This window comes from Hippocampus guttulatus, chromosome 14 (genome assembly GCF_054856545.1).
Source record: "Hippocampus guttulatus isolate MCC_2025c chromosome 14, RoL_Hgut_1.0, whole genome shotgun sequence".
NCBI classification, from domain to species: Eukaryota; Metazoa; Chordata; class Actinopteri; order Syngnathiformes; family Syngnathidae; genus Hippocampus; species Hippocampus guttulatus.
In genome coordinates this window covers 7,883,013-8,126,049 of record NC_141274.1, presented here as the reverse complement: position 1 = coordinate 8,126,049, position 243,037 = coordinate 7,883,013, and the positions used below count along the sequence as shown (strand labels likewise).

The following is a 243,037-nucleotide window of genomic DNA, read 5'->3' as shown; positions in this document are numbered from 1 at the left end:
GGGAGGGGGGCGGGGGGGTGCCCCCCCCAAAACCCCCCCATAAATATCACAATGCATTCTATTGTTAGCGCAAACAATACCGTATCGATATGCAGGGCCGGACTACGATGACCCTCATGAGGAACAAATGGATGGATGCAGAAGGAAAATGGCCTTTCTTCACCCGCAGCTGCAAATTTTTACAATCATTCAATGAATTCCACAGAGAATAAAGAAATGTAACTGTACAGCAGCGCATAGAAAGGAATTTGGCCCCGAGTCAAATCCCAAATGTTTGACCTGTCGCGGACGGAAGGTTACAGCGCATTGATTTTGTCGCTCGGCTTCTTCTGTCCATGTTCCTGTTGTCGCTCTCGTCATTCTCAAGAGAGCAAAACGCCAGTCGACTTTCCTTCTCGACTGGCCCGATCGCATCGTGTTCAACCGGCTGAGGGAGCGGCGAGCGTGCACGCGGCTCAAGATCGATCGGTATACATAACGCGAAGCGGCATCGCTGCTGTTCAGTCACAATGGCCGAAAGAAAATGACTCTTTGCACAGTAGAGGATCGTTTTTCAAGAGAAACGAAACGACGTGGATGCGGTTTGGAAATTGAAGGTCATTAGATGTAATAAACGAGCTGGGATGAGTGTGATGAGCCACGACATCAAACGCTCTCCGGCTGCGCTGTCGTTTGCAGGAAGTGGAGAAAGTGTCGGCAATTTGGACTCCGCTGCCATTGTTTCAAAAGCTTTCTTTGCCATCCCGTGCCCCGTGGGGCCCCCCACTGGTCATCATCTGATTACTACTGTGCTCACTTGACACGGGTTAAGCAGGGACGTGCGGTCAGGGGAGGCAGGTGAGGCAGAGCCTCACCTCTGAATGCGCATTGCGCAATCATCACAAACTGGGTTGATACATGCCACTGGCTCGTGCTGCTTGCCGTATAACTGCATGTATACTGCAAATATAATGTTTAGCGAATTGAATAAGATACCCTTTTTGCTTTATATATTTGTAAATGTGACACTAAAGGAGTCAGTGCCTCACCAACCATGAACCTCACCGCACGCCACTGGGTTAAGGAGAGCGATGCGACCATTTCCGTCAGTTTCAGAGCGTCGCCATTTTTTCCGGCTCCACCCTGCGGCATCCCGAAGGAACAGCTACGGGCATCGGAGCCGTGCATGTTGGCCACCCTTCATCGATGCAAACGAACAGCCGCACGAAAAGGAGTCCGCCAACGACATTTCAAAGGTTTGCCGGGAGCCATTTTGTCCAAAGCGCGCAACAATGCGGGCACAATGCGGCCGAAAGCTTTTGCGCTCTCAAAGAGCCATTCGTTGTCGGTTGTGTTTTTATGATTGCATCGTTTTGGTTGATGGCCGCAATTGTGAAAAGCCAATTGGGGAACATCCAAGTATTTTTCACTATTTCTTTCTTGACTTGGATTGTTTTGTTTATTTGGCCGGGCGGAATGGAATTGGCCAGGCGAGAGTCGGCATTCAAAAGAATCAACAGAGGAAACGCACTTTGCCATACTCGGCTAAATGCCAATTTCAAAGAGATGACCTGAAAAAAGGGAACACAAAATGGCATCCAACAGATACCCGGAGAAAAATTGACTTGGGGGGCGGGGGGGGGGGGGCGCTTTTTTTTTACACTCTGAACAAAAGTACATTTCACAAGGTGAGTTTAGGAATAGATTTTACTTGCAGAGTCGCTCAAGGATCGAGGGAGGACCTTCAGCTTGGGAAACGGCCACTCGGGCACCCGAGCCAGGCCGATCCAAATGTGTGGCAGAAGAGTCTCCGAAAGCGAACATCAATTAACAGCCAAGGGAGGGTTCGTTGTCCAAGTTTTGATGTCGTCGTTTCTCGGAATATCTGATGACAGGAAGGGAGGAGACTAATTAGCAGAATCGAATCAGAGAAGGGAAAAGTTCGTGTGTGTGTGTGCGGCACACAATGCGTGTCAGAAAAGTTGCATGACTGGAGTCTCAAAAGATGGACTGTATCATCAAATCTGAGGGTTTTTTTCCCTTTTTTCTGGACCCTTACTGCGCTCCAGATGAGCAAGCAGCACATCTGCAATGGCGACAGTTGTGGCAGGACAACTTTGGCCAGCCGACGAGTTCCTGCACGAGAAGAGACCAACATCACAATGCTGGAGAACTCTCCCTTCTCAGTTGGCCTGGCTGCCCCCCCCCCACACCCCGCCCAAAGTCGAAAGATGCTAACAACATACATATATATATATATATACCTGTATATATATATATATATATATATATATATGTATGTGTGTGTGTGTGTGTGTGTGTGTGTAAGCGGGGGGCCACCTGGAAGTTCAGTCGGTGCATTTCCGGGCAGGTCCTGGCCGTCGCATGACAGCTGTACCTCGTCGCCGAGGATTGTGGGTAGAAAGAAGAAATAAGAAAAACAAAGTGTTTGCATTCACAAAATAAATGTTACCGTTTCAATGTACACCGTTCAATTAAGTGCAATATAAATATAGATATAGATAACACATTTTTTAATGATTATTATTATTGCTATTATTCGGTGCGTGACGGCCACCATGGGTGAATATTCCCAGGCCGAATTTTGGCCCTAGTGCACTCCCGTTATGTAAGTCCTACTTATGATGTTGATGGTTTGTCGCCCGCTCCTTGTCGAGTGTCAAACCTAAATGCGTGTCCTTAAGAACTGGCCTGACTGTTCCACTAGTTTTCGAGGGGAGTGTCTGTCATCCTTTGAAAAGCTAAATGTTTCGGCATTTTTTCATATACGGTATGTGTATGTATGTATGTGATTATGATCGCCGGAGGGGAACAAGGTGCGCGTGGTTATCGGGAATGTTTTGTGATGTCTTTGTTATGAAAAGCAGGATGAGTGGAAGCAGGTTGTTTGAGCTCAGTGGGAGGTATGAAAATAGCAAGCTCTCCCGCACTTGACCCGAGGACAAGCAGCTCCCACCATTCGGCATTTGAGTGCTGTTGTTGAGCTCTAACAAACATGGCGGAACTGCAGCGGTTGCCACACAGCCCAGCCGGGATCAACGGGGCGCGTCCGCCACACTGCTCAACAAAGCGCTTCCGTTTCGGACGGTTCCGATTCGAGCTGCGCTTTGGTCTTCGCTGAATTTGGGAAAAGCTGCCCCAAGCGCATTTACTGTGTTTCAATGTGATTTTAACCGTTTTATTTCTGATGTTGTGTGCCTGGAGACAAGTCTTTTTTTTTTTTAAGAGTTACAGAAGCAAATGGTATTGCATAGTACATGATGCGTATATATGGTTTTTCCAAAAACCAAATAAATATACCGGTATATATACATCCATATATACACACACACACATATATATATATATATATATATATACGTATATCCATCCATCCATTTTCCGAACCGCTTGATCCTCACTAGGGTCGCGGGGGGTGCTGGAGCCTATCCCAGCCGTCTTCGGGCAGTAGGCGGGGGACACCCTGAATCAGTTGCCAGCCAGTCGCAGGGCTATATACGTATATATAATTTTTAAGATGAAGCAAAATAAAGACAACATTCAGATCAAAACATTTTTTGCCCCACGGACCAGTTTAATGTCAGACAATATTTTCAGGGACCGGCCTTTAAATACAACAAAATTATATGAGATGAACTGCATGAAAATTTCTAAACATAATAATAAACACTAATCATGACACGAGGAATGTCCTATGTGACCGCAACACTCAGGTCACTGAGGTAACGTTTAAACGCGCCTTCAAAATGAGATGCAGGGCAAATACAAAGTGCATGAAATCTTCCACTCGCCATCGCCGCATATTACGCAGAGTGGGCTCGCCGCGTGGGAATCTCCCGTTGACATCAATCCGTATTTGAAGTAGGACTCCCGATACTGTCTATTCAATGTAGCCTGCTTATTCTTGATCGTCGTATGGTCCTCTTCTGACTCCTGGCAGGGCCTTTTCCCCATCCCAAAGAACCTTTCCAAAGCATCTTTCAGATTCCGAAATTAATAAAACAAAATTCATGTCAGTTATTTATTCTTTCTATGCGGCCCGGTACCAAATGATCCTTTTGTTGTTGTTGTCGTGGAGTTCCTCCGAGCTACAATATGTCAGGCCATTATACCGCATTCTCGAAACATGTTTCTGGGGCACGTTTCCTCGTCACTTCATTTTCTTTCACTACTCCCCACGAAAGAAATACAATTTCTGGAGCGGATACGTTCTCCTGAACGGGTTTTGTCAAAAAGCATCTTTGGTCTTTCTTGATGGAGCTCGGCCACGGCATTCAAAATGTCTTGACAGTAATGCACAACCCTGAGTTTGAGAAAATGAAAAAGCTACTTTCATTGCTGAAGGCAGGGACAAGACATGGGGCTGTGCGTGCGCCACCCTCTGACTCACAGATGGCCGTGCTAATTGTCAGCGCAGCCCTGAAGCACTAGCACAGAACTTCCCTTGTTTATTCTATTCACCAATCAAATGCATGTCGACTACGTGCCTTCAAAATTTTTCCTTGAGTTCAAAATTACTGTCAAGAGATTCAGGAATGGGACCAAAACACACCTTGCCTCCTTGCTGTGGTTAGCTCAGTGACACGTACATTTCTGACGCGAGATAAGCTAATTCTGTATATCTATTCAGGACATTGACCGAGCAAACATGTTATCTGCATGATGGTAATTACTCGTTGCTGTCACGGTTTAATAAAAAACATTGTTGACTTATTATGCTGTGACACCAGAAGCCGTTATCGCACGCATGCACGCAAACACACCTACAGGCACTCGCACACACTAAATAAATAAATAAATACTATATATTGTGTACTATCAAATGGTGCTGGTGATTAATCGGGACGGCAGTCAAAGTGAAGTGAAGGTGCCGAGTTTAAAAATCGATTGTTTTTGGGATCCCGTGGGAGCAAAGTTGTCTTCTTGTCACAAGAAGAAAAGACTCCAAAAAGTAGAGCGAGCGAGCGGTGGGTCGAGCTTTGTTTTGCCGTAGCACCTCCAGTATCTGCAAATCTAATCCCGTCTCACTAATCTTTTTATTCTACTTCATCTGCCGGCGATGCTTGGCTGGAAGACAATGAAAAGTCATTTGAGAGAACGTCTCTTCCCTCGCCGCTGGGCTGTAATCGGACACTCCAGGATGAATCGCACAAAAATGAGTCTTGGTGTGCGCCTCTTGAATTTCTCCGTTCTCTTTAATCAAGTCGTTTCAAATCCAATGCTCCGTCTCGTGTTTCAGTTCCAATTTGTCTTGACGGGAATATCATCATCAAGGCAAATCCAACTTCCCACCGGCCCAGTCAATCTTTTGGATAAAAATGTGCTAACGCGTTGTTATTAGCGTGACTCCTTCTCTTCTACAGTGCACAAACCGTAATTTGTTGTAGAAAAAGCCTGCGGGAAATGGGTTCTCACAGTGCCATGATTGGCAATCTTTTTTTTTTTTTTATCGTTTTGCACCCATCCATCTGTTTTGCAGACAACGTCCTGTTTCAGGTGACTGGTCGCATCCCGGTTGAAAGGTCGCCACGCGATCACGGAACCCCTGCTGCGTTTGGTTTTGGATTGCAAGATGAAAGCAGACTGGCCAAACGTGCCAATTCTTCAAAGAAGAGACAAAAGCAAGATTTGAAACCAGATCTCTCTTTTGTTTGGCATTCTTTTTTTTGGGGGGGGGTCTCACTTGGGTTCACGACCTGTTGAGAAATTTGAAATGATCCCTCTGATTTTTTTCTTCCGCTTGTCTGGCTTTGGGTCAGGTCGTGGGGGCGGGGCGGCGGGCTTGAGCAGAAACGTACCCGTCCACGGCCTCTTCTTTCACTCATCCGCATGGGAGGCATTGGACCGTCAGCTCGGAGGCCCGTGCGGTCGTGCGTGCGTGCACGCGTGTGTGCACGCGTGTGTGCAGCATGGGCTGTGTCTTCCCTGGGCCTGTTGATGCGGAGACCGTCGGGTCGCTGCAGATTATCATTTATTTTGTAAGCGTCCATGTTTTTGAATATTTGATGTTGTTTTGTCTCATGAGAAATACATTTTGCTTGTGTACCAGCCGTTTGCTCATTTGGGCCCTTTGTGCTTTCATATTTGATGACATCTCTGATTGGCCCTTCCAAGTAGAGCGGTTCAAAACGTCGACACGCTTTGAGCGCATTTGGAAGCACGCGACAGCTTTTAAAAGGGTGCCGGTTGTACACGTGAGTCGTCTGCTGACTTCGCTGACCCCCCTCCCTCCATTTTCCACATGCCGCCTTTGCGTTTGAGCGCCAGCTAGCTAATCAGCGCCATCTTGTGTTTCAGATGCGCGAGCACAACTCGAAGGCTGGGCAGATTTCAAGGGTGGTGAGCGAAGCCCGCAGCCCCGCAGAGGCGGACACGCGACACTTCACTTTCGATTAAATTGGACCAAGCCGGGAGCACATAACTTCAAATTATTCTTTTTTTAAAATAATCTCTCAATATGTTATCCGTTCCCCCGAAATATAGACACCTAAGTCTTCCGTTTGTGCGTGTTGAATCTGCTTTTCAAAAAGGGTCTGCGCTCGTGAGTGTTTGTTTGTTTGCACTCACACGATGGCTTGAAGGGTCACACACGTGTAAGTTGAGGGCTTCGTTGTTTTTCAGTGGATGGCTCTTCTTTGCGAATGAGAGATGGAGAGATGGAATCCTTCAATGCAGTTTAATAAAAGGAGAAAAAAAATAAACGTCGGCACCGCAGCACGTCCGAGAACACAACCCCCGTAACTAAAATCACTTCCTGCTTCTCTTACTTTAACAGCCAATCAGAACCTATCAACATTAAAAAAATGTAAGCAATTATTAAACAACAGAATATAATTTAGGTGTGCTTAACATGAAATAATATGATGCTCAAACATATAATGATAATTAATAATATAACTTACACACGTGTCCAATCTGGATGAGTTCGGTCAATCTTCCATCTCTTTCCCCAAGTAAGCAGCGCGACCAAGTTCAGCCCAGGAGCCAAGGTGTGTGGAAGGATGGAAAGAAACATCTCAATGATGCGGGATAGCGGCCCTCCGATTTGGACACCAATGGGCTAAATGCTGTCATTTGACTGCCCACTTGTTTGCTAGACTTTAGCGACCTTTATCCCCCTTCTTATCCAAAAAGTGCACAATTTCTCCTTTTTTCTTTTCAAGCTGGTGAGTTCGAATCACTTGCTCAAATATCTTGTCCTTGCCATTCGGAGACGTTGACTGAAACGTTTGCACCTTAAAAGAAACGACGATTCACTGGCGGCTGGCTATACATGTGGCGTTTCAACAGCAACAACAGGTGCGGCTGTCTCTAAATTTAGAAAAAAAAATCCCGCAAAGTTAACGACCCTCGAGTAGATCAGGACGAGTCTGAGCAAGTTCAACATGAAAATCCCCCGTCCACACATTTGCAATAGAAACTCTGGGGGCTTGAGTGACAAAATCTCTTTGGGCCGAAAGCAACAAAGCGTGGAAAGCTTCTGTTTTATTGCGCCCCCCGGATTCCAACCCTTTCTGGAAAACGCCTCGGTATCGATAGAATTTGGTGAAACCTTCAGTCAGCGGTCGGCGGCCGTTTTATTTTGAAAAGCCGCAAAGGAAGCGGATGCTGTCACCCTTCGGAGAGCGTCGCGCTTACGGTGGTCGCCTCCCAATAGTGATGGGAATTCCGGCTCTTTTTAGAGAGCCGGTTCTTTTGGCTCAGCTCACTAAAGAGAGCCGGCTCTTTTGGCTCCAAAACGGCTCCTCAGTTTTTTTGTTGCTTAAATTAATTTACTACCAAAAATAGTGTAAAATTATGTGTAAAATGAATTACTAATGTAAAGAATATACAGTATATCAACTATCTATTATTTATATGGCTTTATTTCCAATCTCTGATTGTCTATATTATAAGCTTTTAACTATTTACAGTAAAACAACATAAGTAAGCTTTGATTACCACACAACAATTTATAAATTAGAACTTGATATTGGATATTTTAACCTTGCACAGTGTTCACGCTGCCTTTGAACTATCAATTAAGTTGAAATGAGCCAAATTTCACTGCGTTTCCGATCCATTTTCTCACCTTTCCACTGTGTTGTTTTTTTTCTCTGTGGCGGTATCGAGCTCTCTCTGTCTCCCTGTCTCTCCTGTTCGTGTGCTGCTCTCAGTGTGCCGCTGTGTGTCTCTTACTCCTCCCCATTCTCTTCGCTGCAGTGTGTGTGTGCGTGTATATGTGTGTATGTGTGTGTGTGTGTGTAAGCCTCCCCTCCCTCTTCTACCACGGATCTTGACCAATCACGTACGGCTTTAACCGAAGGGGGGGAAAAACTGGAGAAAAAAAAAGTCGGCTCCTATTGGGAGCCGGCTCCCGTCGTTCACTTCTAAGAGCCGGTTCGTTCGCGAACGACCCATCACTACCTCCCAAGCGGCGGGACCATCCGGTCCCGTCTCTCAACTGTGGAGTGACGCTCGCCGTCGCGGCGCCGCCCGTCACAGTGCACCGTCCCGTTGCCGCCGATGACCCCGGCCGCCCCGCGTCGGCGTTTCCCCCCCTCCCCCGCCGCCCCCACTGAGAGTTCGAGCGCCGAAGTAAGTAGCGGGAGCACGCGCTCCACTTGGGACTCAGTTTCCGAATGACCGGCGGCCGCTTCGACTTTGATGATGGAGGCACCTACTGCGGAGGCTGGGAGGACGGGAAAGCTCACGGCCAGGGCGTGTGCACCGGACCCGAGGGCCGGGGCGAATATTCGGGCTCGTGGTCCGGCGGCTTCGAGGCGGTCGGAGTGTACACCTGGCCCAGCGGCAACGTGTACCGAGGCGACTGGGCGCAGGGGAAACGCCACGGACTCGGCGCGGAGACCAAGGGCAAGTGGCTGTACCGGGGGGAGTGGACGCGCGGCCTCAAGGGGCGTTACGGCGTCCGCCAGAGCCTGAGCACGCCGGCCAGGTACGAGGGCACCTGGAGCAACGGGCTGCAGGACGGCTACGGCGTCGAGACCTACTCTGACGGAGGTAACTCTGCGTGCGATCCTGGGCCGAGGCGGACGGCTCGCATACGATCGGGATAAAGCGTTCCCGAGGGTGTGCGGGGAAATTCACTGAGCGGAAAAATGATTCGTGCCATTTCCCTAAAGGGGACACTCGGGAAGACTTGCGGGATAACTTGGGGTGTTCAAACGTGTCCGAAAAACCCGGAAAAGGAGTCCAAGGCCTTTTACTTAACCCGACAGCTCGAGTATTTCTTGCTCATGTACACGTTTGACGTTACCCGATGGCGAATCGTTCGAGCTCCGCCAGTCAGTCGCCGGGTCGGGCGGACCACTTCCCTTGAACAAGATTGCTGCGCCGAGATATCTTTGGCCAGCCCAAAGACTTGCGAGTGACTCGAGTTACTTTCCGTCTTTTAAAATAGCACCTTTTCACATTCTCCAGCTCACGCCTACGGGGCAGAGGCCCGAGGCCAAAGCTCTCGTAGGCGGACCCCCCGAGCGAACCGTCCAGCGACATTTGTTCCGCGGGGGCTTCGAATCTTGTCTGCATGTCAGGCTCCCAAAAGGTCCTTCTGCAGGAAATGTTATTACTCGATTCTCGTCAAGTTTGACTGACGTCTCAGGAAAACGCACTGTGAGACCGGACAAGTGCAACGTGCAGTGAATCGAACTTTTGAGGAGAAATGGCCAGAGCTCGCGCCGCTTAGCCGAGGGCTATCAAACATACGGCCCGCGGGATCATTTAAAAGTGAAAAAAAAATGCATTAAAGACGCAGAATGTATATTTTAAATAAAATGCAATTCGTGGATTATCCACTAGGGGCAGACTGTTTTGATCACAGTAGAAGACAACATTGTTTTGATCAGGGGAAGAAAACAGCAGTCTCAGTCTGTCACCGAGATAGACCCAACGCAGCAAATGATATGAAGGCGCCAATCAATGCTTCTTGAGACCAAAAGAAAGGAAAGAGATGATATTTTGGTGATTCATAGCACAGTATGGTACAATGTTAATGGTTCGGCCCACTTGACATCTACCGAGTCCGGATGTGGCCCACAATGTGAAATGAGTTTGACACCCCTGGCTTAGCCGCAAATCGACGGGCAGACAATTTCACCGTTTCTCTCGGGACCACATCAGAAGACGAGAATTCTGCACCTAGCCGCTGCGTCTGGGTCGTCTACATGGTCCCGCTCTACGAAATGAGGCCCGTTTGAGCTTTTGGGGACTTTATTTCTCGTGACTGTCTTCGAGGCCGCACGCTTCCTGCAAATTCCGCCCAATTTGCCACGCTGCCGGCGTTTCTCCGTGACATGTTTTGTTTCTTCTCCTTGTGCTTTCGTGTCTCTGTCGTCGCCGCAGGCACATATCAAGGTCAGTGGAGCGGCGGGATGCGCCACGGCTACGGCGTGCGTCAGAGCGTCCCGTACGGCGTGGCTTCGCTCATCCGCTCCCCGCTTCGAACCTCGCTGGGCTCCCTGCGTAGCGAGGGGAGCGACGGCGCGCTTTTAGCGGGCGCCGCGTCCGACGGCCCCGCCGGCACGCGCGGCGGCTTTGTGCTCAACTTCCCTTTGGACGGAGAAGCCGGCGAGAAAAAGCGAGGTCTCTTCCGCCGCGGCTCTCTTTTTGGCAGCCTGAAGCGATTGCGCAAATCGGAGTCCCGTTCCTCCGTCTCCAGCAAACGCAGCTCGGCGCCGAGCGAAACCGCCCTGAGCGGGATCAGCTCGAGCGACGGCAATTCCACCGGCAGTTTTGGAGACGGCGACCCGGCCGAGGACGACTGGACCCCAGAGGACGACGTGGACGCCGCCGTCACCGAGTCGTACGCGGGCGAGTGGAAGAACGACAAGCGCAACGGCTTGGGCGTCTCCGAGCGCTCCGATGGCCTGAAGTACCGAGGCGAATGGTTGAACAACAAGCGCCACGGCTACGGCGCCACCGTCTTTCCCGGCGGCGCCAGAGAAGAAGGCAAGTACAAAAACAACGTCCTGGCCCGAGGGATCCGGAAACACTTCATCCCACTGAAGGACGCCAAGACCAAACGGAAGGTGGATCGCGCCGTCGAACGAGCGGCCACAGCCGCTGGCGTCGCCCGAACCAAAGTGGAGATCGCCATCTCCAGGTATGCTCGAGTCCCCGCCGATATCCAGCGAGACCTTTGCGCCTTCTCGCCAACGACTTGGGTGCCCCGGGCTCACGTGTTTTACCCCCTCCAAAAGTCCAATCTCGAGGGACCGCGGCGATCACATTAAGGGCCGCCCAACTGGAAACGGTCCCGTCTCTTCTCGGGTTCTTCTCATCCCTCGACATAATTTCCTGCCTTTTTGGGCTTGTTGTTTTTCTTTGCCGGGGCCTTTTCTTCCCAAAATGATTTGGACTCGCGATCACAATTTGTTGCGCGAGGTTGACCGCGGAGGGAGTCGGCGGCGGCCCTCGCCCTGTTTTGCGAAGGGATGTTTTGGGGCGCGCAATTTGCAAAAGATGTCTGGCGGAATGGCCTCACCATCTGTCCTTTTGGATTTTTGCAGGACGTCTCACACTCGGGACAAAGCGGAGGCGGCGGATCGGGTCGCGCAGTCGGCGAGCCGAGACTCGGATATCGCCAGAGCCCTGGCCAGAGATCTCTCGCCTAGTTTCCATCAGCCAGGTAGCGACGGCGTCGGCGCCGGAGTTGCATGACTTTTCCCCCCTGCGCACCGCCACCGCAGTCGCTGGCTTTTCTTGATCACGCTCGATGTGTTTACATTCCCTCAGCACGTACTGTATTTGTCCAAATTTGCACAGCATAAAACCTAAAACGGGCTTCTACCGTATTGGCCCAACTATGAGACGGCCCTGATTATAAGACGACGCCCTCTTTTTCAAGACGGGTTCACTTTGGCCTGGGGAGTCTAGTTCAGCATTCGCTTCAACGATATCTGGCGCCATCTAGTGTCGTGAATGGGTATAATGTCTTGACCCCGAATATAAGACGACCCCCACTTTTTCAGTCTTATTACAATGCAAAAACCACCGTCTTATATTCGGGCCAATACGGTATTTGGGATAGCTTGTCCTGGGTCCCGTTTTCCAGGCCCGGACTACATCCGGCAGAAATCCATCGGGGCGGCGGAGGACGTCCCCGAGGAGTGTCAGCTGCAAAAAACGCCACCGAGTAGCCCTCATTTCTATCGCAAAGGCACGACCCCAACGCATTCTCCTCGCCAGAGCCCGGCCCCCAGCCCCACCGCCTCACCAACCGGCATGAGGACGGGCTTCGGCGCTGGGGGGCTGTCAAAGCCTCCCGGGACAGGCGGCAAAACCTCAACGGCGGAACCCCTCAATCAAGGTGGCAGTTTTGGCTTATTTTTTTTTTCACCCAACAGGCTGGGATTTGCCGTCTTTCGCAACTCAACATAAAAATACGCGTGCTTGGCGTGACTCTTTTGAAAGTGTTTTTTGGTTTGTGATTTTCTTTTTTTTTTTAACGTGCCCGACTATAAGACGGCCCTGATTATAAGACGACGCCCCCTTTTTCAAGACTCAAGTTTGAAAACAGACTTTTTGAACACCAAATAATCATGGTACATCTGAAACAAATGATTATAACAATAGATTTGATGAGAAAAAGCATGTTATTTTGCCTCATTCAAATCTTAATATCTGAAGATTTAAATATGTAAACTAAAGTGCAATCACATTCGTAACTGAATGGCTTCTGGTTTTTGAAATGTAAACTACATCATAACTTCTCCTCAGCCGCCGGTTAACCTGGCCGATCTTCGACCCACTTTTCTCCAGATTGTCGCTACGTTTCTCCATTTTCTGTTATCTCTTCTATTATTTTCTTCTCTTTTCTTTCTTACCGCTATTTTTTATTTTTCTTCTTCGTGCTACTACTATTTTTATTCTTCGTGGCAGGGGTTCACTTTGGCCTGGGGAGTCAAGTTCAACATTCACTTCAATGATATCTGGCGCCATCTAGCGTCGTGAATGGGTATAATGTCTTGACCCCGAATATAAGACGACCCCCACTTTTTCAGTCTTATGTCAATGCAAAAAAACACCGTCTTATATTCGGGCCAATACAGTAAATAAATAGCTCGCTGACTTGGTTTGTCGGCGTCCTGCCATTTGTTTCTGGTTCGGCCCATCCAGGACACATGTGACTTTCCTCTTCTTTTTTTTTTTTTTGTGAACCAGGCATTGCAAAGGCAGCATGGAATCACTCTCTCGGGCAGGAAGCGAGGCAACGTACGGAATCTTGCTCTGTTCAGGCCCCCGTGCCAAATAGCCGTTCCGCTCCCAACGGACAAATCCACTGCCAATACCACAGTTACTACGTCAAGGATGTCAAGACCCTGCCGCCCGAAGAACCGCTTGACGCAGTTGATGATTTTCACCCGTCGTGCCTCGCGCGCTTGCCGCCCCCCGCCAAGCCGGCGTGGGCGCCGGCTCCAAAAGTCTCGGCCGTCGCCGGCCCTTCGCCGTTCCCGCCGAAAGAGAACGCCAAAGCTCCGGCGGAGTCCTCCGGGCCAAAAGCGGCGGACTCCAACAAGCCAAAGAGTTTTGCGGAAACCAAGAAAGCGAGTGTGGAAATCGGTGCCGAAATGGTCCGGGCGGAGTCGGTAAGTGTTTAGCGTGACGCGAGCGATGGAAAACCTCAACCGGTGCCCACCAAACGCTTGCCCCGAAGGGATTTGCTCCGGACAAATCTGTCTTGAAATTGCATGCCCCCTCTCACCGTTGAGCGCGCGGAGGCCAAGGAGACTTTGGACGTCTTAGCTGGCTTCTATGGTTTCAACCTTTGAGAATTTGGATTTTGGAAGAGAGAAACCAGGATTTGCCCCAAATGAAATCCATTGCTCCAAGAATTTGGGGGAAATGCCGGCAACGGCATCGCGACCGTGTTTTGTTGGCACCAACGCTCGCCGAGTGCATGGGAAGGCAACGCGCGAGATGTTAAACATCCAACCGTATGAAGAGCGCAGCCCGATGTCATTGTGAACAATGAAGGCGGACGTTGCATTCCGTTGTCATCAAGTCAAATTTCTCTCCAGGGTCCCGACTCGATCTTGGTTGCTCTGGTGATGCTATTAAATGTCAGTCTGGCCATTCTTTTTGTCCATTTCCTGACCTGACCAAATCTGAACCAAGGTAAGTAATGAGTGTGTACTGTATTTTAGATGTCTTTTAAGTTTTTTTTCTTTTTTTTTTCTGCTGCAATATCTAAAACTGGATAGGTGACCTCGATTTGAGACCTGCCATGACATCAGCTGCAGCTGTTGTGAAAGCGCGACAGAAATAAGTCCATTGCCTTGCATTATTTCAAGGTGCCGGATACTCGGGGAGGCTGCCGATACCGGCCAGTGATACTTAAAGGCAAAATAAATGACTAGGAAGTCCTCCACGCCGGTAGTTGGCGCTATACTGCGACTGTTTGACCCACAGACGAATTATCGTCTGTGCTCTTTGTTCGGTTTTTTTTTGTCCTCGTGTTGAATGAAATATTGCTACTCGCTAGCAGTGTGCGCTCAAAGGGTCAGCGCACATCCTAGTATTGCTCTGGTAAAAATGTCTCTAGTTTTGCCCCCTCTCTAAACAATTTTTTTTTCGTCAGTTAAGTTCTGCGGGTTGTTGGTCAAATTAATAAGGGGGAAGGAAGAGTTTTGCAATGCTTTTTGGTTTTACAAACCCGGAATTCATTTCGCATCGGCTTTATTTTTCAGGTTTAACATGAATGACATTTTGTTTCTCGCGTTTGACGTTTAGTCCGAAGCAAATCGAAACCCGAATAATTGAATCCAAAGGTGTGAATGGGTGACGCATTGATGCGCAGCTTTTCCCATCTTTCAGATTTCTCCAAATTCGTCGAACGAGCCGCGACCTCTCCGTGGTCCGGGGGCCCTTGTCAAAGGGGTTCCAATCAGATCGGCAGACAGAGTGAGGACGAAAGCGAGAGAGAGAGAGGGAGAGAGAAAAAGACGGTGGAGAAATGATGATGATGAAGAGAAAGATGAAACCGGCGCCACAACACAGTGTCTCCGCAGGGACTGAAGTGCCGCCGTGGGCGCTCGGCGCGACCCGATTGGACTGGGGACGATCGGCCATTCCACTCGGAGCGCAGTGAAAGCCGAAGGAAGTCGAAGCGCCGGTTGCAAAAAGGGCAAGGGAGGAAAAGGACACCTGAGACGCCACGGGAGATTCTCAGTCGGCTTTCAAAAGGACGGCGCGCAAGGAGACTTGCTCATGAGTGTGCAGACTTTTGAAAAGGCCTTTGTGTTTTCTTTCTGTTTTCGCCAGGCAACTCTTGAAATTCGAAAGCGCTGCAATAAAGTTTGCGCCTCTTTGCAGAACGTCTTTGTTTTGGAGTCCCGCTGTGTCATCGGAATTGGCGCCTTTTTAGTTTTGGCTAATACTTCAACGTAAATGTATCGACTCGTTCAATTCCAATGATGTTCTTCGCGCGATGACAAGTCATCCAGTGCACTTCACAATCACTTCAAACCTTTTGATGAAGCCACTCTGCACGTTTCAACTCGGTCAAAGCAAGTTTTGTCGCCGTGGAAATGACACACTCTGCATTTGTGTGTAAAAGTAGGAAATAAGAAGGAATTTGGATTGTATTTGACCCCAAAAATATCCACGCAAGTGGACTTTGGAAAGCAAGTTTGAGAGTCGGCTCCGTCAGGTTTGCGTCTGACTGCGCTGGCCCATATGTTCAGCGACGCACTTTTTAATCTGACGGCCGTGGACAGCTGCCATACCGTTTTACAGAGTGACGTGTTGATGGGTGAAAAGGGCCCCCGGGCAGGAATGTGAAGCCCGTCCTCAGAGAGTGGCTCTATTTCGAGCCGCCTCGCTATTGATCTGCTTTATCTGGCTTTGGCCAGGCCTGCCACAAAAACACTCAAATGAATCGCGATAGGCGCCGACATTGAGCACATCTTGGGACACGTTTATCAATTGGTCATTTTATTGTCGATAATACTTTTCACATTTTTCACGCAGTTAACTACCACGTTGTACCATACAGTCACCATCTGAACCATTTTGAATAGTACTGTAAAAAAAAAAAACAAAAAAAAAGAAAACGTCTCCCGCAGACATTTGCTTAACCTAATTTGGAATTTTCGTTCAAATTTGCGGCCCCGTTTTTGGCTTTTACAGGGCTCACCTTCTTAATAACCCCTCCAAGAGATTTGTAACTGTTGAAACTTAAGGTCCGTCATCTAAAACTGGTCACAAATTTAAGTGAAAGCAAAGCTTTTGGTTTCGTCCAACACTGTTGCCATGGCAACGCAGCGTTTGCTCAGAAAAATGACGCTAATTTCGATGGTCTCCTTAAGGTTTGTGATGACATATGGAACTTGGTAGGCACGTCATGCTTGGCAAAGCACAATTTTATTGACTGATTGTGATTTTTTTTACCCCAGGATTTGCGCACTCTAACAATTTTTTTCAACAACACAGCCCCAGTTGAACATTTCACCAAGATGGACCAAAGGTTGGAGGCACAGGTAAAAAGCGGAGACCTTTGGGGAAGTCTCTGGAGCCCTACTCTCCATACCAAGGTGGCCATTTTGAATTTCTTTTCAAATGTTGCCTCACTTTTGGCCTTTTTACCGAGGTCATATTTGATCATACTAGTTTGAAACCCGATGTACTTTGTTTTCCATCAATTCCAATCCCAACGTGGCAGTACTTCAATGTTGCCCGGTCAGGCAGCGAGGGGCCCTTTCAAGATGCTCTCGGCTCGACTGGATTTAGCCACACTCATTTTTTGATGAGTCTGGGGGGCTAAATACGGTCTTGACCTCATCAAATAGTTCCGAACAAAATAAAGCGGTTTTGTAGAAGGACTTGATATTTTCCCGCGTGAGAGTTGTTGGGCCTCAACTTGAAAACGCAGCCCCTTAATTCAGGGTTGCATGTACAGCAAATCCGACAAAGCTCCAAATAGTGACTTTTTGGCGCCATCTCGTATAGCCACAAGCAGAAACTCGAGCTGTCAAATCGATGGAGGAGTTCTGCAGGTCGCAGTGAAGACGACGTTTGTTTTTGCTTATATATTCGCTGTAACAAAAAGAGCTGCTGCGTAAAAATTTGGGAAGCGCGTACAAGTGATAGAAGCGATTGAGCTGAAACAACAACAGTCGCGGAGATCACGGCCTGTCCGGATGAGATGTCGGGAAGGTGAAGGGCTTGTCGTAGCCCATAAGGTGGTTATAATCCTGAGGGAGGCGGAACATGTCCGGGTTCACCAGCAGCCCCGTGTCGTTGGCGTAGAAGGTGGTGAACATCTTGCTCACCGCCGGTATTCTTACCTGCTTCTGATGAAAAAGCGTCCTTCGCTCAGTTAGGAGGAGGCTGTAGGTCACGGCGGCGTAGGTGTCCCGCTCGGGGTTGTGGTACAGGCGGATGACGTAACCCTTGGTGAACAGGTGCAGGAGCGTGGGGGTAAGGAAGGTGAAGAAGCCAACGATGCCGCAGAAGGCCACTTGCAGGGCCGGACTCTGCACTCCGAGGCCGCTTTTCAGGAGGATCTGCGGCATGAGACAGAGACTGGCTCCACTGGTGCTATAAGAGAAGAATTTCACCCCTGCGAGCAGACAAACGTCAACAAATCAGTAAGTCGAAAGGGGTGCAGATGAACACCGAAAACTAGTTTTTCAACTGGTTGACCTGTCACATATTTCACTGATGTCTTCACTTTTTGCCAGGGTGTCGTCACCCCCCCACCCTCTTTTTTTGGTCTTCTTTAAAAGTTTGGACAAATAACGGACCAGTTTTGTCAGCCGCTGCTTGTCGCAAAGTTGTGCTAGTGCAACTATATCTTCAGCCACAATCTTGACATCATACGCAACTACAGTTATGTCAACCACTAGATGAGCAAATATGGTCACCCTGTCATCACGTAATCAAGCAACTCACCGCGAACTGCAGTTGCCAAACTGCCCGTGTAAATAAGGTTGCCATCTTCAGATTGGGCCCCGGTAGAGAGAAAAGACGATGGAATGTGAGACCGCGCCTGCAAAAAAAAAAAAAAAAAATCACTACTCCTATTTATCAACCATCATCCATCCGTTTTTTTAAAAACGGCGCGTGTCCTGCTGAGGGCTGGCCGGCTTTTGACATTGACAAAACTGTTGACACTGCTCTGTCAATCAAAGAAAACCTCACAATGGCCACTGACAAAAGTAATAAACAAAAGTGTGCTGAAAATGTCTTTGATGTGCCAGCGCCAGAATGAGCCACGTCCGACCCTGAGCAGAGCACTCAAGTCAATACCAGGCAAGTCAAATAAATGTGGCGAGAATGAGCCCAGCTGGTGATGCGTGCGATGCTCTTCGGAAAGTATGACTCGACTACACTCGCGTTGGAAGAACATTGGCTGAAGGTCAACGTCACTCGCAACGATCCTGCTTTGGGGTGGCGTCGAACACAAAGAAGCCTTGCCTTTCCAATGCACTGGTGGAGGAGCAACTTTACACATGACGCTGCATTGCAATGTACACAAGAACAGTTCATGCTTTTAAAAAACAATTAAATGGGTTAAGAATGTTTTTATTAATATTGACCAATGTGAAATACTTTAATTGTGATACACGTTTCAGTCTTTTCACCCAGCCTTATATGTATGTATATAGGGGGGGCAATTTGGAGTGCCCAATCAATCGACATGCTTATGGAATGTGGGAGGACACTGGAGTACCCAGAGAAAAGCAACGCTGGCACGGGGAGAACAAGCAAACACCACACGGGAAGGCCGAGGTCTGGAATCGAACCCATTACCTCTGCACTGTGAGACAGATGTGCTAACCAGTCTCCACTGTGATGCCCAATTCAACAGCAATTGATCAATATATTGGTTGGTATCATCGAAGAAGTCCATGTGATGCTGGCCTCCCACTCCACACAAAATTCTGTGTCAATAGTCTGGTGCGTTTGTGCTACCTGTTAACTCATAAAAGTTTACAAATTTCTGACTAATCATCAAATCATCTATGGTTGTCGGACAAAACAACCCCTTGTTGCCGGCGGGTGTCGGCGCATCCTACATCTTAAGTGTTAAGATGGAGCTATGGAGATGGAGCTAAACTGAAAAGTTATTTCTGAAGCAAACGGTTTTTGTGTGTGGTTTTTTTTTTTTTTGCCATGCGCGACGGCATGAAAGCGAGACGTGATAACGCGGCGTCGGTTGGGCTTCGTTGATTTCAAACGCGTTTATAGACGGCTAACATTCAGCGATGCTATTGGCACGCGCTTCCTTTTAATTTCTTGATATTGTTCGGTGTCCAAGTGAGTGAACCAAGCCCCGGTCTAGCGGCGAGTCCATTAGCTATTGCTATTGAGTCCTTGATGTGTGCCTGTCGGTACCTTCAGTTTCAGGCAAAGAGGTGAGCTTTTGACAGCATGGAGATGATTTCCCCTCGGACAGCCAAAACCGGACGCTCCCCAAAGGGCACCCCGTCGCGCCCTGAAGATGCTAAAAAGAGAGAGCATTTTTGCTTGGCCGAAATGTGACTTCAGAAGCTCCGAATGCTAATAACTTCCGCCCACCGTCTTCTTCTACGCCAATTTTCTTCTCGTTTGCGACATCGACGCTGACGTCCTATTTGGGCGTCCGCAGCATAGATGTAGAGCGACTAGAGAAAGCCTCTGCTGGTTGACGACGTGCACGTCGGGTCGCTTTCTTGAACCGGGAGTCCCCGGCCACCTCTTCCAATCGCTTGTCAACTATTGTTGCACTCGGGCAAATTAATCAGAACGCGTCGAATTGTGCCTCGAGTTGGTTTGTTACAAACACCAAACGCGTGGCTAATTTTAGAATCCAAGCGTTTGTAATTGCCCGTTGAAGCCACGAGAGGGTGGCATAGCGCTACCTTTGTCCAAATTGAAGCTGCATTTGAACCAATTAGGACAGTTTGCCTTTGGGGCGTCGGGACTCTGGTTGCCAGCGAGAGCGCCAGGTGGGGTTATCATGTCCACGCCAAGCTGTGCCCGTTGAGCAGATTTGCATCAGGCAGAGTGCAAAGCAAACTCCCGAAAGTAGCTTTGCCTCACAGCAGCATCACTTCTGTCAAAATGACACTTGATGGATCCTTAGACCTTTGTGTGCCCGGTTATTTCCGCCCCACGTGCAGTCACGGCAGCAAGCTACATGTCGGCGCAAGGAAACGCCGCACACTCGACTTGATGGCTTTGGTTTCCGGGCATGATCTGACTCTTAATGTGGGCGGCAGGTTTCAAGTCGTTATTCAAGACCAAACATGGTAGCCGATTATCTTTTTTTCTCTGCGCTATGAAATCACCCAAAGTGGAAATCACAATTGAGGCAAGATGCGAAATGAAATGACTTCCTCCTCACGCCTTGAGCCCGCTTACCGCTCGAAGGGACCGATCTCTCACGACAAGTGAGCCGGAGGAGTTCTCCACACGTCTTCTTTCCGACAGCCGCACTTACGTTTTCTCAGCTTGTGTCCCTGAACTTGTCTCCTTGGGAAATGATCGGTAGATCATCCGAAGCGGAAGCTATTGGGGCCGTTCAGAATAACCCCCCCGCCCCCCCGATTCTGACCTGTGACCGGACTGGTCAGTCATTCAGAAGGAGAATCACACTGCTTCTACAGGCAATTGGGTGATGATCAACCCGACGAAAACAAACTCCATCCCATGTTGTGGTCGTTGGAAACCGTTGTGAGATTTATGATTAAACACGTTTTGCTCGTAATGGCCGAGAACGTGTAAAAACGCAGAACTGTGTCGAAGTGGTGTGGAACCGATTTTGGAGCGTTGACAAGTTGACAAGACCTTTTGAGGAGAATTTTGTCGGTCTCATCTGAAAAGACACCCATGCCGTGGAGGTGAGCGATATTTGTCCATCTGTGATCATGATGTAGCCGAGTTCTCATTTTTTGATGCGTCTGTAAACAATGTTGGCAAAGCTATGGGAACGCATTGTTTGACAGTATTTGGGGGGGGGGGTGTTTCTTCTTCTTCTTCTCTTTGCAAGTTACGAAAAGAGGTAAAATAGCAAAGGTTTCTTCATCGTCGTGGCCAGTTCTCAAAATGGGCACGGTCTGACTTTTGTAAGTGGTCCAAAGCGGGTTCCAGACGATTCGCAACACGTTTGTTTTTGAAGTCGGCAGGGGTGTGGGGTGGGAGGGTCACTCCACACCCCGCCGCTGCCGGAGAGCACCACGGAACGCTGACGAAGCCCGTCGAGAGCTCACCTGAGCGAGCGAGAGGCGCGGCGACGCACGAGCCGTCCGAGCGGAACTCGGTGAAGGACGCGGACGGAGCTCTCCCATCCAGGCCGGGGCGGCGCTCCCAACTCCCGGACCGATCCCGCCATGCTCGGGTCGGGCGCGCGCCTCTCCTTCTTGCTGCTCCTACTTTGTGTTTCCGGTTCGGGGGCGTGCGGGCCTCAACGGGCCCCGCCGCCGACGCTTGGCGTGGACAGTCTGAGGCTCCAGCTGGTGGAGGCGCTCAAGACGGGAATCCTCAGCGCGCTGGGCATGGCCAAGGAACCCGAGCTCACCCAAAAGGCATCCCGGCGAGAGTTGAGGAGGACGTATCGGCTGTACCGGGAGTTGAGAAGAAACGTCAGCCGGCCGGCGGGAATCGCCGCGTCGACGCTGCTCTTTCCGGCTGCGGGTACGCCGGCTTGCCTTTGTGACTCACGCTCGTGAGTCACGAAGGAATGCGCGAGTGGGAGTAGAAAGGGAAACTTGGACGCACGCGTCATTCATGAAATCTTCTCTCATGGGAGTTTACCCGTAAAAAAGCTGAACAACGAAAGCTCCAATGTTCTACTTTGCCTGTTGTTATTTATGACATATCAACTTTTTTTTTGGGGGGGGGGGTGACTTGTAACCCCATTCCATGGTATCTCACTGTTATTTAGTCACCATTGTTGTACAGTATTATTAGTGTAACGTGCGATGTAGAATGTGATCGTGCGAGTTTCATTTTGCTTTCAGGGAGGGTATTTTATTCTGATGCGTTGTTTTGAACACCGGTGTTCAAATCCACAGTGGGCATCTGTCCACTTCGTAATGCCCCCCCCCCCCCCTGCACATAGGTTCTTTTACGTGTCAAAATTATGGCAACCGGTCGGGCGACCGCCCCCGAGCCCGCTGGGAAAGGCTCCGGCACGCCCGCGGCCCTCCTGAGGAGAAGCCGGTTCGAAAACGGAGGCTCTGTATTCAAGTACACGTGGCGAATTTCAAGTGTTGGCACAAAAACCTTCAACTAGAAAGCAAAATCTGTCAGGAAAAGCAGACTAGAACATCCAAGGTGGATTTGGGCTATTTCTGTCGATCATGTTCCTTTGAGGGGAAAAAATGAAGTCACATGATGGCCGTATGTTGATGGAGTCGTTTTTCGTACTTCGACTCACACTTTGCTCTTTCCTTCTCTTGTGGGCCCAGTCAGAGCATCTCAGGGGAAAGATGGCTTGCCACCCGGCCAACACACGCGGCGGTTCCGAGCTGCTTTCCAGAAGGACCCAAACGTCCCGTGCGAGGCCGTTCCTTCCCCAGCTGCGCTTCGGCTCCCCATCCAAGCGACGCGAGTCCAGTCCCACATAAGGCGGCGGATCCAAATCAAGCGCGCCGAGGCGCTCAACTCCAGCGGACGGACACGCGCGGCCCCTCGTGCCGATGCGTCAAACGTGCGAAACGTGACGACGGACGTGGGCGCGCGGTGGACGAGAAGGGATGCCGCCGACACGTCATCGCACGTAAGGACGGCAATGGCCGACGGCGGCCCACGCGTCTCCCGGCGATTGGACTTCAGCGCCCCGGTAGCGAATCCTCGGCCCCGGCGCTCCGACGGGGACGAGGAGTGCAACCGACAAGGATGGTGCTGCCGTAAGTCGGTCAAGGTGTCGTTCGGAGACCTGGGCTGGACCGATTGGATCGTGGCCCCGACCGAGTACACCATGCACCTGTGCGACGGCGCTTGCCCGCACAACTACAAGCCGGCCAGCATGCACACCCAGCTCAAGTCTCGCCTGCACCAGATCACAAAGGGCGGCTCGCCTCGGCCGTGCTGCGTGCCGGCCTCCTACGAGCCCCTGGTCCTCATGTACTATGACGCCGGGGGCCAGTTGAAAGTGGCGCCTTTTAGTGACCTCATAGTCACCAAGTGTCACTGCGCCTAAGGCCGCCACCCAAACCACGCTGTATTTATTCCAACTTGTATTTATTGTCCCACTCCGAAACTAAAGCAATGTCTCAAGTGGGCTGTTCTCACAGCATCTTTTTTAAACATATGACACTCTGAAAACTACTGGGTCAAAAACAACCCGGGTCGGGTTGAAACGGCGACGCCGGCGCCAGGTCCAGAAGGGAGCGGGCCAACGTCGGGTTACTCATACTCAGCTCATCGGGTTGAGGACTTGACCCTGCGTGTTAGGTCAAGATTTTGATTCGTCCGGGGGTAAAAACTGCCCACGCTGTTTAGCGCCCAGGACGTTGATTACCCGGCCATCAGTAAAGCTGCGCTCCAAAAAAACGGGACTGATTTTTATGAGCAACATTTTCCACGTCGGGCAGTGACTTTGTGACAGCTTGAGATGAAGCCATTATGGTCGATTGTGCACTCTGGACTGTAGACAAAGTGTTATCTAGCTTCGTAACTTTTGAAGAAAACCTTGTTGGAGTCGCAGCGACAGGTTGCGTGAAGCATATTGGTCATATTTATAAAAGATGTTTGATGTTTTACCACTGCAGTAAGAACAGTTCATTATGTCCGGTCAAAAAAAACGGTCTTTATTTTACATTAAATAGAGAAAAAAATGTATTACTGTATTGAGAAGTGAAGTCTAGGCAGACGCTGTATAAAAAAACAAAAACAAGTAGACCATTGATGCGCTATGAAATGCAGAAATTATTTTTCAGTCCAAAAGGCTGTCTTTATTCCATTTGGTTCAAACCCTAATCTTAAACATCACCGTTAAAAAGGCATTGCCAAAAATTGTCAAAACCAGATGTCATTTTTATGTCAAGCAGAGCTGTCGGCATCTGCTGAAAGTAACTCATAAAGCAGTTTGGAATCCAACAACGTTCCGTAGGACGGCGCCCATCGGCGGCATTGAGAGCGCCAGACTAGCGTTCGCGGCGGCGCGAGCTCTCGATGCTTTTCCGAGCAAGGTCGACGTAACGCGGAGAGAGAAAGTTCGTGCTCGGGACGTCTGGTCCTACGACTCCGGGACAATATAAATGTCGTCGTCTGGGGATCGCGGGAGAATGGTCAGGTGACACGCCGGATCGTTGCTGTAGATCGCGTCGTCGGCTGAATCGCAACGTAAGTACAAATCCTCGGCGGGGATGCGAGGCGGCCTGTGGAGAAACGGTCGGCGGTCAAAATGCGCCACCGAACTCACCCCGTGCAAATAGGAGGTGGCGGGGCGTGCCGGGACCCCCACGTTCGCTTGCTATACTACTTGAGGAGATTTAACGGGGATCAGCGCTTGACTTGGAATTTCCAAACTATTTTTCACTTTTGCGCCCGCCAAATGACCAAATTGAGAGCTGTACTTTCGACTCCTTTTTTGCCAAAAATAAGCATTATACAGTCATTCCTCGGTTTTCGGCTATCATCCGTTCCAGAAGGTTGTTCGAAAACCGAAACCATGCTCTTTTTAAAAAAAAAAAAAATCTTGATTGAACACGTCTGCTCACAATGGAATGCTACGCGAAGCTTCCTCGTGTAAGGAAAGCGAGAGGAGTCAAGTGGCGCATTCAAGTGCGCTCAGTTTGGTCGAGAACTGAAATTCAGTCGTCATCCGAGGCATAAAAAATTTTTGGTCGAAAACCGATTTGGTCGAGAACAGAGACGTTCGAAAACCGAGGTTTGACTATAAATTATTTTTTTTGGGGGGGGGTATTTTTTTTTTTTACTTCTGCAGATGACAACATGATGAACACAGACAAGTAAAGTGACCCGTGCTCGAGATTTTGATCGATGAAGCTCTTGGTTGAGCTCTAGGGGAGAGTTTATCAGTGGAAGGGGGGGGGGGGGGGTGGGGATTGCCTTCTTATGAACTAACTTAATGACGGTAACGCAACAAATTCCCATTAGCAAGATGTTCTTCCCTCCCTCCTTCTTTCTTTCCCTTTCAACTAGGAAGAGTCCCACTGGGAAACAGAATCTCTTTTCATGACAGCAAAACAATAGTTCCGGCTTCAAGTGTAATTTGTGGCGGATATGTTGTCTTGCGCTAGCCTCAAATCACCGAAATCTACGCGCACAAGTAGTAGTGTGTATTATTTTCTCTGTTGCCATTATTAGCCAATCTCGTGAGCTCGCTGGTGGCTAACGCCTCTCGTCACGCGCAGCTAACCTGGCGGGAGATATCGCACGGCGGAGATATCTTGACGACTCCGTGTCGGGATGTGAACCAATATAAATGGTACATCGAGTAGCATCCATTTTACAGCATGGCGCGGTTTCACACGCTCAGCCGAAACGCCCGCGGCGTTTGTATTCTTTTCAGAACTTTGAGGCCTGACTTTGTATACTTTTAACCATTCTAATTTGCCTTTTTTTTCTCCACTTACTGACTTTAAGTACAGAAGTGTGAGTACTTGGATGGATTTTCTTTCCCTAGTTGCATTCTTAAAGCTCCAGCGGTGAATCGACGGCAAGAAGATCGGAAGATCACGTGCAGTCTAAATGGAGGTTTTTCTCTCGAACAGAAGGAAGTCAGATGGGGGAATCACATCACATGCAATGTTTCTTCATCTGTTTCCGTTCCGCTTTGGGGACAGGGCTTCACTTTCATATGTCACACTTTCTGAATCGACACGATTGCGTAAGAAGAGAACGACGCACCTGCTCTGCGGCCTGTCGCCACTCCGCTGCCCCGCCAAGTTTTCATAGATGGGGTTGTTCTCAGCCGGCTGCGTTCTGGACAGGCCGGCATACGGATGCTCCCACCGCGGCGTCCCCGTTTGCTCCTTCTTCTGGCTTTTCTTGTGATCGGATGGAGGCGGATTCCATTTGTGCTTGCAGAATTTGCCAACGGTCGCAACGGCGATGGCAACCAGCAGCAGAAAGAAGAGGGTCAGGCCCACGGCCAGACCTACGGGAGAGTTGGGGGCTGCACATGCGCTGCCATTTACAGGAACGCAAGTGGCATTCAGCTGCATGACCTGCAAATAAAGGTTTTGTTATGTTTTTTTTAAATGAACACCGGATCAGACACTCCACAAGCTGCTGGACAATCACAAATAATTGAACCTAACCTAATGCACCTTTCATCTTAGGCTGCTGGATAAAGTCAAGCCTCTCCTTTCTCTGGCGAGCACTTTGAAGCAGTCATTCATGCCTGTGTCAAATCTCGGCAGGATTACTGTCATGCGCTTGTCAGACAATTCTCCATGAAACGTCTCCAGTTGGTCCACAAGGTCGCGGCTCGCCTCTTGGCTGGCACGCGTAGGAGGGAGCACATCGCTCCTACTCCGCCATCCCTTCACTGGCTCATTTTTGAATTCTTCTGAAGATCCTATTAGATTTGTTTTCTTACCTTTCTGAGCTCCTCTCTACCTGCCCGCTCCCTCGGGTCTGCGGACCAGACACTACAGGGGTGTCAAACTCGATTCACATTGTGGGCCACATACGGCCTCAGTAGATGTCAAGTGGGCCGGACCATTAAAATTATACCATACTCTGCTATAAATAACCGAAATATCATGTCTTTCCTTTGTTCTGATCAAAACAGTGTGTTCCCTTGTGGGTACTCCATGAATTTCACCTTATTAAAAATATTCATTCCGTGTCTTTTATGCATTTTTTTCACTTTTAAATGATCCTGCGGGCCTGATCGAACCTCCTTGTGGCCGGGGCCGGCCCGCGGGCCGTATGTTGGACACCAGAGATGGACTGTCCCAAATGTGAACAGAACCCTCACCTAAAAACCAACTTAAGAGCTGAAACGTGATTTTGATCTTACTCTGCCTTCATTAGCAAACCGACATGAATGGTGTCGCCCATCGATAACATTGAGTACACGATCGAAAAGAACATCAAGACAAGATCTGTATTTTCCAAAATCTTTTTTCATTCTAAATTGTCTTGTTCCATGCTTACAACCTTTTTCTTTTCCGGTCCTAGTGCTGGCATACCAAACATCAAGTAGAGAGCAACAGACTTTTTGTTTTCTTAGCCTAGCAATAGAAAATAATCAGCCACCTTACCGCTCAGGGCACCAAAGTCGAGAGTTGTCTGAAAAGTCAAGCAGCTTGTGCTTGTGCGTCAACCCTTGACACTTGCAACACAATAGTTCCTCTTTTCTTATGTCATGAAGAAGAAGCTCGAATTAGACTTCCTGTAAGAGCTCTTGATGAAAATACCATGATCGTTCCATATCATGCAATATGCTTGCACTTAGGCCCTTTTGGTGCCTGTCTCGTCGGGTTTGTTGCATTTTTCACGAGTCGCGTGTATGATGCTACTCATTAGAATGCCTCAAGGGGAAATGTTTGAAGGAATCGGATAAGGAGTGTTTTCGCCCCCCAAAAAATTGAGTTTTTGAATGGGACGATTGATGGCTCGAGTCGGAGAATGTGCAACCCCGGCTTGGCTTCGCGACTCCACAACGGGCTCTCAGTTAGACATGAGCAGGACCTTTACTTGTCCCTGCTGCCACCTCCCCCCATAAAAAAAATAGTCGATATTTTATTGCAACGTCATGTTCCATATCTGGCAACACAGCTCATCATCACAGGATGAAAAAGGACAAAATTGTGAAGCTGGATGGGGAAATTCTCGTTCTCTCCACGAGGTGGCACTGCCACTGCAATGAAACATCAGTTGGGTTCGTTCTTGCCTGACTATCCTGAAATCTGATCAATTTTGAGGAGATTGGATCGTCTGAGTCAAGTTGCAGCTCTTTGCCAGTCCAAGTGCTATAGAGCATCGACTGGTTGGGCACTCCTGCCCTACACACAGTGGCGGTTCTGGGGGGGGGGGGGGGGGCAACGGGGGCCAGTGCCCCTGTAGCACCGATTCTGGCCCCCCCTGCGGCCCCCCCTCCGAGCGTAGATTACGCAGTCGCGCCGAGTCGCCGACGCGAAAGGTGGAACCAAAGTGCGTGATTTAACATTCTAGTCGGACCCTTTAGTGCGCTGCGCCACTTAAAAATGAGCGGAAAAATGAGAAGCAGTCCGCAGAGAAGGAAATTACCACGACACGAGTGCTATTTGCGTGTGTGTGTGTGTGTGCGTGTAGGTGCGTGCGTGTGTGTGTGTAACTTTTTTAGTCTCCGTTTTTATTTTAATTTTTATTTAACAGGATCAATATATAAGACATTGCCTTTTAAAATTTGGATAATTATATGCACATAAAACATCGAGCTTCAGTGTATTTGCAATTTTTGTCCCCGGCAGGCTGGTACCATATCATCCCCTGGCTTGAATATTCTCAACAGATGGACATGGCGTATTGTTACGCTTGCAGACATTTTAGCCCTCCTAATACTGTTTTTTTCTCATCACTGTAATGTTATGACTACAATTTCAAAGTCTGAAGAAATAAAAAGTCAAATAAGATTTCGAATCTGTCTTTTTAGCCCTGGGTTGAATGTGCCCCCCCCCCATCAAAACCCCTGGCCCCAGCCCGGCCCCCTCAGTGAAATTGATCCAGAACCGCCACTGCCTACACACTAAAAATTATTTATTTTGGGACTGTACTGTGTAGTAGTACCATTTCTCTCCACTAGATGGTAGTCATGCACAACAAAACATTTACTTTATGATTTGACCTTTATGGCATCTGTACCTTAAACGGGAAATAAAATTTGTCGATATGTTCTTTGTAGCCCCACTAGTATAAACACGGCATTTTGATTAATATTGTGAATTTGGAATAGGTAACAACCACTCGTAGCGCAGCTTCAGAAAACAGGTATGTCGTGGCAAACTGTGAGGTCATCTTTACCTGACAGAAAGTGGCAAAATGGCCGCAACCTAAGTTGGCTAAAAACGAGTGTATTTTTACATTATTGGAAGGATTTTTTTTAGGGTTGACTTCCCCGATAAATAATAGTACAATGTGTTATTAATAACAATACCTGTTGCGAGTTTAGGACAATTTAGAGTATTCAATTGACTGCTTTTTTTTTTTTTTTTTTTTTACAGTATGAAGCATTTGACACAGAACTAGTCTTGCATATATTCCTTTATTGCATTTCAAACAATAAAATCTAATCGTACGAAAAATCTTTGCCTGCTGAAATATTTTGACTACCATCAGGTAATTTTCAGGTGTAAAAGCATTTCATTTACTTCAAGCCTTTTTTTTCCAAAAAAAAAAAAGAAAGTATAACTTCTTATTTATCTTGTAGTAATGGTTATGAGTAAGTTTATCTTAAAATAAATAATTCTGTCTAAGTTGTATGTAGTGGTCTACTATGAGTAATATCGTCTACGTTTGATTTTTTATAGGGGGCGCAGTGCTATGTTAACTTTCCATTTACTTGCAAAGTAGCCTGCAATTGTCGTCTTCTATCAGGAAATTATTTTTCTTAAATTAAGTAATATACTCCTCATTCTGTTACTTTTTCAGTTTTTTTTCCCTTTGGTAGGGGTTGCTGTATGTTTTCTGCTCTTCATGCTCGATCGACGCTGCATCACAATTATGTAACGTGAGGAGATGCAGAAGACAATTTCAGGTGCAAGACTGATTTATCACCGAGTGGACTCCAAGGCTGGAATGGGGCATGTGACCAAAAGTGGGGAGAAAATCCTTTAATTTGAATGTCGGAGATGGAATGAGGAGCATATTTTTGCAACGATCCATCGCCAGAGTGGAGGCATTATATGAGAGCACGTCAGAGGAGCACTTGATCCCTGCCGTCACATGGACCCTCTCAGAATCCCACAAGCGCACCGAGAAGGAGCAACACTCTCATTTTGAATGCTTCGTCTTTATCCGTTCTTTGTTATTTTTGTTTTATCCCTGCTCAAGTGAAAAATATTTGGGGAAGGGCGGCTATGGCTTGGCCGTGCATCAGCAGAGTGTGTTGCTTGGCTCGGTTCTGGAACCAATTCGACAAATCCGACCTTTCCGTGCCGCTCACCATCCAGAACTACTCGGACATATCCGAGCAAGAGGTGCGATCCGTCACCAAGCAGGTATCGTGCCCCACCTCTGTCCCCGTACCGCGAATTGCCGGCGACTCCCCAACCCGAGGCTCATTTAGGGCACGCAGGGAGCCCAGCTACAAGCCCCGGGAGGACTACCAACCTCCGGGGGTGCCTTTCCCCAGTGTCACGCAGTACAAGCAGGACTTTAAAGCCTGGCCCATTCCCAAGAAGGACAACTACCCTTGGATCAGTAATGGGAGCAGCCCAGGGGGAAGGTTGGAGGTGAAAGAGGAGGACAGGGGCAGCGTCTGCAGGTAACTCTCAGTCAAAGCGCTTTCCATGCATTGTCACGTAATATTTTACGTTGGGTCCATTACTTTTTGTAGAGAATTGGAGGAGATTGTATTCTCTTCCCCTGCCCCCCCCCCCCCAATGAAATGTGAAATAACTGTCAGTGTAGTACTGTAAACGTGATTTTGATATATTAGTTTCCCCTGAAGTTGACTTTCATGATTTGACATCTTACATCGACATCTTAAACAATTTTATATTTCCAACGTTGCGAAACTGGTTCGGGGAAGGCCCTTTTTCGTTCCACAGTGACTGTGACACAGTACACAAAGCAACAAATAGATGAAAATCTGCACCGTAATGACCGCTATACTTTTATTATTTATCTATATGTTAAAGCTTTATACATTGCATCACAAAAAATATATAGATGTGAGGTGAGGTGCAAATATTACCTTCATCCACTTGGGGTCACCATCCTCACATTCTACACTGTAGTATCTGTGACTTTGAATGTATGCGGCCTTCAAAGGCTGAGGCTGTCCTGTTGAATGACGTGGAGGTCAGCGAATGAAAGTGTAAGTCTTAGGCTTCCTGTTGTTCCTGGAAGGGTTACATTTCATCTCAATTAGCGGTTATCAATTGTTCCAAATAGTGTTAGCTGAAAAACGTAAAACTTTCGATAAAAAGCAACAAAACAAAACAGACAGGAAAAGCCGACTAGAACAGATGAACGTTATTGGGGGTTAATCACCTTTTGATGTATTGCTCTTCCCTCAGACAAGAGTGCAGGCCATGGGTGAAAAGTGGGAGGAAACAACCTGTGGCATCCCAAAACATCCCACCTGAGACCAGCTATCAGGCTGCCTACAGCGGTGAAGCCCACCGGTCTATAGGGCCGCACCAGGGGAGCATCGCTTCTGCTAGCACCAACATACAGCCCGCCTCGGTACCGCGCCCCGTCGTCAGCACGGTGCAAGCCGGCCCCTCTTACAACCCTCTTGTCCTGCGCGACATCCAGCATGACAAGACAGAGCTGAGCACATCAACAAAGGGTCAGGTGAGCATACTCGGGTACCTTAAAACAACAAAAAAAAGTATATGTACAGTCAGTGGGAGGTTCTCTTTGGGGTTTTTTTTTTTTTCAAATTAGAGATTTTTTTTTGCCATTATATTGAGTATAGTTTCTTGGGTATTTTGATAAAAGCATACAGTATCACTGACCTGTTATTAAGACACCTGGTAAATGTATAAAACTGTGGGAAACTTTGCAACATGTCTCCTTTAAGTCAGAGGTTTATTTTATTTTATTTATTTTTTATACGGCATGCTCATCCTGCCAAAAGTCATCTTGACTTGTCTCCCAAGCGGCACCCCGCTGTTGGGGCACCCCAGGGTAGTGATGCGGCAGGATGTGTCTCAAAGTGACCCAGCTCTTCAAAACAGGCCACATTAGGTAACACATTTGGTTGACCTCAATTGCGCACGCTTTGAGACAAGATTCACTAACATTTAAGAGAAGTAAATGTTCAACATAGCACTGTAGTAATTGTGGATGAAGCCCTAAAGAGAAAAAAAAACCTTAAGGAGCAGATGTGTGTGCTCCAATTGAAATTTGAACACTAGACAAAGCTGAAATAATGGATAAGAGGGTGACAGGATTTGTGCGCCAAGCTGGCGACTCATTAGAGCATGGACATTGTTCCAGATTAGATTGGGATAAAACTCCCACCCTCCCCGACAGGCTGGCTGCCGTCACATTGTCCCACTGTTTGTGGCAACACAAAACTGTGAAGAATCTTTTTACATGGCATTTGGCTAACAGCATAATTACCCAAGTCGTACAAGTAACACTGCTTACGTCGATGCCGACTCCCTTTAGTGGTAAGAATAGTCTACCACCGTTACGATTGTAGTACTCGGAGAGTTAAGTATTTTTTTTCTAGGTGGTACTCAGGGTGGTATTCGGTGTAAAAAGTTTTGAGAACCTACTTGGGGAATCATGCTATTATGCTAACGATCTACAGAAAATTTGGCAACTCACACCAGAGTACAAGATTGAAAAGTTTGACCATTTGGTGGTCTGCATAATTCTCTCTGTGATGTTCAATCAAATGTTAGTGCTGTGGGGGACGGAATGGAAGTGAGGGGAGTTCAACGGCGGGGCACGCATTCTATTAATCGGAGCGGCCCGGTTAGCGAGGGTAAGCGGCGCAGAGAAGGCCGCATCTATCACGACTTCATCATCGGCAGAACGCTTGCGAGGTCAGCTCTCACTGGCTCACAATCTATGTCGGGAGTTCATCTCCAAAGTGTTTTGATGGGGTTGTTACGCACCTACTGGGGCACGGTCAGGACTCACGCTGAACAGAAAAGCGCCTCCCCCAAACTGCGTTACGACCAGTAGATGAAGCATAAATTTAAATGATGTCCCAAATGAGTGGCTGCAATTAAATCTGACCTTGTATGACAAAGACATTAGGCGGCCGTGAATCATCAAAACAAATTTTCAAAGCGTGTACCCATCCCATAGCCCTACTTTCAGGATGTCAAATCCACTTCTATGACTTTCTGTGACTCTCCCAGTCTCTCTGTTGTAACCTGCTGATTACACCATAAACTCTTGTCAATCAGAAGCCTGAAGAAAGTCATTTTCTGGAAAAGAGAATTGAACTAGAAAAGGGAATTGAGGAAAATGAATCGCGGGAGTCTTGAAAATCTAAACTATTGAAGTAAAATAACATCAAATACAAGGTGTGATTAGATTCGTACATCTGCTTCACTGTTAGGAGGTTCCGGGTTTGAATCTCTGGTGCAACATGTTCACCACGTGCTTGCGTGAGGTTTCCTTCCACATTCCAAAAACATGTTCGGTTCATTGAAGACTCTAAATGATCTTTCAGTGTGAATGTGAGCGTAAATGCTTGTTTGTCCATATGTGCCCTGCGATTGACTGGCGACCAATCCAGGATGCACAACCCCTCTTGACCTTAGTCAGCTAGGATAGGCTCCACCTACAACACTAATGAGGATAAGCAGGATAGAAAATGAATGGATGCATTCAATTCAATCAAACATCAGAACACACTCTGGCACAACTGACACAAGACTAAAAAAAAAAAAAAAAAATCACACTGATGTCTTCATAAGGCTGTCCAAAAGTCAGTTTTCAGTCACTGAAAATTGACCATAACACGGAAAAACATAATTCTTCAACCCTTTCAGGGACAGCTTATCATGTTATCAGGTTAGGTTACAGGGTGCATGAAAGGGTTAAAAAAAAAAACATCACTGTGTGGTCATCGCCTTCCACTTTTCGTAGGCAAAGAGATTTGTGAATGCTCAGGCCGTGTCAGAAATGAGCGAGACAAAACCAAATTACAAATGAACTCAATTTTGGATGCAGAGTGACAAACAACTCTGCTTCCCTTGCAAACATGGTGGCTCCGTTTCCAAGCAGAACTCGTTTCCGTATGCCCTGTGAATCATTCTGGGGGGAAGAAAAAAAAATCGGAACGCTTGTGGGACTATGCAGCATTCCTTTTATATTTTTATCCATCGTCCCGCTTTTTTTTCCGTCTATCTGCAGTCCTCATTGTTCCTCTGGCTTGGACTTCTTTCCCTTTCCCACGCTGCCCGCGATCGCACAAAAGCTTCCCATGCCAATTTGGCAAAGGGGAAAGGCAAAACAAGGATTTGGGTTTGTGCTCATTGAATGGACAAAAACCTTTTCATCAAAATTCATCATCCAAAGCTGGGTGTATTTTCTTATTTTAACTAAGTCATTAATGCGACTATTTTGGTGGAAACTGTTTTGGAGAAAATGAGTAAGATTACCGAGTCACATCATAGTCGTAGAAGTGCTGTTCTTCTTGTTTTGTGTCTGAATGACTATTACACTGCCTCCCAGTGGCCAAAGTGAGCACATCAGAAGGAGTTGCACAGCGAATAGGATTGCAGCAAAAAATCGGGATGCACAAAGTGCTCAATTATTATTATTATTTTTTAGATTATTAATCTGTTGTCATGAAGTACAAAATAATTGACTGTTAGTTTTCCTTGTTAAAAGCAAGAGGCTGGAACAAGAGCATTTCTACAATTTCAAAGGGGAAAGATAATTTGAGATACAAATGCATGGAATGAAATAAACTAGTATCTCAAAGCACCACTGTAATAGCACTAGTACAATAGCGGTACGCAGGCATCATCTAGCAGTAAATAAAAGAATCACTGAATTAAATGTTCAATGGCCTGCAGTTGTTTTTTTAAAATGCAGTACTGTACAGTACAGTTCCGTACTTTATACTTAAAAATTTTGTAAATGGTTTGAGAACCGATACGATAGATGAGGAACGTGACTGTATGAAGAGAGACAAAACAGGCTGCTGCATTCAAAGCACAAATAATGGCAGGATATGTGTGGGAGGGGGTGACTACACACACGCACACATACACTTTTGCTTTTTATCATGCCTTCCCTCAACCACCCACCCAAGGGCTTCCGGGACAGCAAGCCCACCATGCCGCCCAAAGACTTGCTCTCTGATGCTCACATAAAAAAATTGTAGCAATGAAGTTTAAAATAACACTGACCCAATTTGACTACGACGGATTTGATAATTACTAGAAGAAAAAAAAGAATCTGGCCGACTTGTCAGCGGTGGCAGCAAAACAGTCTCATTTTATGTCTCTGTGTTCTCCAGCAGGAACATCTGGTTCGGACCAAGTTGCCGCCAAACCCTTCTGCCGTTTTTCAAAGCGGATCACGAGCCTTTTAACATTGGACAGAAGAATATCTTTGGAAATCTATGCAAGGGAATGTGTCAGGAGTGACCCCTGCAGAGTAAAGATGATGACATCACATGGCGACCCCTCCCCCTTTAGAATCTGCTCCGGTTGCTACGCAAGTGAATATGCATGTGAGTGACTAGCTTTTGTTTTGTTTTTACAGCCCAAGAAACTGAAACTGCGTGTGTTTCCTGTATAAAAAGTGTGTATGCACTTAATGTTGCTTGGGTTTTAGCCGTTGAAAATTAGTTATTTATTTCCCTTGTTTGGAAACTAATTTCAAACGTATGATTTTGTAAATCTATTGTAAGAATCTAAGTACGACGTGAATAAAATAAAAAGGATTACCTTTTTCCGAACGCTTTTCCTCTGATGCATTTTTTTCTCAGTATTTCTCAGTAACCTGAAATGAAGTGTGTGTGTGTGTGTTAGTAGGAAAAAGATGTGCAGTGTGGGCAATTTTTTTGGTGTGTCCGAATTTGACGAGACTTGCTTGGGCTTTGTTGTTTTTTATTACAAGAATATTGAAAATATTTTTGGTTTTCACTGAAACACGAAAAAAACAACATTGGGGGATATTGTCTACTCTCGTTTGGTTCAATAGCCTCAACATCCACTCAGACTTGTTCAGTAAGACACTCACACAAAATGCAAAGTCGTAGACTAAACGTCATTACTAACACAGTATTTGTCAATGACACGTTCACGGACATCACACACGCACCCACTCACACACACCGTTGTCAGCGTATGATCCTGGATAAAAATATAAAACAGACTTGCAAACCGCATCTATTTCACATTGATCACGAAGAGCGCACAACATGAGTTGACTGATATAAATACTGAGATTGGTGATTACAACACACACCGTCGTAAAAATAATTAGGTCAACAGATTAGGAACTTTAGCAATTTATGCGCTCATGTTGGGAATTAAAAGGTTTGGAACGCGGCACGTGAATAAAACCCGCACAATCGCGTGAGCATAATTACCACCGCAGGGTAACACGGCATACAGTACTACATGAAAGGATACTCCTCTTAGCGGATCCTTGGTTACCACGGCAACAGCAGATTTGCTTTTCCATCCGTGTTTAAGGGAGGGCACGGACTAGGAAGGTGAATAATCAGAATTGGAATCCAGAAAGTAGTGTCAGTCGATGGTTGCGTTGGCCCGGGCTTCGTTTTCGTGAGCAGGCTTTGTGACAGGAAATGTTTTCATTCTACAAAAATAATCTGGTGATGAGGTAAGTGAGAGTGCATCTATCCGTGGAAAACAAAAAGAGCCACTTGACTCCACCGGGAGCACTGCTGTGGCGTCGAGGAGCAGCGAGGTGGTAAGCCCTTCAGTGATCAAGTCAATGAGATCATTAAGGGAGAGGACCTTTGTGGCGGGAATGTAGGATTCGGCAGACTACGTCTTCGTTGTTAGTGTTCAGTACATGTCACCTTGGCGAGGTCCCGGTTTGTGTCCGGCCTCAGTTGTCCTTGGCCAGGTAGCCCATGTGCGCATTGGTGAGGAAGTCACAGGTTGGGATGCTACAGATGGCTTGGTGGATGTTCATGGCTGTGATTTCTCTTGGAGCCCTGGAAAATAAGCGGTTTTGCATTGCAGTTTAAGAGTCAAAATTGCCATTTTGCACCTCAGTTAAACATATCGGAATGCAAAGCTGCAAAAGGGCGTTTATGCAGGAACACGCTGAGCCGTCAAATCGCCGAATGTTCGCTCGTTACACCCATAACGCGACATTATTGCTCAAAATATTTGAAAAAGAAATCATCATAATGGCCACCGTTACCATGGGTTAGATTTCATTCCGCTCCCTTCGTGCAGGACCCTGGAAGCCAGGAGCGCAGCAACCCCGCTGGCTCTCTTATAACCGGTTGGGCAAAAGTGTCCCGCTTGTGTGTGAGCTTGTCTTTGTCCCGAACTGAAGCATGAATTACCACAACATATGTGTCTGAAGTGTTGATGGCCGAAGTGTGGTGCAATTCACTTGAGTCAGCGCGGCTACTAGCTGCCTTCTGCATCAATGTACAATCCGCTAATCTCACTTTGGGGATGTCAGCCGGTTTGCGTCGTTGCGCTGGGCCGTAATGAAAGTCGTTGAGAAGCAAAATTGCTCCACGAAAGAAGAAAAAGTTATTTTAAGCTTTGTTCATGTAATAGTGTGTGTGTGTATTTAAATTTTTTTTTTTAACGTTTCAACCTCAATATTCATGATTAAAATTATATTAAAATTTATTGCAAGATCCCCAAGCTATGGCTCATGTAAATCTGATTATTTCTTGTTTCTTGGGACATTTTGATGAAAGTGTCACAGCAATACTGTTTCATGAAGACAGCTGAGAGCTCTTTTAAAATATAAAAAATACTAATAATTTTTTTTTTTTAAATCGTAAACACAACGCATTCAGAATAGTACACGTCCTGCGCATGAAGGATGGAGCAGGTTGCGTGTTATACTTGAACTGACCTGTTGTGAGGGGATTTGGCAAAGGCATCAGCCAGAGCTTCTCTCAGGATGTCACTGGCCAACTGCTGTGTTGCCTGCAGTGTACAAACACATCCACGCGCTTTAAGTCATGAGAAGAAAGAACACACGGCTCTGCAAAGCACAAGGTGAAGCGTGCAGCACTGTGGGGGGAGAGTGGGGTGTGGCACACTGTATAATTCATCTCTCAATCCGAGTCAAGTGCAGGAAAATGGAGGCTCTGCAGTCACATGTGACTGACCTTCACAATCATGTCTTCGATCACTGGAGCAAAGAGGTTCTTCTCCACCTCCACTGGCTGGAAAGTGATCCCAATCTGAGAGAGACAAATTCAAGTCTGTCGGTTATATTCTCCCGTCTACGTTAAGTCGGAAAAGATTCACGGCATTGTCGATTTAGCTCGATGTTTCACGCTGAGAGAAACAGTTTTCAGTTCAAGATGTTCTGAACCTGCTGAGCTGCTTCTTCGACAAACTGGGCCGCCATGCAAGGCCCCAAGAAGAACTTGGGCTCCGTGTCGGCCTCCGGTTCCTCCTCCTTGACCTTGAGTTTTGGCGGCGGTGTCACAGTGTCGATGTCTATGATCTCGTCGTCGGCCTCCTCCGGTTCGGTCTTCAGGAGGGCTTGCATCTGCTCCAACCGCAGCACCAGTTCGTCACTGCTGCTCAGCGTGGTGGGACACTCTGCGGATAGATTCCCTCGTATAAATGCTCTAACCCAGTTGTTTTAAACGTAAAAAGGTTTCCCAGTTCATGGTATGCCCTGTTGAAATCATAAAGAAAAAAAAAAAAGACAGAGAAGCAACAAATACATTCCAGGCACACATACCTGGCTCGCTGTCAATCTGCGTGAGGATGTCCTCTATGGACTCGTCGTCATTCTTGTGCTGGGGTTCAGGGTCGGGCGGGGTATAGCCCCTTTGCCGACACCACTGAACTACCTCTCTGGTCTTTGGGGGCGTCAGAGCCTGGAGGCGAGGTGCGTGATCCAACACATTCTGGATGATTCGCTTGACGGCCACCGCTCGCTGAAGCTACAAACAGACATACGTGCAGTGTACATCTTATTTATTTTAAATTGCAATTCAGAGCTTTGACTGACAATTAACTAGAGCGTCCATCATGGGTTCATTCAAACAAATAATTCAAATTTAAAGCTTTTCTAGTACTTTCTAGCTGTTTCCAAGCATGTCAAAGAATTTGTATTCTGTGTAAAATTTACTTTATTGCCATAAACACATTAAATTAAATAGAATATGACATCACGCCCCCAATTTTTTTTCTTTTGTATTATTTGGAGAATGAAATTCAAATATTTTATTTGCATTTTTTTTGTACTAACAAGCAAAGTGTTTGATTTAAAAAAAAAAATCGACATTTATTAATCAACATTTATGAACGACGACTTTAATCTATTCCGTGAACTTCGCCTTGACCTGCTGAGGATGCGCTCTGAGTACATTTTAAGTAAATTTGTCAATTAAATATTCCCTTCTGGGCTCGTGTGAAAGGCATTTTCGGAGGCAGAGAGTGCTACAGCATGGGGTCGATGAAACAATTAAGAGGCAAGGCAGATACACACATCTGAGTAGATGTGAAGACATGACGCAAGCAGAAAGCTAGCTGACTCAGGGTGTGCGGAGTGGCAAATGGTGGGATGACCCTAAAATATGACATGGTTCAATTCCTGCTTTATTAGAAACTGCTGTTTATTAAGCTGTAGGTGCTGCAGGGTTTAAGTAAGGGATTGCAAAATAATTGGAAAATGACCAAGCTGGAAAATAGCGATTTACCTCTGATGCCCTCCGTTTTCCAATATTCCAAGAATAATACTGTTCTGTTGAAGAGGCACAGAATGGATGCGAGTCTTCAGCTAAATGGGAAGAAACGTAGACTCAAATGTCAACTCGAATGACTGCCCTTGCCGTTTGCATATTTCGTGTGCAGCGTCTAATTCAGCCAAATGTAACGCTCACTTACACTTATCTGGCACAATGAGCGGGAACTTCTTCACCACAGCTGTCAGTAGCTGCATCATGGTCTCTATGTGCTCCGTGCTGAGGAAAGAGCAATTCATTATCGACTCATTCGTAGAGATCATCTTTTCCATTCTGATGCATGCATGTACACATACATATTTATTTTATATATGATTTTTTAAAAATCACTGTGAGTGTAACAGAAGCAGCAGCCGTCCATACTTGATGAGGTCATGCGTAGAATGATCTGCGCCTTGCTCCTGCTTGACCGTGGTAGCTGCAGACAGAACGTGGACAGATGTGGGGATGGGGCCCGGGGGTGACGGACCGGCTGTAACAGCTGTGCCAGCACACGGCTCCGTCTTCACTGTGGCAATGGAAAAGCAAGTGTCATTCATCTAACACACCTTCTCTGGAGTACAGGATGTAGATGGATATTTACAGAAATATTCAGCCATATAATTTCAGCGTATATTTACTGTTGTGGTTGACATTTGTTATGATGTAGAATTTTACTGCATCCCATTTAACTTAATGTTGTGATAGTACAACACGCACATGACCGGGCACTATTCTTTTGTATCAGATGACAGGGACATTTGCTGTTGGCAACCGGTGTGGAGGAGGTAATAACGGCTGTCATTGAAAGAGTGTTTTGTGCTTTGGGAAGCTCTGACATGTTTTGACAATGTAACACATCGCCAAATGCAAAATGAAGTATCAATGGAATTGGAAGTGTTAGTGGAAGACAAAAACACTTCCAGAAGAAGCCTTTGAGGAAGCGTGTACGTAAAACTCACTTTCAGAAGGCATCTTACCTTTGCCAAGAGGCATGAGTATGGTCTGCATTGGTCCCGACCCACTGGCCACCCCAAGCTGCTTGAACTGGTTAGCAGGGATTGTCAAGACGGTCTGCTGTGAGTTGGAACCTCCAGAGTGGATTTTCAGCATGCCTGTTTTCATATGAAAAGCACTTTAGTGATACCATCATGATCATATTTAGGGAGCTAATTTCAGCCTACCTGATATGGTTGAAGTCGTCTTTCCTCCTCCCGTCGCCATTCCACTGACCAGTGATGCGGCGGTGACCAGTGACGTGCTACCGCTTTTAGGCACCACAGCACCCGCGCCCTTTGCCATGCTGACAACAGGCATGCTGGCAACGCCTTTGGTGACGTTTACAGTCGCACCAGCTGAACCAGGAGCACTTTTGGCCAGTGCGGCAGAGTTTGCGGCACCTTTGACCAAGGTGGCCATGGCGGTCTTGGACAAACCGCCGCCTGCTGCAGCACTGGCGCTCTTAGCCGCATTGATCACCGCTGCTTGATTGGCTGCCATTAGGAGAGAGTGGTACTGCGAGGCAGACTTCGGACCATCAGAAGCCTGTATCAAACACAGAAAGCATTTGTTCATTCGTCTCACAGAGAGTTTACACAATTTCATTAACTATGCCAAAAGGAAAGAGCTGCTGAGTGATCCTTTGGTTTATCAGAAAGTGTTTCTTTTATGCCGAAGCCACTGGGACTTGGTGCTGGCTTTAGATTTTAGGTTAATGAAGTCTTTCCATTTGCTCATGTTGAATCACCACAACTCGGCTTTTCACACATGAACAATTTCTGTTTCTTTCTTTTTGTTTTTTCAAATTCAAGCATGCCACTCTATATGTCTGCACTTTGACCGTGCCTGTTATTTGCTGATGCAAGTGGAAGAAAGGAAACGACTCAAGAAACTAACCTGCTGCTGGTTGCCAGCTGCCACAGTGCTGACTGAGCTGGGAGTGGAGCTAGCGGCAGTGATGACGCCGCCGGTCATTCTCAGTGTAGTCATCCCCGGTTTGGACAAGTGGCCTGCTGTGGTCACCGTCTTCACAGAGCCGTCCGATAACTTCACTTGAGCGCTCTGGGAACCGCCAGCCATCTGATGTTTGTTGTAACACAAATATTACGTTTTCCTACCGCCAAGGGCTCTCCTGCTACCTCACAGATTTTCTTTTTAATTTGTTTTTGCGATTATTCTTATTGGGGTTTTTAAGAGTAGAAACAATTCAGAATGGTGTTACCTTCTATGTCGCATTGTTGTATGCTGTGTTTATGTGTGTTGCTACCCGGTGTGTGTTAATATCTCTTTCTTCTCTCTCATTTCTTTTTGTTTTATGTGTCACTTTGTGTGTGGGTCAGAAAATATCCTCTGTGATAAATGGGGGTTCATTATATCCTGTACTTTACACATTCAGTTTAATAAGGAGGGAAGGTAGATGCAACAAAAGTTCTGACCACGATCAAGAAGGTAGAGAGGAGTTTCCTACCTGAGCCAGAATGGCAGCCTTCTGTCCAGCTGTGACTCTGATGGCCTGCTGAGGAGCGGTCGATGGAGATGACGTGGCATGTGCCGCCGCACCAGAACTGCCCTGCTTCCCTGACCCGTGCGATGACTGGCCCACCAGAAATGTGCCCTAAAAATAGATATGGGATGCGAAGGCACCAAAACATTGAATCGTTTCGTTATCAATAAGTGATACGTTTCCTAAGCCCACAGACTGAGCCGATAGCAGTTCTGAGATTTGTGAACTGTGGATTTGATGGCTCAATGCAAAGGTGGCACTGTTCTAAAACAGTTCTAAAAGTGGCTACTGGATAAGTGCTGCTTCAAGCATTTGGAAAGTCTCCATCCATGGACTAGAATAAAATATCAGAGAGGATGGAAATGAATGTTGCATGTCCTGCCACTGTATAAAAAGCACATCCCTACCTGCAGTATCGAAAAGATGTCAGACATTCATAGAATGAGTCTCCCAACACGTTTGATTCAAATATAAAATGGAATAGTACCGTTGAGCATAGTATGTAACATGTCTAAAATTTGCATAATAATTGTACCCACCTGAGGGGTCTGTTTCAGGATGTATGATGTGTATGACAGGTTGGAAGGCAAACTGCTGGATGAAGAAGTTGAAGAAGTCTGCGTGCCCCCTGCGCCCGCTGACGAGCTGCTCTGAGACTGCTGACCTTAATTAGACAGGGGCACACCAGGCACAAATCTCATTGAGAATTGTCCCAATACTTTTCATCAAAAACTTTTTTCTTTCTTTCTTGTCTAGTGTGAAGCCTCTAGTTTGCAATGGGGTGGGGGGGGGGGGGGTTTAACAGATCACGGATGACTCAAAGTCCAGGGGAAATGAAAAGCTATCTGAATCTGGAGCTGCCACCAAAATACCCTGGAAAAGCGGTCGGGAAGTTGTTTCCTCAAGGATAACTGGTCTAACCTTGACTAACAGTGACTGATTTAATACAGGGGCGGAGGGCATGTAGGAAATGTCAGGGTAAAACGCTTTTGGCCAGGATGCTAACCCTGACTCAGCAATTTTAGATTGCCCTAGTTGATGTCATCATGAGAGCATTACTGTTGTTGATATGTCTGTTGCTGTGCCCATTGTTCTCTCGTCCTTTTCATGAACTTGCACTTTGTAGTCGACCTGGCATTGCTTTTAAAACATTCCTTAAAAAAAAAAAACGTACAGAACTTACTTTGTACATGATAAAGCCATAAAGAAAGAATCAGCTTTATCTGCCATATTTAGAAAGACGGCGTAAGTCATGATTTAGCTATTATGATCCAATCAAAAAATATAAATCGTCAGAACGATAATGTTACCTGAGATATTGTAAAAGTAGAATCTGAAAAAGTTCTTGTATTGAATCCTAACAGCGGGGCTTGCCTAATCAGTAGTCCGGTTGAATAAAAGTGAAGAATTGCACAAGATTTCAGGAACAAACTCTGAGTTTCATCAGCTGTGAAAATTAATTCTCAATGAGAGAGAAGTGTCTCACATCTGCAATGGGAAACGAACACCATAGTGTGTCGCTTCAAAACACGACTTATCACAAACTTGTAGGAGAACGTGAGTAACAAAACTAAGGCGATGTTGTAAATTTCTGCATTGCACAGCAGTAAAAATAGGACAAAAAGTGTCTAACCTGCATTGGAGGCTCGGAGGATGGCTCCCTGTGGGATGAGAAGCAGCTTGCCCTTCCCTGAGGGGTTCTTGCTGTTGGTGGTCAGGTAGAGCTTCGTGCCCGGAGGCAAATTGGCAAGATTAGCCAGGTTGTTAGCAGGCAGTTGAAGAGTAGCCATCACTACATGCAAAATACGCAGAAGACGATTCACACACACACACACACACACAGACACACGGTGATAAACCGAAGAGGGAATTTGTGCACCAGAGTGAACTCTGACCTCCAGTCTTGCCGCCTGAACCCCCGCCTGCCTTGGCGGTAACCTGTTGACCGGAGATGCCACTCGTTCCGCTGACTATGGCTTTTGCTACCCCCTGCGCCAACACCTGCTTTCCACCCACCACCTTAGAGACAGAGGGGTTCCCCTTGGCAACCAGAATCTGCCCACTGCTGATGGCCACCTGCTTCACTGCAGATTGCAGCGTTGAACTCACTGGAATACCTAACATCTAGTAACAGGAAGAGTTCCACATGAGCGTCCAACAACATAATGTATACCGTATACTGTGTATACAGGGATATTCAGCTTTTGGGTAAAATTCCAGGATAAACCCGAAATGTGCTCTCACCATTACAGATTAATTTGACCGTTAAACTTTTGAATGTCCAAATGTTCAATGTTTCAGTATTTTTTGGATGAACGGTGTTCACTAACCATGTATTGACACAATACATTTCCAAGGAAGTCCACTTGGATACCTTTCTGTGGCCCTTCCAGTCTCTGCGTTACAACCTGCTGATTACACTGTGTGACACTAAGCTCAGTGACCACTTGCTGCTGAAAAGGGTTGGAGCAAAGTATTGTTGATACTTAGTTCGGCCTCATCTTGGTGTTTGATTTCAAAATGTGTACACCATTATAAAAAAAAAAAAGATTGTTTCAATATCAATTTGAATTAAACCGACACATTAATTGGTTGATTCATGCATGAAACACTGGGTGTAAATGTTACCATTCAGGTGCTTGCCCTCCTTCTCCTCAGAGGGTGAAAATTGTAAAAGTTGACCTGCATAGGCTATAGCAGATTTTTGGTTCATCCTGATATTTGACCCAAATGCCCAATATCCCCAACTTTTTAGGTGAGTGATGAGCGATTGACACTAAAATGACCTTGTAAGACAGACCGACCTTGTTTGTTGCAGCCCCTGAACCTCCTCCCGTCTGTTTCTGAGCTGACATGGAGATCATGTGTCCTCCTTTGACTGAAACAAATTGATGTGACGCTGTGGCAGCTGGTTGCTGTTGGGTAGTTACTGTCGAAGCCATCTGCTGTTGCTGCTGCTGCTGTGTTGGTACTTCCCCTGGCTCTTGCTTAATGATAACCTGTAAGGAAACACATGCAGGAAGCACTTAGGTGTACCCATTCTACGGGTTGCAATTTTTAGACCTCTTGTAGGATATCACAAATATATAAAAATCAAGTCTAGCATTTGACTTGATCTGAGTTTCATGTTGCTAGGGTAAAACCTGAATTTTAAAAGTGTTGTTTTTCTCAGATTTTTGTAAATAAGTCTATCTATACGATGTTTCATTTGCTTTCATATGAGATGAATGAACATAGAGAAAAAAAACATGTGCATAATAATTTGGAACACGGTGATTGGGCCTTGGCTCAATTATGGTTAAGAAATATTGACGTAGCCTGCTTGAATTAAAAATAAATAAATAAAGAAGAAGGATCGAAAGAAAAGACAACAAAATAAAGCTATGGTAAGACAAATGAATTTATGGGGTGAAATTAAGGTCAATCAAAACAATCAATAATCAACTCACTTTCATTCCAGATGAGAGGAACGTGCCTGTGTGAACTTTGGGAGCTGGAGAGCGGGTTCCCTGAGCAGCAGATTGTTTGGCCGAGGGACTTCCTGCGGAGTAATGTCCACATAAACGGAGGAAGTCATGAGAGCCATGACAGAGGATGCAGTTCCTGACATCTGCTTCAAAGACTTTTAGCCAACTATGTTGTCAAGAGTGTATTTTCCTGGTAGAGCATCTTTGAGCTGGTGTTGTTATATCTTCACCTACGGCATTAAGTTTCGCAACACTCACATCTTTGATCCTCTCCTCTTTCATCTAGAACTGCTTCAGACAACAAAATGTATGCAGAAAAGTGGTGAAGATTGCACGACTGTCTGTGTCCTATGTGTTGTGTTGTGTTATTTTTGTTATTTTGACTTCAAAATGGCGCCGCGAGAGTGGCTGCCTTTCCAGCAGCTCCTATATTTTGTTGTTCTACTTCTTCCTTTCATAACTTTGCTGCTGTGAATCGGGAATTTCTCCATTGTGAGACTAATAAAGGTTTTCTTATCTTATCTTATCAGCCACACAAGCTTTAGGGGAAAAAAACAAAAATCAAAGCTATCTTGGTGAAAGGATTTTCAAGTTCGTTGCGAGGCGGACGTGTTGGTGAGAATATAGAGTATCGGCTAAAAACTACACATCTTGTCAGCAGACGACGAATACTGAGTATGTTTCCAATTTTCACCATTTTCCTCATATGAAACACAATCCGGTCACCATGGCAACCTCTCATCCCGCATCCGTCCTACTGCCTCATCACACATTTCGAATGGCAACGGTTGCAACGAGGCATGAAAAAAAAATAAAGAGTGGGAGTGCTTGCAGTCTAAATTTGTGATGGTGAAAGAGGACAGAGGATGTACAGAGATAAAAAGGGGAAAGAAAAAGGGACACTGGAGGGTCATAGTTACCAAATCTTCTGCCTTAGATCACAGTAATACACGGCCATTTTTAACTTGGGTGTGTGGGCGGCCAGACACCGTTTCTGCGGGTTTACTTCACAGCAAGTAGGAAGTGACGCGCTTACCTGCGGAGGCGGCCGACGAGGACGCCACACCGGTCACTTGGCCCGGCTTGTCCACGATAACGTAAGGGTTATTGAGCACCGAGGACGAACTCTGTTTGCTGTGGACAGGAGTGGAGGAGGTGGGTGTGCGAGGCAGCGGCGAATGGCTTGGCGTGGAGATTGGAGAACCTGTGCGACAGAGAGAGCGCAAGGGACCAGCTCTTTGGATATACCAATTTTTGATCGTGTGTAATTAATTGCAAAGCCCCAGATATGACATGTGGTTGATTTAATTGCAGCTACAATATACAGGAGAGATAACATGTACACAAAATTAGGGCCTGACCTTTGGCACAATAAAATCCTGACAACCGATTAATCGACTGATTAATTTTTAAAATTACATATATTTTTTTGGTCCATTTATACTTACAACAACAGGAAAGATGTGTTACATGTCGAACATTTGACTGTTTTACATCACTTTGTCCTTCAGTATTTGTTCAACTTTACAAAAGAGAAAAATCATCGTGTTAAATCAGCAGACCAATTAATCTCTGGGTTAGGCAAGTAAATGCATGGCAGCCATCTACTGGAGGTTGTGCATCAGTAAAGTTGTTTCCAAGCTTGAGATTTAAAGTGGAGCAGAACCAGAAACCATCCCCACCCATTCCCCTTGTCGGTGAAGGAAATGACCACCAGGTGACGGCAGGTACCTGAAACTATTTTGCAGCTCATGGTTATCGGTTGGAACGTCTTCCCAGGTGACTCAGCGGGGCTCGGCGGTTGTCCTTGGGGAACAATCTTGCAGCTTGCCGTAATGGGCTGGAAGGCCGAGTTGCCGTGGCAACCCAGAGTGATCCTGTCACTGGCTTTAGGTCGTGTCGGTGTGCGTTCCCCCGCTGTGAGACTTGAGCGGTGAGTCCCCGCTGACCTGCCCGTCTCTGCTTTGACTGAAGCTGGGACAAAGTTCAAAGAAAGAATATCATGTTTGTATTTTTATACGCTTTGGAAGATGTGACATTATTACTTATTATATTGAATCAATGTTCATTTAGGTTTACCTTTGTCGAAACTGGAATCATACGAGATGGGCGGACTGGAATGTCCGCAAGGCTGAGAGGAGACCGTCATTGGGCTGTTCGCTCTGTGGGTCACCTTGGAGGAAGATGGCTGCAATGGAAATTCTTCACCAAGAGAATTCTTTTGGAGCTCCACATCCACCACCTGGAACAAAAATAGCCGGTAAATAGTTTCTGAATCAAATAAACATTACGAAAAAAAAAAATTAAAAAAACGATCTTACCGTCTCTGCCCCCAGTGTTTGCAGGCCAGTGTAAGTTCGGTCAAGCTGCAAGAAAATAAAACACAAAGGCAATCAGCCCACTTAAAACTCATTCACTCCCAAAGACATTTTTAAACGTCTTTTCAGACTTGGTCTAGAATTGACTGGTACTGAATGAGTTAAAAAGGTCAAATCTCATTTATGAATTTAAGGATGACATGGTCTTACTTTCAATTGATGGATGATGTCGATACGTTTGTTGCGATGGTCTTTGAAGTGGATCTGGATCCTGACAGGAAACTCACCCCACCCACGACGGGTTAAATGAAATGGAGGCTCACTGAGAATAGAAGCAAGGTTCCCACGTCATTCAAATGCACAACTTGTAAAAACATGCTTCATTCATTTTTTTTTGTTATTAAATACTACATCATATACTATTTCCTGCAATGATGCCAAGAGGGAGCATTGCATGTGTAAGAAAACTTGAATCAGACAGTAGAGCTTATGCTCTACAGTCCCATGGCAAAGCCAAAAACCTGATCATCTGAACAATCATGGCGGATTTAAATTGCTGGCATAGAAAATAGATTGTTTATTAAAAAGCCACGTGGACAATAAAATCCTCAACCTAGACCAGGTGCGCCATCGTGTGTAACTATGCTACGTCTCTTGGATGAGGCACAGTAGAACAAATGACAATGTCAGAGTATTCTTGGGTGAACGGATTGTGACTCTGCAAGTCATCCCAAAATTCCCAAATTGATTTTGTCTGCCCAAGATCAATCACCACAACAAAACCATGTGATAAAGACACAAGACAAACAAACGGCAAGTATTCATTCCAAAGTTCGGTTGAGTTGATCTGAAACACATGACAAGGACACAGAGAAAAGCCTGCGGTGTGCTTTTCATGCAAAAAGCATCTCGCGTCGAATATGACAAAGCTATCATGTAATCCTTTGTCTTCAAAAATAATTCCTGCTTTTTTTTTTGCGTGACTCACTGCTCTCTATTTGGAACTTTTAGCCATCATTACCAAGAGACCGAACCTCCGGGAACACACAGAACACGTGAATGGGAGTGGTTATTTTACATGTTTGTCGACTGGTGACTCATAGCAGCTCCGTAGGTCTCATCGAGGGAGTGCTTCAAAACAAAGTAAAACGTTTTCATCATGTGAACGAGCTTCCATCTAAGTCAACGCAGCCTGTTCCACAACACTGGATGACTTCTGAATCATTCTCATATTTGAAAGTGCATGGAGTTCAGCGTGGCAGACAAATCGCATTGCTGACCTCGCTGCCATGGTAAATTCAAGTTTTGACTTGGCACCTCACATCGCTTCACACACGATGGCTGCCGTTTGAACTTCATCATTAACTTCACAAACAGAGCTTTCCAGGAAGCCCAGGTTGAATTCTCATTCGGACAACTCTGACGGCGTTTAACAATCGAGGCTTCACTGAATGTTTGTGTGCAACACAGATCTCCTGTTACAAAGCTCTGTCATTTGAGTTTAGACATGCCCTAAATTTGCATGTTATTCTTCGGTGACTGCAAAACAAGTACATGAGAAGGTGTGCCCACTTTGAGTCATACTGAGCGGCGTGACAACACTCGCCCACGCAGCCCGTGTGTACTTTTTTTGTTTGTGGTGTCAAATGGGAAAAGGCTGGTGGTGGAACAGCACTGAGCTGGAATTGAACTTGTGAGTTCAATCGAGTACCAAATAACTATCGAACGTCATGATTCCGCTGATATGTTAATTTTTTTTCATTGCAGGGCATCCTCCAACCAATACCTGACTGTCGCAGAGGCTATTTCTTAGTAAGCATCTCGTTTTCCTAGTTCCTTCAGGTTAGCTGGGGAGATTAGGAAAATTGAGGGGGTGGGGGGAAGACAAACTAATGACCCAGAATAATGATTTCGGGTTGGAACGAAATACAGTATTCCCTGTAGACACATAAGAGCGTGACGCGGCAGCAAACCTTAATTGGAACAAGTTTGTTTTGTCCTGAGCTGCCTGAGGCCTGAAGAAAAAAAAAAAAATCAAACGAGCGCTGATCGGCACTAACCTGACTTCCACCAGGTCATTGGGTTTATAGCTGGGGTGCAAGAAGAACCAGACTTTCTTGACAAAGTGGTCGATGCTGGGCTCCTTCCTGGAGCCCCTGACGTACACCATCCACTTATGAGTCGACTGGTCGTTCTCCTCCCGCTTATCGGGAGGAATGTATCTAAGAGGGAGTGGGGGCGGGGGGGCACAAGGGGTGGGGGTCAAAGTTCCAGTAAAAATAGGTTTTAGGCAACAGGGTTTCTATATAGAAACTTCAAGCGTTTATAAACGTATTTCTGCCTGTACTTTGCAGCGGATATACAAAGTCTAAACACCCATGCACAAAAGCCAGGTTTTTGTGATGTAAAAACAAAAATGAGACCAAGATAGATCATTAATTAAAAATAATTCCATGTCCTTGTCCTTTTTTGGGTGTAAAAAGAGTGAGTTACTGAGTGAAGAAAAACAGTTTTGGGTGAGCAAGTGCATTGGTGACGTTTCAACCATGTAACTGGCATGTGAGGGCCAGTGTGAGGAGCCTTTGAAATAAAAGGTGATATCGTAGGTGATGTGGGCAGAAACTTTCCATTGTGAGCACATGCACTTACTGAGGAACTTAAGGACTGTGTAGTTCACCAAATCACATACTTGGAAACATTTCCCACGACGATTGTCTTCTTTGCGTAGAGTCTGGAAGCCTCATCGCTTAGGGTGTGGCACGTCATCCTCTGCTCATTTCCCAACTTTGTCGGCACACCAAAAGTGTCCTCCAACAAATAATAGGAATATATTCTAACTTTCTAAGGTACTTATGCTATTCAGCTAACAATAGGTTACATAGGCAAATAGCTCCAAATAATAATGGCACATTCCCGTTTCCTATGGCTTAGCGGTTGATGTAACACAATTGAACCTCCCAAAAAACCTTCGCCCTTAACCATCACATAACAATAAAAATACATCAAAGACATGTGTCAACCTTTCCAGTGTTGCGACCCGGTCTCCGTTCATGCTTGCCGCTGTCCTCTCTCCATGCTCCCTCAGCATCCTTTTCAGTACTGTCTCCGTGCTGCGAGAGAGATTCGGACTCAGACTGGACCAGAGAAGGCGTCTCGGAACCCTGGTTGAGAGGCGAAGAGGAACGAGAGGGAAACTCCAGGAATCGGCGGATGGCTGGATGGTTGAGCGCTCCGGAGTCACTCTTTGAGCTCTGTAAACATACAAAGAACCATTGTGGTGTGGAAAAAAAAGTTGACTGCAGACTGGATATTAAAAATTGAGGAAATTACCTCCTGGAGTTTTGTCATCCCAGCATTGGCATAGAAATTGGCCACTATGCACGCTCTCAATTTGTCCATCATCCTTCGGGCTTCATTGAGTCGCTAAAAAACAAAAAGATGATCTCTCTATATTTTATTTTTTTCAGTGAAAATTAGAGACAATTGGACAATCTAGACTGTAGAGAATACAGGAAGAATAAAGAAGGTAAAAGACAGACAGGGTGACAGAAAAGAACCACTTGAAGCGAAAGGAAAAGCTTTATAGGGCGGTAGTGACACCTGCCATGTTGTATGGTTTGGAGATTGTGGCAATGACCAGAAGACAGAAGATTTGGATTTTGGTGACATCATCTATACCATTTGATTGGCAGATATTAGCTTTTTTTTAATCATAAATCTAGAGATGCACCTATAAAGGTTTATAATGAAATTAAACGATGCATGGTTAAAAGGATGCTGGAACTCGAGCTGACAGGTAGGTGGCAAAGATGAAGACCAAAAGGGAGATTCATGATGTGGTGAAGAAAAGAGTTCAAGCAGAAGATGCAGAGGGTGAGGAGAAATGGGGAGGTGACCCCGGAACAAAGTTAGGCAGAAAGGGGAAAGAACATAAAATATACAAGGAGCATTTACCTGACTAATAATATCTATTTCATGCTCTTTGTTCTTCATCTCCAAGGAGAACTGCTCAGTGATTATGGCTTCTATCTTCTGGACTGTAGCATCTCGAGCTAATAAAGAGAGAGAGGCGACATTTTTTTCAAACGCAACGAGAGCGAATTACTCAAGACATGCATGACAAAAATCAGGTGTACAGTGTAGGTATGGCTTTAAAGAACTTACCACTTAACTCCGCAGCTTTGTTTCGCTTGCTATTTTGGACTAGTGCAACGTCCTCGTAGTCGGGATCACCACCTTCTATTTTCCTTTTAATTCCCGACATGATTTTCTTTTATATCACCTGAGGAAGCACCAAAAAAAAGGTGTCCAATTAAAACAAATCATACCGGTGCTCCAATGTCACATACGTTTAGTCCCGATTTGACTGAAATCCCACAATGAAGTGTACACAGGGGCACATTATAAACGTGATCGTAAAGCACGCTTTTCATGTCTCGTCAGCTCAAAGTTGGGCAAATTGATTGTAGTTGCTCTTACAGGTAGCACCGCCGTGCTAGTATGCTAGCAAAACCTAGCACAGCGTTTTACGACACAAACGCGTTGGAGGCTACGATATAAACTTACTATAAAGCCTTGGAGTGTGGAGGAAGGTTCCTTTGCGGCGCCTTCCTTCTTATTTAATCGCTGCTGGCCGTTTAACTGTTACACTTTGCATCTTTCACACTCGTGTTTGGGGGGTGGGGGGGGAATTGCTAAATCTCGATGTGGGCAAGAAAGCTAAATTGCGGATAGCTAGTCTTGGAAGTTCTTCAGAAATTCCACTAGGAGTCGCTATTGTACTAATTCGGGTGTTTGTAATAAATAATGTACACTGTGTACTCGTGTAATTTTTTATTGATTATACTTATTTAACAGGGAATATAGTTGTTGAATTTATTTTGTATTTGTTTTGATTTTATATACACGCTTTATATAGACATATTTTTTATGTATTTTTATGATTGTGATGTAATAAATAATGGGTATGGTGCCTTTTTTGTGCTTCTTATTCTAATTTTAATAGGTGAATGTATGTATGTTTTTTTCATTCGACATACTATTTTTAAAAAAGAAAATTTATTTTTATTATATTTCAAGTAATGAATGTGTATTGTGGTTTTCCACACACACTATTTTAATAAAGGTAATTTATTAGATGTTTTCATAATTTTTTTTCACGATGTAATGAATAAATGTATTTTTACTTACTGTACTACCTGCGGCTTCACCCTTAGTCTCTTTGGCTCGCTTTGATTTATTGTAAAATTTTATATTGACTGTTTTTCTTTGACTGAAAATTGCTGTTCAAATAAATCAATTAATCAACGAGAGGTTGAACACTCATCTATTTCTGAATGTCTGGCAACCAGCCCAGGATATACCCTAACTCTAGGCTATTGCCCAAAGTCAGCTGGCTCCAGCTCACCTGCTACCGTAATGTGATTAAGCGCAATGGAAAATGAATGAATGGGGCTCAATGTCTTCAAGATCCAAATGTATTTTTTAAAGATAAAGAGCAACAAGAAAGTAGACTGTATTTTGTACAGAAAGAAAAAAACTTTATTGATATTGTAAACAAGTCAACTATTGCAAAAACAACTTCTTGAATCTTTACAAACAACATTTTAAAATATAGCATCACACATACATTTGTGATGGTTCATATAAAAAAGAAAATCAATATTCCCTTGCTGGTTTATTCTTTAAAGGCACATTATTTTACACAGGGTGACATCAGAATCAAATCCAATTTACCCAAGTTGGTTTCTACTTAAGTACATATCAAATAAATTTTTTAAAAAATAGCTCAAATCATGATACGTTTTGCACATGAGGTCAAAAACACACAATTCCACAACAAAATACAAACATAAAATGAGTATAAATCTTATTAAAGCAAACATGTATGAAAGTAATCAACACTGGAGGAAGTGCTGTATCGCATTTGAGTAAATACTCAGCGAAATCCCAGACACACACATACACACACTTCTTCTCAAACAGCTTCTGCTACCGATCTCCTCCCGGCTGGTTGGCCTCCTGTGATGCTTTTCCTCCTTTTATGGCCCTTTGATAAAAACTGATTGCTGGATTGATTATGCTTTGTCCATGTCCTCTTAATTAAAAATGTTGAACAAAAGCAAAGCTCTCACATCTTTATAATCTTTCTAAAGTCCTTTCACTGAACTTTGCCCTCTCGTGTCTTTGTTGTCATATCTGAACCGTGGCATGATATGGCCAAACAGAGGCACCCTACACAATCCCCTCCATGTTTCACGTGAAAGCAAATAATATTTACTGATACAGTAAAAAAAAAAAAAAAAAATTATGTTTTTCTTTTTTTTTGTCAACTTATCTTTTTAACATGATTCTATCAAAGTGCACAATTGGGGCTTTCAGTTATAGGAAGAAAGATCCATTTCAATACAAGAAAAAAAAAGTTCACAGCAACATCTTGTCTATCAACACCTCTCGTAAAAAAAGGAAACAAATTTTTTTTACTGACCTCAAGTCAGGGGTAGTGCTTCAAACATGTCTTCCCACTTGCAAACCCACAAACACACACGGAGGTATCTAGGGTTAACCCGAGTTACATCTTGTGTCGTTTAATGCAAAGGTGTAAGCAGCATTTGTTAACATGGAGCGGCCATGCATCGCTAACACCATCCAAACTGTGTTGTAAAAGTCACGCAGGCATCAACCGTGTCTGTACAGGCACATCCCATATTCAGAGCACAATCAAGATGAGAGTTTGATCTACAAAAAGGCCTCTCTTTATATCTACAACACCACCCACATGCCCACCACACTATTAAACAATCAAAACACACTTGGTTAAACATATACACAAGAATTAAAAAAGGAAAAAAAACACGACACGCACACACAGAACTTCTAGTTCGTACAATTACAATTACCAGTAATAAGATGAATATGAATGACAACATTGTAAAATAAAGCTTAGATGGAAATATGGATGTGAATCAAAGTGGCAAAGGTAAATGTACATGGAAGAAATGGAAGGAGCTCAATTTAATTATCTAAAAAGGGAAGTTAATAGTATTGCCATAACTTGATACTGTCTTTTTGTTTTCTATCATTCCTGCAGGTGAAGGGAAATATATTTCTGATTCGAAGCACATTCGTGCAGGCTGTCAAAAAATACTACACATAGTCATTTTCATTCTTATTCAATTTTTTACCAAACTGTTTTTAATGTTTTTTTGTTTGTTTTTGTTTTTTAACTTGGCAGCACTTTGAGAAAAAAGTGCATTGGAAACAAAATTAGCATTGCTGTTTTTGTCTGACCTAGCTTCAAAAATAAATAAAACGTTTTTTTTTTCCACATTACATGATTTATTTATAGGGTGTTCCACAAGTCACAATACACTTTCCTTTTACAATTCGATTTCCCCTATCATTCAGCATGAGATGAGGCCATCAGAATTTGACAGCTTACGCATTGAACTCCTTTTTTTAGCAGATCCTTGGCAGGGGGCTCATCAATTGACAAAGGAGACGGGTTTCAAAATTGCCACCTGGCAACAAGTAATTTTGTCCCCCACGGCAGTGTAGAGCCTGTTTGAGAAGCTTTAGCCATCACAATGTTCCTATGCATCGTACAATTTACGCTATCCATGCTAACTTTCCTTGGCCCCTTCATTGGCGGGCAAAAGAGCAGATCACCCGCTGCATGGTTAATCAAAAAAACAGATCCTGTTTCGGGAAACTTGCAAAGCAGAGCACAAAGTGCACGACGCATTGGAGCAGTGTCGTCACCATACAGCTTCTGAAATTAGCGCTAAACTGCAGGAAGCAACAGAAAAACCGTTTGCTAGGCGGCAATTTTGCAATGCTGTTCCAATGTCAATTGATCATCCATGGGCAAGGAAATGATGTGCTTCCAAAAACTAACAAAGCCTTAGTTGTACGAATGATACCTGAAACAAAATGGAGAAAACAGGAAATCGGAAGTGTATAATAACTTTTTAGGGATGCTGCATCCAAAAAAAAAAAACTGATGCGGCATTATTTGATGATCTTTGGACACTTTCTAGGAAACCTGCTGTTAATAACAACAAAATGTTGCATGTTGGCCATGTTTGACTGTTGATGTTCATTTTGTTTTGTTTGTTTGCCCAGAGCAATTCCGTGTTGCTACATGATACTGTGAGAAAATAAATTAACTGACTGATGCTCGTGATGCAATGAATTGTGTGTTTATGTGTGCGTGTGCGCACTCGGACACTCGAAGTACATGCTCGTGTCTGATCATGGCCTATGGTACTTGTCATTGAAGCGATGAATGGTTACGCAGCCGTGGTAAGAGATGCAACGGGGCATCGCAGCCACCCCTGTGATGATGCCTGTCGCTGGGTCATAACACATGATGGTGTCCGTTGCTTCGCCATTTTCGCCCCGGCCACCCAGGATGAAGATCTTACCGTTACACACCGACATGCCGCAGCTCTCCTACACACAGGAGCAAAGCAATGACCTTCAGCCAGGAAAGCCTTATCTATTCATATTTTTGCCATCATGTTATTACATAAAAAAAAGAAAGATTCTGAACTGCTGCAGGTACTAAATGCATCCACGACGTTCAGGTTAAACTAGCTTTCGGCAATAGTAATTAAAGTGGCCACAAATATGTCCTACCTGTTTTGCAAATGTATGTACCACATGCATCCAGTAGTCCTCTGCAGGGTCGTAGCAGAATACGGACCGGGTGAGACCGCCGCACACGTACACGAGGTTGTTGAGCGACACGGCGGTGATGCAGCGCTTGGCGATGGGGATGTTTGCTCGGAGGAGCCAAGTGTCTGTCTCTGGATCATAACACTGGACCTGGGACAAACAGTCAAGAGATGCAAATATGAATATGAAACATACCATGGGCAGCTTGTTAGGTGTATACTGACAATCTATAAAGCAGGGATGTCCAAAGTACAGCCGGAGCAGCATGTTTTTTGTTTTGTTTTATTTTGTTTTACACTAAGAAGAAATTTCATCTGTGCTGTATGTTACACATACAGTACATTTGACAATAAAGTTTATCCAATCCAATCCAATAAATTTCCTTTCATTCTCTAACTAAACCCAGATTGCATAAAAAAGTGACAAGAAAAAATCAGAATGGAATCACACAGACTTTTATAGAGTTTGTGACCCGATAGGTATACTCCTGACAATATACGATGGACGTGATAAAAAGGCACCGCGGCTGTCATCACGATTTGTCCGAGAGTGTGTGTTTGAAGCAGGAAGACATCTGTTTCCCACCTTGTCTGAACAGGTATTGTCGTCGGGCCCTCCTCCTATGACAAAGAGCTTGCTGGCACAACTGGCCACAGCCGGCGAGCTGACCGCCTCCTTCAAGGGCGCCACCTCTGTCCAGCGGTTTGAGAAGGAGTCATAACACTCCACACTGCTCAGGCGGCTTTGGCCATCGTAACCGCCCACAGCGTAGACCTGGAATATACACGCCCACACGGATATATTAGTTGTGTACCACAAGCTTTCGCGTCAGAACATACGTGCTGTTTTACAATGGTAAACGGTAAACAGCTCATTTAATTACAAAGGTGAACATGATTGTACATCAGCACAAAGAGAACCAGTCTATCTAGTGCGGAGAGGAAAAAAAATGACGCACTGCTTTCAATATTTCGCCTCTGACTGACGTCTGTAAACTCCAACCCACAGGCTATTGTTATTGACTAACCCTTGTAATTCACGTCTTTTGACGACCACAGACAGTATCTATCTTGAGCCATTGTTTCGCATCGACACACTTCTTTGGGTATCAATAAGACTATTCAACACTCAGGTGAGGCTCGAAAGCTAGATTTGAGGCATTACACTTGCCAGTCATAATATTAGGTACACCAGCACAATCTAATGAGATCCAGTTAAAATATTGTCTTTTTACAAAAAAAACCCTCTCTCTCTCTCTCTCTCTCTAATATATATATATATATATATATATATATATATATATATATATATATGTATATATAGTTTACAGAAAAGTAAATCATGTTTGGTTGTGGTTTTAAGTGCAAAAATTGCACTCCATCAAACAGAGATGAACTCCTTCACTGCTGGTCATTTTCAAAGCCGAGCATGATCATCTAACTCTAATTAGAAGTATTACCTAACGAGAACTCAAGCATGATCACAAACAAAAATCATCATAGAATCCGTTGTGCGCATTACTGCATTATTTCGATGGCAATCCTGTTATATTAGGTTCTGTACTGTCAATGACAAATAATGCAACGTGGTCTCATGCAACTGAACCCCTTCCTCCCCCATGCTCTTCCTATCCTTCTACGTTACTGTGAAAATAAATACTGTACAGTGAAGAGGCAAAGAGAGAGCAGGGGCCAAAGACAGTGAGAAATACCAAGAAAGAGGCAATAGGGAGCCAACACACGTTGAACATAAATATTTGCATTTCCAACCTGACGGAACAACTGCCTGGCCTAGCAGTTAATGATGTTGTTTTGCATGTGGCTACAAAACAATCCATCCCACATTCAATAATAAGTAGTTGCCACGGTACCAATGAAGTAATACATTTCATCAAGCCAGGTAGGTATTCTGCTTCAAGCATACACGCGGCACTAACTCACACACGCCATTGCGTCAAAAGTGATGAATGATGTGATTGATGATCTTTATCTTGATTTTGTGATTTATCGTTAAATATGCATAAGAGTTGAATAATGTCAAGTCAAAGAGCAATTGATACAAACAAATGCCTGTACATTAGTGCAAAGAATAGACACTGATGGAATAGAACAGCTGTCAGTGGGATAAGACCTATTTTCTCGATTGCGCTGAAAAGCAAAAAGAGCTAGCAGGGCAGGCAGCTTGAGCAGCTTGTTTACAACACACAAATTATGCGAGCAACTGTGCTGCAGCTCAAAATGGGAAATTACATGAGGAAATTGAAAATAGAATGAGGAAATGACAGACGAGGAACTGAATCTCTCTATGTGGGAACCATCAACCGCAAACATTTACTGAACAAAACACAAGAAAGGGAGGAACGTGGGTAAAACACAGAATCATAAACAGCAATTGGTTCAAACGGTTCGGAAAATGAACTGACGTGGAAATAATAAAACGGCATCGCGAATAGAGTACATTTCAAACAGAAACAATACAAGATGTAAATGTGCACTGTAGAAATGTAAAGAAACAAATTCGCTCCTAAAAAGAGGAGGGGGGGGGATGAAGACAAAAATGCACACGTGTGCATCCGACACAGGAAGAAGCCATCGATCTCAACCCCCACTGGGAGTAAATGGAATTTGTCTCCAGGGGAAATATTTATCTGTGTGTAAGTATGTGTGAGTACTATAACTGTGTCACCGTATCGTGTTTGGCTCTTCTAAATCAGGCAAGCTGAGCTCGTAACGCTTTTAGCACACAATGATGTTTAGAACTCACATTAGTAAACACGGCTGGTTGGTGGTCGAATGTTCTGTAAATGAGCGCAACTGTCTTTGGAGTGAATGACTGTTCACACAGCACAAGGCAGCCCCAAAAATATTAATGAACAATGGCTACTAATGAAAACCAACCCACAACCACAACAACAACAACAAAAATACAGAACAAAGGCCTTAAAATGGTACCTTACTCCATGCAGTAAACAAGCGTGTCAACAGGTACGGAAAAAAGGAGACGAACACAAAACATGTGCAAGCCCAAATCCACGCCCCTATTTAGTTCACTGCTTTAACCAAGATGATCAATTGCTGTTCTCTTTGTCAGATCATCAGAACCAGAATATTTAGAACAGAAGACATATCTAACTAGTAATCGTAATCTGATTTCCCTTGATTAGGTTCAAGTACTACGTTCCCAAGCATAGGTATCAAACCTAAAAGAGCAGACACGTGAGCGGTGGTAGACCACATGCAGATATGAGCAATGGACAAGATCCAAGAAACTTGGATTGCCCTTAAACAGGAATGCGCACCTGGCCGTGCATTAGACTGTAAATAGCACAGAGAGAAGTGCCAAAGCAGAGATGGCGGATCAAGGCATCAAGTCACGTGTACAAATGCTTTCTTTAGTCAAAACTGTACTGCACTTACTGTATTCGTCAAAGTAAGAAATTGCAACTGTGAGGTCAAGTATTGCAGTCACCGCGAGGACAGAATTCCATTCAATGTAGAGGAATGTTTCCCAACTTTCTTTGAGCCAAGGCACAAAATCTCGTGGTACACCACCAAACAAAAACACTACCATAAGTGTGTGTGTGTGTGTGTATTTTTTTTCACACTAGGGGGTATTTTCGCCCATGTAGGTTTCGTTGTAGAGGAGTTTCACTGTACATCATACCAATCAAAACAACAATGGTTTCAACTGTCTCACTAATCTACTAACTTCCTGTGAAATATTTCTGTCGTAATATATGACAATCGTTGGATACACAATCGAAATTACCTTCTGCCATCAAGAAGAACATTTAATTGTCCTGCCTGTCACGATAAGCAACTGGAATAGATAGATGAATAAAGCTACATTATGAATAAAGCTACATTATATCATTCCCCAGCTCATTAGTTGGGAATGATTAAAAACTAGAGGACATCAAAATGGATTTGTGTGTGCTATGGGTTGAGCGGAGCTCTCTTTCGCACCTGGTAGCTTTATGGGCTTAATGAGTGAACCTGGTTTTTTCGTAGCACAGATTAAAATGAACGTTTGTGAGGAATAGCAAGTTAAATTTACTTTACTCGTGCTGAGTGGTATACACACTATTATGACTCTGGGTTTAACAGCGGCACCGGCACCATGTGGCAGTTGTATGACTCAAGGTATTTTTTTTATAAGGCAAGTGGAGCTGGACATTGATGGTGAACACAAACACAATTGAGAGATAACATAGTGTTGTTACTTGTAACAATTCACCCTCATTGCCCAGCACGACTGATAAGTAAAATTCAGGCTATTGACACGAGTGACCGCAATTTAGAGTACAGTAACTTCCTTTTTGCCACTTCAGTAACTTCCTTTGATCTCGTCACACATTACTGTCATGAACAAAGCAAGCCAGTGGTATGTGGAACACTTAGGTTTGTGTGTCACCTGTAGTACAGACCAGATATTATATACAGTTCAAACCTTAAAAAAAAAAACCTTCAAACAGAAATAAATTCATGGCAAGCAGCACAGAGAATATGCGTCATTAACACGGGTGCATGATCCAAATTTGTCATCACAGCACAAGTGTGTTAAAAAAAGACCACGCTCACCTTGCCCAGCAGGACACCCATCTTGTGCCTCCATCGGCCTTTATTTAATGAAGCCACTCTGATCCACAGGTTGAGTTGCGAGTTGTACATCCACACGTCCCTGCTGTTGATGCGTCCACCTGTATGTAGCAGGGACAGTGGCCCGGACAATATTAAATGGACCATTTTATCTGACTTTCTGTTAACTTTTGAAACTGTTCAAGGTTTCAGTAGTTGCTGTTCTGCACATCCAGACAACCATTTCGTTGTACACTCACACCTATTGACATGAGTCTTCAGTTGACCAAACAAGTTTTTGGTGACACTACGGATTGTAAAGGAAGTGAGTCAGACGCGTCCATGATCAATTATGTGCTGTGTACAAAGTCAAAGAACCAGACAGCCTGCTGCCCTGAAGGTTTATGGGTTTCAACTATTTAGATAAGTCATAAGGCCATTGGAGGAAGTACCACTACAAAGGCTGCCTTGTCATCTTGGAAAAAGCTTTTGGAAACATCATCAGCAAGCACGATATGGTGCTTTTTTTTGATATGGAAAACTCAAATTTAGATTCAGATTAGCTGCTAATCACTGCTTTTGTGTTGTGTAGGAACATGCAGGTGGGTTCCTTCACCCAAAAGTGGATGCGCATGCATTGGAGTAGTTAGTTAGCCAGCAAATGAGCTTTGAATCAACTATTCAGCTGTTCAGTCAATGAAGCTAATCTCGGCGGTGGATCAACAACCCTGTCGCTAGCCTCTCTCATGTCATCACGCATGGCAAAAAATGAAGGCCGTTACACCCAGAGAGAACACCCCCCCCCCATTCCCCCCAGCTAGTTAGATTAGCTAGATTAGTTTGATGCTGCTGATCCCCGCCAGCAACGACGAGTATTTTTTTTGTATGACACCAATAGGGTCAATAACCAGCATGGATTCTACCTTTGGCCACAATGCAGAGCGGGATGTTGTTTAAAGCAAGCCATTTTCAACTAAAAAGTAAAATACAATACGGCTGACGACCGTTACCGGATGTTCTATTTTCAAATTAAAAGTTCTGCCAATGATTCCTGTCGCCTGTGGAGGTAACTGTAAAACAACATATGAGCTACGCAAGGGTGGTAGGCAAAAGTACATGACAAGAGACAAATGTTCCAGTCTATCCACACTTGATTAAGCCTAGTGGTGGGTTTGAAACGATACAGTTGGTGTCAAGAGTTTTTGTCCTGGAACAGAAAGCATGACTGGTTCTGTGTAAACATTTGGGCCGCAGGCTATTTAAGACCACAGCTTACTACAGCTGTGCAGGATGAACTGAAGCCCCCAACCCGCAAGGGGGGATACAGGCAGAGTGGAGGAGGGTAAGAACTTGAGGAAAGTTGGAAATACAATAACAAAACAGACACAAAAAAAAAGATAGAAATGGGTCAACGAAAATGTGTTTGCATATGTGTGTGCCTTTGAGGGGGGAAGGGAAGTGTTGACTTTTCCAGGCGGGTTCTTGAGCGTAGAAAGATCGCACACGTGAGGACTTGGCACAGTCAGCTCATTTTAAAAAAAAGAAAAAAAAGACACACACTCAACTGAAGGAAAGACCACGTTTTCCCCCCGCACTCTTTTTTTCCCCCTCTTTCTCAACTGCTGCTTCTGCTGTTATTTGTCCAGTGTGTTTCCATCTTATGCTGGGCATGTTTGAGCACGACCTATGCTTGGAGAGACATTTAAAACGGCTTATTCTTGGAAGGAAAAAAAACTTCCACATCTCCAATCTGAAAACAAGAAAAATATTGAACTTTAGACAGTGAAAGTTTGGCTCTAAAGTAAAACTAAATAATATAATGTGCTTATCTGGGCGTTACCAAAGAAGGCTTACGGCATTCTTAACACAGGCTTGGATCCAAAAGTGCAACTTTCAATAATAATGAGGCCCAATCATTAAGTGATATCAAATATATATTATATATTATGTTATTATGTTATATCTTATATTAAACAGAAGGCATCCTATATAAAAACTGATGAGGAAAAAATGGTGGCCTTAAGAACTGGCTCAGAGAGAAGGGAGCAGGCCAGCAACAGAAGTGCGCCCAAATGTTGCTCTTATTTTCCTTCGATTCAAGTGGGATGCAATGGTAAAACTATGATTGGATAGGAAGCAGTCATGGTCACTTAGCTGGCAGAATTTTCTGGCCTATACCTTAATACCATAAATTAAGCAAGATAAAATATTATGGGGGAGGAAGGGTCGAGGGAGCAAGAAACAGGATGTCCTGTTTGAGATTGGTAACAAGTCTGTATGGAATATGAGCCCGTGAGGATTCTGGTCACATTTTCGATTGTCCAATGACCCATCATTATCTTTAAAACAATAAAATCATATTATTTTTACATTTAGAATCTTTTTCTTTGGGCTCCAGTACTCTGGAATGCCGCACGTGGAGAAATTAGAGGAACTACCTTTAATCTTGATTTATTTCTACACTCTTGTATTTGCGTAAACACATTGAGTATCCAACTGTTTCTTGCCCTGGATTTTGGCCTGTGTTCCAGCTGTTTCTCCTCTCTCTCTGTTTGTCTTTTAAGTCCCCCTGTGATTGGCTGTCAACCAGCCAAAGTCAGCTGAGATCGACCCCAGCTTACTCACGACCCCAATGAAGATTCCTGGTATGGAAAGTTGATAGTTCAGCCGCACCAGGCTCTTACCTGACACCAGAATGTCATTGCGGAGAGCACACACGGCGTACTCCGACTTGGTGAACTCGGGCAGTTTGGCCAGCGACTTCCACTCTCCTGTCACTGGATCGTAGCACTCGGTGTAGGGCAGGTTGAAGCCGCCTACTCTCTCACAACCGCCCACCACCACAATCACCTCAGAGTAGCCAGTCGACCTAGAAACAGGAAAACATTCGAGGTTGAGGAACACAGGATGGTAAACATGTTTGAATAATAGAACAACTTAATAGGACCCAGAAGAGCTGAATCAATAATCCTGCCCTTACAATAACTAACCTAACAATATCTAGAATAGCACTCAGCAGAGCATTGAGCTTTGCCAAGATGGAAAGACTTTGGTTTTTATCAACACAAAGGATTCTTGGCGGAGAACATTTTAAAACAAATATTATACTCACTGTTCAATGAATAAAGATGAATTATACAAAGGCTTCCTGACAAGTGTCCTGAGGTTGTAACAAAGCGAAGACGTGGTTGATATTGTGTGTCAAATAGTGTCAAAGACTGAATTTGTCAACAGTATTACATCTTAAAGATCTCTTCGGCACTATGACGTTGACGGCAAGTGGCAAAATGGACGCCTCCCTGATATGGATAAAAATGAGTGGACTTTGCTCCATAATTCATATTCCACAAACATTATTAATCTGAATACCATGTTTAGACATAGAACATATTATTTTTGGGGGGAGTGCACTTCCCCTTTAAAGATTCTGTAGTTGTACTTAATGTAATATGGCCGATGAAAGAAGAAATGTCTCATGTTAAAAATGTATGGAATTGAAGTCATTGCTTTTAATTCCGTTGACTGCTGACTGAGCCAAAGACAATAAATAACATGTAAACACACGTGCACACGTACACACACGCGCACGCCAACATTTTGAGGGATTTATTATGACAGGGAAGACAGAGGTGACGTTCCTATATGAGTAGCTTCACTTATCTCCAAGGCAAAGTTCATTTCCAAGCACTTCTATCAATCCCAGCCGCAACAAAAACAAAACTTGGCCTAAGACACGGAGCTCCATTTCCATGATCACATGCTCCAAACTGCTGGGTGGAAAAAAATCCAGCTTCCCTTTGTTGTCGATGAGAAAATTGGTGTGATGAGAAAGAATGCAGGTCAGGCTGATTACAGTGGATTCCCCATGCGTGTATAATGTACATGTGTGAGACAGTCTATACCAGGCGGGGCTCGTGTTATTACCGGTAATAATAATTTGTTCACGTGATGTTGTCTGCAAGTTCTGGAAGCTTCCCAAAAGCACAGCCGCAGAGGGAGAAAATCAATCCACTATTTTGAGCGGAGGAGAATTGATGCCCCCCCCCCCCCCCCAGGGCAAACTGCAAAAAAAGGACAACCAAGTGTCTGCTTTGCTTCTCGCTCAAAACAAACCTGCCTGGATACTGACACAATACAGCCAAATTACACACCAGGCAGCCTCCACGACTTCAAAACACAAGGCTCTACAGCAGGTCACCTCGCTCAATGGAGCAGCTGCTGTGTGCTGTACAGCTGCCCAACATGTGCTCCGTTTTAAGTTTCATTAATGAAGCCTCAATCAGCACTGGGCTTTGTGCTATCGGAAAAACTTAAATGACAACCAAATATGGTGGAATGAAGTGAACTGAATCGTGCTGCGGGTATGACAGACAAGACCGACATTTCTTTGTGGTCATTTGTTGCATCATGTTATTAGTCTTTTTTACACTCCACCAGCCACTGAGTCCTGTGTACCAACATGCCCTACTTCTTCCTTTATCACTTCTACTTGAAAAGGAGCTACAAAACACACGCATGCTTTACTTAGCGCAAAAAAAAAATAAATAAAATAAATCAACCAAAAAATAAATAGCTCGGGCATCCAAAATTCAAGGTCCCACTACCAACCGACTAGAATATTTTTTTGCTGGCGTTGTGATTTGAAAACTGCATGACTAACTGCAGAAAACTGCAGATTTGAATTTGATCAATTTGTCAGCCCTAGCTTTTGGAATGTAGGAGAAGAACATGCATATGCCATATGGGAAGGAAAGAGCCAAAAGTCAAGGTATCATTGAATCAACAAAAAAATACATTAATTCATTGGTTCGTTTATTTTCCCTTGAGTTGATGAAGGCCACTTAGTCAATCCCTTTTTCTGATCTAGAGTGTGGAGAGCGGTTTTCCCTCACATCACCAATAACCAGAAGGCACACAGTACCTGCGCGGCCGGGTCCTGGGTGACATCATCTCATTTCCAAGTACGTGGTATCGCCTGGCTTCGTGGAGCAGATGGTAGCACTCCGGAGCGTTCTGGATGATCTGGTCTCCCTCCACGGTCTGGACAAAGTAGTTGGGGTGCAGGAGAGGCAAGCGCACATGGTGCAGCAAGGCCTTCAGCATGGGTTTACGGTGCTCCACACTGTGGTAAACCCAGCGCATCACGGCTTCAAACACAACCTCCTCCTTCCCGATGGACAGCTCGTCACTGTCGATGTACTCTTCCAGCTCTTCCCTGCGGAGGTCAAGGAACTCTTCGTGCTGAGCCACCTCTGAGAAATTGGCCAAAGCGTAACTGCGGCAGCGGCTGGCCAGCTGCTTGAGGGAGTGCGCATCCGCAAAGCACTGGATGCCCAAGCAGTTGCACGGGTCCAGCTGGTCCTCCAGGAACTTTGCGCAGGCGTCACGTAACGTGGCGATCTGGAAGAGACTGGAGGTCTCGAAGAGGAACTGGACATTCTCTGTGGTGATCTTGGCACGGCCAGTGTAAACATAAGCCAGGAAGGATTCCATGGCTTCGGCCAGAATGCCGTTGATCTCCACCAGCATCTCGCGGCTCTCGCGGTGATCGTTGCAGAACATGGCTCTGAAGTAGGAGGAGCACGCTGAGAGCACGGCCCGGTGGCAGGGGAACTCGCGGCCCTGCACGCTGATGACCACGTCCGTGAACAGGCGGCAGTCGCGGAACTCGTTGAACACCTGCAGGATGCCCTCGGAGTGGGAGGAGCCGGAGCAGAAGTCCAACACCTCCTGGCTGGCTAAGGTCTTGGAGTCCACCTCAAACACCTGAGGGGAAAAAAAGTTTTAGTTGCAGAATTCGAAAACAGTGGTGCTCAAATTGTAGTCCAGGAGCCATAACTTGGGGATCACAAAAAAAAAAAATTGGCAATAAATAATTGGTCATTTCATTTTTTAGAAGTCCAAAGCGACATATGCGGACCAGTGAGCGTGTAGACATACAAAACAAATTCCTCCTCCCTACTACGATTGATTGCAGCCCATCTATCAAGATATGTATCAAATTGACTTTTCTCTGAGAGATACATAGCCCTAGCGGTTAGCCTCGCTAGTTTTGGCTAGAACTTGCCTTGCTACAACGCGCTTGTGTCACTTTACGACACTGAAAGAGAAACGTCTGTCGCTTTATGACACTGATGTCAGTGTATATGATCTGTACGGTTGGAACAAACAAATCATCACATAAGGGCACTTTTTTCTAATACCTACAGTCAAGTTTCCAGAATAAAAGGCGTAATATCACGAGAAAGTAGTTGTAGTATTGGAATTCTTGTCAAATGAAAATAGAGCTTTGTTCCTTCAATGAACTCTGACTTTGATACACTATTACAACTTCATCTTGGAAATATACATTTTGGTTCTTCTAAGGTTATCCTTTTAAAATGACTACTTTTATATTTAATAAATGTAAATATTATTGTAACTTGGCTACTTTCCACTCTAGAAAATTAAGGTCTGCCTGCACACACTTTAATCGCGTTAAGATTATGAGAAGGTCCTTGCACAGGGGAAAAAAGAAAAAAGAAAATCAAAGAACCAGGACTGTGATTGTTACAGGCGATACCTTTTCTCAGTTACCACAAATGGTAAGAGAGAATAAAGAGAGACGCTTTGCAACACACCTTGCGTTTTACAGCCGGTGAGTCTCTGATGCCGGTGTCCTCCCTGTTCATCCGTCTGCCAAGAATCAACACCATGGCTGCAGCCTTAAAAGCCTCAAGATGACCTATAGAAAAGCACCTGTCATTACAGCGCGCAGTTTCATATCTTGAATTAGCTCCTGTTTTTTTTTTGTTATTTGTACTATTCATAGTGTACTTGTGAATTACACAGTACATAGCAACCACTTCGAATGACTGGGGTTAAACAAACAAAATGAAAACCATTACCGAAGGCAAAACAAGCACACAAAAGGCAAAAAAAAAAAAGCAATGAGAACACATGTAAGAGGTGTGAGACAATATTCAAAATGTGTTACATGACTTACATCACAGAAAGGCTGTTGAAAATGTATGAAAATGTATGTTGACACTTCCACTAGCTCATCACTGACATTAAAAAAGTTGTGCCCCAGAGCACAACGAGGCGGAAGAGCGACAGAAGCGGGAAACAGGTTGTGCAACCGTTGGAAGGACCAACCTACATGTCAGTCAGGTTTGTTTTGAAACGGTAGGGGCGGGTTCTCAACAGGGACGGTACATCATTAACGCTGAAACAACACAGGTTCGTAACTTGGATTGAGACTTGAAAAGATGTGACGAGTGTTTCTCAAATTACTTTGTCCTTGGACCAGAAACTTAACTGTCAAAAGTAGGGGTCCATTTTGATCCTTGAGAATTCCATCTATACTGTATTGCCGTGACTCTCCAACTTTTTACACCAAATAATACAGTACCACCAAAGAAAATAATAATAATAATACTTGAGTCACTTATTTAAGCACCACCATCATGACCAACATTAAAATGCAGTACCAGAGTAGGTCCAACGAACTGGCCTAAAATTTAAAATATAATTTAAAAAAAAATTTTAAACGTCATTTCATAATAATTTCAATAATAAGGCTAAGTGGAGGATGGATGGATGGATGGCACATAAATTAAAATTTAAAAAATGCAGCATAATCAATATTCGAAAATTGTTTGTAAAGATTGAAATTAAATTAATGTAAAAATAAACTTATTAACTAATGGATTATCGTATTAAATGATAATTATTTTTGATACCCGATTAATCATTTGGAGACCAAAACCTTTGTAATTTCAGCCTCTGGACAGTAAATATTCCCAGATTGTTTTTGCATTCTTTGCATTGAATCAAAATAAAACAATTGCAAACATTATTTTTACTTTGGAAAACAACGATCGACATGTTTGCCTATTTTCTGACATGTTACAGACCAAACCACAACAAAATCTTAATTAATTTATGATTAATGTTTTGATTTCTCATTTTTCAAATGAGGTTGTTTTTGAATATAGGGGTGGAAATTAAAACTTGTTTTTTAATGGGCCTCACCAATTAATCAACGAAATTCATGATTAATCAACAATCCCTTCCGCCCAACCATCAGAACTGTATTTGACCTGAATATAACTTCCTGCAGTGACATGTCCTGTTAAAAAAATAGAAGCAGCTGACTGACAGCTGCAGGAGTGAGGTCATTTATTTCAGGTTATTATTAGACTTTGGCTCACATTCAACACTCTCAATCTCTTCTCACGTGTGCGAGGTAAATAAGTAAACCTGCTAACATCATGCGAACTAGCACCTCATCGAGACAAGAGAACTGGTTGGGCCACAATGCTCCCGGCTGAATTCAGGTGACACATGACACCTGAATTAAGTGGAATATTACTTCCATCACTCAATAGAAATAGAATTCCTTTTGGTCATCTTAAAGTTACGAATAATATGGACGATGGATAGTGACACTGGTAATGGTGTGAAATAACAAAGAACAAATATGGTATTAGCAGCCTCCTTGGGTACCTGATACCTTAAAAGAAGGCCTGCACCACCCCAATACTGATCGGTACAACTACCGAAGACAGTTGGGAGAGACTCCAGAACGCCCGCGACCCTTGTGAGGATACGCCATAATGGATGGATGGCTATTACACTGTACTTCAATAGGACTGAGGACTGATGTCATTTATTGAATTAAATACAGCATGAATCATAAATAACACAAATAAAGACGTATTTTATGTCAATTAACGTTGCAAATAATAGTAATGCAGTAATAGTGACACTTATGAGTTTGAAACAAAATATTGAAATAAAATACTTCCAGGATTTTGAAAAATGTCCAGTAACGGTTCTAATACGAAAGCATTTCAATGAATAACTAGAAGCGTTAAATGCATCATGAAGTAGATATGCTGGTCAACGTGCGATACAGGAATACTGTACAGGAAAACGTGCGCATGTCGTAAACAAAGGGGACATGTCTCGTGCCGACCGTCAAGAAAATAAGCAAATTAACGGTCATTTGCTTTCACTCTCTGTAGTTAAAATATAGCCTAGACAAAACACAGACCGTTATTATTTGAAATTATCTTTCCATCAGTTTTAGAAAACAGGTGTTACCTTAAAGAATGTTTCCACTTGAATTAACGCTTCCTTTTCGGTTCCAAGTATACACTAAAGGGCTAAGGAAGGAAAAAAAACTACACTCAAGAGAAAAAAAACGTTTGTGAAAATATTTTTAATAACTCCCCACGAGGAATTACGGAACAATAAGTAGGTTGTTATACGGCCCGCACATTTTTGATAGCAAAACGATGCGACTAACAAAGGACTCTATCTAGCTAACTGTAAACACACAAGCTATTTATACTTGACACGAGAAAAAAAAATCTTCCCCAGGGCGCCCACTCAGCTGGTGTCACTGGTGGATTATGGGTAATGTATTTTATATAATCTTTACTGCTGACTCTTTGCCTTGATTAGAAACTACACTTCCCAGGTCAGCAGGGTTCTCCACGTGGCTCGCTTTTGTTTGCAAACAAACTTGAGTTTCGAAGAAAGAACACAGCAAACCAAAGCACGAAGCTACAACAAATGGGCACGATATAAGAAGTTCAACCTTTTCAATGTCGCTGTTTGGATGACCGTGCGACAAAACAATTCGCAAATAATCAAAATCTGATTAAAACACATATAGATAGACACGCGCACAAACTTAGCAGTCGTTATTTAGCTTATTTTGAAACAGAACCTAAAAATGTGACGAATAATGTGCTTTAAGTGGTACGAAACTGGTCGTAACTTATACAAACAATTGTCACCTTTTTCATGGGGTGGGTAGGAGGAGCCCAGCTTGGCAAAAATAAAAGACGTCATAACTTCCTCGGGTCGTTGCAACATATTTCTGAGAGTTCCCCTCTGATTTTCACGAATTAGTCTCAGCTCTTGTTTTTAGGGCCCCCGCTTAACATTGTTTTCATTCAAAACCACATGTGACAAGAACTGCTTTTGTACAACAATGGGAAATTACTGTGGTGGTTGAATAAGTATGCAAATGATCCAAAAAATGTGTGGAGGCCTTCAAATCAATTCAACAGAGTTGATTTTGAAAACAGAAAATACATATTAAAAAAAATAGGGAACGGGGTGTCATTAAATTATTTTCTCATTTCACAACACAATTATCCATGCTCTCAATCACAAAGGTTTATACAGAGAGTATGCTAATTGCATCTAACTCTTGTTGCTGTACATTCACATCAGGATATGGTATTTAGCTGTTCATCTGCAGCTGGCTGTGTTTACCAACATTCAGAAAAATCCACCCATTTTAATCCATTTTAGGGGGTGTCCATTTGGCCACTTGCTGTCATTTTAAAATGTGGCCAGCTGCGGAGGCCCCGGGGGCTCTTTAAATGCATTGAGCAGTGCCTATTTGCTCTATGTGACAGAAGACTGTGTCCCTCTGCTGTTCAATTGATGCACTGTCTCTCCACACATGGCAACCGCAGAATCACTTTCAAACCTTCAATCCATTTTTTTATCACTTATCCTGCTCATGGTCACAGGTAAACTGGAACTGAAATCCGTCCCATCTGATTTTGGACGAAGGGCATATTACGATGCCCCTCGGACTGCTTGTCAGCCAATCACTGGGCACATACAGTTATTCACGCTCGTATTCTCACTGTCATTGAGTAGGAATAGAACGAACGCTGCCTTCGTGGAAGTCAAACGAGTGAACCGCTACACCAAAATACATGAAACACGGCGTCTAAACCTATTACAATCACCTGCAAAATAAAATACGATAAAGTATCACCAATGTCTGAGTTAGTAGATATATATTTCATTGTAGGTTTCAGAAAAATAAAGTTACTTAAAATGAACGCCTCGTGGGTGTTTCGTCATAAAATTAAATGTTTCCCGTTTTAACGGCACACGTCACGTGACGCAGAGTGAACCATGATGTCACACATTAAACTAGATCGCGCACGCGCATGAGCGGCTCGTGTCAACTCCGCAGCTAGCTGAGCAATGGCTGGTGGAGTTGTGAGAAAAAAGCCTCCCGGCTCCGCGTTTCCTCTACGAACGACGCTTCAAGCCCTTTGGCAGGAAAAACATTTAGTTCTCTTCAAGACCGAATACACTTTCCTAGTGGTGTCCGTCTTGTGGCTCTTAGAAATCGGGATCAATGTGTGGGTCATTCAAAAAGTGGCATGTAAGTAGCTCTGGGCTAGTTAGCATGCTATGGCACTGTGTCCTCTGAACGAACGTATCTGAATGCTACAAGGCTAGCCTTAGCATGAACACGTAGGCAACCACCTGTCAAATGGAATTTACAGCCGACGCATGGCATAGTAATCCTAGCTTGTCGAGTTAAAATATGTACATACTTTTTTTAACTACCTCAAATGATTTTCACAGTCCAATACTGCGTCCCAACTTTTATCTACCCTTAGGTACATAAAACATTTTTTTTTTTAAAAGGTGCACCACTAAAAATGTCCCCAAAGTGTCTATAGACTGAAAAAAATATGATTGTGCCTTAATTTACTGAATATTTTACTCGGTGTAAAATATCGGCCCAATAACTAAATTTATTTGAACCCGAATTAAATATTTCGTTGTGTGAATGGGAACAGGTGAATATACTGTAAATTCATTGTACCTTCTGCCATCTAGTGGAACAGCATTTAATTGATCTGCCTGTCACTATACATCGCTGGCTGAGATAGACTTGACAAGTGATCTGTACTAGGTTTAAAAAAAGTTTAAGGCACTGTAATACTGTACATACATTAAACATATTCCATAAGTCATTATAATTACCCCACTAGTGTGTGCAGAAAATTGGTGAAGATTGCACGACTGTCTGTGTCCTATGTGTTGTGTTGTATTGTATTATTTTTGTTATTTTGACTTCAAAATGGCGCCGCGAGAGTGGCTGCCTTTCCAGCAGCTCCTATATTTTGTTGTTCTACTTCTTCCTTTCATAACTTTGCTGCTGTGAATTGGGAATTTCTCCATTGCGAGACTAATAAAGGTTTTCTTATCTAAGTAGATTTTACTTATTCATCAACAGCACCGTTTTCCTAGGCGCATGTTTTACATTAGAAAAAACTCCTGGGACACCACCAAACAAAATTGTCACAAGTATACACACTGTACTTAAAAGATGGTGGATACAAGGGTTAATTGTACCTTCTGCCATCTAGTGAAAGAGCATTTAAATTGTTTTACCAGTTAGTATATGTCGCTTGGATAGATAGATAGATGAACAAAGTCGCAATATTGGTGGAAATAATCTGCTATTTTTGGAAGCGGGGGGCTGGGGGGGACAATATTTTGCTTAAAACAATGAACCTGTTATCCTCCAGACACTGAAATCGACTGGAAGGCTTATATGGACGAAGTGGAGGGAGTCATCAATGGCACCTATGACTACACCCAGCTTGAAGGCGACACTGGCCCCTTAGTGTAAGTCCTAATAGGCTGTTGTGAGTGATCCATGTGTAAAACAATGCAGAATTGAGAATGTACTTCCTTGTTGTTGCAGGTACCCGGCTGGTTTTGTGTACATCTTCACAGCTCTTTACTACATAACCAGCTCCGGGGTGAACATCCGCCTTGGCCAATACATTTTTGCTGTGTTCTACCTCATCACACTGCTTCTGGTCTTCAGAATATACTGCCGTACCAAGAAAGTAAGTTTGGGTTTGTAGAGTTAGAGTAATCCAGCCTAGTGGTCACACTAAGAATTCTAAAAAGAACATTACATTGCGTATTTTTTATTTTTATTTTTTGTGTGTGTGCTTGTCGAGATAGATACCAAACAACACCAAGCCATTTAGAGAGGCCATATCATGACAGGAATTTATTTAAATATTCCCCCAAATGTCCTCATGTTTTTTTCTAGGTTCCTCCCTATGTGTTCTTCTTCATGTGTTGTGCCTCCTATCGGATCCACTCCATCTTCGTCCTGCGTTTGTTCAATGATCCAGTGGCCATGATGCTGCTATTTGCAGCTGTGAACCTTTTCATCGATGGACATTGGTCTCTAGGCTGTTGCATTTACAGGCAAGTGAGGGATGCTTAAATGCATTTCCTTGTGTAATGCCTACCTTTGATCCTAGGGATATTTTCAATTTACAGGCCAGTCTTCCTCTCTTTCTGACAGTTTAGCAGTGTCTGTGAAAATGAACGTGCTCCTGTTTGCCCCGGGACTACTTTTCCTCCTGCTGTCTGAGTTTGGTTTAATCAGGACAATCCCAAAGCTTGGTCTATGTGCGGCCATACAGGTAAATAATGTACACTGCCTTACAACCTCTTATTGCCGAGTGTGTTTTCTAACCGATGCCGATTGCAGCTCTTGTTGGGTCTGCCTTTCCTCTTGGAGAATCCCGTCGGCTATGTGAGTCGGGCTTTTGACCTGGGGCGTCAGTTTATGTTCAAGTGGACCGTCAACTGGCGCTTCCTGCCCGAGTGGCTCTTTTTAAACCGCTACTTCCACTTCCTTCTCCTGGCAGCTCACCTGCTGGGCCTGCTGCTCTTTGCCCTCCGCCGCTGGAAGAGGTGAGACATACTAAGTGGCAAAGTAGACAAAAGATATTCTTATGATGACTCTTACTGCGCTAGCATAGTTTAGTGATGGACAATGGCACGTTTCGACTTGCGTTCAAATTCAGATTTCAAATTCAGATGTCACATGGTTATCACGTGTTGAGAAAATAATCGGGGTTTCTTTTTCTGAAGATCTGGAGAAAGCCCACTGGAACTTTTAAAGGAGCCTGGCAAGAGGAAAGTCCCAGCTCAGAAGAACATCATCAACCATATCCTTCATGTGCAGGAGTTTGAGCAGTTTGCAACTAATCGGCTTTTCTCCACATTCTGGGCCTTTTTCCAAAGTCATATCTCCGAACATTTACACCACCTTCCCTAAAACTTTGCGGAAAACATCAGGTCAGGATGAGATGAAAAGTGCTTCGTTCCCAACATAGGAAAAGACTGCAGTTTCAAATTGACTTCGTCTCCTTTTCTTAATTGACTGCTTTTACTTTTTACTTTACTTTTTACTTTTCTCAATGTGGACCCGAGCGGAATATGTTTGGACATTCCCAAGTGTTCGGTCAGACCTTAACAGCCAATCACAAATCGTGCTCATCCTGTTTACTTCCAACTTCATAGGCATGTGCTTCAGTCGCTCATTGCATTACCAGTTTTACGTGTGGTACTTCCACACGCTGCCCTACCTGCTGTGGAGTGGAGGAGTTAAAAAGATGGCTCATCTCCTCAGGTAAGATGCACTACAAATAAGTCAACATCACAGACACATTCAGTGGTCTAGGAGAGTGTTGCTCTGCTTTTAGGGTCCTCATCCTGGGTCTTGTTGAGCTTTCGTGGAACACCTACCCCTCAACTTGCAGCAGCTCCATAGCCCTTCACGTGTGTCACCTCATCATTCTCTTTTGGCTATGGCTGGCTCCACCCCTTGCATCAGCTGGAACGCAGGCAAAAGGACCCATCAAGGACAAATGCCAATGAGGAAAAGTAGAAGTGGGAGGTGTGTGTGTCATTGCATCCTCTCTCTGAGCCTCGTGACTGCTGCGCAGAGAATTGTGCTGGGGCAGACTCTTTTAGCCTTTTTTTTTTTAAGGAGCCATTGTTTACCTCTTAGCTTTGTGCTAAAAGTGACAAAAGGTAGGGGGTTGAATTTTTGGACAAATGCCCACATCATGTATTTGTTTGCAGGTATGAAGAGGGGAAAATATGGATTCTCAGGTTTCAATTTTCAATTTATCATGGAGAGGAGGTGTCTTGTTTTGCAACAATTTGTCACATTAACTTTTAGTGCCATTAGTATACTACGTTATGATGAAAAATGTAGGGAGAATACATCACGTGTAATATTAAGAAAACACATTGCAGTGACCTGATTCAGCAAACGTTGCAGTAATATCTCAATGGTGCAATCAGAATGATACTATGAACCTAAACTACAGTACTTACAAAGCATTGTGGGTCACAAATGTATCCGATACAGTGTTTCACTCTCATGTTAAAATTGTAACATGCTTCTTATGCTGATATCTAAATGTGTGTATTTTTATTTCCTGTACACATGACGTTACATTTGCAATAGATCAGCCCAGAGACAATCATAGCTGGTTGTGATCTGGTGATGTAATGAATCGCAACACTCGTCCGGACACAAGAAGCTTTGACTGAAAATAATTCTTTTTTTAAATAAATATTAAGAATCCGGACTCCGGCCGTACTGTGTGGAGTTTGCATGCTCTCCGTGCTTGTGTGGGTTTTCTCTACGGGTACTGCGGTTTCCTCTCACATTCCAAAAACATGCATGGTAGGTTAATTGAATATATAGATAGAGAGAGAGCACCTTGACCATTTTTCCTGATCCCGATGAGTACAGCACCTTTTGTTCCTCTTATTTTCTTTTCTTTTCCACACACGCACACACACATGCACGTTACCTCTAAGCTGCTGAGAGATATTAAAGACGTTTTAGATCTATCTGTAGTTGAGTTGAGTAGATTCCATAATCCCATCTGCGCCCCCTACCGACATGAAGTGAGTTAATTGTGCAATAAGGGTTATGAACACATGGGGGCAGCAGTGCGCCATAAAGGTGCCTAGGTTATTACACTCGAGACGACGACGAAGAACAAGTTCTATGAAGAAGAAAGTACAGTTGCCGATAAAATGCTGGACAACCGGGTAAAGCGCATAATACGACAGTCATAAAAGTGTTGGTTATTCTTGCTAAACCGCTGCGCTCTTTGGTCTGTTCACGAATGCGTTTATCCCGGCGGAGCCTCGTAAATAAGCTAACTGCTAAGTCAACGGGCTAACGTCACCACTCAGTATGTGTGTGTAAGCGTTCGGGGTCAGGCACCTGACAGCCGCTCACATGATTTTAATTGAGAAACGGCGCGGCTGGTTGAAGGAAGACTCGTTTACTCAAACGATCACTCGTTGTGTCTTTTAGTTTGTTTTAGCGGTATATCGTTGACGAGCAACTTTCAATCAACAAACAACATGTTCGGCAAGAAGAGGAGTGAGCCCCTCCCAAGAGGAAAGGGCGCCGCCGCTGCCAAGCAGGTAACAACAAGAGTGAAACGGAGACCCTGTTAGAAAAGTCTTTCAAGCCCATCTCTGTCTTTGCTGCTTAGATGGGCCTCTTCTTAGGCATGGACCCCGAGGACATGATGACGATGGCTGCCGAAGAGGGTTTGGACGACCCGGACTTAGAGGCTGAGCTAGCAGCCATCACTGGGGGCAAAGCGGCTACTGTTGCCGGGGGAAAAGCCAAGCACAAGGGAAGAAGTGAGTTGTAACAACAAAGCCCCCTCCCCACTAAACCTGCATTGTGTTTTATATATGTGTGTACACATTATTTATACACGTGTTTATATCTGCATCAGTGGTGGGTGATGAGTTTCTGACCTGGGCTTTCAGTGTGCACTTAAGTAACCTTATCCACCTCTCATAAATCATGTCCAAAATGTCTATTTAACTATGCGAGGCATTGAAGAGACAATGGCATTTTGTGTATTTAAGAATGAATACCATTATTACTAGGCAAGAAACACAATCACCATTACCTTCCATTGCATTCATTACCTTTAAACACTTCCAAACATCTACACGCCAATCCATCAGTTTACAATCAATATTTATCTACCTTTTAACTTCCAGTACATCACTCCCAAATAATTCCAAACGTCTACACTAAAATGTAGCAGTTCACAAGCAGTATTCAATGTAAACTCTTGAAATAAAGTGCATCGTATTCATCAGCAATGCTGATACGGATACAGCAGACCTAATTTCTTCGCCCCTGCCAGTCTGTATAAATTAGCTGTAGCACTCATGCGTACTGCTTTGAAAGTGCCCAAAAATCCATTTTGAGGTTGACACAAGCCAGCCGACAACTGTGTAGGCTGACCTAGCGTCATCGATTCCAGTTTTTCTTGAAAAGTGTGCCTTGAAAATGAATGATACAAGTTCATGGAGATGGAGAATAAAATCTCTCCTGGTACAGAGTACATAATACCACTATAAGATTTGTATTGATTGTTAGTGTTTACCCTTCTTTCTTTGTGGAGGCTCTACTCGATCATGCATGATTTATTTCTTCAAACATATGAATTAAAGCAGTGTCTCAATATTACTGTTACTGTTGTGCAATTTGGACTCCGAATAAATCTTGTAATTTCACATGATTTGGGTTACAGGCCCACTGCCGATGGAGGACATCGCCAAAATGGCTGATGAATGCATGCGAGACGTGGATGAGGATGAAGATGACGACAATGTAGAGGATGACGAAGACCTCCTGGTTGGCCCTTTTCTCTCTGATGTTTCCTTGGTCATTGTGCTTTGTTCTCATTGGCTGCTTTGTCTGCTTTTTTTCCTGCCAGGCTGAGCTAGAGGAAGTGGTGGGCGAGGATGGCGGGGAGCCTGAGGTTGTTTCTTCTTCATCTGCGGTGGCCGCTGTTGAATCTTCAGTGCAGGTACACACCGTATGCTTGACTTTGAAAAGCTTTAATTCAACTCTTTGTCTATTTTACTGTAGGTATAGAGGTCCTCCTTGAAAAATAGTTTTTATGAGATGCGTACCATTCACAGTCTTCAGTGAACTGAACGTATGTTTTTGGAACGTGGGAAAGGGTTTCTGGGGAAACGGGGAGAACATGTGAAGCAGGCTTGAAACCATAATTCCACTGTGCTGCCACACTTCCTTTTAACGCAAAAATCACCATTAGGACTGATTAATGGCTTTTAAATTGTTTTTTTTTTTAAGAAGAACTGACTTTCGTCTGCCTATGTTCACAGGAAATGAGCGTGCCTCCAGTGGCAGCTGTGCCTGGCAGCGTGCAGCACACATTGGAGGAGAGGCTCACCATGTACATGACGGCGCTGCACACTGCCAAGACAGCAGGCGAGGGCGCCAAAGCCCGGCGGCTCCAACGCGGATTAAAGGTCTGACTACCAATCAGTCTTTTTACAGCATTCATTCCCATTCGTAGGTTATGACTGTAATGTCTCCCTTTTACTGCCCTTACAGACGCTGGAGTCCATGCTGGCTGCAGTAAAGAAAGGTCGCCAGGTGAGCGAGGCGGAGATTCCTCCGCCGGTCGCCACGGGAAGCAAGAGTGCCACGACGCGTGCCGCCCCGGCCCTCGTCACACCTCCTGAGATCATCACGCCTGATGGCGAAGAGGAGGAACAGCACTCATCCACCTCCCCGCCAACACTCGCTGTTGAGCCATCACAGGAGCAGGCGGATCCTTCACAGGAGCAGGCGGATCCTTCACAGGAGCAGGCGGATCCTTCACAGGAGCCGGCGAATCCTTCACAGGAGCCGGCGAATCCTTCACAGGAGCAGGCGGTTCCTTCAACTGAGCAAGCAGACACCTCGCCAACTCCTAATACTGACAGTCAGTGTCATTTTAATTCAAGTAAACCAAGCAACAAACCTTTGAGCTAGAGCCTCATTTCTACGTCAAGTCCTAGGAACTAAAAATGTGGCTAACTGAACTCTAGTTCTGACTAGCATCAAAATGACCACACAAAAAGTGAAACCCGCTTTTCATTCCTGTCGCAGCGAGCGAGCGAGTGGCGACACTTTTGCGGCAAAGGCAGCAAGAGTACAAAATGGCTGCCCTGGCAGCCAAGAAGGCAGGAGAGGTGCAGCAAGCCATGGTCTACTTCAGGACTAGCAAGGTGCGTACGAATAGGACACATGTTCAGTTGAATGAATCCAGTGAGCTTGCTGAACATTGTTGTTGATGTTCTTACCTCTATCGAGGCAAGAGGTTCTGAAAAATGTCAAGGTAAAAAAAAAATGCATTTGCGATAAACCACATCCAGTAACATCTCAGTTAAAACATTTTGGTGAGGCAATTTCACAATTTTTTTTGTCCATACGACCTCATTTGGTGACACAATAAAATGTGCTTTTCAATGAAACTCAAAGGCTTTCAAAATAAGTAATTACTTTGTTGGTATGATCACATAATAGCCGAAACAAACTTCCTCTTTGCCGTTTTGAGGCAGAAGTTTAATTCCGTGATCGAGGCCTTGAAACAAGGACAAGCTGTTGACCTGAGCGGCCTGCCACCACCTCCAGGTTGGTTTACGCATCATTATTATCTTAAAAACTATTACATTTAAGAAGCTTCAGTTATTTTCCTGCCCCCTTTTGTCACAAGGTACAGGTGGAAGTGCAGCATCAGTCAAGCAAGACGCCCAAGTCCCCCAGCCGGCCGCAGCAGCTCCAGGTGCCTTGATAACTCATTATTGAATACAACTATATGAATCCCAAAGGTCCGAACTGACAGTTGTCGTCCTGCCCGTTAGCCCCGCCGGCTCCCAGGGATGCACTGGAGGCCCTGGAGCAGAGACGAGCCAAGTACGCCGAGGCGTCGGCTCAGGCCAAAGTGGGTGGGGACGAGCGGAAGGCTCGCATGCACGACCGCATTGCTAAGGTGCAAATGACAAACGTGTGCTTCCGTGCTTGTTAACATCCATTTACATACACCGTCTGTAACCTTACTCCTCCGCCAGCAATACCAGAGTGCCATCCGAGCTCACAAAGCGGGAAAAACAGTCAACTTTGATGAGCTCCCTGTTCCACCAGGTGACATTTTTGAGTGGTGTGTCGGAAATGTCGTTTGGCAACATTTTAGAAATTAATAATGGATTTTTGTTTTGTTTTGTTTTGTTTTTGAACAGGCTTTCCTCCCATCCCGGGCCAGAAGGCCACGACGGCCGAGCAAGGGTTGTTTGCTGCGCTGGAGGCCGCCTCCAAGATCTCCACTACTGATGATGACGCTGTGAGTGCAGATGAGGAAGAAGAGAAGGAAGTGGAGGTGGGCTGCTGTTCTTATTTTTACTGTTTTTATTTTTCCACACAGCAATCCTGCAAAATTGATTTCGTACACTTGTCAGTTCTATTAGAGCTCTCACGCTGGATTGTGTGAAAGAGGCTAAAGTTGAAAGTATCTTTTGTAGCCAAAGAAGAGCACACTAAGCGTCCCCGCTGCATCAAGAGGTCAGAGAAGTTCTCCGTCTGCATCGAGAGGTCAAAGAAGATCTCCGTCTGCCTCGCCCGAGAGAACATCCGCCAGAGATCTCTCACCTGCAGGTCAGTCCTGCCACATGTCATCACAGCGTCCTTTTCTGCTGGTTAAGCTGCTGTCTGTTTCTTCTCCTTCACTCCCTATTATTCTTTTTGTAGTTTTACTTATTCTACCGGTACCACTTCTTATTCTACCTCTACTGTTGCTACCTCTACTACTTTTGTTTGCTTTTGCTTCTGCTGTCTACTTTTACTTTTTTTACCCACGCTTCTTCCGTTTGCACCTGTTCAATTGCTTCTTGGAGTGCTACTTTTACTTCTTCTTCTACCTGTACCTCTACTGCTGCTACTTCTACTTGTACTACATTTTTTGTGGCCTAAGTATCGACTTCAGGTTTCTTGCTAAAATACAAAGATTACAAATTGTCTTCACTTTTCAAAATGTTGAGGGATTGCAAGCATTTGTTCTTGCCATTTAAAAATAAATGTAATAATACAAACACAATACCAATGAAATTAGGACAACAAAGCACTTCTTCTTGGTCCTCCAGCAGCGCAGCAGTTGGAGTTCCTTGAGGGCCGCCGCAAACAGTACATGAAGGCCGCGCTGCACGCCAAGCAGAAGAACGATATGGAGCAGGCCAAGAGCTTCCTGCGCACCGCCAAGGGTCTCGAGGCCATGGTGGAGGCGGCACGCAGCGGAAAAGCGGTGGACGTCAGTTCGGTGAGAAAGCGCCGATTATAAACGACCATATGGACTTGTGATATAAACGTCGAAACGGGAATGATGGCTGACAGGTGCCGTCGCCCCCGGGTGATGAGGAGGAGGACTTTGTCCTGGTGCACCACAGCGATGTGGGGCTTTCGGAGAAGGCAGAGCAACTCTACTCACAGTTGATCAAGATCCTCAAAGAGCAGCATGAGGTAGCTATGACCGACCCTTCCTTTGCTCTTTTTGGCATCACTCTGTATCACCCTTATGTCTCCTGTTAGAAATGTTTGACTTACTCCAAGCAATTCACCCACCTGGGAAACATTACAGAGACCACCAAGTAAGGAATGACGATGATGACACTTGTGGTGCATCCATTGGGTAAACTTATCTTTTTTTGGCGGGGGGGTGGTCTGTGTCAGGTTCGAGAAGATGGCCGAGTCATGTAAAAAGAGTATGGAGGTCCTGAAGATATCTCAAACTAAGGGTCTGCCTCCCCCCAAACATCACTTTGAAGACAGAACCTTCCACACGGTCAGGTGAGCAAACATTCACAAGAGCCACAGCTGTAACAAAACGCTTTCCAGAAGATTGAACATAAAATAACAATAATACACCAGAACACATTAAACATTGGCAATACTTGTTTTTCACCAGTGGTTCACAGACATCATGACGACAGCATGCATAACGCTTGAAAGTACACTTGTACACATGCGGCGTCCACTGGCAAATAGAGTGATCACTGCACATTTTGACAGCCACTACATTTGCTGTTTCATTTCTTACAGGATGTTCCCGGATCTCAGCAGCACAGAGATGGTGGTGGTTATTGTGAAAGGCATGAATCTTCCTGCTCCTAGTGGTATGCGCACACACACATACACACACACACACACACTCTTAAGATATCGACTATTGATGAAAGTGTCTGACACTTTATTGTGCAGGCATCCAAACGAATGACCTTGATGCTTATGTCAAGTTTGACTTCCCCTACCCCAGCACGGTGAGCCATCTAAGATTTTCATTCGCTCCTCCTCGTGTTGTTGGGGTTTTTTTTTTTTTTTTTTAATACTTGTTTGACATTTGTTCCTAATTTGTGCCTCCAGGAGCAACCGCAGCGACACAAAACGAACGTCATAAAGAACACCAACTGTCCAGGTGAGACTCCTTGCATGTGATTTCTCCCTGCATTACTCACACACGCAACCTCATTGTCTTGCACCAGAGTACAACCAGAGCTTCAGCCTGTCAATCAACCGTAATCACCGCGGCTTTAGGAGAGTGGTAACTTCCAAAGGTCTCAAGCTGGAGCTGCTGCACAAAGGGTGAGTCTTGTGCCGCAGCGAGCAAGTTTGCTCGGGACGCTAACGCAGCAGTCTACATATCTGGTGTAAATTGGTTAACATAGTCTACAAATTACAGAATAAATCGGGAGGGGCCATCAGTTTCAATTTGTAAAAAAAATATGAATTGGACATCTGGCGTTTTTGCTGGACAGTACTACTATTCATTCAAACAGAGAACAGGAAGTAGAAACCTACCAAAATAAAAACAGTAAGCACCCAAACTAATGGGGCCAAATGCACACACTTGTCATGCAGATTAAAATCAAAGCCCCTTGGTCCATAAAAGTTGCACAATACCATCTCCAGAAGGTTCCTGTCACAGGGGCTGGCAGAAAAACTGGTACACTAGTTGAAACCTATCGAAATAAAATGAGCACCAGCAGGTGTGACAGTGACTTTGTTTTGACACAGCACTCGTTCCACTAACATTTCCTGTGTGTGTGATGCAAAGCGGCTTCCTGCGGAGCGACAAGCCCATCGGGACGGCGCACGTAAAGCTGGAGCAGCTGGAGTCCCACAGTGAAATCAGGGAGATCGTCGAGGTAAAGCACCCACGTAATGTTCATAACAGGCTGAGAGTTACAACACCCCACTTGATTGCACAATAAACTTTTTAGAATACATGGAAATTATTTGTCATTGTAGAAAAAAAATGCACTTTAATGTAAATGGCCTTTAATGTCAATGGCCTCTTTCCTATCAGGTGATGGATGGCCGCAAGCCTACCGGCGGTCGCGTGGAAGTCCGTGTCCGCCTCCGGGAGCCCCTAAACGGGCAGGACACGCAGGCAAGCACCGAGCGCTGGCTGGTGGTGGAGCGGTCTCAGGTACGCACTCACCACACTGCCACGCGTTTCCATCTCCACCGCTTCTCATCTTTCTGCCACCCCCCCCCCCCTCCCCCGTGTCCCCCAAAGCTTCTCGTCTAGACCTTCAAGATGTAAGTACACCATGTCTGCCATGATGCTACGCCAATGAGCTTGACCATGCTTCATGCTTGTGCAGGTGGAAGGCAACCGATCTTACTCAGGAGGTGACCCAACCCCCGCCCCTTCTCCTCGGACCACTTTTAAACTATTTGCACACTGGCAAGACACCCAGCTGCTTGGTCAAGTCACTCATAAGGCATTTAGCAACATCTGCTGGCCAAGTGTAAGACTTCATCTTAAAGACTACGTGCAAGCTCAAGTGGTGTCTATGCACTAATATACCAAAGTAATCCATGTTGCTGTAAAAGAAATCCGAAGCTATTTGTAGCCAAGGCTCAGCGTAATATATTAGCACACAGAATTCGTTCATATACAAACAATAAGTAAGCAAACCATGCACAAATCTGACAGTGTAATCTCCTTTGTATGTTAAAAACGGATTTAGTGGAAAGAAATGCTTGTCATATTTCTTAAAAGTGAGTAAAAATTTCAATTCGGTATGGATATGCCTTAATGAAAAGAGGAAAGCATTTGCTGTTGTGGGCCACAAAAAATATGACAGGGCTGAAGAATTACCCAAGTGTGTGTGGGGTTTTTTTTCTTTCTTTTTTTGTTTCCCTTTTGTTTTTGTTCATATCACCAGATTAGGGGACCAGCAACAAATGTCGAATTGAAAAACAGAGGACAGGAAATAGAACTGTTTCTTTGTTCATATTTGAAAAACAAAAACGGTGTTGTAATCCCTTCAAAAATAAAATTAAATGACTTACAGAGGAACGCCCCAATGTGGTCAAATTTAAAACAATAAAAATGGGCATAATTACCATGTGGTTGAGTGTACTGACAGGTAAGCTGTTGTCAAAAAATTTTTTTTATCTTTGACCTGAGGCTGTATTTTGCGTGGATTTTTTTTCTATGGGAGAGCAAGTAAAATGTGTTTTGGAATATCCTTAGCCTAATATGGAGCAAAGATGCCTCCGTTGTTCTTGACCGTTTTTGGAAAATGAGAAAATATCCCAACAAACTACCCGAACGAGTCCAGTGGCAAAGAGTTTTTAGTCAGCATGTTGATATATTTTATTGATACTGTGACAGTAAATGACTTTATGCGATTAAGCTAACAATATGGCTGTAAATTCTATTACACAATTTCAGGAATACAATAATGACATGCATGCAATTTCAAATAATTTTCCCAAGCAAATATCATGTGGCTATTTACTTTTACTGTTACATATCAGTCTGTCCCGGCATCATCAAGGTTTTACGTTGAACTTCTTTTCACACTTGCGTGACAGTTAAGCCTGAAATGATTGCCTTGCAGGAGGTCCCACTGTAGGAGATGTATCCATGTCGTTCACACCTCAAAGCACACAAGAGAATCGGAACGCTAACACTCGTTATAACCATGATGGAGAACAATTTAAAAAAGAGGTGGTGTGAAAGGGGCTTTGCTGCTGTGAGGCGCTAACCAAATGCGCCATTAACCTTAGTAGACAATGCAAGAAGAAGCCATATTGACAAATTAAGCCTGTCAAGTGTCTGCTGCAACCATCAAAACCATGCATGAACATTGCTACGCTCTTAGCATTGTATTGAGCAAATTAAAAGAAAAGCATGCTCATGTTTGTTTACAAGGATTATGGATGTCAGTTTATTTTAATATTGGACCCTCTTGAAAACCGAAATAAAATTTGGATGTACTCTGCTCTCTGTCTGTCCCTTTTATCATGTTAATCTGTACCTTTTTTTAACTTGATGGGTGGAGGGAGGTGTAACAACTAGAGAACCAGTAAGTCATTTTAGTTATATTAGTGTTTGTTTTATCATGTTACAATTCTTAAAATTCTTCTTGTGTGATTCTACTTCCTGTTTTTTTTTTGGGTGGGGTCGCATTCCCTTGAGTGTCACTAAAATTGTGACGACTAGAACAAGTGGAATCTCATGTAACATGATGAATTACATACACAAATTATGATTACCTAGGTGATGTTGATGTAATGTAAAAAATCAGGAATAGAATGTACAATAGCTCCATTTTCAACATGACTGCAAAAATGGTCTTTTATTTTGAATAGATGTATAGGAATGTTCAAAAATATATTGTTCTCTTGAAACCTGTTTGTGTATAGAATTTCGATAAATTTTAATACCAAAAGCAAGCTACAAGTCCCGGTGGTTGCTGCTGAGGAGTTTTGGATAAGATGACCCGATGGAGCGGCCGTGCCTGTGGACCACCAGCTCCAAAACGTATTCATCCACCTTCAACTCCAGCGTGCTGGTCTTGTCTCCAGACTCTAGGAAGACGATGGTGAACATTGCCACCTCCAATTCGGGACTGACCCCAATGAAGGAGCCGCCCACTGGCTTGACCAGGCCCTTCCAGCTAAACTGCAGGTTGAGCACGTGGTCGTCCTCATCGGGCTGTGGATAAATGGACTTCCTGTTAGTGGACGGTAGCGCCCGGTTGCTACGATGAATGTGTGGATTTGTCTTACGGTGTCTTTTTTGTCCCGTGCTTTGTAACCTTTGTAGTCAATGTGGCCGTGCTTCTCCTGTAGGTAGAACTGTACCCAGTTGTGGAGGCCTGTAATCTCCTGCCCCTGCTTGGTCTCGCCCACGAACACATGCTCGAAGCCGCATGAGTCCGCCCTGGACACAACCAGCAGAAAATGTTGACAAGATAACAGATGAGGGGGTTTCATTGGAAGTTACTTTTGGTTCCCTTAATTGAACTTCATCTGACCAAGATCTTGTGAACAAAGGAGTGTCAATTTGCATCACTTGGGAATGGCGTCGTGCACTCGAGTTTTTTTGTTTTTAAGTTTTAATTTGGTAGGTTTCTATTTCCTGTCACTAAGGCTTTCAATTGGACCCATGATTCATTCATTCATTCATTCATCTTCCGAACCGCTTCATCCTCACAAGGGTCGCGGGGGGTGCTGGAGCCTATCCCAGCAGTCTTCGGGCAGTAGGGGGGGGACACCCTGAATCGGTTGCCAGCCAATCGCAGGGCACACAGACACGAACAACCATCCACGCCCACACGCACACCTAGGGACAATTTAGAGTGTTCAATCAGTCTGCCATGTATGTTTTTGGAATGTGGGAGGAAACCGGAGTACCCGGAGAAAACCCACGCAGGCCTGGGGAGAACATGCAAACTCCACACAGGGGGGCCGGAGCTGCAATTGAACCCTGTGCACTGTGAAGTCGACGTGCTAACCACTGGACTACCGGGCCGCCCTGGACCCATGATTGTCTGGCTAATTTATTGTAAACAAAGGACTTCTGTTTCTACTTCCTGTGGGACTCATATGGAGATGAATCTGTTTGTGGTGCTTGACAGAGTGATTTAGACAGCCACATCTGTCTAACCGCTGAATGCTTATTACTTACACGCAAATTTTTCTCATTATGCTTGCAGGACGGTTAAGAATATTAAAATGTGAGTTAAAAAAACATTGCAGTCTCACCCTCCACTCCTGTCACGGTGGTACAGGCGGAACCAGATGTTGTAGAGTTGCTTCTTGAAACTCATCACATCCGGCGGAGACTGTCTCTTCTTGACCAGGTACTGGTGAGCGCACTGTGAGTGCGAAACAACAACACATGTTAACATCTTTCTCAGCATGCTTGTTGTCACCCTCAACAGTCCAATTTTGCACCTTCATGACGTCTGTGTCCAGGATGGCGTCCAGGAACTTGCGGTTCTCCTGAAGCTCCTCATGGGTCACAGACTCTGACACGCCTGTCGACATCTCGTAGTTGTCCAGCAAGTTGATGAAGTCTGAAGAAGAGGAAAATCGATGCTAACATATGCTATGCTAGCCAAAAGAATTGTTAACACTTCCTGTTCACTTATTTACTTTATTTTGAGTTCCTACTTAATGTTTTGGTACCCTTGATAGGGTTCTCATTCACAGCTGGTATTGACCTTTTTTTTTTTGGCAACAAAAGACTTTGATTTGGATCTATTGTGATGTGGTTTCTGTATTTGAGTCTGTCTGTGCCGTTGCTGGTTTTATTTTGGTAGGGTTGGACTTCCTGTTGATAGGACTGTCTTTTGAAATCAGCATTGACCATCTTTTTTTTTGTTTGACCATCTGCAACTGATGTGATTTGTTTATATAGTGCGCATTAGTCAAAAGATTCAAGTACAGTTTTCGATCTGCTGGTGCAAAACAAAATGATTTAAGGACGGTTCGATTTGAAAGTGGAACCATTCGATTCGGTTCAGTTCAGTGGCATTATGATTCAATTCAAAATGGGTCAGCTCAGTTTGAAAGGGTATGATGCAAAAACTTGTTTATGGTCATTTTATATACCTTTTAATGAACTTGTCATTTGTGTAAAATGCGTCATTCCTTTGTAAGTTATAACTCTCCAATAAGAGGCTTAATAGACAAATAAAAGATTTGATATGTATCTCGATATATTTCAAAGTGGAACGATTCAGAGTCGATGCACTCACATCTTGTCAATCAAATAATGGTTTTCCGATTCAAATTGGGCTTTTTTTTGTTACACCCCAAATATATATTTCTATATAAAATTTATTTTCGCCATACGTGCATATGTCTCGATTCTCCTCAGTTTGTCCTCATCGACGTATATGAAGAGTGGCGCATGGGCACGATCCCTGGCATAGTTGCTGCCCTGAGCCACGTAGCCGGCTCGTCCCTGCGAAGTGCGATGATAACCAGAGTATAACATATGGAACTTACTGCCACATGTAAGAAAAGGGCCATAGCTGCAATTAGAAAGATTTATTCATGTCTTGAGAGTGCAGTGTGCACTCACCTGAGGGGCAATGATGTAATCAGTCCCCGGCTTGAGGCGGTTGACGTCCAGACGCCACAGTTCATTTAACACCTCAGACAACTCCTGATTGGCCACTTGGCTGAAAAATTACAAAAAGTCAAAGTGATATGAAAAATTGCCAGACAGTGAAAATGCTGACAATTAACGTTTTGTAGTACTTTATGCACTCTATTCACGTGAAATGACAAGTTTCCCTGCAAACAATATTTGTAAAAAACTTTATTCACGTTAATGTATTATTTTCCATGAAAATATATTACTTTCCTTGTAATATAAGGATTTTACTCCAGTGAAATAATTTTTCATGGAATGTAAGACTTTATTTTAAGTGGTATTAATTTTGTTTTTTCAAAAAAAAAATCTTTTTTTCAGGAGCATTACTTCTTTTTCATAATGTAAAACTTTATTCACAAGAAAAGTCTTATCTGGAGAAAAATACTTTTATTAACAGTATAACAACTTTTAATCACATGAAATGACAAGTTACAATCTAAATTACATGTGGTTTAAAAAACAAAACAAAACAATACATTCACCTTTTTATGTATGTACTTTTGAAATACAGTTTTCCCCGAGGCTGAATGCAAAGTGTTCATTTTCTGGTTCCTAGTTGAAGGATTACTCAACCGTTTTTACATAACCGCCCACTTCATCATTTTGAGCGGATGGGTTGTGTGACTGTCTTTTGTTTTTGTTTTTTTGTGTGTGTGTGTAACTAATAATCATCAGCAGACCTTCACACAAACACACTAACTAACACTACGCGCATCGTACAAAACAGCTGTGTTTTTTTTCTCAAGCGGAACTGTAAAAAACATCAAAACGAAACTTTTTTTTGTCCACTGCAAGAAGCACACCAGTGAGAGTGCATCTCTTTACAGCCCACAGGCTTGTTTACATTAAATACCTGCTATTTGGAGTGTCAATAACGTTCCCACGTCTTGACGTACAACTCACAATTACAACATAAATGACAGAAATAGACTTTAAAAAATGGATTGGGCAAATTTTACTTACCGTCTTGCCATTGTTGCGTTCAGACTGGGCAGAATTTACTCAAATCGTTGCTCTGGAGCAGAAAAAAAGCACCGTTTTTTTTTTGCGCAGTTAGTTATACTGTCAATCATTACGTTTTGAAAGCCAGCCAATGAGGAAATGGACAAATTCAGCGATTACCGCCCACCGCGACACGGGCGGATCCCGACCTCGTGATATCCTTATTTATGCGATAAAGACAATGACAAACATAAAGGTTTATTGTTTTAATATATATATATGTATATTTTTTTGTTTATCTGTCATTTTGTAACCACGCATATTTTGTTCACTTTCGTCAATTTCAATTGTCGCGCGGGAGCCATCCTTTCCTCTGGGTGGCGCCAGTGCGACATTAGGCAGACAACGACGAAGAGGAACGCAACCGCGCATGTGCAGTACACGGTCTTTGCGTTGTTTTGGTTCCTCACGTGTGTGAACGTGCAAGCGGCAATAATGTGTTTTAAGTCCGTCACCAAATTGCTCTACTGCGCTAATTTTGCCCGCGTCTTGTGTTTTTACTAGTCGTGATACATTTACCGTTGGTCTGACAAGGTGGCAGAGCTTGAGACGAAGACAAAAACGCAGGAAGATCCGAGCTAGTTTGCCGTCATGGCCGCCTTCGTGGAGCTAGTCGCTGGCTGCTACGAGCAAATTGTGTTTGGTTACCGTGTTCGAACTGACCAGACCGTGAGTGGATTTTCACATTACCTGTATATCTCTACGAAACAATTTCAGCTTGGCCGTGGGCATCATTAGTGACTCTAATTAAAGCTACTTGAAACCTCAAAGTTATATTTTACAGTATGGGGTTGGTCAAAATTAGCTATACCCGTTAAATGCGGTTTCAAGGCCAGCGTTAGGGTTTCCTGCAAGGTTTAGAGTTTCAAGATAGATTAAATGAAAAGGATAGTGGGTGACCTTTTTCACCTGTAGGGAGGGAAATTAGATCGGTTTTATTTTAAGGGATTGGTTACCGTGTGTGTGTGTTTAAGAGGTGACTAATGGGTAATACTGCATTACAAAAAAAGAACAAGACTAATTTCACATAAACTTTGCAGTGTTACAAAAAAGTAAAAACAACCATGCTGTTAAAAGTGCAGCATCCCCTCAATTTGTAGACATCACGTTTTGTACATTTTTTGGCTGTGGTGCTTTAGGAGTGGACAGCCAAGGCGGACTTCACGCATCATGCACACACAGCATCAGTGTCGGCGGTGGCGGCCAGCAACAGGTTTGTGGTGACGGGCAGTAGAGACGAAACCATGCTCCTGTATGACATGAACAAGAAGGTGGAACACGGCGCTCTGCTACATCACGACGGTGAGTGGCGCTTTTGGGGTCTGCAGTTGCCGTGACGATGCTTCCTCCTGACAACCAATACTCCTCAGGCACCATCACCTGCCTGGAGTTTTACGGTGGGACGCATCTGCTGAGCGGAGGAGAAGATGGACTCTTGTGTGTGTGGAGCACCAAGAAGTGGGAGTGTCTCAAGTCCATCAAAGCGCACAGGTACGCCCTGGGTCATACTATGAGGAGGAGAGGGCAAATACACGCTGAGAAAAACAAAAATGCAATGAAGCACTTAATGTGAACAAAAACAATGTATCCCTCGTAACTTGAGATTTTATTTCTAATCATATTCTTTCTTCAGGGGTCATGTGACATCGCTGTCTGTGCATCCGTCTGGTAAACTTGCACTGACGGTGGGCACCGATAAAACACTGCGGTGAGACACACACACACATACAGTATATACGCGCACGCAATAAATGTCAGCGCAATAAATGCCGCACAATAAATGCCACAGCCGCTGATGTAATGTTTGATTTTGTCTCTCAGTACATGGAATCTAATTAATGGAAGATCAGCCTTCATCAAAAACATCAAACAAAGTCAGTTTTTTACCATAAAATGTGACGCTGGTTTTCCTGAGGCACATTTGAGGTCAAAGTGTGTGTGTCTGCGTGCACGCGTGTGTGTTTTTCCTTGTGTATAGATGCCCACATTGTGCGGTGGTCTCCGGACGGCGATAAATATGCGGTAGTCATCCATGACCAGCTAGACCTGTACGATCTGCAAACAGCCTCGCTGACCAGCACGCTCAAGAACCTCAAAAGGATCTCTGCCATCAACTTCTTAAACGTCCGTGTTTTTTTTTTCTCCCCATGGATGCCTCACGACACTTGTTTTTCTTTATTTTTTTAATCTTATTTGCTTGTTTTGTTCCAGAACTCCATCCTGGCTGTTGTAGGTGATGATGAAATAGTCCGATTGTGTGATGTTGCCAAAGAGAAATGGGTGTGCGAGTTCAAGGCCCATGAAACCAGGTACACAAGTAAACAGTTATTTAAAAGGAGACGTGATGCATCTTTCATTCATTCATTCATCTTCCGAACTGCTTCATCCTCATTAGGGTCGCGGGGGTGCTGGAGACTATCTATCCCAGCTGTCTTCGGGCAGTAGGCGGGGGGCGTCTTTCACGATTTTGAAAAAAACTATTTAAAACTTATCTGTGCACTTTTGTCAAAAATAACCCCAAGGGTAAAAAAATAAATAAAACAAAGCCAGTCGCAAGTTAGATAAAGTAATGACCAGGGCGAGGAATGTTGGCATTGAAACTATGCAAGCAGCATCTTCTTGCGGAAATAGAGCCTAGACCTTGGTTGGGCAACTCTTGTCCTCGAGGGCCACTATCATGCATGTTTTAGATGTTTCACTTCTGCAACACAGAATACTAATAGTGATTGGATTGAATCGTTTTAGCCCGAAACAACAGCGTAAGTGCTGAGGTGTGTCGCTCTCCTTTCGCAGGGTGAAAGCAGTTGAGAGTTTCATGATGACCGACCACTGCGTGTTGGTCACGGCCTCCAACGACGGCTTCATCAAAATGTGGAAGCTCCGTCTGAATGAAGTCGGTCGGCCTCCAAACTGCATTGTCAAAACGCACTCTTGTTTGTTAACCAAAGGTGTGTGTAACCCGACAGGAGCTGGAATGTCCCACCCTCCTGGGGGAGGTCAACACCACGGCCAGGCTGACCTGTCTTGCTGTGTGGAAACCATCCGCACCACAGCACACCACAGAAAAAGACGCCAAAGGAGCCAAGGCCACAACGTCACAAGATGGAGCCGGTAAAATATGTATACTTACTTGATTCAATTGTGGTTTTAAATACCCTCAAACTAAACTTTTTTTGTGAGACGTGGATATATTTAATTCTTGTTAAATTTGGACTTTTTGAGAAATTACTTTTCAGTCAAATTGAAACTTTAACTAGTATTGTAAAAAAAAAAAATAATTGAAAATTTTACTATTTTTTTCCTCAACACTGTAATTATCACAATATTAGAACTTTATTGTTGTAAAATTAAAATTTTCTGAAAAAGTCTCTTCTCTTCATATGACTATTGTAAAAAAAAACAAAAAAACAACTACATTAATGTAAATGTTTTGTTTTTTCTTTACATGTCCGTATGCCCGCAGAGGAGGCCGGGGCACTTTTGAAGACAAAGCGAGTGCGAATCTTCACACATGAAGAAGTCATCCTGGAAGATGAGAGCAAGCCGAAGAAAAAGAGGAGGGCGAAGAGAAAGGTCGGTGGGCAACAGGAGGAAGCCAAATAAATATATTTTTAAAAAAGATCCACCCGTGTGTGACTCCTTTGGATGTACACACACTCCACAAACACCTATTTAACAAAAAAAAAATAGAATAGACACATTACACTTGTAACAGCAGCTGTTTGAAATTATTTTTTTCTTAATTTTAGACTTAATCCAAAAATGGTTTGAGAAAATTGCCCTGTTCAGTTATTTCATGTTTTACGGTGCTGAATGTTGGACCACTTTATTGTTGGAATATTTCACGTGTGAGTGTGTAATTCTGTCATTGCTACTGTTTAGTATGACCATACATCCATTTTCTGAACCGCTTTATCCTCACAAGGGTTACGAGGCGTGCTGGAGCCTATCCCAGCTCTCTTCGGGCAGTAGGCAAGGGACACCCTGAACTGGTTGCCAGCCAATCGCAGGCCACACGAAGACAAATAATCGTTCACACACGATGACATCTACGGACAATTTGGAGTCATACCTAGTACGTGAAGAAAACCCACGTTGACATGGGGAGATCATGCAAACTCCACACTGAAAGGCAGAAGCCCAGATTCGAACCACTGTTCAAACCAGTCACCCACCGCATCGCCCCAATCGTAGGACTTTATTCTTTTTCTTTCATATTTATTCGTGACTATATTTACTAAAGCTTTAATGATCGCCATATTACATCATAGAACAAGTGCTATCTAGTGTGCTAAAAAATAGTGGCTAATGGGGGATACGATTTTAACAGTCAAAGAACTTTAAGAAAGTTGTAATTTTGCAACATTTTATTGGAGTAAACCTGTAATATAATGACAAGGCATACTTTCGAGAAAAAGCTGTGATTTTACTAAAATAAGTCAAAAGAATACAACAACAGTAGTACAATGTCAGGAGAAAGCCACACTTGGGAGGGAAATAAAATTAAGCACTGAAAAGATGTAACTTATGGGAATAAAGAGGAAACATTTTGTGAATGGAACGTGTAAAAAAATCTATTTTATGTGGGAAGAAAATCACAATATGGAGGATAAAATCGTCTCTTGTCAATGTATGAACATTTAAAAACTGTTTTTTGTGTCATAGTTTTGGCAACACCAATTGCAATACCGTAATGCCACCCACAAACGCGCACTGCAAAATATATTTTGCGTCCTTGACGTCCACTTTACGGTAAACGCTGGTTTGGCCCCGCAGTGTGCGAGTCCACTGACAAGATCAGGTGATCCAAGACGGAGCTACGAGCGAGCCCACCAGAGAAGGGGACACGCACACACATTAACCAGGGGGGCCTCGAAGGCACAATGTCATGTAGCGAATGTCGGCGCCCACCCGGTGCTCCTCATTTCCGCCTCGACTCTGGAGCGACAGCTTAACGACGGACGGACGTACCGACGGATTTAACGGCCGTGTGTGCGCGCGCGTGTCTGTGCGTGTGTGTGACGATGGCTCGCTAGGGCCGCTGGCGCAGATTCTTCCTTTATGAGCGATCCCCTTCGCACATAGCTCGTTCAGCATGGGGCTGTGCTACAGTTTGCGGCCGCGGCTCTTCGGCGACCTGAGCGGCTCCATCTCCAACGCCGCCTCGGACTCGGAGCCGCATCCTGACGCGGCGGCCACCTCCTCCGCCGCCGCCGTTTCCGCGCCGACCCGCGCCCAGGGTGCTCGCCCCTCGGAGGACGGTGGTGGATGCGAACCCGGCCGTGTTCACGGCTCGGCTGGGGACGGCGTGCTCATTCAAAACGGCGGAGGTGGCGGCAAAGGGACGTCGTCGTCCGCGACGGCGGCGGCCAAGGAACGGGGAGGACGTCGCCTGCAGCTGCCGCTCAAAAGCAACAATAGCGGCAACAAGCAGAAAAACTGGGACAAGCTCCTCATGGAGGAGAAGGAGGCCGAGAAGGAGGCGAGGAAAGTCAGTAAGAGCATCGACCGGGCCCTCAAGGAGCTCAAGCGGGAATACAAGCAGACGCACCGGCTACTGCTTCTCGGTAAGACCCCCGGCCCTCCTCCTCCTCATCCTTCCACCTCCACCTTCTGCTTCTTTTGGTTTTGTGACAGCGGGCAGGCAACGTGGCCTCCATGGCACTGCTTCGCCGGGGAGGCATTGTGCCAACCGCGGGCTGTCATCGTTGACGCTGGGCCTCGCACTTACAATAATAATAATAACACACTGGAATATAGTCTTGTCCTGCACTCGCCGTACAAGTAGACTGACACACACTGTAGTCAAACTAAGTGTGTAGTCTAACATTTAGACTATCAGCAGTATTGTGTTGACGACACTGTATAGTATAAATCAAGCAAAATGGTGTTATTGTCCTCAAAACTAATTGCCTACGTCGTGTTTTCGGAAAACAAGGGGGAATGCCATTTTTAGCAAGCTCATGGCTGTATTTTGATTGGGTTTGCATGTAACAGTGAATTAAAAAATGGCATCGGCAGTTATGCTTTGAGGCTCGAGATAGGACAACTTAATGCTCGTAAATGGTATAATTATCTCAAAACTCGACAACTTGTCATATCAATTAGCCTAATACAGTGTTTCTCCATGTTCTTGTTAAGCCCCCCCCCAACTCTCCGCCATGACTATAAATCGTATCATTTAACTATAACTGGGTTATTAGTACACCTCTGCATAACAGACTGTCCTTATTAACTTGAAAGAAAACAAAAAGGAAACGTATAGATCAACTTACAACAACAAAAATCAACTTTATTAATCATGTTTTTTCTAATCAGAAAAATTTAGAACAGTATCAAAATAAAACAAAAAGAAATGTGAGCGCCACTGCCACCCACTGTAGTGCATGTGCAATTACACATTATTCCAGTACAGTACAGAAAAGAAAAGCCTTTTCCCAGGGACACGTGACCACGCCCCCAACCTAGGTGTGCCTCAATAGCATAATTGCCTGTCGTATTTAAGATAAGATAAGATAAGAAAACATTTATTAGTCTCGCAATGGAGAAATTCCCAATTCACAGCAGCAAAGTTATGAAAGGAAGAAGTAGAACAACAAAATATAGGAGCTGCTGGAAAGGCAGCCACTCTCGCGGCGCCATTTTGAAGTCAAAATAACATTTGGATGATTTCGTTAAACAAGGCAAAAAAACAAACATTTTCTGAGCGACTTTGGCAATAATGCTACAAGGCTAACAATATTACAATTTCATTCTTTTTTTCCCCGCAAAACTCTACAACTTTGTCATATAATTACCATAATAGTATAGTTGCCTATATCGTTTTTGAATAATTTTGGAACGCAAAAAAACACACTTTTTTTAGCAAGGACATTGCTATTTTCTATTTATATTGTAACAGTAATTACCTTGGCGATTGTGCTGTGAGGTTGACGATATTACAATGTTATCCTCATACCTGTTACCGCAATTTCTCCAAACATTTTAACTTTGTTCTCATGAAATAATTTTTTTCCCTCATATAACAGCAAATGTCACCCTAAATTATTCATGGGGACGTTGCAGGGTACCATGTCTTTATTGACGTAGAATTGTCTCACACCCCACTATTTGTCATTCATACCATCAGCCTAATGTCATCATTGTTATTGGAGCGTTTTGGGAAAAAAAGAGAAAAACAACTTTTAGCCAGCACATTGGTACTTTTTTTATTGATATAAAAGTCTGTTTAAAATACCACTTTTATTCTTATAAAAGTATGACTTTATTCCTGAAATATATGTTATTCTAATAAAATACAGATTTTATTCCTCATGAAACTTACGGCGATGACCTAATTTCTTTGGGTGACTTTTTTATGTTACACTGTGAGGACTTTTTTTTTTCTTGTCCGATTATGACGTTTTTCAAAATGTTCTTGACTCTCTCAAGTATTCCAACTGACTATGAATACATAGTCATGTTATCTACTGTTGTAATTACTCCTGTCCTATGAGTGGGCCACTGAGTTAGGAAGTGGAGCTCATTACCTAGATTGGTCCAAAAATATTTCCCAATTTGTTTTAATCAGAGATGTAAGTATACTTATCTCTGGCACATCTGGTTTTCATAATAATAATCTTAATAAAAATATATTAATATACTGTATGTCATAATATTTATGATTTAAGTGTAAGGGTTGGCAACAGGTGTCAGCTATAAATATATCTTGATTTATAAAAATATATCATTATAGTATTGCGCGATCTATTATAGGTCAAACTGGAAAAAACATAAAATGAAAGCGCCTCAAAAAACTATTATGACGGAAAAAAAAACAAAATTCAGCGAAATCAGCATCAAAAACACACAAAAACATTTCTAATTATAATTTGCTACAAACCATTAATAGTCGCGCTCACACTCGCTTTTCATCTCCGCATACATGAGCATCTCTTATGTATTACATCAATTTCACATCTCACATTTTAACTCAATTTACATTGTTTGTTTGGAAAAAGGAATTGTATTGTTTTGATGGCTGTAAATGTGTTGCAGCGCGCCCGCCCTCGCCCAATACAAAACAATCATGTGGTCCCAACTAAATGCCACAGGAATTAGTGGAAGAAAATGAAAATCAGGAGAACAAAGTCATATTTCACGCTGGTCTGTGAAATTGCTGAATTTTTTTTTCCGGTGGTTGCGTTCTTTTGTGGGTGAACTGACGATGGGAACAGGAAGTGGCTTTTACGTCTCGGACAGGAAGCCACTTTATTGTTGCTCCCGTGGGCTGGGCCTGTGCGGGGGCTGTGATAATGAATCGTCTTCTCGCTCTTAACACTTAGCATCACCGTTGTTGATATGAATGGAGTTGTGGTGCACGAAGGATGGAGCAAAAAAAAAAAAAGCTAAATAGATATCTAGCTAGCTAGCTAATGGCATCATACTCTCTCAAACTGAGCCGTACCACAACGAATCATAATCCCACTGAATCAAACCAAATCAAATCGTTCGACTTAAACATCTAACCGTTGTCGGATCTTATCGCATCCCATGTATCAAAATACATATTTTATTGGAGAGAGACACAGCCCTATCGTAAGCCCTTCTGTTACTTTGCTTTCTTCGAAGCAGCAGCAATTATGTTGACGGGTCAACTCGACCTGAGGCTGTTTAATGATTCAGTCACAGTCCATGTTTAAATGATTTGAACGTTGTTTGGAGAGACAAGACATTGATTTTAATTAATTTAATAAAAATAATTTCTTTGTGTTGATGTTGACAAATGGATGCTAGAACTATTCAAGATCAAATTGACCCACCGTCTTTCTTCATCACATGAACCCTTCATCTTTTTTGTGTGTGTGTGAGAAACATTTGAATTTTTTTCCACAAAAATTATGTGAAAACCTTTAAGTATTACGTAGATAAATCGGAAACTTTAGAAGCAAATACTAAAATATGAGATGAAAAGCAGAAATATCGAAAATAATTGAAAGATTTGAGGGGAAACAAAAACAGATGGAAAACACACTAAAATATAACACAAAATAGCAAAAAAGATATTAGAAAAAAATAGTTAAATGTTTCATCAACAACTATCAGAAAATAAATATTTTTTTGCACCGAGGCCACGATAAACGAACCGCGAAATAGGAGGGATCACTGTACTGAGCTCGAGGACCGAGGGGCGGGCCTTGATCCTCGGCCTTGGCCTCGGGAGTCAAGTCCTTGGCCTTGGCCTTGGATTGCCGGTCCTCGGACACAATGAGGGATTAGAGCCTCGAATCCCTTGTCCAAGGACCGCAAAAATCACCAAGGAATCTAATAAATTCCATCCAAGGAAACCCATATTGATGGATTCACTCTGGCGCTTTAAGAGAGGCGGGTCTGCCACTGACAGGTGACAGTCAGCGCAAGGTGTAAAGAGCGGCATCACAGTTAGTTTCAATCACGGTTTGTTGCGTTTGCGATCGGCAGTTTAAATAGCGTGTAAAGCCTTTCTGTAACAGTGGTGTCTTTTATTGAGTTATTTTTGCACAGTCGTCACGTTTGTGCGGTCGCACTAGAATGTTTGTTTGAACCAAGTAGTAGAGATGAGAGTCCAAGATGGCGCCCGAATAGGCAGCCTTCGGCAAGTGCTCTTCAAGAGCCTTGCTTTTTTGTTCTTTTTTGGTGTTTTTGTCTTTTGTTGTTTCATCGTGTGGACCTGATATGGACTGTTTTCAGCGCTTTTTGGCCACGACATTCGTCAAAGGAGAAGTATCTGTGCTTGGTGGTTGCGCCTTCTCGGCAGCACGCCTGTACCAGCACAGATTTTGATTGGGAGGAATGTCGGCGCCATTGACTGTCGGTGCTGCACAGACCTGGGGCGCTTGTGTTTTTTGCGCCTGTAATGGGCAGCATTTTTCACAGCCCCGCTTTGTTCAGCGGAGAGATCGGTGCTGTTGAACGGTCTGCGGCTGGATGGATGTAAGGCTTGAGGAGCCGACGATGAGAAGAAAGGAGCGTTAGCGCGTAGCGCCGATGCGGGAGTCGCGGCTTGGAGTTTGAAGCGGATTACGTGGGACAGGAGAAGTGAACGAATCTCTTTTTTCGTCAATGGATGCTACAGCTTCTTGTTGACTTTGAAACTTAGCTTGTAGCCGACGTGTGCACATTTTGAGCATGACGTCTGATCCACTGGTTAAAGGACACTTTGATTCTCTCCTCTTTCATCTCAAACTGCTTCAAACAACAAAGCGTGTGACGGAAAAGTGGTTAGGACTGCGCGACTGTCCGTGTTTTATGTTATGTGTTGTGTTTATTATTTTACTTTATGTTAACTGTTTTGTTAAGCGCTTTGTTACAGCTGCCGCTGTTGTGAAAGCGCTATATAAATCAGCATGTATTGTATTGTATTGTATTGAGTTTGATGTGGCCATTCCATAGTGGCCATTTTACATACATCAACTTTACCCTTCACAAAACATGAGTGTTAAAGCGAACAATCCCGAAAAGACACTGGACTTTATCTTTATCGCTTTATTGTGTATTTGCACTGCGCGAATAATCAGCCTAGCTTTTCTTTTTTTTTACTTTTACAATCTAAACTATCAAATGACCGGGCAGTAGTTGTAGACAAGAAGCAGCGCTCTCACCGTGCAATATTGTATGATTACATAACTTCACATGACATCATCGACAAGACGCTCTCATCTTATAGGTCACGCCAAATGAAACAGGCGGCCAAATTAAAAAGGAACTTCCACTGTTTGCAGTCGTTTTATATAGTTCAATAACCCTCCTGTTATGTTTGCAGGACAAAATGAGATGTATTAAAGCGGAAGTCAAGTCCAAAATTTTCTTTGCAATAAGTTCTGTGCCCCCCACCTGTCTAAACATAGTAGTCTGATGAATATTGCGTTTGTGGATACAGTATAAAAATTAAACAGAATAATTGACCAGTTTTTAGTCATCTTGCAAGGCTGCCATTTTGCCGCCTGCGTCACCTGAAAATGACATCACAGTTGCTCAGGGCTCGGGTAACAAGCAATCACGGCTCAGCTTGTGAACGTCACATGACCGAGAGCTCAGAAAACATATATATTTTATAGATGCATGCCTCAAGTGGTGTGGGTGGCGCGGGGGGCACCAGCATCTTTGTGGGTGGGCCTGGTCACAGCTCATCTGTTTTGTGGGTTTGGTCATGTGACACTCCCGATGCAAGCCCTCGGGCACGTTGACGTCAATTTCAGATGACAGCAGCGGGTGGTGCCGCATAGATTTTTAGCTTCCTTGGATGACTGAAAATTGGTGGATTATTGTGCTTAATTCTGCTTAACATGTAACATATTATCTGAAAAATAGGAAATATTAGCATTAAATGGCAAAAAAAGTATTGGAAGAACAACACAGAAATATTTTTAAATTACACAAGTGTTGATTGAAAAATACCAAAAATAGATTAGCCAAAAATAAAACAAAAATATACCCATAAATATACACATGCAAAAAAAATTGATACAAAAGTATATTTTTTAAAAATATTAAATGAAAATACAATAAAATTGCCGGGAAATGAACTTTTAATTTGATGAAGGATATAAAAAAAGAGAAACAAATAAGAAATAAATGAAAAACAGAAACTAAAGGCATGTGTCTGGTCTGTGTGTAGTGTGGTATACACTACGTGACAAAACAGCACAGTGATCACTTGTCACTCTTAAAATAGGCTGACTGACCGATTACAGTTTTGAAGACACATGTGATGCTAATTAGAGGACACAAATTGGTCGAACATGTCCATGTGGTCAAATTATTTTCAGTCTTTTTTAGGGTTAGCATTTTTGTCCAGGCCTAATTCATGAGTTTTTTTAAAAATAATTCAGTTGAATCACAATTTGATTGTCATCAGTTAGTTTTCATGAACTTTGTATTGATTTTTACCCTTGTCAGATTTCAATTGTTTTTGTGACGACTGGGGGGGGGGGGGGGGGTTCTTTCATTAATAGAGGGGTACCAACAATTTTGTTGACATGTGTTTAAGAAAAATCCTTAGTTATGACTCACAAACACAAGTACTACAAAATAACACAAGCTATGAAACAAAAATACTTACTAAATATTAGATGAAAAGCCCCAAATAGAAAAAACAAAATGTTTCACATAAATAGACTGACCTACTGACTGAAAAGTGTGACTTACTGTCTAACTAGATGCCTAATTTATACATTTCTCTCAATCCAGCTACGATACTCATGGTTTCATCTATGGTATGTTGCATAACACAAGGCATCTATCTTATTTTCCCGTCACGCACAATGACACATGCAGCTTTGTTGTTGTTGTTGTTTCCAACAGTTTGTTCTGGGACAATTTGGCTTGTTCAGGTTTATTGTCCAGCCATCCATTTTTAGTACCACTTAACCTGTTTGAGGAAATAAATAAAGTTTGGGAACCGTTGTTCATGCTTTATACAGAACTGACAGACTTTTCCCATGTCTTCCATTTTCTCTTCTATTGTTATTAAAAGCCAAAGATCTAGCCCAACACACTTTAAGGCTCTGGATGCCCCGCGAAGCTGTAGTGCCGTGTGAATGTAGAAGTGTAGTTAAGTACCTTGTGATGATGGTTGCAACGCTGAACTGTGTGCACTACCACATCTTACCACTCGAGGGAAGTGTGGGACAGCTTCGTCTAGTCAATGCTGAACGCGTGTTCGTGCGTGCGCATGAATGGTGTGTGTGTGTGTGTGCGTGTGTGTGTGTGTGTGCGCGCGAGCGCGCGTCTGTGATGTTTTTGCACAGTTAACTTTTTTCTACTTTAACTTTTAGTGTATTAGCATTGTGACCGCACTGCCTGCATCATTCCTAATATCTAAAATTAATTAATTTATTAGTTGATATACATGGTGATTAATAATAGTTTGAGTTACACAAGGAAAGCAATTGTGTAGGAGAGAAAAAAAAGTCCAATGGCTTATATAAAATCCTCCGCTTGAAAACAAAATCACTCACAGCCCACCCAATAGAAAAGAAAAAAGCAAAGGAAGCTGATAAAAACAAGGAAATAGTAACACAACCTAAAATCGACAATGATTGATCAAATTACGATTTCATTCCAACAGACATGATTATTTTTTATTGCATGGACAAAAGATCAAACTAGGCATAAACCTTTTCTTAAAAGCTGAAGAGACATAACATTTAGGTATATGCAAGAAATCTATCTATCTATATAATGTGTGTGTGTGTGTGTGTGTGTGTATATATATATATATACATATATGTGTGTGTGTATATACTGTATATATATTTATATATATATATATATATATATATATACACACACACACACATGTGCCCTTGAGCATCATTTACAGCTCGACAACAACGTCTCATGCTGTTCACAAGTCCACTTATTGTCTGTTGAGGCACGGCATCCCACTCTTCTTGAAGGGCAGCCCACAGGTCATTGAGGAACCCAGAAGGTTTGCAGAGTCTCGAACCTCTACACGGCGACTCAGCTATACGTTTTCAATAGGATTCAGGTCTGGAGAAGCTGCAGGGCATTCCATTTGAGGTACACCAGTCTTCAACAACCATTCCCTGATGATGCGACCTCGATGAGCTGGAGCATCGTCGTCCATGAAGATGAAATTAGGCCTGTGTTGTTCATGTAGAACACAATCACTGGATTGGATTGTTTGGCTAGTATGGGGTTGTCACTGTACCATTAACAAAGTGTTGGGCAGTTCTGTACCGACTGGACATACCTGCCCACACTGTAACACAGCCACCACCAAAAGCTCGTCTGATGACCACAATGGCTGATGCGCAGCGCTCTCCTTGACATCCCAAACATCGTTGGCGGTCATAATTTCTGCTCAACGTGATTTGAATTTGATCAGAGAACAGCACTAAAGCTCATTCGTGCCTCGTCCAGCGTAAATGCTCCCTGGCCCATGCGAGACGATGACGCCTGTGCCTGGTGGAGTGGTCAGGTACCCTTGCATGTCGTCTCACACGCAGACCCCACTGGTGTAAACAGTTTTGAATGGTGTGACGTGACACTTGGGTGCCTCTCACCTTCCTTAAACATGCCTGGAGTTGAGTGGCATTCATCATCCGGTTTCTCAGGGCATTGTTCACAATGTAGCGGTTATCAGCATGGGATGTGAGCAAAGAACGTTCACTTCTACAACTTTCTGTGACTCTTCCAGTCTCTCGGTATCTGTTGCAACCTACTGATGACACTCTGTGACACAATAAGCTCAGTAGTAAGGTACTGTTGATCCAATTTTGGGTGTTGTCTTGGTCTCATGATGTCACAATGTGAACAGCACAATGAGCATGACTGTTTAAACATCAGCTCTAATTGAACCAGGATATTAGTCCATTCAAGGATCAAACGCCTGTTGTGAATTTTGCCGTTAAGCTCCTCGCTAGAGAACACCTTGTGCAAAAAGTACTGAAACAGTTTTACATGTGCATTCAAAAGCTTAGAGGTCACATTAAGTTCACCTGTAAAGGTTGGAATCAGTTTTAGGCCCACCATGAAATTTCACCTTGAATCCAAATATCCCTAACTTTGTGTGTGTGTGTGTGTGTGTGTATACATACATATATATATATATATATATATATATATAGAGAGAGAGAGAGAGAGAGAGAGAGAGAGAGAGAGAGAGAGAGAATTCAGTCGTACTTATTTTAATAAAAACTTCAGATCACAACAACAATTCCCAAGGATTTTTTAAATTAAAATGTTTTTTGATTTGTATTCATCGTTATGTACAAAATTTGTTCCGTTGAATTAGGTAGGCGCTTACGGACCGCCATATTTGTAGTTTTTAATCACAGTCGTAGAGGGCGGGTGTAACGTTCCGATAAAAAGCCAGAGGCGTTCATGAATTACCACGACTGTCGTTTTTTTAAACGTACCTCATTGTGTGTCGTTGGTTTTACTGGGAGCCGGGGTGCGTTCATGTACCACCGCGATTGTACTTTTTGAAGGCAGCGGAGGATGGTAAATCCCGGTACTAAAGCTCGTTGCTAGTTCAGGTCAAGGCCGCCGTGCTGTAGACCCATCCCCTCTTGTCAGGCAGCGGATAGAGGCGTCCAGGGTCCCACCCCTCCGCCGAATGGTTTGACAGAAAATACAGCGAGGGACTAAATCAGGGAATGGGTCCTGTCGATTCGGACACGCAGGTTTCGGAAGCGCTGCGTCGCTACGTGCTGGTTAATGTACCACTTTAGCGTGCGCGTTCGTTTTCCACCTCCACGGGCCACGGCTACTTCCTGGTTCCACAGCGAGAGGCAGTGCTGAGTTGAGGAGACACAAATCTTGATAGATAGAGGAGGGAGAGAGAGGGAGCGAAAAGAGAGAGGGGCCAGAGATAGCAACGTTTAGCTACATTCACGGACATTACAAAGGCCTCCCCTCTCTCTGTTATTTATTTTAGTTTTTTTTTTCAACCACATTTCGGTCTTTCCCTTGGTTTCTCGGCTGCTCAGTCAACTACCAGGCGGATTGGATGACGCTCGGCTGCGGCTAATAGCGGAATCATAACGGGGGACGGATTCCTCCCTTCCCGAGAAGCCTCTCGAGAGATTGGTTTCTTTTTTTTCTTTTTTGATGTATTATTATCAAGAAAAACAATCGACCATTCCGTCACCATTTTGAAAGAACACCCCGGGCGTTGCATTTTCTTTTTGTCGGCGAAGGAAGGGCTTTTTTTTCGGGGGCGACGGAAGATGGGTTGTTTGGGCAACAGCAAGACTGAAGACCAACGCATCGACGAGAAGGCTCAACGAGAGGCGAATAAAAAGATCGAGAAACAGTTGCAGAAGGAGCGACAAGCGTACAAAGCAACGCACAGGCTTTTATTACTCGGTAAGACTCGTCTGGGATGATGAAATGTGAGCTAGTAAACCCCCGCTACCCCCATTTTGCTCCTCGTTTATTAGCCAACATGTCTATGACAGCAGCGCCTTGCTAACATGTCATCGGAGGGAAAAAGGGGTGGGGGGGCATTGATGCAAGGCTACCTCCCAAAATGCCTACACCCCCCCCCCCCACACACACACACGCGCGCGCGCGCACACGCACACCATCATCACCACCTTTTATATGTATTTTCGTTTATCTTTAAAGGTGCTGGGGAGTCTGGAAAGAGCACCATAGTGAAGCAGATGAAGATTCTCCACGTGAATGGTTTCAATGCTGAGTAAGTATACAATAGCCTTATATGTATATGGACCGATGAGGCTCATTTTCATGACCCATCATCATCCCCTAGCCTGAGGACGCGACACCATGCAAAGCGCCTGCCCAATGGTTCTTCCTTCCCCAGGCACTGCAGCGCCTGTTGGGCAGTTACATCCCATCTATCCCCTGCTCTCTCTCTCTCTCTCTCTCTCTCTCTTACCCCTTCCCCCTTCTCTCCCCCCCTCCCCGCATTTCTCGCACCATGCGTGGGGCCATGCATATGCGAGGATTGGCATGACCATGTCACGCACATGTCAGATTCACTGCTTCCTATTCCACGGGCAGGGAGGGCGGGTGAATGGTTCCCATCGACGAGGGGGACGAGGGGTTGCCTATCGATAATTTGTTTTTGCTGCGAGGGCCTGGCGCGCGCCATTGATCGGTCCAGCAGTCGGTTTGCAATCACAAAACAGCAATCGCACAATTGCGTACAGCCGGAAGTCGGATGTGTTTGTTCTGATTTTGAGTTCATTTGCCCTGGGAAATTGGAACGATTGCCTTCTCAGGCACGTTTGGTGTCATAAACAACCATGTTAAATACAGTACAGGTCATACGAAATTTATATGGTATTTTTTTTCATGATAAGATACTTTTGTCTATATCTGCTTTTGTTGTCATCATTTGTCTTGTATGGATAACCTGAAATCATGCAGAAAGGAGAAGCGCCCCAAGCACTCCTGTCATCATAAAAAATATTTTAAGTCCAATAAAAGATCTGCTTTAAGTTATCTTGCCGAGGCATGTGTTTGCTTGTACTGATAAAAAAAAACACATGCAAAGGAGGTCACTTGATGCCTTCACATGGACTTTCTCATCAGAAACGATAATTTCAAATACCGTAATGGTCACATTTTAACTCATATTTCAACAATATTTTATTCAATATGCTGATAAAAGCATGCGTTATGGCAGGGGTGTCCAAACTTGGTCCGAAAGGGCCGATGTCCTGCCTGTTTCCCATCCCTCCTGCTGCAACACTACTGATTCATCATCAGGATCGTTATTTTGCTTTTTGAGGGCTTGCTGATCCTTTGAATCAGGAGAGTTTCAGCAGGGAGAGGTGAAAAACAGGCAAGGCATCCGCCCTTGAGGACCGAGTTTGGACACCCCTGCGTTAAACAGATCAGCCGTGTCTTTTGCGACTTTTAAGTTTGAGATTGTGGTTTCCTAAAAAGTTCAAGGTCCGATTCACTCTCGAGAGCATTATTATAATACTATGTTGTGCGATCCATTTTTTTTTTTAACTCGGCTTTGTACAACTAAACAGTGAGGTTTAGTCTTGGTTTGTAAGTTGAGCAAAAACTACGTTACTGACTCACTGATGGTTTTTGTACAGCTGTAGGTTTTAACGAAGCCACATTTGATTAGACCACCTCAATGCTATGTAGCTTCTGGGATTTTTTAAATTCCAGATTTAATGTGGTCATTTTAAAGGATAATTCAATTTGTTTTCAAGGGGGTAGATAACTGAGTGCACGATTCATTTTTCACTGTGAGAGGAGCTGCTGAGCTCCCCTTGAATCCAAACTGGTTCTGTCCTGGCGTCTTGAGGTGGCCTCCAGGAACCAGGAAGTAGCCTTCTAGCTCACAAACAGATGTCTGCAGAGTTTTGGCGCTTTACTGAGCGATCTTCCATCACATCCGTCACAGGACGGATGACAGGCATCAACAAAGACACATGCAAATTGAAATGGAAGTACCTCCAGAAATCGTTCCCTCCAATTCCCATCTTTTGTCCACCCTGACAAGCCATCTGCCTCGTCTGGCTCCCTAACCCGCTCACTCTCCTTGTCTTCCCATGCAGGGAAAAGAAACAGAAAATCCAGGACATCCGGAAAAACGTCAAGGATGCCATAGTGGTGAGTTGGCTCGCAGTCACATTTCACCCCATTTATTACAGTTGGTCCTCGGTTTCCAAAGGTGCCAACATTCAACATCTTCAGGCTTTTAGAGACATGCAATGAACTAGTTTATGCATTGGCGTAAGAATACGTGGTCGTGGTTCAAGATGGCATACTCAGTTACTGCTGTGCTTCCTGTTTTTTTATTATATTGTTTTATATTCGTGGCCTAGAAGAGTTTGTATTTTTAACGTGAATATTTACTGCAATTATTTAAGACTGTCCCACTGATGCAGTGCATATTCCGACATCGTACGAATTTGGGTTAGGTCACTTCATAACCCAACGTTCCACTGTATACCATTTGATACTTGTGAAGAGAAACATCTGTCGCATTATATGTGTCATGAAAGAAGAGAAGGATTTCAGAAAAATAATGTCGTAAGTCAAGCGACTTATGACTAACTTGATTTTTTGGGGAGGTAGCGAGTAATCACACAGACAACTTTTTTTGTGTTACATTTCAGTTCACTTTGGCATATAGTGAACTCTTTCTTTTTATTGTAAATGCAAAACAGAGAATTACACATTGCGTCTTTAAAACAACCACATAACTTTGACATGTAGCATTGTCCGCGAGCTTAATGCTATAACACACAGTGTAAAACTATAGACCGGCTAACAAAACCAGCATTGCTGTCACAGTCCAATGGATATATCAACACAGACGGTGCGGCAACATGTTTACAGCCGTTGTCACACTCACAGCTATATATTCTTTGTCGTCTGTAAATAATGACCACTATTATTGCATTTTTGTGAGCAGTTGTGTCTGTCGGGGTTTTCTTTTTTTTTTGTTCGGTTTTTATTTTTGTGTACGTGAATGTCTGCTTTGCTTACACTGCCCCCCGGTGGCCTATGAGCACATGCCAATAGAAGCTGGACAGTGTATTTATTGAACATTTAATTCGGTGATTCTCTCACGTACCACCAGTGGCACTGAGAATTGCTATCTGAGCTAGTCCATCATTTTCCGAACTTTTCCAACACTTTAGAAAAAACAATGCAAACAACAGTCGCTCGAAAAATTTAGTACTAGAAAGACGTAGGTTTAATGTTTAAGCTACTTTGCGATTTATATATTAGGTACGTAATAGAACATGTTCACAAGGTAAGGTATGTCGGACAGCTATAATAGCTATGACGACAATGGCTTTCTCGTGCCACATGAAACAATGTTCTAGCACAATAACTTAATTCCTCTTTTTATGCAGATTTTTTTCCCCCCTCTCTCTCTCCCAATCTCTGTACAGACGATAGTGTCGGCGATGAGCACTTTAATACCCCCTGTCCCGCTAGCCAACCCAGAGGACCAATTCAGGATCGAATACATCAAGAGCATAGCACCACTCTCTGACTTTGACTACTCACAGGTACGATGCTTCTCGTTTTCCCCCCGCATGTAGGTTGAAGTTTCAGTTTTACCCGTGTGTACACAAGGTCAAAGACCCCTGCACCCCTCTTTTTGATGCCGGATGTGCAGTGTGGCAAAGCAGGGCTGCAGATGAGCACTGAGCTTGAGAAAGACGACTGGGGGTTCGAATGTTTCTCTCTTGTTGTTGTTGTCAGCGGCAGAATTGTGGGCGAAAGAAACTATTATCTGCTTGCTATATTTTGATTCTTGATTCTCCACACTTGGTCAGCTTGCCGCTCTCTGTAAATAGCATTCCCTCTTAGTTTTTATTACCCAAATTTTGCATAATGGATTGCGTAGTTCTACCTCAACGCATGTTGCTACAGTATGAATCCTTGAAACTAGGCAGCACAGGCCTGTATTCATTTTATAGAATGAGTAGGCCTCACACAATAATACATTTCTTTTGTGGAACTATCAGGATGTACATCCAATGTTTTTTTTTTTTTTTTTTTTTTTTTTTTTTAAATATAATGGTAGTCGAGTGTAATAATTCAAGAACATCCATTGTAGCCAGCAAGTAACTTCATTCTCAAGAATATGGAGCACTGGCATTGAAATTTAAGACAATAAAGAAAATATATCTCAGATGAAATAGAATAAAATGGACTCACAAAGATTGGTAGACATTGCGGGGGAATGTATTTTTGTTGATTGAGTCCCCGCAGCGTCCTTGGTACAGTCCACCCACCCTCCAGAATAAAGAAAGATCCGTTTATAGCATCGACCTCCATGAACCAGGAAGTAGCCCGTTAGCCAATAAACAGGTGGATCTTACTGTTGCAATACAGTAATTGGATAATAGTTTCCTTTCATGGTCTCCCACTTTCAAATGATTATAAACCATTGTGTTGTATGTTTCTCCCTCACGCCCGCATTTGCGACAGTTCGAAAGCCAAACACCAGCAGCAAAATGCTATGGCGGCCACCAACATGTTGCTGTTGGCCACACTCTCAACCTTTGCCTCCTCCGACCATAAAACTTGCCCCCGCGAGCAATTTCCTTTGTTTCACGAGGTCGGCTGCACACTTGAGCCTTCTTCCTTTGGCTGCTTGTGCGCAATACTGAATATGTTTTTCTTTTCCCTCTCTAGACGAGGAATACGTCTTAATTACTCAAAGTCCACCTGAAAACAAAAAGTGAATTACAGTGTGTACAACTAGGTAATATGAAGCCTTACAATGCTATCGGAAAACCAAAAAATACGATGAAGTACAAATGTAGAATTTCCACAGCCATTTGGATCCTTGTTTTCCTCTCCTGTAGATTGGGGGAGGCGCCTGTTTGTTCATTTGTTTGCATTTTATGATGAATGATAAACAATATTGTCAATATATTACAATTTATATCAAATACGAAAGAGGAATGATCATTCACAATTTTATGTATCTGACCAAAGCTGCACCTCACATGCAGCTGTACCTACTGTATAGCCAGCTGCATGTGAGCCAAGGCTGCTTTGTTGGTAGCACGGCATATTTATGATGGGAAGTGTTTTTTTCGGAATGTATGTACAATCAATCAAAAATACACGAGTGATGATCACCTTACCTGACGATCCAATGAGAATGATGACTTAACCCTTTCATGCACCAATAATGATAACCTGTAACCTGATATAACATGATAAGATGTCCACTGTCGTAACCGCTGTCCCTGAAAGGGTTAATCATCATGACATACTGTATATTTATCCTTTGTCTTTTAAGGGCTGTCTAATTCCATGTTATCAACTTTTGTTGCTAAACGGAGTTGAACAAAAATCATCATAGCGACGGGTCTGTGTTCGTCAGCCGGGGCCGGCAAACTCAGTGCAGGTCAGGTTACATATGCGTGGGATGCATGAAAAAAATGATTGCCGCATTAATGGGTCACACGTTCCATCCGTCCATTTCGTTGCGCCGTAACCAGTTTAGGAATAATAATCAAACATTTTATTAGAGCCATAGTATGTGGCCAGAGAGTCAGTCGGGTCAGTTTGTTTTCTGGTTGGTCAGTTAATCACTCCGGTTGTTCACATAATGTATTTTTCTTTTTTTTGGGGGGGGTCCAATATTTGTTAGTTATTAATTCATCTGAGAGATTATATTACATGCTTTAGTGCTGCTGTTTTGTTTAGCGACAGAGTTGAAATGGGCTCACCTCTTGGATGTCCGTGTGTGAACATCAGTTGACAAAATTGTGGTGTTGTTTGTTCAAGTTTATATGACTCATGGATGAAATGAAATATGGTACAGTTTTTTGAATGTTTTTAATACATGTCATTTAGCAAATAATGGATAAGTCTTTTTATGGATTGATTTTTATTTTTAGGTATATGGGCTCGCCTATGCATATGGAAACAATTGCCAGCGCCACTTCTACGCTAGGCTTGCTACATCCTCGACGCATTTCCGTATACTCAAAGTGTAGTGTGTTAGGCTTTGGGAAAGCCAGCGTCGAAACCTTTTGGTTGTTAAACTTGTCGTCAATATTGAGCGAATGCCTGCAAGGGCCTGCGCAGCGAGTCCAAAAAAAAGGGGGGGGGGGGTTAGGGTTTGTCTTGTGTTTGTTTGCCCCACAGGTAGAGTTACAGTGTTGTGTGGCAGGTGAGCTTCAACTTCACACTAGCCACGCCCACTGCTCTACTTTGTGAGCGGGTGCAGTCACTCATAGCGCTAGTTGTGCTAATTTTTTTTCAACCGCACGTCTCAAGTGACACAATTACAACATGGTTAATTTTGATACACATTATGGCAATTTAAACAAAAAATTATCAGACATCCTCGCATCCAGTTTTGATGGAGACATACTCATAACTTCTGCGCGATGGTGTCTCTCAATGACAAACCCATATTTATGAGTTGTTCTTGTTCATTCTTTATGTAGCGACGTGCCTTCTCAACAAAGATCACAGTGCCAGCAAAGTGAAGAAACCATAAACGGGCTTAAAGCGGACTCGATTCAGATGATGGTTGGATGGATGAATTCAGTTTGTTTTAGTGCGCTTGCACAGTTTTGCCCTTTTGAACAGCGAAGCATAAACTGGGCCTTTCTGAGAATAATAATTAATCAAGCGCCACATTCCACCACCAAATTTATATTTCTCTTCAGGAATGTAAGCATGTAACTCCCAATTTCACAAACAAATTAAAAACAACGAATCTACTCCCCTAGTTTTTTTTTTTTGTTTGAAAATTCATGGATAAGGCTGCAAGTAGCGATGAAGCTGGCCATTTTTAGAAACGTTTATTTGAATAAACCAAATGGCAGCAACTTTTGAAAAGGAGCGTTACGTATTAAGCAGATGATTGACAAAGCTCAATCTTTTTTTTGCTCCAAACATCACAGTTTCAACTGGTGTAATTTTGGATTCAATCATGGCGATAATATTTTCCCACAACAAACTTTTACTTTATTGGTCAGCTTTAGATGGACGAATTTGTTGGTATCGTCTTTTGTCTTTTAATAACTTGACCCAATAGAATTGCTAAGACGGAAAGGCTGCCCGTTTGTTTACGGCATTTTTTTTCCATCATTCAATCGACTTTCCAGGGGTCTTAATAAGGGGTCTCTGAGATTCTTCCTTCAAAATACACAAAGAATTACAGCACGCCTACGATTTTCTTGTCACTGATTGGACTCAACCTTCGGGGTTCTGTTTCATGCAAATGCAGAGTACGGCTCCTATTGTCGGAGCTTGAACATTGTGACAAAGCGAGGGCTACTCCATGTTGCCAACCTATACAATCCAGTACATTTTTATTGACACAGCACTTTCACAATTAGCCACTTTGTTGCTATATTTAGCAACTTCTCTGACCCCCGCTAGCAACTCCTTTTCACAAAAGTGACTAGCAGCCATCTAGTGACTTTTTGTGGTGTCTTTTGTGACTACTGGAGACTTTGAGACTCTCTCCAGGGCAGATGTTCATCCCTTCTCTTCCAGACTGCAAACGAAATGGCACTTTGTAATTAGCTGTCGCCGGCTAATTTAACCATAGATTTCGGCCTTCTTTTGCTAAGCCTGCCTGACATGCAGTGTTTGATTGAAGTGAACGGTTTCCCACGGTCAGTCGCCAAGACCAGATGCTGAATGATCATCACTGGAAAGGGTTAAAAAAAAAAAGTGTTTAAGCAAATTTCCTCCTGTTCTCTAAGTTGTTATCAGTTGCTCTGTAGGGCACCTCAGCACACACTGCATTTATTCAAAGGCCCAGTGTCACACGCCTCTATGGAAAAGAGCCCAAGGAGCCTCCAACTGCCAGCAAAAAAAATCCACCTTCTACCGTCAGCGCCCTTATTCTTGTACCTTGTACCCGGCGTCCGTGCTCCATATAGGGCCGCCCGTCCTTGGACTTTGAGCCCCTCCTTCGTTGGGAGATTTGGCAAGAAGCGGTACATGTAGAATGTTATCAGTAAATCTTATTCAGAACAGCTGAAAAGAAAGTAAACATGGCGCTGTTGCCTTTGTGCGGTTGAACGCAGTGACCGTGCTGGTTAAAAAAAAAAAAAAAAAAAGTATAATCGCAAAAAAGCCTAGCGAGTTCATCCTGTTCATGAGTAGGTGCCCCCACCAAGCAAAGGTAATGCACTAGTGATAACGTTTTCTTATTTATTTCCTGAAATGATGCCTGTGTGTTCACATAGCTGCTGCAAATTCCCGCAGTAAGATAATTAGCTGATTAGTTCACTTTCAAGTTTCACACTGAATCTATCCATTTTCATTATACCGCTTATCTTCATTGGGGTCACGGTTGAGCTGGTGACTTTGGGCAGCAGGCCTTGTACACCCTGGAGAGGTTGCTGGCATATCGAACGACACAGAGACAAACAACCACGACTTGCATTCACACCCAAGGACAAGTTGAGTCTTTAATTAACCCTTCATACGTGTTTTTAAAAATGTGGGAGAAGCAAAGGAAACCCAAGAAGGAATTGGGGCGGGGGGAGTGCAATGCCCACACAAGAAGGCCGCAGCCCTCGATTTGATCCCAAACTTCTCGAACGTGAGAACCACTAGTACAGCGTGCTGACCCTTTCACCATTGCATTTCTGATAATTTGATGCATCGGAGGTGGAATGGTAGACTGGTATTTATTTGCCTCTCTCTTTCAGACAGAACTCACCAAGCAGGACATTGTGCGCTCACACAGCCAGTGCGGATTGCTGTAATAAGATAAACAGATTCTTTTAGCACAAAGGCGTGTGGGCAGCAAGTCTGGATGAGCCAACCTCACTAGTGGTTCGCACCCAAGTAGGAAGTGTCTGATCAACTAAAACCAAATAGATCGCAACAAGTAATTATCCATCCATCCATTTTCTTATCCGCTCATCCTTATGAGGGTCGCGGGTGAGCTGGAGCCTATCCCAGCTCTCTTCGGACAGTCGGTGTGGTTCACCCTGAACTGGGTACAACTCAGGAATATTGTTCCAAAAATCTAGCATGTATCCCTCATCTGCATGCGAGTAAAATATACGACCTCCCTCCCTCATTCAGTCTGATGGTAACTGAAAACAATTTACAACTGACCTGTCAATATTTTCTGGGCACATTTGAAGAAGATGGTGCCTGAGATTTCTTTTTTTTAAGATGGCCCACCACTTTGCGAAAATGCACATTACCTCCACCTACAGGACTGGAGTTAAACAGTAGCCACCTCTGATGACATTTTAGAACCAGGCTTTTCACACTTTATGTTCAGTGCCTTGGCAGAGGGCTTCTCTCTGATATGTGTGTTGTGAACAGTTATTGGTTGTCTTCCTCGCTGAACTCAATCACCGGATCTGCCGAGAGGATGTCTCCCAGAGCATGTGATCATTTATCAGCCTCCGGTCAGGAGCTACTTTGAGCCTCTTTGCACAGTGCGAGCGCAGAGCCAGCGAGAAAGCGCACACGGTCATGTGGTGGTTCTGGGCGATGGGGAGGAGCACAGAGCCGTACGCAAGAGGACGAGGAGAGATGCACTCGCCCAATCGTCTTGTGCAAAGGCACATATACAGCAGAGAGTCCTGGGAAATGTCTCAAAGCCATTGATAAGCGGGAGCGCCTCTCATAATGCTCCCTGTTGTTGGATGCTGACTGAAAGACGACGTTATTTACCGCATCGTCGCTACAACAAGAAGGCTCTCTCTATGTTTGAGGCCATTTTTACTTTTAAGCACGGGGACGCTTTTTACACTGTATTCCCGATAAAATGACATATCGCGTAGGGTCGGTGATTCAGACACTGGGTATACCACACTGAAAGAAAAAGTACTTTCAGTTGCACATGATTAAAATGTGTTAAACTAATACATGAAATCACATTGCAAACTTTTTTTTTTGTTCCATTGGCTGGAACAGATTAATGGCATTTCCATTCATTTCAGTGGGGAAAGATAACTTGGAACCAATTCAAACTTGTTTCTCAAAGAACAACTCGTTTCACAGTGTATGTTCCCTGGCGACTTATTTATTCCAATGAGTCTGCCTCCGTCAAAGTAGATGTTCTTTTATTATCTAGCAATGGCGTCGTCGCTGTGATCTGGGCTCACGTACACGCTGACGTGTGGCCACTCCACAATGTTGTGTGCATCCGTGTCTATGTGGCAAGGTTTTCGCTGCTACTTATTAGCTGTACCAAATCTTTCTCCTCTGTAATCTGGGTCTTGTGGTTCCATTTGTGGAAAAGGCGATTCTTATGTGTTGGTTCCACAGAGTTGTCTGTGTCCATGTTTATGTTTCGGCAGATTTTTCCACAATTGTCCTTTTAATTTTGCTTTCAACCCTCCTTTCACTTGACATTGTAATATACCACAAACAATGTTATTCCAAAAACGCGCCTTCCGCCATTTGTTGTTGACTCAATAAACACCCAGTGTACACTGTTTGGGAACTACACTATGTAGCTATGTCAGTATGGAGCTGATACCTAATTAATGCAGTCTCTCTAAACCCCTCTGTAATGATGTTGTCACAGAAGACACCGTCTATTTCCCCATCATGCCTCACTCACGGCGTTTCCCCCCCCATCTTCAGGAGTTCTTTGACCACGCAAAGAAGCTGTGGGACGACGAAGGGGTAAAGGCGTGCTTCGAGAGGTCCAACGAGTACCAACTGATCGACTGCGCACAATAGTGAGTTTGATACTTCTTTCTAGGTTCCACAGTTTGCAATATCTATTTTTTGAAAGCCCTGTGAACATCATCTGTTGTCTTATGTGTGGCGAAAAAGCCCCGCGTTATGCGCCGTTGCCGCGTCACATATGAATATGACAAGACTCGTGTTTGTTCTTGGTGGGGCAAGCAAGACAAGCGGCGGTCGAGCGTTTGTCCTCTGGAAAATTAGGTGTTAGTGTGTGTTTGTGTGCATGCATCTGTGTGTGATATTTGCAAAGTCTGAACTGGCCTACATAATATAAAAGACACCCATCCCCCATTTACTGTAAATACCCCTCATCAGATACCTCATAAGATACACCGGCAAAATCTAATACATTGCAATGTCGTATGCCTTACAATATCAAGACTGTGAAATAATTTGGTCATGGGCGGTTCTTGCCGTTCAGTGTCTGTGTCGTTCCAGGAAGCAATTTTCATATGTAGTAATGACAGTCCACTTGCATTGGGGGCCAAGTGGGCAGTGACCCACATGTTTCAGCAGGTGAGGAAAAGTCTTGCTGTGTATGGCAGTAGGCACTCTGTAAATGGGCTGGAGTGGAACAGTGTTAGTTCGTAAGTTAGTTCTCGAGTTAGTTCGAAGTGTTGTGAAGCTTGCTTGCAAAATGTAATTGTATTTTTGACAGTTGTTTTTAAATGCACACTAGCGGTACCTTAATTGGAACAGGAGGCCGGACGTGCAATGCGAGCAGTCAAAGTATCTTTGACTTTGTCGCGGGCAATGACTTTTACAGTGTGTAATAAAATCCATTGAACAATTATCTACTATGAATTGCTCAATCCCAGTGGGACAAAAGCATATCGTATGTGGGTCACAATGTTTTTTTTTTTTCTTAATTTTTTTGAAGGGCCCAGCACCTGCACAGACTGTTTTTTTCCCCCTTCAAACAGTTGTACAATCCCTGACGCTGTTTGGAAATGCTGATAATAAGTGAGGTGTGTGGCAAGGCCGCTGCTGATGTTTGGGTGGTTGTTGTAGTGCCCTCGCGTGACTGTCAAAAGAAGCCTTCTACTTGTCGTCTGGATTGACTTGTCGGTGAGCATGAGGACATGCGCACGCCAATTGTGTCCCCTCCCTATCCCAAAGGTTGGCTGCTTTTATCTGGTAGGGTTTGGTCAAAGGCACACTTAATCAGTGACTTACTTTTAGTGGATTTATGATGCAGGTCTTAGTGTCCAATTTGGATTTAATGCCTGTTTTTCAACATGTGTTTTCCAGTCTCATCGTGTTGGCATTTAAAGTGCATGCTCCCATGTCACAAATGAATGTGAGCAACTACACCAGTGTCACCATCAAGTGTACAATAACAATGTTAAACATTTCATCACGTTAGTGGTCCTGGACTAGTTCTTCACCCGTCATTGATTTGAATGAAGGTTGATGTCCGCTGATCAATTTAAGGGTTCCTGTGATTTAAATTGTATATTCTAGCATTTTTTTTCTCTTGACGCTGCTGCGACCCACATTCAAATTGTGCAGAAACTCTGAATTGTGTCACTTAAAGCATGTCATGTAAATCCAGCCTAGGTCTCAGGAGGCTTTTGTTCTTTTTCTTTATCTTTTTCTTCTTCTCCTTATTCTTATTATTGTGATCATCCTTCTTCTCAAACACACCGGATTCTTTGAATATAAATTTGACTGTTGGTCAAGTCCTGGCCTGAGAGCAGGAATGAGAGGAGGGGTCGGTCAGGTGGCGTTCACATGGCCTCACCAAGCTCCGCCATTAAAGCACATGGTTCCTCTTTCTGTGCTTTCAGGCATTCTATGTGCTCACAGGCCTCAACCAACGTAATCTTCCTCGAAAAAAAAACTTATAAGCTCCCTATTCCAAAAGAAATGACAAAACCGCATTTCCCTTGGAATTTAAAAGGAGATGGAATGTTCTTTCTTTTTACGATAATCGGCATTTTCAAGGGGAGATATGTGACTGCCATCGTTAAATGAATTCGAACTCACTTGGGTAAATTCTGAGTTACGAGGTAGTAATGGTTCAGTCGGTCAAAATTCTTCCCCAAAAATCATTTTCATGGAATAAACATTAGGAAGTGTTCAAAAATCACGTTATGTATACAATCGCTCATCAATCACCGTCATGCGGGTATTAATATCGGGCTGACTCCGTTTTGCCTGTTGCCTACACATTTTACGAATTCTACATCCGGACGAGCTAAAATTCGGTCAGAAATCCGCAGGATTTTCCATAAGCAATCGCTATTAAGAGAGAGGATAATCAATGAATAACACAAAAATATCATACAATGTAAAAAATAAAAATAAAAACGTTCTCACACAAGGAGAGACGATGATTTAAGGTGCCGTAATTCCGTATTTTCTGTTACAACGCTGAAAAAAGGTGTCTCCTTTGCAAAATGGCGGGGTGAGCAGCAGCTCATTTGCATGAGTCAAGATCCCGAAAAAAGGAGTGTCGAAAGTATGCTTTAGTCAAATTCCAATGATGTGGTAATGCAGAGGAAAGAGTTAGTTGCATCCATCGGAAAACATGGCATGTTAAATTGAGTCTATTGGTTTATATGTAGCAGAATAGCATCTCTATTGAGTCAGTGCATGTGTGTATAAATAGGAAAGCTTGAATATTAATCTTAGAAGGTAGCTGGATTAAGTTTCTGTTTCATTGCACCCCCCCCCCCCCCCCCCCCACACACACACACACACACAAACAAAATCTTAAAACCTCCGCATGCACATTTTTTCCAGAAGGCTTCAAGCTGGAACCAGAACCAGGACTCTGGACAGGAAATAAGCCCGAGCCAAAGAGGCGGTTCCTATTGACGCTTTTGGAATCAATCGATGGGCCCTGTGCGTTGCACATTTATATGTTTTAACAGCACAGATATGTGTCTGCCAGTTAATTGATCGCCAGTTATTTTCGGATGCTGCCGAACTGGTTCCATTGCAGGGAGCTTTGGATGAGTCAAAGGCACAGAAAGTGATCACAAGAAATATTAACAATGAAATAATACCAACAGTGTCGTGCCAGACTGCTTTGATGCAGTCATACTTTTTTATTTGTTTAGTTTCTTGGTTTATTTGCCGAGGACCATGTACAGAACAGATGAAATTTGACAATAGGATAAGATATCCTTTAGAGAGAGATGCTCTGTATCAGATTATAGCTTGATAGCTAACTTCCCCATCTCTCTCTGTGGCGGGTAAAAAAAGAAAATCAAGAATAGAAAAGTTAAGAGAGATTCGCAGCGGGGAAACTATCTGCTGGTGTCAGGCCGAAACCTTCGCTGTCACAATTTTCTAAATTTCATGGATGCTGGTTGGTTGAGAATCAGGAAATGGGAGGAGAGCGCGTGAGCGCGGATATCAATTAGTTGTTCGTTGTATAAATGCTGTTTCTGACAAGTGCTTGACATGTGTGAAAAACGTCTGGCACCTGTCAACTACTTTTCAGGTCCAGGACCATCGGACTCTATTATTGATATGATAGCTTTGAAATTCACGGCGCACATTCAATGGTGCCTTGAGATAAGAGTTTAAGTCGTTCCAGGAAGGGATCGCGTATATGCTCCGCTTCAGAAAAAACAAAGAAAAACTAATTGTGTGGCTTAGTACCAAATCCGCAGATCGGTGTTTGGAAGTTATCATTCTGAAACATGCTTTTAAAGTTTGGTTTTTTATAATGGTTCAGTGTGGAGAGTCCAGGACAGACAAACGCATCTGCGGCAGCGTCACAGGAAGTCAGGCCGTGTGACTGCCATCGTTAAATGGAAGTCAGCCTTGGACCAGGCTGCGGCTGGTTCTCTTCGTGCCGGTCACGGGACCCCGCCACCAGCCCCCGGGTGTGTAGAAGGGGGCGGGGGCACTGACACAGTCATCTGGGGCAGTAAAATGCTAAGAATGGCCGCCATTGTCAGCCAGGCCCCGGCCCCTGGAGGGTCCAGCGAAACAGAGCTTTGCAAACAGTCTCAATAAGGAGCCTCTTCTCTTCACAGAAGAGCCCGAGAGAGCGATGTATTTATATATGCTGCCCCCCCCCCACCGACAGCTTAAGTTGCTTTAGTTTAATGCTTTTTACAACATATACAGTATGTTTTAGCAAAGGTTGAGATTTTAGAGGCCGTTTGTGAATGTCAAAATTGATGATTTCAAGGAAATTCCTGCAAAATAATGTGATCATTCAGTTCATTTTCAGAAAAGTGCAAAAAAAATATTCAACTATTAGAAAAAACAAATATTAAATGAAAAATAGTAACATTTTTAATGCAAATATATTGTTTAAAATTTTTTATTTGTTTCAACTAGTCAATGATCGGGTCGATAAATATTTTCCATCCCGTTCTTGAAAAATAGGACATTATTTCAAATTGGAAGTTCAGAAAATGCACAAACGTGATTTGATTATGATTCAGTTACTGGTTTGGTCTATAACATGAAACAAATGCAGATGTTTGCAAATGTCTTATTTTGATTCAACACAAAGATAATCAATCTTCCTTCATGGAATACATGAGTAGGAAGGGTGTTGTCCCCCTGCCCCCACCCCTTCACCCCCTTTTTTGGTGGAAAACGCATGTGGCATGTCTTTCAACATTTTTAGAAGAAATGTTTTTTGTTGTTTGTTGTAGACTTTTTTTTTCTCCTCTTCAATGTTTTTCAGTGGGCGGCAATTAAACGCAGATTTTTGCTATTAGCGGGCTGGCCCCCCTGTCTTCCGCAAGTATTCAGGGTCCACTGCGGATTGGAAAGTAATATAAATTAGATGAAAAATAACTAGTACTAGAAACTATGAACAAAGATGAATACACAACTATTAGGGGAGTAAAAACAAACGGTGCAAAAAAGTAAATACAATTCTATTGGGTGGGGGGGAATACAAAAATGTTGACTCATTTTGACTGTTGAGTATCACAAACTGCATGGTCACGGCTCCTTCTCTTAAACTCTCGATACAAATAAATAAATAAACATTAAAAATAAAGTATCCCTCGAGGCAAACATGCTCATCTATTTCTGTCTCATCCGCAACTAGAAACTGTCAATTGCGGCAAAATCTTTTGATTAGTTACACTTTAGCGCCTGCTCTGGACATGTGTTGCTTTGAGTCACATTCTGCAAAAGGCCCCGCCTTTTCTTTGCTGCCTTTGGCTCACACCCTCCTCACTCAGATAGTAGATTGAAAGATCTTAAGTCGTAAATGTGTCGACACACATCCTAAAATTTGAACAGTTTTTCAAAGATCTCTAATAATCAAGATGATTTCCAGATGTCCTTAGCCGGAATCAGATGACACTGTTGTCAGCTGACTGATGCTGTATCAAAGGCGCATTATTTGTGTGCGTGCGTGTGTGCGTGTACGTGTGTTAATACCAACTCCACAACGTGATCTGCTGGAAGCTCAGTGATACTCCCATCGTCACAAACCACTGTCCTTAAGGTTGTTGCATCTCCCTGCGGGACTCCCACTCCCCTCCGCTCATTTGCGCTCTCTGGCTGACTCGTCTCTCCCATCGTGTTTGCAGGACATTGCATAATGCCGCTTGGTGGAATCTCTTCAGAATATTCTAGCCTGATTTGAAAGGAAACCCTGTGAACATTTCCCATCAAGATTATAGGGAGCTAAATGACTGCTATTTTAGAGGGAATGGCTAATGGGATTGTTTAGGGTTAGTCAAATCGCAAGGGTTAGAGCAGTGGTTCTTAACCTGGGTTGGATCGAACCCGTCTCAGGGGTTCGACGGAGCCTCTGCCGTGGAGGTTAAGACATACCCTACTCAACATGTCAATTAGTTTTGACACGCCTGCTTGGCCATCGCTGGCTGCAGATGATCACATTACATTGCTTGTCCAATCAGTGCTACAGGAAATTTAGTTCGCTCAGTCGTCAACGTGTGACTGTCGTGATAGTACGTCGTACAAAAAAAAAAAAACTTCTTGAAATTTTATTTACTTTTTTCTGTTTTTAATAAATGCTTTTTATGTATTGAATTTGTAAAAAGTCATATTTTTGTTTTTCACTAATAAAGGGTTCGGTGAACGTGCATATGAACTGGTTGGGTTCGGTACCTCTAACAAGGTTAAGAACCACTGGGTTAGAGGGTTAAAAACTATTTGGAAAAAATACTACTAGTATGTTACAAAATATTCAACAAAAATACATGCATATTCAATGAAAAGTACACAAATATTAGCGAGGTTTACACAAATGTTATTGTCGGAATATTAAAATATTAGGGAAAAAATCAAAAATATGAAAATTAGTTGAGAAACTACAAAAGCATTGGGAAATAATTCGTATTTTGCAAACAATGAAAAATGTAAATAAAATAATCCACAATTACTATGTGGGAATATATTAGACGAAACACACAAATACTTGACAAAATGCACACCAAAAAACTGGGAAGTTATTCAACATGTTGAATGAAAAGAACAAAAATGATCGCAGGATCAAAGGTAAAGTTGACTCCCATCCCGTGGAAATCCCGCTGGATTTCCCAAGAAATGTCAGTTTCTATTGCACATCCGTATTAGATACTTTATTCATCCTACAAAGAATCTCATAATATACTGTAAGTTTCTGTTTTTAAAAAAACTTTTATTTTTGCATAAACAATTTCCCTTTTAATGTAGTTTTAATGTTGTCATTTTCATTATTGTAATCACATTACGCCTGTGAAAGACCACGCACAGAAAGTCTAAGAAAATGCAAACCAAAAAAAAAAAAGAATAAGTTCAAATTCCAACTTGTGCAAACACTGAAACAGTTGACGTGTATCATGTCTCTCGCCGTACTTTATGGGTGTGTCTTGCTTTGAAGCATCGAAAGCCTCGGGCCACGCAACATGTCACAAGATTAGCCGCTGTGTGTAGCTCACGGGTCGTCATGGCAACGTGTCCATCTCGATTTGCTTGGTCACGTTTACATGACTTGTTCGTCATCCCATGCTAGTTTTAATTATGTGACTTGGCATTCATTCCATTGTTTTAGTCGTCATCTAGTTGTAGTCCTTATCTTTGTGCACAAGCTGTTAAGAAAAAAAACTTCAGAGAAAAAAACCCCTCAAATATTGGACAAGCCTCCCCTCCAAAATGACAATAGAAATTTGAAAATATTTGAAGAAACATACGATATTAGACAACGGTCGTACACATAATAGATATTGGAAAAGTAATACAAAACCATCGGAAGAAAATTGTTAGCCCAATATCATAAATGCTAAAGTCATATTTTAAATTACTGTCATAGTATCAATAAAAATAACCACTGCTAAAAAATTTGGGTATGGTCATCCGCAAAGACTGAATCGAGGATTTGTTGTATTTAAACTAAACTAATTGAACAAAAATATTGGGATTTTTTTGGGGGGGTTGCATAAAAATACACAAATATTACAAAAGAAATGCAAAACTGAAATACACCAAGAATGCGAACAATATCATGACAAAAAAAAAGATACTGCAATGGTACAATACAAAAATATTACAAAATTGTAATGCAAAGTACTTAAAAAATGCAAAACTCCAAAAAATTACATTTACAAAAAATATGGAATTTCTACAAAAGATATAGATAAGTATTAAAAACATACTAAAATGTGCACACACAGATATTAGAAAAGAAATACTTCAACCTTAGAAAGAAAATGCAAACACATAAGACAGAAGCTCCTCATTTGAAAATAAAATTTGAAAAATGTTAGGAAAAAAACAAAACAATGCTATTAAAAATACATAGATACTAGAAAAATATGAAAATAATACATAACTCATATGGATAATATATTAAAATATTCGACCAAACTACTAGCCTGTAAAAGGAAAAATCCCACGTAAAAATATGAAAATAATAGAAACGCAACCTTCGTGAGCATAAGCGGTGCGGATAATGGATGAATGCATGGACAGATAAAAACATACGCAAAGGATATTGACTTTGCCACTTTTCCTGTGACATCGACGTGACCTTTTTTCCATCCCTTGCTGGTTTCCTCCACCTCATCGTGAACACGAGCTGTCGTGGGGTTGAAAAACATTTATGTTAAAGCCAAAGGGAGCCAAGCTATAAATAGAACTTTATTTTGGGGTTAAATGTGCTTCCATTTTAAAGGACAGAGAGGAGGGAGTGAGGCATGTGGTGAATGGCGCGTTTTGGCGGTGTGTGTGCCAACGACACGCACACACACAATCACACACACTCACACACACAAACACACACGGTGCTTTTGACCGGGAGTTACAGCACAGACCGCTGGAGGACAGCAGCAGTGGCGCTGCTCGGAGAGATTGTGGAATGGTAGTCCATACCCCACCCCACCCCCGCACAGGCCCCCCGATCCACCCCCCACCTCTGCCACCCCCCTTCACCACTCCCCCCCCACCTCCTTCCCTCCTCCCCTTTAGAGCTTATGTAAACTAGCAGTGGAGCCAGGGCAAGCGGAGGCTATTTTTAGCAGCAGCAGCAGTACTGCAGAGCAGAAACTGGCAGCGGGTCACGTGTGCGCAGCCGAATCAAAGGGAGTATCCCGGCAATGCGCTGTAAACAAAGGGAAGGTCAGTAGCAGAAGGTGAGACACAAAACGCTTCTGTGTGAGTTTGATGTTTGATGGTGTGCGTATGCCCTCAACCATACCTGCTCAACTCCTCATTTTATGATGGTAAACACGTCGCAAGTGTAGGAATATCCTGTTGGAACATACTCTCAGTTGCAAATCCCTGCCCTCCCCATTTTGAGATGATCATCAAAGAATGGCTAGAAAATGCCAGAACAGGGGTCACCAATGTAGCCCCCAAGGATCACATGAGTGGCCCACAGGCCTATTAAATATTGCTCACCCATGATGGGGCATGATGCTTTTCTAAAAATGTTGTATTATTGATTCTTTTAAAATACAAACAATGGGATCAATTTATAGAAATAGTGTTGCATATAGTATTGGAATTTACAGTTTTCCTAATTTTTGTGAGAAATCATGAATGTGTCTTCACATAAATGATTGTCCTTCATTATTAATTAATAACTGCCATGAAAATATATTTTTAGAATTGATTATCCTTTCGATTATTCTGTTTTAATCGCAGTGCCCTCGGTTATGAGGCAGGTACTATTGTCGGCCAATTTTTGTGGTCGACTTAGCCTAGTTAGACAAATCTTTTTTTCCCAGCCCAAATAATAATATACAATAAAAATAATGATCCCATTTTTTATAAACGTAATTTAAAACTCGTTTGGATGGCACGTTATTTTTCTAACTTTCTAGGTTACATCATATGGGAGTTTTCGGGATAGGGATCAGGACTATGTGTTGAAACGATAGCATTTCCAGGCTTTAAATGGTGTGGATTAGATATCATCCAAAATTTGAATTTGGCACTTGCTTGGAGTTGAATCATGAAAAAGAAAAACCCAAAATGTGAATGAAATTTATTATAAAAGAAAGGAAGAAAAATAACCATGAATATGTGGATCCGCGGGTGGCGAACTGCAAATATACAGGGGTTATTGTAGTTTTAAGTTTGCCCAGCACACATGTGTCTTCACTGCGCAAACTGCATTGACTATATATGGAAACGCGCTGCCAGAAACACTCGGCTCACATTCAGTCTGACCGCAGCATACGAAAGCTTCTTCCGACTTGAATGGGAATCATTTGGACAAATTCCCTTGTCGGAGTTTGAATTCATCCAGTATGGGCTGCTTCAAGCCGAACGTTGGGTTTTTGACACTTCTTTTGAGCGTCGTGTTATGGTAGACCACCCAAGTGTTTGTCATGATAGACATGCCCTTTGACACTGGTGTCCGGGGCAGATATTATTTATTTATTTAAATTGAGGCGGGGGTAGACATGACTTTTGATGGGTCATGGTTAGACCTATAAAACACATTTTCACCAGGAGACTTAATTAAGTGTTGCCCATCTGTCTGGTAGAGGTCGTGCACACACTCCCGTGCCACGAGTGATTATGAGCGGTGGCGCGAGAAATATCCAATTTGAAATAAAATCTTGTTTTTCAGTAAATGGGGTGGTTGTTGGGTGGGAGTTGATTCATCGATTAAAAAATAAAAATCACCAGATGATTCAATTATTAAAATAATCACTAGTTGCAGCCCTACTAACAAATATATCTTTTTTCATCTATCTATTCCATTGACATAGGGTGACAGGTTGAACAATTGAATTTGCTTAAATTCCGAGGGGGTTTTCAACGCCACACAAATCACAATTTACTGTTTTTAAAAGATGTCATTTGCTCTAAAACTTATAACCTAGCGCAAATGGAACATTACAGCGTGTTCCAAATTGTGCAAATTGTGTTTTCCTCTGATATTAACCACACCAATAAATAGATTTTCACGCGGGTGTACACACTTGCCAAATAGTCTACTTTGGTCATGTTTATAGCGATTTATTTGTCGAAAGAAGAATGATAAACACTGATTCCGAGAAATTAAGCATATCACCATAGTGCCTACCACCCATTGAGATGTTATTGTGCTTGCTGTTAGCATCGTCCAGCCGGCCACACCCGGCCGAGTGCAAAAACAAACAAATAAATAAATAAAAGAGTAAAAAGGTCGTACTTTCCGTTCAGACTTCTTGAGTCAACTCAACTTTAACCTCGTGCAGAATGTGGTCCGAGCAGGTCACAACGGGCTATTTATGGAAAGCTTTTATATCTTCTCAGTCTCTGGGGTTGTTTGCATAGACGGCTTGAGCCGAGTGCGCGGGAGGGTGGGGGCTACTAACCAATGTGAACACTTAAGTTTCAGTTATGTATTAACGCTCGTCAAGTTGGATTTCGGAGAAGTCTCCCGGTTGGTCACATGGTGATTGTACAAGTTCCAAGACGCTCGGGTGAATTTCTGGTGCATTGGAAATTCAGCCATCTAAACTCATAACCCAAAGGGCTAGCTTTGTTGTTAGCATTAGCGATCCGAGTGCACAGGCAGCTGAAATGTGATCTTCTAGTTGAGTTCTGACAGTCGGCCGTTGGAAACGCACACTCGTGACACCTACACGGCTTGAGTGGAACGACATTAACAAAGTGTGGGCAGTCGAGTCAACCAACCGTGCAGTGTGCACGTTAATTGTTGGATTCCACATTCAGTTAAGCTGCGCTCCATCCAGTTAAATTGTTGCGGTGTCACTTCATTATTCCACCGCCGTTATCCCGTTAATCACTCGCACATCAAATCACCTCTTTGCCTTGTCCACATGATCAGCTGGGATTAACCGGAAGCTACTTTTAATCATTTGTATCATCATTCTAATGAAATGAAATATTTTGTAAGCATTTATGAGCTAATCCTCTATTTGTATGATGTATATTTTCATCAACACAGCTACTTGTAACAGCGGGTGTTACCGTGGGCCGGGCCTGTCTCACGGGACCCTTGTTAACTGCTCCATGACAGGCAACATCCTTATCAATTATCCCCCTCGCTTCAGCTCTCAACTTGCATAACCCCTCGCGTGTTGGATTTATCGCGAGTGACACGTCGGCTGTCCCAGTCTGTCGGCATGGGGCCGCTGCATCGTACGCGCCCACCTGCGTCCCTCTTCCACGCGGCAAAAGACAACACTAGTTAAACAAATATTCTATTAGAGTTATTTTTGTAGTTTTAAACTTTAAAATGGGTCAAAAATAGACCTTAATTGTGGAAAATATATTGTGCCTTCATGATACACGAAAATAAATCAAACATAAATGAACACAATAGATTTGCTTCAAAAATAAATATTTATCATCAGTTGTTAAACTGTTTGGGGAAACCCTGTCATAAAATGGTTAGATGCGTCCCGGCCATAGTTTAATATGGTTGGTAAAAATTCTTCAGACACATTGCAAAACGTCGCAGTGCCGCCGCTGAGCCTCTGAACACTTTTGCTAACCAAAACACATGCCTGTGCTTTTAACAGTCTCACATGTGGAGGATTACCACATCTTCCTTATATTCAGTTTCGCTTGACATGCATTGTTCTATACCATTCATATTGCTTGAAATTGTTCTCAAAATTTTTTGACGACTTTATGAAGATATTACCCATTATACAGTATGCTCTTAACATGACATTCAATTACCCTCTCCTTGAATATTGTGGGTCAATTTGACCCGTTTTTAAGTGTCATTTTGCACCCAAAAAGAATGCTACCAATTGCTGACGTGCCTCCACCATAAATCAGCATAAGTCACATTGACCCTTGAACATTTTTCCTGGACCAAAGAACCAAGCATAGCGGTTGATTTGCACCGTATAGTTCATATCTGACTTAGTTGCTGATTTAAAATGATCGGTCCTGCTTAGTTCCCGCCTGCGAACGGCAGGATGCAATCGAAGTGGTCCGGCGAGAAGATAGAGAAAGGTGAGTGGTATGGACCGACTGGGGTTGCCATGGGAACCCAGCTGCTGAAAGCAGGCAGCCTCAGTGTGTTGGTGCTGCTTTGGCGGCGTGACAGTAACTATGCCTCCCGCAGGCCATCGGGCGCAATAGCACCCACTCCTGAGAATCCTCACTCTTAGACAGAACCAAAACAAGAGATGTACTGCATGTATTTTGGACATTGGTCGTGTCTCTGTCTTATTCAACAACTGGACACTCACCAATCAGATTATATTCTGGCATGCCAAAAATTGAACTGCCTGATTGCATGAAAATCTGAATTTCTCGCATCTTCAGTTTCAACAAGAGATTGTGGACAATGATCCAATTCACTTCTGATGTGCCGGAAATTCAACCAATGGGTCACGTTGCAAATGGCTACATTTTTGGCATGATTTCCGCATGTTTTTCCTTCAGTGTGCAAACTGGGCGATCAGCCGTCGAAACTCGTGTTAGTTCCAGAGAGTGTTGTTAGGGTTGGTTTTAGCATAAGCCTTACAAGTCCATTAGCGGCTATACCAGCTAAAGTGTTAGTCACTGCTTGTTCCTGACTTTCGATTTCTGGCAGAGAGAGAAAAACCTCAGTGTCGACAGGTCGCCACTCAACATCCAAACAAAACGGACTATCGAAGCCGCCGTATCAAAACCCTCACCCGATGGTTTTGGCGGTGCTAATTTTACATACAGCGATGGTTGAAAGGGGGTACTTGATTTTATTTTAGTTACAATATTTATATGTTTATGTTTTGTTTTGTTCTACACAATTCTGTTTGCCTCCATTTTAAGAGGGACATTGAGCAGCGACATGCTACTAGCATGTACTACCTCTCAGCATGGCCACAAGAAAGGCCGAAACACGGCCGCCTTGACATAGAACAGCCACTTTTTGTTTACACCAGATTTGGTTTGACTTTCAGGAGTGTCTCCGTTCTGCTGTTCCTATATTTAGGACGGGTCCACAGAGCCGCTGATTGATTGGTCTCATTCGGCGATCCATCTTGTCCGTACGGCGTTCTTGTTCCTGTTTGGATGGATAGCCTGAGATCTTTCTGCTGGCTGACCGACAAGACACTGGGATGACTGTAGATTACTTTCCCATAGTTGACATTATCTTATCTCTAATCTAGCATATTGACGTAATATTTTAGGCTCGATATATCTTTTATATAGTTACTTCACATTTCATCGTCTATGCTTTTGCTCTAGTTATGGATTCACCACCGATGTTTTATTTTTTCGTTAACTGTGAATTGCCTTTTGGTGCGTGGGAGGGCACAGAGGTGTACGTCGTCATATATATTGCACATGCGGTGGTGTATTTCAATTTGCGATAGACAGATATGTATTTTTCACGGCCGATACCGAGCCAACCATCAACTTCTTTCCGCTTCTATGGATAAACTTACAGATAGATACATCAACACTGCAGTAGGTGCAAAAAAAAAAAAAAAAAAATCTGACTTGTCACTTAACTCATTCACTCCCAAAGACGTCTTTAAACGTCTTTTGAGGTTTGGTCCAGAATTGGCTGGTACTGAATGAGTTAATTTAGTAAACAGCATACTTCCTGGTTTGTGAACTTAAATGGTACATCAACACTATGAGGGCCTAAATGGTGCAGCGAAATCAACAGTAGAAAAAAGTCTGAATGATGTCGCCTGAAGCAGCTAGCCTTAGTTGAGTCGGCTACTTCTTGGTTCATGAAAGATAATGTGAACGTACAAGTTCCATAAGCGCCACAGTAGGATCACAGTCACCCGGATTAATTTCTGCTCTGCCAAAAAGTCAACTGACATGTTGTGCGATAATCATTTAAATTTGGAGCATTTCGCTCATTTCAAATGAATCAAAGCTAGAAGGTTTGGTGACTTTTTCTGGCACCGGGCAAAATAGACGATCAGCTTTTTAATCTGGTGTTGCAAAGGGCATTGTTGGCTTTGTTTTTAGTTTTAGCAGTCCAAAAATGCAAGGGAAGTTCCTAAACCAAAAAACTGAATCCAAAGATGCCCAAAGCCTTCTGCCTTGCGCCGCAAATGATTGGTGGAACGGACAACTACCTTTTGGGGGGGGGGGGGGGGGGGGAGACATGTTTACAGCCGACAGTAATGTTTGTTGTCTCAATACAATCAATGCTTACAATGAAAGTCATTGTGAAAATATGGTTATCAGTACTTTTTTTCCCCCTCGAATTAAACCTTTTTTTTAGAACGCTTGAATGGGTACATTTGCGAATACTGTATTTTGATACAGATGTTTTAATATATTTTTTTTTAAGGGTTTAAGCATTGGTTCCTGTTATAATAGATATACACAACAAGAAGGAAGCGCTCTTCCTGTCCGTGTGATGATGCTGCTGGCGCGTGCGGCCCTCACCAGCGGGTCGCACACAGGCTGGAGTTAAAAAGTACATAATGCTGCCAGCCCGGGCAGTTCAAAATATGGAAACTATTGATCGGGCCTGCGGACCGCGCTGCTAATTAAAGATGTCGTACTATTTGTAAAAAGTCAAGCCAATTATCAAATGAACACATGAGTGTTACAGTGGTTGGATTTGTTTCTAGTGGCGATCACTGTATTTGTTGAGTACAAGTGCCTTGTTTTACCGTGATCCAAGACGCAAGACCCTGAGGCATCCCCCTCCCCCCTCCCTTTTTGGGGGGTGGGGGGGACTCGATGGGTGGCAACATGTGACCTGGACCGCATGGGGCCCCGAGGCGGCCACCGCATCAAACGTCCCTGTCTGTATTTTGCCATCTCTCATACTCTGTACTCTGTAGAGAAAAACACAGCGAGGGATTCAATTGTCTCATTTATAAACACCGACAAGCAAATATGATCCTGTACAGTATATAATTGGAAAGTCAATGATTAATTCTACAGAGGAAACCTTTTACGACACACATAACAGCACTTGCTGGCGTTCAACTTGTTATTCCACACCCAAAGTTAATTCATATATTGCAAACCACCAAGGTGTTTAATGTAATGTTTTGACTGGATCTGAATCCTTGACCTGCATTGCCTTTTTCTGGTTGCTGTACGTCTCCGCCATACTAACTACACCGGTGGTGTCACATGACAGTCACAAAGCACTCTGTAATTATACCATTGTTCAACCGTGCAGGGAAAAGGCAGACTAAAATACTCTCATGCTGATGCCTCAGTGCGCCAACCACAATAATACAGGAACATACTACGGGGAAACGGTCCCGAGCGGATCGACTCGATCAAAGACTTCCATCCATGATTATGCATGGCGTTTATAAATCTCGCAAGACTCCAGCTCAGCCACGATGAACTCAATAAGTGTTTTTTTAAAGAGAAAAAAATTTAAGTGCCGAGCACACTACAACAACACTATATAAATGATAAAATATGACATGCGCTATTTCATAGATTATGTCGACGCGCGAAAAGTGCTCCTACCACAGCTTGAGACAGACTTGTGATCAATATTGGATAAAAATAGACCTTTTGTTTACACTGGAAAAGTCTGGAGTTCAGCTCATGGAAATTGGTAGCCAAAACGAAAATGTTACATCTATAGTTTTGTTCAGTGTACATTTAATTGAAGAAAAACTGATTTATAAATTGGATGTATTCTTAAAAAAAAAAAAAACCTAAACTAAAACGACAGCACATTTGTGTACACATATGTTAACATATATTTAATGGATTTTTTTTAAATCATAATTTGGAGGTTTCTGTAGGATGATGAAGTGAGCAAGTACAAACATTTAAAAAGTCATATATATATGTAAAGATGCAATAAGTACTGTAACGCTCAATGATGTAGCTCTTGTGCTGGCGAATTAAGTGTCCACTGATATCGCTGCTTTGGGTTGCTGCTCTGTTTATAATTGTTCTAATATTATAATGAGAGTTGAATGTTCCGAACTGTAATTGTATTGTCTGAGTCTTGCCTTATGGTCACCAAACCGGGTTGGGTCCTGCCTTGTGTCCTGAGCTAGGATGTTGATGCTACATCCGATGCTATCTCTCTCTCTCTCTCTCTCTCTCTCTCTCACTCTCACACACACACACACACACACACTCTGTCTGCCTTATGTAATCTTTCCAGCTAGGGGGAAGTTGAGACCAAAAATAGCTCCGGCTGAGCAGACCTGCCCCCTTGTGGACACAACCCACCTCTGCACCCCCTCCCCTCTGTCAGCTATCGCGGCTTGGAGCCCAAATGCATGACTGTAAAAAAAAACAGGACCGAGAGGACTTGGTCGTTTTTTTTTAACAATAAGTGGATGGTATTGACTGCAAAGATGCCATAAATGCTGCCATGAAAGACTTTTCGGTGTGCCACATTGTCTTTGAGGTTTCCAAAACTTTCATTGAGAGGAAAATTGTTTTTAAGCTTTCTTCATGTTTCCGACAACTCGTACGGCAGGCTCATGGACAATGTTCAATTGTTTTAAAAGCTTACGCAAATGTGGACCTTAGGCACAAGCCTATTTTGTTTCTGATGATATATATATTTTTTTCAGGTCTATATTATCCTCGGAGGTAACAAAAAGCGGTCATGTTGGACTCATTGAAGACATAATTTTGTCTTTAATGTTTATAAAGACATAAACGCTAAGCGCTTTGTTGCAGGTGCAGCTGTTGTGAAAGCACTCAATCAATAAAGGGTCGTTTTAAGTTAAATTACTTTGATATTTACGTAAACCTGTATGGTATGCTTGTTGAATACATTTGCAATGGATGTGTACAAAAACAGGTCAGTTTGATAAAAGCCCACGTTGTGTTCGATGCAGAAGACGGTTAACTGTTAAAAAAAAAAAGATATATGGATAGATGGGGGCGGCCCGGTAGTCCAGTGGTTAGCACGTCGGCTTCACAGTGCAGAGGTACCGGGTTCGATTCCAGCTCCGGCCTCCCTGTGTGGAGTTTGCATGTTCTCCCCGGGCCTGCGTGGGTTTTCTCCGGGGGCTCCGGTTTCCTCCCACATTCCAAAAACATGCATGTCAGGCTGATTGGACGCTCTAAATTGTCCCTAGGTGTGAGTGTGGGCGTGGATGGTTGTTCGTCTCTGTGTGCCCTGCGATTGGCTGGCAACTGATTCAGGGTGTCCCCCGCCTACTGCCCGGAGATGGCTGGGATAGGCTCCAGCACCCCCGCGACCCTAGTGAGGATCGAGCGGTTCGGAAAATGGATGGATGGATGGATGGATAGATGGGCTGGGGTTGTGTCACATTATTTTAAGGTCATGCTTATAGAAGACGATAAATTGTCTTTGATTGCCTGTAACTTTTCTTTGATGTTGAACCAAACACCTTCACTTCAGATCATTAATATTTGCAAAACGTGTGTTATTTGCTTTGATAACTGTGTGTGTTCTTTGTGCAGTTTCCTCGACAGAATCGACTCTGTAAGACAGAGCGACTACACACCAACAGACCAGGTAAGTCCTCCCCCCTGTCTCAAATTTGTTCTTGAACTTGCCTATTTTCTCGCCGTCGAGGCATCTTTATTCATCGTGTGTTTTTCAGGACCTGCTGCGATGCCGAGTGTTAACTTCAGGGATTTTTGAGACGAGGTTCCAAGTAGACAAAGTCAACTTTCAGTAAGTCCGGGGAATTAAGAAAAATAGATTGTCATTCCTCTTTAGATTTTTAAATAATACGTAATTATTTAACCTCACAAATAAATAAAATGTCACATGCCAAAATGAGTCTGAAATTACAAGTAAAGAAATAACAAATTAACATAATCCTAACTATTTACATAATGAGAGTGGGAGAAAATAGTTATTTTGGATTTTACTAAATGTAATAAATAAGCATACAGTGAATGCGCATTTTGCTGCATGTGTGTTGTGACGTGTGCGAGCACAAGATGGGGGCAGTGAGTTCCTCACGGTGTTTTGTGTCCCGTGCTCACAGCATGTTCGATGTTGGCGGCCAGCGGGACGAAAGGAGAAAATGGATCCAGTGCTTTAACGGTCAGATGCAACGATTGTTACTTCTGGGTTCTTTTGTGTTCGCCCCCACCCCTTTGTACCGGCTCACGCTGTTGCCTCGTGCACTCGCTTTCTTCCCGTCCGTCTCAGACGTCACGGCCATCATCTTCGTCGTGGCGAGCAGCAGCTACAACATGGTAATAAGGGAAGACAACAACACCAACCGGCTACGGGAAGCCCTGGATCTCTTCCGCAGTATTTGGAACAATAGGCGAGTCCCGTTTTGATCCCGTTTCCCCGAATCAACTTGATCTCAAAGCAAACAAATCACACGAGGCGTTGGCTCGCTTTTGCAGGTGGTTACGCACCATCTCGGTCATCTTGTTTCTAAACAAGCAGGACATGCTTGCCGAGAAGGTATTAGCTGGAAAATCGAAAATTGAAGACTACTTCCCCGAATACGCTCGCTACACCATACCAAATGAAGGTGGGGTTTCTCTCACACACGCACAAAACATTCTGGCGATCATTTTACATGTTTTGTTAACAGTCCATCTGCCCTTGTTCCAGCAACTCCTGAGCCCGGCGAGGACCCAAGAGTGACAAGAGCGAAGTTCTTCATCCGAGACGAGTTTCTTGTAAGTAGCAAAAGACCACGTGAATACAGTTATAGTAATTGAGACCAAATAGCAAAAACCCACCAATAATTGACATCCGTAAAAGAGAGGTCTAATGGTGTATAGATGCCACAAGATGGTGGCAAAGCGCTTAAAACTAAGAGAATCATAAAGCATCAACACCATGCTTCTAGAATGTACACAATCATGACCACACATTACATCAATGGCTCTTCTATGTAGTAGGTTAAACACAATTTAATTGTGAGCAAAATATATACCGAAAATCCATGTCTGATCGATGTCACCACCACGTAATAAAGTGTAGACTTCTCAACTTTTTTCTGATATGTCTCTTTTGATCTGAAACCCAAAGGAATTGACCTTTCAATTACTTTTATTGGAGGTGCCTGTATGTTCTTATTCTGCCCCCTGGTGGCCAGATATTGTGTGTGTTAAGTGTCAAGAAGTGACGCGTGTCTCTGTTGATTCTCTGCGGCCCCGTAGCGGATCAGCACGGCGAGCGGCGATGGTCGCCACTACTGCTACCCGCACTTCACCTGCGCTGTGGACACGGAGAACATCCGGCGGGTGTTCAACGACTGCCGGGACATCATCCAGAGAATGCACCTGCGGCAGTACGAACTCTTGTGATGAGACCTGACGCCTTGTCCCGAGGGCCATCAAGTACTACTGAAGTGTGTCAAATCCTCCTCTTATTCTTTCACGTTTTGGATTCCTCCACGAGGAGAATATTAGATTGATTCCTTTGATGATTTTTTTCAAGTTTTTTTTTTTTCTCCTCATTCCACTAAGCTTCGGGCTACCTCCTTTTCTTTGCCCTTCTCTCTTTCGGATACATGAAGACACCTACAGGACCTCAGTGTAGTGTGTGTGTGTGTGTGTGTGTGTGTGTGTGTGTGTGTGTGTGTGTGTGTGTGTGTGTGTGTGTGTGTGTGTGTGTGTGTGTGTGAACGTGTGTGTGCTTGTTGGCCCCCTCCTCCATGCGAATGAAGAGATAAATGCACTTTGCATTAGGTTCCCCCAGCCCCTCCCCATCTTTTTATTTATTTTTTTGTTTCTCGATGATGATTTGGATTACTCTCCCCCAGGAGGAACACACAATGTAGCATCAATGCGATATTTATTAACCCCCGTCACCACTTTTTTTTGGGGGGGGGGTGATTAAAACAAAACAAAAAACACTTTGCGGACCGAGAGAAAAGCTGAGACTGGGGTGCACGATGACAAAAAAGTACAGCAAGCCGGAAGGATCTCCCCCCCCAACCCTAAAGGAGCTGCTGCTGCTGCGTGCACTTTAGCCCCGCCGCCGCCACCACAGACTCGGACCCTCATAACACCAGACACACATGCACACACACACACGCACACACAACACATTCTCCTACCTGCAGGAAGGGGAGATAAAAATGTATTCTTTTTTTTCTTTTTTTTTCTTGTACACTGTGCAAGGTGGAATTCTCCTGTACAGACTGTAAAGTGTAATATTATTTTGTACAAGTTCAATTGAAAAGAGAAGCAAATCTACTTGTAGATCTTTGTGCCTTGATTATGGCTGTACCTGTAAAAAAAAAAAAAAAAAGAAAGAAAAAAATGACAAAAAAAACCTAAACCGAGCTCAGATGTAAGTAATGTTTTTTTTTCGACCGCGCTGTACAGCTTGATGTCAACAACACTTTTTTTGTTTGTTTGTTTGTTTGTTTTGTCAGCAGCAAAACAAGGAGACTACGTGAAAGAGGGGTGGTTGGGGGGGGGACATTCTCTGTAGAGTTTAGTTTTTTTCTGGTTTATAGAAAATATAAATAAACGGCTGTTTATTGAAAAATAACAAAAATAAACATTCTAGGGAAAGAATCCTAAAAATATACATTATGCAAATTAACCACTTACCTGCAGTGAGGACCACATGTTGCAGCACCATTGCCTTTTTTTTTCCTTTTTTTGGGGGGGGAGATTTTTATTCTGCCCTCCTGTTTAATTGTATTATTATTGTTACTGAGAATTTCACAGCTTTAAAACACACATTGGAAATCCATTGAAAGTGTCCAAATTGCAACCTGGTGTTGTTTTCATAGGAACCAACATCATTTTAGTTTATTTTCTTAGTTTTTTTTTGTTTTTGTTTTTGTTTTTTCTTCCCAAGTGTGTGCGAGATCTTGTGTATATAGACTCACACATGCATTGTGTGTGCGCGCGCGTGTATGAATGTGCGGGCAAAGAATTTTATAATTGTATGTACATGTAAATTTATAGGTCTATATAAATATATATGTACACTTATACATGTTTAATTATGTGTGTGCCTAGGTGTACATACCTATGTATGTATACGCTAAATATGTATACATACACACATAGGAAAGCATGTCTAGAATGGAGACGAACAAATGAGCGTGTGCAATATTGGTCATGTTTGGGGGGCCGGCATGGGGGGGGGGTAGTCCTATGGGAGCCATATGCGATATAGACACAGGCACGATGAATGTGAGCAACACCCAACAAGATGAGCTCTTCTCCTTGTACAAAAAAAAAAGTCAGCATCAGCCTTTTCTTCTGCGACACTACAAACACACACACACACACACACACACACAGTCGACTTGGACTGCAGGGGCCGAAACCGCGCTCGAGCCTGGGAGGATGTTGAAATGACATTTTTATTTTTCTTTAAATAAAGAGGCACATTAGAGGAGTTCTCTTTTTTGGGGGGGTGGGGCTTTCTTGACAACACGTGACCTGAATCCATACTTGGTTGTTTTTCAACATTTGTCCACTGCACATGCAAGAGGCTACATTGTTTTGGGGGGAACACGAGGACACAAAATTGTCTATGATGTACACAAAAACACATTAGGTTCCGAGAAAATTGAGACAGCACTTGATTATGTTCCTAGACACTCAATTCTCTCTGGTGTTTATAAAACCTGTTATGCTTTGATAATTAGAAGATCTTTGTTCCTTGAAGATACAAAATTGTCCTAACCTTGAAAACAGTAAATTTTCCTTTGAAGTACAGAAATACATTATGTTCCGTGAAGCCACGTGAGGTTCACAAATTTTTGATTTGATCCCTGAAGACAAAAAAGTTTACTTTGAAGAAACTAAGATGTCTTTTGATTAGATTAATTCGCGATCCTAAATTGTCATGGATCTATACAAAAACAAAAGGTTCCTTAATTGGGAGAGTTTGTTGAGGTTTATAAATGTGCATCGATTGGTTCCTTGAAGACTGACTCGCCCTTGTGTTTTTAAAAACACTGGTTTGGGTCATTGAAAACCAATGAAAAAAGATATCTTGGATGTTTGAGTATGTTTATGCAATAAAACTCCACGGGGGTATTAAAGATGTTTTTTTATTAATGCACAATCGATTGGACATGTCAATAACTTGGCAAAAACCCTCACAAATATTTGTCCAAGACGATAATGACAATAAACCCCTTCAACAAATTAACAATGTGAGATGAGGGGTGAGTTTTCAGTTCACGGTGAATTACATGGACCATCAACGCGCATTTGACACTAAAATTGGCATTAATAATCATAAGAATACACTTGTGTTTCTGGATGAAAAAAATACAAGGCAAAGTGCTGAAAAGTCAGTGGTGGGGCGTTTTGTCGACTTGGTTACTCCCGATCGACACGACCTGCCAACGATAAAGTGCCACCTTTTGGCAAGCTCGCGGAATGTAAAACAACCCCCCCCCCCCCCCCCCCCCACGCAGGCCACAACCATCACGTCATTATTAAAGTTAAAAGTCATTAAAATGATTTAAACATTTAAATGAACAATTGACGTCCTTCCCGGTGTCGCAAAAGAGAATAAGCAAAGACAGTTGGGGGGTTTTTCTCGAACTGAGGCGCGTCGGTACTTCCGGATTCTGTCCGTGGGAGACACTGGGTAATGTAGTTTTCACAGAGACTTGTGCTTCCCCAGCAGGCAAAGGCTGAGGCACTGGAACAGGCCCTTCACCCACAAGCAATGCGCCAAGACGAGCAGCAACAGACAGGCGCCGGTTGAGGTGTACACACCGATGACGGTGCTCTCCTCTGGTAAGAAACACTTGGACAGCGCGTAACTGCCCGGTGACACGGATGCCTGTTTGGGAGGGAGAGGAGGCGGGGGAAAATGGATGATTTAAAGGACTATTTGACAGACGGACCACATACTAATGAGTTAACCATGTGAAACCAATCACGAAAAAGAAAATTGTCAAATTGTGTGATAAAATGTATTATTCAAATGTAATTATATTTTATTTATCAAAAAATGATGTATATCATCACTTTACTTTTACATATAATAATAATAATAATAATACATTTTATTTATAAGCGCCTTTCAAGACACCCAAGGACACTTTACAATCAGGAACAAAAACAATAAAACACAGAACGGGTTGAGCAGCGGCAGCCAGACGCGCCAGCGTTCACTCAACCCCGAAAGTCGGAAGAAACAACAGGGGAGGGAGAGGGGGGGAAAAAACATGCTCGAACTATCCTCATTTTGAGGATAGTTTGAGTTAGGCAAAAAAAAAAAAACTCCTGCACAAGCAAATGACAATTACAACAGGTCACAACACATGAACAATGAAGGCGGTGATACAAGGGAGTGTATGCGCGTGTGTAATCATTTCTATGAAATTAACATGCGGGATTCTGAATTTTAACATTTGCAAAATCGAAATTAATGGAATGTTATTTTTTTAATGATTAAATGTTTTTCAAATGTGTTTTGTTTGAATAGAAACATAAAGGAAAATAACATTTTAGGGGGGAAATTTAGATATAGTCGGGCTTGCCTCCACAAACAGCTTGGGCTCTGGTACTAGTCTGCTTGAGAGCCCTCTGGGGATTTCATCGTTCTACTGAAGAACTTCAATGCTCACATGGGCGATGACAGTGAGACCCGGAATGGCGTGATTGGGAGGAATGTCCCTCCAATCTGAACCAGAGTGGTGTTCTGTTACTGGACTTCTGTGTTCATCACAGATTGTCCATAATGAGCACAATGTTCAAACATAAAAGGTGTCTATATGTACAATTGGCACCAAGACACCCAAGGTCGCAGTTCGACAATCAACTTTGTAGACGTGTCATCGGATTTGCGGCTGCATGTTTTGGACATTCGCGTGAAAAGAGGGGTGCAGTTGTCAACTCATCCCCAGAGAAAAGTCTTTCATTCTATGTGTTATGTTGTAATTATTTCTATCCAGTATCTGTTAGAAAAATATTTATATTCTGTTGAATGTTATTTTTTTAAAGTACACTGTATTCTAAATAAAGACCTGCCACTGTGTAGAGTAAATAATAGTCTGTGTAAAGTTGTATGATTTATCGTGAGAAGAAAGCCAAAATCAAAATAAATACGATGCGGCGCACATCTACATGATGCTCAAAGTCGTGGGAGTCGGTATGCCGACAGGCCAGTCGGCTACCCACCAAGATGAAACTGGGATTGTTGCGGTTCCTCCAGCTGAAGGACGGCACGCTGACTTCTGGGTACTTGTTGTCGTGGAGGACCTCACAGCCGCTGTGGGTGTGGCCGCTCAGGATGAGGCGGGGCTTGAACCAATTCAGCAACTGAGGCCAATGAGACAATTTTTTTTTTTTTTTTTATAATCCTAATCATCATCATTTTGGAGAAGACGTGAGAGGAATCCTCACCCTCTGGGACGCCTCCTTGGACAGTACGTCGTACTTCTCCCTGAACAGAAGGTGGCGCTCACCGGGCGGCGCTGCGTCAGAGCCAGTGCAGCCTGCATCGCTCACTCTGTACAGCGGGTAGTGCTAGAGAGCGCCATCATCCACATCATCATCCAATTATCATCATCGCTCCAACACTTGTGAATGTGACCAACTTTTTCAGGGGAAAAGGTTTGTTTGGCTTTGTGTGAATGTTTGATCGTATCAGGACAAAATATAACCGGTCTATGAAAGTTGCCAACGTGTTTGTATCTTTTTAAAACGCAGAGGTTAGGTTCCGTGAAGATATTTTGAAATTCCTCCCTAGTCCAACACACCTGATTCAAATGATAAGCCCTATCAGATCATGAATTGAATCAGGTGTGTTGGGAGTAGGGAGAAATCTAAAACAGGCAGAATGGCTCTAGAAGAACCGGAGTTTCCTACCCTTATTGTAAATTGTGTTTGCTGCGTTGTTAAAAGGTAAATGTCAAGTTTCTTGAAAATGCTCATTTTGTTTTTTACATTAAGTTTCTTGATGCTTCATTGTTTTGGGCGATCTTCAAATTGCATAGGTCAGGTTCCTTGAAAATGTTAACTTGTCTATAATACTTTTTTTAAAAGCGCTTACATTAGGTTTCTTGAGCATGCTCACTGTTTGTTTTTATTTATTTTAATATCTTTGCAGCAGGTTCGATGAAAAAATAGATGACAGCTTTTTTTTTTAATGCATATGTTAGTTTACAACAGATGATTTTGCATCATAACTGATCTACAATGAGTTGGGCTCAAAGATGTTTACCAAATCCCATATGTTTTGGAATACATCAATGAGACTTTAGTTACGTTAACTTGTCTTTATTAAAATAAATATATATTGGGTTCCTGAAAGACACTTAACTCGTTTTTAAAATGCAGTAGCTACCTTGAAGAGGCTAATGTGCCTAAGCTTTTTTTCAAAAATGCAGGTCATGTTCCTTGAGGAGCCTCAGTATGCTAAATGTCCTTTTTTTGGGGGGGGGGGGGGGGAGATGTGCTTGTCTTTGATACTTACAACGCGGGTAAGTAAGGTTTATTGAAAACCTTTATATGTCTGATGTTTTAAAGCTACGTAAGTTCATTTCAAGACACTTAACTGATTACAAGAACGTGTACATGAGATTCTTTGATGATGCAAAATTCTTCATTTAAATTTTTTTACTCTGACTTTGTTTGTTCATAGAAAGCATGAAGCGAGGAGTTTTGCTTAATTCTCTTATGGTTGGGTGGTTTAATGAGCTCACCTGTAACATAATGGGGGCTGTGGGAGGATACACCTGCGTGCCCTTGCAGCCCTCCTCCGAGCTCTGTGGAATGACAGGACTTCATTAGTTTGTTTTTAATGTTTATTTTGTTTGGATGTGCCGCCGACTCGCCTGCAGAGAACAGTTAAGGTCCTTGGAGAGTCTGATGAGCTCCTTCTCCACCGACTGGCAGATGGGGCAGCCGTCACCGTGCAGCGCCACGCTGTTTACCAACAAGAAGCTAAGTGTGCACACAAACGGACACATAAAATCGCATTCCGACAGCACTTGTTCCATATTTTTGCTCGGGCTAAACATGAGAAACGGCTCACTTGACTCCGTTTTTGGTGACCATCCTGGTGGAGGAGGCGTTGAAAACCTTCTCGAAGCGCTGCAGCTTGAACCAGTCCATCCTGCAGGGGACGATAAAAGACTATTTTTAGTGCCCCCTTCGATCCCAAAATAAAAATGTTGGATTTATTAGATCTTTGTTTTAAAACAGCCCCTTGCACAATTTTGCTATGTTAAATTTGGTGGCAAATGGCAGAAGAACTCTACTCTCTGAAGTACCAATTACATTGCGGTACTTAAACAAAGGTAGTCTCAGAAATTCATTTAAGAATAAATGTCAAAATCATATTACATATTTGATGTGGATATAAAAAGTCTGCACCCCCCTTATTTTTTAAATTGTAGGATTTTGTGTTGTATCCTCACAAGGGTTGTGGAGGCGTGCTTGAACCTATCCCGGCTGTCTTCGGGAAGTGGACGTGGTACACCCTGAACTGGTTGGCGGCCAATTGCAGCCCATTTACCATGACTTGGAAAATGAATGGCCAATTCTGAAAACGGCTTGATTCCACTCATGAGGGTGTGCACACTTGTGCAACCACATTATCTTGTTATTTCTACTAAAAATATATTTTGAATGGAGTTGTACATTTTATGGAAAAAGTTTAGAAAAGATTTATCTTGGTCTCAATTTTCACATCCCAAAATCCTGACCTACCACAAACAAACTTTAAACATGAGCAGTTTCATTTATCTGACGTTTGCGTGTACTTCCCCTTTCTTACGTGGCTCCTTGTGTCTGACTTGCTCGACCTTTTTACAAGCGCATTTCGCTTCATGTTTGACATCTTGTGTGAGGCCACCTCAGGAGGTGAAATGTGACGATTACAAAAACACAGCAGGAAATGACATTTGTATGCATACAATAACATATAAAGGCAAGTTACAGCTCAGTTACACACGCATCTTTGTTAACTTATGCTGAAGACACGACTTTATTAAAACGCCACTCGGTGATAGTATCACTCAGCCAACACCCGATGGGTTTCTCCAAAAGGGCAAATAGTAATCTGTTGTATAACTATAGCAAAACTAATACTTTCTGATCGTGCTTGGGTATAATTTTCACATATCTGTATTTTATATTTCTGGCATATCTCACTTTTACCCCACTGCACTTCCGAAATGAAAGCTACATTCACTCGGGTGCAAGTTCCCCAAACCACCTTTGTTACTTTGTGCTATAGATACCGGCAGGCGAAGGAAGAAAATGGTGTCATCAGGAAATTTTGATTTTAGCGCGTAGGTAGTTTGCTATTCGTCAACATGCATATTAGTAACTACAACACTGAAGTAAACTAAACCAAAATGTAATTAAAAAAAATCAAAACAAACATAGCTATGTACTTTTGCTTCATTAAATGCATTTAATATCAGAAATTACTTTCGATACTTGCATACTCAAATATCGCTTTCAGGTACTTTATACAAAACTGAGTTTTATTGTCTTGGACTTGAATGCCAACTTGTAGTGATAAGCACCCCGTGGAAGTCCAATACGGAAAACTTCCAATCAAAGTCCAACGTTTATCAATTGCTGACTCGCATGTGTGACGTTAGACGCAACAAAAAAAAAAACATCGAAATGTCCTTACTCATAATGGAAGCCGATGTCGTGATTCCCGACCAAGACCACCAGCTCGGTGTCCTCGGAGTGCCGGAACATCCTGTGGAAGCGCCGCACGTCGTCATCCCAATGCTGCAGAGACGACAACACGATGTCACACGCTTGCCAAGTGACATCGCGACAATTGCAACCAAGATGTATTTTTTTTCTTAAATAGATGCCATACCTCCAATTAATAGCCACGTGTCATCCACTTGAAGAAGCGCCATATCTCAAATAGACTCCTCATTCTTTCCCTTACCAATGATGTGGTTAGAGTAGGGATCACGAATGTCCCATATTTCCTCAAATAGATGCCTTACTCCAAATGAGTCAGCAGTAGTTTTGTCCAGTTAAATTAACCTTTTTTTTTTCCATCCCCTTCAGTGATCTGACGTAAAAGCGTCAATACACGTGTTATTTCCAAATGGAAAAGGGAGGCCACTCTTTTAACTCCAGACCCGAATAAATCATTGGTGGCGTTGTCTGTTTGCAAAAATATGAGTCATACTTCATATAAAAGCCCCCCGCCCCAACTCAGTTAACTTATATAATTACAGCCACTGCATTATTTTTTTCCTAATGGTAAAAAAAGAAAAGAGGCATTTATTTGTCCAAAGTAGGTGTTTCACCCGAGGAGCGTCTGTTAAACCTGGGGCAACAAACCTATTTCATTTCTATTGAAGTCTTTATGTTCAAATTTGTGTTTTTGCAATGTGGGAGGAAGCCAGCGTACCTAGAGAAAACCCAGGCAAGCACGGGTCGATCAGGATTCAATAAAATGTCCACTTTGAATGACGAGGGAGTTCGAAATGTTCTGAACTCCCTTTCTCAAGCCAGTGGGTGTTGTATTGAAACCATCGCTCCCTATAGTGGCTGATACCCTCTGCAGTTGAGTAAACGGCGCCCAAAGCGACCACTACCCCACTCCTTGCCCGACTTACATTCTTTGAGCTCCACTTGCCTTCGTCGAAAATGTCCCCCAGGATGAAGACCACCTCGGGCCTGAGAAGCCACAGGGCGGTCTGGAACGCGCGCTCCATCTGCCATTCCCTGCGCATGCGCAAACGAACGAGCACTCGCTTGTTATGGATTTAATCAATCACAGAAGGACACAAGGTTGCTGTCGTCGTCGTTGTTAGGGGTTTTGTTGTTGTTGTTTTTTTTTGGGGGGGGGGGTTTGCGTACCTCCTAAGCTTGTCGAACCAGTGGCCGCCGACGGCCCCCAGGAGGTGCGTGTCTGACAACACCATGGCGCGGACCGGCGGCGAGTCCGCCGGCCGGCCGTCGATGCCTCCGCCCCCGCGCGCATGCTCCACGCGGGGCCAGGCGCACTTGAGGATGGCGGGGTAGTAGATGAGATACTCGCAGAAGAAGAAGGCCCCGCCGAGCAGCAGCATCAGCGCGGCGGCGAGCAGCCACCTGACGCCGAACCTGGGCATGGCTCTCCTCTTACGACGTGATGGAATGACCCATGAGGCATCTTCTCCTCCTCCTCCTCCTCTTCCCTCTCCTTCTCTTCTTCACGACCCAGGCCCGATGCGGTCCGTGATGGCGGATGAAGATGTCGGGTGTAAAATTGAGGGAAAAACAATAACTGAGCGCGAGGAGAAACGCAATCCGTCGAGCCCCACTCCGACCGTCAAGCGACACTTATGGCTCACTTCCGCTTGTCTTATAAAATAAGACTCTAAAAAAGGGAAGTGATCTTTTCATTATACAGTACTGATAACAGCATCTAAAGTAACCCAAAAAAAACATGATTAATTGTTACCAAATTCATATGCACATCTCTACCCATGTCCAATTCAAACTCTGAAAATATCAGAATGGTCGCCCCAATATTTTGGATTACTGTATATGGATGTGAGGCCATTTCCTCGTCATGGGCGCTCATTTATGTTAAAAAAAAACTGATTAATCAACAGTATTTATGTGCATATCTCTACTCGTGCCTAATTCAACATGCCAATATTTTGTATTTTAAGGATTAAATGTTGCTTGATAAATCTTCACTATTTATGCAGGCATACATTTAAGCATTTCCTCTCCATAGACGTCCAAAACTAAACTTCGTGTTGTTTAATGAGGATTTCGCATCTATAAAAACCAACATTTGAGGGCAATCCCTCTAATATTTTCCTAGGTTGAAATGGGCATAAATACAGATTTCGGTTTTCAGATGTTAAGTGTTATGCAAGGTAAAAAAAAATAAAAATCACGGTTGCGTCTTGGTTTAATGTCCTTTGCGGCGGTCGTTTTCATCCTTTCATAGGTTAAAGTGGGCACAAATAGAGATGATGTCCACATCCATTTTGTGTGTTTGTGTGTGTGTACACACTACAGCAAAAACCTGATAAAATCAAAGTAGCCTCCGTACTTTTTGCAAATCGACGTTCGTGATCACATGCACACTCGTAGCAGATGGGACAGATGGGATTAATGGAATTAAGATTGCATCTAAATGGGTTGTGCTTGTTGTGCACTTCTCACTAAACTGGTTCCATGAGCGCTTTTGCCCGTACCAGCTCGACCAGTTACTGCCGTGGTTTGTTCAGCAACTTGTCAAATATTTATTGACCTGACTGTAGATGCTAATTTGGCATATCGGCATTAGCTTTGAACTAGCAAACTAAAGGCTCAGCTCGGCGGTGGTTTTAAATACACAAAATGTTAAGTCTCTTTCTTTTATGTTTAGTTTGATAGTAAATAAAGGTGGAGTGGCAATAGGGGTGAATGCTTGTTGTCCATATGTATCTTATTCTCATATACCATATGATATTTGTGATTAATCGGGTTGATGTTGTATTCGTTCTTAGCATGGCTCAGATGATGTTGTACATAAAACAGTTGAAAAATGTGCGACTTGTGTGTGTGGCCTCGAAAAAGCAAAAATGTGGGCGTAGGCCATGCTCCTCTCCAGATGTTTGGTCTCATTGTGCTCTACTTGCAACGCAACATTGCTGTCTGTGTGTGTGCGTGTGGGTCGGGTGAAACCAGCTTTTCAAGTGGCTCACTGCAGCGCACAAAACATCACGATGATTATCGGGCCCTTTTATAAGAACCACGTCTCAGTCGACAACTTCAACTAAAGCTGTTCAGGTCACACCGATTCAGAATTCACTAGTTTTTTTCACATCTAGCAGGAAATAAAAGGAATAGTGTAGCCACTGAGAACTAGCGTGCGGGAACTCCATTTTGGTCGTTTGGGAGGAGAGTGATTTCATGTTTTGCGGCTGCAATAAAAAGTGTTGAATGCAAAAGGGGCTACCCGCCAAATGGCAAAGTTGGAACGAAACCTTGATTGATTTGGATCGGTAATCATCCGAAAGATTCTGTACGTCACTTATAGCAAAAATGAAGTTCACGTTCAACCTTTATGAACTGTACAGGCCAGATTTTCTATCGTCAAAAAGAAAACTCCCACAAAGCTAAAACAAAGTCAAAAACCTTGAGTCACTTTACAGGAGAAGTCACATATTATCAAGTCGAAATTCTTTGGTGTGCCAAATGTGATGATCAAGGTTCCACAAGATGTAGTTTTGTTTTAGATTTCTGCGCAGCAACAAGTGACCATCTCTGTTGCCGCCTTCCTTGGGTCCCTTGAAAGGCACGAAATAAATCTTAAATTATCATTATAAAAACTTGTGTATGCCACAACTTGGCCCCTGTTTCCTGTAAAATGTTTAACTGGACATGAACAAACAGCTTGGAGCCTCTTGTTTTGGGGGGCGGGGGGAGAATTTATTAATTCTATCTCGCATTGCTACCGGACAAGTTTGTGTTCCCAAGTCAAAGCAAAAAACAATAATCCGCATTGGCCCTCCCATATCGCAAGTCACCGCTGTATCATCAGCACTTTTGGGGCGGGGGCGTGTTCTGACAAACGTGGACGCACATCACATTGTGGAGAAACCACCTTTTATTGTATATCATGATCACACAGCCACAGCAAAAGTTGTCATGATAAATTTGATAATTTCCTCAACAACATAGAAATGTATCCATGACGACTGTACATTAATACAAATAATAATAATCTATGACTTTACAATAGGATCTCCATATGCACAGCGTTTCTCGATCCCCAAGTTGAACCAGTTGCCTTTGCCACCTTTAAAGGCACTGGTGACTATTCGGGCCCAGCCGTGTTCTCCCTGGAAAAAAAAAAAAACATAGGCAGGAATTTATTCTGGGTGGACTTGGAAGTTGGAATTCCGCATAAAAACAAGGAAAGTCCGGTCCAAACATTGAAAATTCAGCCCCCCAAACCAGTTTTCCACTGCAATGGGAATTGTCAATCAAAGTGTCTGACTGCATTGTGCGTGTGTGACACCAACCCAAAACTCTCCCCAGGAGTTCCTGACGATCCAAAACTCTGTGCTGTCATCCGCGATACCCCAGCCAGCTACAGATACGATGTGATTGGGCAGCGAAAGGGGGTGAAACTCTGAAAAGATGCCCCCCATGTAGCCATCAAGGCCCTTGGTGGCCATCAGAGAACAACTAAATAAAAAATAAAAAAAATTAAAAGCATCTTCATCTCTGTCTCCCCCATGTGGCAGGCACAGGTAAATCATCATTCCTGTTTACCTGATGGGCCCGTTGGTGTAAATCTCCGCTTTCATATGGTCTCTACCTGAGACTCTCCCGTAATCTTCCACTTTCCACGTGGTGTAGTTCCTGACCACATCGCATGACGCCATGGAGGCGCACGAGCCGCACTGGTTGAAAAGCTCACACTCTGCGGAGGGGTCAGAGGGATGACAAAACAACCGTGAGAAAAGAGCAAAGATGTAAAATAAGGTCTTGGGCAAATGTATGCGCACCATGCCCCCTAATGGCCAGAAAAGGTGTGACATGCTGTTAAAAGTAAGTAAATAGCTTTGTTTTTCTCTTCTTGAGTGGTACCAAAAAGCCACCCAAAACTCACTGAACCGACGTTTTAAAAATGTGAACATTTTCACCTGCTGGTCTTTTGGTCAAATTCCATCTTGCCCAAACTCAGAAGCGCTCCATTTTAGAAGTACAGTATTTTTATTATTTAAATTCAGAATTCTGCCCAGCAACACCCCAAAAATGTTTGTTGACAATAATTCAACTTTCTGTTCTGCTATGCATTGTATTTAAAACATAGATGAGTAATTCTGCCTAGCAACAAGTGAAAGGGCAATATAATGGGCTAATAACGGTGAGCATAGCTTACTTTGGTTTTTGGCTTGGTAGTTGTTGCAGGTCTCATCCGGGATGCCACTCTCATGAGCGTAGGCGTACACACTCAGGTCATCGCCACCGTAACACGATCCCGCTCGCCCACAGTTGATGACGTTCTGGACCGACAGATACGCCAACGGCCACGCGCCCCCACGCTTAATGTTGATGCGGTCTAGGCCGAGAGCAAGAGAAAAGTTTAATGCGTAGGTCTCCAGGCATGCCCAGCGCCGCCGTCACGGTTACCAGCGAGTGCGCTGGTGGCTCCCATGGCCCAACAGGAGCCGCAGTACTGCGGGATGTGCTGGTTCCTGGTGACGCTCACGTAATTCTGCCCGTCCACGTTCCTCCAGTCCCACGAGCGGGGAAGGTCTGATGCCTTCGTGTACTCGTGGGGTCGAGGGCGTGTTCTAAAGAAAAATACATTGAATTCCTCATTTAATTTTTTCTTGCATTTTATTTGACTATATTTTTAATTAAATTACTCAGATTTATTTTTTCATACATTTGACGTTTTACTAAACTTTGATCATTTTGTTAGTCCTTAATTTTCAAAGTGTCTCGTTAACATATGAAACCACATTTATTTTAATTACGATGCAAAAGTCATCACGACTCGCACCTTTGCTTCTATATGCATCAATGGGTAGTTTCTTAAGAGCAGCAAATGGTCACGTCTACGAACTCACCGGACAAAGTCTGGCCTGCTGTCATTGATGGGCTTGTAACATGGTTCATTGAGAAGTTGAGTAGCGCTTTTAAACGGTAAAAACAACCAAAAACAATAACAACAACGTAACAGCTTAAGTCCAGCCATGTAAGGCGCCATCTTGAAGTCCGTCTGTCAGGCACTCTGGCGCGCCCTTGCGGTCAAGAGGGATATGACATCAACAAAGTATGACGTAAGACCATCGCCACAAGGCAAAACGTCTGTGCGTGTCTGCACGGGCGTGCTTGTTTGCGCGTGTTTGCGCGTGTTTGCGCGTGTGTGTGCGTGTGTGTGTGTGAGACCTGTCAACTTCAGGTGACGTTTTAGAAGCTACCGTAGCGGCCATTATTGGAATGAACCATCTCCGTCCATTAGTGAATTTGCTGCCTCAGCGAGAAAACTTTAGTTTGACTGTTTAAACTTGGTTGCTTGCTCAAATTGCATTACACCTAATGCACCGCTGCAACGTGTGCATGTATGTATGCATGTATGCGAGTGTGTAAATGTGTGTGTGCTTGTAGGGGGGAAGGTGGGCGTGTCTGCATTGGTAATGATTGAAGGTGCAATCAAATTAAATGTGCATTTTAAACCCACCACTCATCAGCCGGAGTGATTCACCTCCACTTTGCTGTATTATTGACCTCACCCCGGTGGTGGTAGTGGTGATGAAGATGAGCAATGTAAAGCCTTGAGTTTTCTACGCAAGAAACCATTTATTCATATTATATTTTATGTGGATATTTTAAATTTTATTTTATTACTTTCTATTGGTCATTTGTAAATATTTTTTTCAGATTTTTTTTTGTTCCAGAAAAACAACAACAAATTAGTTTATTTGATGTTTTTAATGGTTTTAGTTTTTTAAAATAATTTTGGAAATGTTTTGATTAATTACATTTGTAAATGTATTTATTTTGCTCCTGAAGCTTGCAAAAAAAGTTACTTCTTTCATGTTTATTTAATTGTTAGTATTTTCAAATTTTGTTTTACTCCATTTTTTTATTGTTTAATTAATATATTAAAAATGAGGATGGGGTTGTTCTTGAAACTTGCGACAAAGGTTGTTAATTTTTATTTCATTTAGAATTTTTAAAATTCTTAGATTATTAAAACACTTGAAGTGATTTTATCTCATTGTTTCATTGAATTGTAATATCTTATAATTTAGTTTTGCTACTTTTTTCCTCAATTTTTTTTCCTGAAACCTGCAAATAAAAACACACAAAATAATCATAAGAAGTAAGATTAAAAAAGAAAAAAAAACCTCGACTGTTGTTGTGTGTGCCGCCGGCCAGTGCAGTGGGTGCATTAGGTATCTCGGCTCCTTCCTCCTGCTCAATGACAACAATAAACAAGTGATTGAAAGCCATTATCCCGATCGACATCATCAACTAACTGCTAACGTTCGCTCCATTTGTCCTGCCCTGTTCCGGCGTTAAGTGAAAAGAAAACATCATTACCTAGGAAGAGCGCCCAGCTCCGTACCCCGGCTCGTAGACGACCGCAACGCGTCTTGACAGACGTCCTATCACGTGAGATACAGCCCTTTCACACAGACACCCTGAAAAACGGTTGCATTGGCAGAAAACCATGGCATTAAGCCGATGCGCTTGTCACGCCTTTGCTGGTTTCTGTGTAAGATAGGACAGGTGGTTTTTTTTGCAGTATCTCTGAGTGAAAAACGTATTAGTTTGGTTCTCAATTACAATTTTTAAAAAATGATTCCTGTGTGAAATTGGCTGTAGTTTGCTTCTCATTTCCAGGCTACTGTGGGTTTTTGCAGGATCTCTGCATAAAAGAGTCGACTGCCAATGATTTTAGGCCAGGATGCAAAGCCAGATTTAGTACTGAATCATCATCAATGTTTTAACCAGTCGGTCCATTTGGGAAGAGGTCAATAAGTCCCTCTTAAGCGTGGAATTAATAATGGATCAAAGAGAAACGTTGCCCTCAACACAGGCATCTATCGGAGAGGGATCGGACAATTGGCATAAATCACGGCCTGATGCTATTGACTGCTGCGATGGTGACGGCAGCATCCGGCCCTTTTGAGTCAAAGCTCAAGCTGATGTTGTGGCGCGGCTCAGCTTGTCTCAAATCAACCACTCCAGCCATTCACTCCCATCATGCTTTGCAGAAACTAATAAATAATGTCATTTCAAAAGATCAAGGCACTAGAGCAGTGCGGCTTTTACCCGTGCATTTGATCTACTGGGAATATAGATTCCTGTCATCATGATGCTTTTGTGAAATATTAGAAAATACATCCAATTATCCCAGACCCACTAATCTCTTGAAATAATGGGCATTCATTTGTACTTCTTGTCATCATAAATGTGGTCCCCACATACTACTTACTGTACACAGTAAACTTATTTGTACATATTTTTTAGATAGCTACAAGACAATAATAACATCATGTCTGTATACTGTTATCATTATGTTATTATTATATCCATTATCCGAGCCGCTTATCCTCACGGGGGTCATGGGAATGCTGGGCTGTAGGCGGGGTACACCCTGAACTGGATGTCAGCCGAAAACTGGACATATTAGTTAATCTTTTGAATTGTAACTCCATGTGCAGCCTCGTTTTGTACCGATAGAAGGTGCTGTTTCTCCTTGTTCAAGAGTAGGTACTGCTGCCACTTTTTAACGTGTGTGTGCGTGCGTGCGTGTGTGTGTGCGCGCGCGTGTGTGGAGGGGGTAGTTCATTAAATTATCAACTCAACTCAATTGTTTTTATAGAGCACTTTAATTAAAACAATCACCGCTGTATACAAAGTGCTATACATGGAGCAAAAATAATTCCTACAACAAATGAGCAGAGGCACGCCGTAAAATCATTAAACATTCTTACTCAAGAATTAAAGTGTAAATGCTAAAAGATAATTACTGGAAAGTACAAAACAAGCAACGTTTTGAGTAAGGTTGTTGCTAATATTTGTGCCACAAGTGTTCCGTCTTGGTCCCTACTTACTCTATTGCCCATCATCGTTTTAGGGTGGAGTCTCAAACGAGAAAAAGCATTTTGATTGGCAGATGTTTATGCCAATCACAAATTGCCGTCGTGATAAGACTACCCAAGCGCGCCCAGTCCCACTCAAAAGTGTGAAATCCACGCGAGAACAGCGAAGAGAAGTTCGTCTCCGTTAAGTGTGTCAAAGTGTAACGATTACACTCGGACTCCTCTACGAACAAGCTTTTTTTGCTTCAACTTGACAACCTGTTGCTTCGTTTCGGCAACATTTTGTCACGGGACCGTTTGCCCACCTGAATGGCGAACATGACTTGAACGCAACGCCCGGAAACAAAAGTGTCTTTTCGGCTATGAGCTGCCGGGTGTGGATGGTGATAATGAAGCGTGGAAGTGGCGTCCTCTTGACGCCTTGGACAAGCCGCCGCTCGGGTGTCTCGTTCGGCTGCAGTCGACTGATGGGGAGGCGCGCACACCCGTGACGGCCGGGATTTGAGACACTTTTTTGGGGAGGGGATGAGTGGGAGACTCTAACGACCGAGAAAGAGTGAGCGAGAGTTTCTTGTCGCTGCCCAGAGGCGCCATGGCCTCGGAGGTGGTGTGCGGGCTGGTCTTCAGGCTCCTGTTGCCCGCCTGCCTCGCCGCCGGTGAGTTTTTAATTCGAATACGTTGCGTTTCCACTTCGTACTGCAGATGGGTGACGGTTTACGTCACCATTTGTTTACCCCCTCCCCTTACCCCGTTTCGACTAAACGCGCTGATAAGATGTTTACACAACAGCCACTTGAACGTCATTTACAGTTATATCAATGAAAACAAATACATTTGCTTAGATTCGATGAAGGCAGCATTTAAACTGCAATCAAAATGTCTTACTCCAATTCATATCAGTGGAAAAGAAAAGTGGAATTTCCCCCAGGTTCCTGAAAGGCAACGTTAAAATTACCTGCAAATGTGGCTTTCTGGCTGCCGAAAATTACTTAACCATGCCTGTATAAACTTTTAATCAAGTTATATCAGTGTAAAGTTAGTGCCTAATCCCTTGAAGGCACCATTTAAACCAAGGCACAACCTTCCTCTAAAGTTTGAAAGATACATTTGGATTCGGTTTCATTCCGTTTCAGAAAACGTCCAATTCAAGAAGCAAATTGACACAAATTTATGGGCTTTAAAATGTTGTTTACACAGCTCCTCTGAGAAAATGACTTTTCATCACTTCTTTCTTAAAGTAAAAAAGAATTTCCATTTTTTAAAAAATCTCCCAAACATGATATCTTAAATTTCTACTTTTTGGTGATGGATTTCATCCGAGGCCAACATAAGAGCAACAATCAAACACGCCAACATGCATTTGTTCATGTGTTTCGCCTGTGTGAAAGCATCAGGTCCAGTTGGCTCATCAATAAATCCCTAGTACAAACAAAATGTCTTATTATACACATAAATGTCATTATTATTATTATTTTTAGAATAAGCTCTAATACAAGAATACATAATAACATTAATTATTGTTTTATCTTCTACCATCTATCTTAAAGGGCGTGCGTGCTGATGCCTTCAAGACAGATGGTGAAAATAGTCTTTTACGCTCTATTTACGTCACTAAGAGTGAATTAAAGATGACAGTTGCCGAGAAGCTTATTGGTTTTAAACACTATCCATCCCAAATATTTGTTCTACCTTCAACCCAGTTTCAGAATATTTATCATAAGTTAAATTAGCCACTTGAAGGAGTAATGTCACCTTCGGGCTGTTTAGGGAAAAGGACCTTTGCTACTTTTTTTACATGGATGTGACAGCCATTAAAAATAAAGCGCATAAGGTCAGGCCTTAAATCCGTCAGGGGGGTTAAAGCTTATTGAAAGTTCCATTAAGTTGGACGTGGATTGATGCGTGTTTATTTACGTCAGCGTTCACCGAGGCCTCACGTGACTGTGAATGTAAAGTCCCTCACAATCTGAATTATTCAGCCATAAACAAGCTGTTATTGCACTTGTATTTAGTATGTAGTACATAATCTACGGAATGTAAGTTAATTACTTTAGAATGCAGGCACGGGTAGAACATGCAAACTCTATACAGGAAGGCTGGAGCCAGAATTGAACTCTCCACTTCTGCACTGTGAGGTGGACGTGGTAACCAGTTGACCACCGTGCCACAGTAGTTTTCATTTTTTGATGTATTTAGATTCATTTTTTAAGATTTGAAAACCGGAGTACCTGGAGAAAAAGAGTTAATTCTTGATATGCTCACTGAGCTGAATTCCCGTGTTTTGACATTTGTGGCACGTTGTCCCATTTGTAGGTGTGAGTTTTTCAAGGTCAATTTGGCGTTTTGTCATTAAGTGGTTCATTTGAGGTATGGTCATGTGGTAATCCCGGCCTCAATGAAGTGGTGTTTAGTTTGGGATATTTAAGCAGCCATTTTGTGGTCAGGCCACAGATGGGTAAGGAAGTCACAGAGGTCCTAGCCTGTGTTTTTTTTTTTTTTTCTCAGAGCATAATCCCTGCTGTAATGCACAAGCACATCACTACCGCATCGTTATTTCCAGAAGCCATTGCGAGGTCATTCATGGACTCCATTAATTGGTGGAAAGCCGTTTTAACAGCATGAATTAATAATGCGGTTTGCCTTGTGAGAGAATTGACTTGCCTTTTATCGTAAGCGTACCTTTTTAATAATTTATGGCTTTTCGGGAGTGCAAAACGAGCACTCCTGTCCGTCGCCGCTGACAGGAAGCGGGAGGAAATCTAAAGTGGAACGTACAGTGGCGGCAGACGGTGTTGATGGCGATGATGTCGTCGGACAAGGTTCTTGTTTCATCTGCCGTGCGCCTCAACTTGATGAAAATGCCTGTCCGTCAACAAGCAAAGTAGTCGTAGTTGTCCTAACTATGAAATGGATGGATTAGAAGATGGATGGATGGACTGGATATTATTAATAATTTATTCTATATTAATATATTTTTAACCTTACAGGTCACTCCTCCTGGCTGACATATTGCACAGCGTACTGTAATTAATTTCCGGTTCCGTTTAGTGGGTTGATTTTTTTTATATTTTTTTTTGTCAAGAGTCCAGACACATTTTAATTTGCCTGCCATTTTGTTGTTCAAAGTTGGATGTTCTCCGCTTTAACGCAGTTCCATCCAGACGTCTCTGAAAAGTAGTCTCAATCACCTTAAGCACATAATTGTGGTGCTAAACGCGCCAGCCGTGCGAGTCTTAGGTTAACTTGGCAATCGACATGACTCCTGCGTCTTTCTTTGTCATCCCTTCTTGAGAATGATCATGTCAGATCGCAAGTGTAGCTTCTTCGCCGCCATTCAGGTGACGATTACTGACTTAGGAGAGACTCCACAACGTGTTTTGACACACCAGTTGACAGTCGAAGCTGGCTGCTACTTGTAGCTGAGTTGTATTAAGTAGCCTCAATTAAACATGTGCTTTTTGGGACCGTCGAGGTGGTTGATTTTCAGTTTTGCAATTCAATGTGTTTTGATGAGGCACAATATGCTTATTTTGCCGCGCAAACTGTGATGCAAAACGGCTCATTTTGAGCCTTGAGGGTGTATCAAAACATGGAGGCGGTCCATGGTGGAACAGAAAGTGGAAAGTAGATTCCCTGGAATCTTGCGGCTAAAAGTATTATAAAGCTAATCAATGCGTTTCATGTTTAATTTACCTACAGTGGCGACATACCTGTTTATAGCACTTAATGTTGAATGTGTGTGCGTATACGTGTGTATGGGCGGGGGGAGGATGTCCATTTTGAGTACAGGTACTCCACAATTAAAGACGATGGTCTACTCTTAAGTCACATCATGATTGTTTTATCTCAATTCCATAGTGATGAACCTCTGCCACAGTCCAAATATTTTTGTTTGAAAAAGAATAAAATAAAAATTGAAAAAAAAACAAAGAAGTAAATGGAATGGCCTTTCAGTACTTGGCAAGTGTGCAGCTAAGTGATAAAAGCGACCAAAGTCGCGGCCCCTCGGAGTGACGACGGACTGCACCAGATGTTATTGTTTTTGGGACTCAAACACCTGCCACTTCCTTCCCATCCGCCACCACGCACCGCACAAGCTCGACACCACCCCTCGATGTTGCGTAGTTGCTTTTTTTTTTTAACCCCCCCCCCCCCCCCGCCTCCGCGACGGCCATCTAACATCACCTCTTTTGAAATCCTGCAGCGACAGAGCCCTTGTGTACACAGCATGTAAAACACCCAAACACTCGCCACAGCTGTTTCTCACCAGTGTACCGTTACACACGTAGATGGTCGCTAAAATGCACATAATGATGCCAATGTGTCACTTTATTTGTTTATTTTTTGACTGGAGTCGTGGAGTTGCGTGGCTAAGCCAAGATCTTCACCGCTGCTGATGTGCACCTCAAAAGTCAATAAATAACAAAGCATCATGGCCGAGACATACTGTATTTTTATTGCAAGGTTGTGTTTGTACTACTGATTAGTGACTTGTTAGCATTGGCCACATTTTATGTGGTTTATTTGCATTTGTAAATCAATGTCGTGATGCACTTGCATTTGTCATTCTGATTATTGCAATACCCACAATCGTTAGCAAAGTAAAAGCAGTGATGTTATCTTGATTTAGCTCGCCACTGCTCAGCATTCTATCTTTGAAGAGTTAGTTAGCTTTAGATACATTAGCATGAATCACAAAAATAATGGTTTAAGCGGGACAAACTACACAAGCTGACTTGCTTTTGGTGTTAGTCTATTTAATTAAAGGAAAACTAGCTCTCTAAGATTCACCAACTGATCTTTTAGTAACAAGTTTTCATTAGCCACATTAGCCTGACTTGCAAACTTAATTATTTAAGCAGAACAAACAACCAAAAGCATGACTTTGTTGTTAAAGTTTACTAAAGGCACACTAGCTCGCTTAGTACTCTCTGCTCGACCTTAGTGGCTTGTTAGCATTATCCACATTAGCCTGACTTGCAAACTTGTTTTTACTTTGTTTTTGTTTTTCATCAAATAAAAAGAAACAACAAAAGCATGACTCAGGTTTACTTGAAGGAGTCATTGTGTTGTTTAAGTCTAACACAGGCAAATTCGAAGTTAAACTACGCAGGTGTGACTTGATATGCTTCGGTTAAAGAAAAAAAATAACACCTAAAAAAACAAGAAAAGGTCTTTAGGTGGTTTAGAATTCCTCACTTATCGCCCGCGGGGCTGAGCTGCGCCTCCTTAACATCCGTTTATATTTCTGGGCCCAAACTCTGCCTTTGTGGTTTTGTGGCAGCTTTTATGGCTTTTGAAAAGACGAGATGAGACAAAAGCCTGATTCAACTTTTTTGCTTCATGTGATATGTGAAAACAAAAGACGCTTATTTTTTATATTTTTTTATGGACCCTCGGTCAGTGAGTCACCAAAAGCAGACGGGAAGCATGCGGTCAAGCGTCTGCAGATAAATACTTCAAACTGCTTGGCTCCCGATACATTCTATTTTATTTTTTTAAGCAGTCAGTCAGTATCCCTAATAATTAGATTAGGCTTTCAGTGTGAGAGCACTTATGTGGAGCAGTAAGGGGAGCCAAGGCAAATGTTGTTGAATGGGACCTTTGAGTGCGCAAAGATAAATAAAAGCAGCATTTTTATTTATTTTTTGAGCGGTCCAGTTGAATTTTTTTCATTTTGTTAATGACGTGGTTGTTGATTTTAGAGCACAAAGAGAGAACCTGAGAGCACTTGGCACATACCTCCAGAAAAATGGCATTTGTGTCAAGAGGAAGGTAGGCTTGGTACAGTAAATTCCAGCAAGTATATGCAGATTTTGAAGTAGACATTTTATGGATTTTTTTTCGCTGTTTAAAACAGTTACCGATTGTTTTACTCTCCTTATGTTGCTGTGAAGTGCAGATCCGTGCATGAGGCTCATGCAGCTTCCCCCAACCCCGCCGCATTGACACATTTGTAGAGCAATCAAGTTTGTACTAAAGCTGTTAGACAATACTAAACTGTACTGAGCAAAGCTTAGCGCAGCTCTGCTTACCTTTTGGCTTTGACAGTAAGCGTCTCATACAACGTTAGTCCTATTGTGTGTTGAAAATGGCGATGCTTCATCCAGCCAACTTTTCAAGTCTTGGGTGGCGACATTGTGCGTGTGTGGCCGGTTATTATGTTAGTTAGTTAGTTAGTTAGTTCCGCCCGCTCCTATTTGGAACATTGGGCGACGAGCCTCCTCCATTTGTTCCGGTCACTGGCGACCTTTCTTGCTCCATGCCAGCTGACACCCATCTCACTGAGGTCTTCTTTGGCAGTCTGTCTCCACGTCTTCTTTGGCCTACCTCTCTTCCTCTTTCCACCCTCTGGCATCCAGTCCATGGCCACACTTGCCGGTCTCTCTCTTGGCAGCCGGAGTACGTGGCCGATCATTTTCCTTCTCCTTTCAGAGACAATGTCTGACAGTTCAGCCACTCCTGCCCTCTTCATCACCTCCTCGTTGGTGATGTGGTCTCTCCATGAGATCCTCAGGATGGATCTCAGGCAACGCCGATGAAAGACATCTAACTTGTTGGTAATGTTGGCTGTCTTCATCCATGTCTCACAGGCGTAAATCGCTGTTGGGATAACCACTGACATATAGAGGCGTAGCTTGGTGGTCGTAGTGATGGCTTTCGATGACCAGATGTTGCGGAGGCGTTGGAACACTCCCGCAGCTTTACCAAGTCTACTGTTGACGTCTTTCTCCACACCACCTGTATTTGAGATGTTACTCCCAAGATATGTGAAGCTGTCAATGTACTCTATGTCATGTTGGTGTAGAGTGAGTGGTTGAAGGTGTTGGTGCTGTCCGACGGCCATGGCCTTGGTCTTTTCCTGGCTAATTCGTAAACCGACCTTAACTCCGTGCTCATGCAGATTGTTGGTCAACTCCTGGAGTGCGGGCTGGGTGTGACTTAACAGAGCCAAATCATCTGCAAATTCCAGGTCAGCTAGTCTGCTCCCTCCCCACTTGATACCAACTTCCTCCCCTGTGATGGACTTCCTCATCACAAAGTCAATTATGATGATGAAGAGTAGGGGTGACAGAATGCAACCCTGTCTTACACCAGTGACAATGTCAAAATCATCAGTTGTGCCACTGTTGGTTTTGACACAACAGGTTGAGTTGTGGTACAATGACCTGAAGATGTTGATGTACTTGAGGGGTACACCATACAGCTGGACGATCTGCCACAGTGACTCCCGGTGGATGCTGTCGAAGGCTTTCTTGAAATCGATATAGTTGATCATGAGTGGTGTCTGAAGTTCTTGGCACTGCTCTATGATGTTTCGAAGGGTAAAGATCTGTTCGGCCTAAGACCTTCCCTTCCTGAAACCGGCTTGCTCTTCCCTCAAGATGTTATCCACTTCATCTTTAAGGCGATGTAGCAGGACACTGCAGAATACCTTGCTGGGGATTGACAGCAGTGTAATGCCCCGCCAGTTATTGCAGTCTGCAAGGTTTCCCTTCTTAGGAAGCGTGACAATGACCCCACGTCTCCAGTCGGCAGGAACCTCTTCAGTATGCCAAATCAGGTTGAACAGGTGGGTAAGGCTCTCCACAACAGCGTCTTGGCCGTGTTTCAACATCTCGGCAGCTACCTCATCGAGTCCCGGTGCCTTGTTGTTCTTAAGGCCCTTGATTGCTCTGGCAACCTCAGTCTCGGATATCTCTTTCGATGTAATATTTAGAGCTGGAGCTGGTGTCTCTTGATCGAAATTGAAGAGCACGGGAGGCATTGGTTGGTTGAGAACCTCCCTGAAGTGTTCCAGCCATCTTGCTTCTTGCTCCTCGTCGCTTAGAAGTGTCCTGCCATCCTTGCTCCTGATTGGCACGCTAGAGCTGCTCCTGGAGTTGGTTAGCTCCCGCACGATCTTGTATAGGGTCGTCGTGTTGTTGTTCTCGGCTGCTTCCTGTGCCTCTCTTGCTTTCTCTTCTAGCCACTGTCTTTTATCCTTCCTGCAACTCTTCTTCACTGCCCTGTCCAAGCGCCTGTACTCCTCGTCTTCCATCCTCCAGCTCCGGAGCCTCCTCTTTTGTTCTCTTTTTATCTTGGCCACTTTCCTTTCATCAATCAACTTCCAGGTGTTGTCTGTTATCCATCTCTCTTTGTTGGTACCCCTCTTTCTGCCGATAACTGCTTCTGCAGTTTCAGCAATGGCACAAGAGAACATACTCCACTGCTCCTCAATGTTTGCAAGGTGTTGTGATACCTTGAGCTTCCGACTCAACTCCTCACAGAAGCTTTCTGAGATGTTGTTATCCTTTAGCTTGTCCACTGCGTAAGGTCTCTTGGGCTGCACCTTTTTCACCTTCTTCAGCTTGATTTTACTCACCACAAGGAAGTGGTCTGAACCCACATCTGCACCTCTGTGGGAGCGAACGTCGAGCAATGACGAGCGCCACCTTGTGTTGATGCAGATGTAGTCCAGTTCGTTCTGGGTCCCGCCACCAGGTGAAACCCAGGTTACTTTGTGGATCCGCTTGTGCTCAAAAAAGGTGTTGCCAATGCTCAGGCCGTTGGTACTGGTTAGCATCAACAGTCTCTCCCCGTTGTCGTTCGTGGAGCCTGCAGACCCATGTGGTCCAACTGTGGCATTCAGGCCCCTTCTGTCATCATCCAGTTTTGCGTTGAAGTCTCCAATCAGCATTTTGATGTCATGTCTGGGGATCTCCTCAAGCACGGTCTGGAGCTGGTTGTAGAAGGTGTCTTTATCGTCCGCTGAGGCAGCTTCGGCAGCTTCGGTTGGGGCATAGACTTGTACGATGGTTACTTTGGCATATCTGGTGTAAAGCCTTGCTGTAATAATCCGTTCATTCACCGGCTTCCATCCAATCAATGCTTTTGCTGCACTATTGGAGAGGATGATGCCGACTCCATGAGAATGGTGGTCTTGCTTCCCAGAGTACAGAAAAGTTGCTCCATCAACCACGAGACGCCCTTGCCCCGTCCACCTCATTTCACTAACGCCTAAGATGTCCAGGCGATAGTCCCTCATATTCTTCAGCACCTGGTCCATGCGACCAGACTGGAACATTGTGCGCACATTCCAGGTGCCTACTCTGGTGTTGGTTTTGGTTCCAAAGATCGGGGTCATCAGGGGTCGGGCTTCCTGCTGGATTTCACCCGGCCCCGTCATAGATACATCCAAGGATGTGCCGTCTCTTCTTCGCCGTGGTTTACCGGAATGGCTTCCTCTCGTCGTTTCTGTAACAGGTTTTGTTTTACAGGGTGAGGTTGTTAACCTCACGCCCAACCCCCAACCTGGAGGACCAGTTGGATGCAGTTTAACGTCGTACCCAGGACAAGGTTATTATGTAAAGTAGAAGAATTGGGACAGCACATTTATGAGCATTCATAACTGCTCGCTAACAGAAACATTTTCAACAATAGGCAGCTATTAAAATACACTTGAGGTCCAAATGGGAAAAAATGTTGAGGGAAATAAACCGACAAAGGAAATGGTCAACTTTTTCAAATCTGCTGTAAAATATTAGGTGAAAATGTTTACATTTATATTGAAAAAGATGAGCCAAATATTTTGTTTTCCACATAAATGAAAAAAAAATCGAATTCAAAACTTTTGGAAAGATCATTTTAACCTTTTCAAGACCCAATGTGTACGCATGACTTCACAATTTTTAAGCTCCCCGGCGATGGTTTAAAAAAAAAGTGTCGGATTAAAATAAACAAATAGAAAATATATCCGTAGTGAGGTCCACAGTCTCCACTTTGCTGAAGCACCATCTCGGAATGCATGGTTTGAAATGATTGTGCGTGTTAACATTAGCTTCTCATCATATGACAACGGCACTAACGGCATTTTATTCTGTCTCCTTAGCTTGTCTCTTCAGGTACAACGTGCTGTCCTTCATCTACCTCATTTTCCTCCTGCTTATTCCTCTTTTCCCTGAGCCCACATGCACCACCATGCAGGGTAAGTCCATACCAACCACCTCACCAGCTCAGAAACATATTTAACTCCAGCAAGAAAGAATATGAAAACATCTTAACACATTTCCATTACACATTGATGCATCCAAACAGACATACGTATACATAAAATATCAGACCACTGAGCTTATTTGAACTCCGTGGCGAACCAAAACAACAAAATGTATGATGACGTACCGTATGTTGGACTCGTATGCCATGAAAAAAAAAAAGGATTATGTTTTTTGAAGTTTAATAGTGTCCAGTGGTTAGCGGGTCGACTTCACAGTGCAGTACCGGGTTCGATTCCAGCTCCGGCCTCCCTATGTGGAGTTTGGATGTTCTGCGTGGGTTTTCTCCGGGTACTCCAGTTTCATCCCACATTCCAAAAACATGCATGGCAGGCTGATTGAACACTCTAAATTGTCCCTCGGTATGAGTGTGAGTGTGGATGATAGTTTGTCTTTGTGTGCTCTGCGATTGGCCGGGACCTGGTTCAGGGTGTCCCCCGGCTGCTGCCCGAAGACGGCTGGGATAGGCTTCAGCACCCCCCCCCCCCCCCCGTGACCCTTGTGAGGATAAGTGGATCAGAAAATGGATGGATGGATGGAAGTTTAATGGCAAAAATCAAAATGTAACATTCTTTCTTCAGTGGGTAATTTTTGCTTTCATCCAATGCGAAGACCTGTAACTCGTGTTTTCACTCCATTCTAACAGCAAACCTTTCCTCAGGCGATGAATTAGGTCCATATTTCAGTTGCGGAAGGTTAACATTGCTTAGTGCTGTCGCTGTAAGCATAAAAATGATCCACCATCGATCCTGCAGTAATCCAATTTGCTTGAGGAAAAGAAGAAACATTTGAGACTACAAAGAAAAAAAATCCACCCCTGAGTGACTTGATTTGGATTGTCCTTGGTTGGGGGGGGGGGCGTAAAAGCTTCGTTGGGTTTAATTGCTGAGATTGCATTTCGCCTTTATTGAATGTGTGTGGAAGATGATTAATCGTAATGGCCGCCATTCCTGATGCCATTTAACTCAAACGTTCCTTAAAATGTAACTCCTTTGAATTTAAAAGGACCACTGAGGCTTATTTGGCGCGGCGGTTTGGACTGCGGTCGCCAAGCAGAACACCTCTTCCCGCCGAAGAAAGCACCCGCAGCTCTCAATAATATATAAAAGCATATTGGGGCAGTGTCCAGAGCGTCTCCAGCTGAAATAACAATCAGGAAGTCGAGCAGCACTCCCAGAGTGGACCACTTGCATGCTCATCAATAGTTAAAGACACGGGGAAGAGGAATATTCACCGATCCCATTCCCAAGTTAGAAACACATGTTATGTCAGGACAACGGTATTAGATACAACTGCATATTTGAAGAACGTCCAATATGAGAGCTGGATCAGATTTGGTTTGATTAGCGAGTCACAGCTTTTCTAAAAAATATTCAGCCCCTCAATCATAACTCGTAGTACACCCACATGGATGTATACAAACCAAGCAGCCATTTTAGTGACATTTGGGCTATTTACACTGGTTGTCCAAAGATGGACCTGCCCAAGTATTTTTCCCATTTTGTTACCAAATTGGAACAACACACACTAGACCAGAGCTCAGCAACCTTTTTACACTCAAAGAGCCATTTCGACCCGCTTTCCACCGAAAAGACAACACTGGGAGCCGCAAACACTTTTCGATATCTGAATCGATGAAGAAATTAGAATTCTGGTCATTGATGTGTCGGCAAGGTTAGTGCATGGCCAAAATATCTTGCATGCCGGTACGCCATAAATGCCTGACAGTATCATGCATGGAATGGTCAAATGATGCTCAAAAGTTGTTAAATTCTCGGGAGCAAGCAGTAATTTTTAAGCCGGACAACGCCTTCTGTTTGGGAAACCACTCAAAGATTCTCTTGAGATGATGTCTCAACCAGTTCTAAAAATATAAATGAAATCAAGATGAGTGTGTTGCAACCAAAGCCTCTGTCCAAAATGGAGAAAAATGATCCGCATTCAAAGCAAAGTTGTTCCCTTGCAACATTTTGTTTTCAGAAAGCGCCGGAAACACTCCCCATGGTTCCCCCGTTTACAAGCATTTTTTTCCCGGCCTTGGCGGCTGGCTAGGGAATCGCGTCGGGAAATGAGCACAGATTGCTCAAAGTTTTAATGCGCTTGCTCTGGTCTGTTGAGCGGATTTGATAAAGTTGGGCCAGAAGCGCTTCACCTGAGCCAGGGTACTGTAAAACTGAATGTTGCTCCCCGTGGGGAGGAGAGGGAGGGACTACTAATTGTCATAAAGTTAAGCAGAAACAACCAATGGAGCTTTGTTTCCACACAGAAGCACACTAAGTAGTACTTTGAACCCGCTCACACCGAAAACAAGCCCCAGGATCTTCCTCAAATACTTTGACTGTAGCGCGCAGTCTCACAGCAACGTCCCCCCCCCCCCCCCCCCAAGTACCTGTCGGTGCGCTATAAAAACGGCTTGCATGTGCACAGCAGCTGTGGCAGCTTTCGGGCATTTGAAAGCAGCTTTAGGAAGATGATGTGGCTTGAGGGGAAGGTCATTAGGTGTGACCACGAACCACTACATATTCCATATCTTCAGCGGAGGGGGTCGACTGACTAGCACGACGTGCAACACTTGATTTTTAGCCACAGTATGAGGTGTCGGATAGGGCGAAACCAGTCCTTGAGTAATTTGAGTACCGGGTACCTTGATTTTAAAAAAGTAAAATGAAATAAAAGAAAATGCTTGAGGATCGTTTTTTTTTTTTTTACTGCCTCGATACCCAATCTTCCCAATTACAATAATACACGGACATCAGTGCCATGGCAAGCTTTTATTTTGAAGTCGTTCATTGTGGCCTGGTGGCGGACTTAACTCGGCGTGTGAGTGTGTTTACACACAAATCTTTTACTCCCGCTCATTTCCCTCTACCCCCCTCACAAATGAACTTGAAACCAGTCCGAGGCACCCCCTGACTTAGTGCATGAGCAGAAGGGATAATTCTGGCAGATCTCCTCGTGGCTGCTCACAATGCCCTGAGCATCTGACAGTTCCTGGCCATGCTCGAGCAATACCCTTCCTCATCCAACCTGCCTCTAGGGGATATTTTCCTCATCGAGTGGACCTTCTTTTGATGACGTGGATAATATCAAGATGGCCGTGACAACGGAATGCTTCCAGGAGAGCGTGAAGGTGTGGCAAAGAAGCCTGGGAAAGCGAGTGCCACTGCTTTGAAGGGCAAATTTGTAGTTAGGATTGGAGACGTCTCATTTGTGACAGGATTCTTGGAAATGATCTGACACATATCCTGTGTGCTCCTGTCCCCCCCCCCCCCCAAAAAAAGTTTTCAAGACTAATTAGGGTGGTTTTGATGGTGATCAAGGTTTTTTGTCATCCGTCCAGGCTACACAGGGCGTCTGCTGCAGTCACTGTGCTTCACCAGTGTGTCCTTCCTGCTGCTGCACATCATTTATCAGATTACGGTCAACAGCCTCCTGGCCGGCAACTCCATCAACCCCGACTTCAACTGTAAGTAGCACGCAGAAGGCCACCACGGCCATCAGCTTTGCTGTCTAAATAGAAGGCAAAGTGACTCACAAGGCTATAAATTGCGTCGTCTTCTCCGCTGTCAGACTTGAGTTTTCTTCACTGCTGTCTCAGTCGCACCCTCTTCACGTTGGTGTTGGGGTTTTTTCTTCTTTGGTTGGCTTCGCTTTGTGTCATCTTTGTGGTTCGTTTCTTTTTCAGGTCACATCTTCTACTTTGGTTCATACAGTATCGTTGTCAGTTTTCATCGTCTTTGGTTCAAGTTGTTTTATGTTTTTTTTTTGGGGGGGGGCTGGGGGGGGGTTGCATTTTAATTTATTACATTGCACTTAATTATATCATATTATGTGTTGTTTTGTGGCCTCAGCCACTTACACTTACTCATCTCTGTTGCTCGGATCATTTTTCTGAACCCTTCTTGGTAGTGCAGCATTTCTTTCCTCGAGCCCAATCCAACACGTTTTACGTACTGTATGTGGCACATACTCGAGTAGTGACGAAGTGAGGGTCTTGAATCAACAGGCGGGTGTGGTGTGTGTGTGTGTGGCAGGAAAATGCTGCGAAAATGTGACGGTTTGGACATGATAAGAAGCCGCCTCCTTCGTTTAGTCAGCTCCACCCATGTCTTTGACGGTTTACACCCCCCCATCCCCCAAACTATTTGTAAATGCACTCACATACACACTCATTCACTATGTTGAGTCAGCACAGAGGAATGACTGATGACTATTAGGGAAAAGGCAGTGACCAGCGGACGACCTATCGGGGCAGCTGGAGCTTGTCAGGGTATCTATCCCCTGTCCTACTCCCCTTCACAGTGGCCGACGTGTTTAAGAGGAAATATAATTTTTGTAATTATTATTTTTTTTTAGGAAAGGGAGAGCGAGAGAGAGGCGGGGAGGTGGTATGAGTAACCGCGTCAGAATGAAGGAAGACTCCTTGTTTACGGCGGCACCAGAAGGAAAAGGGTGTCAAGGGGTTGAATACCAGATTTAGAAAGTTCAGATAAGGGAGGCATTGACTGGAAATGCAGGAAATGACCCCGAAGGCAGAAAAATGCACCTAAACACGACACTTTCATTTCCCCCTCATGTTTAATGGTCTTTACAACCGTAATGTACTATACTCTCATCATATTTAATGTCTTTAGGCCTCCGATATATCATATTTACATTAGATTTCATGGTCTATACAACCCTTTTGCTCTCTACTTACATTTGTTCTATACATCTGTAGTATGACATGTTTGCCGTTCTATACATCGAATGTAACATAATTACTGTTCTATACAACTCTAACGTACCATACTTAATGCTCTCCAAGTCCCTAATTTACCATATTTTAACACTGATTGTATTTTACACCAGTAATATTCCACATTTACACCCTATGTAATGTATGCCCCCGTTAATATTCCACATTTACACCATATTTTCATCCAAACGAGGGAGGTGGGCTTTCATTCTCTGCAAGCCCCCCCGCTTCCGATGGGTACAAGCCCGTCTGCAACAGCATGTTCGCATTGGGCGTCAACGCACCTCCGCATGCCACTGAGAGAACGTGATGAAATGATGACGGACCACAGCTGCAGATAGCATTTTATGGTGAACTGCAGCTGGATCATTTCATCAATACGAGAATGACTCAGACATTAATTTGAACGTACCAAGCGTCTCTTTTTCAGGGTTCAAAATGTTTTTATTTCCGAGGCTTTTTTGTAACCCCCGCATGTGTGACATGGTCCAAATTGCTTTTTAACCATTTAATTTGTATCCAACTCTAATGTACCACATTGCATACAATACACCGTATCAACATCATATTTAATGTTCTTTACAACTAATGTAGCACATTTATGTATTTGATGTTCTATAAACATGCAGTATACTGTTCGATGCAACACTAATGTGCTTTAAGATAATGTGCTGAAAAAATCTCAAGACAAGGAAATGGCATTTTTATTTGGCCGAACTGTCCGCGACCCACCCAAAATCAGACCCTCTTTTGTGCCCCTACTCACTGGTTGAGAACCACTGTTGTACACATTTAGGGTTTATCATATTTACATTTATTTCACTGATAATAATTCCTCGAGGTGGAATATATCTCACAGCCTTCTGTGTAACTGTATTTTTGTGTTTAATGTTGTTTCCACGATTACTTTGTGGTGTTGAATTATGTATCGTCTCCCCAAACGTGTGGTCCTCTCAGTTAGTGGTTGAATAAACCGCCCCCGAAGGGGTAAATATGTCACAGAGTCCCAGTTAACTCTGCACCGTTTGTGTCGGCACAACAAAGGCAGCAAAGTTGCTCCTGTTTGTCTGAGCAGTCTCAATAGGTGGAAACGGACCCCCACTGCTGCGCAGTGACGTTCAGGAACACTTAAAGTACTCGGAAGGAAAGATGACATTCTTCATCCCCTGAAAGTCAGTCAGCACAGGAGCAATTTTCATTCAGTTCTACAAGTAAAGGATTGTAATATATCTGTATGTGTATACAGTATAGGTATATAATGTGTGTATAAATATATGACAGTAACTTATTTTTTGCATATACATTTTAGTCAAAATAATGCTCACTCAACATTTTCTTGACATGCAGGTTCTGCGTGGGAAAAATCCATCCGGCAAATTGGATTTGAGAGGTAAAGATTGTAAGCACAAGTCCAATCACAAATGTGCGTCCAATAACATAACTGACCATGTGGTTGATTGTATTTTGCTGAGGACTCTCAAGGTTGGCGCGTGGAGGCTGCGCTCGCTTTATCTCGCAGTTGAGCAATCAGGTTGTCAGGAACCGCGAGACTGACGAATGCTTTGGCGAAGGGCCGTGTCAGTGAGAAGAGAATTCCTCTTGCGCAATCCTGACATGTGACAGCATTTCTTGTACATTGGGGGGGGGGTCCTCAAAATTGATGCATCAGAGATGAACACTTTCCGTGCGGTTTCCATAGAATCCAGCATAAATTGGGAATTATCATCTGCTTTCATACAGCGAAACAGTAGCCTACAAACGAATACTAATGATGAAATGGTGAAACTTGTAAATAGTCGGGCAGTGACAACTGCTTTCGACACAATCGGGTGGGAGAAGTGAGTTTGCGAAACGTCGCATTTCTCTTCTGACAGTGAGAAACACCCGAAAAAATCCTGACTTTGACTAACACCCGCGGTGAAAAATTGGCCCGTTCCGTGTTGTTTATAGTGAACGACAGCACAGGGAAAACGAACGGCAGAAAAACGGCATCTTTTCCGGGCAGTGTAACAACCTGACAATGACGGTAAAGAGCACTTTGGTGTCCCTCTGTGGCCTCCTGATGAAAACTAAACCCAGTTAGGCTGCCGCCACGTCTGCTTGCTTGTGCGCACTGATCCCGTTAGTTGCGGCTTTCCAAGTACGGGAATGTCCAGACGCGCCAGTGTCTCCCCCCCACCCCAACTACTAGCTGCAGAAATTTGTACCTGGGTTCACGATGAACTTATGTGCACCGAGGCAAGCTCCTTTTACTTTGACTAGTGAGCCCAAACTTGACACACAAATATCATATGGTGGAAGCTGACTCAACTCTACATCCAGCGTCAGTTTGACAGATATAATTCCCAAATTAAATAATTGACAATTTTTTTTTCACCTCAAGTATTTATCCATCGCTACTTCAAGTGTCTGTCAGAAACGTTTTAGCCCTGGTGTCACAAAAGATATATTTTAAATCCAAACTATAAACTTCAAGTATCTCCCCCGTAAATGTATTTTTGGACAAACCACATCGAGTCCGACATCCAGTGAAGGGGTCTTGATGTGGACTTTCTCGATTACGTATGTGGGTAATATAACCTCATCCTCGATGATCAAAAAAAAAAGTCCAAAATTTGTGTGATGGATGGGACCTTCGGGTTTATTGTCAACAGTTTAATTAGGCTGCGTTTGTCAAAAAACAGAAGTAGGAACAATCGTTTGGATGATTAAAAAGCCGCCAATAAAAGTTTTTGGAAAGCCGGTCGTCATTTTGGAACAATCATGACGCCTCGTAAACATTCTCCTTAAGTGGCACCCCTAAATCCCAGCAAGTCACGCCAAGTTCACGACTATTGTAGCTGACGCATGAACTTCTTGTTTTGGTCGTTACCCTCCCAACACACACACACACACACACATCTTGATTTAATTTATAATGATTAAAAAAAAGTCTTTATGATTATATATGGCGCAGGATTTGCCCCGAGCATGTCCCCCCCCCCCCCCCCCCACAGTCTCTCGTGATTAGTCACTTGTTTACGGCAATGCATTTAAAGCAGTTGGTGTTGTTTCAGTGCATATAAAACCAAAGAATTCAGCGCACATTTAAAAAAGCGCTTGAATAAATGGAAACAATCCACATGTGAAGAGCTATTGTTTTCCTCACTGATGTGTTCCAGTCTAGCATGATTGTCAATTTTTTTTTTTTTTTTACATTTCGTCTTCTCAAGCGTGATTGGTGCCGACGCGGGAAACGGCATCAGAGTCTTCGTACCGGATATTGGCATGTGCATGGTGGGCGGGGCCATCTGGTTTCTGTGTCGCAAGCTGGTCCAGAAGAGGCCACCCGAGGACATGGCTCAGGACAACGCCCACTTCCAAGCGGAGGAACAAGTGCGAATTTGACTTTTGCCCCCTCGCTCACCTCTGTGTAAACGGCCTATTTTATGGCGGAAAAGTATACTTTGGAAGTCGCGGAAAATGGCGGAATTCCGACCAGGGTCGTGTGTGGCGTTGTGTATCAGGCCACGGTTCAGCGAGCATCAAAGGTTGATTAACTTGTGACTCTCGTTTGGATTTTCTTGACTTTTTGCTGTCCAAAAATTATTCCAAGACGACGGATATCAATTTAAATGTAATTTTCTGAAGTTACATAGTTAATCATTTAAAATAAAAGGTAAATAAAATGAAAACTATATAATCTTACAATATACAGTAGATAAAGACTTTGTGACATCATTTACCAAATAATTAAATAATCATGATTTTTATTGTTATGATCGTCATTTTCATGATACAGTTTGTATAAATATAACAAAATATTTTTCCATGGTTGAAAGTACTGTAAATAAAATATTACAAATAATATATCAGTATTATATTATGACGAAATAAGACGGCAAGGTAATTATTTCCCAATTAAGTCTTTAAAACTGCGGTGTCACCATCTGCGTCGTCACTTTTTATCCAAGTTCAGCCATTTATCTTTTTTTTTTTTTTTTTTTTTACATGAACACTGTTTAACTTCTTTTGCCACTTGTATGATGAGCTCAAGTTCTTCATTGTCACTCAAAGGAAGAAGATGAGAAACTGAGCCTGGAAGACCACATCTTGCTGGAGGGGGACTCGGACGGAGGCTACGAGGCAGAGGAAGACGAAGAGGTGGATGCGTGCGAGGCGGAGGAAGAGGAAGAAGCCAAGGAGAGCGCCAAGATGAAGGTCCTACGGCTGGTGGCGCAGGTGGCGTCCAAAGTGAAGGAGATTATCGGAAACCTGATCACCACGGCGGGGAAGGTGGTGGTGACCATCTTGTTAGGGACGACAGGTGAGGCCACATTTTCCCGCCAAAGCTGCTCAGCGCAATCCATCATCTTGTGTGCGTTTTTTTTTCCTTTCTAGGGATGATGCTTCCTTCCCTCACCTCGGCCGTCTACTTCTTCATCTTCCTATTCCTGTGCACCTGGTGGTCCCTGCGCCGCACCTTCAACACGTTGCTGTTCAGCTGCATGTGTGTGCTGATGGCCATCTTCAGTGCCGGCCACCTGGTGGTCCTCTACCTCTACCAGTTCCAGTTTTTTCAGGAGTCGGTCACGCCGGAAGACGGGTACATCAGGTCAGGTCCACAGTAGTGCCCTCCATTAACTCCACAAATGTATCATGAAAAGTACTGAATAACATAAGATCACTGGACAAACAATAGATCCCATTTTACATTGCGGAATTAAACAATTTTCCTGTTTTCGGGATATTGTTTGATTTTTACAATGAGATAAATTTAGGAGTTGTGGCTCAAAGATTTATTTTTGAGTCAAAAAACATGGATGGACACACTTTTGTTTGTTTGTATTGTTTTTGTAAATAAATACACTCAGCCTAAAGCAGTATAGGGGCAATGTTTGCTGATTAGCCATAAAACACCCGGAAGTGGCGAACGCCTTAATGCATGAGTGCCTTTTAAGCCAATTACAACTCATAACATTTGGGGAGCCCGCAGGAGCTTGTTTAAAGCACAGCAAATATTTACTTGTTGTTGGAGACAGGAAGAAGGCAACAAAACATCAACAAAAGCAGCTGCAGGGTGGAGGTATCGGACTCACCCACTCGGTTCGCGCACACGGAGAGCAGAGCTTTTAAGAGCGCTACTACAAGCACCCTTCTTGTTGTATTATGCATGAGGCAGGAGGCAATCTGTTGCGCTGTGGTTTGTGTCATAACAACCACATTGTTTCACATCTGGACCACACATTTACACGCATACAGCACACACACACACACACATACACAATGTTTTGAAAAGAATTCTTGAACATCCTAACATACAGATGTCAAGTTTAAAGTATAGCCTAGGTCATGATCACATAAAAGTGTGGAGGAAAATTGACTTACATACTCTACATTGTGGCGGCCCGGTAGTCCAGTGGTTAGCGCGTCGGCTTCACAGTGCAGAGGTACCGGGTTCGATTCCAGCTCCGGCCTCCCTGTGTGGAGTTTGCATGTTCTCCCCGGGCTTGCGTGGGTTTTCTCCGGGTGCTCCGGTTTCCTCCCACATTCCAAAAAAACATGCATGGCAGGCTGATTGGACGCTCTAAATTGTCCCTAGGTGTGAGTGTGGGCGTGGATGGTTGTTCGTCTCTGTGTGCCCTGCGATTGGCTGGCAACTGATTCAGGGTGTCCCCCGCCTACTGCCCGAAGACGGCTGGGATAGGCTCCAGCACCCCCCGCGACCCTAGTGAGGATCAAGCGGTTCGGAAAATGGATGGATGGATACTCTACATTGTATGCGGAATCTGAAACATCTCCTGGTGGCTTCCAATTCACACACCCAAAAGGTTGTTAATGTGAGTGTGCCTCTCCTGCAGGTACTTTGGCATGTCACCCATCATTCAGAGCGACTGCGGCCGCACGTGGAAGCTGATGGTGCACCCCAAGCGCAGGTGGCACCATTTTGTCAACCCTGTCATGCTGCTGCTTCTCTACTACACACTAGCCACGCTCATACGCCTCTGGCTGCAGGAGCCTGTCGACCAGCTGACCGTAAGCCCCCCCCATGCAAACATGATTAATAATAAATGTATTGTGTATTTCCATAACAGTGACACAGAAATATGAATGACAAAAAAAAAAATAATAATTGAAGGCAATTAATTTTTTTTAAAATTATTTGCCTGTTACGCAATAAAAACTGACCCGGTAGCTATTATGGAAAGTTTTGGGGAAAGATTTCATTCTATGGACTAAAGTATTGGGACATGTAAAACTGATTCAGAAGCCATTTTGAGAAGTTTTGGAGAAAGGCTTCACTTTAGGGTGAAAGGTAATGGGACACATTGCATCAACAAGACGTGCAAGGTGAAACGAACACAGGAGCCATTTTGAGAAGTTTTGTGGAATGGACTCGAGGGTGGACACGTGAAACTTACAGAGAAGCCATTTAGGAAAGGGCTTTACCATAGGTACACAAGAATTGGGACGCATGCCATTTCCAAGAAGTGAAAAGTGATGCTGACACAGGAGCCATTTTGGAAAGTTTAAGGGAAAGGCTTCACTACATGGGCAAATGTATTGGGACACATCACATTTACAGGAAGTGAAGAGTGCAGCTAACCTGGAGCCATTTTACGGCTGAACAAAATTATGTGCAGGAAGTGTAAGTGACCCCCGAACCTACAGTATTTTGTTAGCACAAGTCTGCACCGGGTCTCAACACAATCTATTGTCTGGAGGACGTTCCACTGTGGACATTAAAATTTCTTCTTTTAAAATGACTCCATAGCTTGAAGCGTTGCCCCTCTGATCTGTAATGGTGCTCGTTTGTAAGCCTTCCAGGGCTGTATCTATGTATTGATCCCTTTAGTGTGTCTGTGTCCACTTTAGAAGATTCTGATGATAAAAACGTGGTGCGCACATAAATCCACAGTTGGCGCGTGTGTTCAATAATCAGATTATAATGGACCTTGTGTTCTTTTATGGCCGATTCTTTTTACAATTTCTCAGATAGTTTTTTTTTTAATTATGTCATAAAACATTTGTGCCTCTGTCTAGGCTAATCGAGTAAAGCCCCTTTCACACAAGATTGGTGTAACAGTAATGTTAGCACTCAATCAGCATTTCTTAGTGTTCAGTGCACGGAACCTAGGTTTTGTGTTACTGATTCGTTGTGGCAATTTCGCAATACTTTTAGGATTTGACAGTTGTAACATCACCTTTAGAGTAGGGGTCATCAACATGGTTCCCGTAGGCTGTGTTGAAAGCAATCATCTGCGATAGACAGATGATTTTCAGGTCGCGTTTTTTTTTCTTTCTTTTTTTTTTTTCCAGCCGTACTGCTGCAGTTTTGAGGGACTTTTGTGTGAAAAAGACTCTTATTATTCCTAAACTCGACTAAACTAAACTCTGCAGAAAATAAACCCTTGCAGAGATTCATGTTTTCCGATGCACATCCGATCCAAAGATGAAAGACGCCCAGCCTCTATCTGTGTTGTTTCAGGAGGACGAGGAGGAAGACGCGTGCGAGGAAGATGAGCTGGTCGGAAACCGGACAAATAACTCCGCCAACAGGAAGAGGCAGATGTGGTGGGAATCCAGGCAAGGCACAGATGAGAAAAACGTGCGTTGATTTCGTAAACGGTTTCTCCAAAGGTATCAGAATAATTTAACTCACTTTTTGGCAAGTTCAAGCTGCACTTCATCATCTCTTTGTTTGTTCCTGCGCTCAGCATACCATTCATAAGATGGTTGTCAAGTATAAAACAGATCATAATATTATCATAAGGTGCAAAGGAGTCATAACCGACCATGTCTCATTTGCTCCTTTTCCCTCTCACCGTAGTTGCTCTGCACTCAGGATGCCATCAGTACAACCGAGGTAATATTTACAAATGGATTTGCAGTACTTTCTTATTTGAGTTGTTTTCTTTACTTGCTTGCTTGACTTGCTTTGATTATTTACTTGGATTACGTAATTTACTTCTTTGGATACTATCTTCACTTTGTTTACTTTTTTGGATTTTATTTTACTCACTTTTCTTGCTTTACTTGCCGTATTTACTTTTTCACTTGCTTTACGTCTTTCACTTCAATTACTTTACCCGCTTTATGTGCTCTCCTTTACTTGCTTTGCTTACTTTTTCTTATCTTTCCCTTGTTATATTACTGAACAAATTGAATGTCGATTTGCTCGACGACTTTGTTTTTTACCAATTTTCCACGCTTTGCTGACTTGTTTAGATTGATATATTTAAATTATATTGATTGTATTTTTAAAATTTTCAATTTAGTGAGATTCTGTGGTGACATCTTACTTATCCTTCATGCTTTACTCATTGCGTCTTTTCCCCCCGCCTAAAACCAGGTTGTGCTAGCGTCCAACGGAACATCCTTTGACTTCACGTTGAGTGACAACGGTCCACGCTATCTGGACCTGTACTCCACCCCTCAGTACAAAGGAGAGCGGTCCATCGGTCATTGTACAGGTCAGTCTACGGGTAAATGACCAAGTTTTCTCACCGGACGTTTTCAAGGATAATTTGCGTCTGGGTCTGTTGCGTGTCGGTGCAGAGAAGGAAGACATGTGCGCGTACGAGGTGAATCTTCCTCCCGAGGACGGGGAACCGCCGTCAGGAGAGGACAAGTCCGAGGACGCCCTGAGGAAGCGAGGTGTGGGCGCCGTGGTCAAAGTCTTCCACTTCATCATGAAACAGAGCTACATCTGCGCACTTATCGCCATGATGGTGAGCTTGTTAGTTGTAAACGTAATGAGTTCATGGATGTTCAAAGCGTGTGGGAGGTTTAAAATCATACGAAAAAAAACAATTCCATGCGTTCTCTAGGCGTGGAGCATCACATACATCTCGTGGCTCACCTTCGTCTTCCTCATCTGGTCGTGCATGCTGTGGATGGTCCGAGACCGTCGGCGCTACGCCATGTTGTCGTCGCCCTTCATGGTGGCCTACGGCAACCTCTTGATTGTCCTGCAGTACTTCTTCAGCTTTGAGGGCATCACGCACGTGCCGGGACTCTCCGTGCCCAAGAATAACCACTTTCACTCCATTTCCTCCAAGGTTTACAGCTTTTTCTATTTGCAAGTGCTATCATGTGAGATAGATGTCTGAGAAAGATGCTTGTTCCTTGTTGGTTATGGGGTGGTGGGGATCTTGATTATTCAACATTTTTTCCCTCCATCTGGTGGCTCACTGCGTTACTTGGCCGCAGTGCAAGCAGATTGTAACCTGACTAACCTATTTGCTGACTGCTGCTACGTTCAGACCGAACAATGATGAGGGGCAAGATGAGGGGCACTTCCAAACTTGGGTTGTTTTCTTACGAAGTAGTTGCTTGTTTTACTTGTGCAACTTATTTAGTTACTTTAAGTGGTTGTCTGGTGCATGCATACGGTAGCTAATGATTTTTTTTATTGTGTCTTGCAGGTGTTATGTCTGCTGAGCTTCTGGCTGCTGCTAAGACAGACGCTCACTGAGAGGGCAGAGAAGCAAAAGGAGGATGAGGCGGGTCTCTTGGGCGTACAGGTGGAGGACCAAAAGATGAAAGGTGCTTCGAAAGGTGCTGACATTGCGGAAGAATGAATGAATGAGTGAATGACCCTCTGTGTTTTCTATAGAGGAAGAGGAGCGTGAGGACGAGAAGGACGTCATGAACGTGCTGGGCAACATGGTGATGGCCCTGCTGGTCAAGTACTGGATTTATATCTGCGGCGGCATGTTCTTCTTTGTCAGCTTCGAGGGCACCATCGTCATGTACAAGATCATCTACATGATGATGTTCCTCTCCTGCATGGTGCTCTATCAGGTATGCCCACTTCCACCCAGTTCCGACCAGAGCAAACTGAAAAGACAAAAAGAAATAGTCATGTGACACAAAGTAAGTCGTAATGTGATGAGAATTAAGTCAGTAAGTTTAAAGACAACATACCAAATTTTACAAGAGTAAAGTTGCAATTTGGGGAGTAAAGTTGCAATACAAAAAAAAAGAAGTTATCTCATTTGGAACAGAAAGGTGTAATTTTTTAGTGACAAATTAACCTACCATGCATGTTTTTTGGAATGTTGGAGGAAACCGGGGTACCCAGAGAAAACCCACACAGGCACGGGGTGAACATGCAAACTCCACACAGGAAGGCCGGAGCCGGGGTCCAACCATTGACCTCGGTACTGTGAGGCAGACATGCTAACCAGTTGTGCCATCTAAATATGTACCAAAAATCTGAAACTCTGCTAGGTTAGTTGTTTTTTCGAAAATGTGTAGTTTTTATCACAAACTTGTTTGCGCTCGGTTCCCTTGAGCGTGTCGTGTCACTGAACACATTGCCACTTTTTATGTCTTCCCATTAAGTAGCACCACCCCTTAAACGGACCATTTTCCCCTTTTCCAGGTGCACTATGAGTGGTGGCGAAGAATCCTTAAATACTTCTGGATGTCTGTGGTGATGTACACCATGCTGGTCCTCATCGCTGTTTACACCTTCCAGTTCAGATCCGACTCGGCGGAGAACACAGACAGGTGAGGTTAACGTTGCCTCCACTGTGACGCCTCATCGGCACTTGGAATTAAACTCCTGTAGACTATTTATTCCTTCCATGCAGTTTCAAGGACCTGGGCCTGGAGAAATTTTCTGTGGCCGAGCTATTCACCAGGATCTTCATCCCCACCTCCTTCCTGCTGGTGTGCATCCTGCACTTGCACTACTTTCACGAACGCTTCCTGCAGCTCACAGACCTCCAGGCGGTGGTGGCCAAAGAGGAGAGCACCATCTACAGGTGAGATGAGTGTCCTCACTTTTTGGGTTATTCCAAGTTGTTCTGCCTGTTATGCAGGCGATTAAAAAAAATGAATTTTTTTTTTTGCTTTGACTCGTGAGCGCAAACTTGATATGAGCCCTATACGGTGGTAATAAGCAGCAGTTTGGTAAATAGTCAACAATTTATCAAAAAAGAACACTCAAGCTGTTTTATGGAACTTACTGTTAAAATTTACTGTCAAACTAGACATAAAACAAGATAAATACCACATGTTTATTTAAAACAACCAAATAATATTGCCTTAAGAACAGCCACTGCAAGCTTGATGCTTGTGCATTGGGGTGGTTTATTTCAATCATTGAACAGTAGCATTATGCTGAAAAATGGCCCAAAAGAGCTATGATGTCAACATATTTTACGTGTGTGTGGTTGCTATTGTGAAGAACTGGTTCAAGCACGGTTCTAGTAGCCTTGAACAGCCCTAATTTCAAGTCACATTTATAATGTGTGCTTTGTTGTAATACGTGTCAGTCAGTGGTGTGGTATTTGTTGTCTTTTTTGTCTATTTGGTTTTTTTTTTGCATCTCTTTGTGTGCCTTGCTATAATCTCTTTCTGCGCCGCCACTCTTCCTCCTGTCGCAGCCACGCTAAAGTCAGCGGGCGTGTGTATCTGATCATGAATAGGTGGGTAAGAGGCTCGCTTCCTCTGGCATCCATCAGCATCCTCCCAGTTCACCTGTAAAGTCCTCTAATCTCTCCTTGTCCGTCTGCCCTGGGTCCTCCCACACTCGCGCATCTCACCTGTTCACAAAGTTCACCATCTGACCTGTCCTTTCCCTACTTATTACTTAACTTGATGCTATACTCAAGTCAAGTGGGAAGTAGGAAATGCCCCCACATGGTGTTTATGAGGTCGGACCTCTTAGTAAATAAACTGATGACCACAACAGAATATTTACAGATGTGAGGGGCAAATTGTGCATGGATACTAATTACTGATGATGCCAAAAAAAAACTACTCGAATTGGAAAATCATTTTTTATTCGACAAACCAAATTGAATCATTACATGTTAAAATCGTATTGGAAGTTGGAAATATCCGTTTTCGCAGTTATAGTACCTGATCTGTTCCTACTTAGCATTTTAGACCATGTCACTGCTTTCTGTCTGTTCTTTCCCTTCTGATGACCTGACCTTTTTTTTTTTTAACCATTGACCACCTTACCTTTCACCCCATTCTGAACAAGTACTGTTCTTTTCTTCCAACCTGTCCTTCCCTGAATTACGCCTGTCTCGTCGTCCTTGTTACCACCTGCCCTGCAATAACACAACTCTCCTGTGATTTGGACAGACACAAATGTTTTTCCTGTTCCAGTTTGGTAGCTTCCATTGTGCCTGTAGCCCAGATTGTTGAAAAACCCATTTATCCTCTCGAAAAAGCCCCACTTTTTTTTTTTTTTTTTAAAGCTATATCTGGATGAACAAACCTGTCAAGCATGCTCGGACCCTAAAATGACTTGAACAAAAAGCCTGAAGCCTCCGCACAACTGAACCACCTAAACACAACATGATTCTGTGCCTACATTCAGCCTGTTGTCATTGTCAATTTCTCTTCTCACTCTGTGCGACTTTATTGTCCCGAGCAGCATCAAGCAAAAAATAAGTCAACACAAGTAAGTGTGAGCATCCTCATAATAATAAATAGCGCAGTTGCGTGTGATTGACATGCAGCCAACACCCCTCTGATCAAGTGTAAACCCAAAAATCAAGTCGGATTTTTGTATAGAATGCATAGAGAATGTTGCACCGCTTTGCCTGTTGCAATGTCGCGTCACTTTCCATCAATAAAGAGCGAACGACTGCAATAGAGGCCTTGGAGGATCGGTTCGAGTGCGTGTGTGTGCCGTCTTGTTTATGGGCTCATGAGGACGAAAATGGCAGTTTGATGAGAGCAGTAAATCACAATTCGTAGCATGTCTGCAGATACTTCAGCTGCTGAAATTGTAATCGTGCTCGATAAAGGTGCTGATGAATGCACATCAGTTCGGTGTAAATATTTATTCACTGACCAAGGGCAAGAGTAAATGATCCGGGATCTTCATAAACCTAAACAAAAAAAAAAAAAGATGTGAGAATCTTTTGTTTCTGAAACATCTTGACAACTAGTCGTGGTTCTTGATTCGAAAAATTGTGCTGTTAATTATTGGCTTTTACTTATAAATAAAAGTGCGCTCATTTTGTCGAACCAATTAAAAATGTTTATTATTAATTAGTTTGTTTCGCTACAGACAACGAAAATAACGACACGTAAAAGTGTGATCCTTAAAAAAAACAAAAAAAAAAACAATGATGCAGAATAAATGCGTTTAACAGCCCCTTGTGTTAAGTGATAACTTTGTCTGTGTGCAATTCATTGGAAAGGATAAGTTGAAGTTTCGTTATTATTATTATAAAAGCATCAGTCTCTTGTGTTCGCATTATTATGGTCCGCTGATGGGTGGGGGTGGGGGGGAGGGAAAGAGAGAGAGAGAGGCATTAAGGAAACTCTACTTAGAGTTATAATTTAATGCAATTTTTTAACATGCATGTTTTACTTTAAATTATTAATCAAAATGACTAGGCCAAAGAAACAGTTACTTAATTGTGTGTACTTGGCCCCCTTAATGAAGTGAGCGAGAGAGACAAAGTTGCAGCACTAGTTATTCAGGAAATAGTAAAGCGTGAAAAAGTGTTTTCAAATGGGTCTTTTCACCCATAATTAATTAACCAAAATGAATGTGAAGTTGTGAACACACGCAGCCAGAGAACGTCCTCATAAGTGCATCACGTAGCGGCATAACGTATCGTGTATTGCTCCTCGTATGTTGATAATCATCAATGTGCCCACCAGACTGGTTCACCCAGAAGGCAGCCTGGCTGACCTCACCATGCTCAGTGCCAGCTCCGCAGACGCCTCGCTGTCCCGGGGCAAGGAGGAAGAGCAGGATATGCAGGGCGAGCAGACACTGGTGACGGTGACGGACGATTCGGCCTCTTCGGCTGGCGAGACCAAGCCCGGCAGCCACTCAGACGCCAGGCAGTCCAGCACGGACGACAGCCAGCGCTTCAGCATGGGCACCGACCCGGAACCCAGCACCGAGCAGAGCTCCGGTATGACTGCCGCGTAATGCCATCATTTATGCCTGCCTCAAATGGAAAGAAAAATAAACTATGGTGAAGTGAATTGAGGCGCATCATTTTGATAAAAAGTAGTGCCTCGCTGCTATCTTGTGGTATTTTGGTTCAGAGGACCTACTATGTTAACACCATCCAGATCCAAGTTGCTCTAAACACAACAGAGGAGCGGTGAGTCCCGCCAGGCATCGTTCTAGCCCCGTTACGTTTCTGGAAGGGTGACATCTGTAGGGCAACAACTGCGAAATGTTTTATTCGTTTGAAATCCACGATGATGCAGTTTCGACCAAGGTTGTGAGGTATTTCCCGCCTGGACCATTTACAAGACTCCCGCAGACCAAAGTGCACCCGTTAATCACCGCCACCAAAACGGCGGCGGTGCATCCACCGTGCATTTTTTCTTTTCTTTTTTCTTTTTTTTTCTTCTTCCTGTGGGCCAGATTTATGTGGCGTTTAAAGTTCTGCCACTGTGCATAGCTCAACACTCACTTCAGTCTATTACTTTTTTTTTTTTCCTGCAAGCAAAGTTGCTGAATAGATTTGAAAGAGCTTCATGTTTGTTGTTAAAAAAAATCAATTTTGATGCACTTTGATTTTTACTATTCACAACACAGTTAACATTTTCGTTTAAAGGAAGGTTATTCTTGGAACCTGATCGTTTTGTTGAAGCAGTGATTTCTCGGCCCTTTTTATTTTAGCTCCTTGGCCTCTACAGGAGGTACAAACACACAATGGGGGTGACCAACCTCTGCCGGTTTTTCACTTTTGGATGTCGTAAAAGGACCAGGACTATGCTCGTATGTATGATGAATGCCTCAATGGTGGGACATGGCTGTGAAGTTTAACACCCGATGCACATTTCTACCACCCTGTTGTGTTGAAAGCAATTATCATTGACGGGCAAGTATTTTATACGTCACACTCGACAGTCATCACACGGGTGATTGTCATTGTAGTGTCGCTGTGTGAGAAAGTCCACGATCCTGTTTCACTGAGTTCTCTTTGAAAGGAAAGGGCGGATAAATATGTCTTCTGGGATTTTTCTACTTTTTTTTTATAGCTTGTGGGTACACAGTGACGCAGAAGGGAAGGAAAAACCAAGTTGCACACTTATTTTCACTCTCAAGGGTATTAAAAAAGCCAAGATGACGCCTGTGCACATAGGGCATGCGCTTACATCAAAAAAGCCACGCAGCTATGTGCTTTTTTGGCAAATTTACATTTAAATCTGTCATTTACGGACCCTCTTGCCAGATAGGCACTCTTGGTGGAGAAACCCTCAAATATGGGCGTTCCCTGTCAAATCGGTTCAGCTGCGCATTCCCATGTTGACTTTAGCAGATTTTTTCTGAATGTGCTCCAGAGGCTGTCGTTAAGTCTGGTGCTCCGTGAACGTGAAACTGTGAAACATTATATTGCATTTGAAGTTTGGATTCAGTTCAACATACATCGCCTCACTTTGTCAGAGACTTAAAGAAAGCTCCCAAATGTTTGTGGTTAGGCGTGAGGTGATTCTGCTTCAAAGATTCCTCCATTTTATAAAACAGTCGCTATTGTTTCCAGACCTGAAGAGCAAATGGCACCTAGTGGTGGACCGGCTCAGCGTGCTCTTCCTCAAGTTCCTCGAGTACTTCCATAAATTGCAGCTCTTCATCTGGTGGCTGCTGGAGATCCACATCATCAAGATTGTCTCCTGCTACATCGTACTGGTTTCCATCCGAGAGGTAACGCTAAAGAAAAACAACCTGTTTGGATCCATAATGTTGATTTGGGAATATTTTGTGTCTCAGTGGTGCTTGTATTGCTAAACCTTCCTGGAATAGGTATAAAGTAAGGCTACAACTATTTAAATTACTGATTCATCTGTCCATTATTTTGTCAATAAATTGAATGCAAAAAAAATAAATAAAAATAATTAGACTTGCCAACATGCTCACAGTTGCCACACGAACATTGTGCTCGCCATGCAGGTGTCGTTGCTCAACTACGTGTTCCTATCGTCTTGGGCCTTTGCGCTGCCCTACAGCCAATATCGTCCCCTGGCATCCAAGGTCTGCAGTGTCTGGACATGCGTAATCATCGTGTGCAAAATGTTGTACCAGCTCACGTCCATCAAGCCGCTCACCTACTCTAAAAACTGCACTATGGTGAGAAATTCTTGTCGTTTTGATAATCAAGGCCGCCTGCAGCATTGAATGAGCCTGCGTGTGTGTGTGTTGCCCGTGATAGCCGGCAGCTTACACCACCGAGCAGGTGGCGGAGATGCGAGGCTCTCTGCTCTACAGTGGTCTGGTGGATCCTGCCAAGTGGGTGGGCCTGCAAAAGACTGATGACTTGCTGGGTTACATCAGGGTGAGTGGAAGACCACAATCAGTCCAAGCAGATGCCCCGCAGTTTGTTCATTTGAGGGTCTGTGGGGACAACTGGACATTAAAATTGAAGGAGGCAGACTTCTAACAAAAATTTTAAAAATGTTTCAATAAAATCCTCCCAAAATACAATGATAAATAAATGCGTGCATAAATATAAGGTGAAAAAAATTCAATTGTGTGTGTGCACATGTACAGCACAACCTCCTGATCCTGGCTCTGCTGGCGTTCGAGGTGACCATCTACCGCCACCAGCTCTATTTCCGTCTGAGGAACAAGCTGTCGCCTCCCGCCCCCCGCATCATCTTTCACGACGTGACACGCCAACACCTGGACGTTGGCATTATCTGCTTCATCAAATACTTCATCAACTACTTCTTCTACAAATTCGGACTCGAGGTGAATTTGCTTTTCTGATTCGCGTCCCGCTAAAGCCCCGATCCCACTGAGCTGCGAACAATTCTGAGTGTTTTTGCAGGTAGAGAATGTTGCGTTCACGTCAGGATTCATTCACGTACGCAAATCTTCACCAAACCTTGAACGAACATCCGTTACTTTTGAAAACACTCACAATTGTTCTCAATGCAGTGGAATAGTTGCTGCGTGTATAAATGAAGACCTTCCTCTTTCCATCCATCCGCAGACTTGCCTGCTGCTGGGCGTGAATGTGATCGGCCAGCGTATGGACTTCTACGCCATGCTGCATGCCTTCGCCCTCATCACCGTCATGTACCGGCGCCGCAGGAAGGCCGTTGCAGAGATCTGGCCCAAGTACTGCTGCTTCCTGGCCTGCATGCTCACCTTCCAGTACTTTGTCTGCATCGGGATCCCACCTGCGGCCTGTAAAGGTCTGCAAACGCCGTCGCCGCCATTTATTTACTTCCGCCAAGGAGCTTTTCTTTTCAATTTTGGCTTTCATGATGTCATTTTAGGAATATATCAATTAAATTCGAAACACCAATTCTAAACAATAGTTTGTTGAAAATGGAATGATATTATTCAAATAAAGTGTTTTATAATACAAATATAAATTCTAGCAAAACTAATGTTCAATATTGTTGTTTATAATTATAAGTTGTTTAGAACTAATATGATATATACAATAATAAAGTGGCATTGAAATGTTTACTGTAAAAGTGTCAATTCATGATATAGAAATGTTTTTAAAATCCAAAACAAATACCAGCAGTAATATAATTAGCAAAAACTGAAACCCATTGTGCAAGTTGCAGTAATGTGTTTGCATGTTTCCAATTTGCAGACTATCCCTGGAGATTCCCAAGCTCCACGACCGACTCCAACGTGGTCAAGTGGCTCTACGTTCCTGATTTTCTCTCCAGGCCTAACCCGTCCTTCCTCATCTGTATGTCGCGGCATTTTTTCTCCACCCCCAACACCCTCATTCTCCCCAAAGCCACATTTATAGGCCGGTTAAGGTGAGCGTGGGCCTCTTTTCTCCAGACGACTTCATGTTGCTGCTGTGCGCCTCCATGCAGAGGCAAGTGTTTGACGACGAGAACAAGGCGGCCGTGCGCATCATGGCCGGAGACAACGTGGAGATCTGCAGGGACCTGGATGCGTCCTCCTTCAGCGTACACAACCCCGTCCCTGACTTCATCCACTGCAGGTACGCCGTTTGTTGACCGTTGAGGGCGAGTATTCTTCTGAGGCGTGTCATGACACCACTGCAGCCATTTGTCATGATGGCTTAGAATTCTAATGTTTAGGGTCAAATGTATATGGATTGTTGAGGTCACACGAAGCAGCGCAGGCCGAGGCAAGTTACGCATCCTTAGTCGTCCGCAGGCATTGATCGCATATGTTTCATATTGCAGTGTTTTGCTGCACAAAGTGGACATGTCTTTTATTAACGCACTCTACGTCCATCAACAAGACCTCGCCGCGAGGTCGAGAGCATGCCACGGCCACTCTGCACTTATTCCATCGCCGTTTCCCCCCCTTCAGGATCAAATTACGGAGCCCGAGTGGGGGTGGCGGTAGAAATCCATAATCTGCAAAAACACTCTCTTGGTCACTGCACTACTTAGGCACTTTTCCCCTTTGTGCTCTAACTCAATAAATAGCTTTCAAGTATGGAAAAGGTATTTTCACCCATCAAGGCGGCAATTGATCATCCCAAACTGGCTGTCAAATGAACGCTGCTTCCTATGTTTTCACCGCATCCATCACGTGAAATGGAGGCTGCCACGCACGCGGTTGCGTTTTGCTGATATGTCGACATGCCCTGCGTCATACGACAGAAATGTGTGTGCCCTTTGACTGTCAAGTTTATGTCCAGAATATCAGAGGGACACAAGGAAATGATGCGCAACAATTCAAAACATGAACAATGTTTAATTTATTGACTTGCATTTGTATATACCGGTATATTTTTTATTTTATTTAATATTTTATTGACATGAAAATTGAAGGTATGATTTTTGGTCCCACTTGCCTCTGTTGACTTGAGCTCTTCAGGACACTTTGGTAACCCAACACCCTCAAACTTGGGTTTTAAGTTGGATATCGATTGTAAATTGGATGGGCAAATCAATGCGGTCACCTGAGGCAGCTGACAAACGTTTTCTTTCCTTACACAGCACTACAGTAATTTCTGCCTTCATCACATCACACTTGGATTGCTGTAATGCACTTTAATTTGGAGTCAAGCAGCACTCCCTCAAATTTCTTTAATTGGTCCAAAATGCTGCAGCTTGCCTCTCAAACCCCTCCCGCCCACCTTCCTATACAAAAGCCGGAATCCTATTCATTCTGCATGGTGTGTTATCCAAGTTGTGTTTCGAGTTGACACTCAACTGTTCCCTGTAGGTCGTACTTGGACATGCTGAAGGTGATCATGTTCAGCTATCTGTTCTGGTTCGTGCTGACAATCATCTTCATCACGGGAACCACACGCATCAGCGTGTTCTGCATGGGCTACCTGGTGGCGTGTTTCTACTTCCTGCTCTTCGGCGGCGAGCTCCTGCTCAAGCCCATTAAAAAAATTCTCCACTACTGGGACTTCCTCATTGCCTACAATATCTTTGTCATCACCATGAAGAACATTTTGTCTGTGAGTGGATGCAACATTTTAGATTTAAAAAAGATATAATTGTAAAATATTTCCTCTTGAATCTCATCAGAATTAATTGTCATTTAGTAGAACCCAAATATATACCAAAATTCTTAAATGAAATGAATTATAACGATTATAATAAATAACAATAAAATAAAATATAATATAATAAAAAAAATAAAAAAATACACAATTAAAATAATGTTAATTCTAACAAAATTAATTGCATTTCTATTTTATTAATATGGAATTTTAAAAAATGAAGTATGTACATTATTTTCTCTTACATAGTCTGTGTCTTATTTATTTTTGAATCTAATCAACACTCTTCCAATGTCATTCGCTGCACATGCCATCAGATCAGTTTGGAATGTGTTTTACTTTTATGGAGTGTTACTTTGTTTAGAAGAATTGCTATTGTCGCATGCATTGATCCACTTATACATTCCCGTTGTTTCCAGATTCTGGCTTGTGGCTACATCAACTCTCTGATCCCCAACAAGTGCTGGCTCATCCAGCTCTTCAGCCTGGCGTGCACCATCAAGGATTACAATATCAACACAAACCAGGAGCATCTCAGTAAGACACCCACACACACTCACACCTGAATGTACACCGAAATGCACACACATTGTCCCATTGAAGCGTTTGGTCCGAGCAGAGGTGGATCAGCGGTGCGAGCTGCCCAACGACGAGGCGGGCATCATCTGGGACAGCATCTGCTTTGCCTTCCTGCTGCTGCAGCGACGTGTCTTCATGAGCTACTACTTCCTGCACGTGGTGGCCGACATCAGGGCCTCACAGATTCTCGCCTCCAGGTAGGCGTGGCTCCACCTCGTAGGGGTCACAGAGCCGGGTGGCGTACTCACTTCTCTTGCATGTGCTGCGTTCCAGGGGGGCGGAGCTTTTCCAGGCCACCATCGTGAAGGCGGTGCGGGCACGTTTGGAGGACGAGCGTAAATCTGTGGAGCAGCTGAAACGACAGTGAGATATTCTTATTTCATTTATTAGTCTCATTTTTATATTATTTTACTTAATTTAGTTTTTGTTTTATTTCATGTGTTTGGTTTTATTCCTTTTTTTGTATTTTCTTTTGTTTGTGGTTTCTTTTAATTTATTATAATTAGATTTTATCTTTTTTTTTCCTTTCAATTGTTGTTCTGTTGAATTACTGTTTTGTTTGACAGTATTGTTTGTTTTATCTATTTGTTTTTAATTTTAGTTTTTCTTTTTATGCAATTTGAGTTTGTTTCATTTCACGTTGTTTTGTTTTATATATATTTTTTTATTTTATTGTAATTTTCATTCTTGTAATAATGATACATCTATTTATATTAGTCCATATATGTCATATGTTTTATGACATTTTTATTCATTTTGTTTTATTTTAGTTTACTATTTTTGTTTTTCACATTTAAAAGTTTTATTTCTGTTTTATTCAGTTTTGCTTATTTCTATTTATTTTTGGCTCCTTTTTGACATCAACTTTTATTTTGATTGTTAAGTATTATATTTGCATTTGTTGAGGCTCCCAAAATACAAAGCTCATAAAATTGTTGAATTGTTTTCTTAGACGCTGAATATTCCTGCACTCTAAGTGACATTCAAACATCACGCAGCACTAACCCAATTCTAATATCCTGTTTGGGCCCTCATTGAAAATAATGACGTATAAGGAGTGTATCCCGCCACATTTAAGTCCATATATGAGCGGCGCTCACCGTGTGTCCGTCTGCACAGGATGGAGCGCATTAAGGTGCGGCAGCAGAAGTTCAAGCGTGGCAAGGAGAGGATGCTGAGCATGGTGCAGGAATCTGTGGACGGACGGATGCTTGCCCCGCCCCCTCCCGTTGAGGAGGACGAGGGTATGGCGAAGGCCCACCCCTATGCCCGTGTTGATGATGCGAAGCTAACGTAGCCACTCTTCCTTTGATCTTTTACTTTGTGTCGTGTTGCACTGATGTCATTTGTTAAATTTTAGGAGCGCAGCGAACCAAAGCCAAGACCAAAAAAAAGCACTGGTGGAGGCCGTGGGTTGACCATGCTTCCAGTAGGTTGACCCCTCCCCCTCTTATGCTCATTCCTTCGCTCCCATTGGCCCTTGTGTCCTCGACCAGAACGCCGCTGAGAATTCCCACTCCGTCCGAGGGCGCCAAAGGCAACGGCCGCTGTCCTCTGGTCTTTTTTTTTGTCCTTTTCTGTCTCTATTTAAGGACGGTGCTTGACTGTCGCTGAAGTGGCACTTTATATGATCTACTACGTGTGTTCATAGTGCGGCAACATCGCCTTAAATAGACACGAGAACGAGAAAAGGACTAACGGCTGGAGGTTGTGCTTGAAGTGCCCGCGGTGGGGAATTGCTCACCTGTTAAAATCTTTCCACGCAAAGATATGAAGTCCTGTCCACCTCAAAAGGTTTCATTCTTTGCCCGCAGACATGATGAAATCCATCAGGTGTAACCAGCTATTAAATTGTTACTTTTTCAAATTCATGTTTGCTAAGTTAAATTGTTCTAATGACCGTTTGCTTGAAAAACTGGTTGGAAAAAAAAAAAAACTACAAGGGCCAAATGAGAAACCATCAAATTCTGGTGCTGGTCTGGCTTTAACAGTCAGCTTAAATTGCTGCGGTACATAGTTTTTTTAGTACATACTTCTACTTTTTGTTTCTTTTCGGCAGTAGACAAAACAACTTTTGATGCCTTACCGGCCCTTTGATTTATTAGTTCACATGCTGAACGCTAAACATCATAAGTGATTCCTGCGCCACTTAATGGTGATGTGGCGTGTGGGCAAAACAAGAAACTAACAAATTGTGTGACGGGACTGGTACCAAGGTGCAGATGGAATCATTTCTTTTCAGTTTTTTTGTTCTTCAAAGGCTGGTTGGTTACCTGTTTGGCCATGAATCATGTCAGCTTTTGCAGCCTGACCCACCGCTCCCAATTTTGCCACCCCTGTACCCAGCATCTCCCCGCCCCCTTTCACACCTCCCGCTCAGTCAGTCAATTGCACTTCTGTTCAAGGACACAAGTCAGCCTTGTCGCTTTAAACTCTGCTGCCGACTCAAACACATATCACATCAGCGCTTTGTATTTGTCCTGTTAGATTCAGGGTCTTTTCCTTCCTTTCGGATGTTAGTGTTTTGTGCATCTCCAAAGTAAACCTTGTGCTGTCCCCGTCAGTGGTTAGAAGCGGCGAGTATTACCTGTTTGAAACCGACAGCGAGGAAGAAGAGGAGGACGACGATTTGAAAGATGAGGAGCTACCGAGGAGGTCCCCCTTCCAGGTACTTTCTGCATAGATTTAATTTAATTTGTTTGCATTTTTTCAGCCCACATATTAATCACATTTACAGCATAACCCAACACGTCTGCTTTAATAAAACCCTGTGACATGATGCTCTACTAACCCTCACCACCTGTGTCTTCCCTCCACCTTTTGTCATCTCTGTCCATCTATGTGCTCTCCGCTGGTGTTTTCCCTCCCGATTCCTCCTCACCCATTGTTTTCTCTTCCACGTATGCTTGCTCTCTCTGCCTTTGACCTCCATCCGTGTCCTGACCTGTCCTCCCTCAACCTGCGTCCTTTGACCGCCTTTATCCCTATCCCAATTTCTTGTTTCCCCATCTTTCTCTCTCCCTCCACCCGTGTCTTCCCCCACCTGTAGCGAGCTATCGGGAAGTTTCTGTCAGCCGTTCTGGCGTTGCCCAAGTCAGTCATAAAACTTCCTAAAACTGTGCTTCAGTATGTTGTGAAGGCTGGAAAGGTAAACCACAACCGGCTGTTGGCTTTCTTTCCATTTGTGCATGACCACAAAGGACCTCAGGCGTCCATCTTGAGTGTTTTGATGCGACGCCAATTAAGTGGATATGAAATCTTGGTTGTGACATTTTGCTTGTCTTGATTGTTGTTTTGTGACTTAATGGGTAAGTTGCACGGATTGGTTGTAAAATGTAACCTTTTGAATGCACGTCGCCTGTTTACTCTCTTTACCAATCGCTTGTGGCTTTATCCATGCAAGCACATTCTTTGTTTTTATCATCTTGTGTCTTACATTAAACTGCAGTTCCTCTACCACACGTGGATCAAAGATCCCAAAGCAGCCCTGAAGGCAAGAGCCAAGGAGAAACGCAAGTTCTGGAAGAAATACACTAAGGGAGGCAGACGCAAGAAGAACAAAAAGCAGGGTAAGTTGGGGTTGGCGGGGGGAACGGAACTGGAGACGCTGTAAAATATTTTGAAAAGTGAACCAAGTGAGATTAAAAATGAAAACCTGTTTTAGTGTGAACCTTATGAACTCTGAAATCAAAGATTGAAATACCTTTAAAAATGAATGGGACAAATTTAATACGGGTTTCTGCAGTACGTGGACTGGGCTTGCTTTATACTCCTGGTACGCCTGAAACTGTTTTTAAAATTAACTGCACAAGCTTTAGACTAGTTTCAAAATAAACTGGACTAGCTTTGACCTGGGATTCAAATTAACCTAATGAACTTTGAACTGAGTTTAAAATGTTCAGGTTGGACTTTGGAATTAAAATGATCTTGGTGAGTATTAAAATGAACTGGATGAGCTCTGAACTGATTTGAAAGTGAACACCTTAAAACTTCCATTTGATTTTAAATGAACCGGACAGGCCTTGAAATTCCTTAATGAGTTCCTGTATGTGCTGCAGATGCTCACGTTGGCATCGAGATGGATGATCTGTCCGACAGCCAAGAACAAGACGATAACTCTGGTCCAGGTTGGTTTCTTCTCTTTTTTTCCCCTCTTCCTCTTGCTCCTCCTCTCATCTTCTCCCAACTATTTGAACTTTGTGCAGACAACATCTTCAAGCGTGTGTTCAACCTCATCAAGTTCACCTGGGTGCTCCTGCAGACCACCATAGACAGCTTCACCCGCTGGATGAACGAAGTGTGCCGAGAGTACATCGACATCTCCACCGTGCTGCGCATCGAGCGCTGCATGCTTACCAGGGAGGTCAAGAAGGTAAAATACCGTGTTCGCCAGCACCCTGTCCTGTGCTCAAGCATCCTGTCCTGTACTCTAGCCCGCTGTACTGACATCCTGTACTGCAGCGCCGCATCCTGTATTGTAGTCTAGACTCCTGCACTGTGCTGGAGCAACCCATACTGAGCTTGAGATCTCGTCCTGTGCTTGAGCATTCTGTCCCCGCAATCTGTACGCGGCTTGAATGTCTTGTACTTTGCTCTGTCATTTTGTACTGCTACTCGTTTGAGCAACATATCGCGCACTCGGCACTTTCCCACACTGTGCTCTGGTATCCTGTGCCAGCATTGCAGCAAATTTCAGATTGCTTGAGAGCAGTACATCTCAAGCAATCTGAGATTTGCTCGAGCATCATGTACTATGCTAGGACATCCTGTACTCTACTCAGAGTCCTGTCCTGTGCAAAAGCATCATGTGTTGCTCTCGAGCATCATTTGCACTCACCCTGAGCTGCACTCGACTTAGTTGAGCAAATCAAGTCTGTTGATTATCCCACTACTCCTATGCCACTGTCAACTTTAACCAGGGCAACGTGCCATCCAGGGAGAGCATTCACGTATACTACCAGAAGGCCATGCGGCTCAACATGTCGCGGCAAGCCAGCATGGACCTGCTCATTGATGATGATTCGGCGGGGTGCTCGAAGAAGGCGCGGCGTCGGCAGAGAGGTTCCCAAATGGAGAGCCAGACCTCCACGGCCTCCAGGGACAGCATATCAAGGTACATGAAAATTTAGATAAGAAGATAGTTTCATCAGACACTTCATTTGGTTCACGCGCACTCATCTCATTACTTTTCTTTTTGGCCCAAGCACCAGATGAAATACAACTAAGAAAAAGTTACCCCAGTTGACTTAAAATTGTGTGGACAGGTCTTTCCAAACAATGCGCACGAAAAAATCTCAAGGTCTCTTGCCCAGAAGTTGGTCATTTTGTTTAGAACTAGACACCATGGGCAATTTCCAGGTCTCACCAGCCCCAATTAGAAGCAGTTATCCTAAATAGATGACCAACACCCATTTTTAAAATGTACAGTATATGTATTAATTTATTCATTTTTTTGCCGAAGGAATTTAATATAACACAAGCACCAGACAAAAAATTGCCTGGATCCACAATGAATTGGGAGGACATGTTTATCATAGAAGTATCAAGCAAAACGTCTAAAGAACCATGGCCAAAATTAAACAGGAATTCGGCCATTTTAATTTATAGACCACATCACTAAGTGCTAACACTCCATCTCATTTTGCTTCTTCCACCCACCACCTCCATTGCTGCATCTCAGCGCCTACACCGAGGCCACAACGCTATTTTCCCGTCAGTCCACGCTGGAGGACCTGGATGGGATGCCCGAGTGCATCCCCAAAACCAGCGAGCGGGCGCGGCCCAAACTGCGCAAGATGTACGGCCTGGATGTGTCCACCTCGTCCATGGACAGCGGTAGCAGCTTCGTGTCCAGGTGCAACCAGCCTCGGACCCAACGCACACACACAAGCGCACACACATATACTTCAGTATCCATCCATCCATCCATCTTGTCATGTGCATGCGTTTCATTTCCTTAGATATTATTTACTTGGGCCAAGAACTTATGATTTGAACTGGCCAAACTTTAAACTGGTTTTAGAAATACACTTTGCAAATGTTTAATTATTAAAAAGCTTTAAATCTTACAAATTAACTTCAGAAACTGGTTTTAAATGAACAGGACGAAAAAGTTTTAAACTGGTTTTGACACTATTGCAAGAAGCTTTAAATGTTTTAAAAACTGATTTGATGGATTTTAAACTGTTTTAAACGTTGTCTTCTTGAGCACCTCATTCAAGTATTGCCGGCCTATCAAATCTTATGAGATTTCATGACAGACAGGGCACCACGGAAGCCATAGAAGAAGAAGTGGAGGATGAGAGGGATCACCGGCAGGAAGGGCGACGTCTTCCTCAAAAGTCCCAGGATCTGGAGGGGCCTGAGGCAGAGGCCGGAGCCTGCGGCGGATCAGAGGCAGATCCTCTGGAAGCAGCGGAAAACGAGGAGGAAGATCAAGAGGGACAGGAAGGACACCGTGTGGAAGGGAGTGTGCTCTGCGATGACAGACAGGAAGTAGAACCTGAGGAAAGGAGTGTCATCTGGGATTCTTTAATCCAAGATGAAGAGCCCTCTAACCAGCTTCAGGATGACACCATCAGTGAGAGCGAGGATGGCGGAGGAGGATGTCAGCAGGACTCTCCGCATGCCGGGGATCTCTTGTACACCAACGACACAGACGCCTCAAAGACGTCGGACGCCGAAGTGCCGCCCAGCTACAGCAAAGCGGTCAGCTTTGACCGGCTAGAAATGAGTGACGACGACAGCGACGTGGACAGGAGACGTCGGCGCAATTTCACGACTTCAGATAGCCGCTCGGATAGCAGGTCCGACATCATGCTGCCTTCCATGACCACGGAGCTGACCGCCAGCGAGCTGCTGCTCAACAAGTAAGATACAAAACCTAGACTGGTTTTAAAATGATCTTGACAAGATTTAAACTGAATTTAATGTCACCTGGACAAGATTTGAATTTGCTTTAAAATTACCTGGATGAGTAAAGTTTTTCTTTTTTAGTTTATTTATTTATTTATTTATTAAATAACTGAAAGAGCTGTGAACTGTTTCTAACATGACATAGACACACTTTAAACTGGTCTTGAGATTGATTAGATAAACTCTCATTTATCCTTTGGACAAGCTTTAAATTGGTTTTCGACTGAAATGGTCAAGCTTTATACTAGTTTTAAATTTTAAATGTTTTTAATTAGTGGGTGAGCTTAAATTTGGCTTTTTAATTAGCTGTGCAAACCTTAAACATTTTTAAGTAATCTGGACCAATTCTTAAGTGATTTTAAAATGAGCCGGACGAGCTTGAACCTATTTTTAAACGTGACTCGAACAGAATGTGCTCATGCACACAATTGTAGCAATAGCAATGTACCTAGCACAGTACCCAGAGGAACCCACCTTTGCTCCATCTATCACCAGGATGTTCTATGACGAGGAGCTGGACCAGTCAGAGAAGTTCTACCAGAGCCAGCCACTGATTCTGCAGCTGTGCTATGCCTTGTACAACATGTTAGTGGCGTACTCTGAGATGGTTTGCTTCCTAGTCATAATCATCAACCACATGGTGTCGGCCAATTTTGCCACGCTGGTGCTGCCCGTCACCATCTTCTTGTGGGCCATGCTGTCCGTACCGCGGCCCAGCAAGCGCTACTGGATGACCGCCATCGTCTACACCGAGGTACCAAATAAAACAAAAGTGCTTGCGATTTCAACAATCGTCCAATTTTTATACAGTTTGTGATTGGGACTACGCGAATCAGATCAGGACAAACTTGACTAGACAAACTTTTAACTGGATTTAAGAGACTCAGTCGTCGTGTCTTGGTGTGTTTTTAAATATTTGTTTGAAGTACTTTTTTAACTATTAGAATTATTTTTCAAATCCATATTTTATTAAGAATTGAGCGTTTAGCGACGGTGTAAACTTTTACCAGCTAACCATTGACTGTTAAACAGATTGAATGAACATGGTCTTACGTAAGTGTGTGTCTCTCTGCTTGTCAGGTCACCATCGTCATCAAATACTTCTTCCAGTTCGGCTTCTTTCCCTTCAACCAGAACAAGTTACTGAAGGACAACCCGTACCACCCACCCAATATCATTGGTGTGGAAAAAAAGGATGGCTACGTCCACTACGACCTGGTCCAACTCCTGGCGCTCTTCTTCCACAGGTCCATCCTCAAGGTAAAAGACAGTTTGCATAATCACAGCTCACCTCAATTTTACAACTAGTTAACCTGACTGACAGTGGTGCCTTGATTTACGAGTGACCCGACATATGCATTCATTTAGGTGGGGAAAGATAATTTGAGATACTAGTGTTTTGAGTTGTGAGTTTGGTCACAGAACGACATCAACTCATATTGCAAGGCACCACTATAGCCTCATCATACACACCTCTACTTTACATATACAGTTAGCATTAGCCAGCGAGCATAATTACAGCGCACTTCAAATGTATACTTGTGCAGCGCAACTTAACATCCATTACATGTTGTTTACCATTCAACATTTGCGTTAGCTTTAACCAGCTAACACACCACAGCTGACTTCTATTTTACTACACAGTTAGCATTAACAAGCTAACTGCACTCCAGCCCATATCTAGTTTGTAGTTGGTGTTGGCTTTAGCCAGCTAATATGATCACAGCTCATCTCTATTTTACATACACGGCTAGCTTGAGCCAGCCAACGTGAACATTTACAATGGATTTCTACTTCGGCAGTTAGCTTTAGCCACAATCACAGCTATTTTCTTTCATACTGTTAATGCAGTGAACTGTTACATATCACTTTTGTTAGTTTAAGCCCCCCTAACATAACACTTGCATTTTATACACGTTTAGCTTTATCGAGCTAACATGACTACAGTACACCTCTGTTTTACAGTTAGCAAGATAGGCTAACACAAATGCTATTATTTTTCATATTGATTGTGGTATTGAATGGGGCCACGTGCAAATCATAGTGCCACGGCCTGTGGGACGAGGACAACCCAAAGGAGAACAGAGAGGCATCCCGTCAGAGCGAGTCGGAGGATGAGGGGAGCCGTAGGGACGAAAGCGAGAGGGAATCGGAACCCACCTCCGTCGCCACCACCAATGTGTCCTCGGCGGCACGGCGGCGGGACTCCACGAACACCTTACGCTCCATCAACTTTGGGACCTCGATCGACTCAGGCCACGTGCAGCTGCACCACCCACAGGAGCCCACCTACCAGCGGCGCACTAGCTCGAGTGGGGGTTCACACATCTCACACAGATCTGTGCACTCATCTGCCCGAGCCAAGCGGGGTGAGATCATCTTTTTGTGATTCATTGGATTCCGCCCACCACCACCACTACCACACTCGAGCCCAAAATCTGGCTTTGCATTTGAATTCTTGTTCCTGACTCACTCCGCAGGAAGTGTCACCTCCCACAGCAGCAGCCACAAGGATGGCAGCGAAGCCAGCGTGCATCAGAAGAGCAGGATGCAGATGATCCTGGAGAAGTTGAAGGAGCAGCTCTTCAAGGCCAGAGCCTACACCGTCAAGAAGTACAACGCGTTGTCATTTTAAACCAGTCTTGAAAAATTTCAGGCATTCTCTTCGACTCCTCTTGATTTTGTATGTAATGCATTTAATATAGCTCTATGGGTGCTTTTCAGAATCATGGAGATCTACGTGCCCATGCGTCAGTTCTTCTATGACCTCATCCATCCCGAGTACAGCGCCGTGACTGACGTCTACGTGCTCATGTTCCTCGCCGATACCGTTGACTTTATCATCATAGTCTTTGGCTTCTGGGCTTTTGGCGTAGGTGTCACCTTTACACTGAGGTCTTCATAGGGTCGCGTAAAGCGCACCCCGAACATTTTCATAGAATGGCGCTGTTGGTATCATTGGAAATCGTAACTTTCCATCCCAAATTCCCATCCTACAATATGTTTGTTTCTTGTAGAAACATTCGGCGGCAGACATTACTTCGTCACTGTCAGAGGATCAAGTCCCCGGACCTTTCTTGGTGATGGTCCTCATTCAGTTTGGGACCATGGTGGTGGACCGGGCCCTCTACCTACGCAAGTCTGTCATGGGCAAGGTCATCTTTCAGGTCTTCCTGGTCTTCGGCATCCACTTCTGGATGTTCTTCATCCTGCCGGGAGTCACCGAGAAGTAAGAATATACCCACTTACCGTCTCGCTGTCAAATGTCATTTGACATTTGTCGTGTGTTTATTTTTTTAAGGCGTTTCAACAAGAACAACGTGGCTCAGATGTGGTATTTTGTGAAGTGCATCTACTTTGGGTTGTCAGCCTATCAGATCCGGTGCGGTTATCCCACCCGCGTGTTAGGGAACTTCCTCACCAAGAGCTACAATTACGTCAACCTCTTCCTCTTTCAAGGGTAAGGAAGTCACTTTGCACAAAGAAAATCATTCCCCAAAAATGAAAATAAACAAACCATTGTTTGCAGGTTCCGTATGGTTCCATTCCTGACAGAGCTGCGTGCCGTGATGGACTGGGTGTGGACTGACACATCGCTCTCTCTATCCAGCTGGATTTGTGTGGAGGACATCTACGCTCACATCTTCATCCTCAAATGCTGGCGAGAGTCGGAAAAGGTGCCGGAATAAAATGCATTTCCGACGTTTTAGAAGTGTAGCCGAGCGAGAAATGCGATTGCCGAGTGTTGCTTGAAATTATTTCCTGGTTGAACTTTTTTTTTTTCTTGTCCCCCCAGCCCCTCAACATGTCTTATAAGATAATAGCATTAACACCCTTTGGTTTTAACCAAGTCGTTTGAAAGAGGTAAAGAGACAGAAGAGAGAGAACAAACGGCAAAAGAAAACAATCTTTCCACCCATACAGAGGTACCCTCAGCCACGAGGCCAGAAGAAGAAGAAGGTGGTGAAGTACGGCATGGGCGGGATGATCGTGATGCTGCTCATCTGCATCGTGTGGTTCCCGCTGCTCTTTATGTCACTCGTCAAGTCCGTGGCCGGCGTGGTCAACCCGCCACTGGACGTTTCCTTTGAGATCACGCTGGCCGGCTTCCAGGTGAGATGAGCAGGAAAAACTTCCCAAAAAGAAGTGTCAAGTCAGTCCTGATGTTTGCCTTTTGGTCCATGGCAGCCCATCTTCACCATGAGTGCTCAGCAGAAACAACTGCAGGAAGTCTCAGAAAAAGACTTTACCAATTTCGTCAAACTGTACAATGATGACGAGGTAAGTATAGTGCCAAGAACTAAATTCTTCCATGAGTATAAAGCTGTCAAATTCACTATCGATGCACACTAAATACAACAGAGATTGGCACTTAGTGGTCTGGACCTAATCTGGGCACGCAGACCAATTCTGAATTAAATAAGGGGAGAAGAAAGTAATCAAGAACTGAAATGGAGAGAAAGACCACCAAAATAATGTGTTCTTTGTCTTTTGGGGTAAAAACATTATCCCCGCACTGGCACAAATGTACAGTAAACTTGAAATGAGATTTGTAAATAACCCCCACCCACCCATTTTTTTTAAACTTGGAAATTAAAAAAAAAAGTAAAAGGCCCCCCCATTTTTGAAAAAATAATCTATATAATTATTTTTAATATACTGTAGAAACGTTCTCTATTTCACATAAAGGCATTGACAAACTGGCATAATGACAAATAAAAAAGTGATTCAATAGTCAACTCAATATTGCATTGAATGAATTATTTTTGTGAGACCTGTGCATGTTTGTCAAAAGAAGTCGCAAGATGTGTCCTTTTAATTCTGCAGTGGGCTTCCTAAGCAATTTTGATGGTCACATATTAGGCAGAGCGAGTTTGGTGCGTTCGAATTAATTAGCAATAAACTTGAACATGATTTAGTCTTGAGGATGTGTGGGAACCTCTGCTTTAATAAACAGAGGTCTAAATGCGAGTATGCAAGAAAACTGACGTTGCATCTGTGTGACTCTTGCCACCAGAAGGCGCTGGAGTGGCTGGGGGGCTACATGCCAGGCGACCTGGTGATCGCGGAGCTGAAGGGCAGTTCCAACTCTCTGTGGACCATCAGCCCCCCGAGTAGGGATACCCTCATCGGCATGTTGGCCCTGGACGAAGACTTTCCCATCACTGTGTCCTGGTCGGTGCAGCGCAACTTGAGCTTGGGCGCCAAGGCCGAGACGGCGTCCGGCAAACGGGTCACCAATCTGCACAACGACACCAAGAAGGCGCTCGTGCTGCTGCTCAACGGAAACAGCAGCCAATCGCATGTGTAAGTGGACCGATCACCGAGCTTGAGCGCAAGTCGATCCCGTTCACGTTCTCTTTTGTACACGCAGGACGCTGAAGAACATCTTCCCACGCTACATCAGAGCACCCAGCGACTCGGATGCCAAACCTGTCGAGCAGCTTTATAAAGGTAGCGTGCTTTATTTTGGCAATTATACCTCCACTTCCTGTCTGAACCATCTCATGTTTTCTGTGTTCTGATTCAATACTAGACGAGAAGATGTTGAACATCAGTGTGAGCCTGCGGCAAGTGGGGACAAACAAAAGTCAGGTTAAGGAGTGGTGGATCGTCAACCAGACGGAGCGCGGCCCCATCGAAAAGAGTCAGAACCATGATGACTGTCTGGAGCTTTACGTCTTCAGTGACCAAGTCAGCCCACCCAGCCTGGGCTTCCTGGCCGGTTACGGGTATGACCTCTGACCTACATTCAGAGCAACAGCTCTCCACCTTTATTTTTATCTTCCAAACCCAACAACATGCAATTTTGTTGTTTCTCTCCAAAATGTAAAGATTATTTTAAAATCAAAACTGAAGCTGTCTCCAATTTATTTATTTTTTTAAATCACAAAAATGCAAAATAAATGATACATTTTCGGGCTTAGGGGTTGTATTCAAGAGAAATAACAGCATGTTTCAAGTACAAATGCCTGTCAACATTTTGAGAGAAACAATGGAAATAAATGGAATTGAAATAAAACTCAAATCTTTGTTTTGGATTTTAAAAAACCAAACAAAAACACTGTTTTTTAATTTTTGATTTAAAATTGGATGCAAATGTAGACCAATAAATACACTATTGCTATTTCAGTTTCAGACAAATATAAAAACAAACAAAACTTGGAAACAAACACAACAAATATTTTATCTATTCAATGTGAGCGTGGTGCTAATGGTATCGTTTCCCGCCTTTTGTGCGTGCGCATCTCAGGATCATGGGCCTGTACGCGTCGGTGGTGCTGGTGATCGGCAAGTTTGTACGCGAGTTCTTCAGCGGCATCTCCCACACCATCATGTTCGAGGAGCTGCCCAACGTGGACCGCATCCTTAAGCTGTGCACCGACATTTTCCTGGTGCGGGAGACGGGCGAGCTGGACCTGGAGGAGGACATGTACGCCAAACTCATCTTCCTTTACCGCTCCCCCGAGACAATGATCAAGTGGACCCGGGAAAAGACGCAGTGAGCGTATCTTTTTTCTTTTTCTACCTGCCTGCCTTTTCCTGACTTTTTAAGCACAAATTTTGCTGGTGCTGCTGTTGGCAGACGAGATGACTACTTTTTGTGACATTGTACCCTGTTAAAAAAAATAATAATCCTGCCCCAAAAGATTTTTTTTTTTAAATGCTCACGCAAGGACCTCTGACAAGGGCTTCCCACAACTAATGAGCACAATTCTTCTTCTCTGATTGGAAATCTTGGAACAGGGGACCGTGCAATAGTTTTTCATGACTGATGTGGATGGGTGCAACAAAAGAACAGACACAAAAAATGAATTTCTTTTTTGATGTTTTGTTCTTTGGAAGAACCACTTCATGTGTTTTATTTGAAGTCTTAATACACACACACACTCATCTTTCATGTATTCAGGCTGTGTGATCACAAGAGGGATCCAGAGTTCCATATAAAAAGAAAAGAAAGTCTTGTAAAATTTCAGAGAAACAACCGAAAGACAAACAATTTGGATGTGTGTTTTGCATGACCATTTTTTAACAACTAACAATGGTTGGAGAGACGCAAGAAAAAAAACCCTCAAGGAATTTGGTTCGAGTTTTTAAATAAATTGATTGTTTTATTATGTAAGATCTCAAGTCATCTGTGAATGTTCTTGGGAAAATCAAAAACACATTCACCAAAGAGTCCAGTTGACTTGATTCAACCTTTGTATTTTTTATTAATGTTATCGTGGAAACACATAACAAAGCTCTTTTTTGTTCTTGTTTTTTTTCTCGTTTCTCTCCAAACTTTGTGATAATTTTAATATTGTAATAACCCACCAAAAAACTTTGTGTTTGGGATAATAATTTTATTTTATGTACAACATTCGAAGACAAACACATTACATTTTTAAGTCACAAAATGAGAGATTTTTATATATATATATATATATATATATATATATATATATAGAATCTCTATATCAAAACAAATTTTAAAAAATATCTTGGCTGGTATTTATTTATTTTTCTCCTCAAATTCTTTAAAAAAGGCACATTGCCTTTTTTTTGAAAGAGAAACAAAGACAACAGCAGTGAAACAAGACTGAAAAATAATTCGTGTTTTGGATGACAATCAGGTGGATGGAACGCACAGGAAAGAACATTTATTTGGGAGAGACACTTCTTGTCCTTCGTTTCGTTAGCCTAATCGCACAATTGCCGCAGTCAATTTTAACTTACTGTTACCAAGAAAACAAAATACTAACATGCTCTCTAAAAATATTTGTATATTTCTCGTGTTCTGAAAACATTAAATAAGACATTGGCAACTCTGCTAGTAGGCTAACGATGTGCCTATTTTTTTTTCTTTTCCACATAACACACACGTTCTCAGGAAGCGCTCTTCACACACGTATTAATTGTATGTGTTCGGACACATTGGCTCTGTTTAGACGAGCATCATTTCATAGAACGGCATGACGCGTAAGTAATGTTTACTGCACAAGGGATGGCAAGTCGGCCCACCATTGTGATGGCAAAAAAAAAATTAAATGGCAAAATGAGCAGGAAGTTCCACGGCGCTCAATTATTGGGGATGAAAAGTTTAAGACATAAAAAGCAAAGACAAACTATGCATTAGTAGGGCATTGTAGCATGAGAGAAGCACTTCATTATTGTTCATTTCATTACATAAGAGGTGGTGAAGAGGAAGTGAAATGTGAACGTGTATCATAATAAAGGCTGTGATGGAAGTGATGAATAAAATCAAAATGGTGCCTCACTTCGCTTGTTTGCAGGGATTCGTAGCATTCATCAACGAAAGAGGTGAGCCCATCCAACAATCATCCAAACCACTTCCTTAAAAAACAAAAAAGCTTCCCGTTTTTTCATCACATAACTTCACGAGGATAGAACCAAATTTACTTGGCAGAGAAAAAAATGTATGATGGATACAATTAGAAAAGACAGTAGCGATTAAATCCCACAGAATGGATTGTTTATTTGTCTATGTGCATGTCATATAATACATCAGATACAATAGCAGCTTCTTCAGGAATGTACACAGGGGCATGAGCACAAAAAAAAACATCCCTCTATTGTGATTTCCTTTAAAAACAGTAAGATGACGCAACATTTTCGGATAAAATGCTTTAAAATTGGTAGCCCGCACACAGTTGGGAGGTAGACAAAGGAAATAACTGTCTATAATCTGACCTTTGACCTGTTTATATTCATTGGCATTGCGTTGAGCTTGTATAGTCATGCATTCGGGCATTATTGGGATTCTGAATTAATTCAAGAGCTACTGCACACACACATTTTACAATTTTATTTTCTCAAGACGCACAACAAATGGACACATGCACGTGACAATGATCGGAAATGACACAATTTACATAATTCCACTTTAAATTAAAATTCATCTGCGACACCTATTGAAGTATTTGTAGTATAACTTTGTATTTTATTTCCTCACAACATGGGCTCATTGCGGCCATGACAGCAGAGAGTTGGTGAAGCTCTTAGACGGAAGGTGGGATAAGGTTAGCAAAGCCCCCCCTCGTACTCATCCTCATCCTCAGCTGCAGCGGCCGTGTCTCCGCTGGCGCCCCCTGGTGCAGCGGCCTTCTTCTTCTTTCCTCCTCCGCCTGGCACCCGCAGCGAGATGGCCAGCTTGGCGTACTGCACATCGCAAACCCAATGTAATATAAAAACAACAATTACTACGGTGCCATCTAAAGATTGTCGGCTTTTGTTGAAATGCCCTACTTGGCTGGCAACCAGTTCAGGAGGCTGGGTTAGGCTCCAACACACCCGCGATCCTCGTCCGGATAAACGGATTAGAAAGTGGATGGATGGATATATTTTATATATCTAGTTTATTTTGCTGAGGATGAAGAATACACCTGTATTATTTTGTCTGTCCGCATGCGTTACTGCATAGTTTGTGTTCAAATGTTAACCAATGCTACTCGATAGCCTGTCTCATTTACATTGTGTCTTTGCTTTTTACCGGCTTGGTTATTAATTTATTGTTTTATATTCAGATTAATTATCTTTGCTCCGTGCGCAACACTTTGTATAAGAGCGTTGGTTGTTTTAAAGTATGCTACAAATAGAACTGAGTTGAGTTGACCATGAAGCTAGCAGACTTCGGTTGTTTTGAATCAACAACTTGGAATCGTGCTTATTTTGTCAGTAAGCTTCAGCCAAAAGTGGCATTAACCAGTCGGTACGCATATCGGAAATCTTTTGCCATTATAGCTGCATTTCATGTTCTTACTTTTTGACACAACTGATACAAAGCTACCCACTGGAACCGCTGTTGCGTTGTTGAACGTCGGTGAACTGATGCGTGACGTAAAACTACGGTACTCACGTCGTTATCCATGTACTTGAGCAGAGGGGAGTTGCACACCCGGTACGCTTGATCCTCGTCCTGCTCGTCGTAGCCTTGCAGCAGTGTCTCCATGGCGACACAGTCCTCACTGCCGCTGTAACCTGGCAGGCTGTGCACCGCCGCCCCCCCCCCCCCAAAAAGACTTTCAACGGCACATATCACGAAGAAAAAAAAATTCCAACAATTTAACAGCTTCTATTCAATTAGTTTGCTCTCGAATGCCCGCTCACCAAGAGCACTACGCGTGCACACTGTCATCACGAAATCAAAAGGTAAGCAGAGCCGCAATGTTGTCGGATGTACGTACGCATTGTCTTCCCTCAAAAGCGAGAGATTTCAACCAGAGAGTGGATGTTAAACGTGATGTGTTCGTGACGTTGCGTCCCACCTGTAGCTCTCTCTGACGCACTTGTCCGCCGCAACGTAGTCGCCTCGGTGAAGGTGGATCAGCACCTGGGCCGTCGTTTTCTGAACAAAAACACCAATCATTCAGCTGGTGATTATATTTTAGACATTATTTTAACCTTCTTTTGCTGTTCTGTTCATATGTTAGTTGATTGCGTCACTTTGTGGAGGGGAGACTAAATAAAAAGAGTGACAAAGAATGCTCCTGAAATGATCATTTCTTTTCTACTTGAAAAAATATATTTAAATGAAATGCATGCAATGCCAGTGTCGTATTATTAAATTGGACCTTGGCCGAAGTCTGCCCTCCAAAAACTGACACCTTTTTTTTTTTTGGAAAGAAGAAAACTGACCTGGAAAGAAGAAAACTGACCTTGAAACACATTGGAAAGTTCTCAATCTCCTTGTACATGTTCTTCTCTTTCTGCAGCGCCACGGCGGCCTCATCCAACCTTTGTGCACACGCGTACGGAAACATTGAACGATTCCATGACTAAGGAAGACGAAAGATACGGAGCTGCCACTCTTTACCTTTTTAACCGCACCAGCAGCCTGGAAGCTTTGCCCAGCAACTCCACAGCCTGACGCAGGCGGTCCTCATTCTACAGCAGCCATGCGACACAATTAAATAGCAATTAAAACTCATAACAAGATGACAGTAATAATAAAAATAATACGGGAGCGTCTTATTAATACCTCAAACACACCAGCGGCCTTCTGGTACAAGTCCACCGCTTTTTCCAGGTTGAGAGGCTCGATCAGCCTGCGCAAATAAAAGGTGCACGGGAGATGACGCTGTATTAAAAGCCTCCTCTCAGGACACTTCATTTGGTACATCTGCGGATTCTAATTACAATAATAATGATTTGAAAAAATGACCTTTTTAGTAGCTCGTAAACAAATACTAGGGCCTGCGGAATGCCTGACTCCCAGCCCCTCAAATCAAGCATGGAATTAAACAACCAGGTAAATATTTTTAATAGAAATAGCTAGTGTCAGGTAAAGTTTTTGTTGTTGTTTTAGTGCGTTTCATACTGACTTCCCAGCACGGTCCAGCGCCATGGCGGCGGTGTCAGGCGTCCCGTTCTCCATGTACATCATGCACGCCTTCTCGATGTACTGGATGGCCTCGGGCATCTTCTTCTGCTCTTTCATCATCATGCCCGCTTGTTCGATCGCCCTGCGGAATAGAGACGAACACATGAAAAAATCAAAACAAACACTAAACTGCCTCGTGTGTTCTGAAAGGATAAGGAGGCACTCACTTGGCAGCGTGGAAAAGCCTGCACGGGACAAGTTAAGGAAAGAAAACAAATACAAGTGGGGAAAATGAGTGAAGAAAAGGAATGAGTTAAGGATACGTTTTGTTCTCCGTGTGATACTCTGCTTCCTTCAGGTAAGCATCCTTGGCTTGCTCGTACTGCTTGGCGTTCTTGAAGCACACGGCTGGAAGGAAATGAGGCAATACAGTATTTAAACGGGGTTACACGTATTCCGAAAATCAGGCCCAATTGGGACATTTTTCCTTGCTTGAGATCCATGTCAACTAAGAATTGTCAAATGCATCTAACAGATTTGCCCATTTGATAATTCTGTGGTGTGGAGTATTAAGTGGTATTTTCCTTCCTGACCTGATCCTGGGTCGACCGTGAATGCCTCAAAATTTTCCTCATCGGGCCTCATACATTAAAAAACCGCGAATATCCAGGGGTGCCACTGTTGCTGTGTTTTTCAACACACATATATTACAGAGCACTAAGAATAGACGCGTTCCTTTATGCTTATGCTTGGTCATTTCTGCCCTGGCATTCTGTTCCGACACTGTAGTAAAAATCAGTGTGCTTGTACCTCGATGTACTGCCCCCATTCCCCCAATCATTACCTGCTTTAGCGTATTCTGAGGCAGCACTGTCAAAATCCGGCTTCCACTTTGTCAGGCTTGTCTTTAAGCTGCAATAAATAACATTTAAAAAAAAACAACAATCTATCGCACGCATTCATCTGTCGCATGAAACCACAACAGTGGCCCTTTAGCCCCCACCCGCTAGCAACAAACGTTATTTTAAAGACAGTGTAGAGAAGAGCGATTACCATTTCTCAGCTTTGGCTATGTGCTCGTGGGCTTCGTTTATTTTCTGGGCAGCCATGCTGTCGTTCAGCGCCTCTGCGAAAGACGTTCAGTGACGGTTCGAGTATTCAGAAACAGTCAGTCGTCGTTGTTTGGATGAGCTGAGAGTGAGACCACTCTGGCATGACGTCACATATTTGCGCAGGCTACGGAAGATACCGAGGGACAAAATAGAGCGGCTTGATGCCCTTGTCCAAAGGTGCCTTATAATTAACACACGAACCCATGGCTAATTATACTGAACCGAAAAAACCATAAAGTAGTACTATATGACAGCACTAGCAATGTAAACAAGCTTCCCTGTGAAAGAATACATTGAATAGAGTACTCAACATTAAGTGCTTAAGAACGTGTGTATTTTTTAACTCTCTTCATCGTAATTTGATGATTGCTCTTCCTACGCATGTCCAATAAAAATCATGGATGATGTTTAAATATGTAACTGAATTTAATTACAATTACTTTTAAGCGTACTTGATTGCCTTGAAATGCGTTTTTAGAAAATATTTAATTATGATTTTGTACATTTCCGACGGAACCGGAAATAGTTTGGACAATCAAGTGACGTCACCGTACTTCGGCGTTTCACGGCTGGACAACAACAATTCTCTGCGCAAATTGAAGTTGCCCATATCTCCCAGGGAACTAACCGATGTTACGCTAAATAAAAAAGTTTCAGAGTTGTGTTTTTTCAACTTTTAATCACAAATGTGGATCCGCTGATGGATCCACAATATGACATTCGGCGGAGGGCCGGCGGCGTCAGCGGCGGGAATTCGTCGAACTCGTCGCCCGCTTTGGGGGTTCAGTCTCGCCGCAGGAAGACGCCGCCCAGGCCCGCTGACTTTAAGCTTCAAATCATCATTATCGGCTCTCGCGGCGTGGGTAAAACCAGCCTCATGGAGCGATACACCGACGACACCTTCAGTGAGGCCTGCAAGTCCACCGTAGGTGAGCGGCGAAAAAAAAGAACTCACCGTCTTTGGGTGTCCTGTTTTTTAATCACGATTTACAATCGTAGAACTTTTGTGTATGGGAGTAGACTATAAGCCGGGCTCCGTCTATTATAAGAAGCGAGGATCTCTCCGTAAATTTGTGTTTTTCTCTTTCTTGGGGGAACAAAGGGCGAAATAAATCGTTACATTCTATCATTCAAATATTGAATGTAATGTGAGCCAATTGTGTTATGTTTGCATCTCTTAAATTAGCCAAGCAAGGCTAACTAACAATAGTGCGAATCTTGCTTGCAAAATATTCGAACAAAACACAGCCAAAACCGTTTTTACTTCCGATAATATTCTGGATCTGTGTGGTGGTCTATTATCCCCGACTCCCTCGGGTTAAAGTTTCATGTGACTTGCTGAATTTTTAATCATAATTTAATAATAACAGAATAAAGATGTATGAACGTGGCCAGCAGAAGATGTTATATCCATAAGGTTCTCTGCCTGAATTAAAGCACGTCTCTCGGAGTGTACTTAGCTTATAAAGCTAAGTGAGAAATGTTTTTATAATGTTACCTTTATTGCTTATGATGAGTGACCGACCGCTATTTTAAAGTATAATTATTCCCCACCGCGAAGGTGTTTTTGAATGTTGTAATGTAGATGTTGACAGTCAGATTTTCTGTTCCTGGTTTGTTGTTTTGAGCCAAACAGCTCAGCACTCAGTCATCAGGGTCTAATCCAAAAATAGTCCCCCGTATGCAGACAGCTGCCATAATGACGGAGCTCCATTTCTGCCCTGGCATTCTGTTCCACTCACCCAGAATCAATACAATGGATTGTAATGATCACAAAACTGCAGTGCCTTCACTTACGAGTTTAACTTGTTCCCTGACCATTCTGGTCACCCAAAACACATGTTTCTGAAATCATATTTCCCAATGAAATAAATGGAATCGCCAAGAATCCTCTCCAGCCCTTGTATCCCAATTGGTATGCGCCCTGGCCGCTGGGGGCAGTATAAGACAGTCACACGGACACAAACGACACCAAAGTTGCATTACTGTACTTGTAAATTCAAAGTCAAGATAACACCTGTAAATTCTGTTTTTCCTTCCGCCTAGGAGTTGATTTCAAAATCAAGACCGTGGAGCTGAGGGGGAAGAAGATCCGGCTGCAGATCTGGTAAGCACAAGTTGTTAAACGCCATCAGTCTTGTGCATGTTTTATCTGTGTCACATGCTCTATCACTTCACTACTGCCTCAATGAACGTTAAAGCTGTGTCACGTGTGATTTTTTGTTTTTTTTACTCTCTTGTACTTGATAGTCATGGAAGGTGTCCATTAATGTCGTTTCATTAATAGATGTAATGTCTAAATCACAAAGCGACAACACAGGAAAGATGTATCGCAAGATTGCCTTCCATATACAGTGGTACCTTGAGTTATGAGTGACCCGACTTCTATATTTTAAAAAAACAAAAATAAAACAGTGTTGCCTTCGGAAAGTCTGCTTATGAAAGTTTTGATTTACAAGCATGGTCGCATAAGAAATTCAACTCTTATCTCAGGGCACCACTACCCGACTCTTTCATTATGACTACTTACCCAATCTCCAATTTTTTTGAGTGCACTTGATGTTGCATGTGTTGCCGGTGCCACCCTCGCTTGTGTCATTAACACATCTTTTCCTGTCAGCTAACACCCACCCCAGCACCACCACCCCCCACATCTGCACCCCCCCCCAACCCCCATGTGTCTTTTGTCATGTTGAACAGCTTCCATCACAGCCGCGCCTCTCACCACCATCGTTATGGGATGGCGACGCCATCTATTATGGCTGCCCTCACTGTGACTCAGGGGGGTGCCACAGGTACAGTCACGCTTGTCGGCCATGCCATCGGATGCGTCGCAACTTTGAAGGGGTCCTATTATGGAAAATGTCGTTTTTAACGGATAGTATCTGCTCCCACAAGTGTGAAATTTGAATCTTACAAGTGCCCAACAGTGCATAACAGCGGGACTAATGTAGTACCCGTTCGGGTATTTTGACAGACAGGTCACAGGCATGCTATCAAAACACTTTGGAACTGTTTTAACTCTTTCATGCACCCTGTAACCTGACAACATGATAAGCTGTCCACTGTAGTAACCGCTGTCCCCGAAAGGATTAAATTGTGAAAAATGACATCATACGTCTCCTTTGAAAAGTCCACACTTTGAGTGGAAGCTTGATTGACAAAGATGCCGTGCGGCTGTCAATGCAGTGTAGCTAATAGATTTCGCATGGCCGTTTGAAAGCGCTCCTTCTTGATGACTCAATTTCCGTGTGACTGTGAAAGGGACACAGCTGGCCAGGAGCGCTTCAACAGCATCACGTCGGCGTACTACCGCGGCGCCAAGGGAATCGTGCTGGTCTACGACATCACCAAGCAGGAGACCTTTGACGACCTTCCCAAGTGGATGAAGATGATTGACAAGGTCGCCCATTGCACTTCATGAGCAGTACCCAAATTACGTACCACTAGAAATTTACTGGATGTGTTGTGTAATTTATAGAGACATGCAGTTAATGGGAACCTTTTTGTATGGTCCTAATTAATTGCTTGATCAAAATAGCTGTATAAAATTATCATAACGAAGCATAACACCAAATCTTTCAAATTTAAATGTTCAAAAAAGTCTTATTAGCAGTGAATAATAATAAAAATAAATCAAGTTAATAATTTAATTACCATCACAATTGAAGATTAAGAACATTTGCAGTTTATTAAAAGTAAAAAAATATCAGAAATACATTTGTATGTATCAAAAGTAGTTTGAAAAAAAACCCATAACCATTAAATAAATTAACGATACTTAGTCAAATATTAGAAAGGGCTCTCCTTGCACAATACTGCAAACTACAACATCAATGAAAAAAACGTCTCAATGAGTTTACTTTTCTGAGGGGGGTCAAACAACCCCGACTCCATTATTGTGTTTGTAAATGCAGAACCTTTCTCTTGGGTCTCGTTAGATAGCCATGTGTGTCCTGAAAAAGAAAAAAAATTGAAAGAATTTCTCTTCTTTGCCTTGTACTTCAGTATGCCTCCGAGGAGGCGGAGCTCCTCCTGGTGGGCAACAAGATGGACTGCGAGAGCGATCGTGTCATCTCAAGGCAACAAGGAGAGAGAGTGAGTGTTTAGGAGCGACCTCGTGTCCCTTTCATTAAAAAAAAAAATACATTAAGTAACACTTAATGCTATTCGAATGAGCGTGTTTATGTGTATGCCACAGTTTTGCTCTCGGATAAGCGGCATGCGTTTCTGCGAGACAAGCGCCAAGGACAACTGCAACGTAGACGAGATTTTCCTGAAGCTCGTGGATGACATTCTCAGCAAGGTGGGTAGATGTCATGATGAGCTACCCAAAGGCAAGACGACTTGCGCCTCGGAGAAGTTCAGTGGGATAACTTAATTTCTGTCATTTTGCAAAAGAGTCATTTTTATGGCTGCAATTAAATTTGGCGATTTATATCTTGGTGATATACTGTATATGGCAATGATTACTTCAACCGGATGCTTGTTTTTACAGAAATTGGTTCTCCACAGTTTTTAGTTTATTCCTAACAGCCGACAAATCTATCAATATTTCACGAAAGATGAGAAATAACCTACACTTGGACTAACATGCTGCCGCACTGGCACTCAAGCTCAAGCACTACCTTTTGGTACTCTCTGAATCTTTTATCAATCTCGGAACCTCACTGGCTTGGCTGTTTGTGGGAGGTCAAACAGCTTTGTTTTGTGGGAAAAGCCAATTGTTGTACTGTTTGTTCAAAAACGCAAACCACGCTTAACCCACCATTGCTTGCGTCACTCCAGATGCCGCTTGAGGTTCCCAACAAGGAGCTCTCTGGCAGCTTGCTGTCCCTGCAGCCTGAACCCGAAGTGCCTCCAGAGTTGCCCCCACCTCGCGTGCGCTGCTGCTGAGACCCCCAGCGTCCCGTGCCAAACCTTAGGCACCAACCAATCAACCGGTCAACATCCTTCAGCTCACACGTGCAGTGTACCAAATCGACCACAAGGGGGCACCAGCGATTTGGAAATTCCAACTTCATCGCTCATATCCTTCCACCTTCACTTGGACTACCTCACCAGCTGTGCAGTCACGTGCACACGTGCCTTTGAGGTAGGGAAGCCCCGCAGAAGCCCTATTTTATTTAGGACTCATTTTCGTACTAATTCAGCTCGACAAAAGCACACTTTATTATGTTTTTTTTTTTTGTTAATGCTGTAATGATGATAAAGTAGCAAGTAGATGGTTGATATTCCAATAGTGTTAGATGGCCAGAATGTTCCGGAATGTGTTTGGGAATGAAGCTGACATGCAAAAGTTGACGGTTATGACAGAAATCCATTTTTGCCACAGAGACGAGCAGTTTTACAGTGAGGGACAAGCCCGCTGTGTTTTTGCCTACCCCAGTATAACTGCACATTAAAAAAAAAAAAAAAAATTCAACACACATAATATTTTTTCACATTTGGGGCCTTTTGTTACAAAACACTATTTGCCATTGTCATGTGTGGTTCAAATCAAGTTGGGCCGAGCCACGCACTCTAATGTGTGTGGTGTGCAATGTTGGTCATCTCAAGTACACTACGCACTGTAAGAGCCTGAAACACACACCCTGATTTATATATATATATTTTTTTTTCATTGTCTGCAGTTTCTTTTGTTTTAAAAATAGGAATGTGTATGTGCGTTAGCACTGCAAGTTCTATCATCCATTTCACTACAAAATGATCTGTTTTCATTTTTGTATCGGTTACCTTTAAGAACGCTTCCAAGCATTTTTGCCCTTAACCCTTTACCGCTCTCTTATACCGTTCCCCCCGCCCCCCCCCTTCCTCTACTAAGTTTAAGATATCTCCAAGAGGTTCGGGCTTCTCACTGCAATTTGTATTTCTTGCTATTTATAACTATTGTGGCATTTTTGGACTAATGAAATTAAAGATGTCTATATTTATTACCAGATTCGCGTGGTCTCCATTGCCGTTGCCAAATATTGCTTCCTACGTTTTGCGTCTTCCTTTCAGCATGCGAGTGTTCCTGTTGACAATCGCTTTTTTTGTGTGTGTGCATGCTAACTTGTTTCTCTTGCTCTTGCCAGCAGGTGTGCAGACAACAACAGTGCCTCACCAATTATTGCCGTCGTTTATCATCCGTTTACTGCAGCAATAAAGCAAGTGTCGTGTTGATTAAGATTAACTGATGTGCCGACAAACCACATTAGGTACACTAGCTCAATCGAAAGAGATCTGATATCAGGTGTGTTTCCATAACTAGTACAATTCAGTGACGTACCTTCTCAAGAACCAATCAAAATGACTTTTAATTTAGTTGACCATGGCCTCGATGACTGAAAATGTGAGCAATATATATATATTTTTTTAGTAAAGAGTCTATGACAGCGATATATTTTCCTTCATGTGACAAAGTTTAAAATGACTTAATAAATTATGTTATTAGGCTAACAATATAGAAATGAAGTAGGAATAAGAACATATGTATTATGACTTTAGTTGTACCTGTAATAAGATGCAGATGTACCTCAGGTGCCCATTGAATGAGTCACATGGTTGATGTGATCGATTTATGAATAATACAGAGCTGAAATCCTGGCTGGAGTGTGCATCAAGTGAACTGAGTATGCGTGTGCACGAGCGGCTGCCTTGCTTCCATCGAAAACCCACGAGGCAGGCGCGTGTGCGTGGCAACCCACGCATGCGCCCTGAAGCCAATCACGGGCGTCACACAACCGCAGCGATTGCGGATCTGACGCGTCGAATCACAACCGAGAAGTAGTAGCGGAGGACCCGAGGCAAGAGGTGATTGAGATGGAGACCCGCAACCGAGAGAGAGCGCGAGTCTAGCTACGCCTCAACCGCCAGCATGTCTGCCACCTGCCAGTCTCCTTCCCCCGCTAATCCGATATGACTGCAGTCGTCCTCCTCCGCGGGGACTACAATGACACCCTGGTGAGTGAGAGAGTGAGCGCACACTAGCAGCCGCGGTACAGCGCAGGATGCTCATCTCGAACCAGACCAAGAAGACGCTCCGCAACTGTTGTTCCCGTCCCACGGTGCCGAGGATCGAGCGTTTCCTCCGCCACCAGCACCCTCCTCCTCCTCCTCCGCGTCCTTTTCCTTCTCCTCCTGCTGGTGTATGATGGAGACCTCCAATGGCTCTGCAGGCAGCGACACCAGACCGAGCCAGCCGGAGAAGAAGAGACCGAACCGAGTGCCCTCCCCGGCCAGACCTTTCCTGAAGGACGTGCACGCCCGCGCCGTGAAGCCGCCGGCCATCGGACCCAAATCGCCCAAACTCGGCAAGCAGCAGGCTCCGAACCGCGGCTCCAGGCGCAACATCACCGCGGTGAAAGAGAAGCCCGCCGCGGCCGCCAGGAGCAGCGCCAAGGCCGGACTGGCCAAAAAGCCCAGCAGGCTCCCCGGAGCCGAATTTAAAGCGACCAGCAGTCCGATCCTCGCCAAGGCCAAGAAAGGGAACCTCGTCCTAGCGTGCCTCGGCCATGGCTCCCCAGTCCGGGTACCGACCGGTCTGGTTGGCCAGACCGACAGCAGTTCGGACCTGTCGGACTGCCCGTCCGAGCTGGCGCCGGTGGCCAGCAGCGACGCCGAGTCCGGTACAGGCTCCAGCGATAAGGATCACCCGGGGGCAGAGCGTCCGTTACGGACCGAACCACCTGCGACGGCGGCTACTCTGGTGCTGAATCCCGCCGCTAAGGCTCCGGTGTGTGTGGTCCGGACCGGTCCGGAGAAGAAACCCAAAGGACCCGAGGAAGAACTGCTGAGGGAAATCGAGGATTTGAGATCTGAAAATGATTATTTAAAGGTAAGCGAGCGCGACTCTCTTTGCTTAATTTGAATCTTAATTGGCTGTAGCAGAGTTTCTGCACTCATCACTCGTGGGACACTTCATTAGGTACACCTGCGCTCATCTAATGAGGCGAAAACGATGATAAATGCTCACTTTTGATTGACATGGTCAGACAGCTACGTGAGCACAATCCACAAAATTGTGTGACTGTTTTTTTTTTTGTGCATCACCCTGCAAATAAGTGGCATTGAATGGTCACTTTTGATTGATGCTGTTAGAGGCATACGCATCAATATGCAAAGGTGTTATATAAAGTTAGGAGCATGCTTATCGTTGGGATTGTAGTAAGCAAAAATATTAACAACAGTGCAACCACACTAATAACTGACCCCAAGACAGACTGAAGTCACCAATCAACTCCATGATGTGACAAGTTTATACAGTATAATAACCATTTAAGTTTTTGAAAGAAAACTTATTTCAAGTGTGCAAAACAGGCAACATGCCAGTAAAAAGATTCGAGACTTATGTCTCGCCTAATATTTGATTCTTAATACTTTTCAATCAAAAGTCAGTATTCACCGCCATTTTTTTTTGTTAGCATTAGCAGCAATTAACACTGGAAGTGGGGGCTCATGGGTCAAGAGAGAGAGAAAAAAGAAAAAAAATATTCTATTGTCCCTCAGAAAATAATTCATGAATCTCAGTGGAAAAATTCAGACCTGCACAGTACTACCTTTGAAAGTGTAAAATTTGGTTCTGACACAAATTAACATTGTGTGCAGAATATAACAGTGTGTGTGTGTGTATTGGCCTTGGTGACAACATTGTGAGTGGTTAATCAGCTTTGCTCTCCGTATTAAAGCTGCCCCGTCCCTGAGGACTCGCGTGTACCGTGTGTACTTGGGTTCAAGCGGCCTCCTGCGGGGCCAGCTGGTCCATCCCAACACGTGCACACACACACGCACACACACACACACACACACACACACACACACACACACACACACACACGACTCAAAGTGTGCATGAATGTCATTGATGAATCACCTCGCAAACACCCAGAGGCCTCAACAATAGTTACACTGGCCCATTCTCATCATCCCAAGAGCTGTTTCTAATATTTTGACGACTCCCATGTGGCTGAATCAGCACAATTATAGGAATATATTGTTTTAAAAAAATGGGAATTTAGAGGTTTAATAAGTGAATTTTATAGGTGTAAAATGGAAAATACAGGCCCTGGTTTGGATCATAGGGAATGTTTTATTTTAATCATTATTAATCAGGCACAAACATGTATTGTCATTCGCAGCCTGAAAATGCAGAACTCGATGTCAAGAAATTTTCGGGTAAAATCAATTCTATAAAATGATATAAAAATAATAAATGGTAAAAAGTGATTCACAAAATTATTTGCTGTTTTGTTTGTTTGTCGTTTGTTGCAATACAGTATGTATGCATTAGCATGTAAAAAAAATAATTGTGTCCAACTTTAAATATTCTCCAACATCTACTGCTTAGCTTTCCAGCTACAGTATATGAAATGAAAAATTTTCCAGCCTTTTGCAATGTTGTGCAACTAACTTAAATTGTCCTCTGAAAGAAATCAAATTGATTATGCCACTGGAATTGATCTGAAAATGACGTCTGCCTCACTTTATATCCACTTAAGGACGTGTGTCTCACTACTTAAAATAGTGCACCATAAACCTTTGAATTTCGTGAGGAAGCTCACTGAATCAATGCTGCTCGTTTCTCGGACAGCAGACTTATGTGCAAATGTGTTTTTGAATGAACTCCTCACTGTTCAAGCGAAAGTTGCCAGTTAGAGTGGGATGAAGTCACATCATTGACGAAGATGAAGAGCATTTAGCTGACCATCGAATCAATAACGGGAAGCATAAGAAGGGAGAAGGCAGTTCATTGTTTAGACTTGACATCATTTATTAATTAGAATTTCAACCCAGTATGGAGGAGACCTCTGCGCTACCGCTCCACTCCGATCCTGTTGGTGGCAGCAACGGGCATTACAAAATGGATTCCAATTTGATTAAAAGAGGAATTAAAGCAGCAAAGCTATTTGAACGGGCCCTTGTGACTTTATTAATGCCAAATCCTTGAAATGATGAAACTTTGACGCTATTCCCAAGCCCAAATTAGACAGTATGGGCAAAAAAAAAAGCTTGCATCTTTCACAGGTAGTTGGCCAAAATACGAGCACTGGAATTCACCCAAAACGGCTGCCTTGAATTAAAATAGTTGACTCCCTGTTCACATTTGGGCACATGTCCTTGAGACTTTCTTGTACATTCTGTTATGTTAGATGTTAAATTTTGTGTCATTCATTAAATCTGGTGTTGGGAGTGACTACGGGACGCCGCTGATTGAATTTTTGAATTTTGTCAGGCTAAGTGTGAGAACACCTCAAAACACTTTTGCTTTCAAATTCCTGAGTTTTGGGCATGTTGGGGCTCCTCAAAAAGGTGATTCCTCTGGCAGAAGAAGAAGAATGAATAAAAAATTCATGAGTGACAGTGGTGGCTTTGATTAAGTATGCAGAATGGAATATAAAACTAGAATATAAGAGAGCGTACCTTTCGGGATTACATGCTCATACATGCTTGTGACTAGAGAGGTCTGCTAGCGCCGCTACTGATGATGTAACTAAGCGTCTTAACTCTGTGGGATGCACTATTATTTCATGTCTCCTTTCGGCATCAAACTGTGCTTCCACGTGCGATTTAGGATGACATCTTGAGAATTGCTTAGTGGGAGTGCAGGAGGATCGCCGCAATCTTTTATGAAGCTTCCGCATGCTCAAGGCTAGAAGGTGGAGAAAAGTCTGTTGCTGAAAATGAATTGGAAGAGCGCAGAGATGACACTGATATGACAGTCTACACGAAGAGTGTCATGATTCTGTTTGTGACCAACAGGTGGCACTGTAGGGCTCTCCCTGCAGCTGCACACCTGTTGGTCGTTATGCAATCATTGCTTTAAAAGGACTCCCGGCACGACCACTCGGTGTCGGGTCATTGTTTGCTGTCAGGTTTGTTTCAGTCATGTTTTTTGTTTGATACTTTGGACTTTGTTTGTTTTGGATTGAGTTTTCTCTGTTTTAATACAATTTGTCAAGTACACTCTGCTCCTCTCTCTTGCCTGCTTTTTGGGGTCCACCACCACCTCGCAACCTGACAAAGAGCCCAGTGACGCAATACACAGAATATAGCATGACCTGTGAATCGCAGCTCTGTATTCACTAGAAAACTCTTAAAAGGAATCGGAAGATCGTGGAGCTTCTTTGTAAACTGACCGACTTATGACCATGAGAAAACATTGCGGTTGCAGGACGAGGCGGAGGAGCTGCGGGCGGAGATGGAGGAACTGCGCGACACCTACATGGACGAGGAGGTGTACCAGCTGCAGGAGCTGCGCCGCGAGCTGGAGCGATCCAACAAGAACTGCCGCATCCTGCAGTACCGCCTGAGGAAGGCCGAGCAGAAGGGCCTGCGCGCCGCCCAGACGGGACACGTGGACGGGGAGCTGTTGCGCGGCCTCGAGCAAGACCTCAAGGTGTCAGACTTTGTGTGTGTCAGTCTGTCTCTATGTATGATGAACTTCTGTGTTCATTAACAAGTGACACGGTAGTGAATTAACTATATGTAAAAGTTCTGTTGTACCCAGCATAAGAAAATCTAGCTACGATGGAGTCATGGATTAGTGAAAAATAGATACCGGAAGACTGACCGTGGTGACCATGTGACCCCAGGTGGCCAAAGACGTGTCGGTCCGTCTGCACAACGAGCTGGAGAGCGTGGAGGACAAGCGGAGCCGAGCCGAGGACGAGAACGAGCAGCTGCGGCAGAGGATCATCGAGGTGGAGATCTCCAAGCAGGCACTGTACAACGAGCTGGAGCGGGCCAAAGAGGTCAGTGGAATATAGACTACATACCACGCAGCAACATATATATATATATATATATTTAGGTCATGTCACCACAGGTTTCTAGGCAGAAATCAATATTCGGTACGCCCAAAATCCCAATGAAAAAAAAATTGACATACAGTAGTACAGTCACCCTCGTTAGGCTGTTCCCTTGACTACACAGCGACAAAGGACGGGGAGAGTCAGCATGGACAGGAAGTCAGACAGACACCCCCACCCCTCCATCAATCCTATCCAGTAACAAACAAGAGCCCGACATATAGTAGCAGGGAGGGAGAGTCTGTGTGGACAGCAAGCCAGACACTTCGAGAATGATAGTGCCTTCAGATTCCGGCCTAGCAACAAATGAGATTCAAATGTCTGTCTTGTGCTACTTTTGTTGCCTGTGCCAAGGAAGCGACAGTTTTATTCGGGTTTCTTTCTAAGTTAGCCTATTTGTGGAACCGGTGTAGTCTTGCGAAAATAAAGTGTGCGTGGATTGCTAAGAGAGAGAGAGAGGAACATTTAGCATTGCGACTGCATCCTGCGTGGGCTGACGTTAGGAAGGGTGGGACTGCAGGATGACTGGGGAAGTGGGAAGGTTTTGGGGCTTGGTTCTCCTTAACGTTTGTCCCACAAAAACAAACACTCTCTCTGGTCCCCCAAACTCTCTCTCTGACACAAACCTAAAACGTGAATCTCTCGCTCTCTCTCTCTCCTTCCTCCATTGCTATTTACGTGAGTCGTCACCGCGTTGAAGACATGAAATGACACATACATGACGCGGGCTTGTGCGTTGCGTGCGCGCCATACTTTGCCCACACTTGGGTGTAGAAGATCTGTGCATGTGGCGCATATAGCTCGCAAATTGGATGACCATTTCAAATTTGAGCATGTATTGCTTATCAAAAGCTGGTAGAAGAACACGAGGGAATCTCATTGACCCAGTTAGCATGTGCTGCTGTGTGTGTGTGTGTGTGTGTGTGTGTGTGTGTACGTGTGTGTGAGACTCCACCAATGAATGCCGAGACTCCCTGCCGCAGTGGCACACATACACCGCACGCATCATCCCTTTGAACATAAATACACGTCGAGCATTTATAATTCAGTACAGCGCCACATCATCACATAAACTTTTTAGGGACTGGTTTGTCATACGATATTTTATCCCAGTGACCTGAAGGTAGACATAAATTCAAATTAACGTCTGGGAGTTTTTTGTGGGATGACATAGAGTTGTCTTGACACAAAGGCACGCGGGATGACGTGAAACTGTCGCATTGTTTTACATGTTGGGATTTACAAGCTGGTTTGAGAGGTTGTGCGGCCTGTTGATGTTGAGCCTTATCTCGTAAAATAAATGTCGGGAGATGACATCCTGTGGCTTCACGGGCTTGTTAATACGTCACATGTCATAGGAAAATCCCGGATACAAATGGAATCGTAGTGATGGCATCAGAACGATAGGATTGGATGAGAAGTGATTGGGTCTCATGAAGGAGCCTTGCTGCTCGCCGATATGGATTTGTCATCTTTTGAATGAAAAGCTCCCATGAAGGAGCCTTGCTGCTCGCCGATATGGATTTGTCATCTTTTGAATGAAAAGCTCCGGGTTTGCTTCGAGTAAGGAGGAAGAGGAAAAAAGGAGCGTAAGAAAAAGAGAATGGGTTCATTCAACTATAAAGGCAGGGCAGGATCTCAAGTGTTGAGGCTCCTCTGGTAGCTACTTACTGTACAGCGAGTTGGAGACCGCTTCAAAGCGTACGCCGGGCTTCTTTCCCCCCCACCCCCTCCATAGCCTACATACAACTTCGCCAAAATATCTTGCTCGTTTCACCTGAAATCACCGCACAATAAATCCAATGACAGTTCAGTGAAATACTATTTTAGCAAACGGGAAAGCAGAAGAAAGTCACTTCCGGAAAAGACCACAAATAACGGAGCAGAATAAAGCAAACGGGGGGCGGGGGGGTGTATTTCCCTCCATTGCTGTTGTTTACTTAAAGGAAGGCCTCATTAATTTTACATGTGGCTTGATTGGTAGTGTGTAATTAGTTGAGCTTGGAAAAAAACGCAAAATATCAGAAAATTTTATTTCACTTTTATGACAACATTTTCAACACGAGACCTAACGTGTGCAAACTCGATACAAGACAATAGACACACATTGGACAACGAGGGGGCTACAAAGAAAAAGAATGTCATATTTAATGCATTGAAAAAATGTGCAGAGGATTGACCAGAAATGGCAAACAACGTGCAAAGTGGCATGTTATTCCACAATTTAAATGTTTTTTTTACTGTTGACAATGGCGTGCATATGTTCAGTATCCTTTTTATACTTCTTGTTTCGATTGATGAGTTTGATGCCACTCGTTTCCCACAGTTTCCCGGCAGAATCCACCGTCTCTGTTTTCCGTTTTGCTAATTTCCACGCCACTCTCCAACCACAAGGCCCCTCCCGCCTCGTTAAGCGACTAATTGTGAGCCATGGGACACGCAAGAGAAGCGGGTGGCGCGGGGTGGGGGCTACGAGGGCGACCCCATTATCAACCGGCTGGATGCACCACAACCCGACAGCCGCTCTCCCACACTCTTCAAGTTCAAGCCACCTGCACCGCCAGACAACAGAGGGTTACTTCCTCTGTTGTCTGGCGCCCGTTGCTATTCTTCTATTGGTTTGGACCTTTTTGGACACAATAAAACACTGAAAACAGATTTGGGGGCGGGGAGTAATTATAATGAGTCCGCCTTTGCTCCATGATGTGGTCTTTTCTCCAAGTGACTTTCTTCTGCTTTCTGGTTGGCTGAAATGACCTTTGTTGTTTTGACAGCAAAATGAGTTGGGTGGGGGGGGGGGGGGGGGGGTGAATTAACAGCGCCTCTGTTTGCCCTGTAATGTCATTCATGAAAGCATGGACCCATGCCAAGGCATCTGCGATGCTCGTTTGTGTCTTTGAGTTAGCATTGGACAGTAAATCCCCAATGATGCAATGTCACTGGAGATTTTAAAGAAAGGGCTTTGTAGCCACAAGTTCAAATATCAGCGAAGACCGCCCGCCAGCTGATGATCGGTCATGACAACAGCTCGCGGTGACGCTTGAGACGTGACCTCCTGAGACGAGATTCCACGGGCCACAGTTCTGGTTGCGTCATGATGCTCTGACCACGTCTGTCTTTTCTTATTAGGATGATTACATTTTCATCATGTCCCAAAGTAAACATAATGGCAAGTTGTCCCAAATTCTCAAGCGATCTTCAAACTCGATGTCAGGCTAGCACTTCAGTGTTTCTGAAAATCTCAATTTAATTCCCAGACAGTGGAGAGGATATGGAGAGTGGATTGAAGACGTTATTAAATAACAGTACTCATTTATCTTTCTAGTCGGCTCTTATCTTGATAAATTTAGTCTGCTACTTAAAAATTTTTCTTAATCCTCCGTATGCTTCTCAAATTTCCAGACATTTATCATTTCAAAACTTTGAAAACGTTTCTCTTGACTTAGCCACAAAAAAGTTCTTCATTCCACTGAATTAACTTCATGACTGTCGGCGCTCAAATGTACCAGCATGCGGCGAAGGCACCGTGAGATGCCATCAAACGCTTGGCAGTCATGCTGTCTGCCGATTTAGCGACCGGCATGATGCATTCAAGGACGAGTCGGCTAGCACACACACACACACACACACACACACACACACGTGACTTGTTTTATGGAAGAGGCCCAAAAATGAGATTGTGGAAAGAAAAGCCATGATGTCATCTACTCGTCTCAGTTCCTTTCTGGGGAAATTCCCACTTGTTATGCCTACTAGTTCTGACAAAATGTCCTGTTGCCTTGTGGTGGTTGAGTTTCCCATGCGCAGCCTGCTGTGTCGTGTGTATGTGGCGACTCCATCAGAGTGTGTGTGTGCGTGTGGGAGCCAGAGAGGGTACACTCGCACATCACCTCACCTCGCTAAACCGCCGCTGACCCGAGCTGGGGAGCCGACACGCAACAGAGGTTGGCACAATGGTGCTTTAATGGGCTGTGTCAATGAATGTGTATCCACAAATGCACAAACACACACACACACACACACACACACACACACACTTCTCACTTATTCAACGCACTTCCGTGTGTTGTCACAGTTTTATGACTACACTTGTAAAGCAGTAAAATGATGCCGGTGGATGTTCATCATCCCTAATAACTTCTATCCCACTTGGCCACAAACAAGCATACAGTAGGAAACACCAAATCCATCGAGTAATTTTTCATGGTTTGATTTCACGTGAACTCGGTTTCACGACTTCGCATTTTATCAGCGACATGGACCTGTTGTTTACAAGACGCTTGCCTCCTCCCCTGCGGAGGGTGTGGGGTAGGCCTGACCTTGAAGCGACCTCGGGAATGCAGCATCCCGCCTGTCTCGCTGAGAAATGTTATCTCTTCTGATGTTGTACGCACAACACACACACATGCACACACAGACATGACATTATATTTAAACACAGCCAGCTTTCTTGCACTAGTGCACCTGCATCAATAATATTGAATTTCAGTCTCACTGCATCTTTTACCTGAACCTGCTGGAGTGTATATTTAGGTATGAGAGAGAGAGAGAGAGAGAGAGTACCATGGATTTTTGGGATGTTTATTTTTTTGTAGGTCTACATATGATAGATATTACTGGTAAGTTTGGCGCTTCTATGTGAAATTGTTTTTGGAGTATGGGAAATCCTCCCTCCTGGCGATTTCTTCGAATCAGCAAAGTCAGCAAACTTTACTGCCACGCTCCACCCACAAGCAGTGACCAAAACGCAAAACACTTCACAGTTTAGTATTGCCCATCAGCCTGTTAAACAAATCTGGTAGCAATCAGGCTAAATGTCTGTTGTTAAATGAGATTTTGAATTGGATTTAAGTGACCCTAAAATGTCTGTTTTGAACCAAAATGGCTGACTGTTTCATTTTATTTCATCACCTCCTCAATAATTTTTTGTGCCTCTGCTCATGATAGAAATTACTGTTAGATTTCGCATCCCTTTGTGAAGCCATTTTTTCAGCTCGGGAATCCCTTATGCTGGCGGTTTATTTGGGGTACGGTTAATAAAGATGAAACAACCGCACCGCATGCTTGGGCCCCAATGATCTGAGTAGAGTTTACATTCACTCAAATGCGTGAGCGGGTATTAATTAATCTACTGAAATGGATTAGAGTCCGCATCCGACTCTGCTAATCGGCCTCAGAATAATTTATAGCGACATTTATTCCGCTGTTGTGCGTGAGTCTTAGAGGCGAGCTTTATCTACATCCAGCCGCCCTCAAAAGCTCCTTTTGTGCGGCCATCCCGCCCCCTTTCGGGGAGCGTTCCCCACGCCCCCGTTAAATCCCATTAGCGGACTGCAACGACAACACTCCTGCTGCTGCAGTGTCCTCCTTATCTCTCGTCTTCCACACACGTTTGGAGGCAACACTGACAAGCTAGCCCGCGGTAGTGCTGACGATGTTACTTGTTGGTTTGTATGCTACAAGCTAATTTGAAGGCGCCGAGGTAGTTGGGGTGAAAAGTAAAACCCGTCTTCAAACCTTTGGCTGCTCTTTGCCTTTCTGAGGCAATAACCTGATTTTGAATTAGGGAGGTACCTTGTAGCAAAAGCGTAGAAAATAGATGTATGGAGGTACCTGTCTCGAGATGAAAGTTGTAGTACGTTAGCTTGTCACTTTTTTCTTGTATTGCATCTCAGGCCAGCTTCTTCAACCTTTATATTGATAATTGAGCTTTCCGAGCCAGAAACATCTTGATTTTGAATGATTTAGATCATAATGTCACCAGTAGCTAATGCTAAGGTCAAAGGGATTTCACATTTCAGCCCATCCTCTTCAAAATTTTCAGGGTTATTGAACATTCAGAGCAGGAACACTATGAATTTTAAACTTTTGTAATATACTACAGTAAACAATGTCTTTCTTGGCGTTGGTCAGGGATCACGAAGCTTTGTCTAATCCTGCGTCTACCCAGACAGACAGATTAGCTCTGTCACCGTGGCGAGGAATTAGAACAGTAGTGGTGTTGGAGACGCTCAGCGGGGCGTCAAAGTGAATATACGCGAGCCGGCTTGGTCGTGTGACCCACTGTGTCTTCGCTAAACATTTTGTTTTCTCTTGGAAATTAAATTGGACCTTTGGAAGGCATGATGTTGATGGATGGATAGATAACAATGGGTGTAGAAGACTGAAGGGATGTAAATGAATAGATGCTGGGCGAATTAATGTTCCTCTGGACGGATTGTAATTGGGAAATCAATTCTTTGTGTGTTTTTTTTTGCATGGGTAAAGTAAGTCGCAGGCCCCGCGCAGTTTGAGTTCATGTTTTGGTCGTGTTGCTAGGTGGACGTTTCCTCCCCTGCCGCAGAGCCACTGACTGAGTCAAGGTTTATTTTTGATGTATTTATTTTTTGGATGACGAACTGGGGCCTAACCCTTCTGTTGGAATTTTAACCAATCTAAGACATGAGTGAAGAAGAATTCACCTTATTGTCATTCACACTTTTTTACATGCATATGCATGAGGTTTTCGAGGTGTCGGAAGTGGCCTTCAGAGGAACTAAATCTAATAGTAAAAAGAAAAAAAAAAGTCATCCAGATGTTCCTCACCAGGCCTGAAAGAAGGTTTGAAAACGATGGTGCAGGCTCAGACCATGGTCACAGTCTCATCCCTGGTTTGCATTAAATACATGAAAGACTTTCATCCATCATCAGACGTTGACCTGACGACGGAAATGTTTAATGTTACGCAAGCTTCTCGGCGAGGATTAATGTTCTGGTGCCTCCCGTCTTTTACAGGATTATTATTGATAAAATCTCAAGCGGATCTCTGTTCCTGAGTGTCATCCATTGCTCTCATTTCCTCCAGTCAATACCGGACGAAGAATCTAATGCGTTGGTTTGTTATGAAAAGTCCTGATTCACTCTTGGGGTTTTTTTTTTGTTTTTTGGGGGGTGTTTTGCAGACTGCATTGAGGCGACGAGGGAGCTCATTTAAGGACAAGAAATCCACCAGCCAGGTATATGTAAAACAATTATATAAAATATTTGATTTTATTTATCAAATTAAATTCGTGTTCAGTTTGAATTCATTTACTGAATTTCATGTTATTTATTTTAATTTGTTCATAATTTTGTTTTTTTAAACATATGGACTTTATAATAATGATAATAATAATTATTATTATTATTATTATAAATTTTATATATTTTTTAATTTTTATTATTATTGATAAATATTTTCACTTATAGATTGTACCCGAGGAGAAGTCAGCAAATTCCCTGATTTCTGAGCTAGTATTAGAAACATTACAAGTTTAACACTTGACACTTGGGGCCCTATTTTCTTGCAAATCGGGTATTATTTTGGTGCCCAGCATAAGTCGGGCGGAAAGTGTGTATGTATGGGTGTTGTTTTCTCTCTTTGGGTATTTTTGTAGGCGAGCACAGGTAGAAAGGGGAGTTTGCGGCATTTCAGTCACCAAATTGCCAAGTGCGCTTTTTTTTTTTAAAAAAAGCTCAATCTTGTGCTGCAGCTTTTCTCCAGGAATTTTGTGGGCTCTCTGTCTGAAAGAGGTACAGAATGGATTTAAAATATGTCTATATAAGTCTAATTGAGTTTCTCGCCACTAGGACGACAGCGCTGACCTCAGGTGCCAGCTCCAATTCGCCAAGGAGGAGTCCGGCCTGATGCGTAAAAAAATGGCTAAGCTGGGCCGTGAGAAAGATGAACTGGAGCAGGAACTACAGAAGTACAAGTCGGTCTACGGAGACGTGGACAGTCCCCTTCCCCTGGCTGAGTGCTCCGGCGGTGGCCCTCATTCCACCCGCGAGGCGGAGCTGCGACTGCGCCTCAAACTGGTGGAGGAGGAGGCTAACATTCTGGGAAGGAAGATCATGGAGTTGGAGGTTGAAAACCGCAGCCTGCGGGCCGAAAACGATGACATCCGTTGCCAGTACGAACGAGACTGCTTCGGTAGGGAGCCTTTCTCGAGCATGCCCTCATCACCCTATGGCGGCGATGTGCTCGAGTCAGCCGGCGAGCTCCGCCGTCACCTCCAGTTCGTAGAGGAGGAAGCGGAACTGTTGCGTCGCTCCATCTCCGAGATTGAGGACCACAACAGGCAGCTTACTTCAGAGCTCAACCGCTTCAAGTTCAGTTCCGGGCTGGTAGGCGAGGACGGTGGGGAAGGAGGACTATTTAAACCTGGTAATGGCTCCAGTGGAGGGATGATGATGGAGGAGCTGAAATCAGCCAGGATGCAGATTAACGACCTGAGCGGAAAAGTGATGAAGCTTCAATACGAGAACCGAGTTCTCCTGTCCAACGTCCAGCGTTGCGACCTGGCAGCGCACCTGGGCCTGAGAACTGGTAGCCCGCGAGACAGCGACGCAGACAGTGACGCCGGCCGCCGGGAAGTAGCCGAAGACGAGGAAGCAGGGCGACTCCTTCTCCTCCAACCCAAGAGGGAGGGCCCCATCGGCGGAGAGAGCGACTCCGAAGACCTCTTTGAGAAAACCACCACCACCTCGGGGTTTGGAAGTATCCGACCGTCGGATGGCATCGACCTTAGCGCTGCTGAACTCGCCAACCGCCGCCGGGAGGAACGAGAATCTTTTGCCAATGTGAAAAGAGAGGCAGATCGACTCGGCAAATCTGTGGACCGTCTGATCACTGACACGGACAGTCTGATCCTGGAAGGGAGGCTTCTGGTGACGATAGCGGAGGGTTCTCAGGGAGGAGGTGACTCCCAAGTCCTGGACACCATCAATACCCGCATGAAGGCTTTCCGCACCGAGCTGCACATCTTTGTGGAGAAGCTGGATGGATTGAGGGAGAGAACAGATGACCTGTCCCCGATGCCAAACCTCACAGAGTCCAGCAGCTTCCTATCCACGGTCACTTCCATGTCCCGGGATTCTCCCATCGGCAATTTTGGGAGAGACCTGATGACGGACATCCAGGTAATTTCAGTTCGGTATAGTGTACCATTTCTGTATTGTTGGCTTTCACCTTGCCTTAGGACATGGCATTATTGTCTCAGGGGGCTACCCCACTTCTCACCCAAAGTCAGATGGGTTTAGGTTCCAGTTTACCCGTGAACCTTTAACAAAATAAGGTCAATCAAGTCCAATTTCCATTGGACTGCGATTGTTTTAAATATTTACTTTTTACGTTAAATTGAGATTTTATGATTCCATTATGTTTTGTTAATACTGCTGTCGTTGTAAATGACTCCTCTCAATTATCTGCTTTATGTCGATTTAACAACCTACCTTTCAGTGTCCATACATTAGATGTCCATTTCCGTCCAAATCAAGGGAGATCTAAGTGGTTGTCTGGCATCAGGCCACCAGGATCCCACAAAAAGTTGAGGGTAACCTTAGAAGTCATAATAAATGAATAGAAATATGGGCTACTTGGTGAAAGACGGTTCTTCGCCAGGTGGTGAGATGGTACTCTTTGCCTTGTTGTGTTTATTACTTGTCAATGTTTGATCATTTTGAGGATTCGCCGTGGTAAAAGGGGGTCCATTCAGTTAACTTCGAGGTCTTCAGAAGAATCATGTTTAGAAGCCTGTTGGGAGCCACCCAGCTCTACCACACTGGCATCGCCTACCATCTGCCCCGCCTCCGCTATCACGTCCTGCCGCCGCCACATCGCCATCTACATCTCCATGCACATGCTCCCCGTAGAGCGCCGCTTTGCTTGCCGCCCGCACGCACTGCCTGCCCACTTGGCCGCGATCCGAGCGTCTTTTCACTTGAGTGCATGGTGGATCGCTTCCGAACAGGCCTGCCTCTTATCTCTGTGGCTCTTAATGGGCGTCACTGTTTTGTGTTTGTACGTTGTCACCAAGGAGACAAACATCACGTTGTGTGTTGGCAAAGAAAAAAGGCTCTAAAGCAGGACTGCATGATGAAGGGAGCTTGTTGGCTTTCCGAATGTTTTCCAACCGCCCAGGCCGAGAAGGGAAGCTGCCTTCATACCCTCCCACTCCTCGTCCTCCTCTTCCTGCACAGCTCACTGGCTGAGTCCCGGTGGAGCTGGGTGGATTCTGCACTCGCAGCTCTCACAAGTTTGAAACATTCAGGTCTTTTGTCAGTCTGACCTCTGCCAGGGTTGAAGAAAAGAGGGGTGGGGAATCACCATATTTATCTGCTTGTTTGTCCAGTCATACCTTAGCAGGGCACTTCTTTGTTCAAAAAGGACTCAAAACAACAAGATGGTATCATTTTCTTTTGAGGCGGGGGGGGGGGGCAAACAATTCCGTGATGAGTCAAATAACAAAAAAAAGAAGACAAACCCTTCGAACAAAGGTGAAGTCACTGGAATATTTGTGTTTGGCTAGCACACAGGCTATGTCCTGGTTCATGGAGAATGACGTCAGGACATATGACGTTCCCATTTATTTTCTCATGTTGGAGAGGGTACTGATCCACCCTCAAAAGTCAAAAAGAGACCATCTGAAGTTGTGGAGTCAATTGAGTTTGTGCTTTCTTGTCCCTCTGTTTATTAGCTTGCAGACTTCTTCCTGGTTCATGGATGGATGGATGGATACAACTTTATTGTCAAATGTACTGTATGTGTAACATACAGCACAGATGGACATAGGACACTCCCATTTGTTTTCTGGGGGAAGATAGGGCGTTTTTTAAAATTGTGACTCTCATGTCAAAAAACTGAAAATGAATGGAATCATAAATCAGCGTATTTTTGGGCTTGGTTGTCTGTCTATTTGTTAGCTAGCGGACTACTTTCTGATTCACGGAGAATGACTGACACAGAGTTAAGATTCTACCATTTGTGTCCTGCTGAAGGAGGGCCGATTCCATCATGACTCAAATATCAAAGGTAGAAGCTAGGAGGAGCTAAGTTAGCTAGGAGGCTACTTCCTGGTTCAACGAGCATAACGTTATATGATGGGAGCGAAATGTTGGTTCTTGGGCAGGGGTAATGCTTCCATAGTGACTCAAACATCAAAAACAGAGAATGAATTCATCAAAGTGAAAAATGTCGGGTAGATTCATTTGTCAGCTAGCAAGCCTACTTTCTGATACAAGTTTTTTGACACATCCACTCATGGTACAGTGAACCTCCTAAAATGTTTAGAATGACTTATTTGAATAGTTTAAAGTGAAAGAGACCACAAACGATGATACCCAAATGATTGAGTATTTTAAACTCATTTTACAACATTACCCTTCAAAATAAATGGTTTACAGATTATTTGATTACAAAAAATAATAATAAATGCACCAGTAATGTCAGGACGCTGGCATGTATACTCGTTGGAAGCTGTAAAATAAAAACAAGCTTTACTTTACTTTCTTATTAAGGCTTGGGAAAATATTCCATGATGCATTTTAGGCTGCTATCACGGAACTCCATCAGATTCAGTGGGGAAGTTAACACCGTTCACAGCCATTCTCATTTTCAAAGAGACTCATTCTGAGAATGAATGTTCTTGCCTACGTTCTTAGGAAGACCATACTTAGCGAATTCACAAGACCGCACTCGCCATTTTTCAAACTGAGAAAAGGCCTCTCTCTTTAGTTTGGCACTTTTTGCACCCTTTTTGATCATCTGGGAGGGAGCAACTGAATAGCTGCAAACTTTCTGAAAAAATTGTGAGTTTGCAAATGGTGAATGCTGGCTCTTTGGGAGTTTAATGAAATTGAAGTTGTTGTGTCAAGAATGTTTTTTTCCTTCTAAATACCATGGTGGCGCTTTTTAAAATGAAACCTGCAAAACAAGCTGACTTTAACGCTATCTCCCTGCTTTGTACAATACACAAGCATGTTGAGCGGCCATTTTGTTGTTCCTGACCACCTTTATTGGCGGGCTCGCTTGTCGCACTGCACCTTTTTTTGCCATGGTTATTTCTCAAGCCAGCTGCTTTGGTTTGGACTCACGTGTCCGTCATTGCATGCGCTTCATAATGAGTCTTCTGCATTCTTTCCACCCCGAACCACCTTAAACTCCTCGTCCTTCTCACCCGCCCCCTTCCTCCTTCAGATGTTCCAGCCCGTCATTTTGTTCATCCTCATTCTTATCCTGTTCTCATCTCTGTCATATGCCATCATCTTTAAGTTGGTCTTCCTCTTTGCGCTCTTTTTTCTACTCTAGTCCGTTTGTTGTCTTTTTAGTTGCCCCCAGTTTGCCCTTTTCGCTCTTATTCATCAGCCCATTCACTGTTTTTTTTTCTTTCTGTGTCCCGCTGGAGGTCTTTCTTCCTCACCCGCTTTGTTGTCCTCTTGTCTTTTTTGTCCACTTGCCACATCACCACAATCTCCTCCACCACCCCCTTTCCATACCCTCCTGTACACTTCCCGGACCCCCACCCACTCCCCCTCACTCACAGTCCGGTCAGAGGGATGAGCTGGAGTGGCGCGTAGGACAGGAGCGAGGCGTGGAGCCCTACAACCAGAGCAGGGGAGGTGCTGCGGGACTCGCTAGGTACCACAGACCACTGGTTTTAAGAACAGAGGTCAGTGACGCCCCCCCCCCCCCTTTACTTGATCCCCTCTACCTCCTCTATCCCTTCCCTTTCGACCTGTGGGACTGTGTGGGAACTTGGACCCCTGTTATTATTTTCTCAATAGCCCATCAAATTCAAATCAAAGAAATATATTTTTTAAATTCTCTCCCAAATGCATTTTAAAAGCATTTGTATTTAAAAAAAAACAAAAAACAAAATATAGCGTGCACATATATATATATATATATATTTTTTTTTTTCCCTCAAACATTTACATTTATATAAAAATAAATTGTATAATTAGGCGCCTTTAATTACAGGTCTTGGATTGGATTGGATTTAATTGGATTAAACTTTATTGTCAAATGTACTATGTGAAACATATCATTGATTTTTAGAATATACATTCCTAAAAATACACATATTTTGTTTAAAAAAATATTTAAAAGTACAGCTATCATCTATTATTATTGTGGTTAAATGCATTTATAGAAATTAAGGCCTGCCCCCCCCAACCCCGCCCCAATAAATGTATTATCACGTCGTACGTTCCACAGTTAGGTTAATAACATACGCCTGGGCCACCATGTTAAAATATGATAATGTGTGGACCTAAAAATATGAATATGACATTAAAAAAAACGATTAAATGTAACATTTAAATGGGTTTCTGAAAACTGGATTATTTATATTCCTCTTTGTGTAGTGACTCACCGTTCTTCATCAGAAGCTCAATCACCTTTTTACAGTGTCAGTTCACTTCAAGAGTACAATAGGGTCACCGTGATGTAACAATTACAGCACATCTGTGTGCGCTTCTTCCGTAATCCGAGAGGTGGGGAGGGATTGAGTCCGGGATTAGTGCTGATCTTGCGTGGCCGACGTTTGACCGACACACCAGCTCAAATTGTGGCGTTTCCAAACCTCAAACCTGAGGATCATTATCCTTAATTCGCCTGTTATGCCTGTTTCTTTGCTACAGAAAAAAAAAATGCCACGGGTCATCGTGACCTGCTGCATGTTTCCAGTTAACCCCCCACCCACCCACAAAAAAAAGACAAATCTGCACATGGTGTGTTAAATTCGGGTGAAATGAAGTGCCTTGTGTTAAAATGTTCATTAAAAGTTTCAAATATTGAAAACAGGTCAAGTTTAACTGCAACAACAGAAGAGTTGAAGGTCTTTCTCAAAATGTTAGGCGTAGTCACATGTGATAAACATCTCACTTATGTTTGCATGCAGCTGCCGGAGGCGCCTGCTGTCGACGTCCAGCTTCGTCTCGATCTTGACCGACGGATGAGAGTCGCGACGGACGAACGGGACATTCCGGTCGTCTCGCTGCCGCAGGTATGAGCATTTGCGACATGAAAAAAAAAAAGTGTTATTAGCACTCCGTAGGCTTCTGTGCCTCCCATTTTATATTCGGTTACTTATTTTTCTTCCTAGTTTACGCGCTGACATTAGATTCCATTTGCGATCAGTTGCTAACCAAAACAGCAGCACTTACTGAGGCATGCAAAGTCTGAGTCTGTAAGAAGCGTGAATGAAGCGAGGAGAATGCAAAGAGTCTGTTCGACTCGAGTCGAGTATGAATTCTTTACTTAGCAGCGTCAAAAATGATCTTACATCATGTGGAGTCATTAGCAGGTAGCCAATGCCCATTAGCAGTTAGCTTTTAGCAGTTCGGCGTCCCCTTGTCTTTTGCAATAAGCGGCGTTCCAGTTCACAGTGACTATGTGTCAATACGTATATGTTGAAATGCGATATTTCGATCACGGTGTCCATTCTCTTTGTTTTGGCAGGAGGACGAGGGCTTGCATCCGGAGCCCCAGCGCCCGCGTCTGGAGCTGCCAGGCCTCCTGCAGGCTCCGGAGGTGTGCTGGGCACAGGAGCGATCTGCACTACAGCAAGAAGTTCGCCTCTTCCAACGCAATACGGCCATCTTCTACATGAAGCTCAAGTCCATCCTGGCACGTTGGAGGCTTGGAAGCAGGGACGGCGCCATGCCCGACGATGGCGCGCAGCCGGAGGTGAGCCGCCTGAACATTATTTGGCAGGAAGTGTTACAGCAGGAATTGGGGGGGGGGGGGGGTGGAATGCTGGAACCGATTAGTGGCGTTTCTGCTTATTTCAATGGGAATAGATAATTTGGGTTATGAGTAAATTATATCTCAAGGGACCATTGTGCTTTTAGTGTAATGCCCTCACGTGTAAAGGGAGAGCCACAGTCTTAGCAATTGTGTGTGAGGCATTTTGGGTCTGTAGAAACTATTTTGCAGGATCATTCTGGTGTTGTGAACATTTTTGTGATATTTATTCATCCATGCAGGTAGAGAAGTCAGAGGGTGTCTCTGAGCTGGGTGGGATGATGCAGCAAGTGGAAGCCGACAAGTCTGCTCTCCCGTCAGTGTCACCCAGTGGACATCTGCAGTACCAGCATCAGGTAATCCCAAAAACTGGACTGTGGACCAAATCGATGGAAAATAAGGACCAAAATCCTGAAACAAAGATCTAAATTTCCCACAAAAACAGGACGAGATGGAACAAAGTTGTCAATCACTAGCTAACCACCCAAGTCTGTTTTGTTTTTTATTTGGATATTGCCTGTAGGTTTTTTAAAAGCCAGATGTATATATTTTTAACCCGTGGCGTCGTCTAAAGAAATGAAAACAAATCAAGACACTAATTAAATTGGTTTTGAAAAATAGAGGATCAGCAGTTTGAAGGGATGATTTTAAAACCGGAAAGTTTTAATGATTGTTTCCTTTTGCAGATACACAATCATTAACCATGATAAAATGTTCCTTAAAAATGTTTTGTTTGTTTAATTATTACTGACCCCCAACATGTTTGTAGTTTGGGGAGAACCGGCGAATGCTGCAGGCACTGCGTACCCTGCTGGAGCAGTTTCGGGAGGAGCTTTGCGAGGAAGAGGCGCGGCGCTGCCAACTGCAACAGGCCTACGCAAACGACAAAGCCACCTGGGAGGTGAAATGGGCCGAAATGAAGTGCCAGATCGCTCAGGTACGCGCAGATGGCCTCTCAGCCGGGCTCAACCATAAAGCGACCGAATGCGACGAGAAAACCCCTGACCATGTTGTCATTGTGGAGTTGGAGCGTAATTGGTAGGATAGCCACTCAAATTAAAGGTATGAAAAAGAAATCTTTGAATAACTTATTATAATGATAACCATTTTATATTTCCTAACAAATAATGATGATTTTTTTTTCTTAATCATGATTTATTTGGCCACATTATTGTTGTATTGTGCAAATGGCCCATTTTCCATACCCATAGCTCTCTCTCTAGTGATGATTTACATGATGTCGCATTTGAGGACATCATGTAAAAAGTACAAAAAACAGCTGTTCTCAGCGCTTGCGTGATAACATGCAGCAATGGGAACCAACTAAGCATTTTTTTTCTCGGGGACTTTAGGAGGGTGATTATCCAACTGGGCTCGCTTATAATCTGCGCGGTTTCCCACACTCCGTATCCTTCCACGGAGCCGCATCGAGGTCAACAAGCGCCTTCATGGGAGCTAATTGACTTAGCTCGCTCGAGTAGCATCCTGCTCTCTGTTCTGCTGGCCTGCACAGTATTAACAGTTTCGTTGTCAGCGGTCAATTTAAGGCACACATGGGCGTTAATCACATCATGTAATTCCCTTTGTCTGATGTTTAGTTTGATAAACTTCAAATGAGAGTACCACTCAATTATTTTTAAAATAATTGGTGCAAAAGAATTGGCCAAACAACAACTTGCTTCTTGAAAAACTGATAAATTGGACACCTGGGCAGATCTCACTAGTCGCACACTGAAAGCATGCGCCCCAGTTTGTGAAGGCCCGCTTTATTTGTATCATAATCTGCTGGTAGCAAAACGAGTACAACAGTTGAGTAATAACCACCCGTGTCGCGCAGGTGGAGGAGGAAGCACGAGGAAGAACGCGAGGCCAGGCTCAGGGGCTCGAAAGTGAAACGTCATCCCGAGACCCCGAGTGGGCCCTGAAGCAGGAGCGCGAGGAGCACCGCCGCCTGTTGGCCGAGAGCCACAACACCTCGCTGGACCTCCGCTGGAGGCTGCAGCATGGCGAGAAGCGATGGAGTCGCGAGAGGGCTGAGCTGCTGGAACATTTTGAGCGGCAGAGGCTGGAGTGGGATGGCGGTACCCGCGAGCTCCATCACAAGATGGAGAGGGTTAGGAGTCATTTTGTTTTTTATTTTCATCCATGCATTACCCGAGCCGCATATCCTCACGCTCACAATCAAAAGCCGCTCTGAAATGTGGAGTTTTATCATCTACATTAATTACTCAGGAACATAACAGGAAACAACTGTGCATTATTCAGAAACAGTTTCAATACTTTTGTCCCTGTGTCAGCTGCAGAGGGAGCTGAACTGCCGACGAGGCGAGGGCACAGAGGACAGCGGGTCATGCAACGGTGCTCGCTCCCCGCGTTGCCCACGTTCTCCGCAGTCCCCGCGGTCCACTGCACCCATCACGGTCCTGCCTGCCCGCTCCCTCTCCGACTCGGACACCTTGCTGGCGGAGCAAGGCGGGGCTGCCGCCATGAGGCTGAGAAGCCCGACCGAGAGCCCCTTTCTGGATGCGCTTTCTCTGGATCCCCTCGCCAGCTTGGAGGTCCCCCCGCCCTGCAGGCTGGAGAGTGAGAAGCGATTCCCCTGCATGAAGGAGGTAAAAGGTGTAGCTTTGGAGCTTGTCCTTAACTCATTCAGTACCTGGACCAAGTGTGAAAAGACGTTTAAAAACGTCTTTGGGAGTGAATGAGTTAATGTCTGCTCAGTAACTGTAGGTGTGAATGTGCCCTGCGATGAGGTCGCGACCAATTCAGTTGGATTTTCTGCGACCTTAAACAGGATAAAGTTTTGGAAAATAGATGTAGAGATGAAAGACAGACTCTAAATTGTCTGTATGTAACTACTTAGAGATTCTGGTCAAAACATTATAAATTAGCCTGATGGGACTCCAACTTCCCTGTGAACATTGTATCCTCTTTGTGGCACTCCTTTAATTGACAAGCGGCCAGGCCAGGGTTTGGATTGCGTTGGGCTCTAGTCAGCAGCCCTCACAATATTGAGGAATATTAAGAGTCTAGAACGTGACTGGATGGATGGTGATGACAATTTTTGTCTTCTAGGCCCTCGATGTGATTTCCGAGAGAGAAGGAGCGCCGGAGATGTACCCTGATGAAGAGATGAGCGGCGGTAGTTTGCTCAGGTGAAATTGCGTCTGCGGATGCAACATTGACATCTAAACCAGGATGACTTTGAGTGCATTTCAACTCGGAGTAATTTAGAAGACCCTACAAGAAGGGTAATACTTCCAGGGGTCCAGGATTTTTCTTTTTTTTGTTCTACTCTACTGCTAAGGTCAAGAAGCAAACATTTTAGGTGGAAATCCGTTTTAATTGTAGACACCTTGGTGACCCGAATCATGACGGTTTTGGAATCTTTTTGTGTGTATTGCATCCAGAGCCAAGTCGGTATGCTCCATGAGCGACTTCCAGCGTCTGATGGACAGCTCACCGTTCCTCCCCGACAAGATGCGCCATAGCGAGCGAGGCCAAGACGACGTCACTCCTCCTCTTTCACCAGATGACCTCAAGTACATTGAGGAGTTCAACAATAAGGGCTGGGACTTGTCGTCATCCACCGTCGCCAGCTTTGCTTATGATGCATGGACCAACAAAACCTCAGAGACGCAGGGAGTCGAACCGGTCATGGAGTCCTTCCAACCAGCCTCCTGGTTCCTCACTACCAGCGCCAGCCTGACCACCACCAGCACACTTAACAGTCGGGCGGGTGCGGGAGAAGACGCGTATGGGGTCCACGTCCTCCATAGCCCCACCAGACCTGGTCCAGAGCCAGACTCTGACCTCCTTTACACAAAGGGGATCAAGGCGAGAGGCGACGGAGAGGCGGCCGGCGTGTCGGATGAGGTATTCACCGGTGGAAGGTGGCCATGTGGTCTTCTGGAAGCGGGGGGATTAAGGACTTCTCCGAACCAGTCCCCCATTTGCCCCACGGTGGGCTACGCCTCCTCGCTGGAGCTTCAGCTCTCTCGGAACATGAGCGATGATATGAAGGAGGTGGCCATTTCGGTCAGGAACGCCATCCGCTCCCCAGCGGGGCCCGTGGTCCATGACATAGCCTGCCAAACCAACGGGTTCACCACGCGAGGCACTCAGACCATGCAGACCATCAACGTTGGTCTGCAGACAGACCCGCTGAGGAACCTGACCAACAGCCCCCACCGCTGCCTCACCCCAAAAGGAGGCGGCACCCCCGTTTCGTCCCCATCGCGGAATACCAGGAAGGTCCAGTACTCGCCGGTCATCCAGAGTAAATTTGAGCGGCCCTGCTGCTCGCCAAAGTACGGCTCGCCCAAACTTCAGCGCAAGATGTCCTCATCCAACAAGGCGGAGATGCCCAACACCAGCCGCGCCGCCACCCCTACAACCCCCCAGAAGGGCAACAGCGAATCGGCGTGGGCGCGCTCCACCACCACACGGGACAGCCCGGTCCACACCACCATCAACGACGGTCTCTCCAGCCTCTTCAACATCATCGACCACACGCCTGTCGTCCACGACGCCATGCAGAAGTTCAACAAGTCCCCCAGCCGCTCCCGCCCGACAACTGCCCCCGAGCCCAGCCCCGATCCCAGGAGCGCCAGGGGCCGCTCCCCCAGCCCCGTGCAGCTGATAGTGGAGACACAGGGGGACCGGAACGCCGAAGTAGTGAGCATTCGACAGGACCTTTCCGCGCCCCCGGGGTACACGCTGGCCGAAAACGCCGCCCGCCTCCTCAATAAAAAGCTGCAGGACGAGAGAAGGATGCAGGCAGGAGGAATAGGAAGCAAGATGGCCGACCCAGAGAGAGCACAGCCTGGATGCATGGAGGTAAATAGAGGCCAGAGCCCTTTTTATTTCGGAATAGATGTCAAGGAAATACGTCCAAGTGATATTCGAGGATCTGGTATCTGTGTTTGAGTAGATGGAGATTCTGGGGTTCTTATTTTAGTTTTAGGCCCAACATTTCTATGATCTTTGCTGGGACTTAAGTCTCACTTGAATGCAATGCTGAAACTTCTCCCGACCAAATGAATGTGTCGGCTCAGCTGAGATATGAAAGGGATCATGCTTGCAAATGAGTATCACGGTTCAGCATAATTTGGGATTAGGCCCAAAATGATTTTGATAAAATTGCGGATAATCCCTTTAAGAAGAATCAATCATCACGGATGCATCGTGAATTTCTGACCTTGTGGAGTTGTTTTAAACATTTGTTTTAAAGCAGGCATTTAGGCAGCATGTCATGTCAGCATCATCCATCTAAGATACAAGCTTCACATTTGGTAGCAATCGAACCAAATTGCTCTGAGTTTGTTCTTAAGAAGCCGAGGAAAAGGGTAAAATGACCCCAAAGTGGCCACTTTAAATGGCAGACTTCGGGCATGACTTTTGCGTAGATGTACTCATAATCGACGTTGCCATTAAATCTTATGATGCTATCAAGCTTTGGGGAGAAAATCCACTGGATTTATTGTCCTCAGAGGACGGGATGGTGTCAGTTCTGCATTGAACAGTATGTTTATTATTGTGCGGTTTGAAGATTTCTAAAGCGACTCTTTTACAGCATCATGATTGGCTGTACCTGCGCCAGCACTTTTGTTGTTTATAATCCCAGGTCACCCTCTCGTCTTCCTCCTCAGTTTAACCCCTTCCTGGTTTGTCTATCCCTGCCTCAACCCCCCCACACCCCGGCCCCCTCCACTCCCTCCCTCTTTGCTCCAGAAGCACACTGTCATACTAACAACTCCATGGGGACTGTAAGTCTCCACGATGTAAGTTCTCTCCTCCTCCGAGCCACATGGAACACCATCCCCATTATGGATCAGTCACCTTGTCAATCATTTGAATGCATGCTTCACAGGGCCACGGGCAGAATGAGGGCAAAGGTTCACATGTGACATCAGTCCCCCTTAAAAGGACCATGCTGGTGTTTTGCTACCATACAACATGGGTCTTAATATGTCCAAATTTGTACTATTATTCAACTGTATATGATTTCATTTAGAGGGGGGGCTGCAACATGTACTACAGTTGTGCCTTCATTCAAGAATTCATTCCGTGACCACGCTTGTAAAACGCATTTTGTATTTCAAATGATCTTTCTCCACCGACAGGGCCACAGCCAGAATTTGAAAAATTACGGCTTTATTTTGCAGAAAATCTTTTTTTCTTCACCAAAATAACAATTTGTTCGAAAATAATGAAAATCCTCCCCAAAAATCTGACTGCAGTGTTATTTTCCATATCATGTCAATAAATTGTGGCTACAATTTTGCCCGCGGGACTCTTAGCGTTCTCTGGAGCTCAACACGATACACAGCCACTGCAGTATGGTCCTTTAAAACTTCAAAAAATATTCCAAATTTACTTTGGGGTGTTTATCACACGTTTCATGACAGGTTGTGACGTGCTCCACTTGATGTCTTTTTTTTTTAATTAACTTTATTTTATTCCCATATTTACCCTCATCTTCTCGTTCCAGACAATGGGAAGTATTCAACATCTTATTTGTTATCATTTAACTCAACACTGTGAGTGGAAAAGTCCATGTTAAGACACATCGCTGGCCTTTGCTTAGAAGAAAGATTTTTATTTATTGACAAAAATGTGCTTTAAACGTAATTTTAGTCAAAGGTCGTAAAGGTGTTTTAAGGTGGATTTCCCCCCCCCCCCCCTTTGTGGGTCACGTTTTGTAGTTTTCAGTGTTCAGTTGCATGGTCTGTGTTGTTGTGCGGGCAATGTGAAGCGCACTCCTACCACCATTTTGTACTGATGAAACTGTCTTCTGAAATCAACACGGGAACCGATTGAGTCAAATCGGTGTCCGGGAAAATACGCTTTCGAGTCTTAAAAAGGATTCCAGACTTCAGCACTTCAGTTCAGCACGCTTCAACGATTAACTCCATGTTTTGCTTTTTCACACCCCTTTTTAAATGGACAAAAGAAAAAAAAATCTGTCTGTCTATATGATATTCTGACAAAAAAAATCTTAATTGGGAAAATATTCTTTTTTTTTTTAAAAACGTTTTTCTTTAGAAAAAACTGTCACAAATATTTATAACAACAACATTGTTCACAAAAATGTTAATATTTCATGAATGGGAATGAGTCGACCGGGGAGTTGTCGGGGGAGTTCTTCACACGGAGTCCATTTTCCCCTCCTAGATTGACTCCCGTGTGTTTGAGGGACTTTTTTAAAAGCCTATCAGCGGGGGATACACACATGCCTAAAATAAAATAAGTGATCATTGTTCCCAGATTTGTATTGCAGTCATAAAACTTGAAATCAGTTTCCTGCAAAAAGACAAAAAAAAAAGGAGTTAGCCCATTTTAGTTGTGAGTGGCCAAGTCATGTTTTTAGTACATTTGCGTCCTTTGTCATCCTTTCATGGGTTCTGGACCATCTTTGCCATCCACAGGACCTCCCTCGCTGTCCTGTGGCTCCGCCCTTGGAGTCCCAATTCCTGCGCCCGGCTCGCCCGGCCAACCGCCGCCCCCCCTCGCGCTGGGCCAACTTCTCGCCGCCCCCATCTTTGGCATTCGGGAGGAGGTTCACCTTCCCGCCACCGGGACGGCTCGTGAGCGTCCCGGAAGGCGACGCATCAACATGACGCTCGTCTTCTACCTCTGACGTCAGCCGCCCCCCACCCATTCATTTCATTCATTCACTCACTCCCCAAAGTAAGACTGAGAAGCTCATTGGTCACCTGAGAAACACCAGCTGACCCCTCAGGGGGGAGAAAAAAAAATAAGACAACTTCTTGAAATGTACTGTAATCATCTCCAACAAAGTAGTACAAATCATCACAACTGCATTTTCATGTCAGGTGCCTCTTCAGACTTGAGTTCATCTTTCGTCCATACTAAATGTCCATCCGAGGTGCCTGTTCCCACTTTTCAGTTCCTCACTGGTCAATGTGTTGGCGTGCATAGTTCCCATTTCTCACTTGAATGTCAGACTGCGTTATATCAAAATTTCCATTTCTGTGGTGCGAAGCAGCAAATGATGTCATTTTACCGCCGCCCGTAAAGGTTGTCCGTCGTCTGTATTTCCCTTTTCAAAAACGAAAACACGGGTGAAGAGAATAACGAATTATGCATCTGCGCGAGGCAGTTATCCGTCCAATATTTGCATGACACTAGCACTTTAGTGCACGTACAAGATGAGCACTAGTCGCGTTATACTGAAATGTTTGTGTGGTTTTATTTTTAAAAAATGGGGGGGGGGGGGATTCTATAGTGGAATACTGAACCTGTCGGCATTTGTAAACCCGTAAGTCTGCACAGAATGTGTTGGATATAAAAAGAAAAAAGAATGTTTTAGATGAGAATCTATGTGAAAACAATCTATAGTCTTATATAAATAGTCGATTAATGTCATTAAACATGAATGTGTATTTACAAGATCGCTGTATCTGATTGTCTTCATTATAATTTTTTTTGGGGGGTGGGGGGGGGTCTGGTTGGGCTTTAGCTCCCCAACAGAGGATTTAAATCAGAATAACACAAACGTGGAAATCGAGAATGTTTTATTAGGTCCGCACGAACACAAATATGTTTCCATTCATTCATTTTCTAATTCGCTTATCCTCACAAGTGGGCGAGCTGTAGCCTATCCCAGCCGTTTTCGGGCAGTAGATTAAAAAAAAAAACGCATGCCCTCTTGCACTCTTAAGTTACCAACATGAATAATTCAGCGAGCGCGGCTGCATCCTTGGAGCCGCCGCTGGCGCCGGCGGGGGGACTCTTCATTGCATCCGCACTGAGAGGAGCCCACCGATTCTATTAAATAATTCACCAGAGCTCCCCGCTCCCCGCTGATGCACTCGAAATATGCCGCACGCACACCGATATGATGGCACAGCAGCCATAAAAAGGACCACCTTCATCATGTGAAGGCAGTGGCGGACCCTCAGGACCAGCAAGGCCTTCTCTGCTGGCCTAAACATTCATACAATAACATAAATTTAATTCATGTTATTTTATTTTCATAAATATGTAAACAAAATTATTCTCTGTTTTCTTTACGTCATATTATTTCCACTTAGTCGATAAATAACTTATTTATTATGGTAGAGTTTTTAACCAATCATATTTCATCTATCTTGTGTTGCCAGGTAAATTAAACTTGCTCGGGGCCTTCAGCAGGCCCCTGTGCGCTGTAAATGAACGGGCACAGTCAGGTTGCAATAGCCAATCAGATCACGAGTCTGCGCACCGGGGCCAGCGAGAATGCCTTACGTCGAGAC

At 43.7% G+C, this 243,037-nt stretch overlaps 17 protein-coding genes and 2 long non-coding RNA genes across 41 annotated transcripts; 12 read left to right on the top strand and 7 right to left on the bottom strand.

Annotated features, from left to right (window-relative positions):
• Positions 1 to 1,668: 1,668 nt before the first annotated feature.
• On the bottom strand, positions 1,669 to 21,327 carry tmem70 (transmembrane protein 70). 8 transcript variants are annotated; one of them, XM_086129811.1, is made up of 10 exons: positions 21,195 to 21,327; positions 19,339 to 19,447; positions 17,893 to 17,989; positions 17,286 to 17,560; positions 6,903 to 6,943; positions 6,568 to 6,664; positions 5,799 to 5,957; positions 2,320 to 2,371; positions 2,039 to 2,115; positions 1,669 to 1,864 (listed from the first exon to the last, which is right to left on the bottom strand). In XM_086129811.1, the coding sequence occupies exons 1-10, from the start codon at positions 21,314 to 21,316 to the stop codon at positions 1,724 to 1,726; spliced, it is 1,170 nt and encodes a 389-aa protein (XP_085985937.1). In that variant the 5' UTR covers positions 21,317 to 21,327; the 3' UTR covers positions 1,669 to 1,723. The 8 variants fall into 8 exon arrangements, with proteins under 8 accessions (XP_085985937.1, XP_085985938.1, XP_085985941.1 ...); XM_086129812.1 differs by lacking the exon at positions 5,799 to 5,957; XM_086129815.1 differs by lacking the exons at positions 17,893 to 17,989; positions 21,195 to 21,327 and having other exon boundaries at positions 19,339 to 19,486.
• On the top strand, positions 8,462 to 15,314 carry LOC147194820 (junctophilin-1-like). Of its 2 annotated transcripts, none has more exons than XM_086129810.1 (7): positions 8,462 to 9,000; positions 10,342 to 11,101; positions 11,508 to 11,626; positions 12,053 to 12,307; positions 13,162 to 13,586; positions 14,815 to 14,901; positions 15,009 to 15,314. In XM_086129810.1, the coding sequence occupies exons 1-7, from the start codon at positions 8,622 to 8,624 to the stop codon at positions 15,225 to 15,227; spliced, it is 2,244 nt and encodes a 747-aa protein (XP_085985936.1). In that variant the 5' UTR covers positions 8,462 to 8,621; the 3' UTR covers positions 15,228 to 15,314. The 2 variants fall into 2 exon arrangements, with proteins under 2 accessions (XP_085985936.1, XP_085985935.1); XM_086129809.1 differs by lacking the exon at positions 15,009 to 15,314 and adding an exon at positions 14,019 to 14,115 and having other exon boundaries at positions 8,464 to 9,000; positions 14,815 to 14,984.
• Positions 21,315 to 23,690, top strand: gdf15 (Growth differentiation factor-15). The gene is made up of 2 exons (XM_086129819.1): positions 21,315 to 21,618; positions 22,395 to 23,690. The coding sequence occupies exons 1-2, from the start codon at positions 21,315 to 21,317 to the stop codon at positions 23,126 to 23,128; spliced, it is 1,038 nt and encodes a 345-aa protein (XP_085985945.1). The 3' UTR covers positions 23,129 to 23,690.
• Positions 23,691 to 23,856: 166 nt separating this feature from the next.
• On the bottom strand, positions 23,857 to 52,414 carry yeats2 (YEATS domain containing 2). The gene is made up of 32 exons (XM_086129808.1): positions 52,303 to 52,414; positions 51,901 to 52,018; positions 51,691 to 51,788; positions 51,067 to 51,159; positions 50,757 to 50,987; positions 50,426 to 50,544; positions 49,797 to 49,958; positions 47,947 to 48,058; positions 47,740 to 47,784; positions 47,498 to 47,660; positions 47,150 to 47,392; positions 46,455 to 46,622; positions 45,401 to 45,492; positions 44,756 to 44,950; positions 43,847 to 44,075; positions 43,585 to 43,743; positions 42,491 to 42,615; positions 41,916 to 42,062; positions 41,345 to 41,527; positions 40,633 to 40,993; positions 40,429 to 40,563; positions 39,833 to 39,977; positions 39,612 to 39,688; positions 39,425 to 39,504; positions 38,461 to 38,665; positions 38,083 to 38,315; positions 37,874 to 37,948; positions 37,615 to 37,688; positions 31,102 to 36,724; positions 30,803 to 30,950; positions 25,804 to 26,123; positions 23,857 to 24,308 (listed from the first exon to the last, which is right to left on the bottom strand). Exons 2-29 carry the CDS (start codon positions 51,998 to 52,000, stop codon positions 36,616 to 36,618), a joined length of 4,158 nt encoding a protein of 1,385 aa, XP_085985934.1. The 5' UTR covers positions 52,001 to 52,018; positions 52,303 to 52,414; the 3' UTR covers positions 23,857 to 24,308; positions 25,804 to 26,123; positions 30,803 to 30,950; positions 31,102 to 36,615.
• On the top strand, positions 29,466 to 35,494 carry map6d1 (MAP6 domain containing 1). 3 transcript variants are annotated; one of them, XM_086129823.1, is made up of 3 exons: positions 29,466 to 30,370; positions 31,128 to 31,407; positions 35,015 to 35,494. In XM_086129823.1, exons 1-3 carry the CDS (start codon positions 29,964 to 29,966, stop codon positions 35,123 to 35,125), a joined length of 798 nt encoding a protein of 265 aa, XP_085985949.1. In that variant the 5' UTR covers positions 29,466 to 29,963; the 3' UTR covers positions 35,126 to 35,494. The 3 variants fall into 3 exon arrangements, with proteins under 3 accessions (XP_085985949.1, XP_085985948.1, XP_085985947.1); XM_086129822.1 differs by having other exon boundaries at positions 29,467 to 30,370; positions 35,054 to 35,494; XM_086129821.1 differs by having other exon boundaries at positions 29,473 to 30,370; positions 35,051 to 35,494.
• Positions 48,720 to 50,963, top strand: LOC147194816 (uncharacterized). The gene is made up of 3 exons (XR_015102907.1): positions 48,720 to 49,028; positions 49,504 to 49,548; positions 50,822 to 50,963. It is a non-coding gene; the product is annotated as an uncharacterized LOC147194816 (long non-coding RNA).
• Positions 52,415 to 53,254: 840 nt separating the features above from the next.
• Positions 53,255 to 70,288, bottom strand: klhl24a (kelch-like family member 24a). The gene is made up of 8 exons (XM_086129036.1): positions 70,083 to 70,288; positions 67,613 to 67,716; positions 65,914 to 66,758; positions 63,677 to 63,861; positions 60,996 to 61,114; positions 57,001 to 57,189; positions 56,377 to 56,565; positions 53,255 to 56,190 (listed from the first exon to the last, which is right to left on the bottom strand). The coding sequence occupies exons 2-8, from the start codon at positions 67,685 to 67,687 to the stop codon at positions 55,990 to 55,992; spliced, it is 1,803 nt and encodes a 600-aa protein (XP_085985162.1). The 5' UTR covers positions 67,688 to 67,716; positions 70,083 to 70,288; the 3' UTR covers positions 53,255 to 55,989.
• Positions 70,289 to 71,971: 1,683 nt separating this feature from the next.
• On the top strand, positions 71,972 to 76,228 carry alg3 (ALG3 alpha-1,3- mannosyltransferase). Its single transcript, XM_086130158.1, has 9 exons — positions 71,972 to 72,183; positions 73,343 to 73,442; positions 73,522 to 73,669; positions 73,882 to 74,042; positions 74,143 to 74,263; positions 74,332 to 74,537; positions 74,718 to 74,795; positions 75,115 to 75,258; positions 75,332 to 76,228. Exons 1-9 carry the CDS (start codon positions 72,000 to 72,002, stop codon positions 75,504 to 75,506), a joined length of 1,317 nt encoding a protein of 438 aa, XP_085986284.1. The 5' UTR covers positions 71,972 to 71,999; the 3' UTR covers positions 75,507 to 76,228.
• Positions 76,229 to 76,615: 387 nt separating this feature from the next.
• Positions 76,616 to 85,769, top strand: cc2d1b (coiled-coil and C2 domain containing 1B). Of its 3 annotated transcripts, none has more exons than XM_086129159.1 (26): positions 76,616 to 76,700; positions 76,972 to 77,084; positions 77,156 to 77,309; positions 78,221 to 78,324; positions 78,407 to 78,499; positions 78,822 to 78,968; positions 79,054 to 79,426; positions 79,594 to 79,712; positions 80,046 to 80,118; positions 80,207 to 80,269; positions 80,349 to 80,476; positions 80,556 to 80,628; positions 80,724 to 80,860; positions 81,003 to 81,135; positions 81,621 to 81,793; positions 81,868 to 81,993; positions 82,063 to 82,121; positions 82,204 to 82,320; positions 82,573 to 82,646; positions 82,732 to 82,790; positions 82,894 to 82,945; positions 83,013 to 83,112; positions 83,585 to 83,675; positions 83,837 to 83,959; positions 84,050 to 84,072; positions 84,138 to 85,769. In XM_086129159.1, exons 2-25 carry the CDS (start codon positions 77,022 to 77,024, stop codon positions 84,059 to 84,061), a joined length of 2,646 nt encoding a protein of 881 aa, XP_085985285.1. In that variant the 5' UTR covers positions 76,616 to 76,700; positions 76,972 to 77,021; the 3' UTR covers positions 84,062 to 84,072; positions 84,138 to 85,769. The 3 variants fall into 3 exon arrangements, with proteins under 3 accessions (XP_085985285.1, XP_085985284.1, XP_085985283.1); XM_086129158.1 differs by having other exon boundaries at positions 80,201 to 80,269; positions 81,624 to 81,793; XM_086129157.1 differs by having other exon boundaries at positions 80,201 to 80,269.
• A 316-nt stretch (positions 85,770 to 86,085) lies between these two features.
• Positions 86,086 to 90,023, bottom strand: LOC147194811 (uridylate-specific endoribonuclease C-like). Its single transcript, XM_086129160.1, has 7 exons — positions 89,903 to 90,023; positions 88,865 to 88,964; positions 88,633 to 88,744; positions 87,730 to 87,851; positions 87,538 to 87,650; positions 86,560 to 86,713; positions 86,086 to 86,485 (listed from the first exon to the last, which is right to left on the bottom strand). The coding sequence occupies exons 1-7, from the start codon at positions 89,911 to 89,913 to the stop codon at positions 86,225 to 86,227; spliced, it is 873 nt and encodes a 290-aa protein (XP_085985286.1). The 5' UTR covers positions 89,914 to 90,023; the 3' UTR covers positions 86,086 to 86,224.
• A 286-nt stretch (positions 90,024 to 90,309) lies between these two features.
• On the top strand, positions 90,310 to 93,562 carry pak1ip1 (PAK1 interacting protein 1). The gene is made up of 10 exons (XM_086130159.1): positions 90,310 to 90,610; positions 91,081 to 91,243; positions 91,312 to 91,432; positions 91,575 to 91,649; positions 91,763 to 91,815; positions 91,920 to 92,065; positions 92,153 to 92,250; positions 92,735 to 92,834; positions 92,908 to 93,052; positions 93,405 to 93,562. The coding sequence occupies exons 1-10, from the start codon at positions 90,533 to 90,535 to the stop codon at positions 93,542 to 93,544; spliced, it is 1,119 nt and encodes a 372-aa protein (XP_085986285.1). The 5' UTR covers positions 90,310 to 90,532; the 3' UTR covers positions 93,545 to 93,562.
• A 1,158-nt stretch (positions 93,563 to 94,720) lies between these two features.
• LOC147194809 (guanine nucleotide-binding protein G(olf) subunit alpha) lies at positions 94,721 to 138,221 on the top strand. Of its 2 annotated transcripts, none has more exons than XM_086128352.1 (12): positions 94,721 to 95,508; positions 106,058 to 106,130; positions 107,977 to 108,031; positions 109,327 to 109,446; positions 116,489 to 116,586; positions 134,342 to 134,396; positions 134,485 to 134,558; positions 134,878 to 134,936; positions 135,045 to 135,165; positions 135,251 to 135,381; positions 135,465 to 135,532; positions 136,019 to 138,221. In XM_086128352.1, exons 1-12 carry the CDS (start codon positions 95,037 to 95,039, stop codon positions 136,163 to 136,165), a joined length of 1,473 nt encoding a protein of 490 aa, XP_085984478.1. In that variant the 5' UTR covers positions 94,721 to 95,036; the 3' UTR covers positions 136,166 to 138,221. The 2 variants fall into 2 exon arrangements, with proteins under 2 accessions (XP_085984478.1, XP_085984479.1); XM_086128353.1 differs by lacking the exon at positions 94,721 to 95,508 and adding an exon at positions 104,599 to 105,796.
• Positions 138,222 to 138,869: 648 nt separating this feature from the next.
• mppe1 (metallophosphoesterase 1) lies at positions 138,870 to 146,809 on the bottom strand. 3 transcript variants are annotated; one of them, XM_086128354.1, is made up of 9 exons: positions 145,646 to 146,809; positions 145,402 to 145,510; positions 144,447 to 144,550; positions 142,833 to 142,913; positions 142,633 to 142,741; positions 142,501 to 142,563; positions 141,200 to 141,322; positions 140,975 to 141,115; positions 138,870 to 139,631 (listed from the first exon to the last, which is right to left on the bottom strand). In XM_086128354.1, the coding sequence occupies exons 1-9, from the start codon at positions 145,897 to 145,899 to the stop codon at positions 139,446 to 139,448; spliced, it is 1,170 nt and encodes a 389-aa protein (XP_085984480.1). In that variant the 5' UTR covers positions 145,900 to 146,809; the 3' UTR covers positions 138,870 to 139,445. The 3 variants fall into 3 exon arrangements, with proteins under 3 accessions (XP_085984480.1, XP_085984482.1, XP_085984483.1); XM_086128356.1 differs by having other exon boundaries at positions 142,633 to 142,723; XM_086128357.1 differs by having other exon boundaries at positions 145,422 to 145,510.
• LOC147194808 (uncharacterized) lies at positions 141,564 to 143,429 on the top strand. Its single transcript, XR_015102754.1, has 2 exons — positions 141,564 to 141,700; positions 142,639 to 143,429. It is a non-coding gene; the product is annotated as an uncharacterized LOC147194808 (long non-coding RNA).
• A 1,552-nt stretch (positions 146,810 to 148,361) lies between the features above and the next one.
• Positions 148,362 to 150,502, bottom strand: LOC147194806 (cathepsin Z). The gene is made up of 6 exons (XM_086129149.1): positions 150,358 to 150,502; positions 149,915 to 150,078; positions 149,664 to 149,843; positions 149,051 to 149,201; positions 148,798 to 148,963; positions 148,362 to 148,614 (listed from the first exon to the last, which is right to left on the bottom strand). Exons 1-6 carry the CDS (start codon positions 150,495 to 150,497, stop codon positions 148,498 to 148,500), a joined length of 918 nt encoding a protein of 305 aa, XP_085985275.1. The 5' UTR covers positions 150,498 to 150,502; the 3' UTR covers positions 148,362 to 148,497.
• Positions 150,503 to 153,496: 2,994 nt separating this feature from the next.
• Positions 153,497 to 203,268, top strand: piezo2b (piezo-type mechanosensitive ion channel component 2b). Of its 3 annotated transcripts, XM_086128639.1 has the most exons (53): positions 153,497 to 154,001; positions 163,217 to 163,312; positions 166,720 to 166,845; positions 169,465 to 169,507; positions 171,330 to 171,492; positions 172,174 to 172,423; positions 172,498 to 172,711; positions 173,958 to 174,132; positions 175,586 to 175,705; positions 175,928 to 175,963; positions 176,450 to 176,570; positions 176,656 to 176,828; positions 176,928 to 177,158; positions 177,525 to 177,657; positions 177,716 to 177,903; positions 178,487 to 178,614; positions 178,698 to 178,871; positions 181,744 to 182,003; positions 183,591 to 183,751; positions 183,998 to 184,174; positions 184,257 to 184,379; positions 184,595 to 184,795; positions 185,040 to 185,244; positions 185,658 to 185,759; positions 185,858 to 186,023; positions 187,226 to 187,469; positions 187,934 to 188,051; positions 188,134 to 188,290; positions 188,367 to 188,456; positions 189,213 to 189,337; positions 189,454 to 189,522; positions 190,658 to 190,761; positions 191,143 to 191,241; positions 191,542 to 191,662; positions 192,152 to 192,220; positions 192,299 to 192,465; positions 193,013 to 193,206; positions 193,774 to 193,947; positions 194,354 to 194,962; positions 195,504 to 195,762; positions 196,089 to 196,268; positions 197,053 to 197,377; positions 197,489 to 197,621; positions 197,733 to 197,880; positions 198,026 to 198,237; positions 198,310 to 198,468; positions 198,538 to 198,685; positions 198,933 to 199,121; positions 199,197 to 199,289; positions 200,026 to 200,315; positions 200,383 to 200,462; positions 200,545 to 200,740; positions 201,262 to 203,268. In XM_086128639.1, exons 1-53 carry the CDS (start codon positions 153,938 to 153,940, stop codon positions 201,512 to 201,514), a joined length of 8,835 nt encoding a protein of 2,944 aa, XP_085984765.1. In that variant the 5' UTR covers positions 153,497 to 153,937; the 3' UTR covers positions 201,515 to 203,268. The 3 variants fall into 3 exon arrangements, with proteins under 3 accessions (XP_085984765.1, XP_085984764.1, XP_085984763.1); XM_086128638.1 differs by lacking the exon at positions 191,143 to 191,241 and having other exon boundaries at positions 177,525 to 177,645; XM_086128637.1 differs by lacking the exon at positions 191,143 to 191,241.
• A 199-nt stretch (positions 203,269 to 203,467) lies between these two features.
• Positions 203,468 to 207,561, bottom strand: napgb (N-ethylmaleimide-sensitive factor attachment protein, gamma b). The gene is made up of 11 exons (XM_086128640.1): positions 207,385 to 207,561; positions 207,176 to 207,243; positions 206,655 to 206,739; positions 206,559 to 206,576; positions 206,333 to 206,473; positions 205,990 to 206,056; positions 205,825 to 205,895; positions 205,667 to 205,745; positions 205,277 to 205,356; positions 204,868 to 204,997; positions 203,468 to 204,170 (listed from the first exon to the last, which is right to left on the bottom strand). Exons 1-11 carry the CDS (start codon positions 207,438 to 207,440, stop codon positions 204,033 to 204,035), a joined length of 933 nt encoding a protein of 310 aa, XP_085984766.1. The 5' UTR covers positions 207,441 to 207,561; the 3' UTR covers positions 203,468 to 204,032.
• Positions 207,562 to 207,978: 417 nt separating this feature from the next.
• Positions 207,979 to 213,382, top strand: rab12 (RAB12, member RAS oncogene family). The gene is made up of 6 exons (XM_086128516.1): positions 207,979 to 208,372; positions 209,490 to 209,550; positions 210,708 to 210,846; positions 211,452 to 211,541; positions 211,645 to 211,749; positions 212,232 to 213,382. The coding sequence occupies exons 1-6, from the start codon at positions 208,144 to 208,146 to the stop codon at positions 212,337 to 212,339; spliced, it is 732 nt and encodes a 243-aa protein (XP_085984642.1). The 5' UTR covers positions 207,979 to 208,143; the 3' UTR covers positions 212,340 to 213,382.
• Positions 213,383 to 213,512: 130 nt separating this feature from the next.
• mtcl1 (microtubule crosslinking factor 1) lies at positions 213,513 to 242,194 on the top strand. 6 transcript variants are annotated; one of them, XM_086128510.1, is made up of 16 exons: positions 213,513 to 215,262; positions 218,596 to 218,820; positions 219,017 to 219,175; positions 226,174 to 226,227; positions 226,841 to 228,172; positions 231,574 to 231,699; positions 232,933 to 233,037; positions 233,493 to 233,720; positions 234,020 to 234,133; positions 234,547 to 234,714; positions 235,615 to 235,890; positions 236,081 to 236,389; positions 236,853 to 236,932; positions 237,188 to 238,616; positions 239,429 to 239,560; positions 241,208 to 242,194. In XM_086128510.1, exons 1-16 carry the CDS (start codon positions 214,576 to 214,578, stop codon positions 241,397 to 241,399), a joined length of 5,616 nt encoding a protein of 1,871 aa, XP_085984636.1. In that variant the 5' UTR covers positions 213,513 to 214,575; the 3' UTR covers positions 241,400 to 242,194. The 6 variants fall into 6 exon arrangements, with proteins under 6 accessions (XP_085984636.1, XP_085984635.1, XP_085984640.1 ...); XM_086128509.1 differs by having other exon boundaries at positions 236,075 to 236,389; XM_086128514.1 differs by having other exon boundaries at positions 236,075 to 236,389; positions 239,514 to 239,560; positions 241,208 to 241,358.
• Positions 242,195 to 243,037: the final 843 nt, after the last annotated feature.

Excerpts from the sequence above, each read along its gene's own strand:
- LOC147194820 (XM_086129810.1), top strand. The coding sequence starts at position 8,622 with ATGACCGGCGGCCGCTTCGACTTTGATGATGGAGGCACCTACTGCGGA. Across the intron at positions 13,587-14,814 it reads AAATGGTCCGGGCGGAGTCG|ATTTCTCCAAATTCGTCGAA; the intron begins GTAAGTGTTTAG and ends CCCATCTTTCAG. Across the intron at positions 14,902-15,008 it reads CAATCAGATCGGCAGACAGA|GGACTGAAGTGCCGCCGTGG; the intron begins GTGAGGACGAAA and ends GTGTCTCCGCAG.
- gdf15 (XM_086129819.1), top strand. The coding sequence starts at position 21,315 with ATGCTCGGGTCGGGCGCGCGCCTCTCCTTCTTGCTGCTCCTACTTTGT. Across the intron at positions 21,619-22,394 it reads GCTGCTCTTTCCGGCTGCGG|TCAGAGCATCTCAGGGGAAA; the intron begins GTACGCCGGCTT and ends TTGTGGGCCCAG.
- tmem70 (XM_086129811.1), bottom strand. The coding sequence starts at position 21,316 with ATGGCGGGATCGGTCCGGGAGTTGGGAGCGCCGCCCCGGCCTGGATGG. Across the intron at positions 17,561-17,892 it reads TTTGGCAACTGCAGTTCGCG|GGGTGAAATTCTTCTCTTAT; the intron begins GTGAGTTGCTTG and ends GTCTGCTCGCAG. Across the intron at positions 1,865-2,038 it reads GCTTGCTCATCTGGAGCGCA|ATATTCCGAGAAACGACGAC; the intron begins GTAAGGGTCCAG and ends TCCTGTCATCAG.
- map6d1 (XM_086129823.1), top strand. The coding sequence starts at position 29,964 with ATGGCTTGGCCGTGCATCAGCAGAGTGTGTTGCTTGGCTCGGTTCTGG. Across the intron at positions 30,371-31,127 it reads GACAGGGGCAGCGTCTGCAG|ACAAGAGTGCAGGCCATGGG; the intron begins GTAACTCTCAGT and ends CTCTTCCCTCAG. Across the intron at positions 31,408-35,014 it reads GCACATCAACAAAGGGTCAG|CAAAACAGTCTCATTTTATG; the intron begins GTGAGCATACTC and ends CAGCGGTGGCAG.
- yeats2 (XM_086129808.1), bottom strand. The coding sequence starts at position 52,000 with ATGTCGGGAATTAAAAGGAAAATAGAAGGTGGTGATCCCGACTACGAG. Across the intron at positions 42,616-43,584 it reads CCTCCGAGCCTCCAATGCAG|GTCAGCAGTCTCAGAGCAGC; the intron begins GTTAGACACTTT and ends TGTCTAATTAAG. Across the intron at positions 38,666-39,424 it reads GAAAACGGAGGGCATCAGAG|CTTCAGCGAGCGGTGGCCGT; the intron begins GTAAATCGCTAT and ends GTCTGTTTGTAG.
- klhl24a (XM_086129036.1), bottom strand. The coding sequence starts at position 67,687 with ATGGTGTTGATTCTTGGCAGACGGATGAACAGGGAGGACACCGGCATC. Across the intron at positions 66,759-67,612 it reads CACCGGCTGTAAAACGCAAG|GTGTTTGAGGTGGACTCCAA; the intron begins GTGTGTTGCAAA and ends TTTTCCCCTCAG. Across the intron at positions 57,190-60,995 it reads TGGGTGTCCTGCTGGGCAAG|GTCTACGCTGTGGGCGGTTA; the intron begins GTGAGCGTGGTC and ends TGTATATTCCAG.
- alg3 (XM_086130158.1), top strand. The coding sequence starts at position 72,000 with ATGGCTGGTGGAGTTGTGAGAAAAAAGCCTCCCGGCTCCGCGTTTCCT. Across the intron at positions 74,264-74,331 it reads GTCTATGTGCGGCCATACAG|CTCTTGTTGGGTCTGCCTTT; the intron begins GTAAATAATGTA and ends TGCCGATTGCAG. Across the intron at positions 74,796-75,114 it reads CAGAAGAACATCATCAACCA|AATCGTGCTCATCCTGTTTA; the intron begins TATCCTTCATGT and ends CAGCCAATCACA.
- cc2d1b (XM_086129157.1), top strand. The coding sequence starts at position 77,022 with ATGTTCGGCAAGAAGAGGAGTGAGCCCCTCCCAAGAGGAAAGGGCGCC. Across the intron at positions 80,629-80,723 it reads TGAGCTCCCTGTTCCACCAG|GCTTTCCTCCCATCCCGGGC; the intron begins GTGACATTTTTG and ends GTTTTTGAACAG. Across the intron at positions 83,113-83,584 it reads CTGGAGCTGCTGCACAAAGG|CGGCTTCCTGCGGAGCGACA; the intron begins GTGAGTCTTGTG and ends TGTGATGCAAAG.
- LOC147194811 (XM_086129160.1), bottom strand. Across the intron at positions 88,745-88,864 it reads ATTACATCATTGCCCCTCAG|GGACGAGCCGGCTACGTGGC; the intron begins GTGAGTGCACAC and ends CGCACTTCGCAG. Across the intron at positions 87,852-88,632 it reads GAGAATCGAGACATATGCAC|ACTTCATCAACTTGCTGGAC; the intron begins GTATGGCGAAAA and ends CCTCTTCTTCAG.
- pak1ip1 (XM_086130159.1), top strand. The coding sequence starts at position 90,533 with ATGGCCGCCTTCGTGGAGCTAGTCGCTGGCTGCTACGAGCAAATTGTG. Across the intron at positions 90,611-91,080 it reads GTGTTCGAACTGACCAGACC|GAGTGGACAGCCAAGGCGGA; the intron begins GTGAGTGGATTT and ends GTGGTGCTTTAG. Across the intron at positions 92,251-92,734 it reads TTCAAGGCCCATGAAACCAG|GGTGAAAGCAGTTGAGAGTT; the intron begins GTACACAAGTAA and ends CTCCTTTCGCAG.
- LOC147194809 (XM_086128352.1), top strand. The coding sequence starts at position 95,037 with ATGGGGCTGTGCTACAGTTTGCGGCCGCGGCTCTTCGGCGACCTGAGC. Across the intron at positions 116,587-134,341 it reads CTGATCGACTGCGCACAATA|TTTCCTCGACAGAATCGACT; the intron begins GTGAGTTTGATA and ends TTCTTTGTGCAG. Across the intron at positions 135,533-136,018 it reads TCATCCGAGACGAGTTTCTT|CGGATCAGCACGGCGAGCGG; the intron begins GTAAGTAGCAAA and ends GCGGCCCCGTAG.
- mppe1 (XM_086128354.1), bottom strand. The coding sequence starts at position 145,899 with ATGCCCAGGTTCGGCGTCAGGTGGCTGCTCGCCGCCGCGCTGATGCTG. Across the intron at positions 142,742-142,832 it reads GTCACCAAAAACGGAGTCAA|CTTCTTGTTGGTAAACAGCG; the intron begins GTGAGCCGTTTC and ends GTGCACACTTAG. Across the intron at positions 141,323-142,500 it reads CAGCCCCCATTATGTTACAG|CACTACCCGCTGTACAGAGT; the intron begins GTGAGCTCATTA and ends GGCGCTCTCTAG.
- LOC147194806 (XM_086129149.1), bottom strand. The coding sequence starts at position 150,497 with ATGGCGCCTTACATGGCTGGACTTAAGCTGTTACGTTGTTGTTATTGT. Across the intron at positions 149,844-149,914 it reads AGCCACCAGCGCACTCGCTG|ACCGCATCAACATTAAGCGT; the intron begins GTAACCGTGACG and ends CTCTCGGCCTAG. Across the intron at positions 148,964-149,050 it reads TACACCAACGGGCCCATCAG|TTGTTCTCTGATGGCCACCA; the intron begins GTAAACAGGAAT and ends TTTTTTATTTAG.
- piezo2b (XM_086128639.1), top strand. The coding sequence starts at position 153,938 with ATGGCCTCGGAGGTGGTGTGCGGGCTGGTCTTCAGGCTCCTGTTGCCC. Across the intron at positions 182,004-183,590 it reads CAGCACCGAGCAGAGCTCCG|ACCTGAAGAGCAAATGGCAC; the intron begins GTATGACTGCCG and ends TATTGTTTCCAG. Across the intron at positions 198,686-198,932 it reads GCTGGCGAGAGTCGGAAAAG|AGGTACCCTCAGCCACGAGG; the intron begins GTGCCGGAATAA and ends CCACCCATACAG.
- napgb (XM_086128640.1), bottom strand. The coding sequence starts at position 207,440 with ATGGCTGCCCAGAAAATAAACGAAGCCCACGAGCACATAGCCAAAGCT. Across the intron at positions 207,244-207,384 it reads ATAGCCAAAGCTGAGAAATG|CTTAAAGACAAGCCTGACAA; the intron begins GTAATCGCTCTT and ends TATTTATTGCAG. Across the intron at positions 205,357-205,666 it reads ACTTTCCAATGTGTTTCAAG|AAAACGACGGCCCAGGTGCT; the intron begins GTCAGTTTTCTT and ends GTTTTTGTTCAG.
- rab12 (XM_086128516.1), top strand. The coding sequence starts at position 208,144 with ATGGATCCACAATATGACATTCGGCGGAGGGCCGGCGGCGTCAGCGGC. Across the intron at positions 208,373-209,489 it reads GGCCTGCAAGTCCACCGTAG|GAGTTGATTTCAAAATCAAG; the intron begins GTGAGCGGCGAA and ends CCTTCCGCCTAG. Across the intron at positions 209,551-210,707 it reads AAGATCCGGCTGCAGATCTG|GGACACAGCTGGCCAGGAGC; the intron begins GTAAGCACAAGT and ends TGACTGTGAAAG.
- mtcl1 (XM_086128509.1), top strand. The coding sequence starts at position 214,576 with ATGATGGAGACCTCCAATGGCTCTGCAGGCAGCGACACCAGACCGAGC. Across the intron at positions 215,263-218,595 it reads CTGAAAATGATTATTTAAAG|GACGAGGCGGAGGAGCTGCG; the intron begins GTAAGCGAGCGC and ends TTGCGGTTGCAG. Across the intron at positions 234,715-235,614 it reads TGAAGTGCCAGATCGCTCAG|GTGGAGGAGGAAGCACGAGG; the intron begins GTACGCGCAGAT and ends CGTGTCGCGCAG.